Source organism: Lepidochelys olivacea (genome assembly GCF_965140295.1).
Source record: "Lepidochelys olivacea isolate rLepOli2 genome assembly, chromosome: 17".
In the NCBI taxonomy this organism is placed as follows: domain Eukaryota; kingdom Metazoa; phylum Chordata; order Testudines; family Cheloniidae; genus Lepidochelys; species Lepidochelys olivacea.
In genome coordinates this window covers 21107976-21392817 of record NC_140427.1, presented here as the reverse complement: position 1 = coordinate 21392817, position 284842 = coordinate 21107976, and the positions used below count along the sequence as shown (strand labels likewise).

Below are 284842 nucleotides of genomic sequence, written 5' to 3'. Positions count from 1 at the left end.
GGTCCCTTTAGTACAGAATCTGAGTCTCTCAGAAGGCTGAGCGGTGCACCTCTTGTGCATTTGTCCAGCACAGGGGAGAGAGCAAGCGGATGGGCGGGGACTGAGCAGTTCACCGGCTCTGCCCCTTCCAAAGCACCTGCCCTTGCCCCAGATCCAGGCAGAGCGGGGATGATGTAAGGCTGCAGCAGATTCCTTGCTCGCTGCAGCAATGGGGAAGTGTGAGACTGTGAATCTCAGAGTCACAATGGGGTCCTGGCCCTGCTCCTGGGACATGGCTGCACACTGCCCCTTGCTCAGGTTGCGCTGGAAAGTGGCCGTCCAGCCCATGAGCGTGACAGGATGAATGTTTAAATCCCTGGACTGGAACCCAGGAAGCTGGGACAATGAGCACATAAAAGCCTGCAAGCCTGTAACAGACCCAGGCAGGTACATTTAACACTGTCTGCTTAACCTGCGGAACTGGCTGCTGCAGGATGTCATGGAGGCAAAAAGCTTCCTGAGCAGATCCAAGAAACAGTTTCTGAATAAAAATAGCAGCTGAAGCTGCACTACAACCATCACTCCTCCTGCTCCAGGGAGGAGGCGAATCACCAAGCGGGGTCAGGAAGGGATTCTGCATCTTTCCTACCAGCGAGAGGACTGCGTCGCTGAGCAAAGGTCAAATGCACTGTGCTCCGGCTGGAGCACCTGCTGCAGGTCATTGGCAATGACAAGACATCGCCCGAGCTGGATCTCCGTTTGCTCCAGGGCAGGAGCTCCTGGATTAGCGTGGGAGTGGCGGAGGGGCAGCGAGGGCTTGAGTTCCCTAAGCTAGCCCAGCCCCTAGCCCCAGCTCAGAACGCTCCCCGCCCACCGTCCCTCTCCCCACCCAGTGCTGCCCCTCAGCTTCTGGAGGGACGTAGCAGCTTGGAGGACACCGGGCCCCTCCACGTGCCCCTCTCTGAACATGCCGGCATCCTGCAAACTTTGGGCAGGAACCTCCCTGCTGCCAACTCCCCAGGAGCCTTTGCACAATAAAGAGACTTTGGCCGGGTGGAGGAGTTCGGTGCAAGACAGACACCAACAGGAGGCGCTGTGGTACAGCTCTAACGAAGCCGCGTTTGGGGTCTTGGTGGGGCCGGGATAACAGAGTCAGACAGGGTGGAAGCTTCACCGGCATCACTGCAGGGAGAGGTGACGCCTCTCCCTGGCCGTCCCTGCGGGAGGCGTCCTGCCCCTGGGCTGGGAGCTGCCCTCTCTGTGTTATCTGCCACGCATCTCCCAGTGCTTCCCCATCCGCACTGCACCGTACCTGGGAGTGCCGGAGCGGAGCCCCGGTTCCCCTCGGAGTCAGCACCCAGGAGGAGACAACAGCAGGGCCGGGGCACCCCGGAGAGGCCAGCACAGGGAGCTGGGACAGTACCCACAGCCCTGAGCCCGTGAAGTGGGGTTTGGCTATCGCTGGCTGGCGTGTACGTCACAGGGCTCATCGCATCACGGGGCAGAGCAGGCGGCTCTGCCGATGCCCCTCGCGCCTCACCCGCAGCGCCCCCTGCAGGCCCAGCCCGCTGCTCGTTCACCGCTCTGTGTCCGCTACTCTCGTCAGGCCTGGCAAACTCACGCCACCTAAGACAGTGCAGTCGCAGGGCTCATCAAGTCTGTCACCAAATAAAGGGAGAAACAGGTTTATTTGTCTCCCGTGTAACTCGAGCATGCTGATGCCCGACACAATGGGCAGTTCATTTGCATTGGAGGTATATAGGAGAAACAAACTATCAATCAAGAGTATGTGAAATCAGCAGGGGAAGACCCTGGAGTTTGAACCCCCAGGGTTGATCCTAACTAGAAACTTTAGGGAATATAAGGAGAAGCAAAAAGACATTTTGGATCCATCACGGAGGGACCAAAGAGCCCGGCGCTCTTTGCATTGCATGAACGGGGATGGGGCAGGGTGGGTGGCGCTGAAAGGCTGCTGTGGGTAAGAAACTGATCTTGGACAAGGATTGTGGCCTGTCACATTTTAGTCACTAGGAGCTGGGATTCTTTTGTTTTATTTGTAACAATTTTCCGCTTCCATGATCTCTGCTTGGTGTCACTGAAATCTCTGTTCTTTATTCATACCCGGAGTCTTGTTTTCCTGTAAATTCGTCTCCTGGCTGTTCTCCTAAAGGGGGGTGATGTCCTCAGCTGAGCCAGCAGGCTGCTGTGAACGCTGTGTCTTTGGAGACAGTGGGCGTGGTAACTCTGTGGGCAGCCAGCGACAGGGGCTGCATAGGAATGCTCTCCCAAGGGGGTTGGGAACCGGGGGCCCCGTGTGGTACCAGTGTTGGGCTGGCTAACAGACTGGGGTGGGCAGGGAGCTGACACACCGTTTAGCATCAACAAACCCCGCGTTTGCTAAGGCCGAGGGTAACAGGGTGACTTACAGTTCTGGATGCCCCAAGAAAGCCTCACAGCTCCCATTCACGGTGCCCCTCAATCCCGACCCACAGCCCCTGCTGTCCCGGCCCTGGACTCAGATCTGTTGTCACATGTAGCCATCCAGCGACAAAGGCACGTGCATTCCAGCTCCCTCCCCTGCGGCTTTGCTCCAGACGCTGGTGGCTGAGCAGAAGGGCTCCTGGGAGGGCTAGTGAAGGCTACACTGTTTGTCAGCCCACAAGGAAACCCCGGCTGCATCCTGCATAGTCACTGTGCAGCAAACACAGAGGGTGGGATGGCCCTTTCCCATAATGCAACTGGCTTTTCCCCGCCAGGGCCCTGGTGGGAATTGAACCACCTTGTAACAGGGCAGTTGCCACCCTCTTGCGGCCAGAGGTCGCGCTGCAGAGACCCTACCTCAGTTTACCTTCTCCAGGACTCCTTAAATAAACTCCCCCAGTTCAGAGTCCGTCCCTTCTGGGTCTAGTTTATTGAGACACAAGTCACAGCACTCAGTCCTGGGGCTTGTCCCGTGTTCCCACGAGGAGAAACAACTTCCCGTTTCACTCTGGTTCTTCCCGGCTTTCGGCAGCCCCGCACCCCAGCTCTACCTGCAGGAGTCCCTTGGTCCCTGGCTTCCTCTAGTTGTTTCCTCTTCCCCTTTGGCTCTTTAGAGAGACCAGCTGCTCTCTACCAGGCCCCATCAAGGCTGTTCATGTGGCACATTGGGCGGGACCAGTTCCCTCTTCAAGGACCTAGCCCACCCTGTGGCAAAGCAGAGAGGAAATACCAGTGCCATGTAGTGACAGCACTGGGCTGAGTGCAGGAAAGGACTGGGAGAATAGGCCATGCAGTTCATTGGAGGGGGAGCCCAGCCTAGCGGCCACAGCAAAGAAACCCAGCAGCATCCGCAACCCCATTAAATCCTTCATCTGCCTCTTCAGTCTCGTGCTGGGACTGGGACTTCTCTTGTTCGGAGACAGTGCCAAAGAGGAGGCGAAGGAACCTGGAAAGGAACTGGCCAGAATCTGTCAGGGGAGCTCCGTCGTGTCATCCACTCAGAGTTTAATTGCCCGGTGGCATGAGCTGGCATCCAGCAGGCGGAAGTGCAGGGTGGGTGAGTGATCCAGCTGAGGCTGGCAAGCATAATGGGGCTGTGTTATCACTCTGTCGGGATGTGTCTCAAGGCACAGCCTAAATCTGGAGCTCTCCTACGACATCTAGTGAGTTATCCCCGTCAGTAGGTGCAGTCACGTTAATAAAGACGCCCGTATTCTGCATGGGACTCACTGCCAGCTTGCACTTGGCACGGGCCACCAGAGTGATTCCTGTGTTGAGCTGCTTTGAAAATATCTGCAGGGTGAGTGCCAATAGCAGGTTTCAGGCTCTCAAGTGGATCTGAGAAAGCACTTAATGAATGTTAGATGTGAGGCCAGGTCCCTGCTAGCTCTGAGTGCCCTCAATCTACCAGTCGAGCTACAGGAAGGTGTTTTTGCCTTTGCTTTTTGTGCCTTTTTGGTACTTAGGGCTGCCCATCTCCGTAGCCAGCTAGGTGCTTGTCCCTGCATTGCAAGGAAACCTCAGGTCTGGATTTACCAGCCACACGTTTGCTTAGTGCCAACGTCCTGTGCAGGCCTCATAACAGAAGCAGTTGCGGACTATCAGAGCATCCGCAGATGCTTGCTGTGTGCACCTGGGCGCTGTTCCGGGCACGCTGTCTCCGAGCAAAGAGCGTGCTGCACGCAGAAACGCCGTCCGGTGTCACAGCGTGGTCACCAGCACCACCGAGTCCGACATGACTCTACATAGGGGACTGTCTGCCCTTGGCACAGACAGGGGTCCAGCTGCCGGCTGCTGCCCGGTCCTGTGCGGTGGGGGCCCGCGGTCCAGCTGCTGCCCCGCACTGTGCAGCGGGCTCTGCGGTCTGGCCACCCAGATGTCCCGGCTGCCCGGCCCGCGCCCGGGCTCCGCTCCTGGCTCCGCTCTGTGGGCAGTTTTGGGGGAGGGCGCTGTGGTTCTCAGCTTGCGGCCCACAATGATAAACAGGTCGAGAACCACTGCCTTGGAGGATCTAAGTGTGAGTGACTTGCCCAAAGGAGCTAGAGGGAGAGGGAACTGAACACTGGTCTCTTGAGTCACAGGTTGGCACCGTGACTGCGGTCTCCATGCAAGCCAAAGCAACGTCTGGTGGGAAGGCAAAGCATTTGTCCGTACGGGATGCTGCAGTATATGTCATGGAGTGTAGGGGAGTCCGGGCCCTGCACCCCTCTTCCTGGAATTCACCGTGACTCTCAGCCAGCCGGTAAAACAGAAAATTTATTGGACAGTAGGAACACAGTCTAAAACAGAGCTTGTGGATACCACGAGGACCCCTCAGTCAAGTCCTTCTGGGGGGCAGGGAGCTTAGACCCCAGCCCTGGGGTTCCCTGCATTCCACACCCAACCCAAAACTGAAACCAACTCCCCCCCGGTCCCCGCAGCAGGCTCTCTCCTACAGCCTTTGTCCAGTTTCCCGGGCAGAGGTGTTACCTCTCCCCCTCCCGCTCCTGGCTCAGGGTACAGGCTCTCAGGTCTCCCACCCCCAGTGAAACTCCCCTGACGCATTCCCAGGTCAACGCTCCCCCCTCCCTGCTGCGCCACCCCACCCCACTCCGTGCCCCACCACAGTGCGAGACACGTCTTCTCCCGCCTCTCCCACCTGCCGATGAACCGGGTCCTCAGCTGGTGTGAACAGGCTCTTAATGGAGCTCCCGCCGTTTATGCCCCTTGAGGGGCTGCCCCGTTAGCTTTAGTCCAGGGATTATTAGGCCATCAGCTCTCCCCACCAATTCCTCCACCCTCTGTGCAGCCCAGGCTGCTGCCAAGCGCCTTTGACACTCACTACAAACGGCTCCAACCTCTGGAGACACCTGGCACCTTCCAGCCTTTGCATGTGGCAGAGATGGACTTTGCTTTAGATGCCGCATCACATTCCTCGCACTTATCACACACAGGCTCTCTGCCATCGCCTCCTCTTCACCGAGGTGCTGTTTGTCACAGACGGCACCGGGCTTGTCACCAGCCCACAGCGGCAAAGAGCCAAGAGATTTTTCTTCTGTAGCTAGTGCCCCGTCGGGACCAGAAGACATTAGCCCCACAGGCTGCCTGAATCCTTTGCATAATACAGAGAGATTGCTGATCTATCTGTCCCCCCCTTCCCCCCCCTTCCATACACCCTATCTATCTTCCTCTCTCTCTCTCCATACAATCTATCTATCTATCCCCATACACCCCCCTTCTCTTATCCCCAGACACCCCGCTTCTCTTATCTATCTATCTATCCCCAGACACACACTATCTATCTATCTATCTATCTATCTATCTATCTATCTATCCCAATACACACCTGTCACAGAGTCCCTGGGTGATGCTCTGGAACTGCTCCCCATGAAGCCAGGCAGGACTCTGGGGAAGTCTCCTTTCTGTGAGCAGCCTGTCTTCAGGACACACAGCTCACACAGCTTCCCCCTTCGTGGGACTGACCTCGGAGCATTCAGCATCCTCTGCCCCTCTGTGCTCTTCCCACAGCGAGTCCGCCCAGGTGGGGTCCTGGGGAAGCCAGAGGGTCCTGCCCCCCAACTCCGCAGTCAGACGTGACTCTCAGCCACCCAGTAAAACAGAAGGTTTATTAGACGACAGGAACATGGTCTAACACAGAGCTTGTAGGTGCAGAGAACAGGACCCCTCAGCCGGGTCCATTTGGGGGGGGGGGCAGTGAGCCAGACAACCCTGTCTGCACTTCACTCCTCCTCCCCAGCCAGCCCCAAGCTGAAACTCTCTCCACCCCCTCCTCCTCTGCGCTTTGTTCCTTTCCCGGGCCAGGAGGTCACCTGTTTCCTTTGTTCTCCAACCCTTTAGCTCTCACCTTGCAGGGGGGAAGGGCCCAGGCCATCAGTTGCCGGGAAACAGGGTGTTGGCCATTCTCTTTGTCCAGACCACTGCAATCACCTGCCCTCTAGGGCTCTGCAATGATCATACACCCTTACCCCACCACCTAGATACTTAAGAACTGCCTAGGGGAAACTGAGGCACCCCCACACTATTCAGAGGAAACATTAAGAATAGTCCCACTTCGTCACAACACCTCTCTCTCTCTCTCTATACACACCCCTCTCTATCTATCTGTCGATCGATTGACCTATCCCTGTACACCCCCCTCTCTCTATCTATTGATCTATCGATCAACCTATCCCCATACACACCCCTCTCTATCTATCTATCTATCTATCTATCTATCTATCTATCTATCCCCATACACACCTCTCTCTCTCTCTGTCTCTCCTCTCTCTCTCGATCTATCCCATACACACCCCTCTCTGTATCTATCTAGGCATTCCTCATCACCGTGGCATCTGACCTCCCTGCTTTAGGTGGAACATGCTTATTGTAGGGAAACCAGTCATAGCCCCAGCCTTGTAGGCAGCAGTGGATCGCCTTCATTGCAGCCATACTTTGGGTCTGCTCCTGCTCTCATTCACCCTGTCTAGCCCCATTGGGCCATTTATCCCCGTGCCGTAGCTTCTCAGTGCAAACAGGCTCCAGTGCTGACTCCGAGGGTGGCTGTCCCCCAGCACACGTGGCCAGGAAAGGGAGTACGGGTTGTGTTCGTGGTTGCCGGCTCAGCCCTTGGAGCCCTCCCGGAATGAACCAGCCCACAGCTAGGCCAGCGTCAGGAAGCCATGCACATGGCCTGACGCCACTTTAGCCGTCTCCAGCCACCAGGGTCTGTCCTGAAGGTGACTCAGCCCATCCCTAGACTCGGGGCCGCTGGCCTCAGCGAAGCCACTTCTGATTCACACCGGTGCCGCTGAGGTCCGAGCTGGGCCCGCTGTGTCTAGCTTATGCACATGAATCCCCGAGGGAACCCGGGAGAGACCAGGCCCGAGGGCGACCTGCCCTGGGCAGCTAGCCCTGCTTTCATTGCTGTGCTGAGCCATGCTGACAATGAAGCCATCTCATCCCCGCGTGGCACCCACCCTTGCGCCTACTCAGAGAGCCCTGCCAAAGCCCAAGGCTTTCAGACCCATCCCAGTGAGTTCATGTCAGCCACAGAACCACAGGCCACATGGGGAAATCTCTGGTGGGCCAGCCCAGGCGGTGGGAGATAGTCCCTCCCTAAGGGATATTGCCACTACCCCGTAGCAGTGTGCCCATTTCTGGCATACTGTGTCCGGTTCTGTGCCACCCACTCACCACCACAGATTTCTAAGGCCGGAAGGGACCGGTCTGATTTTCTGTATCACGCAGACGGGAGACTGTTAGCCAGGAAGTCCCGAAGCCAGCCTAGAACTCCTGCTGGGGCTGGACTGTACATCGTAGAGAAGCATCCGGGCTGGAAACAGAGACCCCCCAAGGCATAGAGACTCTGCCACATCCCAGGTGAGTCGTTCCGATGGTTAATTTCCATCCTCACTTCTAAACTGAATGTGTCTAGCTTCAGCTTCGGGCCCTGGGATCTCTTGTGACCTGTGTCTGCCAGATTAGAGACCTCTCTGCTCTAAGCCCTTTCCTCCCTACGTAGACACGTGCAGTCCATGATCAAGTCTCCTCTTCACTTTTTCTTGGGGAAACAAAGCAGACTGAGTGAGGCTCCTTGCAGTCAGGCCGGTTTCCCACACCTCGGCTCATCCTCATGGCTCTTTGCTGTGGCCTTTCCCGTTTGTCAAAGTCCTTTGCGAAGGGTGGCCGCCAGAACTGGGCACCGTGGCCCAGCCCTCTCCCTGCTCTGGCTCGATATTCCCCTGCGAGCCCCTGGCTGCCACCGCGCCAACGGATTTGCTCAACACTTCCCTCCGGAAGCTGAGCCGGGGAAGGCCAGGCAGACGCAAGCGAGGCTGAGAGGTACGTGGTGACAGCAGTATCCCTCTGGCTAATCTGCTAAACTCCTCTCACTGCTGGGCAGAGAGACTCCAGTCTGGGACTGTCCTGGTGCAACTTGGATGTGCTGATGGATCCAAGTCAGCCCCATGCCCTAGAGGGACGTGGATTTCATTGCAGGCGCCCTGGTTGGCTTTGGATGTCAGATAAGCTGGAGCTCTCTGAATCCCCCCCGGGGGATATCCCCACTCTGCTAGAACCCAGGATGCAAGAATCCGATAGACACGAACCCATCAGACCGGTACCTCTGCCATGTCTCCGCTCCAAGCACAGCAAGGGTGGTCTTGCCGTGAAAGTCTAGGGCTGGGACCCAGGAGAGCTGCGTTTGATTTCTGGCTCTGTCCTGGCTTCTTGTGCATCCTTACACAAACCGTTTCATCTTTTGTGTGCCTCGGTTCCCCGCTGTGAGATGCGGATAGCTCAGCCACGGCTCCCAGGGTTAACTGGGAGGGTAAAATTCTTGCTTGACCAGGTGCTTTGATGCTATGGGGCTGTGGTCATGTGAACACAGAGACACGGACACAAGCACTGGCTGATCAGCAGTTGCAATGCTGGCCAGCCCTCTGAACCCAGCCAAGTGTGGGATTCGTATGACTATGATATCACTGCCTTGAGGTGTGATGGGTAGACGTGCGGGCCTGCTCCTGTCCCGTTTGCAGGAAAGGAACTCTGCCACCCTTGAAGGTGCTGCACAAACACAGAACCCAGGAGAGCTGGGAATCAGGCCCCAGAAGTTTAGTTTGTTTCAGTGCAACTCCCCTCCAGTGGTTCTTCCACGCATGAGCCCAGGCCAGCTAAATGACTGAGGGTGGAGCCGGATCACTGCCTCCAGCCTCCCTGCCTCAATTCCCCTCCCTTTGGGGCTCTTGAGTCATTTCACAAAGACCAAGAGGCCCTTGCTCAGGCTGGTTCGTTCTCCCGCAGTTCTGCAACACAGCCCTCGAAGCCAATCCGAAGTTTGGATATTCATCCTCCCCCACTCTTCACTGAGCCCCTCCCAGACTCTCCTGCCTTGCCAGGCCCCTCCCGGCCTCACTAGCCCCAGGGTTTTCTTTCTTGGTAGCTCAGGGCCCCCTGCAGGAGCCTCCAGCCTCTCTGCTCCCCCTGCAGGGGTCTTCATCTCCTCTCCGTCTCCCAGGACCTTAGCTGTCCCGGAGGCCTGTCTGAGTCACAGGACCCACTTCAGTGTCCCCTCCTGGGAAGGGAGTCGGCTGTGTCACACTTGAGGCCGAGACCTGTTCCCCTGTAAAGGGCCAGTAGCCCTGTGGCAGAGGGTCCATCTCCGAAGGACCATTTCGTTTATTACTATTGCAGTGGTGCCTAAAAGACTCGGCTGAGATCTGGGCCCCACTGTGCAGGGCGCTGTACAGATTCGTAGCTAACAGGTGGTGAGCACCTAGTGTAGATAAGGCAGCGTAACCTTAAACACGGGCTCAGCTGAACCCTAGCCGGGCCCTAGGCATTAACCTGACCAGATTATGACAATGTGCTTTTCATTCTAGTCGGGACAAGTCCCTAGTGAGACCTAGTCCCTGCCCCAGAGACTTGACAATCTAACTAGACCGGACAGACACCGGGTGGGAGGGGAAACTGATGCACAGAGAAGGGACTCCGGTCTGCAGGAAAACAGGGGTGGCTCCAAAGTGGGAAATGGGGCAGCAGCTCAGGGGAAGGGTCCCGCGAGCCGAGCTCTGGGGACAGGCGTTTGCATTCCATTTGCGAGCAGTGCCTTTGAGCGCAGCTCCTTGTGTTCAGTGGAGACTCTCTGTCTCACACACACCCCTCCACATATGCAGTGGGGACCCCTCTCAATCCACACACCCCATATACCGCGGCGCTCACCGCCACCTCCGGACACACCATGCACTCTGCATAGCTGTGTCTCGGCTGAGCCTTGAAACCCTTCCTGGCAGGCAGGGGCTCGGAGTTCATGCCGCTTGCTGTGTTTCCCCAGGATGGCTCCTGCGGGGAGACTTTTCATCACCAAGCAGGGCTTGGCAAATACCATCAACCACAGGCGTCTCCAGCCCATGAGCGCAGCGGGCCCGTCTGGGGAGATGTGGGAGGCTGGGTGGGGGGTGATTTAGCAAATGGAGCCCTTTTCCAAGCTCTCCCAGCGCAGGCAGACCTGAAACAAGGTGCTGCTTTGCGGCTAATTTCTTCCTTAACCGGATCATCTGATTAGCCGCTCTTCTAGTGGGCCAGCATGGCCCCGGGCTTAGTCGGGAAGCTGCTGTGTCGGACTTGGAAATACAGCCAAAGACACCCACGTACACAACCACACACACAAAACACCCTCTCCCTAGAAAAACTGCAACACTCGCCCAGACCTGCCCACCCCCACACCTTCACTCCAGTCCACATGCACCCCTGCACCCTGACACGCTGGCTCACAGCTGCACACTCGTGGAAATACATCAGCCGCACGCTCACAGACACACGTCCATTCACATCTCCCCACGAACCCACGGTGCCAAAAGACCCCCCCACACACACTCCTGCACGCTCACACGCACTTCACAGGCGCTCGCTAGCATCTGCATGGCCACACAACCACACTCGCACCTGCCAGCCTGGCTCACACCGAAACACACTCACCTCTGCACGCTCCCTTTCGCCTGCACCTCCCCCGGCAGGTGCCCTTGCGTTTGCACACTCGCTCATGGACACCTGCCCACTCTCACTGCTCTGCACCCGCAGAACACACTCGCCATCCCTCCCTATTGCCACAGACTCGCCTTTCATCAACAAGCATCACCCCGGGTCACCTGACGGCATGGTGACAGCACCCAGGGTAAGCAGCCTCAGAGCTCATAACACTGGGTGCCAGCCGCATGCTCGTTAGCCTCCACCTCTGATCCTGGTGAGACAGGTGTCCGTTGCTCTTTAGCCATCGCACCTTGGTGGGGTCGCATTGTCTTTGCCAGGGGGGGTTAAGTGCATTTAGTGCCAAGCTGCCAGCCCTGAAGGCCAAAGTCCCCTGATTAACTACAGAACAGATCCAGCTTGGGCAGCAGTTGCCCAGCAGAGGCAGCCTGGTCTAGAGGAATGAGCGTAGGGCTGGGAGTCAGGAATCCCCGCTCTGCTGCTGATCTGATGGGTGACCTTGGGTGAGTCGCTTCCCCGTGCTGTGCCTCAGTTTCCCTGCCTATAGAACAGGATGGATACTATTCACCTGCCTCCCAAGGGTCTGGTGGGAGCTTGGGATAATGTCCTATGAGGGGACAAGCCTGCGCTGGGGCTGAGGAATCATCTCCCAGCGCTGTCCCACCCATCCCTCGCTCCTGCAGTTCTGTGGATTAATTAGTGTGCACAGGGGATTGAAAGTGGGAAACACTATAAGTACACCACCAGCTGGGGTAGCCCCCCCTCCCGAGTATAGCACCCCCACCTGCCCAGCGGAGTCACCTCAGGGGATGGAGCATCCACTCTTTCCTCCACTGCCGGCGTGTTAGGAGCTGTACCACTGCCAGGACCTCGCCTCGTGCAAAGCAGAGCCCTGAGCATCCTCTGGAGAGGAACAGCTCTGGTTCCCTGCTGTCCTGGGCTGGATTTGAACCAGCCACATAGCAATGGAGCAGAGCACAGGACTGAGAGGTCCTCCTGGGTCTTCGAGGCCAGTCACTGCTGTCGCAGGCAGCCCTCCACGTCATAGAATCATAGAATATCAGGATTGGAAGGGACCTCAGGAGGTCATCTAGTCCAACCCCCTACTCAAAGCAGGACCAATCCCCAATTAAATCATCCCAGCCAGGGCTTTGTCAAGCCTGACCTTAAAAACCTCTAAGGAAGGCGATTCCACCACCTCCCTAGGGAACCCATTCCAGTGCTTCACCACCCTCCTAGTGAAATAGTGTTTCCTAATATCCAACCTAGACCTCCCCCACTGCAACTTGAGACCATTACTCCTTGTTCTGTCATCTGCTACCACTGAGAACAGTCTAGATCCATCCTCTTTGGAACCCCCTTTCAGGTAGTTGAAAGCAGCTATCAAATCCCCCCTCATTCTTCTCTTCTGCAGACTAAACAATCCCAGTTCCCTCAGCCTCTCCTCATAAGTCATGTGATCCAGTCCCCTAATCATTTTTGTTGCCCTCCGCTGGACTCTTTCCAATTTTTCCACATCCTTCTTGTAGTGTGGGGCCCAAAACTGGACACAGTACTCCAGATGAGGCCTCACCGATGGCGAATAGAGGGGAACGATCACATCCCTCGATCTGCTGGCAATGCCCCTACATATACATCCCAAAATGCCATTGGCTTTCTTGGCAACAAGGGCACACTGCTGACTCATATCCAGCTTCTCGTCCACTGTCACCCCTAGGTCCTTTTCCGCAGAACTGCTGCCGAGCCATTCGGTCCCTAATCTGTAGCGGTGCATGGGATTCTTCCGTCCTAAGTGCAGGACTCTGCACTTGTTCTTGTTGAACCGCATCAGATTTCTTTTGGCCCAATCCTCCAATTTGTCTAGGTCCCTCTGTATCCTATCCCTACCCTCCAGCGTATCTACCTCTCCTCCCAGTTTAGTCGTCCCTTCATAAATGCATCAAGCTGCATCTCCACACCAGCGAAGCTGTTCAGCCCCATGGCTCTTCCTGCAAGGCCGTTCCAGAGCGTCCGGAGGGCCCTAAGCCCCGTCTCCGCTCCCTGTGCCAGATGGGCCTCACGCGGGCACCTGCTGTTCTCGGCCTTCACCTGGGACAGCCGCAGCCCTGGCCAGCCCCTAGCCCAACACACAGCGGAGGCTGGACCCAGGCGTGTCTCAGAAACCCGGTCAGGCCGTGGCTTTGCCTGGCTCTGAAATATGGTTCAAGTCCAGTGACCCAGGGCAACAGGGCAGGAACCAGGATCCTGGGCGGGAGTGTAGTGTCGACAGGATCTACGGCCTTGGGATCAGCCTCTGCGGGGCAGGCTCCATCTTGCAGCACCAGGTTGGCAGATCCTGGCATGCGCGACACCTCCGGTGCGTTTCCCACACGGCTTATGTCCCCGGCGTGCTGGGATTAACATCGGCTGACGGGCTATTATTCTCGTGATTAGCGCCGCCGGCAGATTAGAGGCAGGTGAATGGGAGGCCAGGGTTTCAGGGGGAGCCATGCCATTTGACCAGGCAAAGCTCAGGAGCATTTCAGCTCCAGAGCCTGGACTCCAGCCTGCGTGAAACACTGGTTTCTGGACAAATCTTGTGTCCTGTTCCGAATAACCCCTCCCACCTCTTGCTCCCGGTAAATACACATCCAGCCTTCGCCTCCCCAGCTGCTACCTCTGGCCTTGCAAACCCCAGCAGCGATGGGGTTATCCGAGCAAGCAGGGGACAGTGCCTGCTGCCCTGGGACGGGGCAGGGAGGAGACGGGGCCAGCGTGTAACCCTGTCACCCAGAAGGCAGAAGCAGAGGAGCCCGTGGGGCAGGAAGGGGAGAATTTCCCAGCTTTGGGGGTTTAAAAGCAAGAAGGAGAAGCACATCTTATTGCTGAGCAGGCCTGGAATTCCCTCCTGCTGAGGCTATCAGAATGGGTAACTAGGTAATTAATGACCGGTCTCAGAGGAGCAGCCCTGTTAGTCTGTATCCGCAAAAAGAACAGGAGGACTTGTGGCACCTTAGAGACTAACCAATGTATTTGAGCATAAGCTTTCGTGAGCTACAGCTCACTTCATCGGATGCATGCAGTGAAAAACACAGTGGGGAGATTTATAGACTCAGAGAACATGAAACAATGGGTGTTACCATACACACTGTAACGAGAGTGATCAGGTAGGGTGAGCTTTTTTTTCTCTCCTGCTGGTAATAGCTCACCTTTCCTGATCACCCTCCTTACAGGGTGTATGGTAACACCCATTGTTTCATGTTCTCTGTGTATATAAATCTCCCCACTGTATTTTCCACTGCATGCATCCGATGAAGTGAGCTGTAGCTGACGAAAGCTTACGCTCAAATACATTTGTTAGTCCCTAAGGTGCCACAAGTCCTCCTTTTCTTTTTTAGGTAATTAACGATGGCATGCTGGTGCCTGGGAGCGAATCTCGCAGGACAATTCAGCCAGCCAGGAGGGCGTAGGGGGAGCCGGGCTCCCAGACCTATGAAGCTCCAGGCATCGCTTACCAGCCAGCTCTGCAGTCACGCTCCAACACCGACACATTGCACAAAGGTCCCGCTCCACATTGGTAGGTTTATTAGGGTAGCACCTAGAGGCATCGGTCTAAATCAGGGCCTTGTGGTGCCGGGCGCTGCCCAGACACGCAGAGGGAGAGTGTCCAGAAGAGCTCACAGTCTGACCAGACAAAGCCCGGAAGAGCAGCAGGACTCGGAGTATTGGGCCCGTGTTACAGCCCAGGTACTGGCGACCTTGTCTGCGCAGGGAAATTGACTAGAACAGCGAGTGTGGAATAAGCTATTGGACAACGGCTTTGGTGAAATGGCTTCCCGTGTGGACACGATTCCAGAGTCAAAGCGCCACCGGGCTCAGAGTGGAGTAATTATTCCCAAACCGCGTGTCGGTATCTGCCGGGCTAGCTCGGTTACATCAGAACAGCGCTGCCCGTTCACTCTGCCCACGTAGGCAGGGCTTAAGGCAGTCCATGGTATGACGGGGTATTGAACCCAGATCCCCTGAGTCCCAGTGAGCCCTTCCTCTTGGGTCACAGCAGTCGAGGGCCTGGGGAGGAGGCGGAATGAGGCTTTGCCGCAAGCACTGAGCCCCGGCCCCAGCTGTGTAAACTCTGTGCAGCTCATTCGGGCCCCTGGCTGTTCGCAGGGCGAATTCCTGAGTCACTTGGACAAGGCAGTGTGAATGGTGCAGCCACAGGGGAAGCTGGGGCAGTGGCAGCGCGGATGCTGCCCAGGTCACAGGGACTGGAGATGGGTGGCAAGGAGCCTGATAAACACCCGGTGGCTCCAAACAGCAAGGAGCGCCCCCCCCCCCCCCCGGGCGGCAGTGCGGCAAAGCAACGAGCCCCCTGGCAGGGTGCAGGAGTGTAGCTGGGCCGGATACCACGGGACCGGGACCACGGGGCTCCGTTCAGCGAAGGGGTGAGAAAATGGCCTGATTGTGGAGCAGGCGTGGGTGACTGTGGGCATGTGACTAAATGGGTGGGTGAGTGTAGACGGGTACATGGGAGCGTGTGAAAACAGACCTGTGTAGATCTGTGTGAGAGGGTCATAGAATCATAGAATATCAGGGTTGGAAGGGACCCCAGAAGGTCATCTAGTCCAACCCCCTGCTCAAAGCAGGACCAATTCCCAGTTAAATCATCCCAGCCAGGGCTTTGTCAAGCCTGACCTTAAAAACCTCTAAGGAAGGAGATTCTACCACCTCCCTAGGTAACGCATTCCAGTGTTTCACCACCCTCTTAGTGAAAAAGTTTTTCCTAATATCCAATCTAAACCTCCCCCACTGCAACTTGAGACCATTACTCCTCGTTCTGTCATCTGCTACCATTGAGAACAGTCTAGAGCCATCCTCTTTGGAACCCCCTTTCAGGTAGTTGAAAGCAGCTATCAAATCCCCCCTCATTCTTCTCTTCTGCAGGCTAAACAATCCCAGCTCCCTCAGCCTCTCCTCATAACTCATGTGTTCCAGTCCCCTAATCATTTTTGTTGCCCTTCGCTGGACTCTCTCCAATTTATCCACATCCTTCTTGAAGTGTGGGGCCCAAAACTGGACACAGTACTCCAGATGAGGCCTCACCAATGTCGAATAGAGGGGAACGATCACGTCCCTCGATCTGCTCGCTATGCCCCTACTTATACATCCCAAAATGCCATTGGCCTTCTTGGCAACAAGGGCACACTGCTGACTCATATCCAGCTTCTCGTCCACTGTCACCCCTAGGTCCTTTTCCGCAGAACTGCTGCCTAGCCATTCGGTCCCTAGTCTGTAGCTGTGCATTGGGTTCTTCCGTCCTAAGTGCAGGACCCTGCACTTATCCTTATTGAACCTCATCAGATTTCTTTTGGCCCAATCCTCCAATTTGTCTAGGTCCTTCTGTATCCTATCCCTCCCCTCCAGCGTATCTACCACTCCTCCCAGTTTAGTATCGTCCGCAAATTTGCTGAGAGTGCAATCCACACCATCCTCCAGATCATTTATGAAGATATTGAACAAAACCGGCCCCAGGACCGACCCTTGGGGCACTCCACTTGATACCGGCTGCCAACTAGACATGGAGCCATTGATCACTACCCGTTGAGCCCGACAATCTAGCCAGCTTTCTACCCACCTTATAGTGCATTCATCCAGCCCATACTTCCTTAACTTGCTGACAAGAATACTGTGGGAGACCGTGTCAAAAGCTTTGCTAAAGTCTAGAAACAATACATCCACTGCTTTCCCTTCATCCACAGAACCAGTAATCTCATCATAAAAGGCGATTAGATTAGTCAGGCATGACCTTCCCTTGGTGAATCCATGCTGGCTGTTCCTGATCACTTTCCTCTCATGCAAGTGCTTCAGGATTGATTCTTTGAGGACCTGCTCCATGATTTTTCCGGGGACTGAGGTGAGGCTGACTGGTCTGTAGTTCCCAGGATCCTCCTTCTTCCCTTTTTTAAAGATTGGCACTACGTTAGCCTTTTTCCAGTCATCCGGGACTTCCCCGGTTCGCCACGAGTTTTCAAAGATAATGGCCAATGGCTCTGCAATCACAGCCGCCAATTCCTTCAGCACTCTCGGATGCAACTCGTCCGGCCCCATGGACTTGTGCACGTCCAGCTTTTCTAAATAGTCCCTAACCACCTCTATCTCCACAGAGGGCTGGCCATCTCTTCCCCATTTTGTGATGCCCAGCGCAGCAGTCTGGGAGCTGACCTTGTTAGTGAAAACAGAGGCAAAAAAAGCATTGAGTACATTAGCTTTTTCCACATCCTCTGTCACTAGGTTGCCTCCCTCATTCAGTAAGGGGCCCACACTTTCCTTGGCTTTCTTCTTGTTGCCAACATACCTGAAGAAACCCTTCTTGTTACTCTTGACATCTCTGGCTAGCTGCAGCTCCAGGTGCGATTTGGCCCTCCTGATAACATTCCTACATGCCCGAGCAATATTTTTATACTCTTCCCTGGTCATAAGTCCAACCTTCCACTTCTTGTAAGCTTCTTTTTTATGTTTAAGATCCGCTAGGATTTCACCATTAAGCCAAGCTGGTCGCCTGCCATATTTACTATATCGCAGGGCGTGTTGGGGAAGGGGGATGGTAGGTCTGGGAGTTTGTGCGAGGCGATTGTAGGGGGGGGTTGATTGTAGGAGCGTGAGGGAGAGTGATTGTAGGGGCGGTGTGTGTGGGGGGAGGACTGTAGATATGGGGGAGCTATTGTAGGGATGGGGTAGTTTATTGTAAGTGTGGTTGTCGATTGTAGGTGTGCACAGGGGCTGGTTGTACCTGCAGGGAGGTTGACTGTAGATGTGTGTGGTTAGTTGTAGGTGTGGGGGTTGATTGTAGGTGTCTGGGGAGGGTTGACTGTAGGTATGGATGGGGGTTGGTTGTAGCTATGTGGGGAGGGTTGATTGTGGGTGTGTGGGGTTGATTGTAGATGTGGGGTTGACTCTATGTGGGGGGGCTGATTTAGGTAGGGGGGTGATTGTATGTAGGAAGGTTGATGTATGTGGGGGGGTTGATTACAGGTGTGGGGAGGCTGATTGTAGCTGTGTGAGGAGGCTGCTGGTAAGCATGTCAGCATTTGGGGGCGACTGTAGGCGTGTATCTGTCTCTGCATCTTCGTGTGCGTGTGTATATAATCAGATTGGACTGACTGGGCAGCTTCCCAGCGTTCAGTGCCAGGTCCTGGCAAAGATGACTCACCAAAGAATGCATTTTTCTCTGTGTTTGACAAGAACCTTTCCAAATATTTACCCGATTGTGCATGTGAAGTAGCTGCTTTGGGGGGAGGTGAGGAGCGTAAGGTTGAATTAAATCACACTGTGTCCCGTTCTGCACCTCCCCGGGCCCAGATGCGGCCACCTCAGAGCAGGTAACTGAAGCTATCACGGGATGCAGCTGAGAGCAAGCCCCCCTGCAGCATGTGGATGTCTTAGAGGCCACTCTAACCTGGGGGTGGGGGGGATGCGTGTTGGGATACCAGCCAAGCTGCCTTCATCCCCCAGAGAATGGGACCCGGGGGTGTCACTCAGCCCAGCGATTGGACAGCTGGAGTCCTGTGCCGTGGGATCGATCTCCCATCATTAGGGAGGGAAGAGAAGCCCCCACGCATGGAGTGGGGGGAAGAGCATCTGCAGACACACAAAACGCTCTGCACCCATCAAAGCCTCTTGAAAGGCCCAGCCACCGCAAATAGCAATCGAAAGCCGCTGGCACGAATTCCCTGGCTAGATGACCGTGGGCAAGCCGCATGTATGTATCCAAGGGGGCTTGGCAAACAGGCTCCACTTCCGATAAACAAAGGCAGTGCAGCTCCAGCCTTTGCTCCACAAACTCCCCTGAGAGCTGATGCCTGGTATTGCCGTGTCCCCAGCTAGCTGGGGAGGGCTTTGGGTCTCTGCTGATTTGCTCTGCACCAGAGCCAGGGCCTCTGATGTTCTGCCTCCCCCATCCCATTGCCCGGAGCCACCCGGTTTCTCTCTGCTACGAACCAGGCAAGGGGAGGAACGAGGACTCGGGGAGCGCATTGAAGTTTGGGGCGCTGTCCTTCCCAGATGGCTGCCCCGCAGAGGAGGAAGCTGGTCTGATCGGCCCCGAGGGGATCCCAAGGGGATGGTACAAGGAGAGAAGTGCAGAGCTGTGAAACGCGGGCGAGGCAGGGAAGCATGAAATGAGGTGATTTTCGCGACTTTAAGTCCTTTCCTGTGTACTTGCTAAAGGGCCTTTGGCTGGAGGGCGGGGGCTTGGCTTTCGGGTGTCAAGCTAATGTCTCCTCTTCGCCACCTCACCGGGTGCACACACCTCAGCGGGCCACCCCTGAATGTCACCGACCCCACAGCTCAGTCCGCAAGCCAAAGAGCCGCGGACTGAGACCGTCTCTGGAAGCCCCGCAACTGCCTCTCCGCTGTGTCCATGGCCCTGTCGCTAGCCTCGACAAGGCCCAGTCACCATGGCAGGGAGCTGCCCAGAAGCCAGTTACAGCTCCCTGTGCTCATTGCCCTGACGTGGGTTAGAGCTGCCTAGGGGCTTCTCCAACCTCCACCAGCTGGTAACAGCCCTCAAAGGGTTACCCACCCTCTGGGGGTGGCCAGAGCCTGCTGGCTGCCCCAGCATGTACAGGAGCCAGCTGTGCACGCCAGGGCCTGCTCAGCTCTCGAGGTCTGGCCAGTTTCCATCCCCTTTGTGCTGCTGGATGGGTACAAAAGGTCAAGAGCGGCTCGGAGAACCTTCCACTCTGATTAACCGGCCTGGTCTGCACCTATGTGATGGCACGAGGGGGGCAGAGCCTCTTCTCACATTGCTTGGATGCCACGGTCAGTGGAGTTACACCTGATTTACACCCAAGGGAGAGGAGAATCCGGCCCACTGCGTCTGCGGCACATCTGGACCAGGCTGGCGAGCGCTGAGGTGGCCCGGCAGAGGCCGCAGGTGCTGGAGAGAGACCACCCTGGAAATAGGGCTGCCGGCGGGTGCCACGCCAGTGGCTCGGATGGAGCTGCGCCCACGTCCACGTGGCTGGGACTTGGCTGGCAGGCTCTGTCTGTGCCTCCGGCACAAATACCGAAAAGCTTCGCAACAAATATAGCCCCAAATTAGCCCCGTTCTCGAAATGTGCAAAGCTGGAGGCGTGCGCTCGCGGGGCGCCATATGATGTTATGAAGCAAAGCACCACTTGGCAGGAGACGTTGCAATGACAGGCGGCGCAGGGGAGGGGGCGGCGCTGGGCACGCCTGGAGAAAGCCAGCAAGCTGCTTTCAAAGACTCTGCTGTCGCTGCTCGGCTCATGACGGAGGGACCCTCAGCCCCGGGCCGGTCCCCCGCTGAGCTGCTACAGCCGATGGTCCGTGGAAGCTTCGCCCTCAGCTTTAGGGGGCGCCAGATCGGCCCAAACAAGGGCGCCAGAGCCATGAGCTGAGACAGCCCAACCCGCAGTGCCCTGCAAGGGACAGGAACGTGGAACATAGGACTGGAGGAGGCTTCTTGCGTCATCGCATGCAGCCCCCCTGCTGCCTCAGGCAGCCCATGGGACCATCCCACTCTGAACCATACCAAGCTTCATCTGCAAACTAACTGGGTTGTTAGTCCCCACTTCTCCTACAGGGACGCCGCTCCAAAGCCTCCCACCTCTGCAGTTAGAAACCACCTCATCTCCAGCCGAACCGCACTCCTGGCCCATGTGTCCTTGAGCCAACCGTTGTCCTTTGGCTTAAATCGCTCTTCTCTTCCCTGGCGTTTATCCCCCGCTGCAAGACTGGAGAGCTCTGCAGATCTCTGTTGCTTCGGTGCCTAGGAGGGGGGGGGGATAGCTCAGTGGTTTGAGCATTGGCCTGCTAAACCCAGGGTTGTGAGTTCAATCCTTGAGGGGGCCATTTAGGGATCTGGGGCAAAAATTGGGGATTGGTCCTGCTTTGAGCAGGGGGTTGGGCTAGATGACCTCCTGAGGTCCCTTCCAACCCTAATCTTCTATGATTCTATAAATGGGCACCAGCTGTCCTGGCTCCCAGCCCAGTGCTCTATTCATTAGACCTTGCTGCCTCTCTGGTGCTCTTGCTTATGTCGCTGGAGTTCCCTGGATAAGCGCCGAATCCTCTACAAAACTTGCTGCTTGGATCTTGCTCCTGGTGAGGGGAGCGGTGGTTGCGTTCCAAGCCACTAGGCGTGGAAGCTCACGGACACCCCCTTTCAGCCACACCAGGCCTTCATCTTCATTCTTTGCCCACCTGTGGGAATGAAAGGAGTCCGTCGAGCCTGATGGTCAGGCCCGTGTGACCGTCATCGGGGAGAGTGCACGTGTCCCTCCCACACCCCTTCCCTGCCGTCACTGCAGTCAGGCAGCACAGCCTCCCGCACCCCAAGGACAGAAGCGGCAACTCACACGCTTCTCTCCTTTAATGCCATTAACGCCAATGATCCAGGCTCGTTCTCTTGGCCAGAAGTGGGGGAGAGGAGGGCTCAATGATGGCACTTCCAGTGATGCTGAAAGAACTTAGCACATCCCAGTCCACAGCAAGTTCTCACCAGCCCCCCGTGGGAGCTGATGACACACGCGGACGGGTGAGAACAGGCCTGGGAAGGGAGGTGAGAATCTGAGAACGCAAGAGAGTGGAAACAAAAGGCCGGGGCAGCGGTGTGGGACAGCCAAGAAAGCCGCTACACACCGGTGGGGCCTGGTGGCCATGTTATGAACCCCTCTGTGAGCACCTCAGTGACCTCGGATGGTCGCTCGGAAGTTACTGGGAATGCTCAGACATAGTTTAAGGTCAGAAGGGACCTGTCCCCGGGTGACTGAGCCCCTTTAAAGAAGAGAGCCTCAGTTCTCCTGCCTCACGGCTGGGGAGACCAGGCCTGGAGGTCAGCATAGGGGCAGTCCAAGGCCAGGATCCAGGAGTCAGAGCTGGGGGAGCGCGAGAGCAAGCTGAGGGGCAGCGCCTTTGCCAGAGCTTGGGGGAGTCTGCCTGGTCACGCAGACACCTCCTGGAAATCCTCCTGGGCTGAAATAGGGCCCCTGGGCCAATCCGGGGCCCTGAAGGATGCCGTCAGTCCGGCCTCCCAAGGTGGTACTTCCTATGGCCCTATCACAGCGGCCGTAGCAGTGTGGAGGTGTTGGCCGTCCGCAGATCCGGGGTCTAGTCCCAGCAGAACCTCACATCCTGTGGCTAAAGAGCTGCACCTGGCGACCACCTGGGATCTGGAGACACTCAGCCTAGGGAGCCAAGAAGGGGCAGGGGGCTTGTCAGCCCCAGCTAAGACACCTGGGGCAGGAGGCAGGCTCCCAGGAAGGGGGAAACTCAGTCACAGGGAGAAGCTGCAAAGGGGGGACTCTGCCAGCCCTGGCTGGGAATAGGGAGGAATTGTCAGGGGACCAGGGGAGGGATTTGCCTGCTCGCCTTCCTGAGCCAGTGTCAGGATCCTGACAAGGGCTGTCGCTGGGATGTTTTATGAACGATGTGTGTGGGATAAATGGCCTGTATTTGGGGCTTTTACAGACTGTTTTGCCATGTGTGTGTGTGTGTGGGGGTAATAACCCAACCCAAGTTGGAATAATATTGGACAGGAAAAGATGTAGTGGAGTTTGTAAGATGTCCGAGTGGGGAAACTGAGGCAGTAACCGCATCATTATTGTGCCCAGCCACCAGGGGCCATGCGAAGGTGAGGGGGAATTGTGACAGGACCAGTGAATCATATAGTCCAGCCTCTTGTACAGCATCATCCTCATCAAGGCAGACCCCAACAGGATGTGGTCCTCACAGCTTGCTCACCCCGCACATCCATCCTACCCAAGTCCTTAAGGCTCTCTGGCTCGCTGTTCAGTTGCTGTTTTTCTCTGGTGATCTTATCAGGCCACCGAAATGTCCGGTGCCCACGTGATCACAAACTGCAGAGCAACGGTTAGAATACAGGCATGCAGGCCTGCCGGTAAAGGCCTACACTTTAAGAATGTAGGCGTATTTTTATCACTTAGCTAGTTACAGAGGTATAAAACAAAGAATCTCTCACTAGGATAGTCTGAGGCCTTGTTCTTAGGCGAAGGCCTTTGGCTAAGCAGCAGGGCCAGCCATAAGCTGGGAAGCAACCGGTCACCTCCTCACATCCCAAACCAGTAACACTGAAATCAGGTGCTATTGGGCTGTTAGGAAGACGAGCCTGTCCTGATAGTGCCCATCACCACCAGATAAAGAAACAGATCTTAAGATGGTTAAAGAAAACTTAGTTTGACAGCATCCTGTCTGGCATGAAATCACTTATCAGTGGTTGTGGCTGTGAAACCCGCATTTCTGTATTGTTTTATCTTTATGACCCCCACTTTTCTATTGTTAATCTGTCTGGTTCTCTAATTGTTTCTGGCTGCTGTATAATTAATTTTGCTAGGTGTAAGTTAATTAAGGTGGTGGGATATAGTTGGTTAGAGAATTATGTTACAATATGTTAGGACTGGTTAGTTAAATTTCAGTAAAATGATTGGTTAAGGTATAGCTGAGAATATTACTATATAAACTGGGGTCAAACAGGATATGGGGGGAAGGGAAATTGGAATCATGTTTGTTAAGGGGGGAATGGGAATAGGGAACGGGGAACAGGGACACACAGGCAAGGCTCTGCGGCGTCGGAGCTGGGGAGGGGGGCACAGGGTGAACACTGCGGTGTCGGAGCCAGGAAGGAGGATGGGGGGTAAAGGCTCTGCGGCGTCAGAGCCGGGGAGGGGGATGGGGGGTAAAGGCTCTGCGGCATCGGAGCCGGGAAGAGAACACTGAGGAACAGACTCCATCGGCGTACAGAGAGAAGCCCGACTGGGGTGAAGGGCTTCGGAATGTGCTTGCTTGGAAACTAACCCCAATAAACATCGCATTGTCTGCACTTCAGACTTCTGGTCTTCTGCTTTCTGTCTGCGTGCCAAGAACCAGGGGAGAGGGTGAAGGGAAAGCCCTCGAACAGCAACATTAGTAGGTAAGCGAGCTTCATTATTCATTGGTCTTCGCGCCTAATATGCCTGTGTCAAGAAAGCCAAACACAACCAGCGCAGAAGCATAATATGGGCCATTCACCTGTGCCTAGTTCCCCCTGTGTTGAGCCCAATCACTTGTGTTTGGCTAATGCATTTTTTTCAGAAAGGCCTCCAATCTTGACCTGAAGCAATCAAGAGATGGGGAATCCACCATTTCCCTTGATAGTTTGTTCCAATGCTTAAAGAGCCCATTAGTACCCAGCACACAACAAGGTTCTGATACCCAGTAATCACTGATAGACTGTGATCAAATCTCCTCTTAACCTTCTCTTGGTTCACAATAGAGCTGGTAGAAATTCTGCATACAGAATATTTTCCACCTAAACAAGAGGTTTTGTCAAAAGCAGCGTTTTTCACAGGCAAATTTCACATCTGATGAAATCTTTCGATTGGCTCCTTGGAAATTGTTAAAGAGAAAATTTCATTTCAAGTGGATAATAAGAAAGTGAGGACAAAGCTTCCTTGAGGTTGCCTACGGGAAAAGAGTTGGGAAAGGATCTAAGTGTGAAAAGCAGATTCTGTCTTCCTTGCTTTCTCCCTGCTCCCCATTTCCCCCAGTTTGAAATCAGGACCAAAGTGTGAAACATAAGAGTCACTTTGTTTCTTTTTGAAAATTTCCCTTGGAACCAAGGTGTGACATTACACCCCATATTCTTCATAAAAATATGGTTGTGATATGAATATGGAACAACTAAGGTATGTTTTATGCAAAATGGATCATGTGAGGTATCATTGGAAAGATTATAATCTACTGAATGTGGTCATCCAATTTGCATACATCTATCATTTCTGTATCTGAAGTTAGGAATATTAACTATGTAACAATTACAATTGTCTGTGTATTTGGGGGAATGCCCACCAGACAGTAGGCAATCAGCCTAGATTGGGCCATTAAGAAGGACAATAGAACTTTGAAGATACTAATCTCCCACCTTCCTGAGAAGCTCCCCGGGTTGCTGCTTTGACACTACAGGGTCAGGTGATCATGTCACCTGCTACTAGACCCCCATCTTGGGCTTTCAGTGTTTTTCCATTCAGAGGGGATGGGGGTCAGACTGGGAAACAAAAGATTCCCACCTTAGGTAAATACTGTTAATGCTGGGAAGTAAGGCAATCAGGACTCTTCTCCACTGCCTCCCCGCCCAAGAAGGAAGATTGCAAAAAACACCTGAAGTGAAAGGCAGGGGCTGAGTCCAGGTTGAGACAGGGGTCCAGTCTGTAAAGAGAAATAACTGGAACTCTAAGCTACAGAAACTCTGCAACCTGCCTAAAACAACATTTAGGGTGAGAAATTACATTTTGTAATGCATCCGATGAAGTGGGCTGTAGCTCACAAAAGCTTATGCTCAAATACATTTGTTAGGTGCCACAAGTACTCCTGTTCTTTTTGCGAATACAGACTAACACGGCTGTTACTTTGAAACCTGTCATTTTGTAACCTGTTTCTTGAATGTATTAAGCTTAGTTTGCGGGTTTTGTTTTATTTGCTCAGTGGTCTGCTTTGTTCTGTTTGCTATCCCTTATAATCACTTACAATTTACCTTTTGTAGTTAATAAACATATTTCTTGTTTATTTCAAAACCCAGTTTGTGCAATTCATATCTGGGGATGGGAGCAAAAGGTTGTGCATACCTCTCTCCACATTGAGGGAGAGGGCGATTTTCATGAGCTTATGCTATGTAGCTTTCTATACAGCACAAGACAATACTATTTGGGGTTTATACCCCAAAGGAGGTGTGCACGTGAGTGCTGGCCATTCCCTTAGCTAAGTCCTCCCACGCAGAGCTGATTTCAGTCCGTGTCTGCAGCTGGGGGTGGCCTTACCTGTGTGTGTGCTGGAGAAGGCTTGAGAGCCAAGCACAGGGTGAGGAAACCCAGCCTGGTGGAACAGGCGGTCTCAGTGGGACCCCAGCACATCAGGTGGCATCCCAGGAGGGGGGTTCAACTCGTCACACGATGACAATTTCCAACTGAACATTTTCAAACAGGGATTTTTCCCCACTGATTTTTTGGCAAGAAATTGATCAGTTTTCTGATTGGCTCTCATTCTCCATCAGCCCCTCCTCCTCAACCTTCCCGCTGGGGCTGCCAGTGAGGATGCTGCTTTGAATGATGGGTGTTGTAAGGTGGATGCCCACCCGCCGGCGGATAAACCAATGTCCACTCGGGTCATTTCATCAAAGCAACAGAGCAGCCATCAGGTGTTAGCAGCTCTGGGGGCACCGGTACTGACTCACGTGGGCATTGAACCTGTGTCCCCTCTGTGCCAGCTGCTGCCAGCATTTGTGTGGCACTCTGCTCTCCCTGTTTGCTTTGATGTGTTCTTGGAACCCCCACCCTCTCTTGCTGTACCAGATTTTTCAAACAGCTCAGGGCCAGATTTCCCCAGGCTTGGCACACTGCATAGTTACCTTTACACCCAGATTTCCCAAAGAACCCAGCACCCAATTTGCACCCGACACCCTGGGCCCTTTGGATAATCTGGCCCTTAGATTCCTAGCTAGGAGCCAAGGTCTTCTGAGACGTTGGCCCCAGGTGCCGGTGCTGAGCTATTTTGAAAATCCAGCTTGTGGTGTTTGACACCCGGAGGCGGGGAATGAAGGTGTGCGTCCCTGTGTGCATGGCATGCTTTCTGGTGAGGGTGGCCTGGCCCAGGGGAGAGAAGGGACTGCGGTGTGGCCTTGGCAGGAACTGTTTCAGGAGTCTCGGAGACCTCCAGAGATAACCCAGCACCACAAGGGGTGGAGTGAGTGACTCAGTAGGGGGCGCTCTTCCCTCTGAGTCCTCACCGTCCCCTCTGCTCCCGCATGGTGCTGCAGCGGGCGGTCTGGGGAGCTCAGCAGGGAGCGCGCTCCACCCTGAGTGCTGACCCCAGTGCTCCGGGATGGCAGTAGGGGGCGCCGTATCGCAGGGACCCGGGTTCGTGCTCTCCCCAGTGAGTCAATACTGCTCCAGCGCCACGATGCGGCACTAGGGGGCGATGGCTGTGGCCCAGTAAAGTCCTACACAACGTGCGTAAGGGGAAGGGCACCGTCTGGCCCTCAGGAGCCTTGAGGAAGGGCCACAGAGCAAACCTTGAAGCCATCCTCCCCCAGGGCCCAGATCCCGAGGCTCAACCCCCTGCTGAAGGTCCCAGTTCCATCTGCTGGAGCTTCAGGCCCTGGGCAGATTTCGTGGCCCCCCTTCGTCCCACAAGCACGTCTCTGCCTCAGCCAGCAAAGCAAAAGAGTTTGTTTAATTCGCTCCCAAAAGACATCAGGATTTCCCTTCCCCCTCACTCCCATATGCCTCAGCGACTGTGTGCGTCTGTGAACTCGTAAGGAGGCTGCAAACAGTGCAGCAATGAAGCTGTTACACAGATGGACGGCCTTGCTGGGGGGCTTCCCCTTCCCCCTAACTCGACTCCCATGACCTGTTTGCAGTGAGCGGGGATGGGGGGTGCAGGGAGCAGGACAGGGTGCTCTCCCCAGTGGCTCAATACTGATCCAGCACCGCACAGTGGCCTTGGGTGAAAGCAATTTCTTTAATCAGGGCGGGGAATTGAACACTGGGTTTCAGAATTGGCCAGCTTCAGCGCCGGGGCCTTGGCTTTCTCAGGGCTGAGCGAATTCCCAAACAGGGGAGCGTTACTGAGCCAGCGGCGCCCACACCCCACCCCGGGTCCAGGGATGCCCCTGCAAAGGGCCAAGGTCGGGGTCTGTGGGCGACAGATCAGTTGGCTCAGTTCAAACTGGAGACAGAAATGGCCGCTCCAAAAGGAGCTCCTGGCACGCTGGCCTAACCATCACTCCCGCAAGAGCACTGCCCCCAGCTGGGGACATGAAGGGTTCCCCCACCCCCCACATGCATCTGACCCACCCAGCCCTCCAAAGAGAAGGCCTTCCGGTCGGGCAGGGGACTGCCACGCCCTCTGTTCTACACCTGTGACAAGCCACGCCCCCTTTGAGACAAGCCCCTCAACCTGTGTGTGCCCCCAACCCAGCCCCGCTCGCTGCAGTGGGAGGATGGCCGTGTGGTTAGAGCACCAGGTGACCCAGCTCTGTCCTAAGCTTTCCTGTGTTGCCCTAGTTGAGTCAAGCCCCTTCTTTGTGCCTCAGGTTCCCTGATCTGCCAGTGTCCCTTATTTCGCCAGCTCGGGGGCTCAGCAGGAAAGATCCGTGTACTGTAGAAGTGCTGTGCGTAGTGAAGGAGGCATTTACAATGTGAATGGGAAGCAGGGGAATGAAGGAGGGGCCTGGCAGCGCTGCAGGTGTCTGCGGGCCAGGAATTCTGCAAATCCAACTCGCTCTGAACACATCCACATTCCCACCCCACACAGCACCACATGTTCCCTCCCGACACACGCTGACGCCTACATCCTGCATGTGTGATCCCCGGCGCTGCTCACTCGGTGTGCGTGACAAAGAGCCTGCCAGAGCGAAATCAGGGATGACGTCCCCTGGGGAGCCGGGCACTAAATGCCAGCCTTACGAACATGAAAAGCACAGGGTCCTGTTCAATGACGCCTGGGTGCTTCGCACTCCTCAGGTCCCCTCTGTGCCTCAGTTTCCCCATGGTCAAAGCAGGCATCAGTGGCACTTGCCTCGCCCAGGACGGATGTTTGTGAAGTGCTGGTCACTCCCCAGAGGAAAGGGCTGACAGTTTATGACAATGTCACATCAAATCCAAGGCTTGGAAGGGGCGTCTCAGGGTGGCATTGGAGTGGCAGGAGTGCAGTGCTGATGGGTGCCTACCCAGCTCAGGGGGCAATGCTGCTGGAGTCCGGGATCACGTTCTAGGAGACACGAGATCCACTTCCTTTGCTGTTTGTTCATGGAGGCTACTGTTGGCCATTTTTGACTTGAGCGGCCAGTCAAATTCCAGGGCTCGGTGGTGGTGGGGGGGGCAGTTCCAGATGGAAGAAGAAATTGATGGAGTCTGATGATTTCTTTGATGCCACCTTGTTTGCCTACAAGGGAGGTACAAAGTCCTGCTTCTCTGAATACAGAAGGAACCAAGAACAAAAGGAGCAGCTTCTTAGCTTACAGCCCCAAGCCTCTTTAGCCAACACCGGACCCAAAAGCTTAGGGGATCTAGCTTTTTCCAGGGTCACACTGTGCTCACCGGCTACTGCTTGGCTTGCCCTCTGCCTCTGTCTGTCCTGTCTTCTCGGTTTCTGTGTGTTCTTCTCTCTCTCTCTCTCTCGCACACACTACTCAGCAAAAGCCCCTCTGCCCACAGCCCCTTTTGTCTTAGATGGGGGCTTGTGATTAATTTATCTTGACACTCACGCCCATCAGTTTCGGTGAGGTTTTAATGACCCATCACAAGGTTTCACCCAGCTCCTCCCACTCCTCCACGCTGGTGACAGGGGCTGGCCGGCCCCTGGAGAATGCTGCCCTCAGCAGGGCAATTCCCCCAACCTGGCCTGGAGACTGTAGCCTCGTGGATGGAAAGGCAGCTCCTCCTCCCGGCCCGTTCAGGGCCTGGTGCTGCTGGTGTACCACCCAATGGCATTACGCCCATCAACCCCAGTGGTGCAAGGGCTGAGGTTGCCAACAAAGACGCCAGCTGGGACTATGGTTTTTGTAACCCGGTGACCTTCCCCCTGGGAATGGCACTGACTCCCCCCCCATAGTCATTCCATTCCAGCCATGCCAAAGCCACACAAGGGCAAGCCCAAGCTATTTGTACTGGCAGGCCCTGGGCACGGCGCCCATGGCCTACAGGCCGAAGGTACCATGCTGCCACCTCCGCCAGCCCGACTGCCACCTGAATAGCGCAGCCACCAGCCCCGATCAGATCTGACTGGAGCTCTTTCCTTGCAAAGGTATTTGCAGCCCTGGTCTACACTAGGAGTTGAGGTCGAATTTAGCAGTGTTAAAGCGATTTAACCCTGCACCCGGCCACATGACGAAGCCCTTTTTTTCGACTTAAAGTGCTCTTAAAATTGATTTCTTTACTCCACCCCCAACAAGGGGATTAGTGCTGAAATCGGCCATGCCAGGTCGAAATTGTACTGTGGACACAATTCGACGGTATTGGCCTCCAGCAGCTATCCCAGAGTGCTCCATTGTGACCGCTCTGGACAGCACTCTCAACTCAGATGCACTGGCCAGGTAGACAGGAAAAGGCCCGCGAACTTTTGAGTTTCATTTCCTGTTTGGCCAGCGTGGCAAGCTGCAGGTGACCGTGCAGAGCTCATCAGCAGAGGTGACCATGATGGAGCCCCAGAATCACAAAAGAGCTCCAGCATGGACTGAACGGGAGGTACGGGATCTGATCGCTGTATGGGAAGAGGAATCTGTGCTATCAGAACTCCGTTCCAGTTTTCAAAATGCCAAAACATTTGTCAAAATCTCCTAGGGCGTGAAGGACAGAGGCCATAACAGGGATCCGAAGCAGTGCCGCGTGAAACTTGAGGAGCTGAGGCAAGCCTACCAAAAAACCAGAGAGGAAAACGGCCGCTCTGGGTCACAGCCCAAAACATGCTGCTTCTATGATGAGCCGCATGCCATTTTAGGGGGTTCAGCCACCACTACCCCAACCGTGTTGTTTGACTCCTTCAATGGAGATGGAGGCAACACGGAAGCAGGTTTTGAGGATGAGAAAGATGATGATGATGATGAGGTTGTAGATAACTCACAGCAAGCAAGCGGAGAAACCGGTTTTCCTGACAGCCAGAAACTGTTTCTCACCCTGGACCTGGAGCCAGTACCCCCCGAACCCACCCAAGGCTGCCTCCCAGACCCGCCAGGCGGAGAAGGGACCTCTGGTGAGTGTACCTCTTTAAATAGTATACATGGTTTAAAAGCAAGCATGTTTAATGATTAATTTGCCCTGGCATTCACGGCCAGTACAGCTACTGGAAAAGTCTGTTAACGTGTCTGGGGATGGAGTGGAAATCATCCAGGGACATCTCCATAAAGCTCTCCTGGAGGTACTCCCAAAGCCTTTGCAAAAGGTTTCTGGGGAGGGCAGCCTTATTCCGTCCACCATGGTAGGACACTTTACCATGCCAGGCCAGTAGCATGTAGTCAGGAATCATTGCAGAACAAAGCATTGCAGTGTATGTTTGCTGGCATTCAAACAACATCCATTCTTTATCTCTCTGTGTTACCCTCAGGAGAGTGATATCATTCATGGTCACCTGGTTGAAATAGGGTGCTTTTCTTAAGGGAACATTCAGAGGTGCCCGTTCCTGCTGGGCTGTTTGCCTGTGGCTGAACAGAAATGTTCCCTGCTGTTAGCCACGGGGAGGGGGAGGGGTTAGTCACGTAGTGGGGGGAGGCAAAATGCAACCTTGGAATGAAAGCACATGTGCTATGTATGTAATGTTAACAGGAAGGTTTACCGTGAAAGAGTGTAACCATTGTTCTATAAAATGTGTCTTTTTAAATACCACCGTCCCTTTTTTTTCTCCACCAGCTGCATGTGTTTCAAGGATCACAGGATCTTCTCCCTCCCAGAGGCTAGCGAAGATTAGAAGGCGAAAAAAACGCACTCGCGATGAAATGGTCTCTGAGCTCATGCTGTCCTCCCACACTGACAGAGCACAGATGAATGCATGGAGGCAGACAATGTCAGAGTGCAGGAAAGCACAAAATGACCAGGAGGAGAGGTGGCGGGCTGAAGAGAGTAAGTGGAGGGCTGAAGAGAGGGCTGAAGCTGAAAGGTGGCGGCAGCATGATGAGAGGAGGCAGGATTCAATGCTGAGGCTACTGGAGGATCAAACTAATACGCTCCAGTGTATGGTTGAGCTGCAGGAAAGGCAGCAGGAGTACAGATCGCCCCTACAGCCCCTGTGTAACCAACTGCCCTCCTCCCCAAGTTCCATAGCCTCCTCACCCAGACGCCCAAGAATGCGGTGTGGGGGCCTCCGGCCACCCAGCCACTCCACCCCAGAGGATTGCCCAAGCAACAGAAGGCTGGCACTCAATAAGTTTTAAAGTGCTGTGTGGCCTTGTCCTTCCTTCCTCCACCACCCCACCCGGTGCTTCCCTCCTCCACCACCCCTCCTGGGCTACCTTGGCAGTTATCCCCCTATATGTGTGATGAATTAATAAAGAATGCATGAATGTGAAGCAACAATGGCTTTATTGCCTCTGCAAGCGGTGATCGAAGGGAGGAGGGGAGGGTGGTTAGCTTACAGGGAAGTAGAGTGAACCAAGGGGGGGCGGGGTCATCAAGGAGAAACAAACAGAACTTTCACACCATAGCCTGGTCAGCCATGAAACTGGTTTTCAAAGCTTCTCTGACACGCACTGCGTCCTCCTGTGCTCTTCTAACCACCCTGGTGTCTGGCTGCGTGTAACCAGCAGCCAGGTGATTTGCCTCAACTTCCCACTCCACCATAAACGTCTCCCCCTTACTCTCACAGGTATTGTGGAGCGCACAGCAAGCAGTAATAACAGTGGGAATATCGGTTTCGCTGAGGTCTAACCGAGTCAGTAAACTGCGCCAGCGCGCCTTTAAACATCCAAATGCACATTCTACCACCATTCTGCACTTGCTCAGCCTGTAGTTGAACAGCTCCTGACTACTGTCCAGGCTGCCTGTGTACGGCTTCATGAGCCATGGCATTAAGGGGTAGGCTGGGTCCTCAAGGATACATATAGGCATTTCAACATCCCCAACGGTTATTTTCTGGTCTGGGAATAAAGTCCCTTCCTGCAGCTTTTGAAACAGACCAGAGTTCCTGAAGATGCGAGCGTCATGCACCTTTCCCAGCCATCCCACATTGATGTTGGTGAAACATCCCTTGTGATCCACCAGCACTTGCAGCACTATCGAAAAGTACCCCTTGCGGTTTATGTACTCGGCGGCTTGGTGCTCCGGTGCCAAGATAGGGATATGGGTTCCGTCTATGGCCCCACCACAGTTAGGGAATCCCATTGCAGCAAAGCCATCCACTATGACCTGCACATTTCCCGGGGTCACTACCCTTGATATCAGCAGATCTCTGATTGCGTGGACTACTTGCATCACAGCAGCCCCCACAGTAGATTTGCCCACTCCAAATTGATTCCCGACTGACCAATAGCTGTCTGGCATTGCAAGCTTCCACAGGGCTATTGCCACTCGCTTCTCAACTGTGAGGGCTGCTCTCATCTTGGTATTCTTGTGCCTCAGGGCAGGGGAAAGCAAGTCACAAAGTTCCATGAAAGTGCATTATGCGTGTGAAATTTTCGCAGCCACTGGGAATCGTCCCAGACCTGGAACACTACGCTGTCCCACCAGTCTGTGCTTGTTTCCCGGGCCCAGAATCGGCGTTCCATGGCATGAACCTGCCCCATTAGCACCATGATGTCCACATTTCCAGGGCCCATGCTTTGAGACAAGTCTGTGTCCATGTCCTCATCACTCTCATCACCATGCTGACGTCGCCTACTCACTTTGCCAGGTTCTGGTGCTGCGTATACTGCTGGATAAGGCGCATGGTGTTTAATGTGCTCCTAATTGCCAAAGTGAGCTGAGCGGGCTCCATGCTTGCCATGGTATGGCGTCTGCATGGATAAAAGGCACAGAACGATTGTGTGCCGTTGCTCTGACAGAGGGAGGGGCGACTGATGACATGGCTTACAGGGTTGGCTTACAGGGAATTAAAATCAACAAAGGGGGTGGCTTTACATCAAGGAGAAACAAAAACAACTGTCACACAGAATGGCCCCCTCAAGGATTGAACTCAAAACCCTGGGTTTAGCAGGCCAATGTGCAACCCAATACTTGACCCACTGAGCTATTCCTTCCCCTAGTATTTCAGGCAGGCCTGAATCTCCATTAAACTTTTCAAGGTGCCCCTAACAGACCTCACCTAAATGATTGTCGGCCGTTGATTTCACGGAGGGAGGAAGGGGGGAGAAAATGAATACAAAATAAATCTGGTGTATTTCTTGTTTTGATCCAGTCCATCTATCTTTTACATCTTTGGCTGGCAGCAGACGGTGCAGTAGGACTGCTAGCCATCCTCATCTCCTGCCTGCTTGGCAGAAGATGGTGCAATAGGACTGCTAGCCATCCTCAGCTCCTGGCTGCTCGCCAGAAGACGGTGCAATGGGACTGCCGGCAGGACTAAAGAGAATGACCTGGTCCAGTCACTCCTATTTTAGTCCCTGCGCCCATGTCTGCCCAGGCTCTCCTGACCGACTTTACCAAGGCGACCGGGAGCACCTCAGACACGATGACAATGGTTATCAGGCCTATTGCACCGTCTGCTGCCACAAGGCAAGGGGTTGCTGCTGCTGGGTAGCAATGCAGTACCGCGCCTGCCAGCACCCAGGAGACGTACGGTGACGGTGAGCTGAGCGGGCTCCATGCGTCTGCACAGGTAACTCAGGAAAAAAGGCGCGAAACGATTGTCTGCCCTTGCTTTCAAGGAGGGAGGGCCTGACGACATGTACCCAGAACCACCCGCGACAATGGTTTTGCCCCATCAGGCATTGGGATCTCAACCCAGAATTCCAATGGGCGGCAGAGACTGCGGGAACTGCGGGATAGCTACCCACAGTGCAACGCTCCGGAAGTCGACGCGAGCCTCGGTACGGTGGACGCACGCCGCCGAGTTAATGCACTTAGAGCATTTTCTGTGGGGACACACACTCGACTATACAAAAACGATTTCTAAAAAAACGACTTCTATAAATTCGACCTAATTTCGTAGTGTAGACTTACCTACAGACAAGTACTCTGTTGCGTATCAATAATGTCTCACCTGGAATTGACTGAAAATAATGACTGACAATTGCAGCCCAAAGCCAGCGTGTGCGGCACATGTGTTATGGGGGTGGGCATCCACGAGTGTCTGTGGTTTGTGGATGCAACCGTATGTGTGTACATGTGCTGTGGGCATACATTTGCCAGCACTTAAAGTCCAGCCATGAACCAGGCTGCGTCCCATGCAAGGCAGTGAGGGGGCTACCTGCATCGCCAAAGCCTGCATGGGGTGGGAGAGCTGCTGCCGCTGAGAGGCTAGTGCTCCTTCCGTGCCAGTGGGCAGATGGGGTGAATCCCCCATGCGGGGCATGGAGGGAGCAATCTGTGCCCAAGACCAGGTTGGAGCAGGGACAAAATCACGGTCTGGTCCTGGCCCTGCTCCTAGGACAGTAGAGACACATGCTGCTCCTACCTGGGGGCTGGATGGCAGGGCCGTCCGCTCAGCCCTTAGCCCCTCTCATCTGAGGAATGCAAAGCACTTTACCATTCTCTCCATTTCACAGACAGATAAATGGAGGCACAGAGCCATCACAGGAGGTGAGCTGGGAACAGACTGGAGGTGACCTGGCTCCCAGCCATGCACCCTATCCATTAGACCACACTGCCTCCGGATCAGTGGGGCTCGCCAATCGGACTGCGGGATCAGAGCACGGATGAGGCAGGATGCTCACGTGCTAGGCTCCTCCAGGCAGCCACACGACCCAGCTGGGGATGTCGGTGGACGCTCTGTAATATGCTCCCCAGGACACAACACCTGCCCAGCTCACTTAGACTGGTGGCTGCTTGGGGCAGGGAATGTCTCGTTCCATGTCTGTGCAGCGCCCAGCACAATGGGGCCCGGGGCTGTGACGAGGGCTCCTAGGTGTGATGGCAACGGACCCTAACAATCACCCTGCAATGCCAGTCTCCGTCACCTGTCACCGCATCAACATTTTAATTTCATCTGGTAACAAATGGGATCTAAGCCCAGCAAGCTCTCTTATAACATACCCCTTGGTCATGCGGCCTCTGCCCAGCCTCATGTAACTCCTCGTCAATGTTGCACTTGGGTTTTTTAATATACTGTGGGCATGTTTTATCTTCAGCAGCACATTTCCTCTCTCCGCTCCTATGATAAAAGAAGAGATTAAATCTGGTTACCAGCACAGATCGATTGCTATCGGGATCCTACGCTGGCAGGCCCGCTTGGTAAAAGTGGCATCTTTAACTGGGACATCTGTCCACGGTGGTGGCATCTCTGGAAAATTACAGTAACAAAATCCATTGCCTCCTACAACTCAACCTTTAGGTGCATTGTAGGGTTTTCAGTGGTGCTCATGACTGTGGCATCTGAGCATCTCCCCTCCGTTCATGGATTAAGCCTCAGGACACCCTGGAAGGTAGGGAAGTAGTGTAAGCCTGGGGAAACTGAGGCACGAGGTGCAGAAGTGGTAATAAATATGTGCTGGAGTACAGCTGTCCTGAGTGCAGTGCTCTAACCACATGGCTACTTTTGGGGTCAGCTTCGATCCTCCTGTTCCAGGAGTGCAGGCTTCTAGCACTTGAACTAGGAAACAGAATCTCCACAGCCAGTACAGGGCCAATGACACACATCTGGAGAGTGCTGTCTCTGTCCTGCAGATGGCAGCACTGCCTACTCACAAAAGCCAGGCTGTTGCATGCTAATGTGTTTCTTCTGCAAACACACAGAATTGTTGGGGATTGATCCTAACTGCACAAGGTGAGCAAGTGGGCAGCATGCAGGTGAGGTGACCATGGATGTGCGATAGATGCAATTGACACACCCTTCCGTGCTTGCTGCTGGTTCAAGGAAAGCAATGCTACATGGACAGTTCAGCACATGGGCGGGTGTCTCGGGAGGCCGTTATATCACACTGTGGATTCAGAGCTCCTTCCAAGAGCGGCAAGCCAAGCGTCCCCCAGCCTCAGTGGTCCAGATGAGACGATACCTCAGCCTCCATGCCCCATTCGGCTCCAGGCCTCTCACCTGCCACTGGGTGGAAGAGCCACTGTTGGGGAATTGGCTGTTGATCTGAGACCAACAAACTCCTTCCACGGGGCCACCACAGGCCAGATCTTCCAAGGAGGGCTTCTAAGAGAGGCTCCCAATTCTCATGGGCCGGCAGTGGGATGTGAGCACCTAACTCCTCTAGGACAGCCCATCTCCAGGCACTTCCAGTCAGGGCGGGATTTGAACTGGGGTCCTAGAAGTAAAATATTTGGGAACCCCATGGCCTACCCGGCCTCCATTTGAGCATGACAACTTGCTCATTCTTGTCCAGCACCTTGAGTTTGCTTTCTCTTCTCCCCATTCCTTCTCTGCCAGCTGGATGTGACTTTGACAAGTTCCAGCCTTTCACATAAATCACCTATTGCAAAGCATGGATGATGCAGTTGACATTTAAACGAAGCATCTTCTTTTGACCTTGCTTGCATCATCTTATGCTAAAATACCCATCGTTTATCTCCAGTGCCTTGCCACCCCAGTGGCATAAGTGGAAATGCACCCAACAGGCACGTAGGGCCCTGTAAATATCCAGTGATGGGGTCCAGTCATTCCTGGGAGAACAGGGATCGTAGATGGCTGCTCTCTCTCACCCGGGACCCCTCCGCCTGCCAAAGCAGAAGACATAAATAAAATCCAAATAGGGCAAAATTACTAATTTCTCTAAGGGGTGAAAAAAACAGGTGGCAATGCCAAGAAACTGCCAGAAATGCTCCAAAGAGAGAGACACTGCACCCAGACACAAAGCTTAAAAAGCCCTAATCAATCAAAGCTAGACTATTCCCTGCTCTGGGAAACAGACTGCAGGGAACGCAAGCAACTCTCACTGCATGTCACATGTCCAAAGCACCCTGCAAACACTGAGTCATTAACCCACAGAGTCCCGCTCTTTGAGAGCATTAGCCTCATTTTACAGATGGGGAAACCGAGGCATGGGGCAGTGAGGTGACTCGCCCAAGGTTTCCCAGCTAGTCAGTCACAGAGTCAGGGATAGAAAGAGGCTCTTCCCAGGGGAAGGGGAATGTACCAGCTGAGAACCAGCAGGGTGCATCTGTCTCTCGCTTCCAGCATGGCGAACGCCAAGGCTTCCAAAATCATGAGTCCAACCCCCCAACAATCATAAGATTGGCTTAGAAACCATGAGACTTTATAAACCCACCGCCGCCGGGTGGCTGTTATTTGCATTTTGCTTTGGATCCCTTCGGGGTAACTCAGGTTTTCAAGGGTTTCTCCGTGACTCCAAGAGCTAGAAACTTACTTGGTCTTTTGAGAGAAAGCTGAGATTCCCACAGAACCACAGCAGGTTCCCATAGGACTCCAGGAGCTGGGGCTTTAAGGAAACCAGCCAATATCATGAGAAACTGTGATAAAATTGTGAGAGTTGGCATCACCCTAACAGTCTGATTGGGGTGACTGAGCAAACTGTAAAAACAAGCCCAGAGAAATAACCTTGACTTCATTCCAACATGAACAGGGTAAGAGTGAGTAGTGGGGCCAGCAACTGGACCCCAAAGCACCTGCTTCAGAGACAGGCCATATTAAAAACGATTTTTTACCTTTTTTTCCTCACTCATAATATTATTTCTTAGTCATTGGATGAATAATTTTGCTTGAATTTGAGGGGACAACAGCCATTTTCTTTCTGCTTTTGCATGCACCACTCAGAGAGGCAGCACGGACCAATGGATAGAGCACTGGGCTGGGTTCTGTTCGTGGCTCTCCCTGCTGGGTGACCTTGGGCAAGTCACTTCACCGCTCTGTGCCTCAGTTTCCACTCCTACCCCTTTGTTTGCCTTGTCTATTTAGACTGGACTCTCTACAGGGCAGGGACTGTCTCCCACTCTGTGCACCACCCAGCACAGCGGGGGCCCCGATCTCGGTTGGGGTCTGTGCAGCGCCTGGCACAGTGGGGCCCTGATCTCAGGTACTTTTTATTATTAATATTTCCACACAGAACATCCAGGGGTTCCCCCGCAGGGCACATTTCCCCTGTGTTAGCCCGAAGGCAGCCAAAAATGTGAGCTGGCACCAGCCAAATGCAGCCCTCAGACGCCCGGTCTCATCTGCCATGCAGCCCTGCAGCCTGTAGAGACCACAGATCCCAGCAAGCCACACCTTGGGCCCCGTGGCCCGGCCTCGTTGCACGCTGGGACCCACCGTCTCCATCGCCTGCACTTCCAGGCTGAGCAGGTTGGGGCAATACTGATTTAGGCCAGTTAGGTGCAGCCCGCGGCCTCCTGGAGAAAAGCCGAAGCAGCCACGTCCAGGTGGCCACATTTGCCTTTGACCTGAGTGCCCCTCCCCTGAGCCTGATGGCGTATTTCAGCGGGCACGTCCAACTTGGCAGTGTCTCCAGGCAGCTGCACGAGGCACCAGGAGAAAGCTCGGCCCAGAATCCTTTGTTCCATCTCTCCACGCTGGTCCTTCCTCGCTCCTTAATCCATCAGCCAACTTGGCTAGCAAAGGCTGTGCCGAGGAAGTAATAACAGATCCATTAATTTATTACCGTTTAGCTGCAAAGATCACTCGGGCTTTTCTGTTTTGGCTCCAGCTGGGCCTTGGAAATATATGTCTCGTGACCCGTGGCGGGCAAAGGGGCACAACCGGGGAGCCCTCGCCTGAGCACAAGGCGTGGAGGTGGGAGAGACACTTTGCAGATGCACTGGTCTCCCAGGGCCGGGGGGGTGGGCAGGTCTCATGGGCAGGGGGAACAGTGGAGGCCACTCTTGTGCATGGAGGAGGGCATGTGTTGGGAGGGGTGTGTGCCGGCGGGGGGGGGGTGGCATTTGGATTAGGTGCCGCAGCTAGGTATTAGTGCCAGGGGTCAGGGAGATGTTTGTGTACATTGTGTAGGGTGTTTAGACAGCTGCGTGTATTTATTTGGTGTATCACAGTAGCTCTCACAGGCCCCAAAGAAGCCAGGCCCCACTGTGAAAAGAACTCGGCATCCACGGGGACAGCTCGCCACTGCAGCCTGGGGCCACATTGCCAAGGGCCCAGAACCTGCAGCTCGGGGCCGGTTTCCCCAGAGCTCAGCGCTCGCAACCAGAGCCAGATCCCCCATGGCTCAGCGCCCACGATCAGGGCCGGATTCCCCAGGGCTCAGTGCCCACATTCAGGGCTGGATCTACCAGGGCTCAGCACCCGCGATCGGGGCCGGATCCCCCAGGGCTCAGCTCCTGTGATCAGGGCTGGATCCTTCAGGGCTCAGCGCCCGCGATCGAGGCCAGATCCCCCAGGGCTCAGTGCCCACATTCGGGGCTGGAATCCCCCAGGACTCAGCGGCCGCGATCGGGGCCGGATTCCCCGGGGCTCAGCACCTGTGATCGGGACCTGATTCCCCAGGGCTCAGCGCCCGCAATCAGGACCTGATTCCCCAGGGCTCAGCACCCACGATTGGGGCCGGATTCCCCAAGGCTCAGCGCCCGCGATTGGGGCCGGATTCCCTGGGGCTCAGCACCCGTGATCAGGGCCGGATTCCCTGGGGCTCAGCACCCGTGATCAGGGCCGGATTCCCTGGGGCTCAGCACCCGTGATCAGGGCTGGATCCCCCGGGGCTCAGCGCCCGCGATCGAGGCCAGAATTGCCAAACAGTCCAGCTCCCAACAGGGTACACCACGTTGACGATCTGGCCACCTGTTTTGGTGTCTAAATGAAAGCTGGACACTGGAAAATTCTGTCCCTACAGCAAGGAGCGGTCTCTGCCCCAAGCAGCCTACAGCCTGGTAAGACATGAGTGGTGGGGAAGGCCAACAACTTGGAGCAGGGAAAGAAATAGAATCTGAGCCTGGCTTTTCATGGAGCCATAGATTTTAAGACTAGAATTGACCTCCAGGATACCACAGGCCGGACAATTCCAGCCAGCAATTCCTGCATCGGGCACAGAACTTTTGTCTGAGGTGCAGCACGGCTCTTTGCCGGAGACTCCAGCCTGGCTGTGAAGACCCAAGGGATGGCGAATGCAGCAGCTCCCTAGCTCAGTTGTGCTTTGCCGTCGCCTGTACAATTGCACCTTATGTCTAGTCTGAATTTGTCCAGTTTCTGCCTCTGGATTTTGTTAGGCCTTTGTCCCATTATCAGAACTCTTCTCCCCGGGTCAGAACACATCCCTTATGGCCAAGTCATCTATTCAGCTCCTCTTGGATAAACTAACTAGAGTAGCTGTGTGCACAACGGGGACTGGCTGTGTCTGCACAACGGGGACTAGCTGTGTCTGCACAACGGGGACTAGCTGTGTGCGCACAACGGGGACTGGCTGTGTGTGCACAACGGGGACTGACTGTGTCTGCACAACGGGGACTAGCTGTGTCTGCACAACGGGGACTAGCTGTGTGCGCACAAGGGGACTAGCTGTGTCTGCACAAGGGGACTAGCTGTGTCTGCACAAGGGGCTGCGGAGAGCCTGACCCCAGGGGGCTGGCTGGCAGCCGCACCTCTGACCCCATCCCCGCCTCGCGGGCACAGAGCAGTCTGAGACAATGGCGAGGCAAGGACAGGCCTTTGTGGCAGGGATTCTCTATTCCAGTTAACACGCGAGGCAGGGAAAGCAAGCGAGAGACTCATCCACCCACCCGCCAGAGGTGGGGGACGCCTGAAAACAGGTAGGGAAACGTGATCCATAAAACTGCTGCTCAGACCCAGTTCACGGCGGCGGGTGACAAGACCTCCCTCCACAGCAGGGTGACCCAGTGGGTAGGGCAGGAGGCTAGGCCTGCTGGGTGACTTCAGCTGAGCCATTTCCCTTTGGGTTTCCCTCCTACCCTTTGCCTGTCTAATCTGTTTCAACAGTGAGCTCTTAGGGGGCAGGGAGCATCTCGCACCATGTGTATGTGCAGCTCCTGGCACAATAGGGCCCTGCTCTTGGCAGGTGCGACCTTCATGGTAACAAGCGAGGGGGAGGTCTGCCCCTGCTGTTAGAGACTGGATGTAGCTTTCTCTCGGGCACCTCTCGGCCTCTCATTTGCTTCCCAGGGATGGAGAGCCCTGCTGCTTTATTTCCATAGCATCATCCGGAAAGGAACCTTCCAGCCTGGTGATTTCCCGCAAGGGCCAAAGGCTGGAGGAGTATCTTCACCGGGGTTCTGGCTCCCACTGCCCCCCAGGGCCCGGGAAGACACGGGCTGTGCATAGCAATGAGCAGGGAACTCTCCGGAGCATCCGTCACTTCCGTTGCTACTCAAGGTTAATAGTGTTAATTGCCATGAATTATTTTGGCATTAATGGGGATGTCAGATGCGCTTCCACTGTAAATGAGACTTCTTCCAGTACGGGCACGCCGGCCAACATTTCCTGGTAAAACTAGATGGGGGGATACATTGCAGCAAACCAGCAGGTGTGTGTGAGCGCTGGGAGATGGAGAATGAACGCCCAAGAACAAGCCTGCATTGGCAGGATGCATGTGTTGGCAGGATGGGTAAAGGGACCTATGAGATCTCTCCTATCTCAGATTTCTATGGCAGAACAACACCTTTCTCCCTTCTTTTGCTAATACCATTCTAAGCCGGGGAGAGCTCATTTCACAGCTTAGCCTGCCGCAAGGCTAATCATCGCCTCATGCTAATTTCACACGGAGAGGGTGGAAGCAGGGGATGCTTTGATGGCACTGTATAAAGGCCTGGGCCTGAATTCAACTGAAGAACCGCCCTGGTGTAACACCGTCCCTCCCCCTCACTGAGTGCACATGGAGAGACACCAGAGGCAAGAAAAAATTTCTTTGCGGGGGGGAAGTGTGATGCAGCACCTGGGCTCTATTCCTGTATCGTCTGCTTTGTGACCTTCATGTCCCTGCACTGTTCTCTGCCTCTGTTTCCCTGTCGGTGAAATGTAGATAATGTTCCTTTCCTCCGTACAGTTGTGTGGGGAAAACATGCTATAGCAGCAGAGTTATTCATTAACTCTGCAGGCTGAGAGGGTCTTAGCTATAGGGCAACCTACAAGGGTCTGCTCTGCTGTATGGGAGAAGGGGTGAGGACTGGGGAGATGGCTGTGCACAGAACCCAGCTCTGTACCACAGGCTTTGGGGGTGGACCTGCTGGCTGTGACGGAGACAGAGACGGGGAGTGTTCTCAGCCTGTTGGGTGCTGGCTGACAAAACCAGCCCTCTCCTGGGTGCGTGGGCTAACCTGGTACAGGCCAGACCCAAGAACTTTAGACAATGGGAGAAAAGCCATTTCTCCAGGCGTCATTTGCTTGATGCATTTCACGTAACGAACCTGAGTTCACCAGTCACCCACGGCATCTTCCAGGAACATCGGGGTAAACAGGACCCAAATGTCTAAATAAAAACAAAGAAACAACAAAGGCAGGGAAACCTCCCCTCCCCCCCAACATTTCTTACATTAAGGGAACGGAGTCCAACTTTTCAAGCCGTCTTTATCCATCATTTCTTCGAGCATTTCTTCTTTACCATTCAAATGCTTCTCGAGTTAGATAAGCTTGTGCAGCTCAGTCGAATGGAGAAGCTATCCCAAGCCGTTCAGGAGTCATGGACTCCAAAGGCTGCTGGGTATTTATATACAACCTCCAGTGCACTGGGGCGTGGGCGGGGAAGGAGATGCATGCCCCCTGGCCCCATGCGTGTATGCACACACCCACATGCATGCCCGCATGAGCACACAAACGCACCTGATGCACCACAAGGCGGGTCTTTGCTCCCGCCACCCTGGTTCAAGGTCTGTTGTTGTTGCGGCCCAGGTGTGTTTATACACAAAAAAGAGGGTGGGTGTGACCAGCTCCATCAGCCACAATGCCAGGTCCTTGGGTTTGGCCAAGCTGCGCTTTGCACAGGCCCCGGGCGGGGAGGATGGCGTCACACCACCTTGCCAATCCCTGACCCTGGGGGCCCAACCTAGGGGAGTCTTAGGGCAGCTCTAACTTTAGCCAGCTGCTCACGGTCCCTGGGGATCCTTCTGCCGATCCAGGATCATGGGGTCGCCCAGCAAAGCCCTCCAGACACTCCCCCCGCTCATCTCCTACACCAGCAACCAGGGGCCTAAAGCCAGCTCCAGCATCCAGCCCTTTTGCATTTCCAGCACAGCGCTAAGCGGCTAGAATGGGGGGGGGGGGGGGCGCCTAGCTGCCCACGTGGCCTTTCTGGGTGGCCTGCAAACACCTGGGCCAGAGGCCAAGCCCTTGGGAAGAAACCGGGCACAAGGGAGACGGAGCCTGCAAGATGAAGGCAAAGCCTTTGCGCAGGGGCGAACCCCAGCGGTTCCTCTCCACCCGGGTGCGAGGTGCAGGGCGCGGGGAAGGCGCCGGAGGGGCCCCAGGCTCTGCACCCTGCAGCGGGCACGTCGCACCCCCGCCTCTCCGTCGCAGCAGGGAGGCCGTGCACACGACAATGGCCCCTTCCAGCTGCCCCCCGCAGTATGTGTTGGGGGGGGAGGGGGGGAAATGCCCTGCAGCGCCCGGGGCCCTGCGCACGGTGCATCCTGGGCACGGACAGCAGCCCCGGGGGGCCGGGCGGCGCTGAGCCGGGGGGGGGCCTCTCGCCCTGGGCTTGCAACCGGGCTGGGATCGCAGCGCGGAGACCTGGAGCTCGGGGGGGGGGGGGGATGAGGCAGCTCCGGGGAAACCACGTGATCGGGGAAACCTGGCAGGGATGGGGGGGAGCGGGGAGATGGGGGGGGGGGGGGGGAGTCGCTCTGGCGCTGAATCGCCTCGCAGGCTCCGGAGCGCGGCTCGTCCTCGCCGTGCAGCTGCCGGAGAGAGGATCCGGGGATTGCAACTGCTGGGGGTGGGGGGAGCTTGGCCTGGCCCCTCCCTGAGCTCCCCCCCCGCCCCCGCCCTTTGCATTGGGGGAATCGCCCCCCCCCCCGCCGCCGGCGTGTGCTGGCATCGCCTCGCCTGCACGGCGCACACCAGCTGCCGCCGCGGCGGCTCCAGCCCGGGCAGCTCCGGCTCCCGCACCCCGGCCAGCCCCGCGCCCGAGGGACGGGCTGCGCCCGGGCCGGCGGCGGACCTGAGCGGGGGGAGGCGGGGGGGCGAGCTTTGGATTTTGCATTGCTGGAAAAGTTGGCGCGCATTGCGGGGCAGGGGGGCTGCCCGGGGGCCCAGCGCCCCCCCCCCCAGCGGAGCCCGGCGCTGTCTCCCCGCCCCGCGGCCGCGGGAGGCGCAGAGGGACCGAGGGCCGGGCGGAGAGAGCGGAGCTTGCCCGGCTCGCTCCGCCGGAGGCTGCTGCCCGCCCGCCTCCCCAAACTTCCTCCCGGAACTTCGCCAGGCCGGACGGATCCGTGAGCCGCGTTTGCTTCTTTCTCCTGCTGCTGCTGCTGGCCGCGGGCTCGGCTCGGGGAGAGCTCGGAGCCCGCCGGGGCGCTGGGGCAGAGTTCGCGCCCCGGCACTGGAATAAACCCCTGGAGATTTCGCTGTTCCAGCCGCGGGGGGCACCTAGCACCCTCTTAGCAGATCGGGGAGGGGGGATACAAGTGCCCGCTCCTCTCGGACCCTCCTGCCTGTGGGGGGGGGTGAAGGTGCCCCTTTTGCCCCCCTACCGGGGACCCCCCTTTGCTGAGCGGGTCCCTCCCCTCTTGCGTTAGGGCTTTGCGCTCCCCGCGCAGCACCCTTGGGTGCCCGGGGCTCAGGGCGCCCTGCGGGGGTGGGGGTAGGTAAGAGGGAGGCGCAGGGAAGTAGCCGCCAGTGCTGCCCCCTCCCCCCCCGCCCCCTTGAGCTGGGCGCCCCGGCCGGACCGCACGTGGCTGGATTTGTTTGTCCCCCACCGCGGGGGTGGATCCCGCACCTCGCCGCGCACCCCACCGACAGCCATGGCCCCGGGGCCCGCCGCCCTGCTCTGCTGCCTCGGAGCGCTGCTGGCCCACGGTAAGAGCTCGCCCGCGCGGGGACTGTGGGGTGGGGGGCTCCCCCGGCCCCCTGAGCCCCACTGCACACTCTTCTGTGCCTTCCTGCACCCCCTTCCCTGCAACCCCCGAGCCCCACTGCCCCCTCCACTCCTCCGAGGCATCCCTCTATGCCTCCCTGCAACCCCCAGCCCTCCCTCCCCTCCAGCCCCCCGAACCCGCTGCCCCCTCTGCTGCACCTCTCTATGCCTCCCTGCACCTCCAGACCCCCCACCCCACTGCCTCTTCCAATCCTCCGCCCCCCCTTCGCTCCCCCCCGGCCAGGGGAAGGGGCTGCTTTCATCCCGCTCTGCCTCCTTCCCCCAGCTTTGCTTGGGCTCTAGGCTGCCCCCAGCCTGTTGCCCCCGTTCTTGCCCCTCGCTCTGCCTCGTCCCATCTCCTCCTGCCCCCCAGGGAAAGGGCAAGGATTAGAGTTGAGCCCGGACAGATTGCGCTTCTAATGTGGGGCTCCCCGCGGGGGGGGGGAGCGGGGGGGGAGAGCTTAAAAATATATATATAAACTGTCCATGTCTCCTGCTTTCTTAATACGGCGATGGATTTAGGATAAAGATCCAAGTCTTTATCTGCTATTATCTCACAGCTTTATCCAGCAGACCAATGCAATCAAATGCACAGTCTTTGCAGCCCTGGCGGGGGCTGGTAGCTCCCTGTTCGGGGGCGGGGCAGGGGGGTGACGGATTTGTTGGCTTTTGTTTGTTTGTTTGTCTGTACATCCTGTCTCTGGAGGTCTTTCCCCTCTCCCCCTCCTCCCCCTGTCTGCAGTCTTACGGAAAATGGTCACTTTCCCCGAGTTGCATTCAGATCGCTCGCTGAGCCCTGTAATGTATTGAAGTGTGGGCATGCCATGCTGTGAAGCCGTTTGCTGCCATTAGGGATTACGGGACCTGCTGGGTGGTGCCCTTTTGCTGAGCAAGGTAACAGTCAGCAGAGGAGTGGCTGGCTGCACTCTGCGAGCTGCTGAACCCCCCCCCCCCGGTGTGATTTGGCAGGGATGCAATGGGTGCACCGTGCTCGGTGGGTGCAGACAGCTCCCCTCGCAAGGGCAGCTTTCGGTGTTCTCCTCGCTGCGGTTTTGGGTGGGTTATTTACCCCCCCCCCCGCGGCTGCCAGGCAGAGGTGGCAGGGCTGGATTTATCCATTAGCGCTGTTCTGCTGAGCCTGGCTAATGTGGGGCCCCTGGGGCGCAGTACCCCCTGCAGGACGCATGCCCCCTGCCCGCGCCCCAGGGTACCCTAGATGTTCACTGCCGGGCTCATCGCGGTCGTTCTTTGGCCATAATCGCCCCCCCCGCCCCCCCCCACACACGCCCCGACTCTAATGTGTGTGGACGGAGTAACCGGAGTCCTGGCTTGCCCTGGCGCCCGCTGCACTGTGGCGTCGGTTCTGAGGAAGTGGGGTTCCGCGTTGCCTTTGCGGTGCACTTACCGTGAGCCCTGAGGCTCCTGGAGTTGCTGACTAATGGAAACGGGACTTAAACCCCCCCAGCTTTAGTGACGCTTTAGTGGAAACGCTCCCCTCCCCCCTTCTCTGTTCCACTGGAAGGCAGGGATGCTGATGATAGATAAGCAAATTTTTAAACAACTTCTTGGAACCAAGTCAATTAGTAGAAATAAACGAAGGGACTAGATGCTTTAACCAGCAGGGCTGGGTGTTCTCCACATCCTTTCCCGACAGAGCTGTAAAAATCCTTGATGTGCAGAGCAAGGGTTTATCCTGGATGCTGAGCCGCGGTAACTTTGTTTAGCATCCCTTAAGTGCCTTGAATGCTTTCCCCATTGTCTTCCAGACAAGTTGCTTGTAAGTTTTATTTCCTGGGCTGTGTTTTATTGGCTTTGATCTTTAGGAACAACAGGTAACAGTGTTTGCAATCCACGCGATTGGCAGCTGGCCGGCTTGTGTGATGGGGAAGAGGTGGTTTGGTTTTTTTTCCCCTCCTGCTTTATCAGATTTGGGTGTCTGGATAATCATTTTTCCCAAAAGTGGTGAGGACAATCACGAGTCACGTTTGTTGGTGGTTGGACGGTAGCAATTCAGAGAACCTTGTTAGAAAAGCGATGAATAATAAATTATTATGTAGGATTAAAAGGCGCCGAATGGAAGCGACATATTCCCTGCTCTTTACCCACGTTTCCAGTCAGCGCGCTGTCTCTTTCCCTTGATAGCGAGCAGATGGTGAGTTAGAACCGATGACCCGAAAACCGGGGCCAGAACTTCAGCTGTGGGCAGGTAATAAGGAAAGTGGAACCAGCACATATTGGCGATGCTAATTAATGTCTGTGGCAGTGATTGTGAAGATGGGGAAAGTGGTGTTGGGTAATTAATCTACCTTGAAATTTGAAGCTGGAATTGTGGTCTGATTTCCCATGCTCCTTCTTCAGTGAGATGCGTCTTGTAGAAGAAGGAGTGTTGTTTTTATTATTATTATTTCATATAGAGAGATCGTGGAAAACCCAAGCCAAATCCTCTGTTGGTGTAGATCGGTGCCATTCCACTGAAGTCAGTGCAGCTGTGTCAGTTTACGCCAGCAGAGAATTTGGCCTCCAGTCTGTAACTCTGAGGAGCAGGCTGCTAAATGCATGCGTTCATTAGATATTAATCTACTTGATAGGGAGGGGGACGTGTGGGGAAAAGGACTTCTTCCCCATCCCATTCAAGGTTGCATTGTGTCATGTTATGTGAGCACAAGTGCCAGGAGCTGGGGGGGCTTAGTATCTCTCAGGCATGAGCCCAGGGAAATCAGTTGGAAAGTCACCATTTGTCTTCGGAGTCAGACCCCGGCAGAGCACAGGTTACCATGGCTATCACTGAGCCTGGCCTGCACCCCTTCCACAAGCAAATAAAGATCAGGTCACAGCGCTGCTTCCCAGCTTTAGGTGTTTATATTTTGACAAAAGTTCATACCAACAGAAATCCCACCCCCCCCTCCCCGGCCTGGTTTTCCCCAAGTCCCTGGTGCAAGCACTGGAGAGCCAGAAAGTCAAACTGATTAGAAACAGTGAGTGAAATCCCCCCCCTCCAGTTCCTCAGGCCAAACCCTGTGAAGGGCAAGGTAAACAAACAGCATAAAAGGTGAAAAATGACGTCAGTGTTTTAAGATCCACAGGGGTTCTTTCTACCTGAGGTCAGGAATTTCAGTGGTGAGTCTGTCTATATTTAGTGTCTCTTCGTATCTGAGCAGCATAATAATAAATAATAAGCTTTAGCTGATCTATCTGTGTATCTGTCAGCACTGCAGTATCTGAACATCTAGACAATCAAAATGTGGGGCTTTCAGCCAACCTCCTTGCCCCCTAAAATGTCACACAGTAAAAGCAGGGAGTTGGGGACATTAGAACTAGGCAATACAATTCAACTCTGACGTGCTATGATGGAAAGTGAAGGCAGGGGCAGGTCCCACATGTAGGAGCTGAGGACATGGGATGGGATACAGAGCTAAGCATCCCTGCTCGAGGGAGGGAATAGAGGAAGGGACACGTATGCACAGTGTCTCTAGCCTGCAGTGATCAGGGGCCATGGTTGATCTGTCTGGAGGGCAGAGTCTTTTTGTAACCCTTGCTAGGCAAGTCCTGGAATGGCCCTTGATGCGGGGGAGTCTGCAGTTCCTTCTGGACGGTATGCCCGGCAGCAGAGGAGGGTGTGATGCTCTGATGCCGGGAAATCCAGCTGCCAGCATTGATACACCATGGAGGTCTTCACGCTGCATCCCTAGAGCAATCGGTCTCAATGGGGGGCTAGCTGTAGATCGGATCCTGTCCCCCAGGGTTCAGCCTTGCCAAGCTGTCGTGAAGGCTCCCCAGCCTGGGTGTTGACCCTACTTGCCGGCCAGTGATGGGAAACGAGCCTGCGATGTTTTAAGAGCCTGTTAAAAGTGCTCATCCCAGGTGTGTAGGCTGGGAGGATTTTCCAAGCCGCACCTGAGCCTTAAGCCTTCTGCCCCCGACTTTCATTACCAGACAGCATTGCACCTCCTTCACCTCTGTGCAGCCCAGCCTCCTTCCAAGAGGGCGCAGCGAACTCCCTGCTACTTTGCAGAGGTAACCAGACATGCTGACAGACGGGTGCATGAAGCCCACCTATTCGTCCAGCAACGCCTCACTCTGCTCCTGCTCCGGGCCCCTCCAGAGATCCCCATCCACTTCACCAGACTTTGAATCCGGCCTTCAGTGACTTGCAATACGTCAGAAGCTTCTGGGGTCGGATCCTGCAGCAGTGGGAGGTGGGCCGTGCGCAGGATCAGGGCCCACCTGCTGTCGAGAGTGCTGAGCTTCCTTGTGAGTCACTGCCCCCTCGTGCTCTGTCCTCTGATGGACGCCTGAAGGTCTCAGTACCTGCACTGGCTTTTGGCTTCCGGCGAGCTGGGGAATGCAGGTGCTGAAAGCTCATAATTTATAAGCCCTTTCTCGCCAATTACTTGCATTTGCTGCCAAGGTCAGTTTGCCGCTAATCAGGGCCCTTCTCCTCTGTTCCTTTTTTAATTTAGTGCCTTAGTAAGAACTTGACACCCTCCACCCCTGCACCCCCCACCCCTTTCCTATTCTGCAGCCTTTGAACAATTTGGCTTTGATAAGCAAATGGGCTGTTTTGAGACTGGCTTTTGCAAATGTCTTACCACAGAGCCAGCAGCCCTGGAGACCCTGGGTAAGGTCAGCTCTTTGTGTCTCCATCCAGAACAAGGGTTTGGAGCGAGGCCATGTGGGTGTGAACCCCGGAGGTGCGGGAGTCGGAGGGGTAAAGCTGCCCGAGTCATTTACACTGGAAAGGAAGCTGAAAAGCCCGGGAAAGCCTTGTTCACTGGGGAGCTGTAGGAATCCTGGAAGGTGTCGTTGGCTTGGCAGGCACTTGGCAGGATTGGGGCATGACTCAAGGAGAACATGGAGCTCAAAAGGGCACAGAGATGAGTTGTCTCAAAGGGTGTGGAACCCCTTGAACGTGTGATGAGGTCACTGGTGACCTGGCCTTTCCATTGACTAATACTTTGCACTGACATGGAAGGGAGCGTTGGACTGGGAGTGAGGACTCTTTTCCCATCTGCCAGTGACTCACAGCGTGACCAGTCACTTGGCGGTTGTGTGCCTCAGTTTCCCCCTTGGGAATATCTACCCACCTCTGGAGAGAGCCTGAGATGAAAGGCGCAGGATGCAGCTGAAGTGTGCCTAGAGCCTGACCTGTAGCTAAACGCAGCCCAGTGTTTCGGCTTGCCTGCCCTCCTGAGAGCAAATAAATGATAAACTATTTAAGGTTGCTGCAGTAACATGAAAGGGTGGCTGTGACCCCCTCCCCTCCCGTGCTGTTGGAAGAGCAGCAGCTCCCCCAGGTGGAGGGCCCTTGCTCTGCCCCTGCTCCCCCACTCCTCCGCCCCATGCTCTGGCTGGGGTGTTGGCCGATCTCTTTGCTCTCCCCTCTCATGACCCAGTCGCGCTGTGTGGGGAGGGTGTGGGCCCAGTGCCAGAGTGGATTGGATGTCGACCTAGCCCTGGCTCGAATTCACTCCGTCTGCCTGAAGTGAATTGGGCCCTGGATTGCAGTGCCGATGTGAGCACACAGGCAGCAGCAGGCCTGGCAGACCGTCCCAGGGGAGGTTAAAGACCCTGCCACAAACTGGGGAATCCCCCGTGGCTGCCAGTTCTGGGGGCCTCGTAAACCAGCTCTGCTTGTCATCAGTTATCCACAGATTCCCACGCCCGGGGCCACTGTGGCCGCACCGTCCCAGCAAGCTGCTACGGGGCTGGGTGTGTGGGGAGGTGTTGGGTTTGATTCCTTATTTGCAACCCCAGGGCCTCATCAAAAGCCCAGCAGTGCCACTGGGCTTCGAATCGGTTGCGGGGCTGGGGCGTAGCTCCGGTCCTGGCTTTGATCTCGCAGGGTGATGGTGTGGCCTGCGTGAAATAACCTGACCTGCCGGGTTTATCAAGCGGGAGCATCGTAAAGCAGGGGCTGTCAGTGGCCTGTGGTCTCCTCGACCGGAAACACAGCCGCGGTCTTTCAACCCTGCCGCTTGCCTTTAAAATATTACGCGTCCCTCCTCTCTACTTCAGGTTCCTGCCTCCCGAGAGCGTTTCGGAGCAGGGGAGCTGATTTAGAGCCTGGTCCGTTGGAAAAGGGGAGAGAGAATTGCATGGAGGTTGTTTGTAGGAGTCATTGGCTGGGAAAATGACCCTTTTCCTCTTCCAGACGCTAAGAGCGGACGGTGCTTCTGGCTGCATGGAGCAGCACGGTGAATTTTTAAGACCAGTAGATGGAGATGTGCTATAAACTTGGTGGCTGGCTGCTGAAATCAGCTTGATTTTTTCTTTTTTCTATATTGATACCATCCCAGCAGATAATCTTTAGAAGCTGACAGTTTAGCATCAGTTACAGCACCAGGCAGAAATCTCCTCCTCTGTGCACATCCAGCCTCCGCTCTGCTGAAAGTTTCCAACCCCAGAAAGCCGGATGGATCCAGGTTAGGTGGCTGGATCAGAGCCGTCGACAGCACGTCTGAGCGATGAATGCCCTTGGAAACCTACGGCCATGTGCCAGTTCCCATTGACCCTGGAGGGCTGATCCATCCACGCAGGGCAAAACAGCCCTTGCCCCCCATTCCCGCATTCCGTTCAGCTGAAGGAGCTTCTCTGTTAGCCAGTAGCACTAGTAGGCTTTTATCCTCTCATGTGGACCAGTCACTAGGCAGGGACAAAGACTGTGCCAGTGTGGCTTACACAGGCCCAGTTTGATTGACTCTCTGGTGGCTCCAGTGGGTGCTGGATCAGAGCCGTCGACAGCACGTCTGAGTGATGAATGCCCTTGGAAACCTACGGCCCTGTGCCGGTTCCCATTGACCCTGGAGGGCTGATCCATCCACTCAGGGCAAAACAGCCCTTGCCCCCCATTCCCTGATCAGTGCTGGAAGGAACTGCGGGCAAGGGAGATGGGAGCAGTTTTCAGGTCTCAGCTGGTGAGCAAACCCCTGAGACCTGGTGCTGGCCAGGCCAGGGGACGGGCAGGTTAGCCAGATGTGGGGTGGGGGTTGGTTCAGTGGACAGGGCTGGACCATGTGGAGCTTTGCAGGGCAGCCACAGGAGGCCCGTCTAGATAAGGGAGGGTGTGGAGGGATGTGTGGCGCGTGGGAAGGATCCTAGTTGGGGGTGGATTGGAAGGAGGTGGGGGAGGGCGCTGGGCTGGCCGGGCGTGGGGGAGCAGCTCCATACCTGAGCGAGGGGAGTGGGAGGCATGGAGAACAAGACGGAACGGGGGAGGAGAAGGTGGGGCATACAGGCGGCGTCTGGGGTACATGGGAAGCCTAGAGATAAGAGTCACCTATCCTGATGGCCGACACATGGAGACAGGGGCCCGTTCGCTGGTGTTAAAGGATGGATTGATCACGTGTTCATGTAAGCCAGGGCGGTGATTGGGGTGTGCGTGCACATACCTTGTGTGTGTCCGTGCGTGCGTGTGTGCACTGGGGCTGGAGTAGGGCAAGAGGGGGACGGTGGGTCAGCCTCCCACACCGCAGCTCAGAGGCGGCCCGTACTGTCCCAGGTACAGAAGGTCCGGAGGAGGGAGCGGCCAGGGGAAGGGTGGGTTCTGGTTACAGGGGCGGGTGGGTTCTGTGAGAGCGCACCTGGGTTTGGTTGGGGCGGGCTCAGCTCGTCAGAGAAACTGGGGGTGTTGCAGGCAGTGGGGGGGCCAGGGACTGTGCCATGTAGGAGGAGGCCCCCAGGATGGCATTCTCTCCCACAGCGGGTGTGTCCCTGCACCACTCCCAACCCCACAGCCTTGAAAATCCCTCCGCTCTCCCGGAGCTTGGGCCCAAATCGACCAGTGGCAGGGGCGCAGTGGTGTTTCTGTCTCTGCGGGGAGGCGCCGGGCCAGCTGGCAGGACGTCCCCTCCATGCCCTCGGCCGCAGGAAGATCGCTGCGCTCTGCAGGGCAGAGAGCTCTCGGTGGAGCGGGCACGTGCGAGGCCCTTGGAGGGGACCAGTTCCCTGCTCCCCTTTGGCGTAAACCAGGAGGGACCCCACCAAAACCAGGGAGCGATGCTGGGGAGGGGAAGAGGGAAGCAAGTGCGAGATCAGTGATGTCCACCGTGGAGAGCGGGGTCACTGGGTAGAACACAGGGTCCCGAAGCATTGACGGGCAGCCAGCGAGTGGCGCTCAGCATGGGGTGAGCTCCCCGGAGGCAGCTCCTCTCTCCCTGGGACGGGAGTGGGTGGGATCGTACCTGTGGGGGACAGCATGGCTGGAGTGTGTTCTTGGCTCAGCTGCGCTGGTACGGGGGTGTCCTGCAGCCAGAGTCCACTGGGGGGATTGTGGTTGACTCAGCCAGAATTTCCAGTGGTGGATTCTGGCCTGGTTCTCATATCCTGCCCAGCACCATTGTATCTGAGCGCCTCGCCTAGGCAGTGCATAACAGCACAACACCCTTGAGGGTAGGGCACAGAGAATTTACCCACCTTTGGCACCCAGCCCCTTGCACCCTGTGCACTCTGCCCCATCTTTGTGCACCCCATATCGGTGGTGGGGGGCGGCTAGCTGCAGTCGAGCTCTATAGCTATAGGAATTGCTTTGTCCACCACTGAAATGCAGCTGCCTCTGGAGTGGAGCGTGGCAGCTGTGTCACAGCGCACAGCAACACTTCTGGGGAGTTGAGAGCAGGCAGTTAGGACAAGCCCACTGGAGCTGCTAGGGGGCTTTTAAGGAAGGGCAGATTGAATCAGATGGGTTGGAATTTGGCCAGGACACGGGAGCTGGCCCCCTAACTGGTGCAGAGAGCCCCTGGCATTCCACGCAGATCAGATGGGGACTGGAATGAACAAAGCTCCCCGCCCACCCCTTGTTAAACGGCAAGGTTGACAGGTGGCTGATCCTGCCCTAATCCAACCCTATGGCCACGGGGGATCTGGTTATTTCACCCCCAGTGATTAGCCCCAAGGCGCCCCCTCCAGGTGGGGCTGGGGAATGGAGGGCTAGTGATGACAGACCAGCAAACATGCAAGCCAGTTACTGCTGCTTCTCACCAGCCCTTACCTTGTGAGGAGCCAGGTACCTTGGGCCGGGTGGGTTTGGCTCCGGGGCGGGTAGTGCCCCCCGAACAGTTGGCGGGTGACCCCGCTGAGTGTGGGATGCTGGCTGTGTGACTGTGTCCTCGTGGGCCTGTTGAGTCAGCCAGCAGGGCCGGTGGGGGTGGGGGTGGGGGCGAGCCGTCTCTGCCCACTGCAGGGGGCATTGAAAGCCAGTGCTGCAGCTCCAGCAGCTGGAGGATGCCTGGGGGGGAGCCAGGCTTTGTAAGGATGCAGCATGGGATCACCCCCAGCCCCGGGCGGCAGTGGGAAGGAGCAGGGTCACAACCCCCCTCCCTCTGGGCTGGCTTGATGCTGCTGGTGACACTCACATCTCCCCTCTTGGCACTCACAGGGTACTAGCTCCCTGCTGTGCAGGGTGGCATTGGGGATTCTCCCTGGCACCCATGTGGGGGGTCACAGTGTTACCCATCGACAGCAAATGCCATCTAGCTATTTATTAGGTGTATTATGGTAGCACCCCGAACAGCCTCAGTCATGGACCAGCACCCCGCTGTAATGGGCATTGTACATTGTTTAGTAGCCCGTAACATCACTAATCGTGGACCAGCACGAAATTGTGCTAGGCGCTGTACTTTATTTATTAGGTGTATTACAATAGCACTGAACAGCCGCAGTCATGGCCAAGCACCTCATTTTGCGAGGTGCTGCATTAACCCAGAACAAAGAGTCCCTGCCCCAGAGCTCTTACAGCCCCCCTACCCCTCCCTACTCAGCCTGATTCTCCTCTGAACGCCACCATTGCTCCATCAGCCCTTGTGAGGCTGCTCCTGCTTTGCGCCCACTCACGGGCGAGGGATGGGCCCTCCCCCGTTGCCCTAGTGGGGGCCTGGCGGCTGCACAGCCCCAATGCCGCCCGCCTCCGCGTCGCCCAGAGGGGTTCAGAGCGACTCGGCGCAGAGAGCCCTGCCGGCGGAATGGTTTCATTAGCAGGGGAAGCGGCCCGTGAAAGAGACGTGCTTTCCAATCCCGACATTTCAAACAAGCGGAGGGATTTTAATAGGAGATTAATGATCCCCTCCCAAGCGCGGCTGTATTACCTTCTTAATGTTCCGATTGACAAAACAAACCCAGAGTGCCACTCCTCCCCAGGCTACTAATTAATAACGGTAACGAAGCTGCTCTGCGAAGGGCTGGGAGGACTTGGGCTTCCCCGCTCCTGTGTCTCGGGTACCCCCCCGAGGCACACATGGGATAAGTCCTACAGCCAGTGAGAGATGAGAAGCGTCAGCATATGTGCGCAAAGCGCTCGGAGACCTTGGAATGAAAGAGGTTAATTCCCGGGCATGCACTTTCAGTGCTGTCCCGCATCAAGTGGGTGTTCTTATTCTCGCGTTACAGATGGGGAAACTGAGGCACAGAGGGGTTCAGTGACTTGCCCACAGTCATCCAGCAGGTCAGTAGCAGAGCAGGGAATAGATGTTCAGAGTCTCAGCCCATCCTGGTGTGCTGGACCGTACTGCCTCTGCATCTCCTCCTTTTAGTTGTATATTTGTAGAGACTGGGAATGGGACAGTTGGTTTCACTTGGACATCACTGGGCTGGCTCTGTGCTGGTACTTACCCTGTGGAGGGGAGGGGAAAGGGATCCACGTGTGGTGAATGGGGTGGGAGGGGATCCACACAACAGCAAATGGGGAGAGGGAGATCCAGATGCTGGCGAATGGGAGGAGAGAACTGAGTCTCTATTAACATAACATGGGATAAGAGGGAAGGTCTTCTTATGGAACAGTAACTGGTTAAAAGATAGAAAACAAAGGGTAGGACTAAATGGTCAGTTTTCAGGATGGAGAGAGAGATGAATACTGGTGTCCCCCAGGGGTCTTTACTGGGACCATTGAGGTTCAACGTATTCATAAATGACCTGGAAAAAGGGGTAAACAGTGAGGTGCCAAAATTTGCAGATGATACAAAATTACAAGGACTGTCAATGAATCTCAGTTAACTCAAGCGATTAACACAGAACAAAGTCACTAAATTAAAAAAATAGTTACAATTAATCGCAGTTTTCATTGCACTGTTAAACAATAATCGAATACCAGTTTACATTTATTATACATATTTTTTGATGTTTTCTACATTTTCAAATGTAATGATTTCAATTGCAACACAAAATGCAAAGTGTGCAGTGCTCATTTTCTATTTATTTCTGGTGACAAATATTTGCACTGTGAAAAAGGTAAACAACAGAAATAATATTCTTCAGTTCACCTCATACAAGTACTGCAGTGCGATCTCTTTATCGTGAAAGTGTAACTTACAAATGTAGAATTATGTACAAAAATAACTGGACTCAAACATAAAACAATGTAAAACTTTAGAGCCTAGAAAGTCCACTCAGTCCTACTTCTTGTTCAGCCAATCGCTCAGACAAACAAGTTTGTTTACATTTACGGGGGATAATGCTGCCCGCTTCTTATTTATAAAGTCACCTGAAAATGAGAACAGACACCACTGTAGACGGCATTGCAAGGTATTTACAGGCCAGATCTGCTAAGCATTCGTATGCCCCTTCATGCTTCACCCACCATTCCAGAGGACATGCTTCCATGCTAAATTTAAATTGGTATTCTGTTATTGTTTAGCCGTGAGATTAATTGCAACTATTTTTTAAATTTAATTGCAATTATTTTTTTAATTATTTGACAGCCCAAAAAATTACTCAAGATAGTTAAGTCCAAAGCTGACTGTGAAAAGTTACAAAAGGATCTCATCCAACTGGGCGACAAAATGGCAGATGAAATTCAATGTTCATAAATGCAAAGTAATGCACATTGGAAAACATCATCCCAACTCTACATATAAAGTGCTGGGGTCTAAATTAGCGGTTACCGCTCAGGAGAGAGAGCTTGGAGTCACTGTGGATCGTTCTCTGAAAACAGCCACTCAATGTGCAGCATTAGTCAAAAAAGCGAACAATGTGACTTGCGAACATTAGGAATGGGATAGCTAATAGGAGAGAAAATATCCTAATGCCGCTATATAAATCCGTGGTACAGCCACACCTTCAATCCTGTGTGTCGTTCTGGTCGCCCATCTCAGAAAAGATATATAATTATAAACTGGAAAAGGTACAGGGAAGGGCAACCGAAATGATTCAGGGTCTGGAACGGCTTCTGTATGGGGCAAGATTAAATGACTGGGACTGTTCAGTGTGGAAAAGAGACGACTGAGAGGGGATAGGGCAGAGGGCTATAAAATCATGACCGGTGTGAAGAAAGTGAACAGAGAAGTGTTATTTACCCTTTCACATAACAAGAACTAGGGGTCACCCCATGAAACGAACAGGCAGCCCGTTTAAAACAAGCAAAACGAAGTATTTCTTCACACAACGCACAGTCAACCTGTGGAACTCCTTGCAGGGGAGATTGTGAAGGCCAAGACTATAACAGGGTTAAAAAGTGAACTAGATCAGTTCCTGGAGGACAGGTCCATCCATGGCTATTAGCCAGATGGTCAGGGACGCAACCCCATGCTCTGGGTGTCTCTAGACCTCTCTGACTGCCAGAAGCTGGGCCTGGACGACAAGGGATGGACCACTCAGTAAATTGCCCTGTTCTGTTCATTCTCTTTGAAGCCCCTGGCACTGGCCACTCTCAGAAGACAGGACACTGGGCTAGATGGACCATTGGTCTGACCCAGCCTGGCCGTTCTTATGGAACATGGCCCCCCGCCAGCCCGCAGGACCCCATTAGCAATGAGGGAGGCAATGCTGGGCTGGGGAAGGGCTCTCCAGGATGGGGAAGCGGGGGGGGGTGCTCCCCTACAGCAGCAGAGCTCTCTGCTTTCCAGCCCGCACCTTCCTGGGCAGACGCGGCTCTTTCGGTTTATTTTTCCCCGGGCGGTGCAGCCAGCCCCGCGGTGAAACATGCCGTTAAGCAGGAGGGAGCAGCGTGGGGTGCGGGGGACACCGTGGTCTCCCTGCCAGTGCACGTAACCAGCTGTTGGGAGCATACAGCGCTCCCGTCCTTTGCCCAGCCCTCTGGTTTCCCCATTGAGATGCTAATGGTCGGGCGGAGGCAGGCTGGGTTTTGTCATTAGCGTCTACAGACCAGCATCCTCTTTCCGTGTCCCCTTTGCAGTTCTCTGCTCTCTGGCAGGGGACAGGTGCTCACTACCTGTGAGCTGCCAGGTGCCCGCTGCAGCGTGGCATCTTGTCGCTTCCCATGTCCCTTTGTACTTGTAGCAGCCGATTCCACCCGTGAATCACTCCCCGCAGGACAGGGGGGCACTTGCCCTGCAGAGAGCCGGACGTACCCACCAGACAGCTGGGGACACTTGTGCAAACGTGACGGGGGCCGGTCTGGTGGGATGGAAGCATTGTCTGGGTTCAGCAGGGCGATGGGCTCCTCCGACGCTGTTACCGAACAGCTGGGCAAAAGGCCTGATGGCACTGCATGGGTCAGCCCTTGCTTGTGGGTGGGAGATGGCACGGCGCGATTGGACCGCTCGTGCTGACATGACTCCATGGGTTGCAGGGGAGTTACTCCTGGTTCTCCCCAGCGCCAGGCAGGCCCATTCACTTTACCATGTGTTGTGTTACCAGGCGCTGCTCAAGCCCAGCGAGAGACAGGCCCTGCCTTGCAGAGGTCGCAGTGTAGGGGAAAGGAGTCGCCCTGGGGTAGGCCAGCCCTGCACCGGGGAGGAAGAGCTGTCCTTCACCATCACCTCCTGTTGGTGCCTCCGCACAAGCTTCCCTCCAAAGCCGACCGTCCTGTTCCCGTCTAGGCCCGCACTCCCCATGGGAGAGCGCAGCCCCAAAATGGCATGAGCAACCCTGGGGCTTAGAGTCCTTCCTCTTGCTTGGCTCCCCTTCCTGTTCCAGCAGAGTGGGGGGCAGACAAAGGGGCAGCTCTGCTCATGTCAGAGCACCAGCAAGGCCAGGGAGGGAGAGCCTTTATCCCGCTGCGATTGGCTGGGCAGACGGGTAGGTAGAGGGGCATATTGGACAATGGATGGATCGGTAGCTAGATTGGGGAGAGTGCAATAGATGGATAGATAAGAGCTGGACGGATGGATGGATAGATAGCTGGATGGGGGAATACGATGGGTGGGTGGATGGATGGGTGGATAGAGGTGGATAGAGGAGAATAGGATGGATAGGAGCCGGCCCCCCCGCTTCTGTTCACCCCCTTGGCTCAGCCGGCAGCTTGGCAGTGCCAGGGAGAGGCCTCCTCAGGCTGCCATCTCTGATGCTCCCCTTTGTGTGAGAGCGGCAGAAATTCCTGACTGGCACTTGCCCAGGCCGCTGCCCATCCCGGTGCCGTGCACTGCAGAGTAATTATCAGCCAGGTGGGGGGACAGGGCTGGGCTGGAGCAATTCCTCTGCTGCATGGATCCTGCTTGGGGTACCAATAAGGAAGTGCCTTTCATCTCTTATCCCCCCACCTCCATGCTCATTTTAATTTGCCTGGGTTGTTATGCTGGACACAGGAAAACCCTGCCTCTCTCTGATCTGCCAAGCCAGCTGGGTGAAGGCTGGGCGGGGAAGCATTTAAGGGAAGGAGAAGATCACAGGAATGAGAAGCAGTGTGTTCGAAATACGCCAGGAGATGATTTTGTCCCGAGAGCCTTGAATCCTAATGCAGGTTTAAACTCTAGGCTGAATTGTTGCTTGCCACTGGGTTCATTTTTGCATCCTAGCAACAAGTAGGCCCTTTTAAAGATAAAGTGCACATCAGAACAGTGTGTTTGTTCCCTATGAATTTAAAGATGCGTTAGGCTCCTTGATTTCCTCTGCAGGAATGATGTTCTTATGAGTGTGTGCAGGCGTTCCTGTCCCTGACAAGCATGCAAAGCTGATCTGTCCACGGCCGAGTTCTCAGAACAGTAATGTTCTTCTCTCTCTATTGAGCCCTGATGTATTAGAAGGTAAAACTCCTGTGAAAGGAATGCTAGTTATGTTCAAAGCCGGCCGGCAACGCAGTTGACCGCCACCAGGCTGCACGGTGATTCATCTCAGAGACATCTCATTAATTTAGCACATGCTGCCTGAAAGGAAGAGAGCGCTGGCCACCCAAACTGTTCACACAAATAAAATCCATATCGGATGCCACTCCCCTTTTCGAGGCGGCTTTGCCTTCCCCTCCCCTCTGGTCTGAAATATGCGTGGATCTAGGTGAGTAAGCAAATGAGCGTGCGCACACCCACGTGCACACTGTGACACATCTATAATCATACAGTGCATCACTCTGGTCCTAGGAGCTCAGCAAAGTTCACCTCCGCTAATTAAAGGTGACATGCTAAACAATTGGGTTTGAGCTCTTTTTTTTTCTCTTCTTTATGGTGGATAAAGAAAAGCATGAAAAGGCTTTTTAAAAAATGGTTTCTTTCTTCTTTTTCACTTTAGACATACCCAGTCTTAGCTTCCCTGTTTCTGCTGGTGGTCTCCAGAGGGAGTTTTCTAATCTCTCAAACCAAAGGAGCAGGAGCACTGAATATTTAGCAAAGAGAGTCTTTCTCCCTCCTGTATGTTTGGCATTTGAGTGAAATGGGTGCCAATCATAGAATATTAGGGTTTGAAGGGACCTCGGGAGGTCATCTAGTCCAACCCCCTGCTCAAAGCAGGACCAATCCCCAATTTTTGCCCCAGATCCCTAAATGGCCCCCTCAAGGATTGAACTCACAACCTTGGGTTTAGCAGGCCAGTGCTCAAACCACTGCGCTATCCCTCCCCCAAATCAAAATAACCGACCTCCTCCCCATGTACCTGTTTCAAACAGCCTGACCAAAACCCACTTCCTTCCTTCCCGTTTGGGTTTCATTTCCTTGGTACTTGTGAGAAAGCTGTGCAAATCTGTGATCACACCCAGCGTACTGTGTACATCTTAGTATACTTCTCTGTCACCCTGTTGGATTGTAAGCTCTCTGGGGCACAGACTGTGGGTGCTGGCATCACTTCTCTGGCACAGTAGGTCTCTCTACAACAAGAGAGTCCACATCTGTGCAGGAGACGGAGCTTTCAAAGGGCTGGTCTCAGACTGGAATGAACTCTGCCAGGAACTAAGGACCATCCCAAACTGACCCACCATCTGCTCCAAATGCAAGGCATTTCTTTGACAGCGCCTTCTCTGATACACACCCATAGCAACGTGTGTGTGTATATTATTAAAAAAACCCACTTGATCGCGCACACGTCTCACCCTTGGGAGAGGACGAGGGAACAAATGAGTGACGGGTGTAGCTGAATGCCCCTCTGGAAGGTGCGCAGATACTAAGGTGGTGAGCGTGGTATAACAACCTGTACAGAACAGAATAGCACGGGAGTGACACTTGATATTTGTCTGTACTGCCCCTGCAAAATTAGGGCCCAGCTGATTATGGTCTTTCAGCATTACCATGAGAGAAATATTAAATAATAATAAACTGACCTCATCAACCCAGCCGTTCTGTAGTCACCCACAGAGCCATCCACGAAAAAAGAAGGGTGGACAAGAGCTGCATTTCTAATGTAAAAGCAAATCAACCCCTACAGGGCTTTAATGACAAATACCCTTTATTCATGAGAAAGAAGCCAAAAGGAACGTGCCCTGTGTTTGGTTCCGAGCACATTTGAAGGATGTGCTGACCTCAGGATAGGTTAGGTAGAGGGCACAGGCCTGGGCGTCAGGACACCTGGGTTCTAGTCCTGACCTGCTCTTTAGCTTTGGATAAGTCACTTCATTTCTCCGTGCCTCTGTTTCCCCACCCACTTTTTCTCTGCGTAGATCAGGGGTAGGCCACCTATGGCACGCGAGCTCATTTTCAGTGGCACCCACACTGCCTGGGTCCTGGGGCCATCGGTCCCAGGGGCTCCGCTGCCGGCCTGGGGTTCCGTCCGCCGGCCCCGCTCAGCCCGCTGCCGGCCCTGGGTCCCGGCCACTGGTCCCAGGGGCTCCGCTGCCGGCCTGGGGTTCCGTCCGCCAGCCCCGCTCAGCCCGCTGCCGGCCCTGGGTCCCGGCCGCTGGTCCCAGGGGCTCCGCTGCTGGCCTGGGGTTCCGTCCGCCGGCCCCGCTCAGCCCGCTGCCGGCCCTGGGTCCTGGCCACTGGTCCCAGGGGCTCCGCTGCCAGCCTGGGGTTCCGTCCGCTGGCCCCGCTCAGCCCGCTGCCGGCCCTGGGTCCCGGCCATCGGTCCCAGGGGCTCCGCTGCTGGCCTGGGGTACTGTCCACTGGCCCCGCTCAGCCCGCTGCTAGCCCTGAGTCCTGGCCATCGGTCCCAGGGGCTCCGCTGCCGGCCTGGGGTTCCGTCCGCCGGCCCCGCTCAGCCCGCTGCCAGCCCTGGGTCCCGGCCACTGGTCTCAGGGGCTCCGCTGCCGGCCTGGGGTTCCGTCCGCCGGCCCCGCTCAGCCCGCTGCTGGCCCTGAGTCCTGGCCATCGGTCCCAGGGGCTCCGCTGCTGGCCTGGGGTTCTGTCCACTGGCCCCGCTCAGCCCGCTGCTGGCCCTGAGTCCTGGCCATCGGTCCCAGGGGCTCCGCTGCCGGCCTGGGGTTCCGTCCGCCGGCCCCGCTCAGCCCGCTGCCGGCCCTGGGTCCTGGCCATCGGTCCCAGGGGCTCCGCTGCTGGCCTGGGGTACTGTCCACTGGCCCCCTGCCAGCCGGGGTTCCATCTGCCAGCCCCACTCAGCCTGCTGCCAGCCCCGGGTCCCACCCACCGGTCCCGGGGGCTCTGCTGCTGGCCTGGGGTTCTGGCTGCCGGCCCGGGGCTCTGCAGCCGCCCTCAGCTGTGGCCCACTGGCCCCAGCCGGGGCAGTGAGGGGTGCAGACAGGGGCAAGAGGGGGCACAGCTCAGCACCCCACCTTAAAAACGGTTCCAACGCCACTGTGCTGGGATATTTTTAAGTCCTGATTTGCTGCTTACATCACTCTCACGCCACGTGGACCCGCGCGCTGCTTTTGACGCTGAGATTGGAATGTACCTGCAAGAACGGGAATCAGAATTTTCTGACAGATTTCAAGAGTTCCAGGGATTTGGCCCAAGGCTTTCTTTTCTAATTAAACCTGAAAAGTTCAACGAAAGCGACTTGGATTCGTCTGTATTTCAGCAGAGATTTCGAAATGCAGTTCATTCAGTTAAAAAGCTCAGAATTGTGGGTATCAAAGTATCTGCCGAGTGCACTTGAAGCTACCGAGAGAGATCATGGGGCCTCTATTCTGACCTGCTGGACGTCCCTGCCAGTGAAATTTAACTGTTTGAAGAAAATTGCGTTTGCAATGCTTTCTGCATTTGGATTTACATACCTGTTGTAATGAGGCTGGTCCTGGCGGGACCCAACGGAGAGTGCCAACTCAGGACGAACTGCTTCAAGCAGGACATCACAGCCCAAGGCTGGGGTTTCTGTCCACACCAAGGCAAACCAAACCAGCCAGACAGAGAGGATTTTGGTCTCACCCCGCTGGCTAACCACAAGTCACACAAGCAATTCCCTTAGACACTCCAGTTTCCCAATATCCCCACCAGTGCCACTCGTTATGGGGACAAACGGTTATGAAAACCAATACCCCAGTAAAAGAGAAAAGGTTCCCTCAATCCCAAAGGACCAAGCCCCAGACCCAGGTCAATATACAAATCAGATCTTACCCAAAATCACGCTGTTGCCAATCCTTTAGAATCTAAAAATCTAAAGGTTTATTCATAAAAGGAAAAAGATAGAGATGAGAGCTAGAATTGGTTCTGTGGAATCAATGACATACAGTAATGACCAAGTTCTTGGTTCAGGCTTGTAGCAGTGATAGAATAAACTGCAGGTTCAAATCAAGTCTCTGGAGAACATCCACAGCTGGGATGGGTCTTTCAGTCCTTCGTTCAAAGCTTCAGTGTAGCAAAGTCCCTCCAGAGGTAAGAAGCAGGATTGAAGACAAGATGGAGGAGCTGCAGCAGCTCTTTATAGTCTCTTGCCATGTGGTCTTTCTTTCTTTGTCCCAAAGACAAGCTGCCCATCGCATGGCCTGGAAAACCCTCAGAGTTCTGTCCTTAGGCAGGTCCCTGCACACCTTGCTGAGTCCCAAGGCATGTCTGCCTTCTCTCACTGGGTCAGCTGTGTAGCTGATGGTCCTTAATGGGCCACCAAGAAGGCTAGGCAGAGCTGACACCAACTTGTCTGGAGTGTTCCCCAGAAGCATAGCACAGGTTTGAAATACAGACAGTATAGAGCCAATATTCATAACTTTTAACTATAAAAATGATACACATATAGACAGCATAATCATAACCAGCAAACCATAACCTGGTCTTAGACACCTCATTTGACCCCCTTTATACAAGATTTGGTGCCACTACAGGACTTTGGTTGCAATAATGATCTATACGGTCCCAGCTTATGTCAATAACGTCACACCCCCAACGCAAAATTGATGCAGAAAGGGATGGCACAAACATCACTGACTGCATCCCAAGAGCTCCCCATCCTGGGTTCTGTCTTACTACAGCAAGTATTGGGTTAGAAGCTGTACCAGTGTGCAACAGAAATGGTTTATCAAAGTTATGTTCAATAACATGATTGAATCTCTTTACAAAGTCAAGGTAAAACTCGATTAGAACAATAGTGGGTTGGATCTGCTCTTGCAGCCTGGTTCCTGTATGTCTCATGTGATCTTGCCAAGAGCTAAAGAACATAGCTACTTTATCCATACAAGCTCTGGCAAATGTTTGGAACCCAATTAACATCAAGTTAATGTAGATATTAATGTTGTTCATAGTACAGGAATCTTGGCATTCACCCGTGAAAGCAATGTGGTAGTGTGCCTCAGTTTCCCTTTTCATACAGCACATCAGGTTTGGAATGTCTTTTCCCCTGCGAAAAGTTCCAAGACTGTTTACAGGCATGAACTGTGACGCATCAGCATTACAAGGCTTTCTAACACAAAGCGTGTTCTCATGTATTCCTTTTACCATGTTCAAGGGTTTTTCCAAAAGATTAGGCACATTGTACATTTTTACAGTTATTGGTAATAGCAACGCATTAGTTACAAGAATTACCATTAACAATAACAACAAATTCGTTGCAAGTGTCCGTTTACAATCATTTTTGCCATGCCACACCTTTGGCTCAATACCATTGAGATTTGGGCCTTTTAGGGTTAGCCTGTGGCTTCCCTTTGCAAAATTAGGGTCTCTCTTTCCTTCCTGTCCTGAAGGATCAAACCCTGATTTCTCTTGCTTAACAGAATTCACTGGCTGATTGGGTGTGTTCTCTGTGCTAACAGCTATTAGCAAGTTTCAGAGTAGCAGCCGTGTTAGTCTGTATCCGCAAAAAGAAAAGGAGGACTTGTGGCACCTTAGAGACTAACCAATTTATTAGAGCATAAGCTTTCGTGAGCTACAGCTCACTTCATCGGATGTTTAGCAAGTCCTTCTTCTCCCTGCCAGCCAAGTAATTTGCATTACCACAGACAGGAGCCAGTTCACCAGTTTTCAGATCCTTAACTGCTACCGATTCCAAGGCTGGACTTTGTCTTAAAGAGAAACCATCCATTTTCCCAAACAAGCTAGACTCAAAGTTCTGTGGTCCTTCCATTACCAACCTCTGCTTCCATATGGGATTAGATGTTAAGTTCACTGAGAGAATACAAGTCATATGCAAAGTGTCTAGAGACCTGCCATTTCCTGTATTCTCGAGAGATTAACTGCCCAGCTGTTCTGCTCTGCAGACTCAGCTACCCAGTCTTCCCTCTGAACCGGAGATACAGACTGTTCACTCACAGAATCAGCATGGAGACATTCCTCTCTCAACAACCTTGTCTCCCCAACAAGCTGGCCAAACCCAGCCACTTGGTTATAGGACTCTTCAACTTTCTTAACAGCTTTCACTCCATCTGAGACCTTCTCAAAGCTATCCACACTGGATCTTTCAACAGGAAAGTCAGTGGATCCATTCACAACAGAAAATTCCTGGCTGTTATGAACTGAAACTTTCTTGATTAAATCACTTTCACAGCCTTCAGCTAGCTACAGTAAACTGCTTGCAAAGACTACCATGAGGATGCCTTTCCTCAGGAACTTCTTTAAGCAACAACTCACCCCTCACAGAAATTTTTCCCTTACCCTCTTCACCTAGGGCTTGCTCTAAAGGAACACTTCCCTGAGCAACAACAGACTCTTTCTGGGTCTCGTTTACATCCAGGATCACCTTTGACTCATCAGGCGGATTCCTACACAATCTCCTTTCAGGCAAACTTATAGACTTCCTAGATAAAAGGTCAGAAGCATTCTCCTTCCCTTTGCCATACACAAGTTCAGGAATCTTTTCCTTCTTGCTAGCAGTTTCCACATCCTCAGTAGGTAACACAATCAAATCACCTTTCTGCTCTTCTTGTGCCCTGGCTAGGGTATCACGCTGATCAGACAGAGTTGCTCACCCTTTCCCAACAACGCACTAGCAACAGGCAAAATACAAGCACCAGAATTGTCTGGTCTCTGGGATTTTACATAGACACTAACTGGATGTGACCTAGTTACAGGGCCATTCTCCCTAACAGACGCAAACTTAGGACCCTTCCCTTCCTGGGCTTTAGCTGAATCCAGAACCAACTCTGAGACAACTGCATGACCCTCAACCATCACAGGCTGAAAGGCCCCTTCTGTCTGCTCCACAGACAAAGAAGAGCCGGACACACTTTCTCCTTTCCCAGACACACAGCTTGGGACCTCTCTTCCCTTGTCCCAGCACACAGGGCTGTTCGCAGACAACTGCTTGGAGACTGGGGTAGCTCCCTCCACAGGCAAGTCAATACCCGTGACAGACAGAGGCACATTTCCTTCACTGTCCCAATTCTCCACACAGGTAACAGGTAAGGTCCAGGGACACTCATCTTCCACCATCCTCGCCTTCCCACCCTGATGACCAGACACAGCCATCAGCTCGCAAAGCTGCCTAGGCTCATCCAAACTTTCCTTATTCTCCTCTCCCTTTGCTTGATCTAATTCCAGATTTGCTTCTGAGACATCAGATAGACATTCAGAAACTTCATTCACTGTCAAACAGCTATTTCCCACCAGGTTAGAGTCCCCCTCCCACTGGTCAGAGCAATATAACATACCAACATTGTTATAAACTGAAATTTCAAGAGGATACAGATTCTCGATTGCATTTTTGACTTCAGGCTGAATTCTGGCAGTTTCTTGTCGCAGGAGAAGCCCTGGTGGAAACGGGTTGAGGTGTTGAGTGCTGGGGAGGCGTGGGGGGAGGCCTGGGGGGGATACAGGCTGTTGCTTGGTGGAAGAAGGCGAGGACTTGTGCGTGTCTGTATCTAGATATATGGAATCTCATTAAGCACCGATTTGATCCTGCAGTCTCATTAAGAATGGGCCTGATCCTGCAGCCCCACTGATGTCTCGTCTAATGGCTGCTGGATCAGGCCCCCGCTACCCAGGGCAGTTGTGCCCTGCCTCCTTTTAGGTGCAGAAGAAGGGGAGGGTGCAGAGAGCTCAGGGGTGGGGCTGAGCACGCACAGTCCTGAGCCGTAGAAGCTCCCCGACTTGCTGAGGGCAGAGGGTGTACCTGAGCCCTGCAGTCCCCTCTCCTGCTCGGGGCGGGGAGGAGGAGGGAGTCAGCAGCAGACCGAGGGAAGGGGGATGGGTTGGGATCAGATGGAGTCTGGGAGGCCACTTGTGCTGCATGGTCGAGATGCTGCTGCTGGGCCCCTGGGGGCCGCTGCTCGGGGCGAGCAGGAGGGTGGAGCTGGGGACTGGAGCGTGGTCCTTTGTTGGCCACCCTGGTGTTCAGCCAGGAGTCTGCTGCAGGGGAAGCCCGGCTCCAGCCGCACAGGGGTCCCCGGGGAGAGGAGGGGACCTTGCCAGGCACCTACATGCTAAGCTCATGCCTTGGTGCATTAGGCTGTACTTTGGCTGGCCTTCCATTTGGGGCCCATTCAGGAGCAGAGTCCCTACCTGCTCAGCCCCAACCGGGTTAGGACTCAGTTCTCTTGGACTCCGTTTCTCTTCCCTTCGGGTGGTCCTGGCTTTCAGCATGCAAAGACAACGTGGGGATTTCCCAGAATTGCCCTGGCTACTGAGCCCCCTCAGGGGATATTTGCACTGCATGGAGATCTCCCCATGCACTGGTGCTCTTGGGCTGAGAAGGCTGCTCGGTCTCCAGGGCCCTTCCAGGATGTAGCCCATCTGCTGAGACACCCAGTGTCACAGAGTCCCCTGGCGATGCTCTGGAACTGCTCCCTACGAAGCCAGTCCGGACTCTGGGGAAGTCTCCTTTCTGTGAGCAGCCTGTCTTCAGGACACACAGCTCACACAGCTTCCACCTTCCTGGGTCTGACCTCGGAGCATTCAGCATCCTCTGCCCCTCCGTGCGCTTCCCACCGCGAGTCTGCCCAGGCGGGGTCCTGGGGAAGCCAGAGGGTCCTGACCCCCAACTCTGCAGTCAGACGTGACTCTCAGCCACCCAGTAAAACAGAGGTTTATTAGACGACAGGAACATGGTCTAACACAGAGCTTGTAGGTGCAGAGTACAGGACCCCTCAGCCGGGTCCATTTTGGGGGGCAGTGAGCCAGACAACCACGTCTGCCCTTCACTCCTCCTCCCCAGCCAGCCCCAAACTGAAACTCTTTCCACCCCCTCCTCCCCTGGGCTCTGTCCCTTTCCCGGGCCAGGAGGTCACCTGATTCCTTTGTTCTCCAACCCTTTAGCTCTGCCAGGAAACAGGGTGTTGGCCATTCTCTGTGTCCAGATCCCTGCACACATCTGCCCTCTAGGGCTCTGCAATGATCATATACCCTTATCCCACCACCTAGATACTTAAGAACTGCATAAGGGAAACTAAGGCACCCCCACAATATTCAGAGGAAACATTAAGAACAGTCCCGCTTCGTCACACCCAGCAAAGAAGAATCTAGATCCTGCTGCTTGGGGTTGTTTTTCTGGTGTGGATACTAGTTCATTCCCTGGGAACTGGACTGAGACACACCTGGCCGCCCACTTACTTTGTCTTGTTCATTTGGAGATCGAGAATATCCAGAGTTACAATGATAAATGAATAAATAATAAATGAGAGCTCAGGGAGGGATCAAAACCCTCATGCTTCAGGGCATGAACTGACCACTGATGACTGGGGGTCAGGAGGAAACTGTCCTTGGGATAGATTACCCCATCACTGCCTCCTGCGGGGTTCTGACATCTTCCGCTGTTAGAGGCAGGCTACAGGGCTAGATGGCCCCTCGCAATCCCTCAATTACCACGTTCACACGGCCCACCAGGTGGTAATAGCTTTGGATCATCGCTACTGAGCTGGGCTGCATTTGTCCTTGCAGGGAAAGGCTCTGTCATAAAGCCCCTGACTCACACAGCCTCCCCAGATTGGAGCTTTCTGCTCAGCTGGGAGCTGGGATTCAGGGCATCATTTTCCAGACAGACTCGTCATTATGGCATCAATCCCCCCATCTCCAGATAAAGTGCTCGCTGGCTGCTCTGCAGACAGGCTGGCAGCCCCCTTCCCCTCGGGTAGCTCTCTCACAGCCTCGGCAACGTTGCAAGCCCGGCTCTGGGTACATTTCAGTCCACGGCCATCTGCACTCCTGTGAGAAGCAGAACTGCAGCCAGTTCACATTAATCTTAGCACCCGTACTGGTGCACGCTTCCTCGGAGCCAGCCCTCTGCCGGGGATGCTTGTCAGGTCCTGCCTCAGAAGCACCGGTGCATCGCTCCCAGTGACCGGCTCTGTTGGTGCCCTGGCATTCTTCCCGGCTCACGGCAGCTGAGCTGGGCTGGAGCTGGCAATGGGCAGAGGCGGTTCTGAGTTTGTCTAGCTGGAAGCTGAAGGAATTCAGGCTGGAAATAAGGTGTAAATTTGTGAGAGTGAGAATCGTTAAGCACTGGAGCCATTTACCAAAGGTTGTGGTGGAGTCTTCGGGGATTTTTTTTTTCTAAAAGATCTGCCCTGGGAGTTATTTTGGGGGCATTCTCTGGCTTTTGCTGTACAGGAGGGACGACTAGATGATCACCATAGTCCCATCTGGCCTTGGAATCTATGCAAAAGATCGGGCCTCCACCACAGTGATCAGCTGGAAACCAAGGGACGGGTCAAGCACCAGCAAGGAAAGCGGAAAAGTTAGTCACCTACAAACTGATCAGGGCGCACGCTTGCTTTCAAAGGTCACGGTTGGAGAGATTTAGATACAACAGGCCAGATCCCAGCTGGTGTAAATCAGCATCACTCCACTGGAGACAACGGGCCAGATCCCTGGCTGGGGTAAATCAGCATGACTCTTTTGAAGCTGCTCTGATTTACCCTCGCTGAGGAACTGGCCCAGTATTTCCCTAGGTGACAATATCTTGTCACTTTTTACAAAGCAGCGACTGCCGAACTGGAGTGGGTGGGTGGGGGAGAAATAGCTGCTGAGTCGTGGAGTCACACGACCACACCTGCACAAAGGCACATGGGTTGTGTGTGTGCAGCATGAAGGGGTGCATCCGTTGTGCCCCAGCTGCCCGGTTTGCACGCACAACTGGGCCTCATCCCCGCAAATATTTGTCCTGCCAAGCTGTGCTTTCCCGCTGCAGGGCCAGGGCCCAGCCTGAAGGGGGCGCACACGGTTGCCAACCGAGGGAAAAAAGGGTGATTGAATCTGGCGCGTCAATCCTGGAAATAGACGGAAATATGGGGAGAATGTTAAAGGCAACCTGGCTGAGGAGTCCCACATTATACCTACCTTATAGCTGCCATGTTATTCTTCCACACTTCTGAACCATGAGACTATCCCCTCCTCCTCCACCCCCAAACAAGGGCTGCTGTGCAGCCAAGGAAAACAACCCTACACAAACAAACCCCGGGCAGATGAAGTCTCCCTCTCTGTGGTCATTCCCATGTTGCAGTCCTTTTTGCTCCCTGCTTTTCTGCTCCACTCTGCTCAGGGGCCTCCTGAACGCTACGAGAACGCTGCTCTCTAAAGCCACGTCTCCGCTCACGGCGGCGTGTAGAGTACGGGCACCCCACGGGTAGCTACATGCCCCAGTGAAAAGCTCCGGCAGCGGGGAAAGGCTCCTGCAGCTCCCCACTGTTGGAGCCTTTTACTGCAGGGAGGAAAGTCTCTGGCAGTGGGACACTACAGTGCTACAAAACAAAAGTGTGGATGTGAGAGGCACAATTGGATGTGCAGAGAGCCATGTAGGCTGCATAGCCTGCGGGGGTCAGGTGTGTGGGTCGCTGGTCTGCTCGTCTAAGCCATCCCTCAGTGTCTACACTGCTGTTTGGACCCATGCTAGCTGGGCGTGCAGCGATACACACCACTCTAAGTGGAGACACAGTCCACGTGGCAGGAGTGAGAAGAAGTGGCTTGTAAGTTCCAGCAGCCTGCCTGTTCGCTGGAATGGAGCAGATAGGTGGGAAGGGGACGGACCGGAGCGGTCAACAGGGCTTTTAGAAATCCAGCCGTGAATGGAAGGCACACTGTGTGACAAGGACCCAGCCTGGGAGACCGGCACACAAATGATTCGGGTTCTGGGATGCCGTCCTCTGGTATAAATATGCCCCGTGCCGTGGCTCTTTATTGCTGGAATGAGCATGTCCGCTGTCTCAGGGGAGGGACGCCAGCTCTGGTGGGTGGAAGGAGCTCTGGGACACGAATGAAATGAAAGCCGTTCAGAGGCCCGTTGGAAACCCGGTTGAGAGGGGACTTGGACGGGGCACAGTTGCTGAGGAACGGGTGGTGGTTCTTAAGCATCTAAGAAGGGCCTGCGAAAGAAATTGGTGAGTAAAATAAAAAGTGGTGAAAAGCTCCTTGCTTGCCCCGTACCTGTCACCCGGCCTTTCCTCACCTGTGCCCGATGCTGCTCCACAAGAAGAAATGTGTCTCCTGGAACAGTTGTGGGGAGATTTGCAAAGGCGCAAAGTGCAGTTTAGGTACCAGCATTCAGTGGGAGCTGGGCTCCTGCGGCCTGTGTGCTCCTGTGACAGTCTCCCCGCTTGAGGCGAAGGGGGCAGTGGGGTTTAGTGGTTAGAGCGGAGGAGCTAGAGGAGAGAGGGAGGCGGGCCCAGTGGCTAGGGAGCTAGGTGTGGTTTGGGAGACCTCAGTTCAATTCCCTGCTCTGCCACGGGTGTCGTCTGTGACTCGGGGCCTCTCTGCCTCACGTTCCCCAGCTGCACAATGGGAGACTGACCGCATTACAGACTGTGCGGCGCTCAGGTACGGGGCTCGTAGCAGTACCGAAAAGAGCTTTGCCGCTGATCTGTTTTTGGCAAGCCCTCCTGGGAGCATTCAGCACGCCCAGCGCAGGGGAGCTGGCTAGAGTGGGGCTTCTCACAGCACTTTGACCATGGTGCCACGAGTGTAAATGGGTGTGGTGATATTTCCTGGAGGAGGGGAGGGGCTGAGGCCTCGTTAATTACTGGTTGCAGTGGGCTTGGAGAGCTGCAGATGCCAGGAGTTCAAAGCACGAATGGTCGTGATCGTTATAATGATGTCATTGTGCGGGAGGGTGGAGCGCAGTGCATTTCAGCCACGGCCCTGATAAGCCTGAGGGACACCCTGGCACGGACACGTCTGCCCCGTCAGTGCCTCTTTGCTGTGCTGGGCACACCTGATCTGGTGCACGTCCACCTCTTCCCTTTCACCGTGCTCTCCGAGGGGGCAGGGGACAAAGGAGACGCTGGGTTTGACTTGGAAGCAGAAAGGACCCATTATTTCCTGCTTCTCTCTGGGTCAGCCGCTCCATGCTGGGCTCAGATTGCCTCCCGGGAGCCTGGCACTGCTGTGAGCCTCTTGAATTTCCACTGGTCCCCTTGGCTGCTCCCCAGCTAAATGCTGCAGGAAGCGCCAGGTCTTGCTCGTGTTGGGACTGGGAGGGTGCAGTGCAGGTTCTGACCTCCCCCTGCCTTCGCTGCCAGCTCCCAGCGCTGGGAGCGGCTCTTGATCTGGGCTCCGTCGGGCTGTGGCGACAACGTGTTGCTCTTGCTTTCGGTTGTCACAACAACGTGCCGCGGCAGCTCCACGCGGGGTCCCCTGCAGGATCCGTTCCTGCCCCACTGGGATGTAGTTAGGGATTCTGTAGGACAGCCTGTTCGGAGGCCTGACTCGGGTTTGAATCCGAGTGCTCCTTGAAAAGCCTTTCTTCTCCGCATTGTGACAAGATGCAAATTCCCTTCCTCGCCGGGCTCCTCCGGCACATAATGCAGGGAGGCAGCGTGGGGAAAACGAGTTTGCAATGGGCCGAATCCACGCAGAATGCACCTGAATTCCAGACGCGCGTCGAACAGTAAAGCCAGCTGCTGTCAATACAAGTAGCCCTTTTCGTGTGTCTTCTCTTTAAATTCCCTTTCTGCTTCTAGACTTATGGCTGACATCAGAAATAGGATTAAATGGCTGGTGACCAGAAGGGCATCGCCGATTCTGCATGTACACAAGGAAACCCGAAGAGATGAATAGTCGGGGAACATCAGATGTTGACGGTTTACATGGTGTAACCTGATTTCATCTCCTGTAATCGCATCACCAGTACAGCATGAAATTGGAAAGATGTGGAAGCTATTAGAGACTGTCCCATTCCCACCCTCTCTCCCACACGCGCTGGCTCCTTGTACAGTGAAAGCATCAAGTCTGTCTGGAAAAAGTCACGCTCTCTAATGTAATCGGAACCTCTTATTGTTAGAACACCAATCTCAGCTAACTAGCGACCACACGCCCCTGGAAGGCAGCTGCTTCGGGGGGGACGGGGAGAGCGTAGCAGCAGGGCAAAAGGCATGGAGTCAAAGACCTACTCTCATAAAAGTGCCTTAAGCCTTAAGCGTAAAGGCTGCCGGCATGTGACCCCAGCGATCCAAACACGTCGAATGATCCAGAGGGGAAGACCTGGGCTTTGTCGCACCGTCCCTGACAGGTTATGATAGTTTTGGACTGTGGAACCGCTTGCTCAGGATCAGTGTGAGAGGGTGGCTTGCCCTTAGAACGGCCAGAGGCCTGGGGCCAGCCAACCCTAGCTCGTGAGTAGGCACAGCTGAGGATCAGCTGATTCCCCTCTAACGGGCAGAGACGGAAGATGCTCATGGGGACCAGTGTGGAAAGCTGGGACTGGGAGTAGACTTCAGTGGAGAGAAATGCTGGGAGAGTAGGAAGCCAGGCCCTCAGGGTGGAGGGTCTGAGCCCAGTGTAACTGGGGTGGAAAAGACTTGTAATTTAAATTCATTTTATGCTAATAAACCAGACCCCAGGAAGGCAGCAGTAGGATTGGACACACCCCTATTTAGAGTTGTTGAGGAACCAAGAGGGGAAACTGAGGCAGCGGGCAGTTTGCAGGGCTGCCATGTGGTGGCGCATGGGAGGTGGCTGACAGGGTGACAGGGAGTGTTTTAAAAAGAAAAGGAGGAAGACAAGTTCCATCTTGTAGCTATAAGGACCAGCCTCCCGTCCCGTGGGTTGTAAGCAGGGTTTGACTCCAGGACTTTCCGTGCCCCAGCCTGATCTCTCCCACGTGACTACCCCTCTGTAGACCAGCCACGAGGAGAAGACTCGCCGGCAGTCACCTCCAGCCCCTCGCGCGCATCGCTGGCACCCAAAGGGGCCCAGCCCTTCCCCCGCGGCCCTGGGATTTCTAGCTTGCGGCTTCGATAAGAAACCTTCCAAGTCCCAGCCTGGAGTTGCTCCCAGGGTGGTGGTGCCCAGGGAGCGGAGAGCAGACCCCAGGCTGGCGTGTGTGGTCTGTGGGACTGACATCAGCGCGAAGGTGGCGGGAGAGGCTGGAGGGCTCTGGGAGGGAGGTGCGGGGGGGCGGGGGGAGCTGAGCCTGCAGCTGTCCCTCACTCCCGGGGCCCTGCCTCGCAGCTGCAACCGACTAACCGGCTGTTCAGTAAGGCAGCAGCTGCTTCTGCTTTACTAGTAGCGGAAACCTTCGTACCTTCTCCTTCCCGGCTCGCGGTGGCGAGGGCGAAATCTAGGGCAGCTCTGGCTCACCACTGGGGCGAAAACGGCTGCGTGTGGGCCAAATCCTGCCAGGCTCCGAGGGCCAGCTCCTCAAAGGTGTTTAGGCTCCTAACATGCATATACCTTTGTGGCCCTGGTCCTGAGAGCTGCCTAAGCTGCCCTGGGGGCTGCCAACTAAATCCGTGGGCCCGGCTGGGTGAGGCCACTGGATCGGAGTGAAATTCCTGGGAACGGCAGAATCCCCAGCCTTGCGCCGACTGGCTGAGCCGTCGCGTTGCCTTAGATACTGGTTGGGAAACAAACGCACCAAATAAAGGCCGCACAAACCCTCAGCTCCTACCCCCCCTTGCCCCTGGAGCTGCAAGCGGAGAAGGAGCCAAATCCGCAGCTGCTTGCGATTGGCAGGCACGTTCCAGGCGCCCGCACCCCGAAAACGAAAGCTCCCGGGGTCACGCTCTCAGGCCCTTTCTTTAACCGGCCGAAGGCAGCGGCAGGCTGGGCTCCATTGAGCATGACGGAGATTGAGCTGCCTGTACACTACAGGTAATTAAAGATTTACACAAAGCCCTGGCTGGCTTCCGGGCTGCCGTTCACTCATTTATTTGGATTGTTTTCTCCTTCAGACACTGCCCGTGGGAGGAACTCAGGTCCCCAGAGCCTGGGGTCTCGGGATTGATGTGCGTCTACGCCAGCGTGGAGCAAGGGGGAGCTGAGCAGCGCTGCCTGGCACAAGACGTGGCAGGGCATTCCCCCTCCTCTCTGGTGCTGCCCCGGGCTGCCGACCTCCAGGAGGGGTCTCGAATCGGATCCTCACTCCCACACACCTTTATTCTCCATCCTCTGGGCTCTAGCTTTCTAGCTACAGTCCATAAGACCAGAGCAAACGGGAGTCTAGAGATGTCCACATGGTGCGCCCGGGTCTGCCCGCCTAGCTGCATGCCGGTGCCGTCTCAGAGCATTGGGAGCAGATCTGGGCAGGACCCTGGAGCGACAGCACCTCCGGTCAGCCTGTACTATCACCAGGATACGTGAATTCGGTTGTGGGCCTTGATCCTTGAAGTACCCACCCAGGGATCAATCCTGCGGGAGGCTGCGTGACACCCCCCTCCTGCCACTTCTAGTTCATTGTGTTTAAGGTCAGAAGGGACCATCAGGTCATCTAGTCCGACCTCCTGTATAGCCCAGGGCATCCCTTGTCGCCCAGTTCCCTCTGTGCTGAGCCCTACAACTTGCAGCGCTACAGACTAGGGACCGAATGGCTAGGCAGCAGGTCTGCGGAAAAGGACCTAGGGGTGACAGTGGACGAGAAGCTGGATATGAGTCACCAGTGTGCCCTTGTTGCCAAGAAGGCCAATGGCATTTTGGGATGTATTAGTAGGGGCATTGCCAGCAGATCGAGGGACGTGATCGTTCCCCTCTATTCGACATTGGTGAGGCTTCATCTGGAGTACTGTGTCCAGTTTTGGGCCCCACACTACAAGAAGGATGTGGAAAAATTGGAAAGAGTCCAGCGAAGGGCAACAAAAATGATTAGGGGACTGGAACACATGACTTATGAGGAGAGGCTGAGGGAACTGGGATTGTTTAGTCTGCAGAAGAGAAGAATGAGGGGGGATTCGATAGCTACTTTCAACTACCTGAAAGGGGGTTCCAAAGAGGATGGTTCTAGACTATTCTCAGTGGTAGAAGAGGACAGGACAAGGAGTAATGGTCTCAAGTTGCAGTGGGGGAGGTTTAGGTTGGATATTAGGAAAAACGTTTTCACTAGGAGGGTGTTGAAACACTGGAAGGCGTTACCTAGGGAGGTGGTGGAATCTCCTTCCTTAGAAGTTTTTAAGGTCAGGCTTGACAAAGCCCTGGCTGGGATGATTTAGTTGGGATTGGTCCTGCTCTGGGCAGGGGGTTGGAGTAGATAACCTCCAGAGGTCCCTTCCAACCCTGATATTCTATGATTCTATGATATTCTATGATTGTGTGTGGCTAAATCACCTCTTCCAGAAAGGCCTCCATCCTCCATCTGGAGACAGCAAGAGAGAGCCAATCCACCACTTCCCTGGGGAGTTTGTGAATCACCCTGGCCCTGATTTCGAAGTGAATGTGTGTGGCTTTAACTGCCAGCCGTGGGTTCTTGTTCTCCCTGTCTCCACGGAAGAGCCCTTTAGGATCCACAAAGATACTGATACCCTGTTATCAGGTCACCTCTCAAACTTCTAATCGCTCATCAGATCAAGCGCTCTCAGTTTCCGGCTTTTTTTTAAATTTTCCAGCACTTGAATCATGCTCTCTTCCCCTTCCAATTTTTCAACCTCCTTTGTACGATGCGAATGCTCAAATTGGCTGTGCCGTTCCAGTGTTGGTCTCCCAGTGTCCTGTCCCGAGGGACAGTCGCCTCCCCCAAGGATCTGATGCGTTCGGCTGATCGTCCACGCTGACCCCTGGTTCCCTGCTTTCCAGGGGGCAGCTCCCCGAGGCAGGATTGTGGAGATCCGTGGGCGCCGAGGGTGCTCCGTGCTTCACGGGACAGGCCTGTGGTGCCCACGGCGATTGTGCTCCGGTGTGAGTGGTGGCCACGTGAGCTATGCCCAGTCTCTTGTGCTGAGGAGACATGGGCACAAACTCCACCCCTCTGAGCCGGAGCAAGTTGGGAGCCGTGCCTCCTAACGGGTCACGTTCCCCTCCACATGCCATCCTGCTCAGTGGGGTGATCCCCATGGCGCTCTGCCCCTACCCTGATGGGACCTGGCCTCTCCTGTCTCCTGTTTCTAAGCAGCAGTTGGTAATACAGATTCAGCTTGGGAAAGGTTAGGCACGTCCGTGGGCTGGCGCCAGTCAGTGTGCCCAGGGGGGCGATGCCACGCTGCTCACCGTGGGCCAGATCCTCCGCTGTCGTGTCACGGCTCCCGGGTGTCACACAAGGGGGAAGGAGTCAGGGAATCCTAAATCCTTGGCTCTGCCTGCGCTGGGGATGATCATCGACAGCTCTTCCCGCAAAGCCTCTTGGGGTCACATTGTGCCTGGTGTGCGTCAGGACCCGATGCACGAAGGGAGCCACGACACTGCACCGGCGTTCTGGTGCATTTGGCCTCGGCTCAGATCCAAGGTCAGGAGTGCTGGTATAAGCCGTGTTTGACACCAGCGTTGTGCCCATTCACGAGAGAGTTGCACTGGTGCCGAGCGCCTCACACAGACGGACTCCAGCTTAAACAGACTAGCCATGAAGGAGGGGAGCTGGCTTGACCTGCCGAGTCACACCAGCCTAGATGACATCACGTGAAATTCTCAGGCAGCGTGGCCTAGCGGACAGAGCACTCGGCTGGGAGTCGGGAGACCACAGTGCAAGGGGCTCTCCCTCTCTGTGGCTCTTTCTCCTCACCCATTTGGTCTGTTGGGGTTGTAAGCCCCCAGCACAACGGGACCTTAAGCTCAGTGGGGCCGCGAGGTAATTCTGATCGTCATCAGTGGTAAGAACTTTCTCCTCTGCTTGAGAAGACAGTTCCCAGTGACCGAGAGGGCTCTTTCTGACGTCCACGTGGAACACCCCGGGTAGGTCAGTCGTAGGTGGGGAAGGATCGACAGCCAGACCCAGTCAGACTGGTTGGCTCCGGGAGACGTCATCTGCGGTTGATCCTGTGTCTCGGGCTGTGTCTGTGCCGGTTATTCACTCCTTTCATTTCCAAGGCTCTTGTGTAAGAGTGAGAGCCGCTTATTGCACAGCTCCCCGGGCGCAGCGGTGGGAACACAGACACCCGGGCATCTCTCTGGGGTTGAGGAGGGTGTGTTATTCCGTCTGGGGTCTCTCTGAAGACGTTTGTGTTCTCTCTTTGCTGAGGTGCCCGGGCATCAGACTGTGTGTGTGTGTTTGGCTGTGGGTTTCAGTGTTGTCTCTTTGTGTGTGCATGCCAGGGGGGAGCGTGTGTCTGTGTTTGTGTGGGCACGGGCGCCAAGGGCTGGGTGGGTGTGCATGGCCACACTGGCCCCGGGCTGTGTGTGTGAACTTTTGGGCTGGCCCTGGCTCACTGGTCACTGATGGCCAGGCCAACGCTAACGACCTTTGCGAAGCTGCAAACAGCCTCTCGCCTCTGCTGCTAAGCAAACCCGGGTGGGGTGAGCCCTTCCCGACTCCAGGCTGGTCTGGATCAAACCGCGTCACGTCCCTGGGGATTGTTTTTACACCTGCTGAGTATTAAATCATGGTTCCGTGTGCTGAAGTCTCCCCTGACCTCCTCACGAGCCCTTCCCCACCAAGCGCACAGTGGGGCCTTGCTCCTGGGGAAAGAGGACCGGTCCCTCTTGGCTATTTTCCCAGGGAGCCCCTCTCCCCAGTGGGAGTCTGGGCTTTGTTCCTTGTTAGCGTCTGGTACCGCCAGCGATTTGGCTGCTGCTGCTGCGGATTTGGTGGCTAGCTCCGCTGAGGTACAGGGAGGAGCGGCAGGTAGCCTAGCTGGGGACGGGGTCTCCTGGGACTCCAGGGGTGGGACCTGGGATGCAGTGAGTGGGCCGGGCTGAGATTAGTGTGGCGTGGGGCTAGCTGGGAACCCAAGGCCTGGAAAAGAGCGTGCCTATGATGTCTGTCTAGGGACCACGTTCATTAGGGAGCCTCCATCCCTGGCTGTGTATGGGCCTAATCCTGAACGATGCAGATCCCCTGTCTCTCTCACATCAGTCACCATGAGTTGCTAGTGTCTCTCTCAGGATTTAGCCCAAGGTTTGCTGCAGATCACCTGGCCCGTTGCATGCCCTGCCGTGTGATGCCCCAGAGCAGGGATCGGTGCAGAACAGTGGGGAGGGGGCTGCTGGGATGGCCCCCTGGGAGCTGCTGATGTCTGTCTTTATCTCACCCTGCACACGCTGGAGTAAAGCCAGGGGCTACCACTAGCCCAGGAGAGAGGATCTGATGGGGAGTCAGGTTTTCTGGTGGGGTGGCCCACGACAGCAGGGGCTGGACTTGACCCCTGAGGCCCCTTCCAACCCTGTGTCCTGTGTTCTTATGACTCCCTGGGTTCGCCCAGGAAGAGAGCGTGTCTGAAATCAGACCCTCCTCTGTCTGCCATGCCAGCATCCCATGGGCTCTGCGGGATTTGCTGAGATCCACGCGGCCGGGGCATTCGCACCAGGTCCCTGATGCCTCTGTAGGGCCATTGGCACTAGGACTTCCTGCGGCCAAAGGAATTCCCGACGCCGTAGACGCTGGGCTTGGCTCTCTGGTGAGGCTGGCCTCTGCGTGCCTCACCTCGGTGCTCCTCTCGCCGCTGGGCAGCAAACAGCCGTGTTGACGTAGGAGCGTGCAGGTGGTCTGGGAGCAGCGATTAATCAGAAGGGAACAGTTTGCAGCTTGGAACATCCCCCACCCCCCGCTAATCCCATCTGTCACGCTGGCTCTGTGCCGGAGGAGAGGCCTCCCGGGAATGCCGGGCGTGATGGGATGGGAGAGGTGGCCTGGGTGACTCAGCAGCCGGCACACGCCGCTCTGAGTCAGCCCCGAGCCCCTGCTCCATCACAGCACGGCGCGAGCGGACGCTCTCGGAGGTGTCTTGCCCAGCGCGGACGGAGCCCAGACCGGAGCGGGTGGGGTCCTGGCAGATCCCAGCGCTGGGCTCTGGATGGGGGGGGTCCCACCTGGGGCGTGCAGTGCGGATGCTGAGCTCGCTGCCGTCCCAGCAGAAGTCATGTTTGCCGGGAAAGGAAGAGTGGAAGCCTCTTGAAATGAGAAGTCTCTCGGGCCGGATCCCCAGCTGCTGTGCATCAGTGGAGCTCCCCAGGCATTGATGGACTGGCCTGGATTTACACCGGCTGAGGTTCTGGCTTACTTCTAGTATCAAGACGTGTCACGTATGGACTTGTCAGCCCTTCGCCCGAGCCCAGACTGGGACGTATCTTGCAAACACACTGTTCTGCGTCCTTTGCCAAGCTGCTGATGTAAAGCCATGTGTGATGAGTTTTACCCAGAGCCTTTTCAAGCCAGCTGGTTGGGTCCCCCGCAAGCCTGTGTGACTCAGAGCAAAATAGGAGTTTGCTGATGAGACTGTTCAAACTGTGAGCTGGATCAGGACTAGTAAAATCCCTCTCCCTTCCCCCCACGCTCAGGAGTCAGCGGGGCTGTGTGCCCACTGGGGACTGCATTGTGGTCAGTGGAATGTGCCCAGATGGTCTGGTGATGGGCAGCAAGATAAAACCCATAGATCAGAGGTCTCCAAACTGTGGGGCGCGCCGGAGGAACATTCGGGGGGCAGAGGGGCATGGCAGCACCCAGGCCAGATCCCATGGGGAGCAGGGAAGGAGCACCACCCAGCCCCACTCTGCTCCCAGCTCTGCTCTGGTTCTGCCCCCAGCCACAGCCCCCGACTGTGGCCCGGCCATGGCTCCACACCCGGCCCCTGGCCATGGCTTCGTTCGTGGCCCCAGACCTGCCCTCAGACCTGCCCCCCATTACTCCTCTCCGCGTCCCTCCCCCCATGCCCCTCACCTTGCCCAGGGCTGTGCCTGGAATCGGAATCGAGGCCAGTACGTACGATGTGTAGCGTTCTTCCCTAGCGTTTGCCCCCTGGCTTTTGCTTTGCGGGGGGCGTTGGCTGAGAAAATAGAGCCTATTGCCCTGACGGGGTGAGTGACCCCCACTGTCCTGGCCCTCTTCCAGCACGGCCTGTTCCCGGCTGGAGTAGGAGCCCCGCCCCCATCAAATTGCCCTTGCCCTGCCATGTCCTGAGTCAGACCTAGCTCCTCTGTGAACCTGTCTCCTGCTTTGGGGCTCTTTTGTCTTGGCTACCAGGCAATGGGATTTTGTCATCCACATGAGGCGCTGAGGGACTGATCCTGGGAGGAGCTGAGCACCTGCACTGATAGGCCTGAGCCCCCCAGGTCATGTCACTGGAAACTGTGCCATTGATTTCAGTGGGAGCAGGATCTGACCTTGCGAATTGACTGTTCGCTGGCTGAGGGTTAGTGGTGATGTTTCCCTGTCTGGACAGTCCTGGGGGGGCAGTTCCCCCACCTATGTTGTACAGGAGGTCAGACGGGGTGATCTAGGTCTCTTCTGGCTTTGGAATCCACGAATCTATTCCTCTCCCAGACGTTTCTCGGCTGTGTGTCGTTGCCAGAGGGCGTGTGACCCGTGTCGGAGAATACTGAGGCTTTGGCGGCAGTGTGACTTAGTGCACAGAGCACTGGACTGGGAGCCAGGAGGCCTGGGTTCTGTTCTTAGCTCTGCCATTGATGTGCTGGGTGGCGTTGGGCAAATCTCTTCCCTCTCTGGGCCCGTGATTCCCCCTCTCACACTGGAGTTGTAGCGCTGTGATCGGACGATCCGGCGGCGGGGGGACAGAGTGCGTTAATATACTCGCCCTCCTCTGTAAGCTGCGTTGAGCTCTCTGGGTGCAAAGCGCTGGGGCTGTGATGGGCTCAGGCTCAGCCCCACTGGCTACCGGAGGAGAGCATCACTGACTTCGCAGCCAGAGCTCTGCCGCTTTAAACAAAGGCTGCGGGTGTCTCGCCCGCAGTGCTGGAGTCCTAGGGCTCATCTACTACAAAATGGGGGCGACTTAAGTTAGGTCGACGGACAGCCCCCGCAACAATTAAATCGGCTGCTGGTGTCCACACTACCCTCCTTCTGCTGGTGGTGCCCGTCCTCACCAGAAGCATTTGCACCGACTGACGTGGGGTATTGTGGGGGCACTGACAGCCCTGGGGGGCTTACAGCCAGAGCCCAAATGTGAAATAATAGCAGCCATGAAACTGACAAGACTGTCAGTTTCACTGCTGGTAGGCTCCCTGCTGTGAAATTGAGCCCTGCTCTGTCAGCCCCCAGGGAAGTGGGGGCTGTGAGCCCCGCGCCGGGCTGACGGCCAACAGGTGATGTGAACAATGCAGTGTCTACACAGACCCTGCGTCGCGCTAACTACGTCCACCTAAGCCCCACGCCTCTCGCAGAGGTGGAATTATGAAGTCGATGTAGTGGGTGGGTTAGGTTGGTGGGAGCTCAGCTGTAGTGTAGACGCTTACAGAGAGAGTTCGCCATAAGCTGTCTTACGTCAGCCTAACTCTGAAGTGTAGACCAGTACCGAGAAAAAGAGGGGCTGGAGTGCAGGGCAGTGGGAGGCCTCGGGGGCAGCAGGGGGAGCTCTTGGGTCATAGGGAGAGCTGGGGGGAAGATTGGGGGAGGCCCAGGGGAGCAGGGGTGACTCCCTGCAGAACCCGTCCCGGCCTCACCTTCCTCCTAATTATGCCTCACTCCTGCTCCCTGCAGGGGGCTTCACTCTCTGTGTGGCCTCTCTACCTGGCTCCTGACATTGCCTGGCTCTGTCTCAGGCTCCCAGCAACTCCGGGAGCCCCTGCCTGGTTTTGGCTACAGCATCCCTGGCTCCCTCTGTGCCAGCTGGCCACTCCCCGCCTTGGCCTGGCACCAGCTGGCTTGGGGGACACTCTGAAGCCCTGGAGGGAAAGTAGCCGATGGGTCTGGGGCCAGGAGAAGTATCAGAACGACATTCCAGCTCCTAGAAGTGCCGGGAGGACATTCTGGCATGATTCAAACCTGGCTCCCCAATCATTTCCCTCCCCTCCCGCCGCTGCTGCATTTGCAGCATTAAATGGGATTATCGCATTTGCCAGTTAATTCCATTAAATGAGAGTCCAGACATCAGGTGTTTTTAAAGACACCCTTTCCCCCTTCTCTCCCTGTTCTAAACGATTGGTGTCAATTGCTCAGGAGCTAACAAATAGAAGCCCTGCTCATAAGGAGCCGGAGTGTTGCACAGCGCGTCTCATTTGCGTTTTATTTAGTTTTGTGTTTTGCTAATAATGGGTGATAAGATGCTGCCCGCTGCATGGTGGTCCTTGGCGTTCCTGCAAAGGAGCCAGGGAACAGCGCGAACCGCTGAGCGTGTGTTTCCATCTTTCGGGCCTCCTGGCAAAGGCCCATTTTAGCACTGGCCTAAAGTGTAGGACACAAAGCCCAAAGCTGCATGTGTTGCCTGCAGGAAAGCGGCGGATTGGCCCTGCCAAAGCACGGGGCTTTTCAGTAGGGCTGTCGTGCCGGCTAGACAAGCAAAGGTGTTTGCAGAATGCTCCGACGCGGATGGGAGAGAAGGTGCGTGTGTTATCTGACGCACGTCGCCGGGTAGGTTCTAGGTCCTCAGCTGATTCATAGAATCATAGAAGATCAGGGTTGGAAGGGACCTCAGGAGGTCGTCTAGTCCAACCCCCTGCTCAAAGCAGGACCGATCCCCAACTAAATCATCCCAGCCAGGGCCCTGTCAAGCCTTGTGCTTGTATTGCTTCCTGTCGGGAGGACTGAACAAAATTCATAGGTTCCCAGGCCAGAAGGGCCCGTTGTGAGTGTGGAGTCGAACCGCCTGCCTGGCGCAAGCCAGAGACTTCCTAGAGCAGATGGTTTCGGGATTCCCCATCGTAGGGAATCGGCTCACCCCGTACCCTTCTCTTTGTTAAGCGAAATAACTTGAGCGCCCTGAGTCTGTCACTGAGGCACATTCTCCAAAAATGAGTATTTCCTTCTCGCACCGTTTCCCCCCACTCCCGCCCGCATCCCGGCTTTGCATCAGACCAGCAGGAGCCACCCAATTGTCTTCATGGGCAGTCGGAGCAGGATGCTGGTTGGTTCTGGCTCTCAGCGGTGTCCCTTACCGAGGGTTCGACTGTGATGAACATACAGGGGTTTCTCCATTGAGGCTGCTGGACTCAGGAAGACCCCTGGCTCCCAGGCTAGGGCCCCACAGGGTCTCCCTAAGACCTGGTCTGGACTCAGCAGTTGTGAAATGAGCTGCTGATCCCGCTCCGCTCTGTGCTCCCTTTTCCCTTGGAGTTGCAATCTCCTTGCTCTGCTTCTGCCCTGCTGTTTCTCCCCTCCAGCCAGCCCTTGCTACGCTACATAGCGTGTGCTAACTTCCTCTTCTAACCCTGTGGTGCATTCAGCCGCCGAAGGCTGCAGCTTCCCTCAACCCTCCATCTCCCTTCCTGCGTTCTCTGGCCACCCACCACCTGCACCCTTGGTAACAAGGCTTACACAGAATGTATGATCTTCAGATCACCTTCCTAAATAACCCTAGCAACCCTCTGGCCAAGCAGGCCTTAGTAACCCCATTTGACATGTGGGGAAACTGAGGCTAGAGGTTTCAGAGTGGTAGCCGTGTTAGTCTGTATTCGTAAAAAGAAAAGGAGGACTTGTGGCACCTTAGAGACTAACCAATTTATTTGAGCATGAGCTTTTGTGAGCTACAGCTCACTTCATCGGATGCATTCAGTGGAAAATACAGTGGGGAGATTTTATATACACAGAGAACATGAAACAATGGGTGTTGCCATACACACTGTAACGAGAGTGTTCAGTTAAGGTGAGTTATTATCAGTTGGAGAAAAAAACCTTTTGTAGTGATAAACAAGAAGGTGTGAGTAACAGTGGGGGGGGGTAAGCATGGGGAAATAGTTTTACTTTGTGTAATGAGGCTAGAGGGGTGATTTGCCCAAAGTCCTACAGTGGGAGTCAGGATCAGAGCTGGGGTTAGATCCCAGGTGCTTCCAGGCTGCTGGGCCGGGCATATGGCCCGTGGGCTGGCTGAGTGCAGCATAGGTTGTGGTTCCAGTTTTCTCTGCAGAGTCTCTCCTGTCAACGCATTTCCTGGAATGTTGTTTACCCCCTGGCTGTCCTGCCCTAGGCTACATTTGCAAGGCGCCCTGCCGATCTCTTTAGCCCAAGGAATCTGGCTTGAAATTTACCAAGATGCAGCCAGGGCTCTGCCTCTCTCCAGCCTTTCTTTTCCAGCGTGTCCATGCATATCTCATCCCCCTCCACGGGCGCTGCTGCATGCTCGGGGTTTGCAAACTCCAGACAGATCTGAGGAGACTCGGGGCCAGTAGAGGGGCGGGGATGCACAGCACCTGCCTGGGGCTCCGGGACTGCTGTCCTGCCACCCTCGGCTGCTGCACCCAGCCATAGCCAGTGCCCAGTTTGCAGAGGCAGCGGCTCTGGCCTTTCGCAGCTTGTGAACTCTGGGGTATGTGGGGATGATAACGAGGCCAGACGTGGGTGTGTGATGCTGGAGGCTCCAGGCAGCCTCGTGCAGGGGACAGCTGTTTGTTGCCTTAACTGTAATCTGTAGCGCTGGGTCTCTGGCTGTCTCCCCTGGCTGTGTTCCCCATCATCAGCCCTTCCTTCGCAAAGCAGCAGGAATCACTTTGCAGACGTGATTGCATTAGGCCTGCATAACCAAATCAAAGGTCTGGTCTCCACTGTCTGGGGCAGATACAGCCCAGCTGCCTGTGTTCTCAATGTTGCCGCATTCCAGACTTTTGTTCCCTTCCGCTTTCCCTTCTCTGTCACGCGCTGGAGTCGCAGGTGAGGTGGAGTGATTGGAGCTGGGCGGGTGTGTCCAGTTCGGGACCAGTACTGGCAGTCGGGTTTATCCCTGCTTCCCCTAGCTTCACTGGAGGTGCAAAATCCCCTTTCTCACACATGGTTTCTCATCTGCTCGGCCCCATCACCGAGCGTGATAGCCGGCCCCAGGAGGTGGAGTGGGGTCAGTCGCGGACTGGACACATCCTGTGTTTGGGGGGCAGTGTGTGTGTGTGTGTGTGTGTGTGTGAAGCTGCTTTGTGACCATCTTTTTCTCAGTCTTGGGCCCCAGGGCTGCAATGAGATCCACAGGGCAGAGCCTCGTTGATTTCAGAGAGCTCCATGCAGGTGCAGCCGTCAGCCCAGGCAGGTCCACCTGCAGGATCAGGGCCTCCACTGAGCACAGCAAAGCCGTAAGGTCGGGATTTTCCAAGCTCCTAAGGGAGTTGGGTGTCCAAATACTGATGGATTCCAAGGGCAGCTACACCCCTATGGTGCCTTTGACTGTCTTGCACCCCTTGGTACTCAGATCACAGGATGCTGTTTTGAATCAGGGCATCAGTCCCCCACTGGTTCTTACGTCTCATGCCCCAAAGGTGCCCGCCATCCCCCTGCTCCCCAGGACTGCCACGTACTGCCACGGGCATAGTGTGCTGGGCTGAGTGCAGTCTTGTGGCTTCATGGGCAACCACACCTCGACTTTCATTAGTGCTGACAGCCCCCATGTGGCTGCTGGTTCAATACCAGGGCTAGACAGTGCTGGCTGGGACAAACCAGCTGACTCTGAGGGTTAGCGACTTGATTTGCCCTGTTGCCAATTTTGTTCCTGTCCCCCTCTTTAACCTGCCAGGGCAGCCCTTCGTGGGCCATTGCAGGGATTGAACCCACGACGGCCAGGTCTAAAAGCAGGCGTTTCTACAGCTAAAGGAACAGCTTCATTGGGGCAGACTCAGAGACTTCTATGCCAGGAGGGACCACCTAGCCTGACCTGCACATCGCAGGCCACAGAACTTCACCCACCCACTCCTGCAATAGACCCTCGACCTCTGGCTGAATTACTGACGTCCTCAAGTTGTGATTTAAAGATTTCAAGTTACAGAGACTCCCCCATTTACTCTAGTTCAATCCAGCAAGTGACCCGTTTCCCAGGTTGCAGAGAGAGGTGAAAAACCTCAGGGTCTCTGCCCATCTGACCCGGGGGGGGGGAAACTCCTTCTCAGACCCCAAATCTGGCCATCAGTTAGACCCTGAGCATGTGGGCGAGACCCACCAGCCAGACGCCTGGGAAAGAATCCTCTGTAGTAACTCAGAGCCCTCCCCACCCAGTGTCCTGTCTCCGGCTCCTGGAGAGATTTACTAATTGCAGAGGCAGGAGCAGCCTCCTGAACCACTGTATGTGGTTTGGCCAAAGGGCCGTCTTGTTCCTCCCAGTGGCCTGCCACAGGGCCTCCCCTCTGCGGGGGGTGAGCTCATGGTACTTGCAAAAGACTGGCAAGGGCTGGTTGCATTTTCATGGCATGGTCCTTTTCTGGGCTGTGAAATGCAGCCTTCTTCCGAGGAGCTGTCCTAGGTGCTTGCAATTCAACCCTCACTCTCAGCCCCGTTCTGCCGTGTGGCTGGGAAGTCCAGGCCTAGGCCTTGGCTTCGACTCACCCTTCAGTTTCAGAAGTCAGCACAGAGGGTGGGAGCTGCCTCTTTCGGCCCTCCGGGCTCCCTCTCCTGGCGGCGCTGGCCTGCGAATGCTGGAGCCCAGGCTGTGACGATGGAGGTGCGTGGGCGTGGATCAAGCTGTGCTTGAGAGCGGAGTGGCACCCGGGCACGGGTCGGATGCGCTGTGTCAGGGAGGCGTGTTTGCAGCCCGGCCAGGAGGCTGGGGTTTGCTAACGGTCCGATGGGATTTGGGCACTTGGATCCCATTGATTCAGGCACTCTGCTCCCTTATGCCCCTTGGAAAATCCCAGCTGAGACACTCAGGGAAATCGTAGTGGCTTTGTAGATGGAATGTAACGCTGTCCCGTTCAGCTGTCATTGACTAGGGGCCTGGGACTGCGGGGTGATAGGGCATCATCCGCCCACAGCCAAAGTGAACAGTGTGGTGTGAAAGGGGGACAAAAAGCCCCCATGTGTCACGGAGCGCATGGGGCTGGGGCAGCGTCAACCCGTAGGCCTGATTCTCTGCTCCCCTGCGCTGGTTTTACCCCAGCCCAGCTCCATGGACTTCAGGGGTTACTCCTCACTGAGCCCAGAAGCGAGAGGAGAAGTCGTCCCAGAGTTAAAGCCTGTTAAATAGAGTGGGACAAATTCTGTGCTTACCCGTGCTGGCGTCAGTGTGAAGCAACTCTGCTCAGCTTTGTGGAGGAGCCAGGTCTGTCTCAGGACGTGGCAGGGACTAGGAGTAGGCAGTGCAGTGTAATGGCTAGGACTCTGCCCTGGGAGCTAGGATGCCTGGAGGTCTAGCCTTCGCTCTGCCACTGATGTGTTGTGTATCCTTGGGCATGTCACTTCTCATCCTGGATCTGACCGTGTGTCTGTGCAGTGCCTGGCACAGTGGGGCCTTGATCTTGGTGGGTGTTTCCCTGATACCACCACAATGATGCACTGTACCAGTGTAGGATGTGAAGCCTGGATTCACTCACCCTGGAGTGACTCTCCTGGTGAGAGACCAGAAGCCAGCACAGAGGGTTGGCCATGCCAGAGAGACCCCTTACTCCCTCGATACTAACCCGTAAGCATCTTGAACCCCCAGCTCTGTCGCTGCAGGGCTCTGACTCGGGATGAGTGTCTCTGCCAGCTCCCCATGCTCCTTGGAGCAGGAGCAATTAGAAATGCCAGAATCCCAACCCAACGGCTCGTGCGCTTTATTAGCAGGGCTGGCCAAGATTATTGCATGCCGGGGCTGGAAGGAACAAACGGAGGCGGGCTGTCAAAGGCAATTACGTGTCCCGTCGCTCTGCAAGGCGAACGATCTACTGCAAAGCGAGAGGCGCTAATGGGATAAGCTGGGGGAGGCCGTATTCCGAGGACCCGGATCATCCCCACACGCTGCCTTGTACCAACGCGGCATTAGCCTGTCTCACAGGACACCTTCCTTTGAGGTTTTGAAGGCCCGGCTTGACAAAGCCCTGGCTGGGATGATTTAGTTGGGGATCGGTCCTGCTTTGAGCAGGGGGGCTGGACTAGATGCTCTCCTGAGGTCCCTTCCCACCCTGATATTCTATGATCCTATGACAGGATCTGACAGCGGGAGCTGTCAGCAGCTGGGCACACTTAGTGTGTAGGATCCTGCCGGGCCAGGGCAGCCACACGTCAGGCAGACAGAGATCTTCTGGCCGTTCTGAGCTGCTGCAACGCTCAGGCCAGAGGATGATACCCAGCCAAGCAGCCGTGTGCTCCCCTTTTGGTCCCCCACTTCCCCTTTTCCCTACCCACCCTTTCTGGCCAGTGCAAATTAACCATCATCTGTCCGTAGTGTCTGTGCAAGCCCTGCAGGAGGCGATCTTCACCCCGCCACTCAGGGCCAGTGTAGGGGACCATGGAAACACCTTCGCGTTGGCTCCGAGCCCCTCCAGCAGCCTGGCTCCCATTGCTGTGGTGTTGTCTGGAGCTCCCCAGCTGGCATCTGCCCCCAGGGCCCCTCTTTAAAGAAGTTCCCCAGCACAGAATGGGCTAATGCAGGCCTGGGCAGGGTGGATGTTCCCCTGGAGCGTTCAGTGGGTGCAGGGGAGGTGATCGGGGAAGGGGTAATGCACCCAAGGGGTGTGATCCGTGCCTTGGACCCAGCGACAGTTCCCTGCCTGCGGGGTGTTGCGAGGATCACGCTTCCAAAGGGCCGCGGCAAGGGGCTGGCGGGGCATTGCTGAAAGTGTCCCGCGGCCCCTGGTTGAGAATCCTAGACATGTAGGACTGGAAGGGATCTCGGTAGGTCACCCGCTGGCTTTACTCTGCCATCGCTCGGTATTGTTTAGAGATGAAAGAGGAGCGTTGTCCTCGTTAATTGCAGCGGTGTGAGAGCAGGGCGGCTGTGATCACGCAGGTAATCCCGGCACCTATCTGCCGCAGCTGAGTGCTGAACCGAGCTCTGGTCTGGTGTGTGTCCGGAGACCTGGCCCCGCTCCTAACTCTGCCCCCAGCTGTCTGCGTGATCTAGGTCAGGCCGTTCCGCTTTCTCTGGACATCTTGCCGGTGCCTTATCTGGGGCTGGCCCTGCTTTGAACCAGTGCAAATGGGAGGAGACCCAGCCTCTCCCCCAGCTTCTGTAAAATGCGGGGGACAGTGACAGAGCCTGCTTTGTGCAGCTTCGAGATCTGCTGTCGAGGGGCACTCTCGGACTGCGGAGTGTGGCCACGTGGGGGTGGGTTACAGCCACTAACCAGTGGTAGGGCTGCAGACAGGTAGTGGAGAATGGGGGCCAGTCCAGCCTGGACCAGGACTCAGCAGATCTGAGTTCTATGCCCGACTCTATCACGGGGTGGCTGGGTGACCTTGGGCAAGTCCCGTCCCGTCTTGGTGCCTCAGTTTCCGCATTTGTACAATGGGGCCGGTATGGTACTGACCTCCCCTGCGAAGTGCTCCGAGGAGCCCTGGCGGGAAGCGCTGGCTTGCGCTGGGGAACACGTGCGCTGCCGTGGCAAGCTCGGAGGGAGCGTTTGGGTCAGCAGAACGAAGGGCACGTCTCGGCTGCAGTCAGGAGATGTGATTGCAGACACACCCAGCCGGCTTCGGGAGTTCCCTCAGCTATTGTCTCCTGCAGGTTCATAATTGTGCTTAGGTTGTCGGTGCTGCAGCCCTGTTGGAGGCCCGGAGATTGGTCCCAGGTAAACGAACGCAGAAGCGAGTCCGGTCTGCCTTCTCTCTCTGACCTCCCGCCAGCTGTCTGGTCCGCCGAGTCCGTCTGCTTCCGATGCACTTTCCACCGCTGTGACTTGATGTCACCTGAGCATCCTCTTAATTATTTATGTGGCTGGGAAACCCTGCGGCTCTCCAAGCAGGAAGTACTGAAAATGCAGAGCCCATGGGTTCCCCTTTCCGTCCTAGACTGGGCACGTGGAAACCAGCAGGGGCTGCGGCCGACCATCAGTCACTTGGGTCTCAGCAAACAGTTAACTCCCAGTAACTGCAGAGCTGAAACTCTCCGGTGGTATGTTTGGCACGTATGGGGAGGTTGCTGAGCGGCTTTGATCCCTCTGTGCTGGTGCCGTCCCACTGGCCGTGGTTATCCTGTGATTCCCACCTCCCTCGTTAGGTCTGATCGCTGGATGCCGGAGGCACCTTGTTGTCGGAGGCTCCACTGTGGACTGGGGGTGCGGTTGGAGCGGCGAGGAGGTGCCAGGCAAGGGATCCAGCTGGGATCCAGGGGTCTGCCCTGGGCGGTCGCTTTGTCACCTCTGGGCTCGGTGACGGCTGGAGTCAGGAACGTTTTGACTAACTTGAGTCCAGTTTTCCTCCACTGGCTTGCACAGAGTTCTCCTGGATTGACACCAGCCGGGGAGAAGGCCCAGACCCAAAGCATTGCCCCACACAGGACACTCGCTGTCAACGTGCCATTTAAATGGGTAAAGGGCCAGGGGTGGGGGATCAGAAATGCAAACGTCCCCTCGCAGCCAGTATCATCCGTAAGCGCCGCCTGCCCTGCCGGCATCTGCTGGGGACTAGCTCGAGACGCGGAGCGAGGGTTTGTTATCTGTTTGCAGCCTCGTTTTGAATGCAGCCTTGGCGATTCATTTCCACAAGTTGGTGGAAGGTAATTTTACATTTGTACCAATTATTCACTTAATTGAGTTCCAATTAAATCCGAGCAGAGATGGAGGGTTTTCAGCACATCAAAGTGAACAGTACACCATGTTGTCTTTTGTCTCATTTACAATAATTTTACTCCCAGTTGGTAAGAGGCATTTTTGAGTTTTCCACAAGGACCCTTGCTTATTTTTTCGCTCTCGTCTACGTGTTTTGTTTTGATTTTTCCCCCCGCGGGTTCTCAGGCCTGGGAAGAGGAATTCAGAAAGTCAAAACAGCCTGCCGCTGAGCTGTGTAAATGGATGGTTTTGGGTTCGTATAAGGCACACAACTCGATATTATGGGGCCACATTTTCAGAAGAGTTTGGGGCCAGATTCCCCAGGGCTCTGCACCCACAAATGAGGCTGGTTTTTCTGCAAGCGTTCAGTTTCTTTTCCATCACAGTGGTGCAAACCGCAGTTTGGAGGCTCTGATGTTGGTTTAAACCGGGCTTTTCCTAGTTAGGCTTAAGAATTGGGTTAAGCTAAACTGAAATAAAAGCATCAATACTGGGGTTTGCACCCGTTTAACTAAACCGGATTGAAACTCATTTAAATTAAACTCGAGCTGCTTACTGGTGTAGACAAGACTGGAGTTGGGAGGGCGGCATTGTGGTCTGAGCACTGTCACGGATCTGTCGGGAGAACTGCGCCAGGCCCCTTCAACAGAGCTGGTGAGCTTCCTTGGCATAGTCTCCAACATTGGGCATGCTTGAGAAACAGCAGTTCCATCCCTTGTTCCCAGCACGCGACAGGCGTCGGTCACGGGGCTTCGTGCATGACTGGGAGGTGCTCAGATCCTGCGGCAATGGGCGCCGACGTGGTTAGAGAAATCCCACGCTCACGGTGCTGGCAGGGGTCATCTCCTCGGCGGCTGCAAATCCCCATAGCTCCCTGGAAGTCAAAAGGCTTCTCCAAAGCTTCCAGCGACCTTGGCCTGCGGTGGGTGGGGCTCAGTTATGTTCCCAGGGACAGGAGCTATGCTTCACAAGATTGCCCTCGACTCTTAGAGCAGGCGTCTGCCTTCGTGAGGTCCGTTGCTTTGTTGAGGGAATACGGGACGTGTGGAGAGCAGGCAGAGCACCCTTGGTTTCCGCTGTTGGCTCGTCAGCAGCACGGCTGGTTGCCTTCTAGCTTGGCAGTAGTTCCTGGGGCTGGTACGCTTAGTGCCGGCAGCTTTCCCGAAGGATAGGGCTTGTTCCCGAGACGCACCCTTTTGTGGATGACGCTTTGGGGAGGGGGAACGGGAGAGCGTCGGGCCTGGGCGCCAGGCGCTTACTCTGCCCTACGAGCGCGCGCCCCAATAGCCTCACAAGCGATGGCTCGCCTAGGTGGAAGGACAGCAGATTCCTCAGAGGTGAGGGCGAGGTTTTTCCCGTGCCTGCGGGGGCAAGAGCGTCACGCCTGGAAATGGCGGGGTTCAGGGAGGAGCGGTGTGTGCCTCGGATCAGGCAGGGTATAATGCGTGGACATAACCAGAGGTGATCTAACAAAAGGGGTGTCTCTGATGACTTCAGAACAAGTCACACGGTCTGAGGACCTGATCCAGAGCACCTGTTGGGTCAGAGCCTTCGTCGAGAGCCAGGCGGGGCATTGGCTTGGCACTCAGGGTGGCAGGAGGCAGCCCTGCAGTCCGTGGGAAAGCCCCACGCCGTGGGGCGATGTGCGTCTTCATTATAGCCAGCACATGGCGACGGCGGCTGAGTGGATCGAAGCGCGCAGGTGTCACCATGAAGCCTTGAGGAGCACATATCGTGGATAGAAAGGCCCAGCTGCCGTTGACATCGGTAGTGTATAGAGAGGAAAGATGGCCCAGTGGTTAGTGCACTCCCAGTGCATCCCTGTCCCCCCCGAGAGCAGGGTTCAAATCCTCTGGCTTAGCCCAGAGACGTGTCTCCCACAGACGGGACATTTGGCATCCCCAGGAGGAAGCGCTCAACGGCCAGATGGAGCCCAAAAGAACCAGCCCCCCCAAAGGGAGCTCCCCAAAGTATCCACTTGGTGGGCAACTCCCCGTGGCCATGGGCGGGGCCCGAGGTTCCCCTGCAGCCCCGCTGTGGCAGCGGAGTCAGGAGAGGCACCCCCGGGGCCATCCCCGTGGCCTCTGTCGTGCCGAGCGGGGTGCAGTGGGAGGGACTCAGGTGCTGGTCCCTGTTTTTTCTAGTTGAAGCCTAAGCACTGAAAACAAGAAGCCCTGGCAGGAGGTAGATGTCTGAGAGGCTGCTCTGTCCACCCATCCGTCCCTCTCGTGCTCCTTCTGTCCAACCCACTCTGCCCCCGCCCCGGATCTATCCAGCTGAGCTCCTGACACACCCCTCTGTCTCTCTGTCCTCACACACCCCTTATCTAGCTGTCTACTGTCTGTCTTATCCCTCCCCGCTAGCTTTTGTCTATCTTATCCTCATACACAGCCTTCTATCTGTATGGCTGTCTATCCCCCTACACATCTGTCTGTCTGTCCATCCCCATACACACCCTTCTATCTGTCTGTCTGTCTGTCTTATCCCCATACACACCCTTCTACCTAATCTCTCTAACCTCAGACATCCCCATCTCTTTATCCTCATACATACGCCTCTGTCTCTCTATCTCTTTATCCCTCCTCCCCCATCTGTTCCAGTCCCTGTCCTGCTGTCTCTCTCCGTTCTTACCTGGTGCCCACCACCGTGGTCTCTGGGCCCTTTGGGAGGGAATGCAGGGATGTACCTGGTGTATAGTTTCTTTCATTCCATTCCAAGTCCAGGTGACCGAGGGCCTTGCACCCACTGTATCGCCCCGGATCACGTCGTCCCCATTGGAGGCCCATTCGGCCGTGAGGGCTGTGCGGTGGCTGTATGATGGGGCAGGGCAGGATGGCCTGCACTGCAGTGGCGGGGAGACGCAGAATGCCAGTTTGGCCGCCTGTGGGTACGTTGGCAGAGCACCGCTAAAGGAATCTGCAATCCGGGCCTGCCCAGCGGGTGCTCCCAGCCCCTGCCTCTCTCTAAGTCAGGTCCCGTCCCGGCCCTCCGGCTCCCCTGGGAGAGAGCCTCTCTGCTGTGCACGTCAGCGCCTGGGGGCCTGCAGTCAGGCCAAATCCCTGGTCTGTTCCTACCCTGTCTCCTGTGCTGTGTATGGGGCTTGAAAGCCCTCTGCTCTCCTCCGCGACGCACACAGGCCGGGCAGAGCTCTGTGGAAGAGCCGTCCGGGTTCAGCTCACGCAAACCTCGCATACTCTCCCCAGACATCCGTGATCTCCCAATGCGCGACACTGAGGGGTGTCAGCAGCCACTTCCCACCCTGCGACGTCTTCACAAGCTGGGTCACCAGGCACTCGGCAATGTCGTAGGAGAGTCGGGTGCAGGATGGCTCTTGTCACTGTCCCAAACCGGGACGTGGGCGGTCCAGCCTAGTGGTTGGAGCAGGAGCCAGCGCCAGGAAACCGGTCTGGAAGCAGGGCCGTGAACAAGGCTGGGAGCCAGGCAGGCACAGGAGTGACTGCAGCTGCAGGCGTCAGTGTTGAGCAGCCTGAGATCAGTTTCTGTTGGGCGTAAGGGCAGGCTGGCTGACTTCCGCGGGCGGTCAGGTGGAGTGGGCCATCAGGCTCAGCTGTGCTCAGGGGCTGCCCGGAGACTGGGCCAGCTCAGGGCAAGTCCTTGTTCTGACCGTCCCTGTGACGGGCAAACGCAGGCTCTTGCCCTTCGCAATTACAGTCAGTATGGTCTATGGGCCTGATCCTTCATGACCCAAGTCGATGGGCGATTTGTCACTGACTTCAGGGGGGCCGTGTCAGGCCCTAGTACCTGGATAAACCTCGGCTAACCAGCAGGTGCAAGCTGCCTGGGGTCACCTGCCCGGGAAGGGATGGAGTGCAGGACGTATCCCTCTGGGCGTGGGGCACGTGGAGTCCATTTCGATGGCCTGGTTGGGGCCCAGCAGGGTGCTCTGGGCTGTGTGCTGGTCCCAGTTATCAGCCGGGAGTGGGGGCCACACAGATTCCCCGCTGTGTGGTCCTCCGCTCTCTCCCAGCTCCTCCCCACCCTCATAGCTGTGGCTGGCCAGCCGGCTAATGCCTCGCAGTCTGGTTATTGCCGCAGTAACCCACAGAGTGCCCCGTGCCAGCCCTCTGGGAGACGGGCTCATCGCTCCCCGGCACGTGCTGGGAGGAAACTCACCTGGCAAGGGGCCGACAGGGCAGCTGGGTGGAGGTAGCCGTTGATTTCAAAGGGGGCCTGAGGTGAGAGTGGGGAATAGAGACCCTCGTCTCCCCGCTCTGCATCTGCATGCCATGGGGAGCCCAGGCCCTGGGACGGGCAGTGCTCCCAGGTCTCATGCTCTCCACTGCCCTGGGACCCCAGGGGGTGGGTAGGGAAGCCAGCTGGGCACCATCTCTGCATCACTGGGGGAGTGGAGCAGGATGCAGGCTGGGACTGTATTAACCCCCTCCCTGCTGCAGGACACCCCACCTCCGGGTGGCACTGCAGGGAGGGGCCCCCTGGGAGTATGGTGCTGGGGGAAGCTGGCTCCACAGGGGCAGGGGGAGCTGTTGGGGCCGGGGACAGAGAAGAGGCCAGGGGCAGGCACCGCCCTCGTTGGCTCCTGCTGATCATCTGGGAGTGGCTCCCCCCAAATCCTCTACCCCAATCCTTGAGGAAGAGTTCTCAGGAAGGCGGGAGGTGGTGCTGTCGGGGTTCCCTGGTCTGGGTTATCGGCGCAGCTCTTGTAGGGGAAAACGGGGCTCAGGGCAGAGGAAAGTGGCGGCTCTGGAAGCCCGAGAGAGTTAAGGGCTCTCTTGTCTCGCCAGTGCCTGAGTGCAGAGTGAAGGGGAGCCGGGAGCTTGGCACCGTGTATTTGGCAGGAATAACAGCACCAGCAGGCTGGAATCTGCTCCCCACTCCAGTTTACACCAGTGGAGCTCCGTGGACTTCAGGGTGGTTACTCCTGATTTACACCAGGACCCTGGGGGGTGGGGATCCAGCCCGAGAGCTGTGACGGCTTTGAGGACTCTGCCACGGAACTGACGAGGGGACAGCCGGGCTGCGGGGGATGCAGGTATATTTAGGCCTAGAAGGGGGGATGTTTGTGTGGGGGTGACGACAGACAGGACCCCAGCGCTTGTAATTACTGACTAACGAGGCTGTCCCAAAGTAGCCAGCAGGGGAGCAGCCCGCACTGGAAGATTCCCAGCCCTACGGTTCTGCTTTCCCCCCGGCTTTGGGCCCTCCGTGGGGGGTTCTGGTCCTGCTCCGATCTGCCCCCCCTCCACCCCCTGAGAGCGAGCTGTCTGTAACAAAAGCCCGCATCTGCATGTTCCGGAGAGCAGATCCGGAGCCGGGCCTTGTGCACAGCCCCCCCCGGATATCACCGTGTGGGTCTGGAGCTGAACACTGCTGCTCTGCTCCCCGTGTGGAGCGCATGGGGCCAGATCCTCAGCTGGAGCCAGCGGAGCTGTGCCTGCTGGTGCTGGCGGAGAAGGAGCCCAGGATACAGGCTGACAGATGGAGCCCTCCACTGTGCTGACACAGGGAATCTCCCCTTGGAACCGGGAGCCTGCAGCCGGTTCGGGTCCCTGCAGCTGGCGCAGAGTCCTGGCAGCAGCCCCAGAGGAAGCTGCAATTGCCACGATGGCTCGTTCAGTGTCCGTAGCTCGCGAGTGAATCGAGTGCTGGTAAATGGGCTCCGCTGACGCATGCTGGAGACTGAACGACGCCCTGGGGAGTTCGATCTCTGGTCAGTCCTCAGTGGGGAAGGGATTCGCACCGTATGTCTGTACAGCGCCTGACGCAATGGGGTGTGATCTCAGGGGGGCAGGGACTGTCTCTCGCCGTGTCTGTGCAGCGCCTGGCGCAATGGGGCTGTGATCTCAGGGGGGCAGGGACTGTCTCTCGCCGTGTCTGTACAGCGCCTGGCGCAATGGGGCTGTGATCTCGGGGGGGCAGGGACCGTCTCTCGCCGTGTGTCTGTACAGCGCCTGGCGCAATGGGGCTGTGATCTCGGGGGGGCAGGGACCGTCTCTCGCCGTGTGTCTGTACAGCGCCTGGCACAGCAGGGCCCTGATTTCAGGCCCTGAAGATCAAATCACCATGTTAGGACTCTGTGTTGTTTACAGTGGCCTTTGACTCCCTGTTAACCGCAGGAGGAAAAGCAGAGATTCGCTTGGGATGCAGGCATAAGCCTGTCCCGTCCTGTCCCCGGCATATGCCCAGGGAAGTTAGAGGCGGGAGGCCAGGGCTGGAGCTGGTTCCGGGGGTTGGTGCCTTGCTGAGGGAAGGCTGTTCCCAGAGCCCTGCTGATGGACATTAGTGCTGCAGGGATCAAGCTGCTTTGGCGTCTGCAGCAGACCCGGAGTATAAATTCGCAAGTGACCTGAGCAGGGAGGGACTGCCAGGGCCAGACCCTCCCTCTGTCCTGGGTCGGGGTGGGGGTAAGGGCTGCCAGGATGGTTCCTCCTCTTTGTGGTTGCAGAGATGAGCAGGGGCCCAGCCTTAGGACAGTGAGCGTGAGGATCCTTGGGACATCTGGTTGGATCCCTGCTGATCTCTGGGTGGCCCCACTGCGTAGGAGCTGCTCTGCGAGGGGCAGCGCGCGGCTGGTCTGCTTTACATCCCTTGCTCCTTCAGGGGTCTGGAGGCTGCAGCGAGGCAGTTCCTTCACCTGGAGCAGAGAGATGCTGGTGGATCATGCAGAAGAAATGCCCCAAAGAGGGGCAGTGGAGGCTCGGCAGTGATACTCAATAGGCCCCCACCTCGCCCGCGCCCCTGTGCAAGACCGGCAGCCTGCTGAGCCTGCCCGACACCCAGCAGGTGCAGCTGTAAACCAATGTTAGCTGAGCTCCCTCATCCTGGGCAGTGAGTCCTTCAGGGCTGGGGATGCCCCCGACCTCCAGCAGTGTTTCTGTCAGTGCCCCCCTGTCTTGTGAGGAGGCCGCAGCCCCCTGGGAGGCCCAGGAGAGGCAGAGCCGCCCCAGTGCTGGCAGCGAGGAGAGCGGTGAGGCGTCAGAGGCTGGGGAGGTGACCATGCAGCTGGGGCGCAGTGTGGGGCAGGGGGAGCTGGCCGCCGGAGCAGGAGGGAAGCTCCGGGAGCGGGCCCCAGCGCTGCTGGCAGGGGGGAGGCGGAGCAGGAACACCGGGCAGTTGGAGTGGGGTGCACAAGATCCACCAGGTGAGGAGGCATCTCTGCACTCCAGCTGGGGGGCACTGACCCCACCATAGTGCCGTTGCTGCAGGTCCCAGCAGCAGCCATGTTTGGCCGGGGGCGGGGGGGGGGCTGCCCACGGGGGACCCACACTGGCCTGATACTGGACCCCCTTGCACAAAGGGTGTGGTGCTCCCCCCACCCCCAGGGGATTCCAGCGGAGCAGGTGCCCCAATCCGGGCCGAGAGCAGAGCGATCCAGGTTCAGGTGGTGGGGACCGCAGCCCCTTTGTACAGGAGTGATGGATTGGGTGGGGTGGAAAATGAACATGGAGAGAGCGATGGGGGTGGCGGGGAGGGCAGCGCTGCTCTCCTACAGCCTACATTTGGAAACCAAAACACAGATAATAATGTTGATTTATACACTTTGTTAAAAGATAGAAACACTAACGCTTCCATTGCAATCAAGGGCTTTACAATTCCCAAATCGGCCCGTTGGTAGCTCTGAGCATCATTGGTCTAGGGACTAGGATACCTAGATAGGACTCAGGACAGCGGCGGACTTTTCCCAGCTGTGACCTTGGGCAAGTCGCTTCTTCTCTTTTGCCATCCTATCCTGTGCCTGCCTTGTCTTAATCTGTAAGCCCTCTGGGGCAGACACTGTCTCCTGTGATGTGTTTCTGCAGCACCCAGCCCGTTGGTTTCTATAAGGGTGCCTGGAATACTTCTGCCAGGCTGGGGCTTGGGGGCATGACGCAGAGTGGCCTTTGGGCCTTCTGCTCCCCATACTCCTGTGCACTTGTGGTGTTTAGATGCTGCTTGTAATTACTAGAATTGGGAGCTCTGGCTGTTGGGAGTCTGAAAGGACACGAAACAGGAAGGAGCGGGGAGGAGTTGAGAGGCTGGGAGAAAGCTACAGAGGGTGCAGCAGCCGCTTGGTAAAGAGGTTTCCACTTTGAAAATAAAGTCCTGTTGAAGTTTGTTAGTACCTTGCCTGGTTGATACAACATTTTGGTGGTGAGGATGGATCTTCTGCCTCTGAACCCACCTGCACCCTTTCTGCAAAGCCCAGGTGAGCCTCCAGTTGCTTTTACTACCTGGATCCATATGTTTGAGACTTATCTGCTTGCAATCAGTGCTACAGAGATTTCTGAAGTAAGAAAGTGTGCTCTGCTAATCCACTGCCTTGGAGCAGAAGGTCAGTGTATATTTTACACTTTTCCCCTTGCAGATGATAAATATGAGACTGCACTCACTGCATTAAAGGATTTTTTTGTGCCAAAAGTGAATGTACTAGCTAATTGCTACAGATTTCGCCAGCGTGAGCAGAAAACAGGGGAGACTATAATGCAGTATATTGCTTCCCTGAGGAGTCTGATTGTAATTTGTGACTTTGGGAATATGGCAGATGAGATGATTAGAGACCAGCTCATTGAGAAAACAACCATGCTTCATGTAAGAGAACGCTTACTTCTAGAACCACAATTTACACTAGAAGAAGGAATAACCATTGCTACTCAGATTTGGTCAGCTACAGCTGAAGCCAAAATAATGAGCATGGATACAGGGAGGTGCAGTCTAGGCTGTGACTCCTTTGCAGAAAAGTTCACTACCACTGCAGACACACAATTACAAGAGAAAAACTAACGAAAAACCACCGAATCAACAAATTCAAAATACAGTAAAAGCATGCTTTCGCTGTGGATCCCCACAACACCTTGCAGGCTACACAGGATGTCCGGCAAAAGTAGCTCATTGCAACCATTGCAAAAAGATGGGGCATTTTGCTAACGTATGTCGCAGCCGCTAGTTCAATCAACAGGTGCATCCAGTTACCATACCAGATGTTCTACTTTGTCCACAAAGGCACTCCTATCCTTGGCAGAGATTTATTGGCTGCTTTAAATCTCAGGGTAGTTAATGGACAAGTTGATCTTCTTCAGCAAAGCACCCTTGTGGTACGCACACCAGTTTCAGCTGGGACCCAACACCAAGTTGAGGAGAAACTCGGCTCTCCGTATGGGTTTCTGCATAACGTTAAAATGCGGAACAATGTGATGCCTGTACGACAGATGTTATGGCGCTTACCATTTGCAGTCAGGGAAGCTGTTTCAGAGGAAGTGGAGGCATTAGCCTTTGTGTGGACTTAAGGGAGCCAAATAAAGCTATTGTGATTGACAGCCATCCTCTTCCTCGCATAGAAGAAGTATTTGCAGAACTCCATGGAGCAAAGATGTTTTCTACTCTTGATTTGCAGAGCGCATACCACCAGGTTATGTTGCATGAAGATAGCCGAGACCTCACAGCATTTATTACACATGAGGGACTATTTCATTTTAAACGTGTTCCATACGGTCTCGCATCTGCCCCAAGTGCCTTTCAAAAAATGTCATTGATTCTGAAGAATCAATATGGAGTTCAATACTATCTGGATGATATTATCGTGTTTGGAAATACTTCTGAGGAGCATGACAATAACCCGCAGACTGTACTAAACTGCATCAGCAAAGCAGGCCTCCAGCTCAATAGGTCCAAATGCAAATTTAGAGAATCTGAACTCTCCTTTCTGGGGCATACAGTTTCACAGGCTGGACTAAAACCTGATCCAGATCATATCCTGGCAATTTCAAATGCCCCTCCTCCAACAGATTTGCAAATCTTACGTTCCTTCTTGGGTCTTACCTCCTGGTATGCAAAATTCATTCCCAATTATGCTTCTGTCATTCAACCATTATGGGAATTACTACGGAGAAGTTCAACCTTAGTGTGGACAATGGATGCACAAGCTAGTTTCGAAACGGTGAAAGACTTGATTGTACGTAGTCCAATACTTGCACTATTCAGCCCTGCATTGCCCACAATTGTAACTACTGATGCTTCTGATTATGGACTTGGGGCTGTTCTCACACAACTGCATGAGGACAACACAGAGAGGACGGTTGCATTTGCTTCAGAGACATTAAGTAATGCTGAGAGGAAATATTCTACAGTAGAAAAAGAAGCCCTTGCTTGTGTCTGGACTACTGAAAAATGGAGAACTTACCTGTGGGGCCGCACATTCAAGTTGCGCACAGACCACAGCCCTTTGACGACGTTGCTCACCACGAAAGGACTGGGAAGAGCAGGATACCATATTGCTCGATGGTCTGCAAGACTCCTCTCTTTCAATTATGACCTGGAATATAAGCCTGGAAACCAAAATGTGGTCGCTGATATCAGATGGTCCACCAGAGGATGAGGATGTAGCGGTTGCGTTTATTACAAGCACTCTCACTGCAGTTACAAGAGAATAATTTCAAGCTGCTTGTTCAGCGTGTCCAATTCAACAAAAACTACGGGAATTTCTGACAAAGAGATGGCCCAGTCTCCCTAAAAACCTTGACCCAGTTTTGCTGCCTTATTTTAGAGTTTGGGATGAACTTTCTTTGTTTGATGGCTGTGTGCTATGAGGTACACACCGGCTCCTTGTGTCAGAAGAATTACAGTCAAAACTCATACATCTGGCACACGATACTCATCAAGGTATTGTCCGAACCAAACAGCGACTACGGGATCTGTATTGGTGGCCAGGGATGGACTCTCAAACTGAAGCACTCATAAAATCCTGTGTCACTTGCCAAATGCATGACAAGACAGCAGTTGCATGTACCCTTCTATTACAGCCTGTTCCTCTTTCTGAATCTGCTTGGGAAAAAGTGGTGATTGACATTGTAGGACCCTTTGATACTGCTCCAAGTGACTGCCGTTATGCCATCACTTTAATAAACTATTTCAGTAAATGGCCTGAGGTAGCATTTACATTGCAAATCTCTTCTGCTACAGTAATTAAGTTCCTCTCTTGAGTTTTTAGCAGGGAAGGTAACCCCAAAGAACTGGTTTCAGATAATGGTAATCAATTTACTTTCCTGGAGTTTGAAACTTTTCTAGCACAGAGGAACATTTTACACAGAAGGTCATCCCTATATTACCCTCAAGCCAATGGGGAAATCGAACAGTTTAACGGAAGTTTGAAAGAGAGTTTGCAAATGGCTAAACTGGAAGGGCGATTGTGGATACGCTTCACTACTGAGTTCTTGCAAGCATACCGGGCTACATGACATGCCACAATGCAAAGACCACCCTCAAAGTTGCTGCATGGGAAACAGATGAATACTAAACTGAACATTGCTGGATTGTTAAAGGCACGACCTGATGCCCCAACCGAGGATAATGTGAGAAAAACAGTCAAACAGAACCAAGCAAAGTCTAAGGCTTTCACAGACAAGCAGTGAGGTGCTAAGGAACCAAAGTTTGAGTGTGTTTCCTTTGTTAGAATACGAAAACCTGGAATTTTATGCAAAGGAGACCATAAATTCACAGCTCCTCTTAAAATCATAGAAGAGAAGAAGGGACCTTACACCTATCGACTTTCTGATGGGCGGGTATGGAATGCTTCTTATCTTGCACCTGCCTATGCACCGAGAGGAGCTTATGCCAACGCCCAGTGTGCATTGGATGACTTCACCGTGGTACCAACACAACAAGACATTGCCCTGGAACTGGGGCTTGAGAGACGGCCTGTCAGACCCAGACCACCAACTGTCTGGACTAGAGACTATGTTATTAGTATCTACAGTGTTTTCAGTGTAATATTTCTGCCAACAGTATAGTGTCTTGTTTCATATTTGTTCCTGTGGTTAGAACAATAATGTTTATTTTAATTGGGATTGTTTCTTAAGAGAGGAGGGAATGTGGTGTTTAGATGTTGCTTGTAATTATTGGTTTCAGAGTAACAGCCGTGTTAGTCTGTATCCGCAAAAAGAAAAGGAGGACTTGTGGCACCTTAGAGACTAACCAATTGATTTGAGCATGAGCTTTCGTGAGCTACAGCTCACTTCATCGGATGCATATCGTGGAAACTGCAGTGGGAGCATTGGCTGTTGGGAGTCTAAAAGGACAGGCAACAGGAAGGAGCGGGGAGGAGTTGAGAGGCTGGGAGAGAGCCACAGGGGGTGCAGCAGCCGCTTGGTAAAGCGGTTTCCACTTTGAAAATAAAGTCCTGTTGAAGTTTGTTAGTACCGTGCCTGGTTGATACAACAAACTCATAGTATCCGTCTTAACGATGGGCAAGTATGTCTCTGCACAGGGCTGGTTTTGCAACCCCCAACTCCCCTGAGCAATCCTGCGTCATTAACCCCAGTCACGTCGGTGGCCCCAAATCCTTGTCAGCTTTCAGCGTGCATAACCCTGTCCTGCTTCTCCCTCCTGGTGCAGTGAGAAGGTGTCCGCTTGGAGACCTGCGGCGCCTTCAGAGCGGGAATGGCATGAAAGGAATGGAATCGAGGAGCAGAATGAATCACCCCAGGGATTGGGCCCTGATTGCCATAAGCATTTCCAGGTATAGTTCAGGACAGGCCTGGAATTTTCCATTTAAATCCAGCTGCTGCAGAGTTTCTTTACCTGCTGCACCACAGGGCTGCAGGATTTTGCCGTCAGCTTCAGCACCAGCTCCCTGCTGACTGGAGTGTGTGGTGCCTTGTATGCAGTGAGCGTGGTCCCTGGCTTGGCTGGAACAGCACTGGTGCCTAAAGCAGCAGTCGGCACCTGTACCCCGGATCCTTCCGTCAGGTCTCTGTGAGCAGGAGGTTCTGTGCAGGGGTCTGATTGCAGTATCCTGCCTGCTGCTCTTGCATGGCAGCTCCTGCCGGGGAAGCACACAGTCCTGGACTCAGGACTCCATGGGTAAGTGACGGCCCCGACCCTGCAAACCCACGCTTAGCTTCACTCGTGTGACTCCTGCAGTCAGTGGGTAGGATTCTCCCCTCCCCCTCTGGCCCCTATGTGCCACTGTGGTCTCCCAGAGGGGCCAGGGGGAGAGTTCCCCTGCTTCAGGCCTGTATTGGGCCGCCAGGGGGTGTGCCGGGTGGTGCAGAGGAGCCATGCTGGGCATTGCTGGAACCCCAGGGGTCCGGAGGGTTTCAACGTCTCTTCAAGTGGCTAGGCCAGCGTGAAAGGCTTCTGCAGATCCTCCCCTTACCTGTGCTGAGCATCCATTCCCCGTCCGGCTCTCTCTTGCCTAGTGAGCTGGGAAGCTCTTGGTGTCCGGCACTAGGTGCTTGTGCAGAACCTGTATGATGTAAATAACAGCAGACGTGCCTGGCCTGCCGGGGAAGCGCAGAGTTTCATTTAGCCAGGAGTTAAAAGAAAATGGAAAAATATGGGATTCCTCTTTGAATATTGACTTGAGATCCGGTGATCTTCAGGCATATGGCGCATGAAGGGGGTTTATGAGATGTGCGTTGCTTGAGCCTAGTGTCACTAAGTGTCTCATCATTCAATCCATATGCTTGCAGAGGTGTGAACCCTTTAATGGCCTTTTGGATCATGACTCTTTCACGCTTTATATACTGTACGTTCCCCGTCGCCCCCCCTTTCCCCCCCGGCCACTGGCCTGCCATTAGGAGCACAAAAATAGAGCTGATTTGGAACCAGTGCTGGTCTCGCGTTTTTCATACAGTCTGAAATAATGAGTCTAGAAAAGGCCTCGTGTCGAGTTACTGTTTACCCATCAGCTGTGAGGGCCAGGATGCAGCTGGGGAGGGGGGGTGGTGGTGGGGGGGGAGGGGTGTCACCGCAATACCCATGACCACCCTGATCTTAGCTCTTCTTGCTCCAGGGCAGGCCCTGCGCTGGGGTTTCAGTCCTGGGCCGGGGACTTTTCTACTGATGTTAGCACATTTTGCTTTCTTGTTCTAAACAGCGGTGGGCCAGATCCTCGACTGGTGTAATCCGCATAGCTCCATTGGAGTCAATAGGCCAGATCCCCAGCTGGGGTCAATCTGTGTAGCTTCATTGAAATCCGTGCCACTCACAGAGCTAGCATTTTTCCCTGGGTGTGGGGGGGAGAGGGAGAAAGTTGAATCATTCCACCAATTTTTGGTGATTGGGAGGGGGATGAGGCTGTCTATCAATAATCCAAGGGCTGGAACAAAGTGCATTGTAGCAGGATGTTGAGCTCTTAGATTCCCAGGAAATAAAGCCAAGAAGGGATGTACCCTAGTGTCTACGGAGAAGGGAAATGCTTTGCCAGTGTGTTGTGTGCAAATCTGTAGCAAGGAATAGCCTCTTCTGCTGGGGAAAACCCTGAACAATAACTGTGCCTTAAAACCTAGTGCCACGCAGCGTTTGTTTGTGATGAGTCCCTAGATGTGGTGGCTAATTATCAGTGGCATTTCATTAAAGGAGATTTCTCGCTTCCTCTCAGAATCCATCTGCTCCTGGCTTGAGCTCCCGTGCTGGGCCCGGTATGTGCTAGCCGTTTCCCTGGCAAAAGGAGGGATGGGCTCGGGGAATGCCCTACTCTGGGACCCAGCGACATGGGTTAAGTTCTTGGCTCTGCCACAGGTTCACTGAGCTGCCTTGGGCAGGTCACCTCAGCTCTCTGGGCCTTCATTTTTCCCTCTGTAAAATGAGGATAATTCACCTTCCTTTGCCTAGTTCCTTGGAGTAGGGACTCACAGTGCACCTGGCACAATGAAGCTCTGCTGGGGGCTGCTGGAACCCAAATAATAATATAGATCAGAAGGGGAAAGAAATTGGGCTCGAGGGGCGGGGCAGGGAACCCTTCTCCCAAACTAACACAGGAGAGCCTGCTTATCGTGAGGTGGAGCACAAGTTCCCGACTGCTTTCGTGCATTCAGTGGATACTCTTGTCTCAGGCCTCATGCATAAGTTTGTATTAGCCCTTCCTAGCGCCTTGATGTCTCGATTATGGAGCCAGTAGCACCCCTTTTTCTAGTGTCTTTGAGTGCACCCCTACACTTTCCCCTCTCTCAGGGCAGGGGCTACTGTGCCCTGTAGATCAACTGTGTTCACCACTAAGAGGTCTGCCTGGGTTCTGGTGCCTGTGGGCCTTCCTTTTAGGAGCTTTTCACCAGCAGTAGATTCAGTGGTCAGACAGCCTTCTCAGTCCAGGGTGGGTTGATTCAAATCAAAGAAATGTCGAGCATTGATTTTAATCAGCAAGCAGGAAACCTTAAATTATCGATTTTAATCATGCTTTGCATTTGAGCTTTTTAATTATTTTCCTAAAGAAGAGTTGATTTTCATAGGCTGGTGACCATTAAAGCATGTTGATTTGCAGCTAAATAGAGACTTTATGTAAAATTTGGTATTACTTTTTGCTAACAAGGAGGAGGCACTGTATGTGCACAGTTATATTAGCAGTCATATAGCTTAAAATATGTTTATTCAGATTCTTAATTCTTACATTTTTATTTTGTTAGAAAATGTGAGCGACACATTCCTTGTTTACTAGATGATGATTAATCTTTTTCTCATGATTTGTGTCTTGCTGCATTTGGATGGAAATTGGAATTCAATTTAAAAGGCACTAAAGCAGCATTTAAAAAAAGTTATTAGCTAAATAAAACTACTGAAAATATGGTGGATGCATAAGGGAAAATAAGTAACTTTATCAAAACAAGTTTTGCTTTTATAACTAACAGATTTAATAACCAAAGGCGGTATTATCAGCAGCTAGTGAATTGATCAGTTTGTTCTGGTCACCCTTCAAGATTTTAGAATTAGTAGATCACATCCTCTCACACCTCATTTTTATTGGTTTACTGGAAGGGGGAAACAAGCGTTCCTGCTTTGTCAGCTCTCAATTAGTTTCTCAACTTTGAATGAACTAGTCGTTGAACTAGCTGAATAGACTGAAATGAAGAAAATATTCGCTCTGCCCCTTCAGAAGAGGCCGCTGCTGTGAAAAGTCGGATCAGTGGTTCAGCCAGTGACTTCCACCAGTTCAGTGGTGTCACTTTTTAAAATGTTGGCAGCACACACGGACTGCTTGGATGTGGACTGGCGCGTGAAAGGAGATGGGATATTTTGCTAGGTAGAGACTTTCCCTCTTACAGAGAAATTCTATTTCCGAGGCCAAACCCTGATCCCATTGGGGTCAATGGGAAACTCCTATAGGCCCCAGCAGCAGTTTTATAAATGTATCACTGCAGGCCAGAAGCTTAGGAGTCAGTTGTAACTCCATCACTGACGTGAGGAAGGCCCTCCGAATTTAGGCCTACATGCTCAGGTACTCAGCTGGCCCGCAGCACCATAGCATCTGGGCCTCTAAGTACGTCTACACTGCAATAAAACAACTGTGGCTGGCCCATGTCAGCTGACTGGGGCTTGGGCTGCCGGGCTATAAAATCACTGTGCAGACGCTCAGGCTGGAGCCTGGGCTCTGGGACCCTGAGGGATGGACGAGGGGATGCTAAGGGTGCCAGAGTCTGGGTCCAGCCTAAGTCCAAATGTTGATGCCGCAATTTTATAGCCCCGCAACCCAAGCCCTGTGAGCCCGCATCAGCAGGCACCGGCCAGCCGTGGCTGTTTTATTGCAGCGTAGACATACTTCCCAGGCATCAGTGTATTTATTCTGTCAGCACCCCTGTGAGGAAGAGAAGTAAACTGAGGCCCAGAGAAATGACAGCTGGGGTTCTCAGAGCAGGAAGGTAGGAATCGCAATGGGGAAGGGCACTAACTTCTGCTCTTCTGAAAATCCCAGTGCAAAGGGCTGGTGCAAGGTCACACAGGGTGTCCCTGTCAGAGTGGGGAATTAAGCCCGGATCTCCAGCCATGGCCCTAGCTGCAGGGCCGGCCCTCCCCTCCGCAGCGGGTGCAGCACCAGAAGAGCAAAGGCCACCAGAGGCCAAGCCGATGCCCTTTAGTGCAAGCGCACTTTCCTCCCGTGAGTGAGCCCTTCTGGGGCAGGCGGACGATATGCCTGTCTGCTGTCAGGCCTTGCCTGCATTTTAGAAACACAGGCTGGCTTGGTTCCAGCTCCCTCGTTTTCCTGCTGTGCAGAGCAGGGGAGCCGGGATCAGAGGCCCCGCACCAAAGGCACCATCAGCCCTCGTAACCTACTCGAGCGGGACTTTGATCTGCCTCGGGCCTGGGGTGCACTCGGAGCTGAGATGCAAACAGCTCAGCAGGAGACCCCCATAAAATCCTTTGAGCAGCCCTTCATTCCTCCCCATGCAGAGGGGAGCAGCCCCACACTGGTCTGCCTCGGTGATGCACTCGGTGATACTTGGTGCCTCGTGAGGATGCAGGCATGCAGAGATGCTCCCCTCCTGGCGGCTTGGCAGTGCGGGAGGCACAGTGCTCTTCACAGCCGCCCATGATTCATCCTGAGGAGGAGGAAGGAAACCAGGTGTCTCCCCCGGCTGCTGCAGCAGGTGTGGGGAGACCTCCCGCTCAGGGGGTGGGGGTGGGGAGATCCGAGGCGATAATGCACGTTTCGTTACCCCTGTCGCTGCAGGGCCTGCCGGCGTTTAGGAGCAGAGCAGGTGCATCCTAAGTGCAGGTGCCAGGGAGATCCAGCCGACGCGATTGTAGCTGAGAGCACTTACCCTGCTCCGTAGCCCAGCAGATGCGTTCTACTTGGGGGGGCTGGATCCGCCCCAGCAGCACAGCAGATGCAGTAGTGGGAGGTGTTGAAAGCATTCGGGAGCCCAGCAGGTGTGTTCTGCCAGGCGCGTCTGATGCACTCAGCAGCGTGGAGTGTGCCAGGGGCACTCAGTAGCCCAGCAGGTGTTTGCTCGGTGGGTGTATAAATAGCACAGTGGGTGGGTTCTACCTTCCTGTGCTTGGAGCTTGGAGCAGCTGCTCGGACGCCCCAGGACCGTTGGATAGGATCCGCGTGGCTGAAATGAGATGTGTAGTTGTGGAAAGGAAGCATCGGGTTTTCTCCGTCGCTTTGATACTGAGCTACTGGCAAATAAACTTCCCAGTGAGATAGATGCAGAGCTCCTCTTTGCCTTTCAGGCAATGTCCTTAGTGTGGGTTAAAAGCTGTGGGCTGTTGAGAAAAGCTGGGTCTCTTTTTATGGGTGCACAAATCACTGGTTTGTAGCTTGTCAGACGAGCTGAGCATCAGACCCGTCCTGCTTTCCCTGAGCTCCCCTGCCAGGGGGTCGGACTTGCCGTGGCAGTCGGAAGCTGTGTGGCGATGCAGAGCTGGTCTGCTGACTCTCCCCGGCCACCAGACCTCGAGAGTCTCATTAGCGCCGGCTCTAGGAGGGTGACAGGCTCAGTAGCAAGAGCCAGAAGGAGGCACAAATTGCCTTGCTGCATCAAGGCTGGGCTCTCACCTCTTTTTAGCCAGCCTCATGTTGTAATGGGGCAGCTGCGTGATGCCCTAGAGCTGGGGATTTCCCTGTCCTGGGTTTGCACGGCGCAGGACGGCACGCAGCTCCTGTGTCTGTGCAGCCCGGGTGGCTGGGTTCTGGCTGGAGGTGGGCTCCCCTTCAGCGGGGATGGCGCGGCTCCGGCTGCTTCCCTCGCAAGGCAGCGTGGGGGCGCTGGTTGCTGGGCATGGGACTGGCGCAGCTGGGCACCGCGGCACCAAACAGCGGCTGCTCCAGGCCAGGGAGCGGCAGTCACAGCCATGGCTTGCCATTTGCAGGCGCTGCTGACGGATGGTCGCTGGGCCGCCCTAATGAAAACAAACACAAGGCACAACTCGGGGTCGAGCGGCACCATGCCAGGGGCCCTGCCAGGCTGGGAATGTAGGGCACAGACCAGCCGCCTTCTACCTGGGCAACCCGGAATGGGCACTTTAGCCATGGGTGCTGGAAAACCTCATCCCCATATAATACCCTCAGAAGCCTGGAGCTGAGCCCCGAAAGGCGCTGCCCCTCCCCCTCCAGAGCCCCCCTCTCCAGGTTCTAATTTAGTGTATGTGAGTGGGAGACAGAGCCACCCCTGCCCCCTGCATCCTGCCCCTCCGCCAGCCGGCAGAAGGGTCCTGCATGGCTTCAGTGTTCAGGACCTGTCTCTTGGGAGTGTGCTCTCTGGGCTACTAGGATGCCACCGCCTCCCTCATGCCTGGCCAGGCCCCTTTGCAGTGGGCAGAGCTCTGTGGGGCTCGGCTTGCCCGGGTCAGTTGCAGAGTCGGAGCCAGCCAGTGCAAATCGTTGCTGGTACCAGTGCAACCCCCCAGAAGGAGCTGCAGTGTCTCAAGTGGTGGGAAACAAGCCTTCCCACCCTACAGCCCTCGATAACGCTGCAAGTTTGGTCTGACTGAGCCCCGGGGGGGAGCGAAGAACCAATTCCTGCGTGGCGCGTGGGACTTGAGCCTCAGCGGCCGCAGATCAGCACTGGTCCATTGATGTCAGTGAAACTGCACTGACTTGCACCCGCGGAGACTCTTGGCCCACTGAAATTAATAGCACTGGGCTGATTTACACCAGCTCAGGATCTGGCCCATCGTATTTCCACTCAGATGCAGGCAGCAGAACACAGCTGCTTTTTGGTTTTCCCCTCTGACATCTCAGGACCACAAGGAGTTTTTGAAACGGCGGCTGCGGGCGCGTGGTGTGCGCTGGGGTCTGTGTGGCAGGTGCTCAGGGCTGGAGGGGGCTGGGTTACTTCTCTGGCTGCTGGGAAGCGTTCCACTGGGGGGGCCTGTGGAGTGGCGGGGTGGGGGGCACGGGCCTTCCTTGCTGTCTGCAGTTCGGGGACATGAATAACTTCCTTGTCAGTTCACCCTGCTGCCTGCTCAGAGAAGTGAAATCTGCATTGCAAAACAGGCGCGCTCTGTAACAGAGGGAAAGTTAACACATGTCTAAGGGACAGCCCTCCCCTCCCAACTATTCACTTCTGCTCCCTGGCTTTGGATGATTGCAGTAGCACTTCCAGCGCCTGGTTATGGTGAGCACTGCACAGCTACGTTGTGAGAGACAGGCCATGCCCCGAAGACCTCGCAGTCTAACCAGACAAGGGGAAACTGAGGCACAGAGCAAGGGATGTGACCTGTCCAGGTTCACTCAGCAGGTCAGGGGAAGAATCAGGAATGGAATGCAGGAATCCCAGTGCAGGGCCTTATCCGCTGCACCGTACTGCCTTGGTAGGGCTTACTGTCTGTCTCTGCAGTGCCTGGCTCATGGCATACAGGTACTGCGTGGTTTGCCATAACACACACCAGGCTCCGTTTGCAGGCCCCATTGTGACATTCTACTCTCCGTCCAGCTCTGGCTGTGATATTGAAATAACCAGAGGGAACCTTTGCCCTCCTCACCTGCCTTTCACCCCGGGGCCTTGGCGCTCAGTACAAGTGCCAGGTCTCCAGCCCTGCGAGGTAGCTGTGTATTCTTCATCCCCGTCACCACTAGGAAACCTTGCTGCTGAGACCTGGCTAAGAAACAACCAGGACTGCTGGCTGCTCCATCCACTGAACTGCACTGTCCCTCTCTAAAGCTGTGCCCTCCCCTTATTTGGGGCGGGGGGTGAATTATTAATTCCTTGAAATATTTTAATGAAGAGTGACAGGCCCAATCCGACCCCCAGCCTGCCTACGGGAGAGCGCAGTGTTCAAAACCCACACCTAACGTTTGCAGCCTGCCTGCAATGTTAAATATCACAGGCAGCTCCAGCCAGAGCCCTAAGCCGGGCGCAGCGACAGGTCTGGTCAGTGTGACCCACAGAGACAGCGTCCGCTCTTCCAGGACGTGTGCATTTCAGCCCCATCTCTCTCCCTCTCCCTGTCTGCCCTGTGCCAAGAGCCATGCTGGGGGGTGACATGCGCAGCCTGGAACCGCCCAGAATCCTACAGCATTACGCACTGGGGGCCTGTCCCCCCTCCCACCCCTGGCATGCCCCTTACACCAGGGCCAGTGTGAGCCCAGGCAGCTTCCATGCTGGTGGGATTCTCTCCGCCCCCCTTGCACATCTCACTGAGGATGCCCACCTCACTTTAATGTAACAGCGCTGAGATGACTTTATGGTAAAACTAAAATTAAGTTTGTTAATAAAGCTCGGAGGTTGAAGTGACGCTCAGCGGAGATGGTCGAAGTGGGAAATGGCTACCAATCATTAAACAACACGCTAAAACTTAACAGATCATGCTGCTTGTCCCAGGCAATTGCTCACCTACCGTCAGTTCTCAGCGCCCTCAACCCAAGTGGCTGAGGATTCACCCCTCACAGAATCCAAGAGCGATGGCCCCTCTTGTCTCTTGAGTGATGGATAAGAAAGGAGTCCCCTTTCTTCCCTTTTATAGTCCAGCAAACCTTTGACATGTAGCTCTGAAAAGCAAACCCAGGCAGGTTTCCTCTTCCGGCTGCTGGCTCTTCGGGGTGCAGGCATCCAGGCCTTTCTTCATCCTCTGGTCAATGGGCTTTTCCGGTTGGCTCAATCACTTTGTTCACCTTAGGCGCAAATATTCTTTTATTGTCCTTTGCTTTTGATCAAACCTTGCTGTTTTCTCATCCTCCTGATAGTGCAGTCCATACAGACAGGTAAATCCACATCCCAGTGTCTAGGGCAGGCTTGTTTGGCAGCTGCTTCCATAGCATATTTTAAGAATGTATTTCCAGCACCCATACATAACTGTGTACATGCATCACCCGGGGATATCCATGACCAGCATGTCACCAGTTTTCACATGAGACCTTACACGATACAGTCTGGAGAGCTATTCTGACAACAGTGTGTTGTGGGGCGTGAGTTTGTCAGACCGGCTGGGATTCGCTGTTACAGAACAGTGCCTCCTCTGCCAGCTGGCAGAAAGTAACTCTTAGGGTCACAGCTGCTGAGTGTGGTTTGGCCCCTTCCCCCTCCTGTTTTTGGAAAGTTGTGTGTGGTAGGGGTGGCTCAGATACTAAGGTATTCAGGAGCTTGCCTCCCGTTGAAATCATTATTAAGAAGGTTTCAGAGTAGCAGCCGTGTTAGCCTGTATTCACAAAAAGAAAGGGAGGACTTGTGGCACCTTAGAGACTAACCAATTTATTTGAGCATAAGCTTTCGTGAGCTGCAGCTCACTTCATTGGAGGCTCGTCCCACAAATTCCAGCAGGGCGGGACTCCATCTTTTGGGAAGGGAGGTTATGAAAACTGTTTCTTCTCCGGACGCCTCCGGGTTTGATTGGAGACGATTTGCTCTCCGAGCAGAAACAAAGACGACTTTGATTAATGATGGGACAGATGCGGGAGGGTTCGGGGCTGTCTGGGATGAAACAGTTTGTCCCCAGCCTTATCTGAAGCCAACTAGTGAGAAGTGGAGAGTGTTTTCTGACTGGCTTTTATGAGTCACAGAACCAAGAACTTGTATGTGTGTGCACGAGGACCGGGAGGGAGATTATAAATAGGATTTTGGGAGGTAAGAAATAGCTGGTTGGATTGAAAAGCACACAGCAGCCACGTCTGTATTTAAAGCTCCCAATGAGGTTTTGCTGCATGCAGTGTGATATTAAAGCATCTCTCTGTCCTACAAGAGATTGCAAAGGGCAAGCAGAGACTCTGACAAACCTCCTGCCGTGCTGACACAGACGGTAGCTGTGGGAGCTGTATTCTGCTGCCACTTACATCCCAACCATGGTGGGGTATCTCCAACCAGCACATGCCAGAGAAGCCATCCCTGGGGCCTGCAGGCAGCGGGGGAACAGAGGGGCGGGGTTTGTGCACAATACTCCGGGAGTGTAATCAGATTTCAGCCCTCCCGCTGCGTGGGCCAGATTCTATCCTCAGTCTACACTGGGAGTAAATCAGAAGCAAATGCGCAGGCTCTGATGGAGTGGAGCAACTGACAGAGGTGTGTGTGTGTGTGGGGTGTGTGTGTGTGTGTTGTGTTTTCAGTTTCACAAACCGGCCTGGTTCTATCCACTCCGTACGTATATTACTGTAAGCTCCTTTAGCCTTTGGAGGAACAAGGAGTCATTTACAGCTGCAACAAAAAGCCCGTTTGTTTTCTGAAGCGACAGGGTGCTTCAGGCTTCGTATCTGCGTTGGTAGCGGGGGTAATCTGCAAAAGAAGTCCGAAGGAGTTAATTTTTTGGAACCAGCACCTGCAAAGCCTTGCGGTTTATTTAAATTCAAATTTGTCCCAACCCGACCAAAGTGGTAGGCAAAGCAAAAAAACCTTAAATACTTTCAATCATGTCTGTATGCAAATTACCAGCAAAGAGCTGTCTTCACTTTTCTCCTTGGGCTTTCCCCTCTCAAAAATTGAATGTCCACTCTCCTGGCTTCTCTCCTAGATTTCTCAAAAAGCTGATGAGGGAGGAAGAAGCTCTTCTTTCCAGAAGGGTAGGTTTCGCTGCAAAGAGGCCCAAAAGATGCTTAAGATGCATGTTGGCTTTTAAAACAAACCTTTGCTCTGTCCTGGCTGGGTTCTCTGCTTTGGTCCGTCATCAGCAGCTGAAGAACTGGGGTGGTTAAGTCAGGTGCTGGTTACATTATTGATGCACCAGTGTTTGGGGAGTCGGGTCGCTCTCAGTTGTCTGCAGAAACTGTTAGAGCCTTTGGAGCAAACAGGCCCTGCCCATGTTTATCTAGGTCTGTGAAAGAGGCCATGTAGCATGGTCCCGTGGGCTGGGGCTCAGGACTCCTGGGTTCTCTTCCTGACTCTGATGTTGTGCAAGTCCTTTTCCCTCCACCTTTTTTCTGGCTTGTCTCTTTGTATTGTAAATGTAAAGGGGCTGTTGCCCCCTTACTGACGTTCAGTGGGGGTGTTTTGGTTGGCTAGCTCCCAGTACTAAAAGGGGAAGGGTCTATGGGAAACCAGGACCCTGAGACTGATAGGCTCCAGGAACAATAGAGGCCAATGCTCCAGGTCAGCCTGAATGACAGGGCGGGCAGGCTAATCAGGGAGTCAGGAGGCCAGGGCGGTCCCGTCCTCCCTGTGAACTGGATTTGCCTGGGTCAGACAGAGTGGGGCCGAGCTAAGGAGAAAGCAGGGGCCCAAGCTGAGCTGGGGAGCAGAGCTGAGCCAGATCCAGAGGGACCAGAAAAGCATCCCAGAGAGAGCAGACCCTGTCCTGGGAGCAGAGCTGCAGCCCCAAAGCCAGAGGCACAGCCCAGGGAGAGCAGACTTGCCCTGGGAGCAGAGCTGCAGCCCCAAAGCCAGAGGCACAGCCCAGGGAGAGCAGACTTGCCCTGGGAGCAGAGCTGCAGCCCCAAAGCCAGAGGCACAGCCCAGGGAGAGCAGACCTGTCCTGGGAGCAGAGCTGCAGCGACCAGAGCCAGAGGCACAGCCCAGGGAGAGCAGACTTGCCCTGGGAGCAGAGCTGCAGCCCCAAAGCCAGAGGCACAGCCCAGGGAGAGCAGACCCTGTCCTGGGAGCAGAGCTGCAGCCCCAAAGCCAGAGGCACAGCCCAGGGAGAGCAGACCTGTCCTGGGAGCAGAGCTGCAGCGACCAGAGCCAGAGGGGCCAGAAAAGCAGCCCAGGGAGCTGGAGGCAGAGCAGCAGCCGTGCTGAGGCTGAGTGGAACTGGGGCTGGGGCAGTCTGGAGCCGGGTGCGGTGAGCAGCTGGGGAGAGCGAGGGGGACCCTGGGCAGCAGGCCCAGCCCAGGGAGACACCCCTGGCTAAGAGGCTCTGCAGGCCATACTCGGAGGGGGATCGTAACCCCGACAGGGCGGGGGCGACACTGGGAAGAAGGGCCCTGCCACCTAGAGCCTGAGAGCGTGAGGCCACCACCAGAGCGAGTGTCCGACCCGCAGCATCCCTGCAGCACAGCCAGGGCCGGAGCAGGAGGCCTGGGACTCACAAGGAGCAGACAGTGAACTGCCCTGACGTTCCAGAGACGCTGTTTGTGACGTTCCCTGCCACAGAGCGGGGTGATGCGTTTCCTTTCACCTTTCCCATTTTTCCTTGTTCTTTTTAAAATTAATTGTTGATTAAATAACTTGCATTTGCTTTAACTTGTATGTAATGGTCAGAGAAGTGCCCAGTGCAGAGAGAGCCCTCCGGAGTGGGGACACCCTAGCCCCTGTCCTAGGTGAACACAGCAGGGTTGGGGGTCGAGCCCCCCCAAGAATCCTGGGCCCAGTCTTGTTGGGGTTACGAGGACTCTGCCAGACAGGAGAGTGGAAGGGGAGTTCTCAAGGACAGGGAGGCCACTGGGTAAAGGAAGTGGGAGCGAGGACTCAGATCCTTTCGCTAGCCCACTTCACCGGGGTCGTGCAGAAGCCAGGAAAGTTCCCCACAATAGCGGGACCATTCCCCCGCTTACATAAGCTGTGTAGGGTAACAGCTGTATTGTACAACGGGGTCTCATGATGCTACTGTTGCATAAACCACACTAAAGAGCTTTGCTGTGCTGTTCAGACGTGGTTAGATCCCATCCACTCTGCAAAGCAAAACCCAGAATGGACGGCAGGAGTTGGAGTTTAGGCAGGAGCTGGTTGCACGGGGCTCGGAGGTGCCGAATATAGACAGCTCTCACTGTGTCCGCCAGCTGAGTGGCAGCCCTCCTGTTAGGTTGGTGTAGCCCTCACACGGTTAGACCCTTCAGTACTCTGGCACGGTGCCCACAAGCAAATGCTGCCGCGTGTCGCAGGCTGGCTTGGGGCAGCGGCAGGGAGGAGAGAGACAGAGAAACCAGCCAGCACAGCGGCTGGACCCTGCTCTTGCCTGACTTGTCAAGTCACAGTCAGACACCTATCCAGGGCCCACCGTAGGGTGGCACCCCACAGGCAGAGCGGTAGGGCTGGCTGCTCCGGTGTGCTATGGTGCTGCTCTGTTCCTCTCCCACGTGGCCTTGAGGAGGAGGGAGAGGGCTGTCAGCAGCACGCAGGCTCGCCCCGGTGTCTCCAGCCTGGCTTGTGGGTGTTGCCATAGCCAGTGCTGGCCTCGTCTTGGGCTTCATTAGAGAAGAAACGAGGGGAAATGATCACAGGGGCGCTGGCCGTCTGCTAAGGCGCGACTAGGACAAATGGCGAGATCAGTGTCTCACTGGGCTCGGCTCTGCGGTCTCTGGTGCAATGGATTTCCTTGGGATCGCCCCGCTCCTTTGCTCCATGGCTCTCGCTCTGTTCCCAGGCCCCACCTCCTCCAAGAACCCTTTCTCAGACAAGACCCCCGGCCAAAGTAATTCCCGCCACACTGTTCTCTCTGCAAGACAGGGATGCACACGCAGATGGAGGCTGCGGAGTCCTGCCTTGCCGACGAGGAGAAAAACACGTCTTGCTTTATGATTCCTACTGGTCAGCTGGCTCTCCTCAGCCACGGACCCCCTGGCCTACATGCAAAGGGAGTTTTGCTGGACTGGGACAGTTGCTGTAATAACTGCTCCCAGGAAGGATCCTGGAGAGGTGCTGAGCACCCATCTCTACCATCTAAGGCAGTGGGACCCCTTGGGATCCATCTGTCCGGGCTTCTATAAAATTGCAGTATCTGAGCACCCTAAGCAGGGCTCAAGTCCACATCAACCGGGGATAGCGCAGTGTCTGAACCCACTGAGCTAGCCTGGAACGGCTCCCTTTCTTGCCAATGGTGTGAAATATCTAGAAGACAAAAGAGGCAGGCTCCCAGACACAGCGCGGGTCACCCCTCTGTGCCTGGTCTTTAACTGCCTCTCTCACTGTGGTCCCCATCCTGCAAGCACTTGTGCTCATGAGTAACTTGACACACCTGAGTAAGGCCATTGATGTGCGCAAGACTGTTTGCAGGTGTACAGGTATTCAGCATGCGTGGACATTGGTCGGATCAGGGCCAGTGTTTGCTTCTCCCTCTGTTGATTTGGTCCCTATATATGCTGGGACTGGTGCCCAACCCCTTTAGCACCCGGTGTTCTGCTGATGTCGGTGGAGTTACTCCTGATTTACACTGGCATAAATGAGAGTTGAGGTGTTTCTCCTGATTTGCGTCAGCGTGCGATCAGAATCGGGCCCGACATGTCTCAGCTTTACTTGAGTTCTCCCTCCCTTATTTTTGTTAATAGCCCTGTCACTTTCCTTTCAGCCCCCTCTGCTGCCTTGTTTTTCTCTCCCTGTCGGAATGGACAGCCCCTGTCTGCTCTTTGCCATGCCTGATGCTGCTGCAGCCCTCTGGCCCACGTGCACTGGAAACGGGTGATGGATGGCTAGTCAGCCCATCTCCCCAATCCATTATTAATGATTATGGCATGTGTAATGAGAGCTTAGCGGGGCTTTGACTTCCCCTTTCATCGCGAGATCATGGGATTTTTCTAAACCAAACCAGATAGCCCAGTGCGGAATCCCTCAAGAGAGAGGGCTGGGTCCTAAGCTGGTGGCCGTGGCTGGCAGGGGCTCCACGTCTCTTCTCTCCAGCTCAGCACGTGACCCACCGGAGAGCAGACTGTAGTCAGAAGAGATTCCGGCTGGAAAGTGTATTAATTCCTCCGGTGGAAAGGTGAATGAAGTGGAAGAGAGAGATGGAGCCGCTTCCTTACAGGTGCTGTGCTTCTTAAGTGCTATGCTGTCTACGCTTGAATGAGACAACGATCTAGGACATAAAATATTGCTTGGTCTGAATGTTAAAAATCTGCCATGGCAGGGGAAGCATTGAGCCCGCTTTGGGCCTGGTGCATCATGTTTTTCACAGTGTGTTTCATGGCTCATCTGCCCCGGAGGTTTTTTCCTTGTGGTCGATAATCAAGGAATAACTTTACATTTTTCTCGTAAAGACGCTGCTTGCTTCTCCCAAGCAGGCTACTGAGCTCTGACGTCCCTGCCCAGTGGCTGCCGGGCTGCAGCTGCTCTTCTCTTTGTCAGTCAGCGGTCTCCGATCTGACGAGAGGGCGCGCGCCTCATTACATGCTGCCTTCTCTGTCTTTGGTCTGTCGGCCGGACTCGGGGTATGCCTACGCTTCAAGGCTGGGGTGTGTGATTGCAGGACGTGTCGCCGGACCTGTTGCTAGCTTTGATCTAGCTCGTGAGTGTATCTGAGCAGTGAAGCAACAGGGCCACAGGCTAGCTGCCTGAGTGCATACCAAAGGTCCCGGGCAGGTATACAGCCCATGCTGCCATGGCTTCACTGCGTAGCAATGAACGGTACTTGTACGTCCACACATGCTGCACTCAACCCTCCGCCTGCACCCCGGACATACCCTACGTGGTTTTTTTGTGGTACGGCATCCCTTTGCTATTCCCCTGGGGATAGCTGGTGGGACAGGTTGAAGAGAACACCCCACTGCACCTGGGAGGATGCTGCAAACATTCAGGAAAGGGCTGAGATCCTGTGGCACTGGGGCTGAGCGGGGAATGCACGGAGGCAGTTCCACCCCGGAGCCAGAGAGGTCTGAGAAGGGAAAGGCCTGCTAGACGTCTAATCCATCTGCCCAGGGCCAATAGAGGATCGTTGCTTACAGCTGTTGTGATTCCCGCCGAGACCTTTTCCACTCGGCTTATCCAGAACCCCGTGTCCAGTTCGGGGAGGAAACTTCACCCAGTTCTCTGGGATCTAAAAAAGTTTAGTTTGACTCCAGATTTCATCACTCGGGTTCCTTTATTTGGCACACAGCAAAGCTATGCCGAGTTGATCGGACTGATGCATAGGAGGTGGGTACAGGGCGTATCACACGTCAAAAGTGACACAGAAAACCTCTTCCTTTATACACATTTACACATTATGTTCCATTTACAATGCATTGCATCACGCATTTCTGGATTGGCTTGGTTACTTTTCAGGAACCAATCCCTGTACAGCATGCTCTGTCCATATGTTGTTTGGGTAGAACTCGATCTTTATATTCCAGATTTATCTTGTCCTTTGTTAGTAAATGGTTCCCTGGGTGCTCTCCCTCTTATCTTAGCTGGCTCAGACATTCTGTCTTTTTAGCCTCCTGACCTATTTACTTATCTTACTTAGAACAAATGTTCTGTTTTCAGCCTAATGATCTGTTTACCTCCCTAATTCTATCCTCCAAGAAATGAGGCTTCCCACCAGGTGTTAATTACTCAGGTCAAGCCAAGCCTCAGCTACTGCAGGAGAGGACGGAGGGTTCTGTTGCTCTGGATATAACTTTGTTACCATCTATTGCAAAAGTTACAGCAGTTGGCAAGGATCTCTGGGCCAGATCCTCAGCTGCTGTAACCCACTGACGCTCTGCTGAGGTGAATTATGCCAGCGGAGAATCTGGTCTTATAATAATTATACTCAAACCTCACCAGCCAGTGACTAATATAACATTAGCCCAGTCACCGCAGATAACGTGCGACCTCAGAATCCATCTCCTTGCACCATAGGACTTGACCATGGCATTTATCTTTGGGGGCTCCCTGTGTAGCAGAGGGGCCACATGGGTCTGTTGTAGCATTGTTCTAAGTCTGTGCGGGTTTTTTTCCCCTCCAAAGCTGGCTGCTGACAAGCTGCTCCGGTCACCGGCAGGACGCTGATGATGTCAATCCGTCCGGCAGCATTTTATGTGCTGTCTGGCTCTGCCACATCAAATCCATTTGCCAAAATAAAGAGAATCTGTTCTATAAAACACGAAGGATGTGCTGTAAAACACTGGCATGCTGGCTTGGTGGAATAGCCGCTCAGCCCAAGTAACTAATAAAGCTGATCAGGGTGGGAGGGCAGTGCAGGCACGGGGAGATCGCCAGGAGACCAGCGGGCGGGGACGCCAGCCCTCTCAGGACCCACAAAATGCAGCAGCTCCAGACTCAGCAATGTGCCTTATGGAGCTGCCAGGATCATAGAATCTAAGGGTTGGAAGGGACCTCAGGAGGTCATCTAGTCCCACCCCCTGCTCAAAGCAGGACTGATCCCCAATTTTTGCCCCAAATGGCCCCCTCAAGGATTGAGCTCACAACCCTGGGTTTAGCAGGCCAATGCTCAAACCACTGAGCTATCACTCCCCCCATGGTGATGCAGGACTCTTTCCACTATATCTAAATGTTCAGTGTATCACAGCAACATCGCCATTTTCCTAATCCCCAAGGGCAAGCTTCTTCAGGGAGAATGTAATTTCCCTTATTGGAATTCAGCCAGCATATGGTGGTCAGCAGGTGGGAAATGCCCTGAGATCTCTAATGACTACATGCAAGGCCAGATTAAAGTATAAGCACTAGAGATTCATCCTAAGGCACCAGTGCTTGGAGTCATGTGATGATCTCTCAGCTTTCACTTAAAAAAAAAGGCGAGTTTCTAATCTTCATGGTTGCAAAGAAAATCTTGAAAACGTGACTTGAATGTAACTGATGCAGTAATGCTGCCTGAGTCTGCAGAGAGCCTGAGACAGTAACTGTGCAACGTGTGAACTGCACCACGCATCTTTGAGAGAGGAAATGGGGGAGGGCCATGGGGGCAGAGCCATGAAAGGGGCCCTATGTTGATATGTCCTTGGGCCTCAGATTGCTTTAACCTGGCTTTGAGCGCATGTGATCAGTATCTAGGTTGAGAACTCATCTGCTGGAGACATCAGTAAGCGATTTATCTTTATTTTTCTTGTAACCATTTCTGACTTTGATACCTCATTACTTGCACTCACTCAAAATCTCTCTCTTTGTAGTTAATAAACCTATTTTACTGTTTTATCTAATCTAGTGCGTTTAAGTGGAAGTGGCTGGGTAACTCCATTGGGGGTAACAAGTTGTGTCCATACCGTGCCCTTAAAGGAATAACAGACTTAATATATTAGCACTGTCCAGGAAAGGGCTGGGCAGTACAGGACATACGTTTCTGGGGGGTGGGGGGTGGAAATCTGGGACTGAGAGTGTGTTGGGGTCACCCTGAAGCATAGCCAAGAGCCAAGAGGTGGCTGTTTGGTTGCAGCACCCTCAGACATAGCCGGGTGTGACTGTCATGGAGACTCCAGCAGCAAGTCACTGTAAGGGCACCCCAGTTTAGTGGACGGGGGTGACACAGCTACTCATTGGTCTGGATTGTACCCTGGTCTGTCAAAGCATGACACGAAGCAAGCATGCTGTTGGGAAGGCACATGTTTGAGGGGTTGCCTGGAGCAGGCAGTTCACCATGTGCAGAGAGTTCAATGACCGGGCAGGGAGGAAATACCGGGTGTGATCTGGTGAGCTCGTAAAGCCATTTGGCTGATGACTCAGAGAGCCTGGGCTTGCTTTGCAAGTTCATTTAGCCCAGCGTGAGATTTTGTCCCATGTCCAAATTCTCCTCTACAGTGTGTAATGGAAAACAGAAAAGAAAAAAGGAGTCCTGACCAGGGCTTTAAATCAGTCCGAAGCAGCTGCTAAGACGAGATTGATAATAAAGTAACTCCCTCCCCACGTGTACTGTATCTTTCTCTCCCAACAGCCCTTCTGATGAATTTATCGAGGGGTTTTATCATTATGTCAGCTCCAGTAATTGCTTCACAGGCAACGTTTACAACTCACTCCAAACGGGTGCTGCTGTTCTCCAGGGGATATATGTTATCGCCCTTCAGAGACGGCTGGAGGTTATGAGCCGTCGGGGTGGGTGGTGGGGCTGGGTGCCTGGAAGCCAAGGGTGTGAAACACCCGCTGCCGTCCCATTTATGGGGCCAGATCCTCAGCTGGTGCAAATAGTTGCTGATTTGCGCCAGCTGAGGGTACAGCCCGTGAAATCTGGTGGCAGGCTGCAGATGTTGCGGAAGATCAGGCACTTCTCGCAAGCGAATTTGCCGAACCAGAGGAGCCACTAATTAGTTTAATTCTCTCGGTAAAATCTGTATGGAGCTGTAAAGGTTCGGACTCACCCCTGCGGCGCCTCCTGCTGGTAGTCATTGTGAATTAACTCGTCTAGCCCCGGCGTGCCCTCCGCAGGCCGGGGATCCGCCTTACCGCCGGCCCCCATGTCCCTCCCAGGACGCCGTGCCCCTTTCTCTGGGGTGCTGCCCCCCTGGCAGTACCCCCACACTCCCAGGTTCCCCTGGGTCTCCCCACCCAGGGGAACCCCCACCTCCTAACCTCACCTCACCTCAGTTTGGGCTACTGCCAGTCCCCACTTAGCCCCTTGTATCGGGGGCAGACTGCAGTGTATACTCCACTCATCACCAGCAAGGGGGTTTTGGACCTGCTGCCTCCGTTTACCCATGGGCTGCCCCTCTGCAACCCTGCACCTATTTGGCCTGTAGTCAGGCCTGCAGCCTGAGGCTTTCCAGGCCGGAGCTCCCAGCTCCTCTGACCCTTCCCCAGCCCTGCTCCAGTCTGGGCGTCCTGCTCGGCACCTTGCAGCCGGGCCCTTCTCCCTCTCCAGGCAGAGGGAGACTGACTTGGCCCCTGGCTTACAGCCTCTTATAGGGGCAGTTGGCCACAGCTGCGGCCGCTTCCTTAATCCAGCTGGGCTTTTCCCCACAGCCCCAGCCCTCTCCCCGGGCTGGCCTCAGCCCTGTCAGGGCCGGAGCGCGTAACCACCCCACTACAGGAGCAAATCAGTTTAAATAACGTTTTGTGGATGTTTGTGTAATCCAGATTCAGCTCTCATTTACAGCCTTGTAAATCCAGAGTGACTCCAAATTTCCATAGAATCATAGAATCATAGAATATCAGGGTTGGAAGGGACCCCAGAAGGTCATCTAGTCCAACCCCCTGCTCGAAGCAGGACCAATTCCCAGTTAAATCATCCCAGCCAGGGCTTTGTCAAGCCGGACCTTAAAAACCTCTGAGGAAGGAGATTCAACCACCTCCCTAGGTAACGCATTCCAGTGTTTCACCACCTTCTTAGTGAAAAAGTTTTTCCTAATATCCAATCTAAACCTTCCCCACTGCAACTTGAGACCATTACTCCTCGTTCTGTCATCTGCTACCATTGAGAACAGTCTAGAGCCATCCTCTTTGGAACCCCCTTTCAGGTAGTTGAAAGCAGCTATCAAATCCCCCCTCATTCTTCTCTTCTGCAGACTAAACAATCCCAGCTCCCTCAGCCTCTCCTCATAACTCATGTGTTCCAGACCCCTAATCATTTTTGTTGCCCTTCGCTGGACTCTCTCCAATTTATCCACATCCTTCTTGAAGTGTGGGGCCCAAAACTGGACACAGTACTCCAGATGAGGCCTCACCAATGTCGAATAGAGGGGAACGATCACATCCCTCGATCTGCTCGCTATGCCCCTACTTATACATCCCAAAATGCCATTGGCCTTCTTGGCAACAAGGGCACACTGCTGACTCATATCCAGCTTCTCGTCCACTGTCACCCCTAGGTCCTTTTCCGCAGAACTGCTGCCTAGCCATTCGGTCCCTAGTCTGTAGCTGTGCATTGGGTTCTTCCGTCCTAAGTGCAGGACCCTGCACTTATCCTTATTGAACCTCATCAGATTTCTTTTGGCCCAATCCTCCAATTTGTCTAGGTCCTTCTGTATCCTATCCCTGCCCTCCAGTGTATCTACCACTCCTCCCAGTTTAGTATCAGAGTATTAGTTCAGAGTTTAGTATTAGTTCCATCAGTGGAACAAATCAGGATGTGGCCTTTTATTAGTTCTGTTCCAGTTAATAATGTTATCTCCCGCATCAAAATAATGGTACTTAAAGCCAAGGAGGCTTTTTCAGACTCAGCAGCTTCAATCAATACCCTGCCATCAAGTGCCTTAGCAAAACAAACCTTGGCCCGCGTCGGCTCCTCAAGGGCGAAGGGCAGATTTTTAAAACAAACAGTACCGTGGTGCTCACAGCCAGAGAGCAGAACAGCCGCTGGCTCGCTGGCTCCAGGAGATGTTTACCATACGCGTTAAATGCTCCCCAAACTCTCTGAAGGCCGACGTGGCAGCTGGGTTTGCTGGAGAATTAGATAGCATTAATCTGTAGACAAAGCAATCAAGAGAGGAGTCAGTTACTGATGTGTGCTTGATTCACGGCTTCTTCTGTCGCCCACAGCCCGAGACATGAGAGCTCTTGCATTGCCAGTCCCTGACGGGCTGGTCCTCTCCCATGGGGAGCTGCTGGGCCAAATCCACCCTCGGTGTGGCTCCGTTGGCTCTCGGTTCGGGGCGGATGGAACTGCGTGGAACGGCATCCTTCTTCTTCATCACGTTTATCACCCGAGTGCCTAGGGACCAGCCGAGATGGGGCTCCATCATGCCAGCATCGCACAGACACAGGGACGGTCTCTGCCCCAGGCCGGTCTAGCTGGACAAAGCAGACGCAGGGTGCAGGACAGGGGTGGAACACTCCAGTCCTGTGTCAGTCGTATAAGAGACAGTCACTGCTGCAGCACCAAGGCGCAGAGAGTGAAAGTGCCAGAGTCCTGGCCCGCCCAGACCCGTGACCTTTGGGGAAGTGTGTGGCTCCCCTTGCAGCAGCTGTGGTGAGCCCTGGGTGCAGTGTGGGGGTGCAGTGCCCCCAGGAGGGCGCTGGCTGAGCCTCGTTAGGTCTATCTAGCTGTGCAGCTTTCTGACGGGGGAAGCTCTGTGTGTTCTTCGTGTTGCCTGGGATTCTCCAAGGAGCCTAATTCTTCCGCTTCCCCTCCGCTTCTTTCTTGCGGAGGATGGCGTGGCTTGTCCCTGGCTCTTCATGTGTCTGATGTAAATCACTGGGGTCCGTGGGGTGCAATGGCGGGAAAGGGTGGCCAGGCCAGCATGGAGCCAGGAGGTGGGGAGGGGGGTTAGGCCTTGTCCGCGCTGGGGTTTTAGTGACTGGGGTAGACACTGGGGTGTATTGTGCATTGGTGCAGCTTATCCCCGCCTGCAGAGCTGCTGCCAATCTGTGAGTGCACCGGGCAAGCCCGCAGCACTAGGGGTTTGACCAGTACAGCTGTGGGGGTGTTAAAGACACCCAGTCGGGAAAAGGCCTTGGACAAGTTTCGGCTTCCTTGGGTTTATTCACGGTCAGGGCTCAGCTTGGGCCTGGCTGTTTGCTGGGGAGGGCTTGCAAGTGTGTGCGTGAGAATGACTTTTGATGTTTTAAATATCAGTATGGAAACACAGCAGCAAAAAAGTAAATTACAAATTCAAAACCAGTTGGCCATCCCTGATGGTACAAAGTGCATTTCCAATAGCCCCCTACTGAATATATGGCTCCAAATCACTTGAAAGAGTACAATATCTAACCTCCAAATGAAGGCATAAACCCACGAAAAATCTAAAAAACCAAAGAATGTCGGCAACCCCAGTACCAAATAATTTACACTGGCTACTTTTTAAAATGGGCAACTTTGCTTGATCTCAAATAAAGTGTACAAGGCATCCCACAACTCTGTTTGTGAACCAGTACTGAACAGTAAAAATAAAAACAGCAGGATTAAAATCAAAGGACAATAACCGAAAAATACCCTGAAGAAAAACAAATAGCGGCTGTAACCTGGAACAAGTAAGAAACATATGAAAAACTCTCCTCCGGACACAAAAAGGACATGACATGAACGCCTGTGGAGTAAAAAAATGCACAAATGTGTTCATGGCAATAGCCCCGTGAGGAATTCTCCATTGTGGGTCACCCACCCTCTTTGTAAGCAGAGACTTATATAGAGTTTGTCTGGCCAGCTGGTTGGAGTCCGTCACCAGAAGCTGTCTTCTCTGTACCGTATTGGGGTAATCAACATCTGTTCGAAAATAACAAATCTGTACCACAAGCAGATACAATGACTTCTGACCTAAGCCAGCTTAGGAAGGCAGCAAGCCAGTCCCTGGGATCAAAAGGAAACACTGACCTAAGCTATTAAAAGTCAATTCAGAAGACCCATTGAAACAAGCTGCCAGGCTTGTCCATGCCAGGAGCGACAGGCAAGAAAATAGAAACATTTGTATATTCAGGAATGGCTCACGCAAGGAGGCGGCTGGCCATACGGACAATACTGCCCGAGAAAGGGCGGATTACATCTCTGTTAAAAACTGAGTAGCCCAGCGACCAGAATGAAAACCAAGTTCTTCAGCCAAGAGATCCACTGAGACCTACGTAAACTGAGTCAAATCGATCCAATGTACCAGTTTTGTTCCATCTGCTGCAATGAAGGAAGAGAGAAGACTCCTAGAAACAAGACTAGGAATCCTCGCAGAAGGGTGCACCAAGCAGCCCTGGGATGTCGAGTCACCAATCCTGTGGCCTCAGCGTGAAAAATCTCCAAGCATTAAAAAGGCTTTGATTAGAAACCAGGTAACACCTCAATAATGAGGCACCCAAGGGCCAACAAAAAAAGTTCCCAGTCAAAAACCAACTCCCCGCCAAAGAAAAGCAAAGGTCTGTTGCATCCAAGGAACAAATCCGTACACAAAGAACAACTGCTGCAGAGCTTGTAACTGAAAAGTGGCATTATACATTAATTGAATGCAGGAGAAAAACCTGGGCCCCAAAGCAAAATCACAAAGGGTGCAAAACAAATATCCATGATCTACAGGATCAAAAGCCTTCTCTTGATCAAGGGAAATCAACCCAATGTGTAAATCAGACATTTTTGAGGTCAAAATTACACCCAAAACAGGAAAAGGTGATCAGAAATGGACCTGCTGGGGACTCAGATGACCAAACCAATCACAGTTTTCAGTCTGTTTGCCAAGTCCTTTGGAAAAGTTTGTAGTCAGAGCAAAGCAGGGACACAGGTCTCCAGTTCTTCACCTTCCCAAAGTCCCATTTCTTAGCCAACAAGAACTGCTCGATGACAAATGCGTGATGGTATCTTCTCTCTGATGCTCTCCTGAAAAACCTGGAGCCAGCCATGCTCGAGAAGGGTCCAAAAGGCCTCATAAAACTCAACAGCCAAACCATCAATACCAGGAACCTTCCCCGGAGCAAAGCCATTGAGGGTAGCAGTCAATTCTGGGAGTGTCAGGTCCTGTTCAAGTCCGTCCAAATCCAACATTACGATCCTGGGAAGATCCTCAAGGAGCCGCCAAGTCTCAGATGGACACACAGGCTCTGCAGCACACAGGTCTAAGAAAAAATGCACAGCCAATTTCCTAATCCCCACAGCACCTGAAAGCACTTGACCCGACAACATCTTGAAGTGGCCAGTCATCGTCTGCTCCACATGTTTCTTTCCCAAGCCAAAGAAAAACAGAGTAGGTGCATCCATTTGAGAGAGGCCTTGAGATCGGGCCCTAACCAGTGCACCCTTTGGTAACGAACAGGTTCCACAAGAGCTGTGTTTTGTATTTCTAGCTCTCCGGCAACCCAGCATCATTGCTGCCAGCAAAAGCTTTTTCAAGTACCACAGTCCCCAACTCTAACTCCTCCATACTCCAGCGAAGGCCCAGGGTGTCTGCTCTGAGCATTGCTGACAAAAACATGTATATTCACTTTACCCACCTCCCACCATTGCCTTGAGGAGGGGAAAACATCCTTTGATGCAACCCACGCTCTCCAAAAATAATTGAACAAGTTCCGAAAGTGAAAATCTTGTAAAAGGTGAGTGTTAAAATGCCAGTATGGATGATGGTCTAGCGTAGAAGGAAGAAACAACGCAGATAAGAGCAAACCATGGTCTGAAATCCCAGTAGGGACAATACAATCAGAAAGCAAACAAGACGAATGATGTCACTGCATCTTGGTCAGGTCAGAAGTCTGTAGAGGAGTTGCAGGTCCCTGAGCAGACAGTGGACGTGGTTCCGAATGGTTCCTAGCCAATCTCTCATTAAGAGTACAATTAAAATTGTGCCCCAAAATTAAAACATTGCTTGTCAAACAGTTTGTCAAAAGAGCACCCAAAGTCTGAAAAAACCACACCCTGTCTCTCCCCAGAGTCGGAGCATAGACATTAATCCAGAAAAGATGTCCTGGTTCAAAAGTACCTTGGACCATCAATAAACATCCAGTGATGACTTCCTGTACAACCACTGAATCGGGCTTCACCCTGTCCGCAAAGAGAACGGTAGCTCCTGTGTTTGCAGGGGAGCCATGACTCCGAAAATTCTCCCATCTCCAGTCAGCATGCCAATTGAGTTGGTTGCCAGCATCTGTGTGCATCTCATGCAAAAATGAAACGTCCACCTTTTTCTGGCACAGGTGCTCAAAAAAGAGCCGGACGTCCCAGGACCCATTCACATTCAGAGAGCCACTCACACAGTACTCCATCAGACCAGTACTAATCAGCAAAAATAAGAATAAGACAGGCCCAGAACCACCCCCGGAACCTCACACAATTCCACCCAGTTCCCAAGATCCATGAAGCCCAACATTTCCATTGGTCAAAGAGACACGCTCTTTGGTCATCCGTTTTTTCAATCTGAACTGCTTCTGTTTGTCAAACTCAGACAGAGACACGTCTCATCTTGTCCTCAGCACACAACAAAAAGAGACCGAGGTCCGGAAACCAATCTGCCACCTCTACTCTGTATCCCTTAGTCTCATCCAGATACCTACCATTAGCGTCCGGGGCGTATCCCTGCGCGGGGCAGTTCAAGACCCAAAAAAGCTGTGAGTTCGTCATCCTCACCCCCTCAGCCTCAGTTACTACTGTCCTCGAGGGGGGGAACCTCAGAGAGACTGGAGAAGGGGGTGCTGGGGCTGAGGGGGCAAAACGACGTCCTGAGAAGTCTCCATGGCCCCACCCTCAGCAGCTCAGCCCCCACGTCGCAGGCAGGCTCCGGCCAAGAGGCCACTGCCTCAGGAGCCACGGAACCAGTGGTGCCATTTCTCCCAGCTCAAAAGGGGGCACTAACCTCCCCACACCAACATCCCCCAGACAGCTGGAGCCTGTGGGACCCCGTCTCTGCCACAGCCACCCCACCCTGCCAGAACCCCGCCATTCCGAGGCAGGGGGTCACCGCTCCCACAGACAGCCTGCCTCTGCATAGGGCCCCAATTGATCAGATGTGTCAGACTCCCACAAGGGATAGAGGCCGGGTAGTCGCACTCCCCAAGCCTGTACTTCAGGGAAACTCTTACCATTGTTTAATATCCTCGACACCTGCCAGGTGGCACTTTACAGCCCAAAGGAATCCGCCTACCAGAGGAGTGATCTCGCCATAACTCGCCAGGTCTCCGGCCAGCTGCTCACATAGGTGCTGGAACTAGGTGTTGTTGAGTGGAACTTGAGTGGTTTCTATTATATAGTTTGGTTCAATGGCTCTCAGCACCCCCGCCCTCCTCCACGGTCTGGTCATTTCCTCAAAGAGGAGGGACGTAAGAGAAAATGACTTTAACAGCGGGTGTTGAGAGGGGCCCTACAGGGACAAAAACACCCCGCACAGCAGACAATGCCTTGCTTATGCAGGAGGAAGGCCTCACACTTTTAAACCCAGTCACCTTCCCCACAGCTAGGACAGAGAGAGAGAGAGAGATGCATTCCTGCTGTGTGCATGGGCTCATGTGTAACCCTTCTGCCAGGTGGAGCCGGCAGCGACCAGGACTGGGTTCAATATCTAGGGGCTCCTTTTCAACAATACAGCACAGAACAGCTCAAGCCCCCACCCAATAACTGGGAAAGTTACACACCACCCCTGGGTGTCTCAGAGGTGCATCTGAGTGAGTTCACCTCCCACCTGGGGAAGAAGGCACCTTGCTTGGTCCTCCATCCTAGCACTTGCTGTGGCTGGCCGCTCTACCAGCCTTGGCTCCTCTCTGCTGGCTGCCCCACTCCTCTCCACTGGCCGCCTCACCAGCTGCCACCTGTTCTTGCCAGCCACCTTCTGCTGCCACCCGCCTTTCCGCTGTGACCTCTGCAGATCAGTCTCTCTCGGTTCCACCCAGCTCTTAGTAAGCATTTAACAAAACAAAAGACTCCTCATGGAGCCTACTTTGAACAGTGGGGAGAAACAGGTTAAACCAGAGCAGGGACCCTTAGGGAGAGTTGATATCACCTGGCAGGGACTTCTGACCCCATCCCCTGTTGAGTTCACAGGAGTCTGGCATTTGTGCCTCTGGCTTAGCAAGTGTCTTCAGCTGAGGGTGACCCCCTCAGTCAGGACAGGTTAAGCACAGTTCTGCTCCCCTTTATTCATATAGTAAAGATAACAATGTTGATAACAACATTTTACTCCTCCTGCATTCAGTACTAAAGTAATTTGTAATTCAGCACCAGCCAAAGCTGATCACTGTGAGCAACATAGCTTCCCCCGGCTGGGTACCTAAGCAGAGTGGGTGTGTTCATGTAAATACAGTCTGCTCCTGAAGTCTCTCCCTAGCTAGCTGGCAGGGGAGAGTCCATTCAGACCCTGCTTATGCATGCATGCATCTGTGTGAGCAAGGGTATGCATGAGTAAATACATGTGTGTGCACGAGTGTGTGTGCATGGTGGTTTTGGTAGCTGCCTGCCTCCCGGGCACCGAGCTGGCGTGGGGTGCCCGCACCGGGTACGCCCCAGCAGCCCTGCAGCGGCGGTCGGCACGGCGAGGCAGCCAGTGGGGTTTGCGTGGTTCATGCTTTTCAGTAACGCTCTCCACGATGCAAAAAGCTGCCGCTTTATTTTCCCAGGGTCTGATCAGCATCATAACAATGAAGGCAGGGGTGGGGAGGGATAGCTCAGTGGTTTGCACATTGGCCTGCTAAACCCAGGGTTGTGAGTTCAATCCTTGAGGGGGCCATTTAGGGATCTGGGCAAAAATTGGGGATTGGTCCTGCTTTGAGCAGGGGGTGGGACTAGATGACTTCCTGGGGTCCCTTCCAACCCTAATTTCCCTATGATCCTAAGGAGGTAAATACAAGGGAGTCAGGGATTGACTGCTCCGTGAACCAAACTTGACAAGCCAGGCTGCGGGTTGGAGCAGATACTGCACTGCTCCCTTACGGCCCCAGTCACTGGTTCAGCCTTTCTCAGCCCAGACAGGATGCGGTTATGGCCCATCCCGCAGGCGCTTAGCGCTAGCTGTTACTATAGAGGCTTGTTTGTCAGCCTGAGATTGAATTTTGGGTTTGACTTTTGATACTCTTATATTTTACACGAATATGTGTACACAAGGGGCAAAGGCCGTGTGTGTCGTCTCTGCCGAGATAGATGGGTTTGTTAGTACATTGGGAACAGAGGAGAACAGTGAAAGTGGTACAGGGCATGGTGGCATGTGGACACACTTTAAGATTGCCTCAACCCCTGTCTCAGGACAAGGCCAAGCAACCAGTCAGGAGGGGCAAAGGGGGATTGGGAGGAAGGTATAAAGCACTAAAAGACCAAAGAAATGCCTGTCCCTGACCGCAACACAACCTCACTCCTGACCCTTCCCATGGGGTACCAAAGCGGTGGGACGAAGACCCCAGACCGAAAACGGAACATGACCCTAAGTTGTAAGGGGTGGGACTGGGTGTGCATTGCAGGTATATTTGGGCCTGCTAAGAAGGGGGGATTGGGGAACAGGGACACAGGCAAGGCTCTGTGGCATCAGAGCTGGGACTGGGGTTAAACGCTCTGCGGTGTCGGGGCTGGGACAGAGGGTGCTGGGTAAACACTCTGCAGCGTGGGAGCCGGGGAAGGGGATGCGGGGTAAAGGCTCTGCGGCGTCGGAGCCAGGAAGGGGGGCGCGGGGTAAAGGCTCTGAGGCCTGGGAGCTGGGGAGGGGGACGGGTGGTAAACACTCTGCAGCGTGGGAGCCGGGGAGGAGGACGCGGGGGTAAACGCTCTGTGGCGTCGGAGCCGGGGAGGAGGACGCGGGGTAAATGCTCTGCGGTGTCGGAGCCGGGGAGGGGGGACGCGGGGGTAAACGCTCTGCGGCGTCGGAGCCGGGGAGGAGGACGCGGGGTAAATGCTCTGCGGCATCGGAGCCGGGAAGGGGATGCGGGGTAAAGGCTCTGCGGCGTCGGAGCCGGGAAGGGGGACGCGGGGTAAAGGCTCTGCGGCGTCAGAGCCGGGGAGGGGGACGTGGGGTAAAGGCTCTGCGGCATTGGAGCTGGGGAGGAGGACACGGGGGTAAACGCTCTGCGGCGTCGGAGCCGGGGAGGAGGACGCGGGGTAAATGCTCTGCGGCATCGGAGCCAGGGAGGAGGACGCGGGCTAAATGCTCTGCGGCGTTGGAGCCGGGGAGGGGGGACGCGGGGTAAAGGCTCTGCGGCGTCGGAGCCGGGGAGGGGGACGGGTGGTGAATGCTCTGCGGCGTGGAAGCCGGGGAGGGGGGGCGCGGGGTAAACGCTCTGCGGCGTCGGAGCTGGGGAGGGGGACAGGGGGTAAACACTTTGCGGCGTCGGAGCCGGCGAGGGGGGACGCGGGGTAAAGGCTCTGTGGCATCGGAGCCGGGGAAGGGGGGCGCGGGGTAAAGGCTCTGCAGCGTTGGAGCCGGGGCAGGGGGGCGCTGGGTAAAGGCTCCGTGGCATGGGAGCTGGGAAGGGGGGTGCGGGGTGAACGCTCTGCGGAGCCGGGAAGAGAACACTGGGGAACAGACTCCATCGGCGTACAGAGATAAGCCCGACTGGGGTGAAGGGCTTCGGAATGTGCTTGCTTGGAAACTAACCCCAATAAACTTCACATTGTCTGCACTTCAGACTTCTGGTCTTCTGCTTTCTGTCTGCGTGCCAAGAACCAGGGGAGGGGGTGAAGGGAAAGCCCTCGAACACTTGCCTCTGCTCAGAAAGGGCCTCTCCACTGCCTCTCTGGAGTCTCTGAAGTGTAGCACAATCCCCCTTCTCAACAGCCTGCTCTGGCCTTCGGGGCTGATTTATACCCTCTCAGAGTTAGCCCTTTGCTTTCTGGTCATTCCACCCCATTTCCCTGAAGCTTTTGAATTCTCAGATCATAGCCCATTGCCAGACGTCCTAGTTCATTCCTTGCTGCTCCTTGCACTGATGTAGGGGCATCTCTAGCTCTTGGCCATAGATCTGTTTCCTTGTAAGCCCTTAGCCCCTGTGCCCTGACTTGGCTTCTGGGACTGTCCCTGCGTGATCGCAGCCTGTCCCTGCTGCAGGTCAGCTGTGATTTCTGTCCTGACCTTTCCTACTGCTGCAGGCCAGTTTGATTTGTTTCGTTTTTTTCTAACCTTTGCAAAGTCTGTGTTCCCTGGGTTGTTTTGTTAACACCAGATCTTTCTTCAGAAGCCTCCATGCCAGTATCCTGCCCGCAAAAGCAGCCCCCATAATAAACCGATGTGAAATGCAGTGCTCAAGGAGTCTCCGACGTAATGGGTCATTGCTGGAGATCCTTTAGTAACCACGCTCCCTTTGGTAACCGGACAGTGAGAAATCCAGACCCTACAACAACAAACTAGTGTGGTCAGCCCAGTGCTCAGAAGAGACCCTACAATAACAAATCAGTGTGTGCATCCCAGTGCTTAGGAGAGACCCTACAGGAGAGCGGCGGGAGGAACCCTAGCAACGGGAGCTGGCTACGCAGGACCAATCTGCTTCCAGCACCATCCCGCTGCCCTGCGATCAGGGAATCCGGAGGCTGCTCAGCTGTCAGGGCCTCGGGTGCCTGGTGGGATCCCAGCATGGTCAGCAGAGGTTTGGGGGGCTGTTTGGAGGGTTCCATCCTGCTTTTCGGGCGCGTGCGGGGCTGTTGTGTCTGCTTTCAAGCACTGATGCACCTGCCTTCTTAAATCTGTCCTGCTCACCCAGGGGAAAGGCACCAGTGACTGCACACGGGGATCCAGCTGGCACAGCCCAGTAGGTGGAAAGCCGTCCAGCCAGTCCTAATCCAAAGGTCGTTCATGTCCCTGCAAAGGCCGCCACTGATTTCAGCCGGATTTTGGATAGGGCCCTGGGGAACCTTCATAAGGGCTCGTCACTGAGTCGGGGTCAGATTTTCCAAAGAGTCCCAACCGCGGGCGCTGAGCCCTGGGGAATCCGGCCCCAACCGCGGGCGCTGAGCCCTGGGGAATCCGGCCCCGATCGCAGGTGCTGAGCCCTGGGGAATCCGGACCCAATTGCAGGCTCTGAGCCCTGGTGGATCCAACCCTGATCACGGGCGCTGAGCCATGGGGAATCCGGCCCTGATCGTGGGCACTGGAACCTGGGGGATCCGACCCGGACCGTGGGCGCTGAGCCCTGGGAAATCCAGTGGTGGGTGCTGGGCCCTGGGAAATCTGGCCCAGGTTGTTGGTGCTGACCTCTGGAGAATACGGCCTTGAGCTCTGTTGGAAATCTGGCCCCACATGTGATTATTAATTTGGGATGGTCATATTCTGAACTCAGCATCTTGGGCTTCTCTCTCTGTTAGCCCTTGCCGGGATCCTTGCAAGCATCACTGAAGCTGAGCGAAGTCTGAATCAGAGCCCCACTCTCCAGCCCAGGCCTGTCTCTGTAACACGCCCAACCTGGATCCCCACTTCCGAACAATCCCAGTGCTGGGGAAGTTCACAAGTCAGATCTAAACCTTGCCTCCTACTTTTGCTTTAAGCAGACGCTGTTATGCAAGCAGGGCTGTTTATTGCAATGATCCTGGTGCTGTAGCACATGCTAAAGACAGAAAAGCAGCTCCGAATTTTGATCAGGATTAGGGGAGGGAGGAGAAAGGAGGAAAATTGCTTTACAGGCAACAAGGTGCTTTTACTGCTTAGCGTCTGAGACTAATTATTAAATGAACCCATCTGTGTACAGTTTTGCAAAGATCCCTGCATAACAGTCCCTTGATCTGACTCTTTGAACTACTGCTCTGTGTGGAAACACGGCCCTGGTGTTAGCTCTGCTAATTTGTCTTATGCCTGCAAACCTGCCTCACGGAGGAAGCATATCAGTAAAGATGTCAGACTTGCGGGAGTGAGGCAGAGATGCTTCCATATATCAGCTCCCAGGAACAACGGCTGAAGGGGACAACGCCTCCAAGTAACCTTTAGTTCTTCTTCTAGTGCTGGACCCTATCTGTATTCCCCTTTGGGCACGCATGCGCTCCACATGGCCAGGGCCAGAGAATTCTTGCAAGCAGCGTCCATTGGCCTGCATGGACAGTCATGAGGCACGGGGAACTTGGATGCCTCGGAAGTCCAGAATGCAACGCAGTCTTCTGGAACTTGGGGCAGTCTGAGAAACTTGCAAAGCTGTTCTGCCATTCGCCCAGTCTCACCGTGTCCTCGTAATGTCAGACAACATCACAACCATCTTCTACATGAACAAGTGGGGGTGGGGATGCGATCACTGTATGGAATTGGTGTCTCAAGAAGCAAATCCCGCTGTCAGTATTGTGTGCCTTCCAGAAGCCCAGACTTCCTGGGCAGATGGCCTCAGTGGGCATTTCGCCATGGCTCACGAGTGGGAGTTACACGACTCAGTAGTGAACAGCGTCTGTGCTTAATGGGGAACACTCACCCGGGACGTGCTCGCCTCCCAAACGGGCCATGCAGCATATACTGCTCGAGGGGAGTGCTGCGACCACTTTCCAGAGTCAGTGCTCTCCTCCTTCCTTGGCCAGGTGATCTGAGCTCTGCCTTCCCTCCCTTATCACTGCTGCCTTGTGTTGGGTGGGAAATTAGACAGGATAGGGCACGAGTCATCCTCATTGCTGCCACCACCCCAGACAGTTCTGGTTCCCTGGTCTGCTGCGAATGTCATCTCAGGTGACAAGCAGCGTCCAGGGCTTCTGAACCTCTGGACCCAGGAGAGTAGTAGGATCAGTCATGCCAGCCCTGAAACACTTCATTTCGCGGCTTGGTATTTGGGTGGACCTCAGCCTGAGACCTTCCCTGCTCTGAAGCTGTGCGATTCGTTCTCGCCCATAGTAGAAAGGATTCCACTAGGAAATGCTAATTAGCCAAATGAAAGCGTTTTTCTGTCCGGGCACGACAATGGCATGTGGCCCCAGAGACAGCAATTAGTCCTTCTATTTTGGACTATCTTCTTTCTCCCAAGACGACGGGTCTCTCCTTCAGTTCTCTGTGAGTTTACCTGGCAGCGATCCGGGCATGTCATCTGCCATTGGATGGTTATTCAGTTTGTCCTCACCCGGTGACAAATAGGTTCTTGAAAGGCCTAATTTGAACCTTTCCACCAGTAACAATGCTCTCCATGGCTGCACCCCAGAACCTCCACCGCCCAAGTGCCTCACTCGGACCAGAACCTAGCACTTTCGATGCTCGCGAAGCCACCCCTTGAACTGCTAGCTACGTGTTCCTTGTCTCTCCTGTCGATGAAGTTTGCGTTCCTTGTTGCCATCACCTCAGCCAGAAGAGTCGGTGAGCTCAGGTCCGTAATGGCTGATTTGCCATAAAGATAAGGTTGCATATACAACTACATCCGTGGTTCACCCCCAAGGTGGTTTCGGAGTTTGACCTAAACCAATCAGTTCTCTTACCTGTATTTTTTTCGAGCACCCCATGCCTCTGACAAGGAGAGAAGACGTCATTGCCATGACGTACGATGAGCTTTGGTATTTCACCCACAGAGGGCCAAACCAATCCGCAAATCTCCTAGTCCGTTCCTTGCCATAGCAGAACGAATCTGAGGTCAAGCAGAATCCCCTCAGAGGATCTTTAAATGGATCTCAGGCTGTATCCTACCTGGTTACCAATTGTCACAGCTTCCTCCTCCTCGTGGGGTGAGGGTCCACTCTGTCAGGGAGCAAGTAGCCTCACCCCTTCAAGAGAAACATCTACTGGTCATTTGCAGAGCAGTTACCTGGAGTTCCATCCGCACGTTCTCGAGACATTATGCTCTGATCCCAGAATCCTCTGCTGATGCATCTTGTGGGATAGCATCCTTCAAACAGCTCTGCCAGCGGCATCCTCACACCTTCCCCCTACTGGAGTGCTGGTCACTCACCCTGGAATACCGTAGGGACCAGCACTCCAAGAACAAGTTACTTACCTTAGAGTAACTGGAAATTCTTCCAGATGAGCGGTCCCTATCAATATTCCACTACCGCCCTCCTTCCCCTCTGCTTCGGATCATTCCTGAATTCGCAGTAGAGAAGAAACTGGAGAGGCGGTCAGTCCACCCCGCCCCTTATGCCCTCATTTGAAAGCACGGGTGAGCAGGGGCACAGGCGTGGACCAACGGACACTGCTTGCAAGAATTCTTTGACTCCGGGTGCATGGAATGCATGCCTACCCACGGTGGAATACAGAAAGGGACCACGAATCGTGAAGAAACTCCAGTTACTATGAGGTAAGTAACTTCCTCACCTCACTTTGGTCTGCATGTCGAGACTCATCCACTGGGCTGCGCTCCAGGGTGCGGTCAGGTAGCTGATCTGGGCAAACAGGCATTGCACTGTTATGCTGGAGGATGGGTAGCCTGGTTGAAACTGGATACATGTGAAATGAGATCGCTCAAACAGTAAGAGCCACTGCCCAAAACACAGGGCATGTCTAAGGCCAGTCAGAATCTGAGTTATGTGGGTGGTAGAGTTTCACTGGGAGCTGAACGCAAATACGGGGGCTGCGTATTGTTTGGCAGAGGTATATGTGTGTATGAACAGAAGCACTGATAACGTGGCCCTGAGAGAAAGCCAAATGGGAGAGCTTGGGCAGGGTGCTGGATGGGAGAAGGCTGGGAACTGTGAACAAAGAAAATCTCTCCTGTTATTTGATTCCTGTTGTGTTCAGGGAAACAGGACTTGTCCAGTCTTTGTAAATAAGCAGGATTGCATTAGAGATATACTTGATTGCATCATCAACTTCTCCTCCAAATGGAAACAACCCTCAAGGCTCTGAACATTGGCTACCCGCTTGGAGCAAAACAGGGTCACAGTACTGTAGGCCAGAAGGACAAACAGGGAGGCAATGTAGTGGGAGCTGGAGTGAGCCTAAAGGGAATGAGCAGAGACAAACCCGTCTCGTCGGGAGGCTGACCAGCTTCACACATCAGCCTGGCTCAGCGTGTGACTTGGTGAGGGGATGCAGTTGAATTCCTTCTGGCTCCCGGAGCTTGGGGCCGATTTGGTGATCTGCAAAGAACATCCAGGGTCCTGCGGGAAGCGGTGTTGGTGACTCTGCAGGGATGCGCTTCCCTCTGATTCAGAACTGACTCTATACGGCTAGGGGGTGCCATGCTGGTGGAGGTGCCATCTTTCAGCAGAGACGTAAAACTCTGATCTGGACTTCGACTCTACATTAACGATCTTGCTGTGGTAAAGTCCGGGGCTTAGTTTTGGCCACTGGCCAAACGCCAGCTAGGGTCATTGCATTCTGTCTTGCTGTACTCCGACTGCAGTTTCCATTAGATGCAGTGGCCTTCTCCACCTTGGAACCAAAACGAGTGTGTGGCTGTTAATCAGCGGCCATATTCCACCCCAGAGGTGGCTGCATTTCAGATGTGTGTGAACTGATCCTTGCATAGAGCCTGATTCAGAACTGTTTTCTATATATCTTCTGTTTTGGGGCTGGACTAACTGGGAACCCCCGCCCCTCCAGCCAGTACTCCTGCCCTGGTCCCTACAGTGCCCCCTGCTAGGAGAGGCTAGGACTGGCATGGCCAGGAGCTCCCCCTGCAGGCAATGCTCTTTGATTTGCACATCCCATGTTGGTGCAGCGCTGTACTGCATGGAGAGCCTTCCCAATGGGCCCTTTTGGAGCCAGCAGACAGTACAATGACCAATTGCATTTCCAGGGATTCTTTGCGGGTGGAGAGCACAGTGCTGTGTGGGGGAGGGGAGGGGTAATGCATGCTCGTTAGGCGGAACCCGGCTGCCAGCTAGGGACTGGATTGCAAGGGCTGCAGGCTGATCGTGACCGAGGCTTGCAGGGCGAGCTGTGTCACATCTGTGCTTTTCCTCCTTTTCCTGTGCGGGCCCCTCCCCCAGCTCCCTGGCAGACTGGAAGGGGGTGAGATGGTCGCGGGGCAGTGATGTACGGGCCAGTGGTGGCCATTCAGAATGGCAGAGATCTCATGAGATTAGCTGATTCCTGGGAAATCTCGTTAGAATAGTTTGGGTTTTGTCAAAGCTGCCTGGCCCTGGTCCTCCCCCGATCACACCTGGAGCTTGACCCCCGCAGCTTTGATCTGACCTCTGATTCCTTTGCCCACATCTTGCCAAATCCTGCGTTTGCACTTGTGTCCAGGAAGGGTTCTCCAAGACAGGACTGGGAGTCAGGACTCTTGGGTTCTATTCCTCGCTCTGCCACTGGCTTGCTCTGTCACCTTGGGCAAGTCATTTCCCTGCGCTGTGCCTCAGTTTCCCTTTCTGTAAAATAGGGGCTGTAGCCCTTCCCTGTGCCGGGGAAGTGCTCTGATGCTGGCGGTGACCATGGAATTGCTGCCACGCTGCTGTTACTTTCACCTGCCTTTCGTCACGCTCTGATCTTTGGAGTTACATGAAACAACGTTTCTGTGGCATTCAGAAAAGCCAAATGTCTGGTCTTTGAAGCCAGACAGACCTGTCAGACTCGGTGCGAGGGTGCCCTTCAGAATCCCAGCTTCGCAGCGTGCTGTGCCTTTGTCTGAAAACACATCCACCCACTCCTTTCACCTTTTATCACCCGCCGGTCGGGTGATGGGCAGGACGCTCCGAGACTTGGGGGGAAAGGCTCTTCTAACAGAGATGAAATCCACCTCCAGGGGATAAATTATTGGGTTAATTTTTGGAGAGAGACAGACAGGCTGGTCTCAGCTCTCAAGTGTTTTGGAGGTGGGAGGCTCTGCGGAGACATGAAAGCTCTGGGTACATCTCCCCAGCACTGACAGCCTGATAAAGGCCTCACTTGGAGGCTGTACACTAACCAGGGCTTCAACACAGCCGAGAAAACAGAAACCTTCTCGTGTGAAGAGGTTTGGCTGCAGCCAGGAGAGATCCATCAAAGACATTTACTTTGGAAGGAGAACAGACTTGATGCCATCCATCAGCTGCGGTTGCTTTGTTTATGCCAGTTCAATTTATCTTTCCTATCCAGCCTTGAGAATTATAGGGTGGACAGTTCCGTCGTGGAAAATCTCCGGCCCGAGTATGTGCTGAAGTCAGATGGAGTTTTGAGATTGCAGGGTTTCTGGCCAAAATGCCCAGGTGCCCTTAGGCCGGGCCCAACCGAACCAGCTCCTATGTGTAGAAGATGAGTGTGATTTTGACTTAGAAGATTTCTTTTCTATCAATGAACTCAGACTTCAGAGCTGGGAGTATTATCACTGGTTACTTGATAGCACCCAAATGGGGGCTGGGTGTTTCACAGACTTCTGCTGCAGAGATCTTTCTAGCCAAAGGCGGGGCCAGAGGCTGGTGCAAATCAGCCAGCTCCTTTGTCTGTAGGGCCAGCTCTAGGTTTTTTGCCACCCCAAGCAAAAAATTTGCCACCCCTGGAATTATGCTGCCCCAAGCACGTGCTTGCTTTGCTGGTGCCTAGAGCCGGTCCTGCACCAGCTGAGGATCTGGCCCTTAGATCTGATGCTAAGGGCAGGTGACTCCCGGGAGCTGGGACAGACAGGGCCGTCTGCACGCAGGCTCACCCGAAGTGTGGCGGGATTCCGAGCGGTGGGGTTTGGGTCGGGTGTGTCTGGTTTCTCCGGACGGGCTTCCCACTCAGTGTCACAGAGGAGGGGTGGAGGCCACCCACTCGTGCCGGGGATGTAATGACGTCTTCTGCAACCAACAGCCCCTCCTCTAAGCCTCCCCCGGACAATGCCAGCCATAGTCCGTGCCATGTAACACGCTAACCTGCCCGGTGTGCATGGCTCCCCCTACTGGCTGGCCCGCGAGGAGGATAAAGGCCCGTTGCTTATGGCTAGCTAACGCCAGGGCTTGGGCGGTGGAGGTTCTGGGGTGCAGCCAGGGAGAGCATTGTTACCCACCACCCTGCTTGGAGAGAAAGGGCCTATGCTTGGAACGGGAGCTGGGCAAGAAACGGGCCATGGATGAAACAGCCCTGCCCTATATCCCCACGAAGGAGGAGAGGCAGCAATGCCACAAGCTCCCCTGGGACCTTGCTCTGGCCTTTACAGGGAGGGAGTCCAGATGCGTACTCATCCAATCAGGGAAGAGAAACGGTGCCATGTGGTTCATGCAGCCAATCAGGGAACAGCAAACAGTGCCATGTAGCAGATGTGACCAATCAGGGAACGAGAGACAATATACCACGTAGCATATCTGTCCAATCACAGAAAAGACCCTGTGGCTTATGTGACCAATCGGGGAACAAGAATCAGTTCCAGGTGACTCTGCCCAATCACAGCTGATCAACAGGACGTGGGTTTTAAATATTCCCACTCAAATCTGTAGCGGCCCTGATCAGCCCAAAGATTTTGGCGGATGATGTCATCAACTGGGGGGGGGGGGTATTCTGCAAGGAGGGGGAGAATGCGGGGGGCTGAGGTGACGTTTTGGTGGCAGATCATCCTCCCCCTTCTACTCAATGGGTGAAATTCACCATGTGCAGAGAGACAGCCCCAAACGTGCCCCAGGTCCTGGCTCTCTGTCAGGGACGGCTGCGGAGCCCGGGTGCTGGGCACGCGGAAAGGTTCCCTTAGGAGGGCCGCGGTCAACCCGGCCCTTGTGCAGCATGAAGATCAGGCGCTGATTCAAACCTTCAGATAAAAAAAGAAGAATCGTCCATGGTTACTTTGGCGGGATTAGAACAGTGTTAACCTATAAAACAACGTGTAAAACTTTTAAAGGCATGTAATTTATTCCCTTCTGACAGTCGCAGCAGCTTGTTAGAGTAGTGTGCAGGGAAACTCATCTGTCTCTCCATCTCTCCGCCCCACTCGTTCTTTCGGTCTATCTATTTCACAGATCTGCCGTTCTGTCTTTCTGTCTGTCCGCCCCACTGTTGCCTGCTTTTCTGCCTTTCCCTGCTACACATCGATCTATCTGTCTGTCCATCTGTTCCACCCTTTCTCCATCTCTCATGCAATCTATCCGGCCCCCAGCATGTGGGTAGCTCCTTTTAATGTTTGAAGGATCGCATCACTGGATGTGGCTTGCCCCCTACTTGATGCAAATTCCCCTGCCCCACCTTGGCAGGAGGGGATTCATCCTGGGATTCACCCTGACACTATCCTGCCTTCGGCTCCATCCCACCGCTGCCCTCCCCGGGTCACTTTCCTGGCCTGCTCTAGCTGCTTTTGGGGCTGTGCTGACAACTCCCTGTCTGCTGCCAGGGACGCTGGGTTACCCTGACAGGCGCTGGCATGACCTGGGGTTGGATTAGTGAATTCTCCCAACCCTGCACTGCGGCAGGGCGGGATCATCATCCTCATTGAGTAGACGGGGAAACTGAGGCACCGGGAAAGATATACCCCCTACCCCTCCATCCCCGGGTGAAAGCAAGGGTCAGTGTCAACCAGGGTTAGAGCTTGGGAGACCAACCCACCGCCTCCCTCCCTCTCCAGCGGGGGCTGTGGAGAAGCAGACTTAGGGTGTGATTTCCCCTTCCCTGGCTCTGCTTTGTTACCTCTCTGCTGTGGGCCTTCGCAGCCCGGACCTTCTCTTCGCTCCGTGCAGGGTTAGCCGGGCTCCACGCGCAGGTTGCTGATGGGGAGCAAGCCCTGCTGACGAGGTGATCCAGGCTCAGGCAGGCACCGAGCGGCTCGTCCCCTGGCCTGTTCGTGCCTGTGCTAACTCCCCTGCCATTGAGTGACAGGCCTGGGGTAGAATGGGGACCAGGAGACCTTCGTTCTCAGGGTAGCTGCTTCCACCGTGTGAAACAGGACCACGTGCTCCCCGAGGTTCGGGACTTCTCCCTTGCCTTTAATACACCGGCACAGCCCACGGGCACTACAGTCCCAAGCAGGCAGCACAGAACGATAGGCAGCGTTGCATAAGGGACTCGTCCCCAGGGGCCACGCCACTGCACGGGAGCAGCTGCACTCGGCTCTGTCTTGGGCGACCTGGCTCTGGCTTTCCTGCTCCCAGCCCGAGGTCCATGAGCGGCGTTCGGGCACTGCCTTGCTGCGTAGCCTCCTCCTGGGCCAAGGAAACGCTCCGATCCCCCTCTCTCAGGCTCTAGCCCGTCACCGGTGCTGTCGAACCTGCTGAAAGCAGGGCCCCAGCGCTAAGTGAAGGGCAGCAGTACGCATTTAAAGCCAAAAGCCCATCTCTCGGTTACTAAGCTGTTATTCAGAGGGGCAGAATTCTCCAAACCAGAGTGACTCTCCCCAGTTTCATCTGTGCTTGCTTGGCTTTGCTTTTTGCATTTCTCTGCACTTGAGCCAGGAGACGGGGGAGGAGCCCGGTTCACTTCAGATTATCGTCAGTTTTGTGCTTGCCGGGCGCCCACCAGAACATTGCGAGGTTTGGATTGCGAAGGCTGCACGGGAATCGCAGGGCTCAGTTGGTGTTTTGGAATCATTTCTGCTGGTCTTAGGTTTTGGACAGTGCAAAAATCCAGAGTAGGATGATTCTATTGTATTGTTTCTTGACTTTAGCAAAGCTTTTGACACGGTCTCCCACAGTATTCTTGTCAGCAAGTTAAAGAAGTATGGGCTGGATGGAAGCACTATAAGGTGGGTAGAAAGTTGGCTAGATTGTCGGGCTCAACGGGTAGTGATCAATGGCTCCATGTCTAGTTGGCAGCCGGTGTCAAGTGGAGTGCCCCAGGGATCGGTCCTGGGGCCGGTTTTGTTCAATATCTTCATTAATGATCTGGAGGATGGTGTGGATTGCACTCTCAGCAAATTTGCGGATGATTCTAAACTGGGAGGAGTGGTAGATACGCTGGAGGGCAGGGATAGGATACAGAGGGACCTAGACAAATTGGAGGATTGGGCCAAAAGAAATCTGATGAGGTTCAACAAGGATAAGTGCAGGGTCTTGCACTTAGGACGGAAGAACCCAATGCACAGCTACAGACTAGGGACCAAATGGCTAGGCAGCAGTTCTGCGGAAAAGGACCTAGGGGTGACAGTGGACGAGAAGCTGGATATGAGTCAGCAGTGTGCCCTTGTTGCCAAGAAGGCCAATGGCATTTTGGGATGTATAAGTAGGGGCATAGCGAGCAGATCGAGGGATGTGATCGTCCTCCTTTATTCGACATTGGTGAGGCTTCATCTGGAGTACTGTGTCCAGTTTTGGGCCCCACACTACAAGAAGGATGTGGATAAACTGGAGAGAGTCCAGCGAAGGGCAACAAAAATGATTAGGGGTCTGGAACACATGACTTCTGAGGAGAGGCTGAGGGAACTGGGATTGTTTAGTCTGCAGAAGAGAAGAATGAGGGGGGATTTGATAGCTGCTTTCAACTACCTGAGAGGTGGTTACAGAGAGGATGGTTCTAGACTATTCTCAGTGGTAGATGAGGACAGGACAAGGAGTAATGGTCTCAAGTTGCAGTGGGGGAGGTTTAGGTTGGATATTAGGAAAAACTTTTTCACTAGGAGGGTGGTGAAACACTGGAATGCGTTACCTAGGGAGGTGGTGGAATCTCCTTCCTTAGAAGTTTTTAAGGTCAGGCTTGACAAAGCCTTGGCTGAGATGATTTAATTGGGGATTGGTCCTGCTTTGAGCAGGGGGTTGGACTAGATGACCTCCTGAGGTCCCTTCCAACCCTGATATTCTATGATTCTATGATGATATTTCCTGAGGGCAAGACCCATTCTGTCCATCTGACCAGGCACCTGGCGAGGAGGCCTTTGAAGACCCTGATTCAGCAGACAGTGGAGCACGTGCTTTGCTTTAAGTGCGTGAGCCCCAGGGCAGTCCAGAGAAGTCGGTGGCACTGCTTGCATGCTGAAAGTTAAGCATGTGTCTAAGCGCTTTCCTGGATTGGGCCCTCAAGGAGTAAGCGCTCAGCAGTATCCGGCCTCAATCAGCTGTTGTCCTGTCCTGTTCAATAAAGCAGGTTTTCTAGCAGGGTGCCTGGGAGCCGCTCAGTACAGACTGGCTGTAGCTTTTCTTCACCCTGCCTTTGTCTAACTAACAGCCTGGTGAGACCTTGAATGTGGAAAGAGCTGAATAAAAGCAAATTCCCTGATAGCGTATTAGTTGTGTTCTGTTGCACTTTGGATTTCCTGTTCTTCGCACCATCTAGCTCTCACTTTACCTGATGAGAAGGAAACCAGAGAGACGAGGTGGGGGGAGGGAATATCTTTTATTGGACCAACCTCTGTGGGCGAGAGAGACAAACGACCGCTGTCCGTCTGACCTCTCAGTCCTCATCCTCAAAGGAAACGGACACAACACTTTCAAAATGCGAGCCAGGGAGATTACATTCATATCTCTGCTCGACACTACAAATCACGGACTGAACAGAGCACCTGGATTTATGGCTTATTGCAGCAATCCATAACCCACTAACAACTCCCCGCCCCCCGCCTTCCCCCGCACCCACCCTCCCCTTCCTTTCCCCACTGTGACCGGAGGGGTGTTAACAGGCCACTTCGAAATATGTGGTTTCAGAGTAGCAGCCATGTTAGTCTGTATTCACAAAAAGAAAAGGAGGACTTGTGGCACCTTAGAGACTGACAGATTTGTGAAATATTTGCTAACTATTTATGCTAACCAATCTGTTCCACCTTGTCTTTAGCTGGGAGGTTCCCAGCACCTTTCCCAGCCCTGAAGAAGAGCTCTGTGTAAGCCCGAAAGCTTGTCTCTCTCACCAACAGGAGCTGGTCCAATAAACGATATAACCTCACCCTCCTTGTCTCTCTCATCTCCTGGGACCGACACAGCTACAACAATGCTGCATCCGAGAAACAAAATAGGCTACAACGGAAATACAAACCACATCTCTGCACATGCAAACATATGCCCGGCCTTTTTCTGCAGGCGAGCATATCGGCACGCCCTTGTCGGATCGGACGGGATCTCTCCTTTCCTTTGCACTGATTGTAAAACAGCCCTCTCTATCTGGTGGTATTTTTACTCAGCCAGGTCACCAAAGGGGAAACAGACTCACCAGGCCTTCGACCATACGGAAGGAACACTCCGCATCAGGGGTCCCTGGAATTCCCTGGTCCCCTGCCCTTCGGAGCGGCTTTGGGACATCCAGAGGGAGGGTGATTACACTGATCAGATCAGGCCTCTGAAGGGTGGGAGATGACTCCCTGCATATGCACCTGGCAGGGCTGAGCTACAGACTGAAAGCAATGCTTTCCATTTCTCCTCCTGATATCGGTCACCCAGCACTGGCTGAGCATGTCCTCACACATGGAGCACGTCTCTGCTCTGGCTGACTGGTCCAGCTGGAAGCTAAATGCGCATATTATGTGAAATGCAGTTGTTTGTGGGGGTGGGGATGGCGAGTCAGCCCGCCTCACAGAGCCTGGCAGCCTTCAGCCAACACCCTTCTGCGCACGAAGAGTACCCAACAGTGGTCACATGGCAGGCTTACACATCTGTATGCACCCGCACGCTGCAGCACTGCACATCTGTATGCAACTGCACGACTTGCATGCACCCCGCTAGATTGCACAGGTGTCCACGTCTGCATGCGCACTGCTGAATTGCACGGCTGTAAGATACAGCTCTCTAGCTACCATGGCGATAGGTCCCTCGGAAATACTGTAGAGGGGGAAGGGAGAGAGGGAGAAATAGCCCGCAGCCCTAGTGCCTGCAGGAAGAGTGAGGGAAAGGAAACTTGGGCTTTTCCCCTTAGGGCACTGAATTCCTAATCAGTTTATTATATGCACAGATGGTGTGAATTCCTGTGGAGCTCTTTGAAATCCCTTCTGACAAAGGGATGCAAGTGTGACTGCAGAGGCTGCATGCCCAATAAAAACACCAGTCTGACCCCTGCTTTGAAGTGTGTGTGTGGTGCCCTGCAAGGAGGCCACCAGGCTTCTGGATCTGGTGGCCCCCCTAGGGGCAGGGAAGGTGGTCATGGGGTTAGGTTGCAAGACAAGGATCTGAGGAACTTCTTGCTGTCTTGGCTTTTGATCTGGTGTCCCTGGCACATCTTCGCATTTGGCGGTGGTCCGTCCAGCTGCAGCAGTGGCATGGGCTAGTTTCACAGCCGTCCATCCGCTCGAGTCCAAACACCCACCCGATTCCTGACAATTTCCTGACTGCCTGACAGAGCAGAGCCTTGTGAGCTGCGCTCTGCTGCAGCTTGGCAAAGCAAAGAGCAGCTGCCCAAGCGCTGGAACGGTCTGTCTGCAGACTCAGGCAGGCAGCTGGGCACCAGTTTACATTCAGCTCCTCTTGGAAAGCACTCTTTACGAGCACAGTGTGGCCAACCCCAAAGCTTACACCATCACAATTAAGAAAATTAATAATAATAATAAGCATGAGATTGCCTTAAAATCATGAGATTATTTTTTTAGAAAAATTCACAAATGTGGGGCTCAGTTTATTTGTCTTCTGGTTTTGGAGCCTTTAGGGTGCCCCTGGGGCAGCTTTTCAAGCTTTTCTCTGCCATCATGGGAGCTAGAAACTTCCTTCTTTAACTGTAAGCCGCGATCCCATGCCTCCAGGAACTGGGGCGTTAAGCAAAGCTGTGAATTATCTCAAGGATTGGCATCGCTGCAGCCATAAGAGCCAGACCCTTCCTCTGACTATGAAGTGAAGGCTGAAATTCAGCAGCAGGCAACAGTTCAGAGTGGCGCAAAAGCAAAGGGAGTGCGGCGTCTCCAAGAGCCAGCACCCCCTCAGCTCCCAGGGGAAGGGGGCAGTGACTGGAGGTGGGTGCATGGGTGGCATTTCCTTTAACTGGGGAGCATCTAACAGGGATCCAGACTAATCTCTGCGCCTGGACCCTCCAACGCCATAAGGGCTCATCGGTTGTGGGGGGATCAGAGCCATAGCTCGAGCCCCACGTGTGTGCAAAGCAAGATGTCAGAACCAGAAAACGATGTCAGGTGATATTTTGGGGGGGAGGTTGTATCTTGGGAACTCCTTGCTCAGTTGCCCCCAAATTTGGACCCTAAGCCCTAGCCCAGGCCCTTATGAGGGACTGTGATTTTCCAGACAGTCTGAGTCAGTGTGTGGATTTTAGAGCACTTAGGACGCCAGGCTGTTAAACACCAAGCGAGTCTCTGCGGGGGGCAGCACAGGGGCACAGAGACAGGACAGGAGCCTCCTTAGCCCCCTCTCGCCCCAGTTCAACTCAGCAGCCACGGACCGCATCCTCCTTTGCACTGCATCAACTGCACTCGCCCATGGCTCAGGAGCAGAGCCGAGTTTTCCTCCAGGCTCTGCCCCCAGCACTGCCCACTGCATGAGGCCCAGGCAGTGCTGGCTGCATGACCCCTGCAGTGGAGATTCCGCGTTTCTGTCTGTCTTATTCCCCCCGATGCTGCTGCACGAGTGTGAAGGCTGGGCTCCATTCCAGGCCTCGGTGTTCAAATCACAGAGGTCAACCCGTGCTGTTACGGTAGCGAGACAGACAGACAGGTGGGCATGTATGGAGCTAGAGAGATAAGGGGATCTATGGGCAGATGGGGGGTGAACTTCTGGGGGCAAGGGCTGTGACTTCCAGTGTGTCTGCACAGCACCCGGCACAGCAGGGCCCCAATCCTGCCTGTGCCCTTTGCAACCTGCTGTCTTATAAACATTAAATAAAAACAGGCAGAGATCGGCGAGTCATTTTGGGGACGGCCCTCTTTCCCTACCTCCCGGCCCTTGTGGGAGGGAGGGAAAATAGGGAAAGAACTAGTCAAAAATTACTTAGATGTCTTCAAATCACCAGGGCCTGATGAAATACATCCTAGACTACTCAAGGAGCTGACTGAGGAGATATCTGAGCCATTAGCGATTATCTTTGAAAAGTCATGGAAGACGGGAGACAGTCCAGAAGACTGGAAAAGGGTAAATCTAGTGCCCATCTATAAAAAGGGAAATAAGGACAACCCGGGGAATTACAGACCAGCCAGCTTAACTTCTGTACCCGGTAAGGTAATCGAGCAAATAATTAAGCAATCAATTTGCAAACACCTATAAGATAATAAGGCAATAAATAACAGTCAGCATGGATTTGTCAAGAACAAATCAGGTCAAACCAACCTGATAGCTTTCTTTGACAGGGTAACAAGCCTTGTGGATAGGGGGAAGCGGTAGATGTGGTATATCTTCACTTTAGTAAGGCTTTTGATACTGTCTCACATGACCGTCTCATAAACAAGCTAAGGAAATATAACCTAGATGGAGCTACTATAAGGTGAGTGCATAACTGGTTGGGAAATTGTTCCCAGAGAGTAGTGATCAGTGGTTCACAGTCACGCTGGAAGGCATAACGAGTGGGGACCTGCAGGGATTGGTTCTGGGTCTGGTTCCGTTCAATACCTTCATGAGTGATTTAGATAATGGCATAGAGAGTACACTTATAAAGTTTGTGGATGATACCAAGCTGGGAGGACTTGCAAGTGCTTTGGAGGATAGGATTAAAATTCAAAATGATCTGGACAAACTGGAAAAATCATCTGAAGTAAATAAGATGAAATTCAATAAGGACAAATGCAAAGTACTCCACTTAGGAAGGAACAATCAGTTGCACACATACAAAATGGGAAATGACTGCCTAGGAAGAAGTACTGCGGAAAGGGATCTGGGGGTCATAGTGGATCACAAGCTAAATATGAGTCAACAGTGTAACGCTGTTGCAAAAAAATCAAACATCATTCTGGGCTGTATTAGCAGGAGTGTTGTAAGGAAGATACGAAAAGTAATTCTTCTCCTCTACTCCCTGTTGATTAGGCTTCGACTGGAGTATTGTGTCCAGTTCTGGGCACCACATTTCAGGAAAGATGTGGACAAACTGGAGAAAGTCCAGAGAAGAGCAACAAAAATGATGAAAGATCTAGAAAACATGACCTATGAGGGAAGATTGAAAAAATTGGGTTTGTTTAGTCTGGAAAAGAGAAGACTGAGAGGGGACATGGTAACAGTTTTCAAGTACATAAAAGGTTGTTACAAGGAGGAGAGAGAAATTGTTCTCCTTAACCTCTGAGAATAGGACAAGAAGCAATGGGCTTAAATTGCTGCAAGGGAGACTTAGGTTGGACATTAGGAAAAACTTCCTAACTGCCAGGGTGGTTAAGCACTGGAATAAATTGCCTAGGGAGGTTGTGGAATCTCCATTATTGGGGATTTTTAAGAGCAGGTTGGACAAACACCTGTCAGGGATGGTCTAGATAATACTTAATCCTGCCTTGAGTGCAGGGGACTGGATTAGACGACCTCTTGAGGTCCCTTCCAATTCTATGATTCTATTCCTCTCCCCAGCCAGGAAAGCACTGGCTTGTTTTACATTCAAGTAATCACCAGTAATTAGCTAATAGCTAGTAGCTAATAATAGTTCATTGCTAGCAACTTAACAACAGTGTTGATTAGAAGCATAGGTAACGTACAGACAGAGCATCTTTACCCGTCTATCGGTATAACCTGAAACCAGCTGCCTCCTCCCACTGTCAGCTCCCACGCTCCAGAGAGGCTAGTCATTGGCTCAAAGCCGCAGTGATTCCACATCTCTTTTCCGTTAGGTTTATTTTAGAACCAATGCATTCGTCCGCCTGTATCAGACTGATCGTACCGGTTTTCTATAAGTCTTTTACCAGGACGCCTGTGACGCACGGAGTGTCTACCTGCTACATTCCCTGTATTCCAGAAGTTGTTCTTATTATTAGAGCAATGCCGTATGCAGTCTTGAGGCTGTATCAGTCTGAGGATGTTAGAGAGCCAAGGTGGGGGAGGGAATCTTTTATCGGACCAGCTTCTGTCGGCGAAAGGGACAAGTTTGTGAGCTTACACAGAGCTCTGGTGGCATTTTCGTGCTCTCACTGCTGTCATTGCTGTATTTTATCTCATTTCTTTTTCCAGTTTCGCCTGGACTTCTGGGTAACGATTGCAGATGTTGCTGATTTTGTGTCTATGCTTGCCCTTTATTAGTCATGGCGTCATAAGGTATTGTGAAGGCCAGACTATACCTGGGTTGAAAGAAGAATTGGATATGTTCATGAAGGTGTAACGATGCGGCCTTTGGTGAGACACTTCTGAGAGTATCAGTTTAGGACAAATTGCTTAGAGCAGGGCAAGTACAGCCCAAGGCTGGGGTTTCTCCACTTCTAAGGCACACCAAACCAGCCAGACAGAGAGGAGTTTGGTTTTACCCCACTGGCTAACCATAAATCACACAAGCAATTCCCTTAGACACTCCAGTTTCCCAGTATCCCCACCAGTGCCACTCGTTATGAGGACGAATGGTTATGAAAACCAATGTCCCAGTAAAAGAAAAAAGGTTCCCACGATCCCAAAGGATCAAGCCCCAGACCCAGGTCAATATACAAATCAGATCTTACCCACAAATCACACTGTTGCCAGTCCTTTAGAATCTAAAATCTAAAGGTTTATTCATAAAACGAAAAAGATATAGGTAAGAACTAAAATTGGTTCAATGGAATCAATGACATACAGTCATGACCAAGTTCTTGGTTCAGGCTTGTAGCAGTGATGGAGTAAACTGCAGGTACAAATCAAGTCTCTGGAGAACATCCACAGCTGGGATGAGTCATCGGTCCTTTGTTCAGAGCTTCAGTTTGCAGCAGGGTTCCTCGAGAGGTCAGAAGCAGGATTGAAGACAAGATGGAGGGTTTTTCAGGGCCTTTTATATTCTCTGCCCGTGGAAGGACACCCCTTTGTTCTGACTGTGGAAAATCACAGCAAGATGGAGTCTGGAGTCACATGGGCAAATCACATGTCCATGCATCACTCAGTTCTTTACAGGCCGACGCCATTGTTTACATGTTAGTTTGAACGTTCCCAGGAAAGCTCAGATATGGATTGGCGTCTCCCAAGGTCCATTGTCAATTAAGTGTTTCTTGATTGGGCACTTCCTTTCTCAAGAAGCTCACCAAATGCTTCTCTGAGGCTACGTGGAATCAAATACGTTTGAGATAGAAGTACATAGCCCATATTCATAACTTCAAATACAAAAATGATACATACATAGAGATAGCATAATCATAACCGGAAAATCCCAGTTCATGTCAGTAACATCACAGGAGGATAAGTCCATCAATGGGTATTAGCCAAGATGATCAGGGGTGTCCCTAAGCCTCTGACTTGCCAGAAGCTGGGACTGGACAACAGGGGATGGATCACTTGATAATTGCCCTGTTCTGTTCATTCCCTCTGAAGCACCTGTCAGGAGATGGGATACTGGGCTAAATGGACCATTGATCTGACCCAGTGTAACTGTTCTTATGTCTCTTGTAAATCCCTTGTGCTGCGTTTTTTGTTCCTGTGGTTTTCTGAGCCCAGTTTCTCCCATTATAGATACATACACTATCATTAGGGTTCAAATAAGGTCATTTATGTGATCCTCTATCAGAATCCGATGAAGAGAGCTGTAGCTCACGAAAGCTTACGCTCAAATAAATTGGTTAGTCTCTAAGGTGCCACAAATCCTCCTTTTCTTTTTGTGGATACAGACTAACACGGCTGCTACTCTGAAATCTATCAGAATGATGCTTTTGATACAAACTCAACTGATATTTATACTTATTCCTTTCTTTATATCCTTCCCGAATAAACATATGTAATCTGTTTCTAAGCCTTCTGTTAAATAACAACTGTGCAGGTGATGAATCCTGGTGTAATGGCAAAGTTCTATAATTTAATAATGCCAAATATAAATCAGTATTTGTTTCTTGAGCTTTTGTTGGTATTCTCTTTACTATTTTAATGCCATTTGCAACTAGCTCATTTGATTGTAGGTAACCCGGACTTGAAGCAATAGGTTTGAAATTGTATGCAGTGGCAAAACTTTTGAACTTTTGGCTGTGAAATTGAGACCCATTATCTGTCATTACCGTATTAGGAGTGCCATGACTTGCAAAAATTGATTGATTTTATTAGTGCCTTGTTTGGCACATGTGTTTTCTTGTATGGATATTTCAGGAAAACGTGAAAAATAATCAAGAAGCATAACATATGCTTGTCCTTTATATATTCAAATAGATCTAGACCTATTTTAGACCAAGGTCTCAAGTTTTCTTGAATAAATGTCAGAGGTGTTGAGACTGATCATTTCTACATTTTTAACATGTATCACATTCTTTTGTATAATTCTCTGTTTCAATTAATTTGTGGCCTATACAGAACTTCTTTTGCTCTACGTTTACATTTTTCTATACCAAATGTCCCTCATATATGCATTCCAACACCTCTGCTATTAACCATGAAGGAATTACTACTCTATTACCCTTATACAGAATTCCTTCAATTACTGATAAGTCTTGAAACAATTGATTTTATGGCTTCAGTATCATTTTTGTATTATATCCTTTTTGAATAGCTGTAACAACCCAGTGTAAATTCCCATCCTTTCTAGTTGCTTGAATAAGTTCTTTCTATACACTTTATGATAAAGGAACAAATTTTAAGTACATCTACATGCACCACTGCGACGGGTTAGACCCCCTTTCTGGGATGCCACTTGTTGTACTGAGGTTTCACTGAGCCCCTCCTGCTCCACCAGCCTGGATTCCCTCTCCCTGTTTTGCTGAAGTAGGGGTCTCCGGCCTCTTGCAGCGCCCACACACACAGTTAGGTCCACACCCAGCTGTAGATACAGACTGAAGTCAGTTCTGTGTGAGACGATTCAGCCAGCACTCACGTGCACACCCCCTTTTGTTATACAGACAAAACTGCACAGGATCGTTACAGGGCACAAGACAAGATGTCACGTTTATTATAATAACACAATTTGATTTATGGCCAATAACTAATATCTAATACCTATGTATATACACACACACACATATCAAATGTTCTGCAGCTGCTAGATAGTTACCAGTCCTGAATGTAGCTTGAGTTCGTAAACCCAAAATAATGCTGTCTTGCGCTGTATAGAAAGGTCTGCACAGCGCAAGCTCATAAAAATTCATCTTCTCCCTTAATGTGAAGAGAGATATGCACAACTTCTTAGAAATTACATAAACTGGGTTTAATAATAAACAAAACAAATTTATTAACTGTTAAAGGCAGATTTTAAGTGATAAGGGATAGCAAACAGAACAAATCAGATTGCTGAGCAAATAAAACAAATCACGCATACTAAACTTAAGATCTTAAAGAGACTGGTTTCAAGAAGTAATTTCTCACCCTAAATGTTACTTTAGGCAAGTTGCAGAGTTTCTGTAGCTCAGAGTTCCAGTTATTTCTTCTTACAGACTGGACCCCTGTCTCAGTCTGGACTCACCCCAGCCTTTCCTCTCAGGTTAGTTCCTTTTTCCTTCCAGATACTTTTTGTGGTCTTTCTTCTTGGGTACACAGTGGAGGAGAGACCAGATTAAACCCCTCCCCAGCCTTAAAAAGGATTTACCTAAAGCGGGAAACCTTTGTTTGATCCCCATCCCCCTACAGAGGAAAAGTACCAGCAGTGTCCAACGTGGTATTTTGTATCAGGTGATCTTATAACCTGACCTTGTAGCGTCAAAGCAACTATGAGACCAGGTTTATTTGCAGTGTCCACAGGAAGGAACTCCAGGCAGGTGGGAGATCCACATCTTCAAAGACTCATTGTCTTTTTCTAATGGCTCATTAAGTCTGATTGCTTACTGTCTGGTGGGCATTTCCCCAACTACACACAGAGTTGTAATTGTTACATAGTCAATATTCCTAACTTCAGTTACAGAAATGATACATGCATACAAATAGGATAATCACATTCGGTAAATCAGAACCTTTCCAGTGATCTCTTACAGGAGCCATCTTGCATAAAGTATATCTTAGTTATGCCGTATTCATATCCTAACCATATTTCGATGAAGAATATGGGGTGTAACATCACAACCACATCATCTCTTTTTAATTGCATTGGTTACATCATAGTAAATATGGCAGGCGACCAGCTTGGCTTAACAGTGAAATCCTTGCTGATCTTAAACACAAAAAAGAGGCTTACAAGAAGTGGAAGATTGGACAAATGACCAGGGATGAGTATATAAATATTGCTCGGGCATGTAGGAATGAAATCAGGAAGGCTAAATCACACCTGGAGTTGCAGCTAGCGGGGGATGTTAAGAGTAACAAGAAGGGTTTCTTCAGGTATGTTGGCAACAAGAAGAAAGCCAAGGAAAGTGTGGGCCCCTTACTGAATGAGGGAGGCAACCTAGTGACAGAGAATGTGGAAAAAGCTAATGTACTCAATGCTTTTTTTGCCTCTGTCTTCACAAAGAAGGTCAGCTCCCAGACTACTGCACTGGGCAGCACAGCATGGGGAGGAGGTGACCAGCCCTCTGTGAAGGAAGAAGTGGTTCGGTACTATTTAGAAAAACTGGACGTGCACAAGTCCATGGGGCCGGATGCGTTGCATCCAAGAGTGCTAAAGGAATTGGCGGCTGTGATTGCAGAGCCATTGGCCATTATCTTTGAAAACTCATGGCCATCGGGGGAAGTCCCGGAAGACTGGAAAAAGGCTAATGTAGTGCCAATCTTTAAAAAAAGGGAAGAAGGAGGATCCTGGGAACTACAGGCCAGTCAGCCTCACCTCAGTCCCCGGAAAAATCATGGAGCAGGTCCTCAAGGAATCAATTCTGAAGCACTTAGACAAGAAGAAAGTGATCAGGAACAGTCAGCATGGATTCACCAAGGGAAAGTCATGCTGACTAATCTAATTGCCTTCTATGATGAGATAACTGTCTCTGTGGATGAAGGGAAAACAGTGGACGTGTTATTCCTCGACTTTAGCAAAGCTTTTGACACGGTCTCCCACAGTATTCTTGTCAGCAAGTTAAAGAAGTATGGGCTGGATGGATGCACTACAAGGTGGGTAGAAAGTTGGCTAGATTGTCGGGCTCAACGGGTAGTGATCAATGGCTCCATGTCTAGTTGGCAGCCGGTATCTAGCGGAGTGTCCCAAGGGTCGGTCCTGGAGCCGGTTTTGTTCAATATCTTCATTAATGATCTGGAGGATGGTGTGGATTGCACCCTCAGCAAGTTTGCGGATGACACTAAACTGGGAGGAGAGGTAGATACGCTGGAGGGTAGGGATAGGATACAGAGGGTACCTAGACAAATTAGAGGATTGGGCCAAAAGAAATCTGATGAGGTTCAACAAGGACAAGTGCAGAGTCCTGCACTTAGGATGGAAGAATCCAATGCATCGCTACAGACTAGGGACCGAATGGCTAGGCAGCAGTTCTGCAGAGAAGGACCTAGGGGTTACAATGGACGAGAAGCTGGATATGAGTCAACAGTGTGTTCTTGTTGCCAAGAAAGCCAATGGCATTTTGGGCTGTATAAGTAGGGGCATAGCCAGCAGATGGAGGGACGTGATCGTTCCCCTCTATTCGACATTGGGGAGGCCTCATCTGGAGTAGTGTGTCCAGTTTTGGGCCCCACACTACAAGAAGGATGTGGATAAATTGGAGAGAGTCCAGCGAAGGGCAACAAAAATAATTAGGGGACTGGAACACATGACTTATGAGGAGAGGCTGAGGGAACTGGGATTGTTTAGTCTACGGAAGAGAAGAATGAGGGGGGATTTGATAGCTGCTTTTAACTACCTGAAAGGTGGATCCAAAGAGGATGGATCTAGACTATTCTCAGTGGTAGCAGATGACAGGACAAGGAGTAATGGTCTCAAGTTGCAGTGGGGGAGATTTAGGTTGGATATTAGGAAAAACTTTTTCACTAGGAGGGTGGTGAAACACTGGAATGCATTACCTAGGGAGGTGGTGGAATCCCCTTCCTTAGAAGTTTTTAAGGTCAGGCTTGACAAAGCCCTGGCTGGGATGATTTAGTTGGGATTGGTCCTGCTCTGGGCAGGGCGTTGGACTAGATGACCTTCCAACTCTGATATTCTATGATTCTATGATAAGCTCTAGAAAGAGTATCGGCAACAATTCATGATTTGCCTGGCTGATGTTCTAATTTAAAATCATATAAATGCAATTGAAAAAAAACATCTTTTTAACTGAGGTGATATGTCTGGAATATTCACTGATGGTTTATGATCTGTTTCTGCTAGTACTGATCTACCATATATAAATATAGGAAATCTTCTGCATGCAAAAACCAGTGCTCAAGCCTCCTCCTGTATTTGAGTGTACTGACATTCTGTTTCCGACATGGCTGTACGTGCATAAGCAACTGGTTTTCATAGGTCACCATATTTTTGTAATGAAACTGCTCCTAGGCCTTGTTAGGTTGCATCTGAAGACAATTTTGTAAGTTTGTTACCAACAAATCGTTTTACTACTGGAGCTGTTTTTATTAGTTGTTTAAGCTACTTTAATTCTTGTTGATATTACCAGTTCCCTTCCCTCTGATTATTTTTTACAAAACAAAGCCCTTAATTGTGTTGTTTTTACTGTGAGGTTAGGTATGTATTTTTCTATAAATGTAGCTGTACTCAAAACTTTCTGTAATGACTTCTAATCTTGTGGGTAAGCAATATTATCAATGGGTTGTATTCACTGTGGATCAATCTGTAATCCCTGGCTGGTGAGTTTTTCTCCTCGAAATGTTCATTCTTGCACTTTGAATCTATATTTATTTTAGTTACGTTTCAATCCTGCTTCTTTTGCTCTAGATAATGCTTCAGCTAATCTTCTATTATGCTCTTCTAAAGTTCTTCTCCATATTATTATATCATCCATGTACACTTGGCGTGCCATCTATGTTTTCAAAACTCTTTTGTATTGCTCTATGAAATGCCTCTGGAACTCAATGTAATCCAAAAAGTAATCTTTTAAAGCACTAACATCCAAAAGGTATGTTAAATGTACATAGCAATTGACTTTCTTGCTCCAACGGTATCTGCCAAAATCCATTTGAAGCATCTAAAAGTATTTTGCTCTTGACATTTATCCAAATATTTCTTTCCTGGTAGGTATTTTCAAATGTTCCCTTTTAACGTACTTATGTAAGTCTTTTGGAGCTAAGCATAAACATAAGAATCCATCATTCTTTTCTACTATTACGAATGAATTCATCCACTCAGTCAGCCCTTCCACTCTTTTAATTATATCTAGATGAACTAATCTTTCCCATTCCTTTTGTACTCTAGTTCTTAAAGCTAAGGGTATTTTTCTAGTTGCATATGTTATTGGTTTCTTTGTTTCATTTTACGTATTGTATCCAATTTACTAATGCCAGTGACTAACTCTGTAAATTGATTTTCTATTTCCAGTGTTGGAGAACCCTGAAGAGTCTGAATTCCACCAATTAGATTTAGCAGTAAACATGCTTTTAAGCCTCAAATGGAAATGTTTTGTCCTTTAACTACTAGAAATCGTGTGTTTTCTAAATTATCTTTAACTTTGACCTGTAATTTACAAATAGCCATAACAGGAATTTTTTCACCACTATAAGATCGTAAATTAATTTGTATTTGTTCTCTTACTACAGACAAATGTTATAATTTCTTCTGAAGTAACATTAGCTTGTGGACCTGTGTCTATTACATATGAAATAAATGTTCCATTAGTAGATAGTGTAACTTTGCAGCCCACAGGGTGGTTCACAGAGTGATTCTGTTTCAAATTACCCAGAAACAAATGTTCTTTTTCAAGTGCTTGCTCACGTCCACTCCCCGTTCGGTGTGCGCATGCCACAAGCACAATTGCTGGAGATTTTTTCCCTCAGTGGTATCCGTCGGGGGGACACTAGTGTCCTCTGGTGCTCATAAGGGGCCCGGCTGGTCCTGCACCCTCTCAGTTCCTTCTTACTGCCCGTGACAGTCACTGGAACAACTTCTCTTGTCTCGGCAGGCCAGGGAATTTCATCCTGGATCACTTCCTGCATCCGTACATGCTATGGGCAGGCTGGCAGCCCGCCTCCTGCCATCTTGACCACCCATTTGATGAGAGCTCAGGCTTTGTCAATCGTGTTTCTGGCCCAGGTCCCGATCCAAGATATCTACAGAGCAGCGACCTGGTCGTTGGTACGTACCTTCTCCTCCTACTAGGCCATCACCCAGCAATCTAGAGATGATGCCAGGTTTGGTAGGGCAGTGCTGCAATCTGCATGTCCTTGATCTCTGAGCCCACATCCTTGGGTACCGCTTGGGAGTCACCTAACGTGGAATGGACATGAGTAAGCACTCGGAGAAGCAAAAATGGTTACCAACCTTTCTGTAACTGTTGTTCTTCAAGATGTGTTGCTCACGTCCATTCCACGACCCACCCTCCTGCCCCTCTGTTGGAGGTTGTCGTCAAGAAGGAACTGAGAGGGTGCGAGCCAGGCCGGGCCCCTTATACCGGCGCATGAGCACACGGCACCAGAGGGCGCAAGAGCTGGCCCAAAGGATACCACTGAGGGAAAAAAATCTCCTGTCGGCTTAGATCGGCTGCATTAGAGATCTTACAGCGGAACAGGTCCATCAGCCCAGCTGCACTGCTGTAAGTTCTCTAGTACAGCCATGCCCTAAGACTTTTGAATTTGGAACTAAACGTATATTTCTAAGTTTTTCCAGGCTTCTCGGGTTATAACCTTTTGCAAAATGATTCTGCTTCTTGCAGATATGACAGGTCTGACCATATGCTGGGCAGTTTCTAGGTCGGGGCTCCTTCCACATCTAGAACATTCTTTCATGTGCTCATGTGTTTTAACTTTAATACTTCCACTCTGGTTTCCTTCACAGACTCGTTTTTCACTTTTTCTCATTGAGTCTATGTTCAGGTCAGTTTGTTTTCTTTCTAAAATGTGCTGTAGTTGTTGATTCAGTTCAGCAGTTTGGCAAATTCCACTGCTCTTTCCAGATTTAGATCTGGCTCTTTTAATGATCTGTTTCTTACACTGAGATCTTCTATAGCCATCGCAATTTGATCTCTTATCATTGACTCAGATAGGGTCTGGAAATTACCCATCTGACTCCTTATCTTTAGATCTGTTAAAAACAGTTCAAAAATCTCTTCCACCATTTGATTTCTTGAGTGAAACTGAAAAATCTTTCAAATGTATGCATTACTGTTGCCGTGTTGGTCCCAGGATGTCGGAGAGACAAGATGGTTGAGGGAATATCTTTTATTGGACCAACTTCTGTTGGTGACAGAGACAAGTTTCGGGCTTACACAGCGCTCTTCTTCAGGTATAAGCTGGAAAACTTGTCTCTTTCTCACCAACAGAAGTTGGTCCAATAAAAAATATTACCTCACCCACCTTGTCTTTTAAATGTTTCTTTTCTTTTCGGTAAACTGTATTCCTCTATTTTTATTAAGACAAACTCCTAGACAGCTCGTTCTTTACCATGAAGCTCCAATTAATTATATAAGGAAACTGCTTCAGTGCCTGAATATTCAAGAAGTTGGCAATCTTTTGTCCATCTTCCTTCTGAGCAGATCCCGATGCCCTCAGAAATAAACTAAAGTCTTGTTTAAACCTTGGCCATTATTCGGCAGCATGTTTTGACATTTTTAGAAACGGGGAAACTCTTAATTGATCCATCTTATTTCATTCAAACTTGTTTTCACTGCTGAATAACTTTCACCTCAGGTGGTTGTTGGTTTTTTAATTCTTTCAGTTCTTTTTATCATTTCCTTCACTCCTGGTACCTGTTGTTTTATATTCAAGTGTCCCACTAATCTTAATAATAATTAATTGCTAGTGACTTAACAACAGTCTTTATTAGATACATAGTTAACATGTAAACAGAGCATCTTAACTCAGGTCAGTCTATCAGTCTAACCTAAAACATCTTCTCATTGTCATGGCCCTGGGTGGCCTGTTGCTCGTTCTCCCTGTAGGCTGGCCCTGGAGTGGGGCCAGAGCAAGGCCATGACATTCTGACACATAAGCTGGAAAAATGCAGGCTTGATGGAACTACCATTAGGTGGATACATAATTGGTTAAACAACCACAAACAAAGAGTCACCTATGAATGGAATGATGTCAGATTGGAGGAAGGTCTCAGGTGGGGTTCCACTGGGATCTGTTTTGGGTCTGATGTTTAACAGCTTTATTAATAACCTGGATGTAGGAATGGAGAGCACACCGATCAAATCTGCAGATGACACAAAGTCAGTGGGAGCTGCCAACCCTTTGGAGGGTAGAGCTAAAATTCAGAGGGATCATGATAAACTGGAGAACTGGGCTAGACAACAAAATGAAATTTAACAAAGACAAATGTAAGGTCCTACACTTAGAGAAGAAAAACCAAATGCACAAATACAGAATGGGGGCTAATTGGCTTGGCAGCAGCACTGCTGAGAAGGATCTGGGAGCTGTGATGGATCACAACCTCGACATGAGTCCGCAATGCGATGCTGTTGCAAAAAAAAAAACCAAATGCAATTTCAGGTGGCATTAACAGAGTCGTAGCGTGCAAGTCACAGGAGGTGATAGTCCCGCACTACTCAGCCCTGGTTAGGCCTCAGCTGGACTCCTGTGACCAGTTTTGATCACCAATGCGTAGAAAGGATGTGGAGAAACTGGAGGGGATATAGAGGCGAGCGACAAAGATGATCAAAGGGATGGAATGGCAGCCATAGGAGCAAAGGCTGAAGGAGCTGGGTATGTTTAGTGTGGAAAAGAGGAGATTAAGGGGGGACATGAGAGTGTGGGAAGAGACTGTGCATTTGCTTAATTAAAGCTCCCTGCTAGGCTAGTGGATGAATTCTTGCTCCCTTTGGGCTAAGACTCCACCAGGGCTTCCCGCAGCATGGTGGACAGGAGAGGAATCGCTCACAGGCATCGCTTGCTAATTACAAGAGGAGCAAGGCCTTGATGGGGAGTTTGCAATGCCAGCTAAGCCAATTGCATATAGTGGGATCTGGGTCCCGGGTGCCAGCGTCCTTTTGCAAGCCAGAGCCATGGCTCAGAGTGTACAGACACTGGGGAGAAGCCGCACTTGGGCATTGGCCCAGCCAGCATGATGGTGCCCTCTGTGGGTTACCCACTGGTGCACTTGGGCACTTTGCCTGGGTGCTGGGTCCAGGCTGGCTGCAGACTCGTTTGGGAATTCTTGCCAATGGCGTCCGTGGCACGCACTCCGTTATCTCTTCCCCGTCGCACCCCAGCCCAGCTGCTGGGTCACAATCTGTGGTAGCGGCAGGTTTTTATTCTGTTGTCGATTTAAAAGCTTGATGGGTGATTGTAGAGTGCTCAGGAAAGCAAGGGGCTGAGAGCACCGGCTGGGTGTGGACAGATGCTGGGCAAGCTTCCCTCGTAGTGTCCACCCAGAGCCCCTCATTCTCCTAGCTCTGAGTCTCCCCACTACCCACCTGAGACCCCTCAGGTCCCACCTTCACCTGGAATGTGTTCTGTTCTCGTCCCCATCTTCCGTGGCTCCGTGCCCTGCCCCCTTCTGTGCCCCTCCAGAGCAGAGGATGTGAATGATGGCGGTTAATGGCCTGATTCCCTGCTGCCCTTATGCCCAGGGCTAAGTGGCTGTAAAATGCCACCGCTCGAAAATCCGGCCATGTGTTTAAGGTGACCGGGTGAGTGTTGGGTGCTTGGGAGAGGCTGGTGCCCAGTGTGCCATCTGCCCTGCAGAGCACATGCCAGCGGCTAATACTGGGGGCGGAGGGGTCTCCCTTCCTGCAGGGTGGAAAGGGCGATACGGGCTGGGGATCCGGGGAGCTGGGCCCTCCCGGTGGCAGATCTGAGTCTGGAAACAGTGCCTGCGGGCTCCCTCCCCCCCTTGGTTATTTCCCTGCATTTGATTAAAAGCCTAATTAGGAATGAAAGCTCCTCCGTGCGTGGAAGCAGGGTCAGGGGGCAGCCCGGCTGGCAGTGCAATGCCAGCAGCTTGTCGGTGGTATCCAGGGAGCTGCGGCAGCCTTTTAATTACCCTCCTGCAGCCGGGCAGGTTGGCGCCATGCAGATGAGGAGGCCTGACTGGGACAGATGCTGGGGCCGGGGCCAGGTGGGCCGGAAGGGGTAGCTGTGATGCATGGCACTGCTACCTTAGCCCAGCTGTCGGCAGCACCCCCGCAGGGCTGCCGGGCGTAGCTGGCAGCGGAAGGAAGCCGGGGGGTGGGGGAGAGCGGGCACAGGAGGAAGGTGCAGATGGGTGTGTAGGGCAGGAGGTCTTGGAGGAGGGTGCTGAGCACGTCCCTGCAGAAACCCACAGTGACCCGCCAACTCCGCAGTGACGGCGGATGGGGAAGGAACGAACGGTGATTGGCTGTGGGTCGCCCCATAGCACTTCCTCAGTTCAGACTAGCTCCTGCCCCTGGTTCGGGGTGGGACCCCTGGAGGGCAGAGAGTTCCTCCCCCTGCATTAGAGCAGAGCTACTCCCCCCTATGGGGGTGGGGTCCCAGGTTTATCTAGCTCCTCCCCCTGCAGGGGGGTGGAGCCCTGTGGTATATAGCTCCTCCCTGCACATGGGGGTGGAGCCTGGGGATATATAGACCCTCCCTCCGCATGGGGACAGGCTTGGACATACATTCAGACCCTACCTTGCCTCCCTTCAGGACTGCAGATGCCAGTGCCCCCCGGGTAGCTCTTTGCAATGCCTGGCCTTCCCCATCCTGTGCTGGGAGCAGCAGATCCCCGGGCTCACCCCAGGGCCATTTCCCAGGGCCATAATGAGCCCCGCTGAGTCCCAGCACACCCCTCACTCTGCCGGTCTTCTGGGGATTCCCGGGGACTGGGCTGAGGCTGGGGTGACTTAGTTGCATTTCTGGCTCCCGGCCCCACCCTGAGATGCAGAGCTGTGAACCGGGCTGGGGAGCCCCTGGGCCCGTGGGTGCCCAGCCATGTGCTGGGGGGTCTGATGTCTCTGGCCGACCTTCCCTCCTACCTTTTCTCAGAGGGTGTCGAGGGGAAGCGGTGGAGTCCCGGTGCCTTGATGGGGCGTTGGGGCTGTGACCTCTGACCCTTGATCGCTCTATTTCGCATGGGCCCAGTGTCCGTCCGCCACAGCCTGAGTCCAGGACCGAGTGGCCTGGCATGGAGAGCCACGGGGGGAGCAGGACAGACCAGCTGTGATCACGAGGCCCAGGGATGTGCCAAGAAAGTGGCTGCACTTCTGACCTCTCCCCCTGCTCTGACCCCTTCCAGCCGCACCCAAATCCTCCCCCAGCTGCTAAATCCTTCTCCCCAATGCCCCGATTCCTCCCCCTCCCATACCCTCAGCGAAAGCCGCCTGCACCCACCCATTTCCAAGCCTCGTGTGTGGCTTCCTGGAGCTCACTGGCCACGGACCGGCTGTGTCCAGGCTGGTGGTGGGAGCGGCTTGCCAGGCGCTGGGTTTTAGAGAGGAAGGGGTACAAGTGGGGGTGCTGAAGGAGGAGCAGTGGCTGGCCCAGGCCAGATGGGGAGCTGAGGATTGGGTCTCAGGGAAGCCGGAGGCAATTCCCGGCTCTGCCACTGATGCCTTGTGTGACCTTGGGCATGTCGCTTAGGTCCAGATCCCCAAAGGTAACTAACCCATTGATTTGATGAGCCGGGCGTCAGTCCCACGCCTGCACAGTGAAGGTGCAAAACCTTCCTTTTGTCTGCTTAGCTGGGGAGCGTTTTGGGGCAGGGGCTCTCAGTGTGTGCCCAGTGCCATGCCCCCGCTTACTGTTTTAATTGCAACAATGCAGGAGATGGAGGAATGACCAAACCCCTGGGAGCCGGGGTGAGGGACACCCAAAACCAGCCTGATTTAGTTGCTGATTGGGGAAGGTCTGTAATGAGCCGGAGAGGCTTAGATGCGCTAGCCAGGCCGTGAACGTGTCATTCCCCATTTGATACACAGACAGAGCCCGCCTGGTACGACCCTGATCTGCCTCTCTGTCCCCCCCGGTCTATCTGCTTTGGGTTTCCGCTCTCCGGCACTCACAGACGTTGGCTATGATCGCTGGCTGGCTGGATCGCTGATGCTTGCTTTTCACCGCGTGTCTTGTTGAATTATTTAGCCTTAGCGACTGGATTCAGGCCTTTCTAGTTTTTTAATCCACCCCCCCCCCATCTGATTTTCTTTTCTCGGCACCGCTGTTGATGTCAGGGGTTATTTGGAGTTAATGTCAAGGCTTTGATGTAGTGGAGGCATTCAGAATTACATGCATTAGTGCTGGCATGACCTTCATAGCAGCGCTGAGAGCAGCTGGAAATTAAGTTTGACAGCCACTGATCCTAGCAGGCCAGGTAAGAAGAAAGCCAATCTGGATTAAAGGGGATCGGCACACCAGAGCCCTGCTCCTGGGCTCGGAGCTGTTGCCTCTGCAAGGTTGCTGATGGGATGGAGGGCAAGAAGATAAGAGTCTGGCAGACAAGGACTTGGGTTTTTCCTGCACGCTGTGATGCAGGATTGAGGGGCATCGTCAGAGCCAGGACGGGGACAGCAAGGAGAGATTGTGGGTCAGGGTTATGGGACCGCTGGGGCTGGAGCCCAGGTCTGGACTAGCAGGATGGTCTGTGGCTGGTGCAGAGCCGGGAGCCCCAGAATTCGAATTGCATCTCAGGACTAAGGTGCGTTGGCAAAGTCCTGTTTGGTGCCTCGGCTGGGACAGCAGAGGGTTCTGCATGAACAGATCTTGGTCTAGGATGCTCCCATTGCTCCTCCCTTGCTATGCCCTGCTCAGCTCTGGGGAACGCTTAGGGAAGGAAGCTGGCAACACTACCCTGATGGGTTGTGTGGCCACTGACTCCCATGGACAGCGAGCGCAGACAGTGGTTTGGTTAGAGGGCTGGAGAGCTGGGTTCAATCCCTGACTCCGTTTGACCCAGAGCAGGTCATTTCAGCCCAGAGTCTCACACCTGGGTGCCTAGAGTTCATGTTCAGGCACCTACCCAAGCTGCCCGATTTTCAGTAGCACTGAGTGCCTGCAAGGTGCAAACTGCCCAGGGGAGGGGTGGATTCTCCAAGTCCAGACTCAAGGCCTGTCTGGAAGATACGCTAGCCAAACACAGCTACCGAGAGGGTCTGTGTGCAGAGCTCGGCCGTCTCTCCCCAGGGGGTTCAGTCCCTCAGCCGGGGCCAGTTTATTTAGCCCCTGGGTGACTCAGTGAGACCATATCTGCAGCCCCAGCACCACTGGCCAGGTTGCAGCTGAGGGGGTGGGGGGCGTCTCTGAGAGCACTGGGATGCACCCGCTCCGCCCCGGATCAGTCCCGGCGCTCCCCTCCCCAAACACTCTGCAGGGATTAAAAGGGGAAAGCACCAGCAGCTTGCCGGCAGCCCACAGCCCGGCAAGCTGGTTTAGGCCTCTAAGCACCAGCCTCTCCTCTCCATTACGCCGGCTGCCCCGCCAAATCTGCTTACCCCTTGCCCCCGCCCCTCTCGGTTCACATGCACCATACGATCCATAGCAGCTGCCCCAGGGGGCACGAGTGGGGAAGGGGGCTTAGAGGATTAGCAGCGACTCATCCCCAGCCATGTGTGGGCTGCAGGGGTTCATCCTCTCTCCTGTGCCTGCCCCCCTCCCATCTCCCTTTCCCCCACCCCACCGACAGGAGCGGGTGGGTCTGGGCCTGGCTTCTGGCACCGGTAGCTTTGGGGCTGCAGCCCTGGCACAGAGCAAGCCCGAGGACTCCAGCAACGGCATCCTTCATCCTTGGGGATGATTGTGGGCCCCGCTGTCTCCCCGCATGGTCGTGGCATGGAGTCCCCCCCCGCATCGCACTGACCTGTCGCCTTCCTGCCCTGCCTGGTCTCCCCAGGGATCTCAGGCCCTCCCTTGCCCCCCTCTTGGGTGCGGCTGGATTCCCAGATCTCCAAACGGGGGCAGCGTGTGCTCCTGGCCTATGGGGTGCTATTCCCCAGTGCCCCACACGGTGCCCTCGGCTGCAGCCTCCTCAGATGGGCCCTGTGTGGGATGGGGACTGGGTTTGGCACCCATGAGCTACCCAATGGATGATTCACATGCCCAGCTGTCTTTGCTGCCTGACCCAGGCCACTTCACAGAGACCCCACCATGCACCCCCGAAGCCGTCCTGTGCCTGCACAGACCTGGGAGAGGGGTGCCCCGGCCAGGCTCTCTCCCCACAGGCAGGGTGGCACCAGACGGGCAGCGGCACAGCCTGCCCTAGAAGTGGCCAGGCTGGATGGCTCCGCAGCAAGGCCAGGGCTATGCAGGGGGGCAGCCAGTTCTGGGGACGGTCGGTGGCTGGCACTGCCCGGAGCCAAGCAGCACCCCGCACTGCGCCAGCAGGGACGGCAGGGACGGCAGCCCGGGTTTCCTTGGGGCGCGGGTCACGTTTCCAGTGGGGAACGAATGGCCCAGGTGACGATGCTGCCCTCTGCAGTGAAACCAAAGCCAGCTCAGCCTCTGCCGTAATCCCACTCCGGGCTGGCTCCTGACCAGCCTCAGTGCTGGGCATGGACACCGCGTCCCTGGCTGGCAAATCCAGACCACTTCACCCTGGGGACCATTTGCCTAAAACCACTTCCCTTCCACAGCCCGGGGGAGCAGGGGTGCCAGAGATCCAGTTATCTCCATGTATCATCATCAAATCTAGCTACGCACCCAACCTACACTGCGTGATCCGATGTATCCAGATAGCCTCACATCCAGCTATCCATACAACCGGCCTGGTGTAATCCTATAGTGATCTATCTATCTATCTATCTACCTATCTATTTATCTATCTCCATACACCTCCTCTATCTATCTATCTATCTATCTATCTATCTATCTATCTATCTATCTATCTACATACACACACCCTCTATCTATCTATTATCCTCAGGAATTTTAGATTGAATCTTAGATTAAACCTCAGGACAAACTGCCTAGCTGTAAGAGCAGAAGGCCAATGGAACAGAGGCCTAGGGAAGTCGTGGAAGCTCCCTCATTGGGGGTTTTCAAAAGGAGGCTGGAGCCATCCGTCTTGGGTGGTTTAGACACAACAAATCCTGCATTGTGTCAGGGAGTTAGACTAGCTGACCCTTGCGGTTCCTCCTAACCCTCTGGTTCTATGGTTCTGTGATATCTTTGGGCCAAACAGTCTTTCTGTCCTGTGTTTGTACAGCTCCTAGCACACTGGGGTCCAGGTCGACGACTGGAGCTCCTAGGCATTACTGCCATACAGACAGTAAATACTGTCTCCTCTAATGCCAGTATCTGGGCATGGAACTGATCAGTATCCCATATCCCCTGTTGGGCTGTAACCCCCCCCATACAGAGCTATGGATCGCCAGGTCTCAGGAAGGGGGCAGGAGTCTATTTTTCCTCCCACCCTTTGTTTAAACTGGAAGCTCTTTGAGCCAGGGCTGTCTCTGGCCCTGTGTCCATGCAGGACCCAGCACGATGGGGCCGTGATCTTGGGCAGGGTCTCTTGGTGCTGCTGCGATATGAGATGAAGGGTTTAAACTAAGTCATGGGCCTAGCATTTCCAAGCACTAGAGCTGTGACATTTGGTTTTTTTCTTAAAGCCCCAGCTCCCTGTGGTTCCACGAGAGCCACAGCTTCTTGGTGGTTGTTTTAAAGGGAGTTTTGAACTCTCCTGGTTGCGGAGTAAAGCTTGAAACTGTGACCCCAAAGGCTCAGAAGCCAGATGGCAAAGTAAACTCAACATTGAACATTTTAAAAATTTCATTGATTTTTAAGCACCCAGATGGGAGCCTGGCATGACCCCACGGACCCCAATGGCACTGAACCCGCTCAGCCCAAATGGGAGCCTGGCACGACCCCGGGTGACTCTCGCTGAGGGAGCTGGGAGCCCTCTTCAGAGGCCTGTATCCCACGCGGGGCCTGGGGCTTGGCTCCCCCAGACCCACGGAGGGAAGCTTTCACCTCAGGAGTCCCCTGTAGCTGCCCTGGGAGAGTCACTCGCCTCTGGAGCTGCCCTCATCTGCTGGGAGGCCACAGCAATGAGGCTGCCGATGAGTCCTGCCTCCATCCCCTGCTCCAGCAGCATGGTCCTGAGGCCTTCGTATGCCGCCTCCTTCTGCCTGACAGACACCTGGAGCGGAGAGCCCAGGGGTGGGGAGAAGGTCAGTGGAAAGTGGTCTGTGGCTTGGGACATGGAGCCAGCTCCCAGGGGCACCCGCAGGGCTCCAGTCAGGCCAGGAAATGGCGGCATGTGTGGAGCTGGGCTGGATTCAGCTCCCATTTACACCAGGGACCTCTGGGGAGTCCCTACGGATTCCCCCCAGTAATCCCCCTTTTCTGGGACATGACTCAGGATTTCTGAATGCATGGCCTTGGAGATGTGGTTGCAATAGACCCAGAATGAAGATCTACTACAAGAACTCATGGACTGCCTCTCAAGTGCCTGTCAGACATTTGCTCTCACCATCAGCATCAAGAAAATGGTTGTATTAGGACAAGGGGTTGTCCAAACGTTCAGCTGTTTAGGTTCTACAGTGCCCACCAACCCCTCACTGGATGAAGAACTCAATGTTCGCATTGGAAAGGCTGCCACCAAGTTTAGCGGACTAACTAAAAGAGCATGGGACAACTCAAAGCTGACCATCAAGTTCAAAATGCTAGTGGACCAAGCTTGCTTCCTCAGCACTCTCCTGTATGGTGGGGAAACACGGACAACTTATGCTCATCAGGAGAAAAGGTTAAACGGTTTCCACCTCCGTTGTTTACGTCACATAGTCAACACCAAATGGCAGGATAAAGTCACCAACGCAGAGGTTCTTGGCTGGGCCATCTGAGTAGGTTGGAAGACGGATGCATACCCAAGGACGTGCTATACGGGGAGCTATCAGGGGAAACAAGAACAACAGGATGTCCCGAGCTTCGCTACAAAGACACATGCGAGCAAGATAGAAGGAATTTGGAATTGATCCTGACCAATGGGAAGTCTTGGCAAGTGATCGTAACAAGTGGTGTCATCCTCTCCATCAGGGTATCAAAGTCCATGACAAGAGCGGGCTCCTACAGCTTGAAGAGAAAAGAGCCTGAAGGAAGCAAGCAGCTCCCAACCAAGATACAGATATTTGCAATAATTGCCAAAGATCATGCAAATCTCGGCCTGGACTCGTCCGTGACATGAGACATTGCAAACCATCTACATCCTAGGCTGCAATTCCCACCGTCTCTTGTAAACAAAAAGATACTAACGGGCTTTGGAGAGACTGGGAACCCCGAGATGAAACTGGCTTGTTGTGTAGCCTCTTTGAAATCTCTGTGACCCCTAACTCAACCCTTCTGCGCTTCCTTTGTTTGAATCCCCACTCCTTCCTCCTGTAAGACACTCTTGGCTCCCACTCCTCCCCTCCCAGAAACCTGCAGTGACTCGCCCCGGGATGCTGCAGCAGGGGGAGGCCAGCTAATAAGCCAACAAGCCCGTTTTCCTGCCCCCGTGCGAGCTGCTCTGGCTGGGGGCTCTAACCACTGGAACGCACTGTCTCCGCAGCTCCTCGCACTCATCCCTTGTTTGTATTGTCCTTGATCCTTTGGGTGGCTGATGACCCTGACTCAGCCCCAGCCACCTCACTGCTGCTCCCCGGCTAGTGATGATCCTGCGTTGGGCCAGACCCACATGCCTTGCGAACTTAAGTGGAAAGACGTCCTGTGACCCCCACCGAGGGGTAAGTGGGGATATAATCCAAGAGCCCCTGCTGCAGCCAGTGGGATCAGTAGGGATAAAAGGAGGCAGATCCCCTCGGAGTGGGGATAAAGCGATCCCCACCATAAACAGCTGGGCTCTGGGATAATGCTTTCACTCACTGTTGATTATTGCTGCCCTATAATGGGGAGGGGATGGAGAGTTTAGCCCGCTAAGGCCTTTCACTGGCTTAAGCAGTTTGCTTAGGGATCTGGCATCTCTGATAATCGGTCGGGGCTCCAGGCATGGGTCCCTACCTTCGGGGCTATGGGTGGGGGCTCTGTGTTTATGAAGGGGGTGGGGAGCTGCGGTGACAGAGGCTGTGGGGGGCCCTAGCTGTGGGCAGGGAGTTGGGCTGGGCACCCAGAGAGCTAGGTCTACACATGAGAAACAAACACAAATGACTGTGGCCGTTTCCAGCGGCTCTGAGCAGGTCTGGGGGTATCTCTCCTGCTCACTCTGGGGGCATTGAACGGGGCTTCTCCAGCGCCAACCCACTGTTCCTTCCTGTTCGCTCTGGCCAAGGGAAGTAGAATGTAGCTCCTCCCCAGAGCTGGGCAGCCCACTCCACCGGGCCGGCCAGGATGGGCTGTTTGAGGGGGATTGTCTGGGGTAGCAGGGAATGCTGGGTGCAGGGCAGGGCCAGCAGGGAATGCTGGCTTTTGGGACAGGTACTTCCTGCAATTCCAGTCCTGGGGTCCCCGTACACCGCTCCACTGATGCTCCTCAGTCCCCCTGTTACTCCAGCCCTGGGCTCCCCATGAGGCTGCTGCCCGTCAGGCAGGAGCTCGGAGCACAGTAGAAGGACGTCTGGTACGTGGGAGGAGAATCCACCACACTTGGCTATGGGGGTGACCTATGGGCGTAGGGCAAGTGTGTAGCAACCAACTGTGGGGGAGGGGGCGAGCATGGGGCTTGTCTCCCAGCCCTATGGGGAGCCCTCTGAGTGTATGGGAGGAGTTCAGTGTAAACACCCGATGGCAGACAGACAGAGGGTGGGAGGTGTATGGGGATAGGTGGAGAGATGGGTAGAGAGATGGATGTATATGGAGAGAGAGTTGGGGGGACATGGCCGGGGGTGGGAGTCCCACAACCCCCTCTAAAACCTCTCCGTTGGCCCCCGGCTGGGCCAGGCTCAGGTGTGTGTCCTGCCCGGGCCGGGTTGTCTCTGTCGCCACGTGGCCTGTTCATGGCACCAGCCACACGGGGAGCGTGGCCAAGGCCCGGATTGTTTATTGCCAATTTCTCGCCTCTCTCAAGTAGCTGCCCTGCTATTACCAAGCACCGCATCACCTCTGGAAGGTCTAACGCCGCCAGGGCCTTCCCAAACTGGGGCATCTCCCCTCTGCCCTGCCCCGAGGATGAACAGCCTCGGCCTCAGGGCCGGCTCCCCCCGGTGGGCTGGGTCCAGCCAGGGCTCCCAGTGGGGCACTCTCGTGACTTGGAGCTGTGTGATCAGAATCTCACCTTACAGGAGGCACTTCCGTCCCCCTCGCTGCCCTGCAGCTCTTCTCCTCCCCCCCTGGGGCCAGCAGATTGACCGTAGTCTGGTGGGGTTGGGAGGCATGGTTCCTGGTGGTTGTTATGGGTCAGGACTTCTGGGTTCTATTTCTGGCTCAGGCTGCCTCAGTTTCCCTCCTCAGCAAATGGGGGCAGTAATGGTTCTGTCTCCCTCCCACGGGGCTGGGCAGCTCAGCTCATTCATATCTGCAGAGGGCTGTGAGATCCTCAGTAGTGGGAGAAAAGGGGCCATCGCTGGTGGGTCTGAGGTGCTCTGACCCCAGCTGCAGGCTAGAACAGGGTGGTGCACTGCCCAAAGGATGTGCTGGGCTGGCGGGACCATCATGTTAACTGGCTCTTTCTGGCCCAGAAAGCCCTGGGGCTGTCCGGAGTGCAGAGAGCCATTGGGAATAGTGGACAATGGGCTGTCCTGCTAGTCAGAACACCAGGGGACAGGAGACAGCCTGGCATTGAAAGGTCATGGGTAAAGGGGCACCCTGGCACTGAGACCCTATGGGGTGGCCTGGATGTCCCATGGAAGGGCTGACATGGAGACCCCATGGGGGCTGTAGGGGCTGGCAGTGATTTCTCCTGAGTTTCCCCGTCCCTTTGAAAGGTGCCTCTCTGAGCTGGTCTGGTGCCCGTCCCCATAACGTGAGGCCCCATGGCGTCTCCGTGCTCCCACCCAACAGCAGCTGAAACCAGCTCGTGCTCCACTGCCCACGACCCAGTGGACACAGCCCATGGGAAGTCCCGCCTCAAGGGGTCTAACAGGCAGCAGCCTCATGGCTCCTGATTGGCTCCCCACCCTATATAAACCCAAGGGGCCTTCTAGGAAGTGTCCAGACAGCTGTGTGGCTCTTTGGGAGCTGCCATGACTGGTCCTGCTCCTGGCTTTGACCTCAGCTTGGTTTGGCCCTTGCCTCCTGACCTGGGGAACTGCCCGCCTCAGGTTTGACCCTACTCTGACCTTTGCTCCTGACTGCCCTTGTTAGGATCCTGACACGCAGCAGGGACCCCATTGCCCTCCCTTGGGATGGACTCAGCCCTACTCCACCCCACTCCAGAAGGTCTGGTGGCCTGGATAAAATCCACTGGCTCAGGCTGCACTCTGCGCCCACACGGGTCTGGCTGGTGGGTGGGGACGGGTCCTGCCCTGTCATTGAGCCCAAGTGAAACCCCATGCCTAGAAGGGTCCGGCTGCGGTGAAGGATCTGCCCTGCCCTGCTGTCTAGCCTCACACTGGGCTGTGCCCCATATCCGGCTGCGGGAAGCTGGCCCCATCTCGCTCTCCTGTTCCACAGCGTGCCTCCTTCGCTCATGGGAAGCAGAGGTTTAAATAGCTCCAGGTAAACTCCACATCACCCGGGCTGTGGGGAGGGAGGTAATTTCCCTGCTAGCAGCCGCCCGCGTCCATCTCTTGGCGGGCTGCCGTTGATCAGCCGCGAGGCAGCGCGGGCAGGGTCTGAGGCTGCGTGGTGCTGGCTGGGCCCTTGGTTATGATGATGGTTGTTTCTGCTGCATGGCCGTGATTAGAGCGCCACGTTGAGAAATTGGATCTGGAGCTTAACAAACGCTTATTGCTGTGCAGAGTGAAGCATGAAATCAGTAACACGGGGAACAAGCGATGGGCTATGGAGGGGGGAGAGCCAGGTTCAGGGACCACACTGCTTAATTAGGCCCGTTCCCATGTCTAGTGGATTTCGGGAGCTGCTGTGGAGCAGGGCAGCAGTGGGGTTCCCTGGCCTGGTGCCTCAGCACGGTGGATTTTCCACCAGTGTGCCAGTAATATCCTCCTCTTGGCACTGCAGGCCTGTTACCTCCCAGGAGATGCCTCTTTTCCACGGCCACTGATACACCAGCCCTGCTCTGGAAGAGAGGCTGCTGGCTGGGCCGTCAGGGGGATGCAGGAGAGCCCGGAGCAGCGGAGGTGGGGGAATGCAGCTCCCGCCCAAGCTGCAGCTGGCGTCTCCGCGTCCTGACCGCGGTGAGATTTGGTGAGGCGGCGAGCCCAGCTGCAGAATGTGTCTCTCCATCCCTATACGCACCCCTCTCTCTCTCTCTCTCTCCTCATACATCCCCCTCCTCTAGCTATTTAGTCATTTCTAGTACGCCAGGCACCGAGCAGCTGCAGCCATTGCCATATCTTTCCGACACGTGGCCAAAACCCCCCCAAGGCCACCTAAATGAGTTCGTAAATCAGGTATAAAGGCCCTTCTGGACGTGTGCTTATCAGTTGATTCTGGTTTATGTAGCTTTGGAGACCAGTCTTCGCCTCAGAATGTTCATCAACCAATCAGAACTATGCTTTCTGGTTTAAGATGGCTGCCAATAATTCAGATCAAACAGAGACTGGTAATAGCCACATAACCTTTAGCAATGGGTGTGAGATGTGGCCAGCAGGTGGATTCCACCTAGGCAAGGGCAATGTTGCCAACTCTCATGAGTCTTGTGATATGTGTTAATTTTCTTAAAGACCCAGCTCCTGGAGTCATGTGATTAGCTAAGACCCCAAGCTTTCATTTTAAAAAGAAGCAAGTTTCTCGCTCTCATGATTGTGAAGAACCTCTTGGAAACATGACCTGAGCACATTTCAAATCTTCAAAAACCAGAAGGCAAAGAAGCTGTATAGCTCTTTATAAAATCTCAGGGGTTTTTTAAAGTCATTCTCATGATTTTGGGGTTTGTGAATCGTAATGTTTGAACTCCTGGGGTTGGCCATGCTGCAGACGCCTCTTCTGGTGGGGGTGTGTTTTCCCTTCTAAATTGGCGGTTTGCGACTCGTTCTGTGACCGAGCAAGCAGCTTCCGACACTGAGCAGAAGACTGGGTATGGAAAAGTGAGAGCGGATCCAGAACTGTGGCCCTGGAGAGTGGAAAGCAGCCATATGCTGGGGCAGCTTAGCGATATCAGTGTTCAGATCAGAGATTTAGGCATCCACTCAGGGATGATTTTGAAAGGCAGCTGTTGGAAGGCAATTGATACGGAGCCTTTGTCTGTGTGAGGCGCTTCTCATCTGCCTCGCGATAAGAGGCCAGGAGAAATGGCCAAACGATCTCCCAAAGGGGATGGGGCGGAAGGATTAAGGCGGGAGGACAGGGCCACGCTGTGCGGCACATCGCAGGTCATTGAGCAAGGGGTGCAAACGAGTATAATTAGCCAAGCTGGCATCAGTAACAAATCCCCCGGCCGCAGGGCCACTAAACCTAGTCGGAGATTCGTGGCACCCGTTAAGTTGTTTTGCTTCGCGCTATGGATGCAGTTTCAGTGTCTTGTCATCCATAAAGCAGATTTTCCAGACCCGCCATGTGGAGCAGGTGGGATTTACTCTGCCCACAGCACAAGTAAGGAAACCACATGCCGGTGGGTGGCACCGGTGTGCGCAGAACTGGGGCAGTGAGTTATCTTGTCGTCCTACACTCCTCACTGCTGTGACCTGAGGCCCAGCTTGTTAAAGAGATTTAGGCACCTCACTCCCATCGAAAGCAGAAGGGTGGTCCAGTGGCTAGCTCATTCGCCGAGTGGCAGTGACCAGGATGTGGGCGGTGGGGCCTAGTGGTTAGAGCAGGAGTCAGTGGCCAGGAATTGGAGTTGTGGGTCAGGACTGGGTTACCTGGAGGGAGGTGAGGCAGGGAACCAGGGAGCAGCAAGGCTGGGAATCAGCAGGAGCTGTTGCAGCCGTGGGCAAAGGCTTTGAACAGCCACTGTGCTGAACTGGGGTGGCTGCTGTTCTTAAGAGCCAGTTTGGCTACACGCCTGACTTCTGGGGAAGTTGGGCAATCGGGCAGCCCGCTGCAGGCCAGCAGTGCCCATTGGGTTGCCTGAGACCGGCCCAGTTGCAGGCCCTGCTTCCCGACACCTGGGATTTGGGACACCCAGTTTCAATTCCCTTCTTAGCCACAGGCTCCGTGTGTGACCTTGGGCAAATCACGTAGTCTCTCCCGGCCTCCGTGCCCGTCCGTGCCCGGGGGTTTGTTCACTGATGATGCACCGCGGTGTGTGTTTCTTGAAGAGGGGAGCTGCCTGGGGCTCCCAGGCAGTGCAGCAGCTGGGTGCTGAGCCAAATGGTGCCGGCGTTTCGGGACGGGGCTGTGGGTGTGAGGAAAGGACCCCGTGGGGACTGCACTGTGTGATGGGGGAGAGGAAGGGATGCTAGCCTGCGTCGGAGAGCGGAGGGCGTGCAGACCCAGCAGCCACACTGCTGTAGCTGCCTGTCTCGCCGGCGCCCCCAACTGGGGAGACGGGGCGATTGCCCGGCTGCTGCTGCTCAGGTCACTGGTTCCTTTTAATTGAGTGTGTGTGGGCTGAGCTAATGCAGATGTGGGGCCCTGCAGCGGCTGCCTTTTAATGAGCACTGCAGATTTACCTCCGGTCCCGTTGCACATGGCGGGGGAGCAGGACTCCCTTCTGTTGTGCTATTCCTGGGCTGATGTCTGTCTGCATCCCTTTGGCCCACCGTGGGCAGAGCGGGCTCCCAAATTCGGCTAAGGGAGGCCAGGAAAGAGGATCTGCTTTAGCCTCCAGGCACGAATCCTGGCGAGACCATATGGTCTGCTCAGGTCTGCCCCAGTAAGCTCCCCGCAGCATGCAGGTCAGAGGCAGGCAAAGCTCTTAGCTCCTCCCCCCCCCCATCCAAAGCCCCTGCTGCTGGAATTAACCCTGCACCCTCCCTGCATCCAGCTGGGCTTGGAGCAGCGCTTCCCTCTAGGAACCGCAGAGGGAGAGCATGTCTGATGGTGCACGGCGGGGGTGCCCTGTGCCCCTCAATCCCATGGCTCCCCTCTTCCCTCTTCCCCCACCCCAAACACGGGGAGCCGAGGTTCCCCACAGCCCTCGTAGGAGGGAGGATCCGGCTTGGGTCATGACTGGTGCCTCTCCGCCCGTTTCACTGTCCGCACATCCCCAGACAGGCCTGTTATGTATCTTTCTAGCCGTGCACGTCCCAGGAACGCTCCCAAAGGGCTGGGCTTATGGGGAGGGAAGGGGGCTTGGCCGACCAGAGCTGGGAGGCTGCGGGATTCCCCTGCCCACACCCGGGGCGCGTCGCTCTGTCCCACCAGCTTTGCCTTGATGCGGCTGCACGGGCCGTAGGGGGCACGTGGAGCTGGGATCCGCGGCATCGTCCCCGCTGCTACGTTGCGTGGCCAAGGTCTGCGCCAAGGAACGGCTCTGCCTGTTGGTATGCCAGCGGCTGGGAGCGCCAGGGCCTCATGGTGCTGTCCAGACAGAGCTGACAGCCTGGGCTTTAGACAGCGGATGGGTACAGCCGGACCGACGGGAGCCCAAGGAGGTGCTCTTGGCCGGCATGCCCATCAGCCAGGACAGAGGCTGGCCTCAGCAGGGCTCGTACCCACTGCTGCGTCCTGCCGTGCCCCATTTCTCAGTGCCAGGGGCCAGGCACACTGCCGTCTCCACCCGGGGGGCACAGGGGAGAGCGAGCCCCTCGTGCTGGCTGAAAGGGACCCTTCTGGTGATTGAAGGGGCAGGGTGGGGCACCCCAAAGTCCTGCCCTCCCTTAGCCAGTAGGATGCTCTCACACGGTCGTGATGGGAACCAGAGATATGGAGACCGGGGTGAACCAGGAGCCAAGCCAGACAGAGCCGATCCCCAGCCTCTTGCCCTCCGCAGCGGGCTCTGTCCGCCTCGCACACACTGATCAGAGTCTAGCAGACACCTGCATAGCTAGTCGCTTGGAGTGTCCCCCGCGCTAATGAGGGATTGGCAGTGATGAGTGAGATGGTGAGCGCCTGGCCCTCGTTAGGAGGGGTGAGACTGCATGGAAGGAAACCTCTTCCCCTGCCCATCTGTCCCGCTCCCAGCACAGGGCCAGTAGCTGCAGGGGGACACTTAGGCTGACACCCCTTCATTTTCTCCTGGGGGCAGAGAAGCCTGAATTGAGGCTCTGTGGAGCAGTTACCCGCCGTCTAGAATCTGAGCAGCTCCCATTCTTCAGTGGATTTCTCCTCATGCCCACATGGTCGGCCAGGGCTGTCACCCCCACTTCAGGGTTAGGACCAAGACCCAGAAGCTAAGGGACTCACCCAAGGTCACAGCGGGAGACTGTGGCAGAGCAGGGATGTCAGCCGAGGTCTGGCTAGTCCCAGGGACTACCCTAACCACTGGCCCGGCCTTCCCCTGGGTTGTGCTGTAGCCCCGGCTGCCCCATCCTCTAAGAGGAGATGGGCCTGTCCCTTCGGTCCTAGGGCAGCCGTGGCAGTGGGGACTGGAGCTTTAGCGGCTCTCCCTGATGCAGCTCTGTGCGGGGCCCAGGAAACGCCGTTTCAGTCCTTAGCACCAGGGCACCCGGGCTTTGGCCAGGGAGGCGCCAGTAACTGCCCCATGGAGACCACGCGTGCCAGCATGCCACGCTCCATGCACACCTGAGCAGGGCGCAATGCATGCTGGGATGGGCAGTCCATGCCTGGAGTCATGTGATAGGCTAGGGCAGGTGCTGTGGGCCTGCGTGGGTGGCACTGGGCTGTAGGGTGGTGGTAACAAGACCCCTGCCCTTGTATTCCTGAATGCGGCCCCATGCTGCTCTGGGAACATTCGCTCCTGCCCTGCCCATGGTTCTGGGTGTCGCTCCCTGCCTGCCCACCTGTCCCAGCAGCTGATCACCCATCCTTCTGCCAGCACCCTGCATTGCCCATCACCAGCTGTTGGGGGAGCAGCAACCCACGTCCTGCCCATGCCCACTGATAGCCCCCCGTGGGCCTGCCCAGTGCCTCTCCCTCACACTGCCCGTTTCGCGTTCTGCGAAGATCCTGGTTTGATGGTCAGGCTGGAGTGTTACCCGCTTGCCCTGGCCTGAGTGTAGGGGTCTGGATGGGTAAGTCTCCCCCAGCCGGGGCTGGAAGCAGGCAGATTAGACAGCTATCTCGCAGGATTAGTTTCCAGCCGAGGAGCGATGTCTCCCCACCCCCTGCAGCGACAGATTATAGGGTTGTTTAAATGCATTTTGTTTTTAAAAGGAAATAGAATGGCTTGGCCCTGGGGATCCAGGTCTCTCTAAACTAATCTTGGCCAGAGCTTTTATCCCGTCCCCTGCTCAGCCCCCATCGGCCACCGATCAGGATTCAGGCCCTGTCCCCTGCTGGATCAAGGCTGGAAAAGGATGAATCAGTTAAAGCGGCCGCTTCGGGCTGGCTTTGGCTCTTTGCCCCTAGTGCCGCTGCCCCCCTTCACCCGGCACCCCTCTGGCGAGACACCTTATTCGTATTCAGCCAAGCAGCCCGCAGGGCCTGGTGCCCATGTTTCATGGTTCTTCCTCCACCAGCGGAGGAGCCCAGGCCAAGGGGCTTGAGCCCTGACCCCAGCCACTGGGTCACCCCGTGACGTGGCAGGATCCTGTGCCCGCACAGTGCCCCTTCTGTGCCCTCCCTGGCAGACGGTGCTAGGCCGGGTTGTGGGCTCGCTCTGGCGCCAGCTTTTTCCCAGCTGGCTGGTCTCCTCGGAGCCCGTTAAACACCGGCTGAACGAAAGCACAAATGAGCTGCGTTTATTCACAGGTTGCTGAATGGGCTGGGCCCTAAGTAAACCCCAGGCTCACGCAGCCCAGCATCTCCCAAGGCTCGGCATGGCTGGGGTTTGGGGCAGCAGGCCCTGGGCAGGGGCCCACCCTGGCCCTGCACCTCCCTCAGGCTCCTTCACCCTGTGCACTGAGTGGGAAACAAAGGGCAAAACCCAGCCCCTGCAGCCCTCCTCAGCGGCTTGGGGTGGGATGGGGGGTGGTTCTGGACACCCCATAATGGTGAGATTCCCCCAGGGGTCTCAGTGTGTCCTGCTGAAACAGGCCCTGGCCGCGGACAGTTCCTCCAGACTGCAGGCACTATGGGGGTGATCCAGTCATAGAGTGTACTCACACCCACACAGCGCACACCTTCCGGCACTCACATACCCACCCACACTCACTCCAGTGCACACCTCACTCCCCTCCTCATACAAACACTGACCAGACATTGCGTGTACCCACCCCTCCCACCACCGAGCACCCCGCTCCCCTTGGGGCAGGTGAATCCTTGGTGGCTGGCACCCTAGAGCTGCAGACAGACGGACGGCCCAATACCAGCCCCTCCTCCCGCCCCCATCCGGCCAGGCCGGCCGCTGCAGCTGGCTCTGGTTCCGCTTTGTTAACCGGGTTTTGCAGCAGCGATTTACTGTTGCGTTAACCGCATGTGGTGTTGGTGCTCAGGGCCGGGACGGCACATGGGTCCCTAAGGTGTCTGAGCTGAGTGGAGATTGGCTTGGCAGGGGGGAGTGGAGGAGAAAAGCTATTTCGCGGTCCAGCGGGCCCGGCGCCAGCCAGGAAAGGAGAACAGCCTCCCTTGGGCACGTGTGATCCCAGCGCTCCCCGGGGGCACCCGCCAGGAGGTCCGCTCCACCCACCACCGATCTCTCCCATTTCCAACAGGGAGGGTGCCTGGTGCCCTCAAGCCCCAGGTGCTTCCCTGCACTGTCACCCCCATCTGCCGCAGGGATATGGGAGCGGGTTGTGGGGGTGAGCGAGCCGGTGGCAGGGATAGAGGCATGCGTTCTCTCCGCCCCAGCCTGGATGTGTTGCACAGGCTGAGGGATACCAGTAATACCCCGCAGGCCCATTACAGAGCAGCATGCCCACGCTGATTTAGAGGGCAAAGAGCGTATCGGGCAGGACCCAGCGGTCACTCCGTATGTACAGCACTCTCGGCCAGGCCGACTGCCTCCCACCCGAGAGACTGCAGACAGAGGCTGGCGTGGGTCAGTGCTGGCTGATGCCCCCAGGGGGCACTGTGCATCTGGAGCTCCCTAACGGGGTGGTTATTAACGATCATGAGAGCGTGTTTGCCCAGGCAGGGCTGGCAAGCAGGGAGGCACCTGGTCTGCGTGGTGCGGCATAACCCAGGGGCAGTGGAGCAAAGTCACTTCTGCTCCCGTTGTCTCCTGGGCCAGCCAGGGCAGCCCTGGAGCAGCACATGGGAGTTGGGGGAAGGACTGGGATCCGCCGCCTCCCAGAGTCCTGATGGACCCCCCCACCCCGCCACACCCCCCCCCGCCCGCCCGCCAAGCAATTGTATCCTGCCATTTGCAGGCTTAATTCCTCTCCATCCCCTCCGCTAAAGTGGCGGGAAGAGTCCCTGTTCCACCCCATAGGCAGCCGCGTGTCAGCGGGAAGGAAAGTGGGTATGATTGTTATATACATGGCACTCAAACTGGACGAGGGGCTTCCCGGATGGGCCCCTGCCCCATTGAGTTTACAGTCCCAAAGGGCATTGTACGCCCCCCTGAGGGTGGGGAAAGGGAGCAAACATAGCAGGAGTGGCTCTGTCACCTTGGAGGGCTGCATTGCAAAGGTGCAGGTAGATGCCCGTGGGATTTTTCAGAGGCATCTAAGCAGATTAAGCACCCCAGGAGTCTAAATGATGTTGGCATTTAGGAACCCAAATCCCATTGGTTTTGAGCACCTGAGTCACTTTTGAAAACAGGATTTAGGCTCCCAAGTCTCTTAGGTGCTTTTGGAAATGTGCCCCTTAGTCGCTCTGTGCCTCAGTTTCCCCCTGTGAAATGTGGCTAATCCTTAGTTGGGGGTTGTGAGGATAGTGTGTTAGTGGTGGGGATCAAATAAGTACTGAAATGGACCTAAGAGGAGGGGAGGGTTAATTGGCTAAAGTCTGTCCCTGGCAGTTTCCCAGCTGGCAGGTGCTGTAGGAGTCTGCGATGCCAGTTCTGAGTGCCAGGCTCTTCCTTCCCGGCATGGAGCTCTTCAGAACAACCCCTGCCCCTGGTAGCGTGGAGTAGGATTCAGCCAGGGCACCACCGCCCCAGAAGCCTGGAAATCCGCTCTGTGGATGCTTTTATTCCCCTTGGCCGAAGCCTGGAGGGGTTTTCTGGGCGCGGGTGGCATCCATCACATTGCTGTAGAGACCCCGCTGTGAAATAGACCCCTTCCTGATCAATAACCAGCCATGCTTAGCTGGGGGCAGCAAGCCAGTGTCTGCAGAGTGGGAGCTGGCCAGGCCAGGGAAGGGGATGAGATGAGCCCCATCCATCACCCCTTGCCTAGAGAGGGGAGAACTGGATTGCGGGTAGCTGATTGCCAGGCCAGTCATTAGACAGAGCCTCTAATAGCCGGAATCAGGCAGGGCCGCAAGCCCCCAGCCCCCGTAGCGCGTTGCTGTGTGAGCCGCGCTTGCCGTCCCATCCATCTGCACCAATTGGATCCCAGGGCTCAAAGGCCGCAGGGAAGGGAGCCAGGTGCCAGGCAGGCCGCTGCAGACCTTGACCAGTCGCTCTGACTGCTCATGCCCAGCCCCGGCCTGGGTCGGGCTGGCAAGGGCAGGTGAACAACAGGTCATCCACGTATGTTCCTCAGCCACGAGGTGCAGTCTGATCGCGCTGGGCAGACGAAGGTGCACGGCGGGGTGGGCATGGGCCGGGAGGCCGAGATGGCAGACTCTTCTTTGCAGCTTGATGAGCTGTTGGATTCTGGGGCACCAGATGCCCAGTGAAAGGCGATGGGGGCCAGTAGAGGACATGTGCTGGGATACCCATGCCCCAACAGGCCAGATGTTCAGGCTTTGCTTGATCAACAGGAGCCAGTCCGTCTGCCCCCCACCTGCTGCCCGTCCCCAGATCCCAGCCCCTGCCACTGCTGAGCTCTAGCCAGATGTTGGAAGGGGAAGGGGGGCTGGGACCATGAATGCTGCCATCCCGTAGAGGCAGAGGAGCTGTGTGGGATGTGGCAAGGGGGTCGCATTGGGGAGTGGGAGGAGACTTATACGAAGGGAACGCCCACAGCGGGGTGGCGGGGAGGGCGGGCAGGACTAGAAGCTGGGATCTTCAGCTCCAGAAATAACAGGCTCCTGCCACTTGAGCTAAAATGAAATGATCATCCGAAGCTGCTAGCAGTAGTAGGGCTTCTATCCTCTCTGCTGAATAGTGCATGTGCGCATGTACACACACACACTCTTGCACACAAACGCTCGCATAACACACTCCCCTCCCCTGTTTGTGTCTCATCCCTAGAGCAGGTTGGAAGGAAACGTGTCTCTCTCTCCTGGGAAAGGAGCCTCTGACCTATCTACTGAGTAGTGCCCCCTGCAGGCTATTGCCTGCCCATGCCCGGAGAGGACTGAGCCCCTTGCAATGCTGGTCTCTCCCCTGGGGGGGCGGGAAGTTGCAGCACACAGCCCCTCCTGCGCCATGACCCCAATTTCACTCTTGCTGGTGTATCGTGGAGGGAGCAGAGGGCACGGGGGCGAGGTAGGGGGAGAATGAACGGCATGTCCCTGGGGAGGAAGCTGCTGATGCATGCTGGGATTGAGGTAGAGATTTTGACGGGGGAACCCGTTTTGGAATGGCCTTTCTTTGGAACTGTCTGGGGCCAGTCCCTGAACCGGGAGGGGCAAAGGGCTTTGGCTAGTTCCCGCTCACCTGGGCGGTGGGGAGGCTAACAAGAGACTGAGGGAGGTGAAGGGATTGGGGAGCCCAAATTGCCCCCTAAAGTAACCCTGACTAGTAACCCCTAGCTCTCATCTGTAGATCTCAGAGCACTTTACGAAGGAGGTCAGGATCGTTGTCCTCACCTTACACAAGGGGAAACTGAGGCATAGAGTGGGGCAGTGACTTGACCAGGGTCATCCAGCGAGAACATGACCTAGGTCTCCCGAGTCTCTGCACTGGGCTCTGTCTGCTAAGCAGCACTGCCTCATCCTTTTGCCCAGGGAGGTGACCTCTTCCCCATCCAGTGGGACAGCCCGACGATGTCCCATTAGTCCTGGCCAGGACAGGGCCAGGGCTACAAGGGCAAAGTGTTGATCCCAGTGACATGATCGGGGGGGACTGATGTGTGTTTAAAAACATGTTTTCCATGCCCCCGCAGCCAGCAAAATAAACAGCCAGGGACTTTTCATGCAGCCACTGGTCAAGACACCTAAGCAGCTGTGTGGTGCTTTCCCTTCCCCATCGGGCTGGCTGTGCCCGGGCAGGAACCCCCACTCTGGCTGTGCCCTGGGACCTGCCGTGCGGTTCGCTGTGGTGCCTGTGATGGGTGGTGCCTGCCGTTCAGGAGAGCACCCAGAAATGGCGGGTGGGGGCAAGGGCCGGACGGCTGCAAGCTGGGATTGCATTGGATCTTGTGGGCAGAGCTGGCTCTCAGCACTCGGGGAGGAGAATAAACCCTCCCAGTGCCGCAGAAAGAGGCACTGGCCATGCATTAAGTGACACTCTTCCCTCGGAGTCAGCACTGAACCAGTGCGCCGGGCTAGCCCCGGGCCTCCAGGCCATTATCCCTTCCCTTATACGGGCAGGTTGATACATGGTGTCCTGGGCAAACTCCAACTCAGGCAATTCTGCTCTGCCTCAAATCCCCCGTCCTTTCAACTGGAAGTCGTGTTCTTTGCACCCTGCCTCACGTCGCTGGATGGCTGTTCACCAGCTGCTTCATTTTGTCCCAGAGGGGGCTGCATGTCAGTGGTGGGGAATGCACTTTTGGACTTATTCCAGCCAGGGAGGAATTTAGATTCTGCAGCAAACAGCAGGGAGGTAGCGGGACCGGTTTAAGCACCAGAGCAGTGTGGAGGGTGGTGGGGGCAGCCTGGATGGACTGAAGCTAGTGTGTAGCAGCTGGTTATTACGGTGGTTTGCTGGAGCCACCGGAGGTCCCACCCCTCTGCCGTCATGGGCGTCTCACTGAGCCTGAACTGCTCCATCCAGCCATGCAAACGCAGAGCCACCCAGCAATTGATCTTTTCAGCCAGCAGTCTGGGATTAAATTGTGCTCGACTGGTTTGAAGCCGAAGCCAAAAGGGGAATAAATGAGGGACAACAAATTACAGCAGCTGCCGATGCATTTATTTATTTATTTTTTTATTTTATGCCCTCAGAAAGTAACTCAGACCCAGCGGCTCTTTCATGTGGGCATTTTCCAGGCTGCTCGTCAATAGCCCAGGGCAGGGGGCCGTGTATCTGATCTACTCCGAGTGATTAAAGGAGTTCAATCCACTTAGCTTAGTGAAGAGAAACTTAAGAAGCCTTTTGACTGTGGTCTATAAGTACCTCCATGGGGAGAAGATCCCTGAGAGCAGCGGGGTCTTTCGTCTAGCAGACGAAGGCAGATGGAGATCCTGGCACTGGCAGCTGAAGTCAACAGAGTTCAAAGTGGAAATAAGACTCACGTGTGTGACCAAGAGGGACAACTTACCTAGCAGCCTGGTGGCTTCTCCATCCTTGGGGTCTTTAAATGGCACGTGGACGGCCGGCTTTCTAACAGCTACGGTTTAGCTCAGCCATAAGTTATGGGCTGGATGCATGGAGCCGGCCGCTGGACGAAACGACACCTTCAGAAACGATCTGGCGGGCCGGAGTCGGGTGTGTCTGTAACGCTGCCCTCCGCTGAGCGAGCTCGGGACGGCTCCATCCAGTGCATGGCACAGGCCCTCAACGCCAAGAGTGGTGAATCGGCTGTATTGACTCGGCGGACCTGTCCGCTCCAGCCCGGGGGTTCTCCTCCCAGCTCCACGGGCCGCTGGCGAACAAGCTGGGGCAGCGAGTGGGTGAACAAATGGACAGAGATCGGAGCCACGGCAGGTGTCTGGCCATTCAGCAATGGAGCTGTCAGAGGCAGGCTGCCCACTGCCCACAGTGCCTATCCAAGCACGCCCCCCAGCCCAGTGCAGGCGAGTGCTGCAGGGCAATAGCAACACGACATCCAGAGGGCAAAGGGACTGAGATTCAGTGCCCTGCCTGCCCATAGCCTGGGCATGGGGGACCTGCCCGCCCCATGGGCCCAGTGGCAAAGGTGTGAGCTACAGCTGGCTTGATCTTCACCTGCTGGGGCATTGCTCTCAGAGGGAATCGTGTTGCGGGAGGGATTTATCCCTGCCTTTGGGAAGGCTACACCCACTTTCCCTAGGGCCTGTCCCAGACTGTACCTGCTCCCTGGGAATGCAGAGCCCCGGCAGCTTCTCTGGATGCAGCTTGTGTCTTGTGTTGCCCCTCTTGGGGAGGGATCAGCATTTGCCAGGATCGGGCCCAGAATCCCATTTCCCCTCTGCATGAGGAGCCCAGCGTTCCGCTTAGTGGGGCGTAATCTCCTGTCGTTTATGGGCCTCGGTCTCCTCTCGCTGCAGCTGAGCGGCTCCCACTCCTGCTGGCTATAGACTGGGGCCCCACCACTCAGTTCCTCTTGGTACAGAGTTGTTAATGTGGGGGATCCGTCAATGCTGCCACCCCGCTCCCAAAGAGCTCTTCCCTTCAGTGGATCTCGGCATGCTTTACAAAGGTGGATGGGATCACTAGTCCCATTGTATAGATGGGGAAAGAGAGGCACAGAAGCAGGAATCGACCTCAGGTCTTCTGAGTCCCGCTCCAGTGCTCTATCTACTAGGTTACATTGCCTCCCCGTTCGTGGGCCCTGATTCTGTTGCCCTCGCTCATGCTGAGTAGCACGTCACTCTTGTATTTCAGTGGGGCCATGTGCGGCACATGGGTTCCTCTGGCCAGGCAGGCAGAGGGCAGCGATTCCCAGGCTGGGCGCAGGGCAGGGGTGTCCCTGGGGAAAGCACCAGGAGCAGGTTCCCTGGCCTCTGCTCTGCCGGAGGTCGGGGCATTGCCCATGTCCTACACCTCCCCTGCTGAGCTGTCCTCAAGCTCTGGGGAGACACGGGTGCTGTGAGTGTCTCCGGGTCAGGTCTGGCCCTAGTCAGGCCCAGAGGTTCCTGCTTCCCACTCCTGGAGCCCCAGCCCCGCAGGAGCCGGCAGGATTGATTGCCCTGGCCCAGTGTGGAGGGTCTGGAAGTTCCTCCCAAATATGACACATGGGATAGTCATGTGTCACCGCCCCCTTTACATTGTGCCCCTCAGTATCAGGAGGTACGAGTCTTCCTCCTCAAGCCAGTCCACTTGAAATGTCCCATGGCTCGTCTTAGCCCAAAATAGAATTTGTCAGGCAGGTTAAGGTGGTTTGGGTTAAGGCCACCAACCTCTCTTCAATTGTGAACCAAGGCAAAACAATGTGGTAGGTCACTGGAGGAACAAAGCCAGTGTGTCATGTGTAATTAGCCTGTGGAACTCATTGCCACAGGGTGTTGTTGAGGCCGAGGTCTGAGCAGGATGTAAAGAAGGATAGGGCATCTGTATGGATAACAAGAGTATCCAGAGTTACAACAGTTACTGATAACAAAAATATTGGAAGGGACATTAAACGTTGTGCTTTGGGGCTTGAGTCGGTTTCTACCCCCTGGAGATCAGGGTGAGAACTTCATGGGGGCGGCAGATTATCCCACATCTGCTACTGTGGGATTAGGAAGGTGTGAAAACTCGGAAGTATCTGGTGCTGGCTACCGTCAGAGACCGGATACCAGACATGATGGACCTTGGGTCTGATCCAGGATGACCGCTCCTATGGGCCTATGAAGCGCCCTCTTGTCATTCCTCATGTTCTTCTTAGCCCCAACCCCGATGCTGCATGTGGCACCCCCTGTTGGCCAGTTTGGAGCAGGCAGGCTCTTGCAGCAAGTTTCTTTGCCCCAGCACCCTCCGTGCAGATGCGGCATAAACATCTTGCCAGTGGCTGCTATGGCTGCAGCTTGAGAGCTTTTGGATACCAGCTCTGTGCCAGCAATCGTTCATTCTGGGGAGGGGAACGCTTGCCCTTACCCTCCCCATAAATCTCCTTGTTTAGCGTTGCCAGATGCCATATTGGATGGTGCCAAACATGCTGCCTTTGCCAGGAGCTGATCAGAGCCGGAATTCTGCAGCTTCCTTCCTGCCCTGAAAGGTTGTGACGTGTACACCAGGAGGAAGCGAATGGTGGTTCCTTGTTAGCCACGCACCCTTTAAATCTAACCTTTTAAACACTCTGCAGCATAGCTGCATTTCATTATTCCCAGGAGCCTCCTTGTAATTCAATTAAAAGTCTTAAAGAAAAGCAACCCACAGTATTACCCCTTTGTTTCACTTGGAGACTTTAGGAATTCTCAATAAAGCATTTTAATACTCTAGCTACTTATAACTCTGATGGATATATGGCTCCGGCTAAGTCGATCCCGTGCCGTTCCTTGGCTCGCTGCTAAAATGGTTAGCAATGAATTCCCGGCTGGCTCGGAGCCAGAAATGGAAACCGGGGCTAGAACCCAGGTCTCTGGATGCCCAGTGCCTTGCCCTAGCCATTGGATCGTACTGCCTCTCTATGCGTCTTCTGGATTCATGGCCATGCCACCCACGCTGACCTCCAAGTGTTTCTGTTCTGGGAGTTGCAAAACATTTAGTGGAGAGCTTGAATCCGTCAGCTATGTGCCTTTAATGCTGCCTGGCATAACCCCGCCGACAGCGGGGGCCTGACGCGGTTTCCCCCTGGATGTGCTGGTGTTGTAACTAGAGATTTGGGTCAGAACAAGGGGGCTCAGCATGCCGCGTGCACCGGCCCTGCGCCTCCCAGCACAGCACCCGGCTCTGCCCACCCAAGCTTGTGGGACCTGATCTACAGCTGATCGGGATCCTTCCATCCGGCTCTTTGGGGAGCAGCTGGCCTCTCGCAGCCCCCAGGGGCAGTCCTTTGGGGCTTAGAAACGCTCCTCTCGATTGGGTTACGGAGGCCAGATGAGCGGATCTGATTCCCGAGAGAATGCCAGGAAAAACGTGGCTGTTTAATGGGGAAACTTAAGCAATGGACAGTGCTGGCATGTTGGTTACTGGTCCTTATCTGCCAGTCTGGGCACAACACAGAGGCCACTCAGCAGCATGGGGCAGTCAGATTTTTTTTCCCTCGTGCCCTTAGCCTGATTGCAGCCTACCCCTTAGCTCTCTTCTCCAGAGAACCTTTTGGAGCTCAGGGTCACATATTATTCTTCAGCTCCTGGTGCCCAGCTGTTGTGGAGGGGAGAGGGAGTATTTGTCGGGCACAGGTTGAGACCCTGTGTGGTGATGGCCATGAGACACTGGAGTCATTCCCATCAGTCCCCGCTCCCCTCCTCTCCAGAAGTGTGGAGGACCCCGTAGGCACTTGGCATCATCAGCTCAATCCTGGGGGAAGAAGCTGGCTCTAGGGCATTAGAGTGAGACTCTGAACACCTGCTCTCTGGGGTGCTGGGATTCATTTGTTGTAATCTGCCACTTTCCTGCCCACTTTGCCACCTGCTACGAAACAAACAAGGAGCAGAAATCCCCTGGGGCCATTTGGTGTTCGAAGCCCCCTGTCACTCAGGGTTGCCCCTAGACACCAGGAGCCCTGTGAATGCCCCTACCCCTTTAAATACCAGCCAGCCACCCACCTGCTGGGGCGGGTAGCCTGACAGCACGTGTGCTGTTGTTCCTTCCACTACACACACAGCCAGCAAACTGCAGGGAGATCACTGGGTAATCTAGATTCAGAGGGCAGGAAAGTGGCAGATTACAACCAGCTTCATGACAAAGGGCAGAAAAATACCCAAAATCAAAGGTTCCTGAGTGTGGCTGGGTGCTTTCCCCTCTAGCTGTTGGTGTGTCTTCTGTCAATCCACGTAGTGCCGATCACTCAGTCTGTGTGGTGTGTGTGTGTGCACAGGTGTGATTTTTATCTTTACGTATGTGTGCGATTGCACGTGTGTGTGTGTCTGAGTGTACGTGTGTATGCACGCATCAAATAGGTGATAGAACTTGTGAATCCCAGGTGTAACCCTATTGTTTTCAGGACCATTACACCAGCCAGGATCTTGGCCTGGTGTATTTAATAATAATCCTTTGTCCTTAAGTGACATCGTTTATCCAGGGATCTCAAAGCACTTTACAGTAGCAAGGCAGAGGACTATGGACAGGCCATTGGGTTGAGACTCAGGGTGCTATTCCCAGCTCTGCCAGTGGTGGGCTGGGTAACCTTCAACAAGTCACATGCCCCCTCGTGCCTCAGTTTCCCCTCCTACCTGAGGTAGTCTTGTCTGTCCATAAGCTCCTCAGAGCAGGGACTGTGTCACTCTATGTACATGCAATTTCCAGCACAGTGGGACCTCTAGGCACTACTGTCATGGAAACCACAGTAGTCCCAGAGTAGAATGGGCCCTTTAAGAGGGATGCTCATTAACATTAACAGCCTCACCAAGAGCAAGTCATGCCTGACTAATCTAATTGCCTTCTATGATGAGATAACTGGCTCTGTGGATGAGGGGAAAGCAGTGGACGTGTTGTTCCTTGACTTTAGCAAAGCTTCAGACACTGTCCCACAGTATTCTTGCCAGCAAGTTAAAGAAGTATGGGCTGGATGAATGGACGATAAGGTGGATAGAAAGCTGGCTAGATCGTCGAGCTCAATGGTTAGTGATCAATGGCTCCATGTCTAGTTGGCAGCTGGTATCCAGTGGAATGCCCCAAGGGTCAGTCCTGGGGCCAGTTTTGTTCAATATCTTCCTTAATAATCTGGAGGATGGTGTGGATTGCACCCTCAGCAAGTTTGCAGATGACATTAAACTGGGAGGAGAGGTAGATACGCTGGAGGGTAGGGATAGGATGCAGAGGGACCTAGACAAATTGGAGGGTTGGGCCAAAAGAAATCTGATGAGGTTCAACAAGGACAAGTGCAGAGTCCTGCACTTAGGACGGAAGAATCCCATGCACCGCTACAGACTAGGGACCGAATGGCTCGGCAGCACTTCTGCAGAAAAGGACCTAGGGGTTACAGTGGACGAGAAGCTGGATATGAGTCAACAGTGTGCCCTTGTTGCCAAGAAGGCCAATGGCATTTTTGGATGTATAGGTAGGGGCATTGCTAGCAGATTGAGGGACATGGTCATTCCCCTCTATTCGACATTGGTGAGGCCTCATCTGGAGTACTGTGTCCAGTTTTGGGCCCCACATTAAAAGAAGGATGTGGATAAATTGGAGAGAGTCCAGCGAAGGGCAACAAAAATGATTAGGGGACTGGAACACATGAGTTATGAGGAGAGGCTGAGGGAACTGGGATTGTTTAGTCTGCAGAAGAGAAGAATGAGGGGGGGATTTGATAGCTGCTTTCAACTACCTGAAAGGGGGTTCCAAAAAGGATGGCTCTAGACTGTTCTCAGTGGTGGCAGATGAGAGAACAAGGAGTAATGGTGTCAAGTTGTAGTGGGGGAGGTTTAGGTTGGATATTAGGAAAAACTTTTTCACGAGGAGGGTGGTGAAACACTGGAATGCGTTACATAGGGAGGTGGTGGAATCTCCTTCCTTAGATATTTTTAAGGTCAGGCTTGACAAAGCCCTGGCTGGGATGATTTAGTTGGGGATCGGTCCTGCTTTGAGCAGGGGGTTGGACTAGATGACCTCCTGAGGTCCCTTCCAACCCTGATATTCTATGATTAACAGCCTCTAGATTCTGCCTGGTAGATGGCAGCTGAGCTCTCTAAAGATCCAGAGGAGTACAGGAACCAGGGAAGGTTGGTTGGGTTGTGACTGGTCTGGTCTGGCTGACAACGAATGGGGCTTGGGCTCGGCTCCGGCTTCTGGGCATCAGTTTGGCTGGGCTGGAAGATGGGTATCTGCTATTCTGGCTGGGCTGTACTTTGTGGGAGATGGAGGATACGATGGAGAATACTGAAACCAGCCAGAAACCAGCAGAGGGAAAGTTGGATGTGCCAGAGCTAGAAACAGAGACAGCAGGCAGGCAGGGAAGAGTAAAGAGAAAAATCGAACTGCTCTAATAATGAAATCGCTCGTGAAGGATGTGAAGGCATGGGCTCCAAACCCTCTGAGAGCAGCAGGTGGGTTTAAAAGAGTGCTGGAGGCAGAGCGCTAGAAATCCACAAAGAGGGGATCTATTAGCTGAATGTAAAAGCTAGGAAAACTGCAAGCAAGCCGCCAGCTGCCTCCGTGTCTGACAGGGACAGGCGGAGTTGTAGGTGGGGTGCTGATCAAAGTGACTGAAGATAAGGTCAAGCCAGGCAGAGGGTTCTGAATGTAAGTGGCTAATTAGCAAGAGAGGGGTGTGGGGGAGAGGCTACCAGCCACTGTTAGTTGCAGTTACAGAGAAGCCCTCCCACATAGCGGAGCGGGGGTACCCGATTCCACCCCTGCCGAGGTGCTGCAGATTCCAAAGGTTTGGACATATGGCAAATTTCTGTAAAGGGAAAATGAGATGGCAATAAAAGGGGGTGGGGAGGGGGCGCACGCTGAGGACAATTGCGCGGAAGGGACCGAACAAAAGAGTAGCAGCTGCCGAGGGGAGCCCAGTGCAGCATGTGGAGGTTACACAGCAGCGGAGCGAGCAAGAGAGATTCAAAACCCAAACGCTACCAATAGTTTTCAGAGCAGCAGCCGCGTTAGTCTGTATCCGCAAAAAGAACAGGAGGACTTGTGGCACCTTAGAGACGAACCAATGGATTGGAGCATGAGCTTTCGTGAGCTACAGCCCGCTTCATCGGATGCATGCAGTGAGCTGTAGCTCATGAAAGCTTCAGCTCAAATAAATATGTTCGTCTCTAAGGTGCCACACGTCCTCCTGTTCTTGCTCCAAATAGTGAATCATGGGAAGAAGCAACGTGGTGGCATCTGAGACCAAACAGGGACGAAGAAAGGGAGCTCAGTAAGGAGAAAGATAAGCACACAACCGAATAAATCAAAGGATATAATGAGTGATACAGAGAAAATTGGAGATGTATTATGTGCAGACAAAGAGAGGTTTATGGCTTTTGTGATTGAAGTAATAAACTGTATATCACAGCCAGGGAAGAAACCAGCGAAAATGAAAATTATAGTTAAAGCTGCAGAAAAGTGCATAGATGTTAGCAACTTAGCGGTAGAACGACTGTGGTTTTTCAGTGAAGGGTAAATAGAATGGCACTCTGTCCTGCTGGAATGCATATAGCCAAATGGCTCATAGACAGGAATTACAGACAATATCCTTGATAAGGCTACTAAACCAAATCTCATTTGCATACAAGAAATATGGTTCATCAGAAACCTAGATGCCCAAATCCCAGGATAGGGCCTCTATAGGCAAGTCAGGGAAGTAGGAAGAGGAGGGAAGTTTGTACACTCATCAAGGAAAACCTACATTACCTTGGAATTGAGGGGAAGAAACGAAATATAGAATATAACCCTATTGAGAGTCCAGTGCAAAATCTGCATCTTTGAGCGTATATAATGTATGGAAGCCCCTGTGGGAAACTGGAGATTAAAAATTTGACAGAGATACCACATGTGAAGACCTGAACAGCCATAACGGATTCTGGGGAAATGGAAAAAATATAAGAATGGCAAATGTCTAGAGCAATTCATTGACGAAACTAATTTCGTAATAGGGAATGAACATACAGCCGCTAGGTTTAATGCAACCAATGGAAATCTCTCCTTTCTACACCTGGAATTGTGTCAAATAGTATCAGAAGCAAATGCAGCTGGGAAGTAGATAAAGAGCGAATGGAAAGCGATCACTTCCCTGTACTTCTAGTCCATCACTGGGAGGAGGGAGGAAGGAATACATATAAAACCAAGCTGGGAACTAGTTAGAAGCCAATGTATTGAGCCAATTAATGAGCAATGTATAAGTGATGATACTGAGGAGTTTCGTCGCAATGTTACTAAGGGAATTGTCATGGCAGCAAGGTTAGCTCCACCGCAGCTATCCAGTCACCCTAAAGGTAGAAGCCATGTACCGCGGCGGAATGGCCAGTGTAAAAAAGCAATTAAGGAAAGGAACAAGGCATATGAGAAAGCGACAACTACAATGAATAGTGAGGAGTTAAAGAAATAAAAGAGAAATAAGGCAATTGCTCAAAGGGCTATTAAAAAGGCCAGAAAAGAAAGCTGGAGGAAGTACAGTGGGGAAATAAATACAGTCAAAGCTGTGTTATCCAGCACTTTACCAGCCGGAAAGCTCTAGAAACCAGCATTTCTGATATCCATTAAAAGTCCAGTTGGCGTGGGGCTGGCAGGCTCTCTGCGTGGCTCCCCGGAAGCAGCGACATGTCCCTGCTGCTCCTAGGTGGAGGATCAGCCATGGGTGGCTCCATGTGCTGCCGCTGCCCCTGCCCCGCCCCGAGTGCTGGCTCCACAGCTCCCATTGGCTGGGAGCCATGGCCAATGGAAGCTGCGGGGGCCACGCCTGCGGGCGGAGGCAGCATGCCGAGCCTCCTGGCTGCGTCTCTGCCTAGGAGCAGCAGGGACAGGTCGCCGCTTGCGGAGGTGAGTGCTGCCCGGATCCAGCACCCCGAAACCACTCCTGCGCCCCAGTCCCTTGCCCTGAGCCCCCTCCCGCACCCAAACTCCCTCCCTCCATTGGTAAATATAACTCTTAGTTAACGGGGATTTTTGACTAACCGGCATCCCCCATTCCTCCAACATGCCAGATAACACAGCTTTTACTGTAAATACTAAAACATCAACAGTATATAGGCAGGTCAGGACAGTGAATGCAATACCAAGTAAGAGCAGTTCTGTATACCAGGCCTCATTGCAGAAGGCCAAGGGATAGAAAGTTCTAATGAAGGCAAAGCGGAAGCCCTAGCAGAAATATTCCTTAATATTAGTAATGGTGAAAGTCAGAGTATAGAAATCCATGTGGTGGTGGGGGGGGGGGGATCCTTAAAGAGAACTGGAAGAGGTAGGAGGAAGATGAGGATATGAGATTAAACAAAAACTCCTGTATGAGGGAACTTCAGAAAGCTACAGCTGACACTGCACCAGGCAAGGTGTAGGTGGTGAAATGCTAAAACACAGGGTGGAAGCGAGTCTGAAGATACGGCTAACGCTGTCCCACGGTATATGGGGAACAGGTGAGCTGCCAGTGGAGTGGAAACATGCTGCTGTAAGCCCAGTGTGGAAACCAGGGAAGCTGCAAATAAGACCTGATGCGTACAGGCCAATTGCCCTTTCATGTCTGGGTAAAACCATGGAAAGAATGGTGCAAGATTAACAACGTATTTAGAGGGACATGGACTTATAGATGTCATGCAAAGTGGGTTCAGGAGGAGGAGTACAGCTGATCATATAGTATGAGAATAAAGAATATATGATAGGTTTCCTAGATGTTATGGAGAGAGGACTTATTACATAAAATAGCATCCATGGGGATGAAAGGAGGAATGTATAGGTGGATAAAGGATTTCTTAAGTCAAGGAAACCTACTCTAGCATATATACAATCACAAAGGGCACTTGAGAGGGGAGTATCATCACCCGTACCTTACTCAGCGTAATGATGATCTCTGAAAAGCCTGCCTGCAGGAATAGGCATTTCCTCGTTTGCAGATGACTGTGCCACATGGGCTGAAAACAAGAGCCAGGAAATATCTGAGAAGCGAAGGAGTGAAACACTTAGGAAACATGTGGCCTGGGGACATGTGGGGCTTCACTTTTGAGAACTGACAGAGTCAAGGGAGGCTATTCACTAAAAGGAAAATTAAAAAAGATTGCAAACGGTTGCTGTATTTACAGCAGGTAAGTGTTGTTAAAAGATACAAATTCCCAGGTGTGACGTTTGATAGCAAGCTAACGTGGAAGGAGCATGTTGAAAATATTGTAGATAAACGTGAAGGCAAAATCAATCGACTTAAAAGTATCACCGGAGCCACCGGGAGTGTGGATAAGAGAGCAGTGGGAATGCTGCATAGAGCATTAATAAGACTAGTCACTGAGTACCGATGCGAAGCGTTAGTTCAGCATCAGAAACGAGCCTAAGGAAGCTAGATTCAATGCAAGCCCAGACATTATGCACGGCATGCGGTGCCTTCCTCTTGACCCCTTTGTGTGTCATGCAGATAGCTGCTGGTGCAATGCCTGTAACATTAAGAATGAAATTATTGGACTTAACCTTTTGGGCAGCAGTCCTAGGAAATAGGGAAGATGGAAACACTAAACAGATATATGGAAAATGTTGGCAATTCAGTGGTCAACATGAGGAGAAAAAAACCAAAATGCCTTATGGTAATAGGACAAGTGTGGATAAAGGAACTAAGAGAAAAAGACTTACAAGAAATTAGCATATAGCGGTGGCTCTCAACCTTTCCAGACCACTGTACCCCTCTCAGGAGTTGGATTTGTCTTGTGTACCCCCATTTTTCACCTCACTTAAAAACGACTTACTTCCAAACTCAGACATAAAAATACAAAGGAGTCACAGCCACACTAGTACTGACAAATAGCTGATTTTCTCATTTTTACCTTTTAATTATAAAATAAATCAACTGGAATATAAATGTCGTACTTTCATTTCAGTGTACAGCCTATCGAGCAGTAGAAACAAATCATGGTCTGTATGAAATTTTAGTTTGGCATGACTTCACTAGTGCTTTTTATGTAGCTTGTTATAAAACTAGGCAACTCTCGAGAGGAGTTGACGTACCCCTGGGAAGACCTCTGCGGATCCCCAGTGGAACATGTACCCCTGGTTGAGATCCACTGGTGTATATAGCCATGGGAAAATGCATTAGAGGTGAAAAATCACCCCCCGATAGAAATGTGGGACTATATGCTGAAATCAAAAAGGGAAAAGGAGAGCTAAATGTATTAAATATTGCAAGTCATATAAATATATGTGAGAAATGGGTTAAACATTGCCAGATATGTACGGATGGGTCTAAAGATGAGCAAGCCAAAGAAGGGGGAGAGCTTTATGCCTCCCAGCACTTGAAATAAAGAAATCCATTCGACTATCAAATTTTGTAGCCATCACAGCGGCCAAATTAGCAGGGATAATGTTGGCATTATGCCGGATGTGCAACTTACCCCTGCTGGTATCTTGTCAGGTTCACTGGCAGTCAAAAATGGAAAATCGAGTAGCAGGAATGAGAGAATTAATGACATATTGTTACTAACAATGGAATTGGCACAGATGGGAGTACATGTTGAACGAGCATGGATCCCAGCACATATTGGGATAGCAAGAAACGAGGTGGCAGATGAAGTAGCAAAAAATGCTGTAAAAATTGACATAACCCCTCCTTCCCCCCCTAAGTAAACAGGAGTTTAAAAACCTAATTAAAAATGAACTAAGAGAGCAGTGGCAGGAAATCTGGACAAAGGAAACAAGGGGGAAAAGACGACATGACGTATGCCATGGAATCGAAAATGCTGACATACTGCAAGAACCTGCAAGGAAGAGTGAGGTAGCTCCATTCCAAATACTTCCCGGACGCTATGGCTTACGCAGTAACTTGGCCTTAATGAATAAACCCAAAGATGGGCTGTGGGAGATATGCAAGGAAACGGGTGATCACATCCTCTGGGGTTGCAAAGATGGGAATATTGATAGGGAGATTTTGTATGACAGACTCGGGCACCAAAAAGTGACAAAGTTTACACCGAAATTCCTATTAACAGCCCCAGGTAAACGGAGCACTGTTAAGAGCAATATTACAACTTTTTAAATGTACTGGGGAGAGAGCGAGACTGTAATTGTAGATCATGATCATGAACTCCAGCCCCTGGCAGTTACAGACTCAGAATGTGAGTCAGCTACACCATGAAAGACAAGAAGAAGAAACAGGGAAAAAGCTATAGAGAGACAGCAGAAAGCAGGAGGCAGCTGCGGGAGACCTTTGACAAGAAGGAAGGGTTTGGGCCTGGAAATCAGAGGCTGCAGAAGGCTGAGAGCCAGGGATAGCACGACTTCGTGGGAGAAGAAAAGACTCCAGCCAGGTAGGGAAGAGCTGTACAAAGCAGGGTCCAGGAGGTAACGGAAGCCCCAGGACTCAGTTTTGTTTGAGGTTTATGTCAGTGAATTAGACTCTGGGAGGCAGGGCATTACTGGGCTAAAAGCCTTTGTGGAGTTACTGAGAAGGGGAAACTGAGGCAGCGTGCCTGCAGTGCCAACTCAGAGCGCAAGGGGGCGCTTAAGAGGCAGCTGGCCCTGTAAGAAGTCTTATCTGCTTTTTATAGAAGGGAAAATGAGGCCCACTGGGGGGGTGACCGGCTGTAGATCACACCACAGGGTCAGGGGCAGAGCTGGGACTAGAACGCAGGTCTCTTGCGTTGCAGTCTCCTCTTACCCCTGTGAGACGCACAGGGCTTGATTCTATTCTCCTGACTTTGGCACCAGGCTGGCTTCCCTGGGCCAGCCCTGGTTTATCCTGGCACCAAACTGGAGTCAGTTTGGTCTGTATAGTGTAACGGCGGGTTGCTGGCCCTAGTCTGCTGCATGGGACAGGAGGACGGAGCTTAATGCCGGCTCCTTCCCTGTTGCCCTGTCTTGGGGGAAGCTCCTTGCCCGGGATACTTTATCCCCCGCCCCTCCCGCCTGCTCCGTGCTCGCAGAGTGCTTTAGATGGCCTCTCTTTCTTCTGTGATGTAAGCTGCAAGGCCCTGAGCCAGATCCCCAGCTGGTGTAATGTGGCATTGAAATCAATAGCCTCATTGCCCGTTTACCCTGCCCCATCGTGCTGGGGTGTCCCTCCGACCCAGGAGCCTTTCCTGTTCGGTAGAGAGGGCCCAGAGCTGAAGCCTGCATGCAAGCTCTTTCGGATTTCGGGGCGGGGAGGGGGAGATTCCCAAATCCGAGCCTGGCCCTACCGGTTTCATCAGATCCTGCTCAGATCCAACCCCCCGGTTCCGGCTTGGGGGCCTCTGGAGCCCCACAAAAACGATTGCCCCCAGCAAGATCTCTAACAAGGCACACAAATCCAAGCAGACTCCACTGCTGTGCTGAGGCCAAGAGGCAACATTTTCCAAAGCACCTATATGATTTAGGAGCCTTATGTCCCATTTTTCAGAATTGACCTGAGCACCAAGGGGACACATTGTCAAAGGAATGAGGTGCCTAAAGATGCTGGGATTTTCAAAAGCCCCTAGGCAGGTTTGGTGCCTAATGCCCATTGAAAGTGGAATCCTTCCCCGTTGCCTCAATCCAGGTCCCGATCCATACTCTGCCTGCTCCACCTAGTATTCGAGGATAAGAGGGTGGTAAGGAGTAGCCAGCATGGATTTGTCAAGAACAAATCATTCCAAGCCAACCTAACTTCTTTCTTTGACCGGGTTCCTGGCCTAGTGGATGGGGGGAAGCCGTAGATGTGATTTATCTTGATTTTTAATAAGACTTTTGACTCAGTCCTACATGACATCCTCATAAGCAATCTAAGGAAATTGTGGTCAGGATGAAATTACCATGAGGTGGGTGCACAACTGGTTGAAAGACCGTACTCAAAGAGCAGTTAGCAACGGTTCGCTGTCAAACTGGGAGGGCATATTTAATGGGGTCCTGCAGGGGTCAGTCCTGTGTCCGGTACTATTCAATATTTGCATTAATGACTTGGATAGAGCATGCTTATAAAATTTAGAACATAAGAACGGCCACACTGGGTCTGACCAATGATCCATCTAGCCCAGTATCCTGTCTTCCGACAGTGGCCAATGCCAGGTGCCCCAGAGGGAATGACCAGAACAGGTCATCATCAAGTGATCCATCCCCTGTCGCTCATTCCCAGCTTCTGGCAAACAGAGGCTAGGGACACTCTGGGGTTACATCCCTACCCATCTTGCTAATAGCCATTGATGGACCTATCCTCTAGGAACTTATCTAGTTCTTTTTTGAACCCTGTAATAGTTTTGGCCTTCACAACATCCTCTGGCAAGGAGTTCTACAGGTTGGCTGTGCATTGTGTGGAAAAAATACTTCCTTTCTTTGTTTTAAACTTGCTGCCTATTCATTTCATGGGGTAACCCCTAGTTCTTGTGTTTATGTGAAGGAGTAAATAACACTTCTTTATTTACTTTGTCCACGCCAGTCAATATTTTATAGACCTCTATCCGATCCCCCCTTTGTTGTCTCTTTTCCAAGCTGAAAAGTCCCAGTCTTATTAATCTCTCCTCATACGGAAGCTGTTCCATACCCCTAATCATTTTTGTTACCCTTCTCTGTACCTTTTCCAACTCCAACATATCTTTATCAACATTGAATTTCATCTGCCATTTTGTTGCCCAGTCACTTAGTTTTGTGAGGTTCCTTTGTAACTCTAGGCACTCTGCTTTGGACTTAACTATCTTGAGTAATCTTGTATAGTCTGCAAATTTTGCCACTTTACTGTTCACCCCTTTTCCCAGATCATTTATGAATATATTGAATAGAACTGGGCCCAGTACAGACCCCTGGGAGACACCACTATTTATCTTTCTCCATTCTGAAAACTGACCATTTATTCCTAACCTTTGCTTCCTATCTTTTAACCGGTTACTGATCCACAAGAGAACCTTGCCTCTTGTCCCATGACAACTTACTTTGCTTAAGAGCCTTTGGTGAGGGACCTTGTCAAAAGCTTTCTGAAAATCTAAATCCACTGTATCCACTGGATCACCTTTGTCCATATATTTATTGACTCCCTCAAAGAATTCTTAAAGGTAGGAGAGGAATGAATTCCCTTTACAGAAGCCATGTTGACTTTCCCCATCAAATTGTGTTCATCTATGTGTCTGATACTTCTGCTCTTTACTATAGTTTGAACCAATTTGCCCGGTACTGAAGTTAGGCCACTCGGCACTAGTTTTCCCATCGAATATTATTCGCGCCCATGGACCGTAATTTGAACTCACTTCGTCACAGTAATTGAAGCGCCATAGAACAAATGAGAGGATCAGTGTGTGATATGGAGACACGCTGGCTTTGACATCCACCCCTTCCGTGCTGGGGAGGATAGAAAGGGATTCAGGTGGGGGTCCTTACCCTTATAGGCCCTAAGGAGGGGTGTTGGCAGATCCACCAGTCCTGTGTGCTAGCTGGAGCCACACGGGGGTCCCCTAACGAAAGCTCTCTGTGGGTTATCGCTCTCGCAGGCCAGACAACCAGCGGGGGAGGCATTGGGCGGGGGTTGAATTGAACCCAGGAGTCTCATTTTCTGCTCTCGGCTACACTGCTTGGGCTGGGGCTGCCTGGGCTAACAGAGTGGGATCCAGCCGTTGTATAGAAACCCATCTCCCCCAGCTCTGTGCACCGGGACTTTCCATGGGGCCAGCGCTGGCATGCCGTACTTTGCCCTGCGGGTAAAGCCAGGGAAACTGACTACAGGGCGGGCCAGCGTGCCCCGTGCCACCCACTGCTCCCAGACCACCTGTGGTTATGGCACTGTAGTGCCGTTATGCCGGGGGAGCCGTCCCTCCCAGTGCAGCCGGCTCCTTGCCCCTGGTCCCCGCAGTAAAATGTACGCTACAGGCGAGGAGGCCTCACCACATTAAGGGTCACCCGCCTGGCGTCCGCGCTACACCCTGTCAGGCAGCTGCTCAGCGAATATCCTCTCGTTTTCCACTCTCTCTCTCTGCGGCCATGGGGGGCTGGTGGGGGTACGCCGCCAGCAGTCGGGCTTTTGGCAGGGGGCTCATGAGCCCAGTTTGCCTGAGAATATCAAGATGTTAACGGTTCCCCTCAGCTGAGTAACCGGCTCGCCCTGTGTCCGAGTCGGGGCCCTGTCGGATCCCGCCCCCAGCACGCCAGCCTTTGAAACCCATCTCACGCCGCCGTACGGGTTCGTCGGGCAGGAGACTCTGATACGAGAAGGGCGCATAGAGCGGCTTCCCAGCACCGGGCGAGGTGATTTCCCCCCAGAAGGGCTCTGCCATGGGAGCGTGGGCATTTCAGCGTTCAGAGTGGGCACGGGGGCATGCTGCCGGGGTTGGGGGGGGAGGGCCTAGCCATGACGCACCTGGTTCAGCGGGTTCCATCTAGGGGGTTTGGGGGGGGACAGGCTGCAGGCTCCATGGCACCCTAGAGCTGCACCATTTCCCCTTTCCCAGTGTGACCCTGCCTCCTAGATCGGGCACCACAGCTGCTCCATCAGCCTGCGTTTGTCCCCAGGGCTCTGCAGAGCGCCTCGCCAGGGAGCGCGGTGGCTCTCCTGGGGCTGGGCTGGCGCTGGCTTGGGCTGCTGTGAATAGATGGAAGCCCGAGAGGAGCCGCCTGCGTGGGACGCAATGTCCCTGAGCTGTTTTATTAGCAGTGTGTGCATCGCAGGACCAGCTGGAGGCTGAGATCTGGGCACCATGATGCCAGGCCCTGCACAGACACCCCGTCCCTGCCCCAACAAGCTTCCTGTCTACATAGACAAAGGGTGAGAGGGGACCCAATGGGATAAGAGAAGTGACTTACCCAGGTTACCCAGCTGTGTGAGGAATAGAACCCAAGTGTCCTGGGTCCCGGTCCAGTGCTCTACCTACTGGGCCCCTTGGTTTGGTGCCATTGGGCCATGTGGCCCGTGGGAGGTGCCCCCCTCCCCACGTGCAGGAATGCTCAGTCTTGTCCTAAATAAATTGCCCCCAGCTGCTTTGCAGTCAGACCCAGCTCTCACGCGGAGCCGCATTGATCTGCTGCTTCCCAGTGCCCTGGAGCAGGATAGCTATTCCCTAGCCCCCTGTCTCAGCCACCTCCAGGGCAAATCAGCCCGGGCCTCCAGCTGTGATGTCAGGACCAATCGGCCGGTCAGAGGCTGGGCCGGAGGGTCCTTATGGAGATCAAACATGGTCCCAGGGCACTGGGGCTCAGATCTTCAAAGTTATTTAGGAGCCTAACCCCCTCCCACTCCCCCCCCCGCCGCCGCCGGGATGGGTCTAAGTTGGGCTCTGCATCCTGGGAACCTGGGAGGCAGTGACCATGAGATGGTCGAGTTCAGGATCCTGACACAGGGAAGAAAGGAGAGCAGCAGAATACGGACCCTGGACTTCAGAAAAGCAGACTTTGACTCCCTCGGGGAACTGATGGGCAGGATCCCCTGGGAGAATAACATGAGGGGGAAAGGAGTCCAGGAGAGCTGGCTGTATTTTAAAGAATCTTTATTGAGGTTGCAGGAACAAACCATCCTGATGTGTAGAAAGAATAGTAAATATGGCAGGCAACCAGCTTGGCTTCACAGTGAAATCCTTGCTGATCTTAAACACAAAAAAGAAGCTTACAAGAAGTGGAAGATTGGACAAATGACCAGGGAAGAGTATAAAAATATTGCTCGGGCATGCAGGAGTGAAATCAGGAAGACCAAATCACACCTGGAGTTGCAGCTAGCAAGAGATGTTAAGAGTAACAAGAAGGGTTTCTTCAGGTATGTTGGCAACAAGAAGAAAGTCAAGGAAAGTGTGGGCCCCTTACTGAATGGGGAAGGCAATCTCGTGACAGAGGATGTGGAAAAAGCTAATGTACTCAATGATTTTTTTGCCTCTGTCTTCACGAACAAGGTCAGCTCCCAGACTACTGCACTGGGCAACACAGCATGGGGAGGAGGTGACCAACACTCTGTGGAGAAAGAAGTGGTTCGGGACTATTTAGAAAAGCTGGATGAGCACAAGTCCATGGGGCCGGATGCGTTGCATCCGAGAGTGCTAAAAGAGTTGGCGGATGTGTTTGCAGAGTCATTGTCCATTATCTTTGAAAACTCATGGCGAATGGGGGAGGTCTCAGATGACTGGAAAAAGGCTAATGTGGTGCCCATCTTTAAAAAAGGGAAGAAGGAGGATCCTGGGAACTACAGGCCAGTCAGCCTCACCTCAGTCCCTGGAAAAATCATGGAGCAGGTCCTCAAGGAATCTGAAGCACTTAGAGGAGAGGAAAGTGATCAGGAACAGTCAGCATGGATTCACGAAGGGCAAGTCATGCCTGACTAATCTAATTGCCTTCTATGATGAGATAACTGTTTCTGTGGATGAGGGGAAAGCGGTGGACGTGTTGTTCCTTGACTTTAGCAAAGCTTTTGACACTGTCTCCCACAGTATTCTTGTCAGTAAGTTAAAGAAGTATGGGCTGGATGAATGCACTATAAGGTGGGTAGAAAGTTGGCTAGATTGTCGGGCTCAACGGGTAGTGATCAATGGCTCCATGTCTAGTTGGCAGCCGGTATCCAGTAGAGTGCCCCAAGGGTCGGTCCTGGGGCCGGTTTTGTTCAATATCTTCATAAATGATCTGGAAGATGGCGTGGATTGCACCCTCAGCAAGTTTGCAGATGACACTAAACTGGGAGGAGAGGTAGATATGCTGGAGGGTAGGGATAGGATACAGAGGGCCCTAGACAAATTGGGCCAAAAGAAATCTGATGAGGTTCAGCAAGGGCAAGTGCAGAGTCCTGCACTTAGGACGGAAGAATCCCATGCACCATTACAGACTAGGGACCGAATGGCTCGGCAGCAGTTCTGCAGAAAAGGACCTAGGGGTTACAGTGGACGAGAAGCTGGATATGGGTTAACAGTGTGCCCTTGTTGCCAAGAAGGCCAATGGCTTTTTGGGATGTATAAGTGGGGGCATAGCGAGCAGATCGAGGGACGTGATCGTTCCCCTCTATTCGACATTGGTGAGGCCTCATCTGGAGTACTGTGTCCAGTTTTGGGCCCCACACTACAAGAAGGATGTGGAAAAATTGGAAAACGTCCAGCGGAGGGCAACAAAAATGATTAGGGGACTGGAACACATGACTTCTGAGGAGAGGCTGAGGGAACTGGGATTGTTTAGTCTGCAGAAGAGAAGAATGAGGGGGGATTTGATAGCTGCTTCCAACTACCTGAAAGGGGGTTCCAAAGAGGATGGCTCTAGACTGTTCTCAGTGGTGGCAGATGAGAGAACAAGGAGTAATGGTCTCAAGTTGCAGTGGGGGAGGTTTAGGTTGGATATTAGGAAAAACTTTTTCACGAGGAGGGTGGTGAAACACTGGAATGTGTTATGTAGGGAGGTGGTAGAATTTCCTTCCTTAGAAGTTTTTAAGGTCAAGCTTGACAAAGCCCTGGCTGGGATGATTTAGTTGGGGATTGGTCCAGCTTTGAGCAGGGGGTTGGGCTCGATGACCTCCTGAGATCCCTTCCAACCCTGATATTCTATGCTTCTTCTGCAGTCCGGGTGCGTTCAGATCCGTGGTTCAGGTCTGGGCCCCCCAACTGGCGAGCAGGTTCATTTACCGGATGGCCAATATTCTTGGGGCCCGATTCTCTATTCCTCGTGCAGGATTGGGCCCCATGAGCACCAGGGCTGGGCCACACTCATCCCTGGGGTAATGCCACTGACCTGGGGGTGAGCAGCCCCTGAGCTCTTTGGGAAACCTGCCTCTCTGGGGCTCAGCGGTGAGCTGGCCTGCTGCGGGGGTATGGGGTGAAGGCACCACCGTGGTCCCCTGCATGGGCATCACCAGAGCAGGCGTGGGGGAGAAGTGGTTGCCAGGGGGCTGTGTGGGTTTGTGGGCAATGGCTCTGCCCATCCAGCTGGGCTAGTGCCCGGGGCGTTGGGGGCGGGAGGGGAGCGGATTTCCCTGCCCCTCGCAGCAAGGACGACTGGGGCGTGTCTCCGGGGCTAAGTCTGGGACAGTGGAGACACATTCTGCACCACCCTGGCAGGGTCGCCAGCCTGCCCCCTGTGGCTGGGGACAGACTGTCACTGCGAGGAGAGGCTCCAGGGAATCGGAGAGGGAAAAGATCCAGCAGGGCTCCTGCAACACTGGGCCCTGCAGCCCGTTTCTAGCTATACTCGGCCTGGATCCCCTCCCCTAGCCGGCCCAGCAGCTGGCACAGACCCAGGTGGCCTTGCGTCAAGGTCTGAGGTTGCCCTTACTCTGCTCTGCTGCTTGTCCCCGAGCCGCCCTCCATGAGTGGTGCCCTCCTTGCTTTCCCTGCTAGAACCCTGGCCCTGAGGGCTGGCAGCTGCTCCAGTTCCTCTGGGCTCCTCTCTGCTGGCTGCAGCTCTGTGGCTGGGCGAATGGGAGAAGAAGATCAGAGGGCCAGGGACGTGGGCACCTGTCAGTGGCTTCTAGTGGGGGATGAGCCACATGCTGGCTCCCAGGGGATGCCACAAGGCAGCTGATCAGCCCAGCCAGCAGCCTGTACGGCCCAGCAGAACCCCCCCACCCTATGGCTCAGTGTCCCCGGTACCTCCCGGTAGAATCCCCCCGCCCTATGGCTCAATGTCCCTGGTACAACCCGATAGAACCCCCCCGCCCTATGGCTCAATGTCCCCAGTACAACCCGATAGAACCCCCCCGCCCTATGGCTCAGTGTCCCCAGGAAGGCCCGGTAGAACCCCCCCGCCCTATGGCTCAGTGTCCCCGGTACCTCCCGGTAGAATCCCCCCGCCCTATGGCTCAATGTCCCCAGGAAGGCCCAGCAGAACCCCCCCGCCCTATGGCTCAATGTCCCCGGTACAACCCGATAGAACCCCCCCGCCCTATGGCTCAGTGTCCCCAGGAAGGCCCAGCAGAACCCCCCCACCCTATGGCTCAGTGTCCCCGGTACCTCCCGGTAGAATCCCCCCGCCCTATGGCTCAATGTCCCCGGTACAACCCGATAGAACCCCCCCGCCCTATGGCTCAGTGTCCCCAGGAAGGCCCGGTAGAACCCCGCTGTCCTATGGCTCTGTGTTGCCGGTAAGGCCCGGTAGAACGCCCCTGCCCTATGGCTCAATGTCCCCGGTACAACCTGGTAGAATCCCCCTGCCCTATGGCTCTGTGTCAGTGGAAGAACTGGCTGGAAACTGGATTTTCTATTCAGTGGGAAATTCTGCAATTTTGAAATGTTTGAAAATTCCCTGTGGAACAATTAAAAAAAAAATTGTTTTGGGTCAATCAAGATATTTTGTTTACATAAAATTTGAAATGTTTCATTCTGATTTGGGCATTTAAAAGTGTATGTGTATCTATCTATATATTTGAAACTAGAAGTCACCTCCAAATGAAAACCAGAAACATTCCATTCCAAATATGTCCAAACAGAATGTTTCCGCCTTATCAAAATGCTCTTTTCCCTGAAAAGAAAATTCATCAGAACGGCCACGTTTCTGCAAAACATTTTGCATTTGACAGATGTGCATATTCTGACTATTTATTTATTTTTTGGTAAATAAATAACCTCTGGCAGAAAGCAAACCTGGAACATTTCTGCCTCAAAGATGAATGAATGCGTCTATTTATCAGCATGCAAGACAAGGCCTTTGAATGGAAACCTTGGCCAACCTGAGTGCAACAGCTGCTGTAATGTAGGGGCACATTGAGCCGAATTTTGCTATTGGCTACGTCCGTGCGTGCAGAGCATAGAAATATAGTACTGTCCCTTTAAACAGTTTGTGAGCCCTCGGTCGGCACTCACAGTGTTCTGTGTTTTGTAGACCGTATCCCACTGGTATCCCGAGCCACATGCTTTAATAGAAATGTTTTCATAGTTTCTTTTTTGAAATCATTGCGTGCAAACATTCCCCTGCTGCATTTGCAACCAGAATAGTGCAGCATTGTGTCAGATCATGGGAGTTGGAGGGTGAAAGTGATCAGAGACTGACTGTAGGGAAACTGAGCCCTCGTGTTCTCTATCTAGTACTGCAGGTGGGAAAAAACGTAAATGATCTGGTTAGAACCCGGTGGAAGGGGTGCTTAAAGTGCTTTCGGATCTAGCAGTCTCTGGTATTCCTGGGAAAGGGAATGTGCTTCTAAAGAAAACATAATTCTGAAACCGACCATATATTGTCATGTATTTATACCACACACGTGTTCCCCCATGGAAGTATTTAGATGGATTTGCTGGTGTGGTTTTCCGCATGCAGATCAGACTGTACCGGCCTCCCCGACCCTATGCTGGCGTCTCTTATACAGAGCGTCACCACTGCACATCGGGATCGGATTTTCTGCTCTGCAGGCACAGGGACCTGCAGCTAAGCGCAACCAAAGATTTGCTTTAACACTCCCAAATCTCCTGCCCTGGCAGTTATTCCAGCCTGAGCCGCTGAACAGAGCTTCCGGCCCCCACCTCCTCCGTTCCAGGCTCCCTGGGTGGTTCACACCTCCGTCGGGAGGTGGGTGGCTGCGTGCAGACGTTCCAGGTGCCTGTGTTGTCACCCCAGCAAGATCCGCCCCGGGAACTTCATGAATCACTTCTGGGACTCCCTGCACAGACTGTACAGGGCCCGCAGCCAGGTGCCGGAGGTGTCGGTGGGTCGCCCCCTACTGGCCACAGACTGGCCTTGCAGGCAATGGGATCTGGGATGAGATGGGAATGGATAGGTCAGGGGTGGTCCGTTATTAACTCCCCAAATACACTGGGCACACTCCAGATGCAGCGGGAGAGGCCGTGCCTGCCGCGGGGAGCTTGCGGATGCGAAGGACAGAACGCAGACGGGGGTTAGAGCATGGGGCATACAAGGGAAGAGACCAACCCCAGGAGGGGCAGATTATTGGTATTCATTTGTAGAAAGGCAGCCCCGAGAGGCCCCACCCTAGATCTAAGCCCAGCAGCCGAGAAGTCCGGGGCAGTCCCAGGCAGAAGGGAAGGATCGTTCCCCCTGCTTTCCGGGGAAGGGTAGGGGGGTTGAGGCACGGAGAGATGAAATGACACTCAGTCACACGGGGCGCGGAGCTGGCAGTTGCTCCCTGATCTCCCATGTTCTGCTGCTTGGCCACCCTTCCTCCTCCGCGCCTGTTTCCTGGGACACCTTTCCTAGGCCTTTCCACGGTCTCGTGTTCACAGGCCCGCGCTCCTACCACGCCCCTTTGGAGACGGCACCAGGGTCTCCGCCCCCGAAGGCTGGTCAAGCTCCTGGACTGCGTGTTCATTTCATCCTGTGGCCTCCTGGCAGCTGCGGCCTGTGACGGAGGTGGTCTGAGCCAGCTCTGGGCTGGGCTCGTGGTGCGTTCTAGCCTCCTCCGGACGGGGTGTCTCGGGAGCTCACAGGCACGGGCGGCTATTGCAGTGCTAATGTGACCGCTTGCACCGTGGTGAGGTTGAATCGGGGCCCTCCAGAGCCGAGAGCAGAAGCTGCGGTCGCGTCGCACCTCAGCGCCCGTGGAACTGGGCAGCAGGGCAGTGGGCCGGCGGTGTGAGGCAGGGCTCTGCGCCCAGCCCAGCTCGGGAGTGGTTTTGCGCGTCCCTCCCTGAGACAGGCAGCTCTCCTGGCCAGCAGTGCCTGTGACGTTTCCGGGGGGTGGCCGGCAGCCGCTGTCTTTGCTTTTCCTGACATGCTGGGTGAGCCGGCAGGGCTCAGCGGCCCCCCCCAGTGCAGCGAGAGGGCTGCATTGGCATGGAGTGGAACGGGGCCACTCACACCCGGGGCCCCTCTGGCATGCTGAGGTCCGGGAGGAGGAAGGCAGTCGGTGGGGAGGTGGTTACACTGGCTGGCTGGCACCCAGAACAGAGGGCCATGTACGGGTTCATAGAATCAGAGAAGATTAGAGTTGGAAGGGACCTCAGGAGATCATCTAGTCCCACCCCCTGCTCAAAGCAGGACCAACCCCAAAGAAATCATCCCACAGCAGGACAGGGCGTGGGATCAGCATCGTCCTATCCCTGGATGCTGTTTTCCTAGGAGGCCACTGCAGTATTGCTACAAAGCTGTCCTCCCCCCCCCCCAACGCACTGCCCCCTGCAAGACACTGCAGCTGCCCCAGGAAGCCATGCCACTCCTATGGCACGCTTTTAAAGAGAGCTGTGGCCAGCCACAGCCATGGATCTGTGGCCAATATAATAGGGTTATATTGCAGTCTCTGTACTGACCACAGCCATCACGCCTGAGTTTCACAATGCCCGCAGGCATGGGACTCGGAGCCTCCTGCCCAGACAAAGGCACCGCGACTGTAGGAGCTGAAGGAGAATCTCCATTAGCTGCAAGCAGTAGAGGGCCTTTGACACACAATAGTTACGTGGTTCTGATTCCATCCATCCCTGATCCCTCTCTTGATGCTATCCGCCTCTGCCCCCTCATCCTGGCTCTCAGCAGGGGAAATGCTGGAAGTGCTCTGGCAAATGCAGCCAGGCGGCCCTCCTCCCCAGGGAGAGCGAGAAAAGGCTTGATTGCTGTTGGGAATTAAATCGGGTCCCGCGTTGTCTTGGGCATGATAGATGATGTGTTACAGTCAGTGTAAGTGCCGCTCACACAGCCCACCTGCGCTGATGTCCGGCGTCACCCCCCGATTGCACGGGGGTGTAGGGGGTGCTGTAATTAGAGGCATGGCTCTGGGAGAGGGGAGCACACTGACACTGGCATGGTACCAGCACAAGCCAGGAGGGGATGTGTTCGTGGCCTGGCTCTGCTAGTGGCCTGCTGGGTGACTGTAGGCAAATCACTTCCCCACCATCTTGTGCCTCAATTTCCCCATCTGTAAAATGGGGATAATGACACTGACCTCGTTTGTAAAGTCAAGTATGGAGAATGCTCGTGAAGTGCCTGGTGTTGTTATCATAGTCTGGGTCTAGTCTGAGAACCTGAGGGTCTGTCTGTATCCAGCAGCCTCAGCATAAAATCCCCTTTCTACTGGTCCCTCTCTGCCACAAGGGACACTTCCGATTGTCAGATGCCCTTTGGAAGCTCTAGTCCATAGTCTCCACAGGCTGGGTTGTTCAATGGACCCAGGAGATTTAGGCACTGCAATGGGAGTTGGGCACTTTCTTTACAAACCGCCAGCCCCTGCTGGCACCTCGTGACAGACACTTCAGTCTGTGCCATAAACCCTTAAGAGACTGTCTCTGTTCTGGGAAAGACAGAGAACAGCTGATTGAAGGAATAAATCTGCATGCAGTTAAGAGTGTGATGAGGGCTACTAATTATTAACAATGACACCCTGGTATAGAATCACGGGCATTAATAACGGGTAGGGCTCCGTGTCTGTCACGCAGGTCGTGGAAGTCACGGATTCCATGACTTTCCGCGACCTCCGTGACTTCTGCAGCGGTCAGTGTGGCTGACCCCAGGGCTGCCCAAGCAGCTGACTCCGGGGATAGCCACACCGGCCATTGCTGGAATGGCTCTGCAGCCAACCACTCGGGCGGCCCCAGGGCCAGCTGCACTGGCTGCTGCTGAAGCAGTCCCAGGGCCAGATACTCCGGCTGCTGCTTGGGAAGCCCCAGGCAGCTGGGCCCAGGGACCACCCAAGCAGCGGTCCTTGGGGCAGCCGGACCAGCCGCTGCTCCGTGGCCACTGGCAGCTGGTCCCACTGGACCCCACCCCAGCAGCGCCCCCCCCGGGCGCCCTCCCAGCAGTGGCCCCACAGATTTAGTCAGATGTATTTATAGCATAAGGTCTCAGGCGTGAATTTTTGTTTATTGCCCATGACCTGTCCATGACTTTTACGAAACATACCCGTGACTAAATCATAACCTTAATAATGGGAAAGGCTGTTTGAGGCACAACCCATGTGGGGCTAGATCTCATTGTTGGACTACTCCACATGGCGCCTTCCAGCCCAGAAGCACTTAGAACTGGGGGGGAAACTGAGGGCAACAGAATATCACGACCCTCCAGTGGGATTGGATCAAGGCAGGTGGCTACGCCAGATGCTCTTTTGGAGCAGTGGGAGCCTCAGCTCTGGTGTCCTGGCTAGATTCTAGCTTGTGCCTCTATCCTGGCCTAAAATGCCAACGGGGTCTAAATTGGCTACAGTATTTCTCCTAGCGCGGCGTGTCATGAGGCTGTTAAACAGCTGTTGCGTTCCGCCCCAGAGCTAGCTGAACTATCTCGATCTTGCTATCTAACCTGGGAGGCTCTTGGGTTGGAAATATAAGTCACTTCCTGCATGGTTGGTGCTCCATGTAGTTGGCAGGTTGCCCGGCTCTGGTTCAGGGGGTTCGGTATTTTGGACCCTGAGCCCCACAGCCCCCAGTTCAATGTGGGGTTTGAGTCTTTTGCACCCTCAACCTTTAAGGCCCCCAGAATTCAGCTCTGATGGGGGAGGGTGGTTTCACCCACAGAATCCCCATAATCCTCCTGTGATTTGGGGGCCAGCTCCCTGCCTCAGCCCCTCCTCCTCCCGGATGTCGATCACGCCTGAGTGGCTTTCTCGGTGAGCCCGTTTGCTGGGAAGATAAATGAAGTGCCGTCCGGCCCCGCAGCGTGCTTGAAGCTGCCTGTGCTAATTGCTGGCGCCGAGCCGCTGATTTATGGCTCCGGCCTCCCAGCGAAGTTTGGCTCTTGCTCACTCTCGGCCGCGCGACGGGGCAGGGGAGGTGGCCGGGCGGAGACGCGTGGCGGAAGGCCTGGGTGGGCAGACGATTCGAGCAGGGAGACATGGGGAGACCTGCCCCGGTGCGAACGGGCTGCTAAGATCACCGGCTCGGTGACGCTATTTCCCCTGCTCAGATGCGCGGGGTGAATGCAGCCAGTCGCTGGCAGGGCCCAGCGTGACCCCTGGGAAGGACAGCGCCGTGATGCTAGGCGGCTGGGCCAATGATTTTGCCAGGCCACCCGGGCTGGTCAGTCACCCCAGTTAGCTCGTCAGCGGGGAACACGACCCCATGAGCAGAGACAGCCGGCAGCCCCAATGAGTGCTTGCAACCGGTCTCCGGGGTGGGGTGGTGGGAGCTTAGTCCCTGGCAATGCCCAGCTCCTGGCCACATGTGGGGCTGGGGCTCTCTGGTCAGGCTGCCCCATGACGGCTTTGGTCCCTGGGTGGTGGGAGCTCCAGGGGGGACAATGCACCTGTACATACAAAGCATTACTGGGCAAAAAAGCAGAGAGAGGAAGGAAAGAGGCATCCATCAAGGAGGGGCCGGAATCCAGACCTCTCTTAATTTGTTCATGGCTCCTACAAATCAGAAGGAAAGTGTTGGACCCCCCCTGAGCCACCCTGCTCTGCGTCAGGGACAAGATACAGCTCTCCAGACCAGGGAGCGAATCGACCCCAGGGCTGGGTCCGGGTCTCCGGCAGCCCAGCTGCACCTGTTGTGTGCTGCGTGTCAAAGTGCATAGAGAACAATTGTCTGTGGACAGCACCCCTGGTCCCCAATTTCCCCATGGCTGGGGGGTCAGAACTCTCATGAGCTATCTAGCCACTTAGGTGGGGCGGGATTTGGAGGTAACTATCTATTTAGGGCCCCATCCCCATGGTATCTGAGCAGCGAATGCTCAGTTCGCTGCTCCCCCTGTCCAGGGTGGGTAGATGGGGGTGGGGGAGAGGGGCTCGCTCATCCGGCGCGCTCTCAGCAGAGGCATGAGGGCAGAGCAGGGCAGCCGCCGGCATTGGCACGAGCCAGGCCTGGGAACATCTGCGCTTGCTGAAGGGCCTATGATGAGACGCAGTGATAGCCCGCTCTGCGGCAGGCAGATAGCAAGAGCTTAATTAGCTCTGTCTTGCTAAGCTGGAGCCGCAGCAGCCGCCTGTCCTGATTACACAGTGAAGCAGAGAGGCTGGAAGAATTTGATTAGGCTCTGGCTCTCTTGCCAGGCTGGGGCTCCCGGCCCCCCATTACAGGGGTTCTTGGCTCCGTGGCTGGAGAGCAGCTTAGCACAGCCTGTCCTGGGCCTTCGAAATCCCAGCATATGGATTCAGGAGGTGGCCCGAAGGGTAAGCACCGGTGGGCCGGTAGGAGGGGGCTGGGGATGGCAGGGAAGGAGAAGCTGCCCACTGGGGGCGCCGGCGAGGCCCTTTCAGCTGCTCCCCCTTCCCCTTCTCACCCACTGCTGCCCCTCAAATGCAATGGGCCAGCACTCAGAGCTGGGGAGACCCGGGCTCTGCTGTGAGTCCCTGCGTGACCCTAGTGAGTCCTCAGGCCCCACTCCTCAAGGGAATCTTAAGTGCCTAACTCCCATGGACCAATGCGCTCAGGTCCCAGCTCCCCTTCTGTGCACTGGGGAGGCTAATTCTTCCCTTCCTGCGCTCTTGTCCATTTAGATGGTAAACACTTCTGGGACGGGACGGTCTCTCGCGATGTATATTTACAGTGCCTGGCACTGGGAGGCTCTGATCTCAGGCACAGTCCCTAGGTGCTACTCTCGGGTACACAACAGTAACCCCCTGGAGGGCCCTGCTTCACAGGACCTTTCATTAAATAGAAATGGGCCCAGAGGAGCACAGGGTCGTCAGGTCAGCTACCTTCCTCCAAAGACTGCAACTCACGCCTGGGTTGAATTCGGCTCTGCATTCTCCAGAAGGGAGTGCAGTCTCCCGATCTGTGGCTAGCTAATGATGAAGACGACATGGCAAAGTGGTAGAAGAGTCAGGCTCGGGGGGCTGCCAGCGCTGTCTCTATCCATATGAATTCAATGGATGCTGTCCGGCACAGAGAGACCTGTCCAAGCCCCACCAGCTCCATAGCCTCTCGCTGTGTCCCACAGAGACACCGCCCGCCCCAGCAACAGGAATACGCTCGTGTGTTCCTGTCGAAGGCAGCACGACTAGTGGTTAGAGCACGAGCGGGCTGGGATTCAGGACACCTGTTCCTGGATTTGCCACTTGGGCGAGTCACTTTGCCACCTGTCAAACGGGAGAACTGACGGGGACTTGCGAACGTGCTGTCGACTGGCCGGAAGCCCTCAGACGGACACACGCAATGTTGGGATGGGATTTAAAGCGCGACTTGCATCCAGGAGAGCGGCCCCCATCGTGACTTAGCAGGCACCAAGCATGATGCGGGAACGAGGTCAGCAGGGAACAGGGTGTATGGGGGTGTCAGAGCAGCGCTAAATGCCTTCAAGACTATCTGGAGGGGCCAGATCCCCAGGTTCTGTTTACTTTAAGGGATCTACATCAATTTACACCAGCTGGGCTCTGGCCCTCAGTCTCTGCATTTGAGTGACTCAGAACTTTCCTAGGGTTTCCCTCCGACTCTGAAATTTGCTTTGTCTCGGTTCCAGAGCAGGTTGGTTCTTCTTTTTAGCCAAGGGGGAAGAAAATCTACATCTCTGCTTTGGAGTTGGACAAGCACCGGGGGGTGGGGGGGGAAGAAAACAACCACGACATTTTATGCTTGAAAAAGAAACCCAAAGCTTCTGTTGTTATGACACTTGCGGGTTACAAGGGGTCGTGTTTGAAAACATCAAGCTCGGGAGGGTGTTTCATCCCGCAGGAGGGATGTGTGCGCTGCCTTATTTGAAGGCAGCAGGTTTTGAAGTCACAAAGTGAGGAGCTATTGTTGATCATGCCCCAAACGTGCTCAGCCTGCCACTTGGCGTTCTGATTGAAAGGACGGATCTGCTCGGAAATTGACCGGGCAAAAATAACACCTTCTTACTCAGCAGATCTGGTCAGAATCACAGCAGCTGATTGGAGTGATTAAAACAAGTGTTTACTGATTGGAATCACCATTAGCCCTGCCCGCCCAGCGAGGGGAGAGGGAGCTGGTTACTATCCCATGAGCCCTGCCCAGCCGGCCCAGCAAGGGGAGAGGGAGCTGGTTACTATCCCATGAGCCCTCCCTGGCCAGCCCAGCGAGGGGAGAGGGAGCTGGTTACTATCCCATGAGCCCTGCCCAGCCGGCCCAGTGATGGGAGAGGAAGCTGGATTCTGTCCCTTGCTGTGGATGCTTGGCGCTGTTACCTTCCAGCCATAGAGGGAATGGGCCTGAAAGGCGGAGAATAGCCAGAGCGCCGTGCTCTCCACTCACTCCCCAACCCACCCCTACAGCAGGGCTGGGAGATGGCCCTGCTCTAGCTCCAAAGTGCCAGGGAAGTCCTCTCCCAAGGGGATTCTCAGCAAGCGGACTCATCCCCCATTAAAGCCCCTCTGCATTGCCAGAGCAACAAGCAGGGACCTGAGCACCACTGAGAACCAGCCCCTCGGAGCCCAGGCAGAGCCAGTAGGGCTGGACCTCAGCATAGACCATCATGTTGGTTGTAGCTGGATGGGTGGAGGGGATGGGGGAAGGGGTGCTGGCAGCCAGATGGGCCCTGCTTTCTTGGTGCCATACAGCAAATTGGTATTTTTACACCCCCAGAAGCGATTCACATCTAATCTGTGTATCCATCCCCAGCTGCACCCCTCTCCCTATCTATGCTGCTCATGTCCCGAGTCACAAAAACCTTCCTGATCTTTTCAGCTCCCCTGCTGCAAATTCCCTGATCTTTGTCTGAATTGGATTTCCCAAGTTTTCCCCTTTGCAGGGTCAGAATGACTCCGCCGCTGATCTGCAGCCACCTCTGGGGTCATACTCAGCAGCTGTTCTGTGCCATTGGCTCCGCACTAGAGGGTTTTCATGAGGCAGAAACTGGAGATTCCCTCCCCAACTGCTTGCTTTTTAACGGCCAAGGTTGGTCTGGATATCCACGGCCACAGGCCGGGTTGGGAAGAGAGCAGCTCTCAAACCAAGGCACTGACTCAGAGCAGAGAGCGCCTCCTACTGAATCAGCAACCCCACACCCTGCAACCAAGCACAAGTGTTAGCAGGACCAGGCCCAATCCCAGAGCTCCCACTTGGGCCAAACTTGGTCCTTCAGTAACAGTGCTCAGCCTGTATACAGTGCTCAGCGGTCATTAACCACCACACATCATTTCGACACAGCTGTCCCTGTAAGTGACATCCACACCAGGATGGGGTGAAGCCTCTTGTAGAGCTGGGAGTGAGGGAAAGAGAGCTGATTGGCCTGTTGGGATGTCAATCACCCAGAGAGACAGGGGAGGGACTTCCCTTCCCTGCAAAGGGTTCTGGGTAGAGAAGCCCTCTATAAAAGTCCCTGGTGCCCAGCTGGGAGGTGTGAAGAAGGGTTATGTGTAGGGGTTGGTTGGAGTTGATTTCCCCACTTCTCTGTTGGCAAAATGTTCTGGTTCAGATCTGCCCCCCTATCATGAGCCCCGGTTCACACAAGTCGATGCCCAGCCTGGCTTTGAAATCAGGGCTCCAACATGCAAATCGCTAAGCCGGCCTCTGCACGGAGAAGCGTACGAATCGAACACCCATACAAAGACTGTGCTTCCACGCCCAGTCAGTGCTCCGCACTCACACACATCAAAAGAAAGCTGACTTCAAATGGGAGCAGGTGCTGAGAAGGGCTACTCAGATGGGCAGAGGAATGGAGAACCTACCTTACGACAGGAGACTCAAGGAGCTTGGCTTGTTTAGCCTAGCAAAGTGAAGACCGAGGGGAGCTGTGATTACTCCAGGGAGCAAAAGGAGTTATTTAAGGTAGGGGCCAATGTTGGCACAAAAACGAATGGATATAAACTAGCCATCAATGAGTTTAGGCTGGAAATGAGATGAAGGTTTCTAATCATCAGAGGAGTGAAGTTCTGGAACAGCCTTTCAAGGGGAGCAGTGCGGGCAAAAACCTAACTTGTCTTAAGACTGCGCTTGATAAGTTTATGGAGGCGACCGTAGGATGGGACTGCCTACACTGGCATGGAGCTGATCTGCAACTGCTAGCCGCAAATCTCTCCAATGGCCGGAGACAGGACACTGGGTGGGGAGGGCTCTGTGTAACTACAGAGGATTCTTTCCCAGGTGTCTGGCTGGTGGGTCTCGCCCACATGCACAGAGTCTAACTGACGGCCAGATTTGGGGTCAGGAAGCAATTTCCCCCCAGGTCAGACTGGCCGAGATCCGGGGGCAGTACCACATGGGCCACTTCTAGGTTTGAACTAAAGCAAGTAGTAGATTCTCTGTCTTTAAATCCAGATTTGAGACTGTCAGTAACCCCGCCAGAGGTGAGGGGGTCTATCACCGGAGTGGGTGAGGTTCTGCAGCCTGCGATGTGCAGGAGGTTAGGCCAGCTGATCACGATGGTCCCTTCTGGCCTTAAAGTCTCTGAGTCCTGATTTAGAACTGGCCTGGCCCCTGGGCAAGGTCTGCTTGTCGCAGGCATGTTAGTAAACACAGTTCCTGCGCTCCCGTTAGCCGGGCTCCTCAGAGCGGCTGCAGATGCTTCCCCAGATTTTCCCAGCGACATTTCGTTTTTAATTTGCTACGCTGAAACTGCCAGCCTTCATCCATATTCATACAGCTCCTGATGTGGATGAAGCTACAGCCCCTCTCCACCTACCCTCCACCCCTGCCGTGTGCCCTGTGCAAACCGGGGTGGAGTGTACAGGGGCCAGAGCTCAGATCTACAGCCAGGTTTTGTAGCTTGTGCTCTATTAAGCATCAGGGAGGAACATTCACCCCCGAAACTCAGAGGAGCTCCCTGTCTGTTACACAGCCCATCCAGCTGCAGTTTGTCAAAAATCACAAGTCAGGGCCCCCAAAATCATGAGATTGGCTTTAAAATTGTGAGATTTTTAAACTACTAAACTCCTTATTTGCCTTCTGGTTTCTGAGCCTTTCGGGGTCACGTTTTCCAGCTTTTCTCCCCGGCCGCAAAGGAGCGAAACTTTCTCTCTTTTATTTAAATTAAAGCTGAGAGTCCCCTCTGATCACCTGACTCCAGGAGCTGGGGCTTTAAGAAAAATGCCAAATATGGCGAGAGTTGGCAACAGCGACCATTGTGAGCATAAAGGGGTAGCCCAGCAGCTGGATGGGACGAGGGATATATCGTCAGGCGTGGCCTTTTGTGAGTGATTGCCCCATGCCAACATGAGCCAGCAGGTAACAGAGCAAATCCGATCAAGCAATAGCCATGGGTATGTTAGCAGGGACTGGGAGAAGCCTGGGAAAGATGGGCAGAGGCCTTGTACCACATGGTTCCTGGGTGCAGGGAAAGGAACTGGGAAGATGCATGGCAGGAAAGGAGAAGGCATGTTGCCCTGTAAACCCACAGAGCCACCGCTAAGGAGAGGACCGGGTCCCGCTGGGTCACTCATGCCCTGTCCTGGGCCACGCTCTGGGGATCTGAACACCCCTGCTGGAATCCAGCCACCTGCTGACTGGGATCCCGCTAGGGTGACTGGCCCAGGGGTCCCTGTGGGCAGGCCAGACCCAGCATCCCTGTGTCAGAACAGGTGGGCCCATTTCAACCACTTGAAAGGGGGCAGGGCAGGAGGTGGGGGAGTGGCTGGGGCAGGCTGTGCCGGGGGGAGGGTGGCGCCAGGGAGGAGTGGACCTGGCACCGGTGGCACAGCCCTGGAGTAAGGGGCCAGGTGCCCAGGAGGGTAGCGCGGGGGCCGATGCTCCAGAAGGGGAAGCAGAGGTAACTGGGAGGGGAGGCCTTGGACAAAGGGCGCCCAAAGGGGCTGTTTCTGGCTCTTCTATTTGCTTGCATTAGCTCAGGAAACCTTCCGAAACCTTCTGGGTGTGGCAGTGTGTGCTTGGGAGCCGAGGTGGAGCCCACGCCCATGCCCGCTAGGTGGGAACCTCGGGAGCAGGGTGTGCCGGCCTGGCGGGGACAGCGGGGAGGAGGAGGAGGGAGCTGGCCCAGCCTATTGCTGTGGTACCTGAAAGCTGGGGCTGAATGAACGAGGGCCCGCCCGTTTTGCGTCACTGAATCTCTCCGGACGCTCCCCTGAAATCCTAGCACTCCCCTCTCCGGTGCCCACATTGGCACACGATTGCTGGCACTCCTGCGGGTTAACCATAGAATCATAGACTATCAGGGTTGGAAGGGACTTCAGGAGGTCATCTAGTCCAACCCCCTGCTCAAAGCAGGACTAATCCCCGATTTTTGCCCCAGATCCCTGAATGGCCCCTTCAAGGATTGAACTCGCAACCCTGGGTTTAGCAGGCCAATGCTCAAAACACTATGCTGTCCCTCCCCCCGGTTTGCACTGGAGGGTGGCGCTTCATTTGCAGAAATGCAGGGCTGTGAGAACACTAATCACACCTGTTGCTTGGTTAAGCCTCTGACTGCCAGAAGCCGGGACTGGATGGCAGGGGATGGATCACTCGCTATCTGCCCTGTTCTGTTCATTCCCTCTGAAGCATCCGCCACTGGCCGCCGTCAGGAGACGGGACATGGGGCTGGACGGAGACCCAATATGGCCGTTCTTACGCTCCCAGTCCTGATTGTTAACCCCACATGGATACGTTTTGGGGGCACAAGCAATGAAAGCATCCCCCCACCACCCCAACATCTGGGCGGGGTCTACAATAGACTTGAATTCCCATCGTCTCTCCCGCAGCTCAGCTCTGCCGCTGGAAGGAACACAAGGATCCCTGGTGTAGATCAGCTGACTCCATGCCACCAACCCCCCCCCCACCCCTCCAGGACAGGTCTAAATGACAGTCCTATTCCTGTTTATTGTTTGTATTGCTGTAGTGCCTGGAGAAGATCACACTGGTCCATAGAGTTGTATAGAGACCTGTTGTACAGCCTGACCGACCCAGATACCCCTATACTGAGCCCAGCCGTGTCAGATGAAAGCATTTCAGTCCTCAGGGGCCTGAACTGTTTGGTGCCACCAACAGAGAACAGGAGTGTGCCCAAGTGCCCAGGAGAGACCTGGGTGCCACCAATGCCCAAGGCCTGTGAAATGGGGAGGGGTTTGATTAGGTGAGACACGCCCAGCTGATCTCAGCAGGCCAACCAGCTGCAGGGGAAGGCGAAAAGAAGGCTAACGGCATTTTGGGCTTTATAAGTAGGGGCATTGCCAGCAGATCGAGGGAAGTGATTATTCCCCTCTATTCGGCCCTGGTGAGGCCACACCTGGAGTACTGTGTCCAGTTTTGGTCCCCCCACTACAGAAGGGATGTGGACAAATTGGAGAGAGTCCAGCGGGGAGCAACGAAAATGGTCAGAGCGCTGGGGCACATGACTTACAAAGAGAGGCTGAGGGAACTGGGGTTATTTAGTCTGCAGAAGCGAAGAGTGAGGGGGGATTTGATAGCAGCCTTCAACTGCCTGAAGGGGGGTTCCAAAGAAGCTGGAGCTCGGCTGTTCTCAGTGGTTGCAGATGACAGAACAAGGAGCAATGGTCTCAAGTTGCAGTGGGGGAGGTCTAGGTTGGATATCAGGAAACACTATTTCACGAGGGTGGTGAAGCACTGGAATGGGTTACCTAGGGAGGTGGTGGAATCTCCTTCCTTAGAGGTTTTTAAGACCCAGCTTGACAAATCCCTGGCTGGGATGATTTAGTTGGTGTTGGTCCTGCTTTGAGCAGGGGGTTGGACGAAATGACCTCCTGAGGTCTCTTCCAACCCTAATGTTTTATGATTCTATGATCTCAGCAGGTCAACCAGCTGCAGGGGAAGGCGAAACCCCCGCAAAGTCCCTGCTGATCTGAACTGGGGGAAAATTCCTTCCCGGCCCCCAGTCTGGTGATCAGTTAGCAGGCGAGCAAGGCCCACCAGCCAGGCAGGTCAAAGAGGATTGGCTGTGCCAGCTCCAGGCACCAGCCCACCCTGCCCAGTGTCCCATCTCCGGCTGTGGCCAAGCATGTGAGGAAGGAGACAAAACACCCCCACCACAAATGGGGAACTCAGAGCCAGCCCCTGCCCCCAAGAGATTGCCGTGGTCTTGGCATTTCAGCCAGTTCAGATAACGGCTGGGGTGTGACACTGTTCAGGGGGAGCAAACGCCGTAAGGGGATTAAATATGAAATGAATCAGTGATGCTGAACATTCAGGAGACAGAGAAAGGGCTAATCAGAGACTCCTGGGTCTTGTAATAGCTGGTTATTCAGCTGCTGTAGAATCCAGTATGGGGGTCAAAATGCTAGTGGTTGCCTGGGGCCTGTAGGCTGGCCTCTGGGCCACGTTCTCCGTTGCTCCATTCCCGTGCTCGCAGCAGGGACAGAGAGGGTACAGAGTACGGTGGTTTTAAATCCCTGTGCCCTCGAGACATGCAGGCCCGGCCTGGCCCCTGGCGTAAATCAGCGCCGCCTTAGAGCTGCTCCTCATGGCTCCCTATAGGCCCTGGGAAAGAACACAACCCTAGTGCCCCGCAATCTGAACACCCCCCACCGATTTATCCCCATGCTAACATAGGAGTGGTGTTATATGCCAGCAACACACCTGCCCACTTCAAGGCCTCTTTACAGTGCATAGATGCGCAAGAACACAGCTGAGAGCCAGGCCCGTTTCCCACGATTGCTACCGCTGCGTCAGCCCCCACTGTCGGAGAGATGGGGGGACTCTGCTGTGCCCAGAAAGCCTTAGAGACCCAGGGCTGTACGTGGACCCACAGATGGAGACTGAATAATTCAGCGTCTTTGATTGTCGGGTCCTTCTTCCTGCAGTGGGGAGCAGGACAGATCGGCTGCTTTAGAAGTGAATCGCTCCAGATCCCCAGCAGGTGTAAATTGGCATCGCTCCATCGAAGCCAACAGACCTTGGCCAATTTGCACCAGTCAGGCCCCCAGCCAGGTGCATTTCAAGAGGCTGCATGTGCCAGGGCTGTCTGGCTCCCAGTGGGGTGAACTATAGGGGTGCAGACCGAAGTGCTGGAGATGAGAGGGGGTGGCGAGAGCTGAGGAACACAGCCTGCTGCACTGACCCAGAGTATGAGAGAGAGTGGCGGGGTTAAATGAACATCGGGGAGGTGGGGATAGAGGGAAGGAAGGACTCGACTGGGGTAATCAACAGGTCAAGAGGCAAACACTAGGGCCAGCCTGCATGATTTGATGGCCAATCATAACACTGAGAATATGAAACAATACCTATTCCCACCCCACTGTCCTGCTGGTAATAGCTTATAGATAAGCTATTACCAGCAGGACAGTGGGGTGGGAATAGGTATTGTTTCATATTCTCTGTGTATATATAAAGCCTGCTGCAGTTTCCACGATATGCATCTGAGGAAGTGAGCTGTAGCTCACGAAAGCTTATGCTCTAATAAATTGGTTAGTCTCTAAGGTGCCACAAGTCCTCCTTTTCTTTTTGCGAATACAGACTAACACGGCTGTTACTCTGAAACCAATCATAACACTGTCTGCAGCTGTGTCAGTGTCATCATGTGAGAGAGACGAGGTGGGCCAGGTGAAGGAGACACTGGCCGTTATGCACCTGGCTGAGATGCCCCCAGGGGGACCAGCACCTACCTTTGGCGCTGGCTGGGGCATGGGACCGGATGCTGCCAAGAGCTCGGCACAGTGGCGAACGTTGCCCCAGGAGAGGGGTGAGCAGATTCCGGTCTCCTGGACACTGCCAGAGTCAGGGACGTCATGAGGGTGGTTTATACCAGCTGGGGACCTGGCCCAGACTCCTGGAGTGCCCCGCTGCTAAGCCCACCCATCTCAGTCCGCCTGCTGTCCTCTGTCAGTGGTCACTCGATGTGACAATACTACACCGTAATGACACACAGTGAGTTCCCTTCCTCGGCTCATTTTGTAGTTCTAGCAGAAGACAAGATCGTGTTTGCCTGTCGATTCATTTGTCCTTAGACCTAGGATTAGAAGGATTGGATATTGATTGGTAAATGTCAGTAAATGTCAATTTCACCACACCCCAGCCAAGGAAAAAATATTTCCCTCCCTGCTCAGCGAAATTTACAAAGAGGCAAAGTAAGAAAAAAGCTACTTGAGAACTTAGGAGAGTTTGATTTGTTTCCTTTCTATATTTTGACCAGAGATGTTGACCATTTGTGTTTTACCAGTTATAAATCTCTGCATGGAATCTCAGATATCAACTGTCATTAAATATTTTGATTGTCTGACCTCCCTCGCCCTCATCAATTTGTACAGCTGTGAACATTTAAACTGATAAAAATCTCACAAATGTCTCCAAAGAAACCTCAAAACTGTCCATCGAAATGACGAAAACATAAAAATCTAATTTTGCCACGCCTAAACCAGCCCCTCGGCATTCCTTATTGGGCGTGCTCTCATTAAAAGGCCACTCTCTCCAGCGCTCCTCGGCACTGGATTCCCCAGGCCTCAGTGCCGGCAATTAGATCTCGGCACCTAACAGGCACCCAGCATATGGAGATCTTCTGAAAATCCATCCCTAGATGGCTACAGCTTTCTTTTCCTTGTGGCATAACATTTGCTGCACTGGGACGAAACTCAGTTTGCGACGGTGGGAATTCCTGGGATCACTGTGTTTCCTTATTTTGAAGATGCCTCCCACATTTGAACTTATTCCATTTGTCTGGTGTCAGCTGCGTTTATGGATTTTTCAGAAATAAGTGAACATGGCGGGCACAGTTACTTTGTTCGTTGCTTCCCTTAAGGCCTGGGATGTGTATTGTCTTGGCTGGCTATTTTGAATTTGTCAAGCCAGGCACGTCTCTCAATTTGACATTAGTCCTGGTGGAAGCTGGAACTGGCTCGTTTGAGTTTCCCTTACTAGCTGTTTAATCAACAGGCAGTGATATTGACAAGATCTTCATTACCAGCTAATTGTCCAATGGCCTGTTCTTTAATTCCCTGGTTCGAGACCCAGTGAAGGAAGGAAACTGAGTAGATTTAGAATCATTGCTGGTTCCATTCCTTTGTGTGTTAATTAATGGGTCCATTTCTCCCCAGACAGACTGGTAAGGGCCTGTCTTCATGTCCTTAATTCTAACCCCTCTGACCTCAGGAGTGCAGTGTCCTGAATGGTGGCCCTGATCTGTTGCCCTGCTGGGCTCCACAGACCTTTTGTGTTATCTTGGCCCCAGGGTTTCATTAATGACAGTTGGTCTGGCCAAGTTTTGCTGATTCACACCAGTGAGGATGTAGTTCAAGGATACAAAAGGCAAAAAGCAAACAGGTCCCCTCAGGAGGGGCAGCAAAGACACGCTGCCCACCCACCAGGATTTACCCCAGTATCTGCTGGGTAAGTGGGCTGGGCCTGCTCCACCCTTCATCCTCTGCTGAGGTGGGGTTGGAGGGGCCTCCACAGCAGCGGGGCTGGGTCTTAATACCCTGTTGAGATGCTTGGGGCAGTTCCCACCCCTGCCCAGAGCAATTGTCTCAGGCTCTCTGCAGACTCAGGCAGAAGTTGCTGCGTTGGTTACTCTTGAGTCACATTTTTGAGCTTTTTACCACCATTTCCCAGGCTAGGAACTGACCTTGGTTTTTTAATTGGAAGCTAAAAGTCTGGTGTGATCACAGGACTCTGGAACCTGGAGCCCTAAGAACTGGCCTACTGGGCCTATGATTTAAACTGGTCCTGTTTCCCCCCTCCAGCTGAGTCACGGTGATACTGGAGTGGGCCAGGCCCCAGGTACTAGCATTCCCAGTTCACACCAGTCCCCTCTCCTCATGTACCTTTGCCGTGTGTGTGAGTCTGTGTGTTTGCGTACGGGCTCTCCGAGGTCAACGGGAGGCTGTCCTTTCATTCCCATCCCTCCGGCATGAAACGACCACTCCGTTCCTTCCCTCATTCAAAGGGAGGCAGCTTCCAGTCTGTGCCTCATCCAGGGAGAAAATACGGCCCGGGGCCAGCGAAACAGAAATCAGAAGGAGCGGGCAGGGCTGTGTGGTGGTCCGCCCTCCGGAATGCTGCTCCCAGCGGCAGGACCCGATATGCAGCGAGCTGAGGCGAGTTCCCGGGGGCAGAACCGCATGGTTTGCAGCAGGAGATTGATTTTCCAGAGTTGAAAATTTTGCAGGAACAATTCTTTGTGCCCTTTTCCCAGTTGTTACTGCAGGTGGACGATCGCTGCTGCAATTACTGTAATGTCCGTCTGCATGCCAGCATTTCCAGGAACGGCACCTCACCCTGCATCCTTGGTGCATTAGCTCGCAACCGAGGCGCCGCAGGGCGCCGGGGGTTCGTTAGCTCGGCGCCAAGGCACCGCAGGGCGCTGGGGGTTCGTTAGCTCGGCGCCAAGGCACCGCAGGGCGCTGGGGGTTCGTTAGCTCGGCGCCGAGGCGCCGCAGGGCGCTGGGGGTTCGTTAGCTCGGCGCCGAGGCGCCGCAGGGCGCTGGGGGTTCGTTAGCTCGGCGCCGCAGGGCCCTGGGGGGTCGTTAGCTCGGCGCCGCAGGGCCCTGGGGGGTCGTTAGCTCGGCGCCGCAGGGCCCTGGGGGGTCGTTAGCTCGGCGCTGGGGGTTCGTTAGTTCGGCGCCGAGGCGCCGCAGGGCACCGGGGGTTCGTTAGCTCGGCGCCGCAGGGCCCTAGGGGGTTCGTTAGCTCGGCGCCGCAGGGCCCTAGGGGGTTCGTTAACTCGGCGCCGTGGCGCCGCAGGGCCCTAGGGGGTTCGTTATCTCGGCGCCGTGGCGCGGCAGGGCGCTGGGGGATCGTTAGCTCGGCGCTGGGGGGTCGTTAGCTTGGTGTCGAGGCGCCGCAGGGCGCTGGGGGGTCGTTAGCTCGGTGCCGAGGCGCCGCAGGGCACTGGGGGGTCGTTAGCTCGGCGCTGGGGGTTCGTTAGCTCGGCGCCAAGGCACCGCAGGGCGCTGGGGGCTCGTTAGCTCGGCACCGAGGCGCCGCAGGGCGCTGGGGGGTCGTTAGCTCGGCGCTGGGGGGTCGTTAGCTCGGCGCCGCAGGGCCCTAGGGGGTTCGTTAACTCGGCGCCGTGGCGCGGCAGGGCGCTGGGGGTTCGTTAGCTCGGCGCTGGGGGGTCGTTAGCTTGGTGCCGAGGCGCCGCAGGGCGCTGGGGGGTCGTTAGCTCGGCGCTGGGGGGTCGTTAGCTCGGCGCCGAGGCACCGCAGGGCACTGGGGGGTCGTTAGCTTGGCGCTGGGGGTTCGTTAGCTCGGCACCGAGGCGCCGCAGGGCACCGGGGGTTCGTTAGCTCGGCACCGAGGTGCCACAGGGCACCGGGGGTTCGTTAGCTCGGCACCGAGGCGCCGTAGGGCGCTGGGGGGTCGTTAGCTCGGCGCTGGGGGGTCGTTAGCTCGGCGCCGAGGCACCGAAGGGCGCTGGGGGTTCGTTAGCTCGGCACCGAGGCACCGCAGGGCGCTGGGGGGTCGTTAGCTCGGAGCTCCATGTGGATTTAGGTCACTTTGTGACCCTGCCAGGTTGGCGCCGCCCCCCCCCGCTCTGCCAATGCCCCTCAGTCCTGACCTGCAGCCTCCCTGCTCTGCCAGCTCTGCCCACTCACCCTGAGCTCATCGCACACGGTCCAGCCGTGACGTTCCCTTAGCGTCCATCGGGACAGACTGACAGTGTCCTGCACCGTCCCGAACACACCTGGTGGACTGAAGAGGAACGTGGTTGAATTTGGGTTTATCCCTCTGGGGTCCGTGGGGTTGCAAGTGCAGTGGGGTGTGTTAGGGTGGCAGCATAAAGAGCTTGTCTAGGAGGAGGGAGATTCTAATGGACGTCCTCTTTTAACCGCCCTTTGTACCCACGCAACCCACCCGAGGTGCCCATATACGGGCACATACCGGGGAGCAGCAGAAGACAGGAGTTTTAGGAAGATAGCCTGGTTTTAAAGAGGCTCAGGGACTTCTCCCTGATCCAGCAAACGCAGAGGAGAAGCCCTGAGCCACGGAGGTCCCAATCCTTAGCGAAGGGTTGGCAGGACAGGAGAGGCCCCACAAACCTGGGGGCTTGCTCTGAGCTGAAGCCTTGATTAAGTGAAAAGCACAAGGAAACCCCATGAGTGGGGTGTTGAAGGACTGCTCCTGCCAGAGCCCACCTTGGGCTGGGGTGGCCAGCATGTATGTGGGTTCTCTGACTGGCTTTAATGCCATCTCGCTAGCGTTTCTCCCTGAAGAGGATCTAGGCTTGCTTAGAAAGAGTTGTGGTAGCTTGTCCCTGCGGGCAGTCCCGCTTGAGCCGGCTTGGAGGAGAAAGCAAGCAGGCCTGCTTGGGCAGATGGCCTTTTGCTGGGGATGACACCTTGGTGGCCGAGAGGGAGGGAGAGAGATGCGGGTCTCCGCCCAAGAGCAGTGAAAGCTAAGGGGGCCAGTGGCGTGAGCGCGGCTGCTCTTGCTGGACCACGGATGGGGTGACGCCGGTGCAGTTGCCCGGAGCTGTGACGAACGTGTTGGCAGCGTTTGTGGGCTGTGTGATCGCATGGATTGTGGAGGGGCCAGCCGTGAAAGCCGGTTACCTAGAAGGGAAAAGCCCAGGGTAACGTCTCCACGGTCTCTGGGGGCCAGGGACAGCAAAAAGAGACGGGGAAATGCGTTATGACCAGCAGACGCAATACGGGCTGGTTGAGCTGTGCGGACAGAGGCAGCTCGGCGCTGGGGTCCGGTTGGAATCGCAGCCGGGGCGAGTGGCTGGTTACGGAAGAGGGGGGCCAGGTTCCCATGGAGCCTCCAGCCTGGTCTCAGAGCCAACGCCCTGGAGGGAAGCAGGGAAGAGGTTGAAAGAGGCAGGGAGCTGGGAAGCCTGGAAATACCGCGGGGAGAAGGGAGGGAGTCGTGGGTCTCTGCCTGAGAAACCTACAGCACCCAGCACAGTGGGGTTGTGTCTATGGGGTCTGGTAGCTGGAAGGATAAGGGCCTTGCAGGATCCCTGAGGTGCCCTGAACGGTGACACCCATGACCAGAACTCCTTGCCTGGCATTGGGGCTGATGCCTTAGCCCCCTTCCTCTCCAGGCTGCCGAGCTCTCTCCAGGGCGCTGCTCGGAGCCGGGACCTGGGCCCAGGAGCCGTGTTCCCAGGTGCTGCACAGTGAGCTCACCCCAGGGCGGTGGGGCCGGACTGCCTCGTGGAGACTCCAATCTCCCCATCACTAAGGGAATAGCCATCCCCCCCAGTGGAGCCGAGCCTGCTGGACCCCTCCTCCCCCATTCCCTGCCTGGGGAATTAGCTCCCCAGTTCGAGCTTTCACTTGAAAAACCACAACAGGCCCGCACCTCCACCAGTGTGAAGCAGCCCCACCCATCCCAGCTGATTTCAATGGCGCTACCTGGATTTATACTCCCTGACGGACCTCGCCTTCTGCGCCTCCCCTTCGCCGTTGGGCAAGCCTGAAAGCATGTCCTGGTGCCGCGACATCTGCCTGAGTCTGCAGGCAGCCTCCCCAGCAGCTTGGCAGGCGGGTCAGAAATTTGCGGCCCTCGGAGGACGCCGATTTGTCACTGTGGAAGCGGTTCGTGGTTCGACTTTGTTACAAGTTTGTCAGAGCCCAGACAGGCTGTCCGAAACGTGCTTGATTTCCCTGCCAGCTTGCTCACCCGGCTCCAGCGGCCTGCCTGGTGGGCTGACAGAGTCTGGGAGCACTGGTTCCCTAGCTCCAAGGTTCCCAGGATTCCCAGGGCTTCTACACCCCCAGCCCAGTCAAGGCTTCCACGGTCCCAGTTCCCTGTCAGCAGGCAGGATGCTGGGGAGCCTGGAAGCCCTGGGAGTGCTGGCTCCTCCGCAACCCCAGCTCCCGGCGTCCTCTGCTCCATTCCCTTTTGCGGAGAACTCGGAAGTTTTTCGGTTTCGTTCCAAATCGGAAGGAAACCAGGTTTTGCAACATCAAAATCCTCCTGCCAAACAGCACCGCCTTTCTCCACCCAGCTGCAGTTCAAACCGCTCCTCTCGTCTCGATGGGGGCGTTACCTCTGAAACCTACTGATGTCCATTTAAAGGACCACATCACTCTCTGTCGCACTGCTGCCCAGTTTGGCAGTTCCTGCGCTTCTCCCACAAATCCAAACTGCCTCAGCCCACCTCCTCTGGTGCCCAACCCCCACACTACCCCCTCCCCAGCTGCCCAACCCCCCAGCTGCCTTCTGACAACTCCCACGCTGCGGCTTGGAGCTGCCAGCGCCACCCCCTGCTTGGAGCTGCCAGCGCCACCCCCTGACCCCTCACAGTGGGAAAGGGAAGATCAGTGCAAAGCAAATTGCCTCGCAGATCAAAGGAACACTCTCAGGGGCTGTTGGGCTGAGCGTGCTGTTTATTTACATAGTTGCTTCATTAAAAACTCCTCTAATTTTAGCAAAGCTTCCCCCGAATCCCTAGTCTGCCAGAGGCGGCAGGATCCAGGGGCCTGCTGCAGAACTTAGATCTAGCTCCCCACCGAATTGACGGGGCCTTCTTGTTCTTTAGCTTGCAGCAGCACTTAGCAGCCCCAGCCATGGACCACAACTCCATTGTGCTGGGTGCTGTACGTTATTTATTAGGAGTATTACTGTAATGCCGAACAGCCGGAATCGCGGACCAGGGTCCCCTTGTGCTGGGTGCTGTATGTTATTTATTAGGAATATTATGGTAATGCCGAGCAGCCTGAGTCAGGGGCCAGGATCCCATTCTGGAGTGCTGTAGAAATCCAATCTTGATTACCAGTCTGATTCCCCACCCTATCCAAATTCATTGCTGCATTTTCATTCTGTGTCTCTGGGGGGTTGTCTGGCAAAATCTGGGGGCTCTGAACCAGCCCTGGTGGAGATCGGCATCTCCCCGAATGGGCCCCAGTCTCTTCTTGTGGTTTTCCGAATGCAGTTTTGCCACGGTTTATCTCCCAGCCAGTGTGTCCCCGCGGTGTCCAGTGTGTTTTCTCCCAGAGCCTGGGGCGCAGAGCTCTGGTGGTGAAGAGCGGAGTTTGGGAATGAGTGTGGGAGCTTTTTCATCTCCCCCAATAAAAAACATGTGAACACACACGCTCACGACCCCCCTGTCCCCACAGCAAACTGCCCCGTGCTGTCAATGGTCTGATGGACCGGGCCGTTTGCCAGGGGGTCGGCTGGCATGATAAAACTGGCCAGTGGCTTATAGACAGTGACAAACCGCGGAGGGTCTCCCGGGAGGGTCCCCGTGCCGCAGGGGTTGCACAGATATTCAGCACTTCAGGGGCTCCTGGAGCTGGGACTCCAGGGGATTGTACAGGTATCGTACTGAGGGGATCCCATTCGCTGGGCCCTTCAGAGTTTGCCTCTGTGCCCTGGCTGCAATTTCGGATGCTAGTGCTGGAAGTGCCCCATGGCAGCGCTCCCTTCGCCTCACAGACTGCAGGGGGGGGTAGGAATCCAGCAGAGATGGCAGGCTGGCTCCTGAGCTGGTGTCCGTCTGTGCCTTGGTTTGCCCATCTGTACAATGGGGATAATGATCCGGGCCTCCTTTGTAAAACACTTTGCGATGGGTGGATGAAAGGCGCGGTCACAATGCTGCTGGCAGCGTGGGGGTGTGTGAGGGAGACACGGGGGTACGTGGCGGGTGCAGGGCAGTGGTAGAGGCTGGCAGCAGGGGTGGGTGAGGGGCGGCGGGGGCAGCTGGGCCCATTGGCTGCTGGGGGGCGGCAATGCACGGGGCGCTCTGCACTCTGTCCCGTCCCTAACCCACCCTGTTCTCTGTCCCGTTTCTAGCCCAGGGAAAGGTGCCGGCGTCCAGCTCGGAGCCCCCGGAGCCCTGGCCCCCCGCGGCGGCTGTGATCCTGCCTGTGAGCTACCGACTCTCCAACACCCGCCTGGCCTTCTTCCTGAAGGAGACGGGGGTGGGGACGGGGGGGAATGCCAGCGCCCCCCTGCAGCGCTCCGAGCCCTTCGTCGTCTTCCAGACCAAGGAGCTGCCCGTCCTCAACGTCTCGCTGGGGCCCTTCAGCACCGGGCTGGTCCTGCCCAAGGAGCAGCTCCAGCCCTCCAGCACCCTGGAGATCCCCGACCGCCTCACCGTCAACTGGAAGGTGCGAGCCTTCATCATCCAGCCGCGGGTGCTGGCCAGCCAGCCCGTGGTCCAGGTGCTCTTCTACGTGGCGGGCCGGGACTGGGACGACTTCGACGTGACCGACCGGCTGCCCTGCGTCCGGCTGCACGCCTTCCGCGAGGCCCGCGAGATCAAGAGCTCCTGCCGCCTGCAGGGCAGCCTGGCCACCTGCCTGGTGCAGGCCGAGCTGCCCCACGCCTGGTTCGGCCCCTCGGCCGTGCCCCTGGGCAGGAGGAAGGCGCCGGAGGCCCTGGACCTGAGCGGCGAGAGCCAGCAGGCCGAGCTGTACTACACTCTGCATGCGCCCGACGGGGCCGGGGAGTGCCCCGGAGAGACGTCCCCGCGCCGGGGGGGCGGCGCTGCCCGGACCGAGGGCCCCACGCAGCACCCCCTGCTGCGCATTGGCAGCATCAGCCTCTTCCCGCCCCCGCCCACCCAGCTGATGCAGGAGCACCGGCTGGACGGCAACATCTTTATCCGCCTGCCGGACAAGCCCCTCAAGCCGGGCGAAGTGCTCAGCATCTTCCTCTACCTACTGGCCAACTCCACCGTGGAGCACTTCACGCTCAGGTACGTCCGCGTGGCCGGGGAAGAGCACGCTGACCGCTCCTCTGCAGCCACGGACTGAGCGCCGAGCCGACGCTCCAGCCTGCCGCTAGGAGGCGCTCTGCTTGCGCACGGTGCTGGCCCTGAGCGGCTGGGAAATTGCTGCCGTGGCCCACCCCAGAGCGGGCTGCATTTCAGCAGCCAGGGCAGTGAGCTCTCCCAGGTTTGGAAAGGCGTTTGAGGTGCCTAACTCCGATGGGTTAGGAGGCTGGATGGGTTCGGGGGGTGGATGGGGGCGTGAGGTGCTGCAGGAGAGGGGAGTGGGGGTGGAGCTGTGGGGTCCAGAGTGGGCGTGGCCAGAGGGTGCTGCAGTGCGGGGGTGGGTGCTGGAGGGGGCGGGGTGGCAGAGCAGTAGGGCACTAGAGGGGAAGGGTGGGCAGGGCTTTAGGAGGCTGGCAGCGGGGGAACGGGGACTGGGTACGGGGCCTGCATACACGGCCGGCTGCCCAGGGCATACAGCCCGTGCGGTGGAGAGGAGGGGGAGCTGGCATTGGGATGGGGAGAGGGACTGATCATAGCGGGGCGGGCAGTCAGGTGGGCAGGGTGATGGGCAAGCAGGGTGGCTGTATGGAGGAGGGTTGGGACCAGCTGCTGGCAGGAGGGTGTGGATAGGAGTGAAGGGTGAAGATCCATTTAGGCTAGACTCAGAACAGGACCCTACCGTGCACAGAGCAGTCCTGGTCATCCTGCAAGGCGCTGAGCACCCTCCCGCAGCCCCTTCAGGGGAGCGCTCAGCGTCTGGCACATGGAGCCCAGGCATGCTGGCATCATGCCCTTCACTAATGCCGGAACGGGCATCACACTTCTTGGCTTCCTTCCCAGCCAGTCCGAGCCTGGAGTTCCTGCCCTGCCCACTCTCCCTTCAGCAGCACCCTTGGGGGGCCCTGCCACCACGCCTGCCCTGGTCTGGGTTCAGCGCTTGGGAAAGAGAAGGATTTATGGCCTCATCGACCTGGAGAGCCGTGCCTTGCTAGCCAGGCCTGGATCCCCAGACCGCACAGCTGACGTCCCTTAGCCCTGGCCTGCAGCTTCCCGCTATCCCCCACCCCCCCGTCCCAGATCTGCCAGGGCCCCTCCTTCCTTACCCCCGGCCCCCTGCCATGCCAGCCCTGAGCCAGGCCTGCCCATCATGCCCCGATACACCTCTGTGCTGGGAGACTGCCTTGGAATTGGGTTCCAGACATGGCACCACAGAGCTATGGAAAAGCATAAGCCAGGTGCCCAGAGCCCTGTGGTAACAGCTCCTGGTTCACTGAGCCCTTGATTCGAGCCCGAACTTTGATTCCTCTCTTTGGTATCCCACTGATGTAATGGTACAAAGACGGGCACGGCGGGTCAGGACATTTGTAAATGAAAGAGCCCGATGCGAAAGAGATGGGAAAGGGAGCACCATCCCCACCAGCTAAATTCTCAATGCACCCTCCTAATAACACCACCCCAAGCCACCGTGCCGCTGCGGGCTTCCCGGGGCCCATCGGCACAGCCGCTCTCTTGCTGGGAGTTCACTGATCTGGGTTTCGTTCGCTCGGTTCCCGTCCTGTCAGGGCCCCGCGGGAGGGGAGGGACGGCGAGGGGAACAGACTGTAGGAATCTCCTTGGAAGCACAGCAGAGGATGGGGGATTGAGCTGCAGAGGGAGCTGCGTTCTCTGCCCATTGGTAGTGGGACAGCGCCCCTTTCTCCCAGGTCTGCGCTGGTGAAAGTCTCTCCAGCATCCCACGGGCGATGAGCTGGGGTCGGGGGTCCTTGATCCAGGTCCCAGCAAGCCACAGAACCGCTCACCGCCGCTGGCTGCAATTGGCAGTCAGGGACCCCCGAGTCCCTCTGCGGGCTTCTGTATTGCTGTCCCGCCGAGGGAGGGTGGCTAGGGGAGGATGGGCCCGGGGCTGGTGGAGGGCGGGGCAGGGAGTCTGCTTTGCCGCTGACTGCCCTGGACCTGCGCGGTGCGTCCGAAGGAGGGAGGCGTCCCCCAGGGCTTGCCTGGAAATAAACCTTGGTGCACGCAGCCCCGTCTGCCGGGGCAGCCCTACAATAACAACGTACGGAGTGTCCCACAGCGAGGGCTGTAGCCTGGCCCTCGAGAGACCCCTGTCCTTTCCCAGACTCCCCGTGTGCCCTTGGGTATGACTGCACTCTGGGTAGCACATGGTGCTGCATCCTCACAACTGAGAGCTGCAGACACCAATGCTGCGAACATCGCCTGCCCCCAGGCTGGGACCTTGGGCCCGTTGCTTCCACACACGCAGAACTCGCCCGCTTGAATTCAAGGAGACCTTTCCTAGCTGGTAGCAGCAGTAAGTCTGTTATCCGTTGTGTGGGCCAGTCTCTCCCTTTCACACCGACACAGTCAGGACACACCCTGCCCAGACCCATAGGCAGCATCCTTCACCCCTGCCCCACTGCAGTGCACTGAACTACAGCTCCGGACTGCCCCCTAGCCTGCCTCGGCCCCCGGGGCACCGCACGCACACGCAAAGCCGGGCCAGCGCAGACGTTCTCTAGCTCGACTGCAAGATACGGGCTGGATGCAGGAATCACTGGGTGAGGTTCTCTGGCGGGGGTGATGCAACGGGTCAGACTAGCTGAAATAAGCCCCTGCAAAGCTGAGTAATACAGTATTAGCCACCTTCAGTCACTGCCAGGCTGGGCGAGATTTGGCCTGGCTTTCATAGCCCCTGAATAACACCTCTCACACACTAACCTCGAAATGCAGTATCAGCCTCGTCTGCCAGTGGGGAAACTGAGGCAGAGAACGCCTCTTTCCTGAGTTCCAGTCCAGTGGCCTACCTCTAACCCTAATGGCTACTAGCTGCCCCCAGCTGAATACTGGCCAGCAGCCGCAACATTGTCCGCCGCGCTCCCTGGGGGAGGGAAAGTGCTCTGGGACATGGTGGCCCTCCCCCCGGTATCGTTCCCGCCGTGTGTGGCCACTGGCAGGCGGCCATGCGGACGTGAGCCTTGCTCTCCTCTCTGGCTCTGCAGGGTGAAGGCCAAGAAGGGCGTCAACCTCGTCAACACCAAATCCAGGAACCTCCAGTGGCTGGTGAACTCTGAGCTGCTGATGGGCGGGAAGCACTCCACAGCCACTGTCGACGTGGCCAAGATAGACGGCGCGCTGCCTAGGTAAGCGCTTCACCGCTCCCCCTTCTCTTTCTTGGCGTCAGGGTCTGACCGAGCCACGGCGTCGGGAGGGACTGTCCCCCTGCTCGGGTTGGCAAGGATGGGTTCTTTGCCTTCCTCAACAGTTTGGGGCGCGGGTTGTCTGCTGGGATCCTCTGGACACGTCTCACCGAGTCAGCTCCCTGCCGCGGCATTGGTGTCCCTCGTTCCCTCGCGTTCTCTGCCTGCGGCACACCGTGGCTTAGTCTCCAGGGGGTTGCATTTGGGTTCCACGTGGGTTTACAAGAGATCTGGTGGCCCCTTTTGACCTCAGACTCCATGACTCACTCGCTGCGGCGCCCCTCTGGGGGGCCTGACCGTGGCGGTCTGTATCCGTCCGCTGCGACACGGCCCTTGGCACTGGCTGGCTAGGCCCATTCTGCGTCCAGGAGCATTGCAGGGGTGGGGGCAGCATTTGTGGCTCATTGCAGGGGGGGAAGAGAAGCAGGGTCTCGTGTTGCCCTGAGGCAGCCCCCAAAGTGGTTGGCCTTGAAGAAAGACCTGTCCCCACCTCCTAGGCCAAGGGCTCTGGAGGGGTGTTGCATTAATTTAGATGGACTAAATGGGCCACAGATGTTACCGTAACCCAGACACTGTCCAGCGTTACACCAGGTTTGGGATGTGGCGTCCAGACAGCTTGGCCTGCTCTGACCCATGGCGAACACACCATGAAACAGCCTCGGAACCAGTTCTTAAAGATCCAGAGAAGAAGGAAAAGCAGCGAAAGCCTTGGCAGTGGGAAGCGTTCCATCAGGCTTTTCATTGTCACCTCATCCCTTGGTCCCCTCCCCTTCAGCGGGAGAGAGCGTTAGAAGGGAAAAGCCCCTTGTCTGATCATCTGGTCGATGGTGTTGAAGCTGGTGACAGTTGTCCTCGCGGGGAAAGGGAAGAAGCGAGCTGAGCTGGGCCGGAGCTGCTGTTACAGCCTGATCCCGTTTCATCCCGGGGCAGTTGGGATTCAGCTGGAGCTGGTCGGGGTGCTGCTGTCGTCTGGGTCCCTCTTTCTGGCCCGCGCTGGCCGGGCCATGCCCCTAGATTAGAGCAAAGAGGGTCCAGGGTCCCAGGACATGGGGGGCTTGGCAGCCATAATGCTGAAGCTCTCTCCAGTAGCCTCTGTCTCTTCTTCTCCCTGTTCCTTGCTCCCCATGTCTCTTTCTTTTGGAGCCCAAGAAGGGTGTGATGGGCAGAATAGCCCAGCCCCTTGTTGCTTTGTCCCCCAATTAGGCCTAATGTCTGACACACTAGATTTGGGTCATTAATTTCCAGTTCCACATCCCCTGCTTGTCATCAGCATAAGTTCAACACTCCGTGGACCACAACGTGGCCTTTTCAGTTCAGACTAGCCCGGTTTCTCTTCGGCCCGTTTCCCCATCAGCGTTTGCAGTTGCAGGTTGTGATGACATTTTAGAAACTTTTGCTCACTTCTTACACTTAAACTCCCCATTAGCATGACTGTGTCTGCCCTGTTATCCCCACAGAGGCACGGGGAGGGGGTACCCGGGTTCCCCAGGCCCAAGGCTGCTCCGCTTTTGTGCCTCGTAACACCCGGCTGCCCCTCACCAGATGCACCAGCACTCTAGGGTCCACAGAGGGGCAGGGGGCGAAGAGACCTTCCCCCAGGCCCCTGGGAATGCAGTGGCCCAGTCTGGCTGCCGCCCTCCTGCATGCAGGGCCGTCCCATGGAAAGATCACAGGGGTAAGTAAAAAACACCCGCACTGGCCCCTTGGCATCAGCTGCGGGCTCCCCTGCCCCAGACCTGCCTGTGTTGCATTAGCTAGCAGGCCACTGGTTGAGCTTTCCACTGTCAGGCCACTGATATCCAGCTGCCAGCACGTCTGGCTGGCTGCCATGGAGGGGATCCTTCCAGGAAACAGCCTCTCTCCATGCTGGGAGCTTGGAGCATTTGGATGCTGAGTTTTTTTGGGGCGATGGGCTCTGAAGTTCTCCTGCATGTGCTCGGAATCTGGGTTGGGCTTTTTAAATCATAATCCCGGTGTGGGGTTCCCTGTCTCAACTCCCCCACGCAGCTCGCATTTCTCCCAGGAGAACCCTGTCTCTCTCCCTAGCCGCACATACCCCCAGCTGTCCATCCATCCCCTGACGAGACCCACCAAAGCTCATCTCTTGCCAGCCTCACCGTGTGAGCAGTGACACCTGGAGGTCACCCTCGAACACACCCGCACCCTGCGTCTCTTATCCCCCACTCCGAGGAGGGAGGGCATCCATCCCCGGTGAGTGGGGTCTCCTTGCAGCAGGCTTCCCCTTTAAAATTTGGCATGTGCCTGTACCTTGCCGGCTGCCCTCCTTCCCTGAACATACTGCCCAGAGCTGCACGCAATGCACACGTGCAGGGCCTTGCACGGACGCCGATCGCCCGGCCTGCACGTGTTGGAGCTGATAGACTTGCCCTTCTGATCGAATGCATCCGTGCAGCATGTTAGCCCACAGGAGAGCTCATTATCTCTGCACAACAGACCTGAGCGGAGCTCCTCGCGCTCACATCCAGGCAGCGGCCCCGCTCCGGTCTGCACGGGGCTCACAGGCAGCCACGCTCGACGGGCCACCTGGGAAACCCTGCCCTCCCCAGGTATACTCCCATCCCCTTCCCCAAATTCCACTCCATCCCCCTGCTCTCCAGCCGGCCGGCCTGGGAGCTCAGCAGAGCCGGGAGGGGATGGAGAGGCTTTGCTATTCACTGGGACCCTCTGCCCAGTGCACTGTTCTTAGGTGGGGTCCCAGTGCGGGGCTGGCTCTTTAAGCACGTGGGCATTTGGTGACTCCATCAGGGATCTGTGCCCTGGGCCTAGGACCCACCCGGCCTACCCCAGCAGGGATCCATCCCCAGGCCTCTCACGTCTCTTGCTGACAAGCTGATAATTGGGGAAGGAGAAGAGGCTGCCTTCTCCCTAAGCAGCTCCGATCCCCAAAGCAGCCACATGAGTCTCCAGGATACAGGGACGATGGGGGCAGGTTGCCTGCCCAGTGAGATCTTATCTGGGCACCACACGCTCCCCTAGATAGCCGGGCAGATCCCACTCAGGGGATTAGCCTGGCCAGCTCTGGTGGCCTGTCTCCCACGGTGCTGCCAAGGACAGTGTGAGAAACCCCATAGCCTAGAGTTGTGCAATAACCTGCCCTATAGGGAAGCATCTCCCAAACCACAGGCAGCTATGCCCTGTCAGCTGGGATGGCACTGACAGTGGGTTGTGCAGTGGCAAAGCTGTTGGTTCCCAGGAAGAGGCTCTCCGGCCCACGTGGGCATGGGGCCAGCTTGGAGGCAGAGTCCATCAGGGGTTGGGATCCTCTGGCTGGTTTAACAGGGCCGGGGCAGAGTTTCTGGACAGAGCACTGATCACGGACGCTGCCCCTTCGCGCCTGTGTCTGGGGAGACGACAAGCCGGGACTGTTGCTTTGTGCCGTATGGGAATGCATGGAGCGGGATGGCCGTGGGGAGCCCCGCGCCCAGTGAGACCCAGCTGGGGCCTGCAGAATGGCAGTGGGCCAGGAGACGATCCAACGGGAGCCCCAGCAGGCTCTGTTAAAACCCTCCCGTTGAACTCGCTTAGTTCATAGGGGCCTCTGCTTCTACGGGCAGCTCCTTAGCCCAGGAATTAGAAGCCCCAAGAGGCAATAGGTTGCTCTAGGTGCTAGCTAGAGTCACTCGAGATACGGGGGCCCAGGGGGCCAGGTTACAGGAGTGTGGGGCAGGTGGGGGTTGGGAGTTGGAGTTTCCTGCTCCTTTGAGAGCATCCATTCTGCGAGATTAACCCTTTGTGCCATGCAGTGATCACAAACACCTGCAGCAGGGGAACAGACAGGGATCGGGGCCTGCTCAGGGATTGCCCCTTCGTGCCTCTCATCTCTGCAGCTGGGTTCTCACAAAGCTAACGCCGAGGACTGATGTCATTGCTCAACCCAATCCCAGGCCTGCCCTCTACCAGTTGACGTGGTGTGTAAGTGGGCACAGGCTGGCCTCCCGGGGCCCTGGCCCAGTTCCCCAGCTGGGAGGTGTTGCTACCCCACTGTGCAAGCGTGACAATGCTCTTGGGTGGCGGAGGCGGCCCCAGCTAGGGATAAGCCACTCTCCAGAGTCATGCTGAGCTGCATGAAAGTGACTCTACCGGCCTGTCAGCAGAGTGCCTGGTGATCTGCAGCTCGCCTGGGTAGGGGGCTTCATGGAGAAGAGAATGACTTTTGGGTGTATCCCCGATAACAGGCGTGGAGCCGGAGTTCACGTGCATGGTGGCAGGGATCTTGGGGCTGTCCTTAAGGGTATCTCAGGGTGGTGGGAATTCTGGGATCCATGTCTCCTGGAGTTCCACAGGCACTTTCCTCCATGCGGCCAGTGGAGTTTCTTCTGTCCCGATGCAGAAAAGCCAAGACTCTTCCTGTTAATCAGAGCCTGGTCCAGGATTCACCAGAGCAGCTGGACTAGATGGAGCCCTTCTCTGATTTGTGTCTTCCTTTGCCACCTGTCTCTTCGGTGCCAATTTAGCTGGCGTCACATTTGTGGAGGATGATGCCAGAACGGGAGGAGCTGGAAGCTGGCTGCATGGTGAGCTGGGAAGATCACCCCACAACACCCCTCCCAGCCTCAAGAAGCCAAGGGAAGCCAGAGGTGGCTATCCAAGGGCTAATTCTGTTCAGCTCACCCGGTGGGAATGCCTGATAAGTGTTTGGTGTGAGGGAGTTTTTAATTGAAAGAACAGCTTGTGAATTCCTTGAGGAAAGACAAGTCCAGATGCTCAGGAGAGTTTCCTCAGCCTTGAAGGGGGACTGAAAGCTAAGCTGGAAATAGAGGTAGGCTTAGATGTAGGCACTGGACACCCCTTATGCCCAGTCTGGGGGAGCTATTGACCACCATCATTGGTTTTAATCTGCCGTAGTTAATAATCCAATGGCACTTCACAGTTTGCTAAAAGAAACCCTAGAATGTGCATTTCTGATGAGGAGGTTTGCTTGCAGTATATCAATCAGCCACTAGATGGCTCTGTGATGTAGAGTTCCAGGATCTGGTCCCTGGGAAACAAAGGCAACCAAGCTGGAACTCAAGTTGTGTGGAAGCGTGTTTATTTGCACCTATAGCTGCTGTCGATTTCTTTAGTAAACGCCTCCTGCTTAGGAAGATCTGTGTCCCTCCATCCCATGATGGTGCCAGATACTTAAGCACCCTGAGATTTCCATAGTAAATCAGGAAGTGATGGAGGATTTCACAGGGTGGGAAAGAAAGAACATCATTGTTACCATTACTTATTTATTAAATATTATTAATATAGCAAGTCACACTCACACAGCTCCTTACAGACATCAGTTAACATAAGACCTGGCCTCTAGGAGGTTACTGATCCAGCTAACTTAGCAACAGTTAAATCAGTTGTGATTTATGTTCAGAAATAAATAATTATTAATTGTCACGATTAGTTAATTAATCAACTAATGTATGCAGCGGTAGCTGCTGGGGGCCCCAATCAAGGTCTCGTTGTGCTAGGTGCTCTGCATAAACATAAAAGGAGACAGTCTCATCGCTGGAGAGTTTAAAATCTAGTTAAGAAAAATTGACTAAAACTGATTGCCATAGGAATGTCCACTTCAGCAGTTCACCTCTAAGCCCATGGGGCAGGATGGGCTTGGACACAGGGAAATGCAGCAGAAGTGAACGAAGAAAGGGAGCGGGAACGGGCAGCTCATTGAGTTTGAAGCATTAGATAATTCAATACACACATCTGCATTCGAGACCCAAGTGAGTGTGCAGCTGCCTTTGTTAACCTTTTCAGCAGGGGGCTCTGTAGAGCACACTAAACGAACACGCCATCCTCTCAAGCAGCTGATGCTAAGCAGTGTCAGACACAGGACGCTGGGCTAGGTGGACCCCTGGTCTGAGCCGCTGTGGCTGTTCCCGTTCTGTTCTTGTTTATGTGGGAGTAAATCCAGAGTCAGTACACTTCACTTCAGCAGCCAGAGATGGTGGAACCATTTACATGATCAATTTCACATTATCCTCCTAATTAATGATTCAGCTGCAATATGGTGGGTTTGTAACGTGCTGCTAAAATGTGTTGTGCGTCCTCTTTCAGTGGCCCATCTACGGACAGGGTTACAGCCTATTACTGCAACTAGCTAAAAGAGTTATTGTATTCCTTCAGCTCGCACGCTTGTGCTTTCGGAGCTGCAGATCTTTGATTCAGACCCTGCTGACAACCCATGGGAGTGAGGATGTGGGGACAGTTTCATTATTTGCCCAGCTACGTAAGCTGGGTGAGTTGCTCAAGGCTGTTTGCAAACACACACAGTTCCGGGCATTTTTTCAAATGCGCTGTTGACAAATAATCATATTTTTTTCCAGTCTTCACCGATCTGGAACCTAACCAGGAGCCCAGTTATGAGCAGCAAGCCCGCACCTGTCCATTAGGCCTCCTAGTGCCTGGGAAAGGTGATGAGGTCCCTAATTTGGTTCCTGAACTTCAGTGATGTGTTTACATGTGTATAACGTGGATTAATTGAAAAATGTCCAGATTGCAGTGCTTTGCATTGTACTGTGAGTGGGTTGGGGGCAGAGATCCTTGTGGCTGGGGAGGGATAGGATGGGGAAAGAGGGGACATCTGGAGGCTAAGCGAGGGGAGGGGGACAGCCGGATCACTCTAGGATTATCTGTTTCTGGGTCCCTCAGCCTGATCCTGAGCATGACTACAGCTGCTCCAGCATCTCTGAATCCCACTCTCACTCCCCACACAGCCCTGAGTGTGCAGGAGCACAGAGGCAGAGCCCCCAAAATACTTCAGTTGAGTATCGTGCTTCCCAGCTTCCACCACCCTTGTGTTTCACTACCTATGGATCCGACTAACGAGTGAGAGGTTTGGATTGTTGGGAATGAAGGTTCCTCTTGTTTGGTGCAATTTGTGGAAAACTTCAATCCAAAGGAAAGGAGCAATGGCAGAACACAGCAGCTAATGGCAACAAAGAGCATAGAGACCCAATCACATAGCAGCACAGGGACCCCAGGTACAAAGAGAGTGGACATAGCATAGTGCATTGATCCTAATAAAAGATCCTGACCCTCAATATTCTGGGCCTACAGGGAGCGCTCAGCATCTTGCAGGTTCAGGCCCGGACACTTTACTGGAATTGATCAAAACATGGAATTTTCATCCCGTGGGAAACTCCAGAATATCAGAATGTTTTCTGACATCAGGACAAAGCACAGAAATATCAAAATGTCTCATGGAATGGAAACCACTGAAAAATGTCTATGGGTAATGTGTACATGAAATGGGACTCCCATGATGCACCACAGGAACTCAGCCACCGGGAGAGATCACAATGCATCATGGGAAATGTAGTCTAGGGCACGCTGGGGTCATGAGGGATGTGGAACTACAACTCCCATGAGGCACTGTGACAGCTCAGCCACGAGCCAGATCATGGTGCATCATGGGAAGTGTAGTCCTTTTGGGGAGCAGAGCCCATAGAGGACACTGGGGACTGAGATGCCTGGAACTACAGCTCCCATGAGGCACCACAGAAGCCAAGACAGGCATAGATTTATTATTGATCTGAAATTAAATGTTTCATTTTGATTTCAGCGAAACCCCATTTTCCAACAGGAAAACACTGAGCAGGAAATTCATTGACCAGCCCTGCTGCATATTCCTATAGCCGCCGGGGGGCCCATTGTACCAGGCACTGCACAAACCCACAGTAAGAGATAGTCCTTCCCCTGGTGAGCTCACAGTCTAGCTGGACAAGGCTGCAGCTGCATAGCCCCGCTTCCTCTGCTCCCACAGCAGCCACGGGTTCTGGCGTAGGACAGATCCCAAAAAGCCGGGTCTTTAGCCCATTTTCACAGCTCCAGCTCACACACAGCAGCTACTCAGAGAGCCCAGGTGCCGGCCGTAGGGTGTGAATTGGCTTAGTCCCACTGATTTTAATAAAGCATCGTCAATTCACAGTAGCTGGGGAGCTGACCCCTAGTACCTCAGGGCATGCACGTCATGTGGGTTACAGCAGATGTGAGGACATCAGGATGCCACCAGCAGGTCTAGCCTGGCATAGCACGTACTCCCTACAGAGGCTGGTTCCCCACTTGCACCATGCATAACCAGCTGCAGCTGTTAAATGCTACCAAGTCCAGATGGCATTCGCTATGCCTGGGTGCCAAGGGCTATTCAGGGTGCTGGCAGGAAAGGATCAGATCCAAAAGACACAAGACCCTGTCTGAGCAGATCGCACCGAACCATTGCTTCTAGGGAGACATTGGTTTTCACCAGTGTTACCATCTCCTGAGGTAGCCTTTATACAGCGCTTTGACGATTGTGAGAATGAAATCCCCGCCCACCCCGCCGCCCCACAGTTCATCTTGTCCTTGCCAAAATGAACCGATCTGGTGTTTCCAAAATGAATGTTTGTGGAATCTCCATTCCGGGGGACCATTCAACCTTTTTGACTTTTCCTCCGATTTAGAACAAAAACAGATTTTGAAATGACAGGATTTCTCATGGGGCAGATGGTCCATGACCCCCTCGCACACACACACACTTTGCCTCAACTCTGATTGGAACTTACCAGCTCCTGGGAAGCTCTGCAGGGCAGGGCAGAGCCCCTGAGCTCTGCCACCCGGTCAGCACCCCAGGGATTGAAACCTTTGCAGCTCCTCCCTCCCCTGAAAATTGAGCCTGCCTTTGGCTACCTTGAGATGGGGGGGGGGGGCTGACACTCAGCTCTCACCCTTAGCTGGCTGGGGGAGCGTTCACCATGCTAAATCCTGATCATCTTCCTCTCCCCGCTGCTTGGGGCTGGGATTCCCAGGGCACGAACCTGCCTTCCTTCTGTTTCCCTGAGTGCAGATGTTAGCAGCTGGAGCAATGCAGGGTTATGAAAGCAGCACCCGCTTACATGGAAGTCCCTAGATCCCAGAGGGTGAGTGGCTCTTTATCTGGGAGCTAGGGAGGTTTTATGGCAGTAATATTTTCTTTTTATGAGATGAAGGGCTGGCCAAGGGAAGGAGAGATGCTGACGGGCTTCCCAACCCCCACCCCCACCCCCACATGTAGATTAAAATGAGCCTTGAAAGGTTAGAGACGGAAGATGAATTTAAAGTGATTACGATCACCTTTTAGGAAAACAACTTGATCAAATATGAATGTAATGGAAAGTATAAATGACTAAAGCCCGTTTTCCCCTCAGCATAAAAGGATTTAATGGTTCTTGGCATTTGAAGCCAGTGTAGGGTTGAGTTCGAAGGCTTCTCCCTGCAGAAGGCGCTGCAGGGAGCAGGGTAGGAGCAGTTACTCCAGTCCCAACTTGTCCCAGCAGGGGGTGCTGTGGGGAGTGGGGGAGTCATGCTGGCTGCTGCGGGGAGCACCTGCTTATTCCAGTCCCAAGCTGTCCCAGAAGAAGACGCTGTAGGGAATGGGACACAGCACGGTGGGGTCGCTCCCAGTTATTCCTGTCCCAGCCTCTCTGCGGGCGATGGGACAGGAACTCTGTGAGGAGACGCGCCTTCGGGACGGGATTTCACACAACGGCAAACTTCGGCAAAGGAGTGTTGAACTCTGCCAGTCACATACCGAAAAGACTGCACCAGGCTGGGTGAGAGCACAGGGCCAGGTGCCAGGGAGTCATGGATTGCAAGATCACAGGCGTCTCTGGGAGCTGAGAGCAGAAGGCTCACTCCCATATTTTTCTCCTTTTGTTCATTATATATTTATAGGAGTGAAACTGGCCATGTAAAACATCCCCAGATCAATGGTGCATTCTCAATAAGTGTTACACAATGAGAAATCAATTGCTCATCAGCTGCAGCCCGCTCAGACCTTAGGTGTTAATTATTTCTCTAGGAAAGGGACAATGCCAGGTCAAAAATCATATGGATATATAAAAATATAGATCAGCCTGGCTTAGCTTATAAATGATCCCTTAGATTGTTAACGCTGAAAGCATTTCCAAAATCTCCCTGACTTTTTCCCCACGTCAGCGCTTTGAATCTGGTTTCCATTTCTCTCAATGGGCAGCGAGAGTCATTTTCACTTTTGAGCCTAGTCAGGATCACTTCCTGATTCTAGGGACAAACCTCTGGTGCAAAAGTGGAGTCCACAAATGCTTGGTCCGCCTCACCCTTGTGCCCTCTGCAAGCCCCGTGGCCAAATGCAATGATTGTGGAGACAGGTAAGAAAGGGCGTGGCAGAGCTATCCAAAGTAATGAATGGTGTAAGGAAGGGAAATCCAGAGCTTGTGATTGCCCTGGCTCATAACACAAAGACGGGGACATTCAGTGGAAAGAAGGAGATGTAAGAGGGATAAAAGGAAATGCTTTTAAATACAATTAGCCTGTGGAACTCATGGCCACAGTAAGTAGTGCTGAAGCCAGGAGCTTAGCAGGTTTCAAAAGAGGATTGGACATTTATATGGATGGTGAGAATATCCAGATTACAGAAAGGGTTAAAAGTCAACAGCTTGGGAGGGATATAAACCCTCCGACTTCATGGCTGAACTTTGTGACTTTGTCCTCACCCATAACTATTTTACATTTGGGGACAATGTAGACCTTCAGATCAGCGACACTGCTATGGGTACCCGCATGGCCCCACAGGATGCCAACATTTTTATGGCTGACTTAGAACAACGCTTCCTCAGCTCTCGTCCCCTAAAGCCCCTACTCTACTTGCGCTATATGGATGACATCTTCATCATCTGGACCCGTGGAAAAGAAGCCCTTGAGGAATTCCACCATGATTTCAACAATTTCCATCCCACCATCAACCTCAGCCTGGTCCAGTCCACACAAGAGATCCACTTCCTGGACGTTACGGTGCTAATGAACAATGGTCACATAAACACCACCCTATACCGGAAACCTACTGACTGCTATTCCTACCTACATGCCTCCAGCTTTCACCCTGACCACACCACACGATCCATCGTCTACAGCCAAGCTCTGCGATACAACCGCATTTGCTCCAACCCCTCAGACAGAGACAAACACCTACAAGATCTCTGTCAAGCATTCTTACAACTACAATACCCACCTGCGGAAGTGAAGAAACAGATTGATAGAGCCAGAAGAGTTCCCAGAAGTCACCTACTACAGGACAGGCCTAACAAAGAAAATAACAGAACGCCACTAGCCGTCACCTTCAGCCCCCAACTAAAACCCCTCCAACGCATTATTAAGGATCTACAACCTATCCTGAAGGATGACCCAACACTCTCACAAATCTTGGGAGACAGGCCAGCCCTTGCCTACAGACAGCCCCGCAACCTGAAGCAAATACTCACCAACAACCACATACCACACAACAGAACCACTAACCCAGGAACCTATCCTTGCAACAAAGCCCGTTGCCAACTGTGCCCACATATCTATTCAGGGGACACCATCAAAGGGCCTAATAACATCAGCCACACTATCAGAGGCTCGTTCACCTGCACATCCACCAATATGATATATGCCATCATGTGCCAGCAATGCCCCTCTGCCATGTACATTGGTCAAACTGGACAGTCTCTACGTAAAAGAATAAATGGACACAAATCAGATGTCAAGAATTATAACATTCATAAACCAGTCGGAGAACACTTCAATCTCTCTAGTCACGCAATCACAGACATGAAGGTCGCTATCTTACAACAAAAAAACTTCAAATCCAGACTCCAGCGAGAAACTGCTGAATTGGAATTCATTTGCAAATTGGATACTATTAATTTAGGCTTAAATAGAGACTGGGAGTGGCTAAGTCATTATGCAAGGTAGCCTATTTCCCCTTGTTTTTTTCTCCCCCTCCTCCCCCCCGACGTTCTGGTTAAACTTGGATTTATGCTGGAAATGGCCCACCCTGATTATCATGCACATTGTAAGGAGAGTGGTCAGTTTGGATGAGCTATTGCCAGCAGGAGAGTGAGTTTGTGTGTGGGGGGGGGGTGAGAAAACCTGGATTTGAGCTGGAAATGGCCCACCTTGATTATCATGCACATTGTAGGGAGAGTGGTTGCTTTGGATGAGCTATTACCAGCAGGAGAGTGAGTTTGTGTGTGTGGTTTTTGGAGGGGGGGGGGAGAAAACCTGGATTTGTGCTGGAAATGGCCCACCTTGATTATCATACACATTTTAAAGAGGGTGGTCACTTTGGATGGGCTATTACCAGCAGGAGAGTGAGTTTGGGGGGCGGGGGGGCGGAGGGTGAGAAAACCTGGATTTGTGCTGGAAATGGCCCAACTTGATGATCACTTTAGATAAGCTATTATCAGCAGGAGAGTGGGGTGGGAGGAGGTATTGTTTCATGGTCTCTGTGTATATAATGTCTTCTGCAGTTTCCACAGTATGCATCCGATGAAGTGAGCTGTAGCTCACGAAAGCTCATGCTCAAATACATTGGTTAGTCTCTAAGGTGCCACAAGTACTCCTTTTCTTTTTGCGAATACAGACTAACACGGCTGTTACTCTGAAACCTGTCTAACCAATGGGGCTGGTAGAATAGGTTTTGTCTGAGGCAGGTTATCCTCGAACTGCCTCCTTTGGGGTGACTTGCGTTTCCCCTGCGACAGCTGGGACTTGCCGTGGATGGAGACAGGCTGTTAGACAGGCTGCGTCCAGTATAGCAATGCCTTGGTCGCAGACGTGTATTGCAATCTACACACATTGTGGCTTGGATTTGGCTCCCCTGTCCACTGGTGCAAACCAGGATTCGCACAAAGAGGGCCGTGCTTGCAGAGATGTCGGCTTTCAGGTGCTATTCCTCTAGAACCTGTTTCCAGGATCACCAGTGGCCCTGATTGTCCTGCGAGGTTTCCCAAGCAGGAGCAGCAGCGGGGTGTGTGCGTGCCCTGACCGCTCCTCTTACCCCCGGCTCTTTTGTACCGCATCAGGTTTGAGAGTCCCCGCTCCCACGATTGCCATGGGCGGGCATGGCTTCAGAGCCAGCGTCTGCTGCCCTGTGTCTGCTTTGTGCCATGCATGGGGGGTTCGGGGCTGCAATGATTTACGAGGGGGCTATTCCATAGGGGAGGGGTGTGTGCATCCAGCACCCCTTTGATTTCACTCGTGCACTCTTGGCTTGCTCTGCACTCAACATTTGGCTCGCCCAGACCTCCAGACATTTGAGACGTTAACGCCGGTCCCCTGGAGAGCCTGGGGCTGAAGCAAATAGCTCCTGGCTAGATTAGGGTGACCAGACAGCAAGTGTGAAAAATCGGGACAGGGGGTGGGGGGTAATAGGAGCCTATATAAGATAAAGCCCCAAATATCGGGACTGTCCCTATAAAATGGGGACATCTGGTCACCCTAGGCTAGAGTCAGCACCGAAAACATTTGGGATGCGGAGAATAGCGTTTCCGGCCAGAAGGGATCATTGCATCATGTGGCGTGACCTCCTGGCCTGTTGCTCTGTATTTGTACAGCACCGAGCACAATGGGGTCCTGGCTCAGGGCTGGGGCTTCCAGGTGCTGAGTTCATACATATGATAATTCGTCAGCATTGTCACAGCTACATTCCTGGCCCGCAAATGTCACCCGCTACCCCCATGTTGAGCCTGGTGACGCTAATTAGCCCAAAGCATTTCAGGCCTCATGAGACTGAGCTGGAGTGTACCACAGGCGGGGACTGCGTGGCACTGAGGGGCACCAATGCCTGAGCCCGTGCAGCGGCAGGGAATTGACTAGCTGAGACGTGTCCACGTGGCATCTGATCTGCGCAGCAAACAGGCTTTTCCCACGGTGAGGAGAGCTCCAGGACGGTGCCGGGGCTGTGCGGCAGGGACCCCGGGGGCAGAGAGGTTTGTAATGCGATGCTGACAGGCACTGACAGCCGGCAGCCCGCTTACTAATAGCCTCCTGCAGTTCCTTCCAGACTGCTCAGGTCAGGCCGGGGAACCGGGCATCGGATGGTGACAGCTCCAGGGCGTCTCATGTTGGGCCGGGGGAGAGGGGCATGACGGGCACTCGCTTGTTTCTACGCAGCAGGGACCCAGGCAGAGCTGGAGATGCTGGTGCCGGGTAAAGGTGGGCACTCGGCCTGGCACTGCAGGGCTGGGAACGTGAGGGCTGCCTGGTGGGTTGCAGGCTGGCATCCTGTTCCTAGTGCCCTGGGCTGAGGGTACTGGGCTAGCACCCAGGTTAGTGTGACCCAAATGGGACACTGCGCCTGGCACTGGGCAATCTGTTACCCGTGCCCTCCTGGATAGATCCATCTCCATCCTGAGCCTGGCCGTGGGACCCCAGTGGTGCCCTGCTGTGGGTCTCTGAGCAGAGGGGGGCATTTCGTTTGGAATGGCCCCGCGGATGGCTCCTCAGTGCCCCACCCCTGGGTGCAGCAGGGAGCCGCCGAAACCGACGAGCCGCCCGCCAACCCCGGGCGCATCTGACTGAGAGGATTCGGCGAACTCGACCGGATGTCGCTGATTCCAACCTGGGGCTCTGATCTCTGGGAGCAGCAGCCTCTTCGCTGCGCACGGCCGGTGCTGCGGAGAAGAATGGAAGGGTGGTCGAGCAACGGGAGGCTGGCGTGTAATACCCCTGGAGCAATCCCGCTGGGTCATGGCGTACCTTGGGAGCGAAGAGTGGGAGGCCGCCCCACGGAGGGCAGAACTGCACTGCCGTTAGAGGAAATTGAAGCAGGGAAGAGACCTCTGTTTTAAAAAAAACCATATCCAGGCGCAGTTACAGCAAGGAATGTGACTGGCCGAACAGCCCCTTTGGCTTCCATCTATGAATGATTCTATTCTATGATTCGGTGACACCTCGGAGTCCTGGCTGCAGAGCTCTGCGCCCACGGCCCTTAGAGAGCGGCAACTTCTCTAGCATGGCACCCCACTCGTCCTGGAATATTCTGCATTTCCATCCAGTGCTTTGCAAACCACATAGGGGTCCAGGGGAATGCAGCCACCTCTGGGGTGGAGGGCAGCAGCCAAGTGGAATGCTGAGCTGCAGAGTGGGAAGGGCCATGGTACTAGGGGTGTGGAAATCCCCATTCTTCTAAAAAAGTTCTGTTGGATCTATAACCTGCCCACAGGATAGGCGGGATTCGAGCGAAAGGCCCACTTATCAGCGGAACAGCCCCCTGGGGCAGATCATTCCATAACTGTCCACTAGGGGGTGGCCCCTTCCTTTGCAGGCCCTGGCCACTGGATGGATTAGTGGCTACGCTTAGGTTCCTCTGACCTTGCTGTGAACAGAAATCAAGTTTGGTAAGCTGGGGAGGGGGCAGTGTTGCCTAGTGGGTACAGTGCGGCCCTGGGACTCAGAAGACCTGGATTTTATTCCCAGCTCTGCTGGGTGATCTTGGGCAAGTGACTTCCCCCTTTCTGTGCCTCAGTTTCTCCAGGGGGATAATGGGATCCACTGAGGAAAAAGCTCTCTGTTATTAAGCACACAGCAAGTTTGGCCATGAAGCCTTCCCCACGCCAATGCCATCTCACGGCAAGAGGCCTCTCTCCTTATCTGCCGCCCTTTGGACCTTTGGCCCTTTGGCTTGACTTTCAGGAGATAAAATGAAATCTCAGGAGCAGATTAGAGAGGTAAATGCAGCCACATCCCGAGCCAGAAAGCGTCCCCAAGTACAGGGCAGCGCCCTGGTCCCTGGCCGGCAAGTCATTCGTTCTCACTGGTTGGCTGCCCGCATGGCAGCTGCATGGTTAATTCCTCCGTCAACTCCCTTGCACGGAGCTAAGACAGGAGAGCGGAGCCCTTGGAAGTCCCGTTGCTTGGGCCTCCGTAGAGAACTCAATAGAGAACCAGAACGGTGCTGTCGGGTAATAGCGAGTTCTCTCCCCGCTGAAGAGCTCGGTCGCGTTGCGCCAAAGAAGATCTTCAGGATTTTCGGGTCCTTCATTCCGTTTCTGGAAGGCCTGATTGGTTTCCTCTCGCTTTAGTTCCGTGGGGTTTTTCCACAAGGCTAGGGACAAACCCCCCCAGCCCTGGGGTCATGCCATGGGGGCCTGAGTTTCCTAATGTGTTCCAGCAAGGCCTGGCCGGCGGCTGACTGCGGCTGCCCTCTGTCTCCTCGCAGGGACGGGGACTCCTCCTACGAGATCATGCAGCTGGACTTTGAGATGGAGAATTTCACCAGCCAGTCCGTGACGCGGCGCATCATGTGGCATATCGACTACCGGGGCCGCAACCCGCCGCCCGACCTGGAGAGGGTGGTGACAGAGCTGACGGTCATTCAGAGGGACATCCGCGCCATCGTGCCCCTGGCCATGGTGAGTGAGCTTGGACGGCTCCTCCGCCGCCCCCGGGGCAGGGCTGTGCGGGGTTCCAGGTGGCCCCCTGCGTTCCCAATGTGAAGGCACACACCCCGCACCCACCCCCAACGGCACGCAAACCAGACCGCTTCCCCCACTCACGCGCTCTAAACCCACGGCACTCGCTCACTTTACACCTCTCCTCCTCATATTCTTGCATACACACCCACCTGTACCATGCCGCACACGCACACCTCTTCCCTCCACAATATCCAAGGGGACACACACACACAAAGCTAACCACACACCTTGGCGCGTGCCCCCGTAACACACCCTCGCGCTGCACCGGTACTGGCCTTGCCTGGTGTGAGCACCCGCCCTGGGCTGGGGCAGAGTCTCAGCTGGCCTCTGCCGGCTGCTGGGCCTTGGGCCACACGCCTCCCCCGGGGCAGTGATGTCTGTTTCCTTGTGGTGCGGGGCGTGAGGCATGTCCAGCCCCCAGCAGCCCCTGAATCCCTGCTCAGAGAAGCTGGGCACAGCCCACCAGGGCCCCCTGATCAGTCCCCTTCACTGGTGGGGTGGGGGACACGAGATGGAAGGCTCTCACCTGGCAGCCCAGCACTGCCGGCTGTTCTGTGGGGGCTGTAACCACCCACAGCTGGGGCCTGGGCTGGTGGATATGGAGCAGGCATGCTGAGCCAGCTCTTAGCCATCCCCGTCAGCAAACACACCTGAGCTCAAGGGGTTGGGCCCCATCTGCTCCACTGGTTTCTGATGATGGCCCCATTAATTGATGGGGAAACTGAGGCACAGAGCAGCGACATGTTTCTCCGAAGATCACACATGAGCAGCCAGCGGCAGGGCTGGGAGCAGAACCTAGGAGTCATTATTCCCAGTTCCCTCCTATAACCCCTCTATCACATTTGCTCACAGAACCAGTTGTGGAACCCAGGAGTCCTGACTCCCCGTCCTTTGCTCTAACCCACTAGACAACTCTCCCTCCCAGGGTTAAAAACAAGGAGGGGAGTTTCCAGTTGGTTCGGATCCCATTTACACCAGTAATCCTATGGGAGCGACTCCAGATTGTCATTGAGATCAAGGTCTGGCCTTGGTATTCCCGTCCAGTTGGGGTCTGAGAGCCCAGCTCCAGCCTGAGCCCAAAGATTTACATGGCAGTTTTATAGCCCTGCAGCCCAAGCCCGAGTCAGCTGACCTGGACCAGCCATGGGTCTTTTATTGCAGTGTAGACGTGCCGCTTCCATGGGTTGTGAAAGTAGCGTGTGGGATCTGCCCGTAGAGTCCTGCCCCTGGTAACTGGGGTAACTGAGTGATGGGAGGCTCTTCTTGCACTTTAAGATCTTAGTTAAAGAAGGTCTGTGCTGGGGCGGGGGGGAGGGGGTGGAAGCTGAGCCGGTGCCCAGAAACTCTCCCGCTCCGTGGAGACCCGCCCATGGGATGAGAGCGAGCCAGCTATCCCTCCATCAAAGACAATCACATCACAGGCTGCCAGGAAGGCAGATTAGATTCCTTGCCATTTCATTTACTTGAAAGGTTATCTTTGCTGGCTCGCCTCCACCAGCGAGGCCGGCTACGAAGCAGCCAATTTAATTTCTGTATCGGATTTCCATGTTTGCATAATTAACCGGTTTGCAATTAGACTTGCCCTCCATCCATACTGCTCTTGTTCTTTGAAGTTTTTAAGAGCTTGCGAGGCCCCGGTGGTCTCAGAGCGAGGGGATTGAGACGGCATCACAAGTGCAATGACCGTGAGCGGGCAGGACTGCCTTCGATGTGGCATTATAAAATAAAGGGGGGGCCCAGCGCCCCCAACCCTGGCACAGCCCCAGGTATTGGGTGCGGTGCTGACTCCCAGAGGAGAGCGCCCCCCCACTGAGTCACCTGCAGACACGCACGCACACATTTGGGGCCCATTCCTTGCACCTCGCCGGCTGTAGAGTGCCCCTCTGGAGTGGGGTCCCAGGGCAGGGGAGAGGAAAATGGGGGCTGGACACTAATGCAAAGTCCCCTTTGCCTTCCAGGACACAGAGATCATCAACACAGCCATCCTGACAGGCCGAACGGTGGCCATCCCAGTGAAGGTCATCGCCATAGAGATGACCGGTGTCATCACGGACGTCTCAGCCATGGTCGAGTGCAAGTCCAACAACGAGGACATCATCAAGGTGAGCCTGGCGGGGCAGGGACGGGGCAAAGATTCCTGGAGCCATCCGCCCTGAGCATTGGCTCAGACTGGTAAGCCCTTCATGCAGCCCCTCCAGCTGTGTGTAGGGCCAACCAGCCCCAGCCCCACCTCGAGGCAGGATGGAGGTGAAGGGCTCCCCTGACAATGGCCACACCCCGTCTGATGCTGGGAGAGAACCCACGCTGCCATGCAGGTCGCCTCCCCATTGCCCGGCCCTGTGAGTTTGCTGCGTTAGGGGGCTCCAGGATCTAAGCTGTCAGGAGAAGGGCTGTCTGGGCCAGATTCTCAGTTGGTGTCAAACAGCGAAGCTCTGTTGGCTGCAGGGAGACTGTGCTGATCAACACCCGCCGGGGAACCGGCCCTGTGCCATTAGCTTTTCCAGGCACAAAGGTAACCTATAGATTGTGACCCGTGTGTAGCCAGCGCGATGACATCTGCCTGAATCTGCAGCCAGCCCAAAACAAGTGCTCAGAGAGGTATGAACTTCATCTGTGCAGTGCAATGGGACGTTCATTCTGAACCCTAACAATGACGCGCCACACAGCAGTATTACAGTTAACCCTTTCGTTGATGATCCTCCTGACGGAAACATCCAGCTCAAGTGCTCGTCTGATTCAGAGGGACACGGGGTGGGTATTGAGATGGGGATCAAATTGGGCTTCTGGGTTCTGCCAAAGTTGGCTGGGGTGGAGAAATGGTGGATTTAGCCCCTTCTCTCCCACAGATGGAAAGACACCTCCTCCATCCACAAATATTGATATTCAATTAACCCTAAAGGCCCTACCTCTGAAGGAGGATGGGTCTGGAAATAGACATGAGAGACCGGGACTACAGAAGCAGTTAGCTATCCCCATACACCTCTCTCTCCCAGAGGTTTAACCCAGCAGGATCCATGCATAGGCTGGATTTGCCCGGCCCTGAGATTGGTGGCATTGACGCCCCAGTCTCTGGGTGGCTCTAAACGCACACTTGGGGCAAATCCCATCTCCAAGGCCCCCCTGGCTCTGAGGCCCATGTGCCCTTTTCAGCTGGCTTGCCTGCTATGGCTGCAGGCTCAGGTATTCCAGCAGCCGTGTGGGGACAGCTGCCCCCAGCCATGCAGTCCTGAGTTCCTGCTCCAGCCTCTCTAATCTGCTCCTGTTTTATTTGTTTAATCCCGGCTGCCCTATGTTCCCGGTCAGTCCCATCCGCCCGCTCCTGCTTTGCCATGACCCCTGCGGCCTCAGAGCAGCTGTGGGGGTGAAGGTACCCTCACCAGCCACAGCAGCTCCTGGCTGAACTGAGCGGCATGGCAGGGCGTTCACAGCCTGTCCCTGTCGTGTGTGTGTGGGGTGTGTGAGTGGTGTGCGTGTGCGAGCTCCCCCGCACGGAGCCAGCCTGGCACTCGGCACCTCTGCTGTCACTGAATTCTGTGTGACAGTAACTCTGCGGGATCATTGCCCCGTACCCGCCCGGGCAGCCCCATGCCCCCTGCCCTGCCGTGTCCTCGGGCTGCTGACCTGCTGCCTCTCGCTTTCATAGCATCCCGTCAACAGGGATTGCTGGGTGCCGGGGTCAGCCAGCGCCCACTCCCGGGCTCAAAGGCCGGCATGGTGCCCTGGAGGTGCAGGGGGTGTGGAAGGATCGCCCCCTAAATACCCCCTCTGTGCGCCCATTGACACACTCCCACTAACACACTCCCACTGACACACACCTTGCTACTAACACACACTCGTCCGAGCACACTCACAAACGCACAGTCACTGACACATCCGCACACTCCCACTAACACACACACTCATCCTAAACACACACACACACTAACACACCCTGTCACTAACACACACTCGTCCGAGCACAATCACAAACGCACGGTCACTGACACATCCACACACTCCCACTAACACACACACTCATCCTAAACACACACACACGCTAACACACCCTGTCACTAACACACAGACACACACATTCCTACTAACACACACACTCATCCTAATACACACACACACACACTAACACAGTCACTGACGCATACGCACACTCCTACTGACACACACTCATCCTAACACACATACCAGCAAACACACACTAACACACTCTGTCACTAACACACACACTCTGGCTAATGCCTCCCTTTGCACATTTTCCTGTCAGGAAATACACTTGTCCTGCTAACGTGCATATTCCTGCTAACACACACACACACTTGTTCTGACACACACTCCTGCTAACACATGTACACACACAAGTTCATACTCTCTCTTTCTCACATGGACACACGCGCCTGTTAGGTGACAGACGCCCCAATATTAGGGGCTTTGTCTTATATATGCAACGAAGTGTCCCCTTGCTCTTGGGTCACACTTGCTCCTGCTAACACACACTGCCCCTTGACGCTCACTTCACTAACACAGGGACACACATTTCCAGCAAGGCGAACGCACGTCTTCTCACTGGCACAGACAAACACGACCCCAAACCCACACAAAGTCCGGCTACTTTGGAGAGTTAATACACCTGCAGGAATATCCACTGATGCCCACTCTTGGCAGCACAGAGAAACACACTGACCCGCACTCCCACTAAGATACACACACAAACACCTGCTCCCACTGGCGCACGCCCCCAGCCCCACACAAGCGCTGAAAGCGTGGGAACTTTCCTGGAGCAAAGAGCCCCGGGAAATCAAGGGGAGTTTCCCTGCAGTGACGACACCAGAGTTTGTCCCTGAGAGATTTCAGACAAAAGTCCCATCTGGCCCTTACTTGGCCGGAGTCCGCTCCTCTCCCTGCGCTAACTCATCCCTGGGATCTGAGTAGCCAGAGAAGGAGGGACCAACCCCGTCTGCCCCTTTTGTAGCGTAGGTTTCTGGAGGAAATCCCAGACCCATTTCAGGGCAGGTTGCTTTGCTTATGAGCCGAGTGGCTAGCGAGAGTCCGGGCGCTGTTCTCGTGGCTGTTTGTCACCAGTTTCCTTAGCGGACCAGCAACAAAGGGGACACATGCGGGGCAGGGCAGAACCAAGCTGGACTTTCTCGTGTCCTTGTAAATCAAAATAAATAGGTGCAAATACAGTAGTGAGAAGGTACCATGCTGTTTTGCTCTGGTCACCGGTTAAGTCCCCTTGGTTACCCCCCTGGTCAATGTGTACAAGGTACCTGTCTGGGCCTAATCGACCCAGGAGATGCACCTGTCACAGCCCCAGTTAGAGGGCTTCTATCTCCAACCACACCAGCTCATGCTTGTAGCTCTGGAGGTCCCTGGACCACTCCCCAGGAGGGCGGCTGAGCTGGCAGCCATCACAGGCGCACGGTGGAAGTTACATGTGCTCCAGGCTCCGTTCTGGCTCTACTGAGAACCTTTGTAAGATGGCCGAAACCTGGAGTCTGCTGGGCTCCGGCTGGACCCCCCAGAGGGGAGGAGAACCGGGGAAGGAGAGAGGAAAGCAGAAGCCAGAAGGTGGCATCTGGAGCAGGGATTGTGAAGATCGCATTAGTTTCCTGAGGTTTGTAATACTTTGACCCAGTTTCAGTTGCTGATGGCCAGGGAGCTACAGGAGGTTGTGTTAGGGAATCTGGTGGTGGCCCCTTCTGGCCTTAGACTCCATGACTTTCTGGTAGCCCCTGGGCTAACCCACGTGCCTTATGAAGCAAGACCCCTGTGCACCTTCTCCAGCGGCAAAAGGAAGGGCAGGGCTAGGAGAGTCCATTCGAGCACCCAGGAACCTCTGTGAATTCGGTTTCACTTGACTGTAACATCACCTCTGAATGCAAGTGCAGACCCTCAGAGCGCAGAGGGAGCCAGAAGGCCAGGCAGATGGGTTATGACCATCCAGGGGCCGTTTATTCCAACCAACTCAACTTGCTGACAGATTTCTCACTGCGTGGCTGTAATTAGTAACCGGGCGAGCTAAATGAAGAGCCCGGGCCCCTCCGGAGCGCAGGGGACAGTCACTCTCCCTCAGTCACGCAGCCTCTCCTTGGCACCCTTCTGGGCATGTGAAATGCCACGGCTTCACAGTGTGATTGGTGCCACTGCAGGGTCGAGGTGCTGGAGCCTTGGGCTCTGGTGTGGGGTTTCCTGGCTTCTCCTGGAACTGTCCTCTCTGGTCCTTCAGCCAGCAAATTGATTAGGACCCAGGCTCCCAGGATTTCCTGTAGCACTTGTTACTCTAAGCTCACCGGCTCCCCCTGCTGAGTGGGGCTCCCAAGTTTGCTCCACTTCCAGCGTTGGTCCCCCTGCAGCTTTGATCATGATGCCCAGGGGACACCGCAGAAGGGGGGCTTTGGACTTTGAGCCCAGTTGCTTAAGGGGCCGTGGAATAGGCTGCTCCAGCAAGAAGCGTCACTGCTTGGACGCAGACAGAGGTGCTGCCGTGGCATGAGAAGGCAGCTCCGTGCACCTTTGGAGGCCAGTGCTGCAAAGCCATGGGGCCTTTCCTCTGCTGCCAGGCCCCATTGATCAGTGGGGTCAACGGGAGTGACTGACCTCACCTGGGCGCCAATGCTGGGGAGTTCTGCCCCTTGTCTGCGTCCTGAGCATGGAGAGGCCCGGCAAAGGGAAGTCAGGCACCTAATTTCCTTGGGCTGTGATACAAAACCCACTCTAAAGACGACCCAGTTGCCCTCCCACCTCAGCGTTCCCCCTCCAGCCTCCCAGCCACCAGTCCTGATCCGGGCCATACTGAGTCTCATCCAGCCCCTGAGAATGCCAGTGAGGTCGGCGGGCAGGGCAAGCAGTGCCCGCTGCACACGGCACGTTCTCCTGGAGAATCCCGGTGCTCGGCGCAGTTTGCTGCTGGTGCCGCGGGGTCCCGCCCGCACCGAGGGCTGGACTGAGGCCCACCAAACTCATTTCACGCCAGGGCCATGGTAGAGCCGCGAGCTGGTTGGACCTGAACCGCATTCCTCTCCTGTGTATTTGATTTCAAGACTTGCCGGGGAGAGAGCGTCACCATCCCAGGGGAGGACGCGGGAGTAGTCCATTGTCTAATGTACTGGCGGTCGGAAGCAGCTGTACCTACAGCTTATCAAGCCAGTTATTACTGATAAGGCAAAATAGTGTTACTTTGAAATGGAAACGGCAAGTTCTCATTAGCGGCTTCACTTCCAGATCAGAGGCTCGAGTGAGCCAGCTCACGCTGACACTCCAAATTGCACAACTTCTCCACCGCACGGCCAAGGCTCTGTACTTGTGCTTCTCAGGCTCCCGAGAGCTGGCCCTGGGCCTTGCAGAGCCGGCAGCCTCCCAGGCACTGAAGGGGGAGAGGGGCGGGGGGCTGGCGACTGCGCCTTGCTTTGCACTCGCTAAACGGGGGCGAGCACCAAAACCTGCATAGTGCCTTTTAGGCATGATGGCCGTGAATGGGGCATGGGGAAAGGTACAAGGAAGGGAGGGTCGAGAATAGATAGAAGGAATAAGGGGGAATAGATGACAAAGATGCTATCTCAATGCCAGCTGTCAGTCTGTCTGTCTGTCTATCTTTCCAACCCCATAAACCCCATCTATCTATCTATCTATCTATCTATCCCCAGACACCCCCTCTATCTATCTATCTATCTATCTATCTATCTATCTATCTATCTATCTATCCCCATACACCCCCTCTATCTATCTGTCTATCTATCTATCTATCTATCTATCCCCTGCCCCCTCTTTCTAGCTCTTGGCATTATACCAGCGCCGGGCAGCATGCTCACCACCATGGTGTGTTTGGGGGGAGACGAACGTTGCTCGAGGGGCAGGGGATCAATGCTAGCGCCCCCTTCATGCTGCAGGATTCCCAGAGTACTTCCCAAGCGCCACGCACGGAGCCCCGCTGACATGCAGCCACCTCTGGGGTGCAGCGCTCTAGTGGTGTGGGAGGCAGCCACAAAGCACATGACGGAGTTGTAGGCCAGGCTGCGTGTGCAGAAAGTGCCAGGGGTCAGTCGGGTGGCCTCAGTTTTGGGTGGGTAACGCTGGTGCTGGGAATCCTGCGCTTGCATTTGAATGGCAGGAGCCAGTGGAGCTATGCCTGATTTACCCCAGGTGGAGATTTGTCCCATGGAGTCCCATGGGGCTATGGTGATTTACCCCAGTTGGGGATCTGGCCCATGGGGCTATGGTGATTTATCCCAGTGGGGATCTGGCCCATGGAGCTGTGGTGATTTACCCCAGTTGGGGGTCTGGCCCATGGGACTATGGTGATTTACCCCAGCTGGGGATCTGGCCCCATAAAACTATAGTGATTTACCCCCAGCTGGGGATTTGGCCCATGGGGCTATGGTGATTTACCCCAGTCAAGATTCGTGGCAGAATTGTTACCCTGGTCTCCCAGAAGGGGCACTAAGTGAGTCCCTCAGGGTTGCGCAGGGAGTCGTGGCAGAGGCAGGCATGGAGCTGGCCAGCTCCCAAGGCAAGTACTGCAACGACTGGGCCAATCTCCCTTCCTGGCCCTGAGGCAGCTCCCAGGCCTTGATGCTGCCTAGCTTGTTCCCTGGGCCCCCAGAGCAGCCAGACTCTGCAGTCCGTGTGCTCCAGCCCCACGCTGTCGCCTCAACTCACACCAAGCGAGTCTGGGGAACAGGGCGTGACAGACGCGATCGGAGAATGTTTACCCGAGTCCCAGAATAAAGCTCTCGTCTGCGCGACTTACAGCCCCACCCTCTCTAATTTACGGAGACCTGGTTTCTGCAGCGTGATAAAACACAGTAGCAAGAATACACTTCAGGATGGACTCCAAGACACTTAAACTGGTTAATGAGCTGCCTTCCTGCTCATAAATTAATTTACCCACTGTCCCTGCATCCAGGGGGAGTGGACACATGCACGCAGACTGCGATGAATAATGGATCGCGCAAACCTCCGGCCCCACAAACTTTGCCTTATGCTTTCCATGAGGCATCTCCTGGCAGTCTCTGGCTGAGTGATTTTTCGTTTGTGGCTGAGATTTGTTCCACAGGAGCTTTCAGTTACCTGGAGAGATTGGGGAGTACGAATATGGTGTGAGGGCTATAAACCTGTTACATAATTCACAGATTACAGAGCGGAATCTGCTCTCTGTTCCTGTAAATAATTGAACATTCAGATGAGGTGGGGAGCTGAGCCTGGGCGTCACTGCTGTGTACACAGAAAGGGTACAGTGATATTACACCCAAAAAGGGGCATTACAGAAACACTAAGGCTGCAAAGTGTTTGACCTTAATTCAGCCCCCTTGGTCATACGGATTATGATCGAGTCTTTAATGCCATGATCGCAGCCAACTTCTTTCCCCGGGCCCCCTGCCTCATTCAGTGCACAGGACCTGCTCTTGGGACCGAATCAGGGCTGTGCAGCAAGGAGGCTGTTATCTGGAGGAGCCCTGCCTCGTTCGTTGCAGAAGCTGGCGGCAGTGCAGTGAACAAGGCAGGGACTGCAGGAAGAGAAAGGAGAGTCTCCTGGTGAAGGCATTTGAGTGCTACCCTGGTGAACTGGATTCTAGCCCTGCTTCTGCCACAGAGCTCCTGTGTGAGGAGTCACCTAAAGCAAACTTTTTACAGGGAGCCTCTGTCTGCTTCTCCTGTTCTGGGTGCCCAACCTGTGATGCTGAGGTCCGATTTGCTTTGTGAGCCCTCCCAGCTGAGGTCAATGAGAGCTCTGCGCTCAACATAGGAAGTGCTGTCACATACTCGGCACTCTGCCTCTCAGATTGGGCACCTAAAAGGAGATGCCGTGTTTGACAATTTTGGCCTTCATCTCTGTGCCACAATTCCCCAGAGATAATGAGAGCACCTAGCCTGACTGGGGGGCCAGGAAGATCAATGCATTAATGTTGGGAAAGGATTAAGGGACTACATTGAGAGCACCACACAGAAACCCAGGAGGAAATGAACCATTCTGCAATCAGAGCAGAGTTTGAATGGTAAGGCCTGGGGCCACCCACGGGATGATGAGGATGAATGAGCTATTGAATAGCTGCTCTTTCGCAGAGCACCGTCTGTCCTGTGCACTGAATGAGGCATGGGGTCTGTGCAATTTTAATGTTCTTTTAACAACATTTTGCTGGATGTAATTGTGATGGGGTGAACCCCGCTCCTGGGGTGCCACCTGAGGTGCTGGGGTCTCACTGAGCCTAACCTTTCCACCAGCCTGGGTTTCCTCACCCTGTTCTTGCCATGCTTGGCTCTCAAGCCTTCTCCAGCACACACACAGGTAAGGCCACACTCAGCTGCAGACACAGACTGAAATCTATGTGGAAGCATTTAGCTAGGCTAGGGGAATGGCCAGGGGAATGTGCACACCTCCTTTGGGGTATAAACCCAAAATAATATTGACTTGTGCTGTATAGAAAGATCTGCACAGTGCAAGCTCATAAAAATTCACCCTCTCTCACAATGTGGAGAGAGATATGCACAACTTTTTGCTCCCCCCTCCCCGCCCCCAATATGAATTGCACAAACTGGGTTTTGAAATAAACAAGAAATACATTTATTAACTACAAAAGGTAAATTTTAAGTGATTATAAGGAATAGCAAACAGAACAAAGCAGATTACGGAGCAAATAAAACAAAACACGCAAACTAAGATTAATACGCTCAAGAAACAGGTCACAAAATATAATTTCTCACCCTAAATGTTGTTTTAGGTAAATTACAGAGTTTCTGTAGCTTAGAGTTCCAGTTATTTATCTTCGCAGACTAGACCCCTGTCTCAGCCTGGACTCATCCCCTGCCTTTTCCTTCAGGTGTTTTTAGCAGTCTTCCTTCTTGGGCAGGGAGGCAGTGGAGAAGAGTCCTGATTGCCTTACTTCCCAGCATTAAATAGAATTTACATAAGGCGGGAATCTTTTGTTTCCCAGTCTGACTCCCACCCCCTCTTAATGGAAAAACACTGAAAGCCCAAGATGGGGGTCTAGTACCAGGTGACACGATCACCTGACCCTGTAGTGTCAAAGCAGCAACCTGGGGAGCTTCTCAGGAAGGCAGGAGATTAGTATCTTCCAAATCTTATTGTTCTTCCTAATGGCCCATTGAGGCTGATTGCCTACTGTCTGGTGGGTGTTCTCCCAAATACACACACAGTTATAATTGTTACATAGTCAATATTCTTACCTTCAGATACAGGAATGATACGTGCATACAAATTGGATAATCACATTCAGTAAATCAGAACCTTTCCAATGATACCTCACATAGAATCATAGAATATCAGGGTTGGAAGGGACCTCAGGAGATCATCTCAAAGCAGGACCAACCCCAACTAAATCATCCCAGCCAGGGCTTTGTCAAGCCTGACCTTAAAAATATCTAAGAAAGGAGATTCCACCACCTCCCTAGGTAATGCATTCTAGTGTTTCACCACCCTCCTAGTGAAAAAGTTTTTCCTAGTATCCAACCTAAACCTCCCCCACTGCAACTTGAGACCATTACTCCTCGTTCTGTCATCTGCTACCACTGAGAACAGTCTGTAGCCATCCTCTTTGGAGCCCCCTCTCAGGTAGTTGAAAGCAACTATCAAATCCCCCCTCACTCTTCTCTTCCGCAGACTAAACAATCCCAGTTCCCTCAGCCTCTCCTCATAAGTCATGTGTTCCAGTCCCCTAATCATTTTTGTTGCCCTCCGCTGGACTCTTCCCAATTTTTCCACATGACCCATCTTGCATAAAACATATCTCAGTTATGCCATATTCATATCACACTATTTCTATGAAGAATGTGGGGTGTAAGTCACAGTAATAGCCAGAGTTTTTTAACGCTTAAAAATGAAAACAGCAACAACGGTTGGGCTCTTTAGATCCCCGGCAGGTTCTCTACCAGCTCAACTAACGGAGAACTGGTAGCAGTAATAGGCTGTTATCTTCTATGTGGCCCTGCCGCTGGAGGGGGGCACACACTTTGCGGGAGGGTTTCGCAGCTGTGTGCTGAGAGCAGAGGAAGGACATTCTGGGCCAAAGGGGGTGACTGATGGTCTCCCGCACCGTGCGTAAGATCACCACCTGGGCTGGTGCTGGTGGTTCTGTCATGCGTAGGCTCAGCTCAGCTCCTTTGGGACCAGATCCTGCACGGGGCCAATGAACTCAGCGCAATCAGCGGTAGAGGAGGGCCTTTCCGGGAGGCGCCCAAGACCTACATCCCACCTGGGTGAGCCGAGTCAGAAAACCCTTCCCCCCTCCCAAGCCTGTGTCCATGCCCCGGGATCTTCTCCACAGCCACAAAGGCTAGAAACCCGGGGTCTTTTTAAGGAAGATGTGAAATGTGCTGAAGCTGATGGAGGCCCCAGGGGACAAAGCGGGGAGAGCTGCAAAGGGTTCCAGATGGTGAGCGTGAAGCTGGCATCCCATGCAGCCCTTACCGGGGCTGGGGCTATCGGCTCCTTGCCCAGACAGGCCCGCACTCAACGCCTAGACGTGAATCCTTCAGCTCAGGTTACGCCAAGCATGGCCATAATAGAGTGCAGTACATTTAAGAGCTAATATACAGTAGCTTTATAACAGGGCCTCTCCATCACTGGGACAGGGCGGGTGGCTTTCAGTGAATTGAAAAGCTGGTGGCCCCAGACCAGCCGAGCTGGTGGATTTATTACTGAAGGTAATGCGAGCAGCAGACCATCATATTATTGTGATCAACGGCACAATATCCAGAGTGCTCATTCACCGGGGGATTCATTTCAGAGCTCATCTTTATTCAGACGCAGCCGCGGCACAGCCGAGATTGTCTTTGCAGACATGCTGAGCTTGTGTCTATCTGATGTCAATGCCGGGGCCAAGGAGAGTTTGGGAAATTAAATACCCCTTCCCATGCCCTCCCGTACCGCCCACAATACAGCTGCCTGCTCAGGGTATAGTGTCTGATTGTTGAAAGAGCTCATGGCTGGATCCCCCAGAGCCCAGCGCCCGCGATCGGAGCCGGATTCCCCAGGGCTCAGCAACCGGGGCCGGGTTCCCCAGGGCCCAGCGTCTGTGGTCGGGGCCAGGTTCCCCAGGGCTCAGCGCCCGCGATCGGGGCCAGATCCCCCAGGGCTCAGCACCTGCAATCGGGGCTGGATCCCCAAGGGCTCAGCGCCCACGATCAGGGCCAGATCCCCCAGGTCCCAGCGCCCATGATCGGGGCCGGATCTCCCAGAACCCAGCGCCCGCAATCCAGGCCAGATTCCAAGAGTCCAGCTCCCATTGAGACACCTAAACAAGGGCCAGATTTGCTCCACATCCTATTGTGACCTGGCCACATATTCCAGAGCACTCAGTGTCCAACCTGCATCCAGCACACCAAGTCCCTGAAAAAACCAGGCCCCCTCCTGGGTGCTGAGCCCTTCTGCAGACCTCCCCAAGCAGACCTGGTCTGCAGCTACCACTGCTGTTTCAGTGGAGAGCATTTTGCACCTGTCAGTCATCGGGCTCACATATTTTTCTGAAGTTGCAAACCAAGATCAGTGCATCCAACTGAGCTGATCTGCAGAGGCAGATGGGTCAGCGGCCAATCTCGGGTGCAGGAAGGCAGGCTGGATGATTTGCAGGTGTGGAATTGCACTCACAGAGACAAACAGGCTGTGTGGAGACCTGGAACGGTATCAGAGTCGCTGGTGTGAGATCCTCCCTCCACCCTACGGGCAGGCAATGTTGCATTCTTGACTTACAGCCCTAAGAAGAAACATGAGCAATCCATTAGTAATTTCCTCCCTTAGCTCCTTAATTGGCTTGGATTGGTCTGTAATAAGCGGCCCCCTCAGGATATATTTGTTTTATAGCACATTTAACTAATGTTATTTGCATAAATGGAAATTAAAGAATGGGGGAGACACAACAATGGGATTAAAATTGATTCGGTGCAGCAACGTCTCAAGGTATTAACGTTAATGACGGTGACGGGGGTGCCAGTGAATAGCACCTTAAAGGCAGATACCATGTAAATACATTAGCAACAATGCACGGCTAATAGGGATTGCTTCCGTTAAATAAATTGTTCCAAGACGTGCCACTGGCACAGGGAAGCGGCGTGTCTAATGCAATTGACTTATCCACTCGGGGCTGCATCCCAGAGGTGCGGAGGGCTAACTGTCTTTATAGAGCTGGTTCTGATATTTCCTGCAGGGCTGGGTGCAGAGTAAGGCAGAGTAACCCAAAAGTAGGGTTTAGGAGCTGATGGTTTTCTTAGATCTCCCCGCGTGACCCGGGACAAGTCATGTAAACGCTCCATCACTTTCACGCAGTTGGAGAAGTTTCGAAAAGATGCAGAATGGCACAAGGCAAAACAGAATCTAGACACAGCTTGTCCTGTCGCATCCGGGGTCAGAAAAGGGGAAGGAGGAACATATGGAATTTCAGGCCATTTTCGGGTTTTGACAGAGCCAAAACAAAACGACCGTTTTGAGTCAAAGCCAAATGAAATAAATGTTTTGTCGCAAATGGAAACACTTTAAACAAACATTTTTGAATGAAAATATTTGATTTAAGGGTGGGGGGTTGTTTTGACCAGCTTTGGGTGCTCTCCATCCTCTCTGGGGGCAGTGTGGTGGGAGGCATCACAGAGGCTGATTGTCTCGATCCATAGATCTCAAAGCACTTTACAAAGGAAAGTCAATAGCATTATCTTTATTTTACCGGTGGGCAAACTGAGGCACAGCAAGGCGCAGGCATTTGCCTGTGGTCACACAGCAAGGCAGTGACGGAGCCTGGAGCTCCCCAAGACCGTTCTCACCACTGGACCATCTGTGCAACTGCTTGCTTGCTGTGTGCACGTTTGCTACGATCGCACACGCACATTGGGTAACTGCTGGTGCAAAGGCCTCCAATGTGGGGGCAGTCGGCACCTCCAGGGGCCGCTCACTACCTAGCAGGATCACACCCCTGGTTCCCAATCCTCCAGAGGGTCGAAAGCCAGGCAGGGCTCCGTCCCCTTTCCACACGCTCCACCCATCTGGAAATCAGGCCCAGCTGGTCTGCGCTTACTGCTCCTCCAGGCTCCTCCAGGCAGGGAATCAGCCCAGCTCCCCTTGACGGCCTCCTTCCGGCAGTAATGGAGCAGGCTTAGGCCCTGGGCTCTGAAAGCCTGCGCCAGGGGACAAGCTGCCCAATGGCGGCTCCCTGCTCGGCCACTGGAGGGCCCCGCAGAGCGAGACAAAGCCCCCCCTCTTCCGAAGGGGGCAGCATGCGGCCCGCATGGCACCCCAGCACCTGTGGCCTGAGTCACCAGGGACCAGAGGTGAAAGTAAGCTGGTACGCCCCAGTATGGCGTACCGGTAAGAGCCAGTGCACCGTACTGGGGCAGCCCGGCTTCCCCAGGGGGCAATGTAAAGTGGCTGTAGCCCCAGGCCCTTTAAATTGCCTCCAGAGCCCCGCCCCGCTGCTGGAGCCCTGGGGTAGCGGCTGTGGGGCTCCAGCGGCTATTTAAAGGGCCTGGGGCTCCCCTGCTTCTACCGCCCGGGCCCTTTAAATAGCCACGAGAGCCCCATCGCCACTACTCCAGGGCTGCAGGGGCTATTTAGAGGACCAGGGCGGTAGAAGCAGGGGAGCCGCGGGCCCTTTAAATAGCCCCCGGAGCCCCGGGCTACTGCTGCTTCCCCTTTAGTGCAACACCCTCGCTGACCACTGGGGGCGCTCTTGCAGTGCACAGCGGCCTTTTGTTCCTGCAAGTGAGCCGACCCGCCCGTGGCCAGTTCCAGCCTTGCACAGAGGCTGCTACCTGGGTACCACGCTGGACGCCGTCCCCTCGCTTAGCCCAGCTCTCAGCAGGCCGGGATGTGACACCAGATAATGTGCGGCTCCGGCAATGATTGGTTCTTGCTCTGACTGACCCATAATGAGAGCGGCAGTCTAGTGATGGTTTGCCTTTGCCGTATGGCGGATGTGTCCTTCCCAGCTCCTGGCCTCGGCGAGCCGAAGACAACTCCTGCCATTTAACGTCCCTGTACTGCCCCTTACTTTTCCTCCATTTAGCATTTGACCTATGGAGGTGAACGTGTCGGGGGGCGGGGAGAACAGGACACCCGCCTGGCAGGTGTTCGAGATCGGAGCTGCCTTCGTCTGCAGAGCCGCGGCCTCCGGGAACCACAGCTCCCAGCCATCCGCGCTCCAGCTGGAGCTGTACTCTCCCCAGGCCACACGCCGTTGGGGGTCTGCCCCCCACCCCCGGCTCCAGCCAAGCTGCCAATGCAGCGCCTTGGAGGTGTGATGGCACCCGCTGCTGCAGGGCTCGATCCAACCTGCAGCCCTGGGAGTGGCCGCAGGCCACCGGCCCCGCTGCTCAGTGCTGGTGCTTCCCTCCCTGTCCTCCCCAGGTGTCCAGCAGCTGCGACTACGTCTTTGTGAGCGGGAAGGAGACGCGCGGCTCCATGAACGCCCGGGTGACCTTCAGCTACGAGCACCTGAGCGCCCTGCTGGAGATGACGGTGTGGGTGCCCAAGCTGCCGGTGCACATCGAGCTCTCGGACCCCAGGCTGAGCCAAGTGAAGGGCTGGAGGGTGCCCATCCTGCCGGACAGGAGGTGTGCTCCTGCATGGGGGGCCAGAGGGGAGCTCTTGCCCCGCGGGCCGGGGCGCTTGCGGCCACGGGAGCAGGGGGCAGGGGACTCTGCCCTTGTCCAGCTTTGCCAGTCACAAATGCGGTTCCCACTGGCTTGGTGCTCCACCCATCTGGAAATCAGGCCCAGCTGGTCTGCGCTTACTGCTCCTCCAGGCTCCTCCAGGCAGGGAATCAGCCCAGCTCCCCTTGACGGCCTCCTCCCGGCAGTAATGGAGCAGGCTTAGGCCCTGGGCTCTGAAAGCCTGCGCCAGGGGACCAGCTGCCCAATGGCGGCTCCCTGCTCGGCCACTGGAGGGCCCCGCAGAGCGAGACAAAGCCCCCCTCTTCCGAAGGGGGCAGCATGCGGCCCGCATGGCACCCCAGCACCTGCGGCCTGAGTCACCAGGGACCGGAGGTGAAAGTAAGCTGGTACGCCCCAGTACGGCGTACCGGTAAGAGCCGGTGCACCGTACTGGGGCAGCCCGGCTTCCCCAGGGGGCAATTTAAAGTGGCTGTAGCCCCAGGCCCTTTAAATTGCCTCCAGAGCCTCGCCCCGCTGCTGGAGCCCTGGGGTAGCGGCTGTGGGGCTCCAGGGGCTATTTAAAGGGCCTGGGGCTCCCCTGCTTCTACCGCCCGGGCCCTTTAAATAGCCGCGAGAGCCCCATCGCCACTACTCCAGGGCTGCGGGGGCTATTTAGAGGACCAGGGCAGTAGAAGCAGGGGAGCCGCAGGCCCTTTGAATAGCCCCCGGAGCCCCGGGCTGCTGCTGCTACCCCGGTGGGGGGGCACTTACCTTACAGGGTGGGCTGGGGCTGGCTCTGACCCCCTCAACCCCGCCTTTCCGCCCTAGGCCCTGCCCCTTCCGGGGGCCAGAGCGGGCCCCAGAGTACTGGTAAGTCACTCGACTTACTTTCACCCCCGCCAGGGACCCTCATGCTGCCCCCAGCTCCCAGGGGCTGGAAGAGCGGCCTTTGCTGGGGTGTTTCTAAGCTGTGCAGACAGCTCACAGCTCAGCCAGGCTCCGAGCGGAGCGGAGAGAGGGCCTGGGTCAGTGCAATGCACAATACACGTGTGCACGGAGACATGTACACAAGCACACATAGCCACCTCTGCGGATGCACACACGTGGGTACACACTTCTGGGCACACACACACAGACGTACCGCCGCAGATGGGCACCTATCCAGGCACGCGTGCCACGTACACGCGTGCCCCCGGGTACACCTTCCCTCACCCCCAGATGCCCACAAGCACAGGCCAAGTCGTGAACGTGCATGGGACTACGCAGGTGCCCGCAGGGAGGCCCAGGTGCACATATTCATGTGAACACGCCCACGCCCACACCCACCCACTCCTTTCCTGGACACTGCCGTAATCCATCTAATAAATAATGTACAGTGCCCAGCACAACGGGGGTCCTGGTTCAGGACAGGTGCCTAGGAACTACCGTAATTCACCTGATATACAGAGCACATGCCTTACACACCCTTTCAGCTCCCGTGGGTACAGCGGGCCAAGGCCTTTTGTTCAGGATGCACCAATAGAGCTGGCCCTGGCCCTTCACATTAACCCCATCCCCTCCAACAGCAAATGCCACGTGCCATGGGATCTGCCGTCCAGGGCCACCTGCATCCAGAACCCTTTTGTCAGCCAGCTGCCCACACGGTCTTCTGCCCCCGGGGGTGGTTTGCTCTCTGTAGCAATGCTACTGCACATCTTGAGTTAGACACAGACCTCACTGCTGAATTGCAGCTACCTCTGGGGTGGAGCATGGAGGCTGCTGAACTGCACAGTGACAGCTGGAAGTGGGGGAGCATGCCTATATAGCGAGCCACCTGCGAGAGAATCATAGATCAGTCGGGCAGGAGGGGAAATCAAGAAGTCTTTTCATCCAAACCCCCTGCTCTGAAGCAGGAGCAAGTAAACGGGCTAGACCATCCCTGACAGGTGTTTGCCCAACCAGTTGGTAAAACCTTCAACGACGGGGATCCAGCCTAGGTCACCTGTTCCAGAGTTTGAATATTCTTAGAGATAGAACGTGTTTCCTAATATCTAACCTGAATTTCCTTTGCTGCAAACTAAGCTGATTGCTTGTCCTGACCTCAGTGGGCATGGAGAGCAAATGATCCCCATCCTCTTTCGAGCAGCTATTTACATATTTGATGGCTTTTATCAGGTGCCCCCAAGTCTTTTCTTCTCTAGAATCTGAACACACTCAGTTCTGTCAATCTCTCCTCCCAGGTCAGGTTTTCTAAACCTTTGACCATTTTTGTGGCTCTCCTCCCGACTTTCTCCAGTTTGATCACATCTCTCGGAAAGTGCGGCGCCCGGAACTGGACACAGCGCTCCATCTGAGGCCTCCCCAGCGCTGAGCGGCATGGGACAATTACGTACAACACTCCGGTTAATACGGCCCTTTTCGCAACGGCCTCACGCTCTTGGCTCCTGCTCAGTTTGCAATCCCCGATAGCCCCCAGATCCTTTCCGGCAGAACTGCCGCCTAGCCAGTACGCCATTCCGGCAATGCGTCCCTCACCGGTCTCTGGCCTCCATCACCTTGGTACCCGGTAGCTGCAGAGCAGGGGCAGCCCCAGCCAAGGCAGGGTGGCTGATCTGTCTTGTGCCCCCAGGTCCGTGCGGGAGAGCGAGGATGATGAGGATGAGGATGAGCGGAAGCAGAACCGGGGCTGCACCCTGCAGTACCAACACGCCACCCTGCAGGTCTTCACCCAGTTCCACACCACCTCCTCGGAGGGCACCGACCAGGTCATCACCATGCTGGGACCCGACTGGCTGGTGGAGGTCACCGACCTGGTCAGCGACTTCATGAAGGTGGATGACCCCCGGGTGGCCCAGCTGGTGGACAGCAGCACGCTGGCCGGGCGGGAGCCGGGCACCACGCTCTTCAAGGTACGGGCCCCTCACCCCCTTTCCTCGGGGCACGGGGAATCGCATGGCTGTGGAGCTGGAAGGCAGCGAAGGAACGAGCCCTGCGTGCACAGGGGTGAGTGGATAAGCCGGGGCCCTGTGTCTGGGCTCATGGGGCACTCCAGCTGGCAAGCACTTGCTAGAGATGATCAGGGATTCCCTAGGGGCCTCTGTCCCTCGGGGTTGAGCTAACAGCTGATGAAGCAGGGGAGGAAGTCCCTCTCTTCACCCCGGTGGGGGGTCAGGCTATTTCCTGCCCCTCCTCTCTCCAGCCATTATATACTGGAGGCAGGGAGTGGCCTGTACCAGGCTCCAGCAGCTGATGGCTAGGCCACCCCACAGCCCTGGCAGCATAATGGAGCAACTCACATGGGGAGGGACAGGTGCCCGCTCCGTGGCAATGCCTGGGGAAACCCCAGAGGGGCCCCGCCGTCCCCATGGGCTGCCTGAGCTGGGGCTAGTTGCAGGTAGGACAGTGGCCGTCCCTGATTGCAGGTGGGCTCAGGCTTGCAGCCTGGCTCTGCACATGGTCCCCGCTGGAAAGCCCCGATCCGGGTCAGTTCCACTCCCCGTCTCCCTAGAGTTAAAGGGGCGGAGGGACCTTTCACCCACTGCCTGTAAAAGCCTCCCATGGGCATGGGGCCGATTGGCCGATGCCGGGTGCCAGACGCTGTCAGCAGGGAAACGCTCCAAAGCTCCTTCCCCTGGAGTGCATCTCCCTTCTGCAGCCGACCCCCCGGGGCGGGGTTTGTGATGGAGGTACTGCCCCCTCCCCTCCTCGGCCAGAAGGAGAGGTCAGGCTGGCACCAGGCATCCGAGGGGCTGTATGCAGAAGGAAAAGGTGGAGCCCAGCTGGGATAGGCTCTGGATCGGGGGCCCTTTGCAGCTTTCCGGTCCAGAGGCCGGCCTGGGTGTGTCCGTTGCACCCAGAGGTGCATGTGCAGGGTGTTGGCATCCTGGGCTCGGAGTCCCCCAAAGAGGCAGTAAATGGGCAAATTCTCTGCCGTGCTGACGAGGGCGTCCTCCCCACCGTGGATGCCCGTCGCGCTGAGGTCCCCGTGCCCCAGAAGCAGCATCTGCCTGGCCAAGCCGTGCCTTTGATCCTCGCTCTGGCTGCGAATGTCATCTTGGCTTTGAAGCTCCGCAAGCAGCCGCCTCTCTCCTTCCTCCCTCCGGGGCTGGAGGGGTGACGGGGTGGGAGCAGTTTAAAGTTATCTCCTGAGCACATGCCTCCCCTGCGGGCTGGATCAGCCATTAACTGCAAGGCCCGGCGGCTCGGGCTGTAATTAGTTCTGGGCCTAGGCTCGGTTACGCTTTCCTAAGCGAAATTCCTGGTTTCTTCGACACTGGCTTCAAAGGGCCGAGCGTCGCAAGGTCAGTAGGGCTGCTGCCGGGGGGTCAGTGCTCTCCAGGAAACCCTGCTCCATGGGCGCGGTGCAGGCAAAGGTCGTGCCCGTGGGGTCATCTCTGAGGCCCTGCCGGACGCTTTTTCAGCTCCCCTGTGCTCTGGGGGCCAGTGATGTTTCTTGGCTGAGTAGGAGGCTAGGGGAAGGGGGGAACTGCAGCAGTGCTTTGTGGGAAAGGGTGGGCCCTCCTTGGCATCAGCAGGGCACTGCTGTGAGGGAGCTCGCAGCACCGAGGGTGGTCCCTCATTGGCGTTGGCAGGGTAGTCTCTGTGAGGGAGCTCGCAGCACCGGGGGTGGTCCCTCATTGGCGTTGGCAGGGCACTGCTGTGAGGAAGCTCGCAGCACTGGGGGTGGTCCCTCATTGGCATTGGCAGGGTGGTGCCAAGAGGTGGTGGGTGACTGGCTGGGCCATCACGGCCGCTCCCCGACCGCTCCTTCTTGCAGGTGGTGTCCCCGCTCATGGAGGCAGTGCTGGGGGAGACGGTGCTGACGGTGGCGGACGAGAAGGTCAGCATCATCGATCTGAAGGCCCAGGTGGTGTCCAGCCTGTCGCTCTCCCTCCATCCCAGCCCCGGCAACAGCCACACCATCATCGCTAAGACGGCCGCCCAGCAGACCCTGAACTTCTCCAAGCAGGTAACACAGGGCTCATGCCGCATGGCTCGCAGAGTGTGGGACTACACCTCCCAGCATGCACTTTGGCTCCCCATGGAGCACTGCATGCTGGGGCTTGTAGTCTCCCAGTGCCACACCCGCACATGGAGACCTGTACTCACTGCTCTGCCGTTTGGATGTGGATGTGTTTCGTTGGGGCTCATCTCATCAGCCCAGCGGAAATTCACCCCCATCCCATGTGATATGGCAGGACTGCTCATTTCTGACTGGGAGAGGCCCTGGCTCCATCTGGGGGCGGGATCCCCTATCTGCGGGGCCTCGGGGCCAGCTCACTCCTGTAAGTGCCCGTAGAACGGCGGGAGTTCCCATTGCTCTCATTCCGTGTAACCCCCAGCGCCCAGCCCCTCCTGGAGACCTCATGCATCCAGCTGGCCTGCAGGGATGACCCTGGCTGCCAGGGGCACTGTGGGATCTGCTCTGCCGGCAGAAGCCAGGGGCCTCTCTGGCTCCCCTCTCATTGATCCCTGGCTGGATCCAAGCAGGGCCAGGGCAGCCAATGGTGGGAGCAGAAGGTGAGGGGGTTCAGTCCTGGCCCCGTAAACCACCCACCCCAGATACCCTCAGCACCCACTCATCTGCCTACCCCAGACGCCCCCAGTTCCCAGCCACTGACCGACCCCAGATCTGCCAGAAACCCACCCCCTTACCCCAGGAGCCTCCTGCCCCACCCACAGCTGCCAAGCTTCTGGCAACTCTGTGTCCTGCTTGGGTCAGGGTGTATTGATTATATGCAAGTTATTTACAGCCATGCAAATTAGATCACTACCTAATTTGCATACTGGACTTTGCATCTGTACCAAACTTGCCCGCTATGCCTAGGAGCCCCCAGGTGAGGCATGGCCCTGGGAATCGTTTGCAGCAGTGCCTTGGCATAGCGCTGGCTGCAGGGTGCGGTATCCCGGGTCTCTTCACTGGCCATATTGCAGTGTGTAGCTGCAGCCCCCCTACGGGATCACCAGGGGCTCTGTGCGGTATGAGAGAGGCCGACTGAGCTCACGCTCTTTACAGAGACCTCAGTGCCAGTGATGGTGACGGGCGGGTGTCATGGGACTTCCGCTGAAATAAAAGATACACTGGGGTGAAGTGGGCCCGAGGAATGTAACCGGTTGGCACCGGGGGCAAGAGGGGAGGGCATTTGAAACCAATGCTTTCTCTCTGTGTGGGCTTTTTATAAGCCTGCTAAACAGCTCAGTCCTTTCAAACCCGTACTCCCACCTGGGGAGAGAGACAGAGGATGGGGAATGGATGGATGGTTGAAAAGATTGTCAGATGGATGCATGGAGAGCATGGTGGATGGATTCAGGGATGGGTGGATTCAGGGATGGATGAACAGCATGGGGGATGGAGAGGATGGGGGAAGGAGGGAGAGAATGGATAGCGAGCATGGGGGACGGATGAATGGATGGGGAATGGATGGAGGGTTGGAAAGCATGGGGGATGAATGATTGGACAGAATGGGGGATGGACGGATGGATGGATGGGTGAAGAGCACGGGGAACGGATGGATGGTTGGAGACCATGGGGGATGGAGGGACGGGTGGATGGTTGGAGACCATGGGGGATGGAGGGACGGATGGATGGTTGGGGAGCTTGGGGGATGGAGGGAAGGATGGATGGTTGGAGACCATGGGGATGGAGGGACGGATGGATGGTTGGGGAGCTTGGGGGATGGAGGGAAGGATGGATGGTTGGAGACCATGGGGATGGAGGGACGGATGGATGGTTGGAGACCATGGGGGATGGAGGGAAGGATGGATGGTTGGGGAGCTTGGGGGATGGAGGGAAGGATGGATGGCTGGGGAGCATGAGGGGTGGGTGGACAATGGATGGTTGGAGACCATGGGGGATGGAGGGACGGGTAGATGGCTGGGGAGCATGAGGGGTGGGTGGACAATGGATGATTGGAGACCATGGGGGATGGAGGGACGGGTAGATGGTTGGGGAGCTTGGGGGGTGGAGGGACGGGTGGATGGTTGGAGACCATGGGGATGGAGGGACGGATGGATGGTTGGAGACCATGGGGGATGGAGGGAAGGATGGATGGCTGGAGACCATGGGGGATGGAGGGACAGATGGATGGTTGGGAAGCATGAGGGGTGGGTGGACGATGAATGGTTGGAGACCATGGGGAATGGAGGGAAGGATAGATGGTTGGGGAGCATGGGGGATGGCCGGACGATGGATGGTTGGAGAGCGTGGGTGATGGAACGATGGAGGGACAGATGGATGGATAGATAGGTAGATGCCCATTCCCCGTGTTTGTTTTGCAGGAAGCCCTCCTGAGCATGTGGGTCTCATACAGTGATGGCACCACAGCCCCCCTCTCCCTCTACGACCCCAAAGACTACAACCTGGTGGTGAGCAGCCTGGACGAGAAAGTGGTGTCGGTGACCCAGGACCGGGCCTTCCCGTTGGTGGTGGCGGAAGGCGAGGGGGCTGGCGACCTGCTGCGTGCCGAGCTGGTCATCTGCGAGAGCTGCCAGAAGACCAAGCGCAAGAGCGTGCTCTTCACGGCGCTGGCCAGCGTGCGGGTGCGCTTCAGCTCCGAGGAGGACCCCACCTATGACTATGGGGATGCCGGGCACGTGCCGAGCAAGCCGGGGACCTCGGGGAGGGAGGAGAGCGCGGCCAGCACCACCCTGCGGGCAGATGTGGAGAGGAAGCCGGAGCCCAGCCAGGACAGCGGAGCTCCCAGCATCCCCCACACCACTGAGGACTTCCCCACCATCCCCACGGGCTTCGTGCAGGTGCCGCGGGGGCTGACGGACCTGGAGATCGGCATGTACGCCCTGCTGGGCGTCTTCTGTTTGGCCATCCTGGTCTTCCTCATCAACTGCATCGTCTTTGTGCTGAAGTATAGTCACAAGCGCATCCCGCCCGAGGGCCAGACCAACATGGACCACTCCCACCACTGGGTCTTCTTGGGCAACGGGCAGCCCCTGAGGGCCCAGAATGACCTCTCCCCTGCGCCCGAGAGTCCCGGCAACCCGCTGGAGAACGTCCAGACCTGCTGCCACGGGGACCACCACAGCAGTGGCAGCTCGCAGACCAGCGTGCAGAGCCAGGTGCACGGGCGGGGAGACGGCTCCTCGGGGGGCTCCACCAGGGACCAGAGCGAGGACCCGCTCAACTCCCCCACCTCCAAGAGGAAGCGGGTGAAGTTCACCACCTTCGCCACGCTGCCTTCCGAGGAGCTGGCCTACAACTCCATCCCCATCGCCGACGAGGAGGACCTGGAGTGGGTGTGCCAGGACATGGGGCTGCAGGATCCCGAGGCGCTCCATGACTACATCTGCAGGATCAAGGAGATCGCTTAGCGGGCTGCCGCGCCCTGTCACGCCACGCCAGCTGCTGCCCGCTGGCCAGGGCCCGAGCGGATACCCCAGACCCTGACCACCAGAGCCGACTTTCGAGACTCCCCTCCCTTTCCCTTTCGCTCTCTCTTCCGCGCACGGGGCATCCCTTCTGCCACTTTCTTTTTTCTCTGAAAGGGAACAAGTGTCGAGCGAGCCAAACCCAGCGGGGTGAACCCCGGCGTCCCGAGGGAGCAAGGGGCCGCCTCTGCCTTCCGCCCACTCACCGCCAAAGTGCCAAGGTGCCTGCAAGCTGCTTGCACAAACCCCGGCCCCCGCCTGGTGCCGTCGAGGGGAGCTGGTGCAGCGGGAGCCGCGGAGCCCCGTGTGACGGGGGAGACACTGGTGGGGGTGGAGGAGCCAGAGCAAGAAGCTGAGATAGAGCAAGAAGTGGGGGGGGGACGGGACGGGGGGCAGATTCAGACCTGGAGCGGTACCGGCCGGCGTGGCGGGCTCCACTCTCCACGTGCCCTGACACTGCCTTGGCCCGCCCTGCGAACCACGGACCGAGCGGTGCGGCCTCCGAGCGCGCGTCGGCCAGGGAAGACGAACAGGATTTCTCTGCTTTACTTTGTTGCACAATAATGTTGAATAAATATACATTCAGGGATCCCCCCCGACGGGCCCGGTCCTGCCACCGGTGTCACGGGACACGCTGCTCCGAACGCTGGGGGAAGGGTGGGGAGGAGCGGGCAAGGGGCCTGGCTCCAAGCTAAGGTACCTCGGGAGTGCCCTGGAAAGCTGGAGCGAAGCCACGTGGCTTTGGCCCAGCCAACCCAGCTGCCACCAGCCCTGGGGAATACGTGGAGCGGCCACGGCCACTCCCTTTGCTGTTCCGAACCAGAGGAGGCCAGCGCCCATGTCTGTCCCTGCTGCTTGTGCCAGGCCCTGGGCTCCTCGCTCCCGTCTGGGGCCTCTTCCCTCCGCAGCGAGCTTCGCTTCTGAAAAGCCAGGCCTGGCATGAAGCCGGGGAGGGGAGGGAGTGGGGCCAGGGACTCCGTTGGCCTCCGAACCCAGCCACAAAGCTCCTGAGCTGCATGGGAAGCTAAAGCTGAGGTTCTCGGCCCTGGGCCAAGCGCTTCCGGCTTCTCCCAGCTCCTCCTCAGACGGTCCCGTGCCCACCCCCCGCTTGCAGTTCATAGTCTCGGTGTGTGTGCCTTCCACAAATGGCAGCACCTGCGGAAATGGCCCCAACCGGCCCGTCAAGGGTCCCTTCAGCCGGGGCGCCCCAGGCATGGGGGCCAAGACCGCTCGCCTCCCACCCATGGCGGGGTATGGGGTGAGCTGAGCTCCCAGCTAACCGGCTCCCAGACCACAGGCTTCGCGAGGATGCACTGCCTCGTGTTGGAAGCACGGGCCTGGGCGTCAGCTGCCCTGGAACCCAGTCACGAGCCTGTGGATGACTCGGCAAGCTTGAGCGAGTCACCCTCCGTGCACCGCCCACACCGTGCCTCAGTTTCCCCTCTGTACAACATATTACAGTGGTTCTTCTTTGGCTCCGCTGTCCCTCCCCGGATTCAACAGAGACTGTTGTGGGAGGGAATTTGCTCACTTCTCCAGCTTCTGCCCAGGGCAAGCCCAAAGGCTGAGCGATGGATTGAGACTTCGCATGCCAAGTAGCAACTCCAGATGTGGCCCACTCCCTCACATCCTCTGGGAAGGGGCAGCTGCTCCTGGGGAGAGGTGAAGGTGCCACCCCGAGAGGGGTGGGGAGCGGGTCTGAGTGAGCAGTTCAACCACAATGCTGTGCTCATAGGGCCAGGCCTGGTCCCATCCTAGCTCCCCCAGTAACAGCCCCGTGGGGCCTCCCAGAGCCAGGCCTGGCCAACCTGCAGTCATAGGGTCTCTCCCTGCCGCTGCCTCGTCACCTTGAGGCCTCAAGCATCTGACCCCCTCTGCCAGGGAGCCCGGAGTCTGGGCCTCTCCCATCGCCACATTCCCATGACTCTCATTGCGGGGCCTGAGAAGACGCACAGTGCATCTCCCCAACCGCCTCGCCCCGCAGGCCCCACCATGCCAACAGCGGTGCCTGAGCAGTGCCCCGTAGCGCACATCTGTGCTGGGGGTGGCTGGCCACATGCCCCCCCCCCGCCCCGACCATACCAGGCAGTAGACACACTGGCACTGACTAGCAGAGGGGCAGGAGAGAGGAGCTGCTCATGCCAAGGGAGGGGTGTTATCTCTCAACTGGGCTTTACCCACCACTGTGTCTAATTTTTATTAAATAAATAAAAGAGAATAGGGGGAAAAAAGGCACTGGAAAGGCGGGAGCATTTCTCTGTTGGGTTTGTGTAGCGTTGCTCCTTCAGCCCGAGTGGTCTAGCCAAGAACCAGGGCCTTGCGGGGGGTTCTGTCTGTTCGGAGGAGATATTGGTGAGAGTCAAACTCATGGTGGATGCTTATTTAGTCACAAAGAATGTCCACACGCCATCCTGTTCCCTGAACACAGGAGCCGCAAACAGCAGCAGGCAGTTTCGTGCCTCAGGAATCCCCACGCCTGCTCCCCCAGCCAGCTCTGTGCCCAAGAAGCCATGTGTCTCTTCTGCCTCTCGGGATCATACTGACAATCACCATCAACACACTCCGCTGTGATTGATATCCTATCCCCTGTGTCTGCAAGCAGGGAACCCCACTCAGCCTGCCTGGCTCATCTCTGAGCTGCCATGTGCCTTGGGCGGTCTCTCCCTAGTTGTAGCTCTCTTTAGTCCATAAAGGGATTTAATTGCTCCTTGAGAGTGAAAACCTGTTTGGCCATACCTATTGACATTACCTAGGGGCTTGTCGACACATGGAGGTCATCAGGAATAGCTGTTGCGCTTGAAATTCACACCCTACCTGCAGCTGAATTATCGTCCAAGTGTAGCCCAGCCCTCAGGCTGTGATTGGCAGCTGCTCTGCGGATGGCACCCATTCGCCTCGGTCACAATGGCGGTGGAGCTATACACAATGCACTGCATGTGGCCATTAAAGCAGAAGGGCATTGGTTTCACCTTTGCCAGTCCTGGAGGAAACAGCCCATGTGCTTCTAGGGAACCCAAGCTTCCGGGGAAGGAGTTTGGGGCGGCCACAAAGGGGTATTGGGTGGTCACAGGCTCCCTACCCTTCCCACGTCGCAGCTGGGAGGGGCTCTCCATGTGGAATGCTTGTGGCCCACTGGCAGAGGGAACTGGTGTGGGCTTTGTGCCCTTCTAAGGTGGCTTCCTTCAGGTGCGGTGCTAAAGACAAACTGGACCTCGGAAACCCTGCGCCAGGCCAAGGGGGAGGTGTTGGCGGGGGAGGGTTGGCACAGAGGCAGAGGCTGAGGATTTGGCCTAGGTACTGACGTGTCCAGCAGGCCCGTCGGCCACAGTGATGGGTGCAGCCAGGCACAGAAGGACGCTGGGGGCCTTGTCTATAGGCATGAACTGCCAAGGGCTGCTCATTAGGACTGGGCTGCCAATCGTGACTGTCGGTCTACAAGAATGAGAGCACCCCCGTGCACACATAGCATCCCGGCCACGCACTGTGTCCGTCATGGGGGAGACGGTCCAGGCGCACACGCTGTACCCGACATGGACCGGTTCGGTAACTCCTGGGGTCAGTGCCTGGCGTTGCCTGGAGCCAGGGTGCTGGTACATTAAATCCTAATCCCTAGCTATTCTCCATCAGTAGGTCTCCAGGCACTGCACAAAGGCTGGCAGTGTCGTTACCCCGATTGCACAGCAGGGGAAACTGAGGCACAGGGCGGGTCCCGGCTCTGCATGAGGCTTTCCTCAAAGTGAAACATATCACTTATTTTAAACTCGGCTTTGGAAGCAGCCCTCATGTGCCGAGATGGCCCCTGTCCCCCAGCCCCTGCAGCATTCAGCTTGGCTTTAAGTCTCCTTCCTGTGTCTGCCTCCATTTTAATTAGGCACCCACTGTGGTTGTGTCTTTGAATGCTGATGGCCCAGGATGCTCCTGGCCGAACGCTGCCCTTCCCCAGCTGGGAGTAAACCCCCAGCGATTCCTTGGGCTCCTGGATTTACACACCTGTGACTGAGAGTGTGGCTTGTGGTGCTCTGAGGGTACGTCTCTCCTGCGATCCGGGCGGTATACCAGAGCTAGCTGGCATCGAGCTAGAGCACCAGCCGTCCGTGCATGGGTCCAGGGGCCTGGATGGGATTGTGCTCAAGATGTTGTGTGGCACAATTACAGTGCAGCCATACCCTGAGACGAATTAACAACGTAAGAGCAGATATTGCACCAGCGTCTTACAAAACGACTCAAGCCCTGGACTGACAGCCCACTTGCAAGAAGCGCTGTCCCCCTGAGAAAGGTATTCAGTAGCTAGCTGTCCCGCCTTGGGGCATGAGGTCAGGGCCTCTCAGTGTATCCTGCATGCTAAGCCCGGGTCTGGGGGGGCTCGGGCTTGCTGGTTCCACGCCCGCGCTTGAGCGTCCACACTGCATTGTAGCCCTGGGTTTACAATTGCTGGACCCAGTCTCACAGCTGTGCTAATGTGGTCCCTCTGTGCTGCACAGCCCTTCTGACTCGGGTCTGAGGCGTGAGCTGCGTCCACACTGCAAACTGACAGGGGCTTGGACCTGCGTCACAGTGGGACTCAGGCTCTGAGCCATGCACATAGGGACCCAGTTCCCGAGCGCTTGCTGACCTGAGTCAGACTGATTGGTGCGTGGAGGGAAGCGGGGCTGAGCCAGAGCCTGGCCTTGGTGTGAAGTGAGGAGACACCCTGACAGGCTCTGCCCACAGTGGGAGCTAAGGTGTGCTGCATATCTTTGTAGTGCCCAGGAGCGCCAGCCCTGGCCCAGGCCCCCACAGTGCTAGGTGCCGAAGAAAGACAGAACAGAGCAGGTCCCTGCCCCAAACAGCCTCCAGTCCAAGTAAATGCCCACTTCCGATCTGCTGCTAACCTTCCTGTTAAGGTGGGAGCCACTGCGGCAGAGCCAATCTGTGCGGGGCCTGGCACTGGCTAGCAGGGCCTGAGTCCCAGAGTGGAAACAAAAATCTATGGGTCATGACCGGGGTTCTCAGAAGCTGGAATGATCAGGGCAGACACCTGAAGGTCTAGATCCCTTCTGAGCTTTCGGGCCTGTTTGTTTTCCATGTGAAATTAAAGCATCTCTCGGCCTGATTTTCGTCAGCAGAAACATCTCTTGCACCTGCGAAAGTTCTCAGCTAGCAGCAAATGGTTAGCCGAAAACCCAGCCCACCTCTGGCCTTTCTCCTGGAAGATAACCCGTCCACCTCTCCCGCGCCTGTCCCCAGGGACCAGCAACTTTCCCCACAGCTCTGTCAAACTGGAGGCTCAAAAGCACCAAGTGTTCTGCTTGGGGACTGGCAGCGGGAGCCTTCAGGCTGAACCAGGTCCCACAAAGGGGTCAGAGTGGGAGGAGCTCCCTGAAATGGGCTTGGGCTACCCCGTGGGGCAGCAGCCCCCCTGTACCAAACCGGCATGTGGACACACACTGGGTTTAAACCAGGTTTGTACTGATTTCTCTGACACCCATAAATTGATCTAAGTGATGCACTATTTCACGAGGAGGGTGGTGAAGCACGGGAATGAGTTCCCTAGGGAGGTGGGGGAATCTCCATCCATAGAGGTTTTTAAGGCCCGGCTTGACAAAGCCCTGGCTGGGATGATTTAACTGGGAATTGGTCCTGCTTTGAGCAGGGGGTGGGACTAGATGACCTCCTGAGGTCCCTTCCAACCCTGATCTTCTATGATTCTAAGACTGGCTGCACACAAAGCTGCCCCCAAATCAGTTTGTGGCCTCACCTTTGGTTAAACCAGTGTGATCTCTATGGGCAGACCCAGCCGTGGCTGGCTCCTGGGGCTTCCTAGTGCTTGCAGTGTGTCCCAGGGCACAGTTCAGCATGGCTTCACATCAGCCTGTCCCTCTTAGAAGATGGGTCACTGCATGCCAGGCTAGCCGAAGTTGTCATTGGCTGATTTCCCCAACCCAGCATCAGAAGCAGAGAGGTTCCCACTGATGCTCTGTTAAGCAGCTTGGCTTTTGACTGAGCACGTTGCCCCAGCTTCTCTGGTGACGAGGGTGTTGGGGGAGCAGGGTGTATACCGGAGACATGTGCTGTTTGTTTTCTGTGCCGTGCTAAGCAATGTCTCAGATTCCACCAGGCCAGGGTGAAAGCTCCATACCCTGCACCATGTGGTTAAGCTGCCGTATGTCCCTGTGTAGGCAGCGCTTCTGCTGATGTAGGTACGGCCTCTCGGCATGGTGGGTTACCTCCGCCCGATGCCATCGGGCGTGTCTGCACGGACGTACTGCAGCCCTCGCTCTCCAAATGGCCCCAGCTCCGCACTCAGCGTTCTGGGGAGTGTAGCCCAGCTGGCGTGCGCTGAACTAAGAATGGCTGTGATGCGAACTGCCACTAGAAGGCCCCCAAAACACAACGGGCCAGGTTCTCTGCAAAAGCAATGGGGCAGGGTGCACCAAGGTTACCACTCCCCCTTTCTCTTTTCAGTCCCCAGCCCTGGTGCACCAAGAGCAGTCCAGGGGCTGCTCTAACCTCCCCAAAGGACCATTCACCAGTTGAAGCCAGTGAGAACAAAGTGCATTCTGGCCATGCCCCATCTCCACCCCCTGTGCTGGAAGGGTGACTCTGGAGTCAGCTGTGCCGTCAACATGGGAATCCTTAGCAAGGGTACTACGGCTGTCTGATCATTGGAACATAGAAATTGTCAGATTGGGTCAGACCCGAGGTCCAGCAGCCAGCACCAGAGGCTTCAGAGGAAAGCAGCAATGGGATAATTGCCTGCCAAGGTCTCATCCTAATCTCTAATAGACCCTGGCTGCAACCCTGAAGTATGAGCTTTAATTTCCCTTCTGAAATATTTGTTACCATTAACTATAACCACACTGGTTATTCTTGTTTTCCATATAAATGTCCTATCCCTTTTTGAACCTTGCAAAGTTCTTGGCCACAGCCATTTCTGGTGGCAATGAGTTCCACCGTCTAATGATATGTCATGTGAAAGAGTATAATCAGGGCAAAGAGCATACAGCTGGGATCTATCCTACTCCCTCTTTTCCAAGTGCCCAGTTACCTGTGGGTGCAGTTTATGTCATTTGGACATAATGTAGCCAGCTGCCCCTGCCTGGCAGGTAGCTAGGGCAGGGTTATCACAGCCTAAGGCAGTTAGGTGCATTGCCAAAGCCCAGTGAAGTCAAGTGACCAACTCTCTTTGGCTGCTGTGACAATCCCAGTCTAGAACTCTAACACAGGTCACCCGCATCTGCAGGTTTCGGTGCCTATAGACACATAAAGGGTGAATGGAAAGCCGCTTAAAGATGAGTCACAAGGGCAAAACAGTGGATTTGTGCCCCTTTTTTGCCTTTCTTATGATAGTTAAAAGAAACTGGAAAGACTGGCTATTTTTCAAGGGAAGGGAAGGCAGGTACTGCTTGTTTTTTGACATTAGAAAT

At 54.6% G+C, this 284842-nt stretch overlaps 1 protein-coding gene across 1 annotated transcript; it reads left to right on the top strand.

Moving 5' to 3' along the window:
- The first annotated feature begins 44462 nt into the window (after positions 1 to 44462).
- TMEM132E (transmembrane protein 132E) lies at positions 44463 to 278025 on the top strand. The gene is made up of 9 exons (XM_084651063.1): positions 44463 to 45420; positions 232141 to 233047; positions 236065 to 236205; positions 252239 to 252431; positions 254453 to 254596; positions 268831 to 269036; positions 271684 to 271963; positions 273832 to 274023; positions 276333 to 278025. The coding sequence occupies exons 1-9, from the start codon at positions 45366 to 45368 to the stop codon at positions 277377 to 277379; spliced, it is 3165 nt and encodes a 1054-aa protein (XP_084507189.1). The 5' UTR covers positions 44463 to 45365; the 3' UTR covers positions 277380 to 278025.
- Positions 278026 to 284842: the final 6817 nt, after the last annotated feature.

What these genes read in the sequence shown, in the direction of transcription:
- TMEM132E (XM_084651063.1), top strand. Translation starts at nt 45,366, where the DNA reads ATGGCCCCGGGGCCCGCCGCCCTGCTCTGCTGCCTCGGAGCGCTGCTG. An exon ending in CGGAGCGCTGCTGGCCCACG is followed by an intron (nt 45,421 to 232,140) that starts GTAAGAGCTCGC and finishes TCCCGTTTCTAG; the next exon opens with CCCAGGGAAAGGTGCCGGCG. An exon ending in ATAGACGGCGCGCTGCCTAG is followed by an intron (nt 236,206 to 252,238) that starts GTAAGCGCTTCA and finishes GTCTCCTCGCAG; the next exon opens with GGACGGGGACTCCTCCTACG.